The sequence below is a fragment of the Chanos chanos genome, chromosome 14 (genome assembly GCF_902362185.1).
Source record: "Chanos chanos chromosome 14, fChaCha1.1, whole genome shotgun sequence".
NCBI lineage: Eukaryota > Metazoa > Chordata > Actinopteri > Gonorynchiformes > Chanidae > Chanos > Chanos chanos.
The window spans coordinates 13,475,349-13,728,897 of record NC_044508.1 but is presented as its reverse complement, the minus strand read 5'-3'; the positions used below and the strand labels follow the sequence as shown (position 1 = coordinate 13,728,897).

General features: G+C 41.8%; 12 protein-coding genes across 16 annotated transcripts in view; 7 read left to right on the top strand and 5 right to left on the bottom strand.

The window, feature by feature from the left end:
• Window positions 1–37,750: 37,750 nt before the first annotated feature.
• atp10a (ATPase phospholipid transporting 10A) lies at window positions 37,751–75,962 on the top strand. Its single transcript, XM_030791086.1, has 21 exons — window positions 37,751–38,302; window positions 46,897–47,101; window positions 49,292–49,377; window positions 52,237–52,343; window positions 52,661–52,792; window positions 53,153–53,283; window positions 53,978–54,230; window positions 54,569–54,786; window positions 55,541–55,735; window positions 56,798–57,362; window positions 62,008–62,111; window positions 63,436–63,562; window positions 63,751–63,935; window positions 64,929–65,292; window positions 67,761–67,837; window positions 69,159–69,284; window positions 71,723–71,923; window positions 72,737–72,817; window positions 72,921–73,025; window positions 74,170–74,357; window positions 75,251–75,962. Exons 1-21 carry the CDS (start codon window positions 37,875–37,877, stop codon window positions 75,960–75,962), a joined length of 4,590 nt encoding a protein of 1,529 aa, XP_030646946.1. The 5' UTR covers window positions 37,751–37,874.
• A 15,747-nt stretch (window positions 75,963–91,709) lies between these two features.
• ube3a (ubiquitin protein ligase E3A) lies at window positions 91,710–100,698 on the top strand. Its single transcript, XM_030791666.1, has 11 exons — window positions 91,710–91,793; window positions 92,797–92,871; window positions 93,576–93,889; window positions 94,330–95,585; window positions 95,701–95,845; window positions 96,267–96,472; window positions 96,764–96,928; window positions 97,145–97,300; window positions 97,401–97,474; window positions 98,355–98,498; window positions 99,144–100,698. Coding segments are annotated over exons 2-11 (2,583 nt in total). The 5' UTR covers window positions 91,710–91,793; window positions 92,797–92,869; the 3' UTR covers window positions 99,265–100,698.
• A 2,443-nt stretch (window positions 100,699–103,141) lies between these two features.
• Window positions 103,142–107,431, bottom strand: cnga3a (cyclic nucleotide gated channel subunit alpha 3a). Of its 3 annotated transcripts, XM_030791634.1 has the most exons (8): window positions 107,331–107,431; window positions 106,983–107,096; window positions 106,339–106,512; window positions 105,861–105,920; window positions 105,240–105,449; window positions 104,938–105,090; window positions 104,741–104,847; window positions 103,142–104,547 (listed from the first exon to the last, which is right to left on the bottom strand). In XM_030791634.1, exons 1-8 carry the CDS (start codon window positions 107,429–107,431, stop codon window positions 103,142–103,144), a joined length of 2,325 nt encoding a protein of 774 aa, XP_030647494.1. The 3 variants fall into 3 exon arrangements, with proteins under 3 accessions (XP_030647494.1, XP_030647495.1, XP_030647496.1); XM_030791635.1 differs by lacking the exon at window positions 105,861–105,920 and having other exon boundaries at window positions 104,938–105,039; XM_030791636.1 differs by lacking the exons at window positions 105,240–105,449; window positions 105,861–105,920 and having other exon boundaries at window positions 104,938–105,039.
• Window positions 107,432–115,629: 8,198 nt separating this feature from the next.
• On the bottom strand, window positions 115,630–129,248 carry LOC115827272 (von Willebrand factor A domain-containing protein 3B-like). Its single transcript, XM_030791085.1, has 21 exons — window positions 129,074–129,248; window positions 128,696–128,784; window positions 128,212–128,465; window positions 127,220–127,376; window positions 126,271–126,440; window positions 124,304–124,448; window positions 124,005–124,159; window positions 123,646–123,784; window positions 123,263–123,394; window positions 122,702–122,800; window positions 122,057–122,257; window positions 121,661–121,785; window positions 121,385–121,521; window positions 120,917–121,078; window positions 119,921–120,069; window positions 118,449–118,576; window positions 118,300–118,350; window positions 117,954–118,149; window positions 116,558–116,684; window positions 116,331–116,455; window positions 115,630–115,794 (listed from the first exon to the last, which is right to left on the bottom strand). Exons 1-21 carry the CDS (start codon window positions 129,246–129,248, stop codon window positions 115,630–115,632), a joined length of 3,081 nt encoding a protein of 1,026 aa, XP_030646945.1.
• A 1,588-nt stretch (window positions 129,249–130,836) lies between these two features.
• tmem131 (transmembrane protein 131) lies at window positions 130,837–163,741 on the top strand. The gene is made up of 41 exons (XM_030791060.1): window positions 130,837–130,957; window positions 136,838–136,899; window positions 137,839–137,879; window positions 141,791–141,859; window positions 143,206–143,326; window positions 144,313–144,429; window positions 144,631–144,753; window positions 145,627–145,707; window positions 145,999–146,149; window positions 146,581–146,637; window positions 146,878–146,939; window positions 147,032–147,140; window positions 148,645–148,753; window positions 148,905–149,058; window positions 149,340–149,510; window positions 151,018–151,128; window positions 151,501–151,635; window positions 152,386–152,490; window positions 152,799–152,885; window positions 153,486–153,638; window positions 153,957–154,032; window positions 154,119–154,233; window positions 154,356–154,494; window positions 154,651–154,760; window positions 154,906–154,978; window positions 155,300–155,451; window positions 156,328–156,470; window positions 157,022–157,205; window positions 157,871–158,056; window positions 158,371–158,526; window positions 158,659–159,125; window positions 159,265–159,449; window positions 159,665–159,795; window positions 159,988–160,112; window positions 160,199–160,354; window positions 160,712–160,868; window positions 161,092–161,207; window positions 161,324–161,408; window positions 161,535–161,638; window positions 161,813–161,952; window positions 162,542–163,741. Exons 1-41 carry the CDS (start codon window positions 130,837–130,839, stop codon window positions 162,803–162,805), a joined length of 5,403 nt encoding a protein of 1,800 aa, XP_030646920.1. The 3' UTR covers window positions 162,806–163,741.
• Window positions 163,636–166,061, bottom strand: si:ch211-201h21.5 (inosine-uridine preferring nucleoside hydrolase). The gene is made up of 6 exons (XM_030791061.1): window positions 166,040–166,061; window positions 165,256–165,455; window positions 164,868–165,053; window positions 164,636–164,747; window positions 164,427–164,563; window positions 163,636–164,249 (listed from the first exon to the last, which is right to left on the bottom strand). Exons 2-6 carry the CDS (start codon window positions 165,436–165,438, stop codon window positions 163,893–163,895), a joined length of 975 nt encoding a protein of 324 aa, XP_030646921.1. The 5' UTR covers window positions 165,439–165,455; window positions 166,040–166,061; the 3' UTR covers window positions 163,636–163,892.
• Window positions 166,062–166,352: 291 nt separating this feature from the next.
• LOC115827661 (basic immunoglobulin-like variable motif-containing protein) lies at window positions 166,353–172,435 on the top strand. Its single transcript, XM_030791557.1, has 10 exons — window positions 166,353–166,446; window positions 167,432–167,993; window positions 169,168–169,297; window positions 169,421–169,516; window positions 169,771–169,875; window positions 169,971–170,065; window positions 170,271–170,403; window positions 170,599–170,682; window positions 170,954–171,050; window positions 171,277–172,435. Exons 2-10 carry the CDS (start codon window positions 167,510–167,512, stop codon window positions 171,583–171,585), a joined length of 1,533 nt encoding a protein of 510 aa, XP_030647417.1. The 5' UTR covers window positions 166,353–166,446; window positions 167,432–167,509; the 3' UTR covers window positions 171,586–172,435.
• A 212-nt stretch (window positions 172,436–172,647) lies between these two features.
• On the bottom strand, window positions 172,648–174,569 carry zgc:172121 (homocysteine S-methyltransferase 1). Its single transcript, XM_030791084.1, has 8 exons — window positions 174,456–174,569; window positions 174,307–174,374; window positions 174,024–174,196; window positions 173,635–173,738; window positions 173,380–173,541; window positions 173,021–173,226; window positions 172,804–172,880; window positions 172,648–172,715 (listed from the first exon to the last, which is right to left on the bottom strand). The coding sequence occupies exons 1-8, from the start codon at window positions 174,546–174,548 to the stop codon at window positions 172,648–172,650; spliced, it is 951 nt and encodes a 316-aa protein (XP_030646944.1). The 5' UTR covers window positions 174,549–174,569.
• A 372-nt stretch (window positions 174,570–174,941) lies between these two features.
• On the top strand, window positions 174,942–206,707 carry nme7 (NME/NM23 family member 7). Its single transcript, XM_030791668.1, has 12 exons — window positions 174,942–175,021; window positions 179,970–180,071; window positions 181,261–181,427; window positions 184,625–184,735; window positions 186,545–186,595; window positions 187,119–187,326; window positions 187,668–187,773; window positions 192,161–192,225; window positions 193,106–193,174; window positions 195,562–195,663; window positions 205,718–205,825; window positions 206,637–206,707. The coding sequence occupies exons 1-12, from the start codon at window positions 175,019–175,021 to the stop codon at window positions 206,667–206,669; spliced, it is 1,125 nt and encodes a 374-aa protein (XP_030647528.1). The 5' UTR covers window positions 174,942–175,018; the 3' UTR covers window positions 206,670–206,707.
• Window positions 206,708–206,735: 28 nt separating this feature from the next.
• On the bottom strand, window positions 206,736–215,529 carry atp1b1a (ATPase Na+/K+ transporting subunit beta 1a). Of its 2 annotated transcripts, none has more exons than XM_030791173.1 (6): window positions 215,333–215,529; window positions 211,781–211,909; window positions 209,341–209,496; window positions 208,614–208,817; window positions 208,451–208,518; window positions 206,736–208,260 (listed from the first exon to the last, which is right to left on the bottom strand). In XM_030791173.1, exons 1-6 carry the CDS (start codon window positions 215,424–215,426, stop codon window positions 208,003–208,005), a joined length of 909 nt encoding a protein of 302 aa, XP_030647033.1. In that variant the 5' UTR covers window positions 215,427–215,529; the 3' UTR covers window positions 206,736–208,002. The 2 variants fall into 2 exon arrangements, with proteins under 2 accessions (XP_030647033.1, XP_030647032.1); XM_030791172.1 differs by having other exon boundaries at window positions 208,451–208,528; window positions 208,630–208,817.
• A 14,696-nt stretch (window positions 215,530–230,225) lies between these two features.
• dpt (dermatopontin) lies at window positions 230,226–237,860 on the top strand. Its single transcript, XM_030792016.1, has 4 exons — window positions 230,226–230,512; window positions 236,682–236,807; window positions 237,420–237,527; window positions 237,794–237,860. The coding sequence occupies exons 1-4, from the start codon at window positions 230,226–230,228 to the stop codon at window positions 237,858–237,860; spliced, it is 588 nt and encodes a 195-aa protein (XP_030647876.1).
• Window positions 237,861–249,281: 11,421 nt separating this feature from the next.
• The window catches only part of zbtb11 (zinc finger and BTB domain containing 11), a 7,251-nt gene continuing 2,983 nt past the window's right edge, over window positions 249,282–253,549 (top strand). Inside the window, exons 1-6 of one of the 2 annotated variants that reach the window (XM_030791979.1) lie at window positions 249,282–249,591; window positions 250,624–250,877; window positions 251,055–251,286; window positions 251,657–252,178; window positions 252,269–252,768; window positions 253,033–253,323. In XM_030791979.1, the coding sequence (XP_030647839.1) occupies window positions 249,282–249,591; window positions 250,624–250,877; window positions 251,055–251,286; window positions 251,657–252,178; window positions 252,269–252,768; window positions 253,033–253,323 (2,109 nt within the window). Of the gene's footprint in view, window positions 249,592–250,623; window positions 250,878–251,054; window positions 251,287–251,656; window positions 252,769–253,032; window positions 253,324–253,549 lie in introns of both variants that reach the window. The other variant, XM_030791978.1, reaches the window with a different exon arrangement.

Sequence of the window (253,549 nt, the reverse complement as noted above, 5' to 3'; positions counted from 1 at the left end):
TGCCTGATTTTAATGTACCACAAGGATTCCGAATATTTTACCAAGAGTTGGTCTAATAATGGTGTTTTGAATCATGAAATGACTGATTATATAAACATATTATGAATGTCTTTAGTGACATGCATGGCTGGTGTAATTTAATTGACTGACTCCAGCTGTATAGATGCAGCGTTCAAGAAATGAAATACAGTTAATTTAAGGTTAGGAGGTTCAGTTACACACAGTAGCTTCTGGTATTTGTGACTCATTAGAATCTAACCAGCATTTGTGTGTGTGTGCGTGTGAGTGTGTGTGTGTGTATGTGTGTGCGTGTGTTTGTGTGCACGCGTGTGTGTGCGTATACAAGTGTGTGTGTGTGTGTGTGTGTTATACACAGTCAGGCACGTGTATGGGTATATACATCATACCCCTCAGCAAGGTGATACACAGAAATAAAGCAACCAGTTGTTTTCAGTGCATTGCGGTCTCTAAAATGTTGCTAATATAGTTGCTAATTACCCATGGATGGAAATATGAATCCTTTGCTCCAAAAAAACATTAAAAAGACAGCCATGACTAAAATTTAACATTTTCAAAGTTGACCAAATTTGAGCAAATTTTAGGTTATCACCATGACAATTTAGTGTTGAAACAAGAGGAGGAGGGAATTCACTGGTGGTGATTTGTTCAGTCATTTTGAACTTCTTGTTCTCTTTCAAATCTATAATTTCAAATGGATGTTAACAAGACAGTAAATCTCTCCATGCCACCTCCTACTTAAACAGGGAGAACTTCAGTCCATATAATGAAAGTGTTTTCTCTTCTGCCTTCAACAGTAAGTTAGCTTAATGCTTTCTAAATGATTTGATTTATTTTCTGTATTTGTTTACATGAAAGTGAAAAGAAAAAATCCATAAACCATAAATTAAATATTAAAAATCTTGCAGTAAAAATGTAACTAATTGATCATTCCTAGTGACTTGATAAATCAAGTTCTTATTCTTATTGTAGCGTTCTTATTACTGTATGATATGCATTTATCATGATAATTCTCATCATTTTCAGCGGCCACAGACCAAACTGTGCAGTATTTGGCACGTGTTGTGCTGACTTCTGTGATATAGTAATAAAACAATACTACGTTACCTTTGAACAGTAGCCCAAAATAGTTCAGTGTTTTGTAGTGGTGTAAAAGAGGTACTTTAAAAGTTCAATGATTAAAATCCACAGGATCAAATGTGCTCCACAGCCTTGACAAAAACACAAATATCAAAATGACAAAATCTCTTAAAAACTCCATTATATAAACCAAACTCTCTACTTTCAAAAATTATTTTTAAAAATATCCTTTTACTCTACACAAGGCTGTAGTGTGTGTGTGTCAGTATTATACCCAGGCTGTGTCGTCTAGAAAGTATGCGTGTGTGTGGGTTTGGTTTTTTTTTTCTTCATGCTGTCTGGCGGCTGGATAGCCTGCACCATTGATTTAGTGATATATAAATGTGGAGAGAGCAGTAACCATGCCTGGGCACACCACTCTTCCAAAGACAAAGCCCTTGACCCGAACCTGATCTGACAGAGGGTGCATATATCTCTGCAAACTGCCATGTATTCACACCTGGGAAACGAACGGTCTCTATTAAGAAAGCTTCAGGGTTTTTTTTGGTCTGTGTTTTGACCCATGGATATATTTCTCTGAATATGTTAAAGCTTTGGCCAAACTAACCTTTATGGGTGATGGGGGGGTTTGGGGGGGGGCAGCCCTTTGAATGCTGTCCTGTGATTTTTGAGTGTGTGTGTGTGTGTGTGTGTGTGTGTGCGCGCGTGTGCGTTTGTGTATGTGTGTAATGTATGCACGGACCAAGGCACAAGAATATAATGAGTCCTACACTGATGTTCTGTGTAATTCTGTAGGTCGTTGTCACAATTTTATAGTGATGACCTTTAATAACAATGGCCCATATCACAAAGCAAGTGAGAATATAGGATCTGAACAGAACATTACACTGGTCAGCACAGGAACAACAGAAACAACAGGACCTACTTTAGACCAAAAAAAAAAAAAAACCAAAAACAGCCCAACCAGTCTCACAAATGCTTAAAGGTGAGGTGGACATGAAACACATTTCATCTATGAAATAGTAATATATATAGTGAGATGGAATTGGGGGCGGCACGGTGGCGCAGTGGATAGCGCTGTCGCCTCACAGCAAGAAGGTCTCGGGTTCGATTCCCGGCCGGGCGGCCAGAGTCCTTTCTGTGTGGAGTTTGCATGTTCTCCCCGTGTCTGCGTGGGTTTCCTCCGGGAGCTCCGGTTTCCTCCCACAGTCCAAAGACATGCAGGTTAGGTGAATTGGAGACACTAAATTGTCCCTAGGTATGATTGTGTGTGTGAGTGTGATTGTCTGTGTGTCTGCCCTGCGATGGACTGGCGACCTGTCCAGGGTGTTTCCCCGCCTTTCGCCCTGTGACCGCTGGGATAGGCTCCAGCAACCCCCGCGACCCTAGTTAGGATAAGCGGCTTAGATAGTGAGTGAGTGAGTGAGTGAGATGGAATTGCTGTGTGGAGAAGCTAATGTAGGATAATGGAGAAACATATATAGGATAGTGGACCAGTATGTGTGGCATGGTGGTGTTTTTTTTTTAGGATAGTGGAATAGTGTACGTCAGATAGCATGTCGGTGATACATTTGTCTTTGACCCACACAACATCACACACATCAGAGTCATAACTGTTCAGGAGACGCCAGTAATGACATGAGGCGTTTTACGCTCCCTCAAGCAGGATTCCTCTTTTACTCTGACCTTTCAGTGACCTCTACAACCGCCGCAGCACGGTTCACGGGATCGGCCCGAGATAAATTACATTTCTACGGCATCATAAAGCTCACATGATCTGTCTTTGATATTATTCAAGTCGGAAACAAGAGCGTGGCTGTGACAGTCTTCTCAGTCACGGCCGGCCCGGCGTATATAAAACCCAGGACCCCTTACGGTTTCCACATCTCTTCCATGCTTTATTGTTATTACCATGCCCACTCACGTTTCACAAAGACCCATAAATCATTGCTTTTCAACCGCTTTCTTTTTTTTTTCTGTATTTGTTTCTTTAATGAGTTTTTGTAATTCATTTTTCAGTAAAAGGCTTTATTACTGGAATAAGTCTTCACGCTCCTGTGCTGGGATTTCTTAGTGGAGATGAACAGAATTGAGATACGGCTGTTCAACTCAGCCAGATCAGCCTCCATTATTCACTCCACAAATTACTGGAGATTTATAATAATTATGCAGATGAGCTGAAGGAACAGCACACACAGTCTTGTAGATCAACTCAGCCTGACACACATATACACACATACACATATACACACATACAGACACACACACACACACACATGCATGCACGCAGGTGGTGACTTGATATCTGTCACGGTTGTACTTGCACATACATGCAGACACACACACACACACACAAAAATACACACACATACACAAACACTCTCTCTCTCTCTCTCTCTCTCTTTCTCACACACACACACACACACACACACATACACACAGGTGGTGACTTGATATCTGTCACGGATGTACTTGCACATACATGCAGACACACACACACACACACAAAAATACACACACATACACAAACACTCTCTCTCTCTCTCTCTCTCTCACACACACACACACGCACACACACAGATCCCCTGATGCAATCTACCGCTGTGTTGCAAAGATTGTGATAATTTTATGTTGACAGGTATTTCTAATGAAAGCAATGCAACGTCTCTTTAAGGTGATCACTAATAAATGAATAATTTAATGAGAAAGTGCTGCTGCAAGCAGAACAATCCATAGCTCCCCTCTCGCTAATGAAGCCCAAGGGACATTACTCCTGATAGATTTTTAATCTTATTCTTCCCTTCAAATTCACTAATGGAGAGATGGATCAAAATTGTATCGCTTTATCTTTTCAAAAACGACGTATTTCAACGGGGTCATTTGCCATATTTACCCCCAAAGGTTGCACGTATGAGATCATTTATAACGTTAAACGACATGAGAACAGTAGCCTTCTCTGTCAGGGTGGTACTTAATCAAGCCCTGCACACAGCCACAGCTGAAATAAAACTATTCAAGCTTAGAGCTATCAAATTCACCACCCCAGCCAATCTACCATCATGCCAAGCTGAAGCCATTGAAACACTTGGCTGGTGACATTTATTCACCTGCAGGCTCGGATCACGGATAGGCTGGAATATGGGTTGAAGTAGCATTGATTAAGAAGGTGGTGACCTCAGAAAACATTGGTTTCCTCACCCTCTCCGGGGGGCCGGCAAACGCCCTGGCTGGTCTTCAGGAATCAGACTTGCAAAACCCTGGGAGGGTCAGTTTGACATTTGGTTAAAGAGAACGTCTTCCACTCCATCACGATTTGCATAACCTCTCTAACTCTCTACCACTCACATTCTACTATGCAAATACATCCAAGCCTTTTAACCGTTACCCGTGGCGATGAGCAGCGTATTAATTAGATTAGTGAGTTAGTCTGCCGTTAATTTACAAGAAGTCTTTCTTATTGGTCACTGTTCTCTTGTTTACTGTTCAAGTAAACAAGAGAGATAAACAACTAACCAAATGTTTTTGGGGGTTTTTTTGCCCTCAACACTAAATTGTGGCATTTAGAACTGTTGTCAGACCGTGATGGTGTTTCTTTGTCGTTTTTGCAAAAGTTCATTCATTTACTTATTTACTTACTTATTTATTTATCCTTAATGGAACACACAGCTGGAATGAGGGGTTTCCTTTTTTCAACACTATTTCATGACCCTGGCTGGGACCTTCTCTAAATCTGTTTACTGTATTTCTCCCTCTTACTGTACCAGGACATTTAACTCTCTCCAGCAGATCCATAAAGGAGAACGTACTCCTCCGTTCAGACAAGTCATGCAGCGCTGAATTAAAATGGAATTTCGGGATTCATGCGGAGTGCAAATCTTTTCTGACTTCTTTAATACATTTCATGGTTGAACAGAAAACCTTTTTACACTCTGATACTCAGACCGTGATAAGGTTTACATTCTCATGGGCCCAAATAATTCTTTCTTTTCTTTTTTTTCTTTCCCCCACTCGCTTCCTTTATGGGGGAACAAAAGAAAGCATTCGGTCTGTGACTGTATTTCTCAGGACTCCTGTGACTCTATAGATCACCAGTGCTGTGGTGACAGATAGACGGGAATGAGGTGAGATTACTGCTTTTGATCTTTAAAGAAAATCAGCTGTTGTTTCCATGATCCATCTGGCACTCTTGGAAAGACATCCAATCAAAACAGATTGGGTTAGCGACTGATTGGCCTTTTCCTGGACTTAATAAGTCTGTCCTGCATCTCCATCAGTTCAAATGCATGTCTTAAAATCTGACATTTCAGGAGGATCATTGGTACAAATGGGCTTTACGTGTTTCTATATTTTTAATACGAGGCACCCACGTACCATACTGAGACACTGAGATGGTGTATGTTTAGTAACTGGATTCATATGCTTTTTGTATTTGTTTCACGGTGAACCAAACAGGACGTCTAGTGCGGTGGCAAACGCCATGTGAAGCATAATTACAGTGTACATGATTAATTGAACATCACTATCAAGCATTGGCCCTCAAGTCATATAAAAATATGTTAAAAGGTCAAATCTTATAATTAGTTTATTTGTAGGGGAAAACAAGAGAGATGAGGGGATTGAGTGAGTGTCACTGATTTGTTGAACGGTGTGATTTTTCACAGCACTGGATTAATTTGCTCAGTAATTGGCATATAAATCAGAGATCTGATACAGACCACAGGGGGGAGGGGCAAACCACGGAGTATTGTACAAGCCTAAGTGGGCTCCCCCTGGGACTGAACTATGAACAAAAAAGAAATGTTAACATGGCGTAAGATTTGGCACACAGTTATAATGCATAACTACCTATTGTAAGCATACGTAGTCGTATTAAAATGATTATTCTGCAGTCTGGTTATGAACGCGACATTGAAGTGGACTTAGAATGCCACATAATCTAAACAAAGGTTCAATTACAGGTGATGAGATGTTAAAGAGGGGCAGTAATTGTCTGTAAAAACTCTTCAGATGTCTGGTGACGCTGTTATGCTATGATCAGCACAAAAGCATGAAAAAGCAAACAACGAACACAAAACAAATTTGACATATTGTTACGTAACAAAGCATTTCACGGCTAATTAGCGTAACTTTGAAATTGTCTGATGGGCATCATATGTTCAACATTTCTATTTTAAACTCTGTTTTAATCACTGACCAAAAACGCCTGAGGTCTCCCGTTCTTCTTTCTTTTTTTTTTTTTTTTTTTTGCTTTATTGTTTGCTCATGCATTTAATATCCACGGACTAGTTCATAACGAGACCGAATGATTTATTATTGAATATGAGCGCGTCTATTGCTCATATTCAGCCACTCTTGTTTTGTTAATGACGAGACGAGAGTGATTGGGCTGAGTTTCGACCCACGGATCGCTCATCAGAGACACCGCAAGGGACCTATAGCAGCTCGTCTCTAATCTGATTGGTCTAACCTGGGCCTGTAAGTGGGAGGTAATGAGAGGGAAGCAATAATGTTTATTTTGAGCTTAATTAATCCAAATTGGCAATATGGGTAGGAAAAAAAACAAAACAAAAAGAAACAGATGAATGTTGGGAAGGGGCATTATTGTTGGAGGGTATTGAGACGAGACCCCAGGGTGAACAAAATGTATCTACGCAGTCGGTTCATTAAGAATGCTCCGTTTATCACAACTGGGGTTCAGGCAATGAGTAGAGCTGACTTACTCAGTTTGACTGTGTTTATAAATCACGGGTGTCAGCTATAGCAAGCTAATAACAGGAAGTGCATAATTGGAACTGCTCATTATCAGTGAACTGTGCAGTGTACAGTGTTCCATGTAACACACATGCCCGAAATTAAAACCCTCTTCCAACGCCAAGCTGGTTACTTACACCATCTGTAAAACGAGATACAGAGAGAGAGAGAGAGAGAGACATTCTAGCTCAGGAGAAAGCAGTTAGCTGTTGAACAAATGAGACACACATCAAAGCAATAACATATGCAGTTAATGAAGCTAAAAGCGCACACATGATTTTGAGTTTTCTAAGGGTGCGGTTATTGATGAGAACCATCACTGAGAGTAAGAGCCTGTCCAACAGAAGACAGTGAGAAGAATGGAGGTGACCTTGCTGTTTGGTTTTGGGCTTAGCGGTCAGTGCTCTCTGAGTGCGAGGCAGTGAGGAGGGTCAGTGTCGGCAGGCTGTGGTGAAGCGATAAGGCCCAAGCTGTCTCTGAGCCCTCAGCCCGGCTCAATGAACACACGGAACATTCCGGATACTTCTGTTCTTCCAGCTCTTCGTTTTCTCAGACCCAGACCGCACGTTCTACCATGATGAACGCCCTGCCAGCGCAGACAAAGTCGTCTTATCACGCTTGTGATGAAAGTTGGCCCGGCACTGTTTTAACAGTGCTTCATAAGCGCTTTTAAAAAGGCCCTCAAGCTGACTTTGCAGCTCTTAAAACGGATTTAGAACGTTCTCATAACATTCGTTCAGCGTTTCTTCACTTGTATAATGTTCAAACGACATTGTAAGAATGTCTTTTCGACGTTACGCATGTTTTAATGCTTTTAAAAATGCTTACACAAGGCTTTAACGGCATTTAACAATGTTTACGAAGACTATGAAAAACAATCAGGTGTCAGGGACAGACAGCATGGGACACGCCTCAAAACTAATGAGCTTCTGCCACCAAATTACTCACCGACTACGCACAACCCTTCTGACGGTGACTACAGAAGAAATTAGCCACTTTCTCTTGTCATGTACCCAGTGTATATGTGAACACAAACCTGTAACAAATGGAAAAGGGTTTGACCTTGGTGTTGTGCTTGTGTGAATAGAGGTGAATCAATCATAAATGAACCACAGCACCTGTGAGCCGTACCTCATTCTTGCTCAGTGTACATTCTTGTTCAAATTAAAATTAAAATTATACCCCAGTGGCGTTTAAGAGCCTTGTGAAAGGAGGTCTTTCAAGTCTAGATGACATTTTGGATGTCTGACGAGAGAAATTTAAAGTGATTTTTCTATAAGACTCCTCTGCTCCTGAAAGAAATAAAAAATGGCCAACAGATGCTCGCATAAATAAAGATGATAAAAATAAGTGATGAGACAGAAATTATGGCTGTTTACGCTGAACTTGACAGCCTGTTTTTTTTTGCCATCAACCTCATCTGAAGGCCTCTTGACATACGTCCACATAACTATAATCAACATGTAAATTAAAACCACACATAAATATGAACCCAATATAAACTAAACATGTTAAAGTGCTACAAATTACAAAACCTGGAAGTGTGACGTCATGGTAAGCTGGTTGTTGTAAGACGTTAATGCACAAGTTATGATAAAACGTCAATGATAATTTGGAAGGAAAACTGTCTCTGGTGCTGAACATATACAGAGAAAATCTATGTCAGTAATTATCAAATTATTGAGAACAAAACAAAACAGAACGCTCTACTTGGACACCATGAGTGAGAAGGGAACAAAATGATGAACTCATTTAATAAATGCCAAGGTCTTCTATGCTTTTTGTTCAGCAGTACTGATGAATAACACCCCTCTTATTTATGTCTGACCTTTTCTTCCTCTCTGTGCGAAATAAAACGCTACACTCCTCTCTCCATCACACTCCACATTAATGCCAGTGTTCACATTAATCTGTCATAAACACTCTATAGACAGACTCTCTCTCTCTCTCTCTCTCAGAGAGAAGTAGGGGGTGAATGACATTACCTTCAGTGCTAGATGCCGGTGTGACTCAGAGGAAGTTGTCACCAGCTCCTCAGTTTTATAGAATGTCACTCATATGAAAACGGGGGAATGTTCTGGATATGAGACGTGGAATTTGTATGCCTGACATGACTGACAAAGCTCCGTACACATACACGCTTCACATCCTGAGCTATTATGGTAAACGTTGTCTTTTTTTTCCTTTCTTTTACCTCTTTCTTTAAAGCCATTTCCAGAGTTGGCGTTTTTACTGAGAGTCTTTTACTATGAACGGTTGAGCTGGGGGGGGGGGGGGGGGGGGGGGGTGGAGGAGAGGTATCCCGGTATCATCGGCAGTGAGAAGCGACGGGCCATAAACGTCACGCTGCTGGATGATTTGTCAGGCAGTGGTCAGCAGGGTGTCACTATGGACATCGTTTCATTGCAGAATGGCCCTGTCTGCAGTTTAAGCACCATGACAACCGAACCAATAAATCTTACTCCTTTCATAAACACGAGACTGCCATCCTATCAGATCCAACGCTGCCCGTTTTGAAGAGTCAGGCTGGTTCTTTCCACACATTACAGGACTTGGAGTTTTAGTATCACTACAAGTTTATGTTGTTGAAAATATGTGCTTGTGTTTTATTTGTGCGTGTTTGTGTGTGTGTGTGTGTGTATGTGTGTGTGTGTGTGTGTGTGTGTGCACTTCAAAAATGGACAATATAGAAAACACAGGTCAGTTGGTTGAAGGCTGTTGAACACGGACCTTTACTCAATGCCCAGGTGGACAGATGTAAAGCACAGGTTTATTATGTGGACATGCAGTGATTAATGCTCTCAGTGACACGGTTTTGAACATGGAACTGTTCCTAGCGCTGATATAAGGCTCAGCCAGCTGGAATGAACTTTGCATCTTGGGGCAGAGCGGGAACGAGGACACCTGCACTCAATCTAGAACGTTCCCCGCGAGCCTTTACGAGACAAGCCACACTTGACAGAGCACAACACCTGCCAGTGGCATCAGGGATCAGAGATCAGGTTGTTCCTTTCCATCATTCAGGTTGACTGCTGTACAAACAGCATCATGTCCACTGACTGACACTCAGAGAGCAATATGACATATGATCAAATTGGCTTAAAAAGTGAAAAGTGGCTGTAATCTCAGGTAGAAAGAGAGGAAGGAGGAGGGCATGTTTTGAAATATGTAGCGTCTCGTGTGCTAACCCGTCTCTAAGTCTCTCTCCATCCGATTTCCAGCTTTCACAAGACTCCTTCTACACGTTTTAACTTTATCCGCTCTCTTTCTGAGATGGAGGGATCAGGTGAGGCAACATCGCCAGACTTAATCTCAGGGCTTTGAGAAGTCAAACATCCATCTCCTATCTTCCATCTCCCTTTAAGGAGTCGCCCAATCGATCTGTTTAGTCTCCAAGTGGATAAATAAGAAATCGTCTGTAGGGTCTGAACCCATAAATATGGGCTCGACAGAGGGGCAACAGGGGTTGAAAGTCGAGTAACAGTGCTATTTTAGCCAGGCAGAGGTGACTTATGTGCAGAGATGAAGACCTATCTGTCCAATCAGGTTCACAGGAAACTCAGGGCTAAAGCGGCCCAAGCCTGTAATTCATCATCCGGAACATTCCGGAACAAACGTTCACTCAGAAGGACATCGGGCGTTTCCATTCCACTGTTCCCGAGGGACCCACAGGAGTTTGAAAAGCCATAAATTCACACCAGTTCAGCCAATGATTTTCTGCCAGTCCGGGGGCCCATCCACCAATCCAGTCAACCACTATGGTTTCCCTCTGACGACACGTTCTGTCACTGAAGCTCACGAGTCTGCCATTACCTTGGACTGACCTCTGCTCATAGCAGTGATGTGGTACCTCATACTGCTCCAAAGGGTCCAAATTTGCATTTACACCGGTTGGCTCTCTGACCACTTTTTTGTACGTTCTTAAATGGCAACCCTCTAAAACCCAGCTATGGTTCGAGTAGTCCAAGTCAAGTTGATCTGAAAAGGTTGAAGATTAAAGACGCACGAGTACTGTAGGTGAAAAACGTTTCTAAAATGTGAAAGCATTAGCGTGTGGCTGCACTTCCGTGTGTGTGTGTGCGCGAACACATTCCGTATTCATACCCTTTCGTAGTTGCAGCCCAGTGTGAATTCTAAGCTTGGGATCCCTGACTGAGGATGACTACGAGTGAATCATTTAACAGTCTGCTGTACAGCTTAATTTACAAACAGACTCTGTGTGTAATACGTGACCATATTAAATTCTGACGAATCATTTACTGGAGTTTGCTGGTTGCCTCCAAACCTCCTCCTGCACATTCTCACACTCAATCTCTTTTCTTTCTTTAGCCCCCGTGTTGTCATAAATGTTTAATACTCATTTTAGCAAGTGCCAAAGTCACTGCCCTTCAATTTATGTTCTGGGGTCGTGGTCTTAGAATAAATACAGGGATATGGATCTTTGAGATCGAGCTACTTCTCCTGTTGTTCTCTTTTTATGTGTGCGTATGAATGCGAAACACTAATGCATGATAAAAATAGGATTAACCGGAACTTTCCGTGAAGTGGCATTACTCCTCATTCTATAAATTCAACTTGAATTACATCATGTGTTGTTTTTCCCCTGCCACAAGCACTTTAAGTTGACAAAAAAAAAAAAAAAAAGTTCAAGATGAGATTTGAAGTGGAAAAGATTGGCTAACATGCAACACAGCAGTCATTTCACGTGAACTTTTAGCTTGTAAGCACTTAAGGCTCAAAGAAATGTGGGTTCAGGTATGTTTTTAAAGTTTCAATCAAGTCCAGCAGCAGGAGCATTGAAGAAAGGCATAGTAAGCAGTAAGTGCATATCAAAAAAAAAGAAAAAGAAAGAAAGAACGAAAGAAAGAAAGAAAGAAAGAAAGAAAGAAAGAAAGAAAGAAAAAAGAATCAAGCAAAATTTGCCATCAGGCTGTGACCAATCACAAGCATTTAAGAACTTCCATGATATTGCAACGTGTAAGATTCATTCAAGCACAGGTATGAGCAGAATTACGGTAGATGAACTTGTGAAGGGAAAATCACTGTCAAGATGAGAGAATGGATTTGGTTCATCTAAGATTCTTTGACAAAATGAGAAAATAGAAAATATGTGTTTCTGTCACTATAAACCAAAAGGTCCATAAACTTCTTCACCAAGGAGAAATTCCCTGATTTCAGCACTGCTACAATCTGGCAAATATGGTTGTTGTGAGACATATTGATTTTATTTCTTTTTCAGTTTTGTCATGTCAGGGATGTTGATACTCCTGAGGTCTGGTCTTACTGTAGCAGTACACTCTCTAAGGCATGAAAAACAGAGACAAATGAGGTTTCAGCTCAGGCTAACGACAGATAACAACTACTTGCCTATCCTGCCCACCCAAAACCCCAACAAGGCCATGCTGGCAAGCACCAGTGTGTGTGTGTGTGTGTGTGTGTGTAAATGTGTGTGTGTGTGTGTGTGTAAATGTGTGTAAATTTGGGGGTTTCTTTCAGTCTGCACTCTACGGCTTGAGAATGAGTAAATGTGATTAGTTGTCTGCAATAACAAACAGAAGCATATGGAGAATTCATTGTCTGTGACCTCATCTACAGCCCCCTCACAAACAATAACCTAATACATCAGAACCAACCAGTGCTGAAAATCATCTCTACCTCTACCCAGTCCTCTCATCTACAACACACAGCAATCCAGTATTTCTAACCGGCTTTTAGTCACAGATGTGGCACAGTGGCGAGTAGCTAATGACTCTATTCCGCCTCTCCTCTGCAGTGACGGGAAAACTGTCTGGAACATTGATCTGTACAGGCCTGAAAGGTTTTGACAGATCTGTTGTGTGACACACACTGGTTTTGGAGGAAGTGAAAAAGATGTGTGTGTGTGTGTGTGTGTGTGTGCGTGCGTGCGTGTGTGTGTGTGCGGGCGTGTGTGTGTGTGGGCGTGCTGTGAGCAGGCACCCATATGCGATTAACACCTGAGACAAGTGGGCAGATATCAGCACATTAGAAGCAGAGTTTTGATTTAGTCTGGGGTATTCCAGGCCCTATTTTTACCCAGGTCAGTTCTCCCTTATCACGTTAACTTGCAAACTGAAGCAGGAAAAACACATTCACACGCAAACCCAGGGACAGCTCAGTATCCCCTCATTGGTAACTCTATGAAACGCAACCAAATCAACTATATATCCGAGATTCTTTGGTCGACGTCTGCGTTTCAAGGTACTCAGGTGCAATGACGTTTCAGGTATTACGCAACACTACAGTCAAACATTAAATTACATTTCTGCATCTACACTCTTTCCTTAAATGCTACTGGGATGGCCATCGAATGAAATCTCAGTGCACATGTCTGCTACTCCACTGCTGCTCATTGTCCACGGTTCCCGCCACAGTGCTATACAACACAGTTATGGAATAGGTTTATTAACTGTCCACAAACACAAAGAAAAATGATATCATAGGAAAGGTAAACAAAGAGGCATTTTTCCCCTTCTGTTTCACATAGTCATCACTGATGCGAGTGTTCAGTGGATCCTTTTGACAGAACTCCAACTGTGCTCAGGTGTAAGCGAGCGCGCCCCAAAGTGGGTGAGAGAAACCACACCTGTGTCTACTGCCTCTCCAGACAGTACACAAATCCTGGCGATTACTCCATCCAACACATCCATACGCCATCCATGAAAAAGGATTAACCTTTAGGTGCACGCTTGATTCGCGAACCGATACGGTAGAGATGCCCCCCCGCGTCACAAGCATCTTCATCCAACTTCGGTTGTAATTGTGGATGGAGCAGTGTAATAACTGTAAAGGTTTGACCATACCATGCTATAAGCCACTTTGACAAGTGGGGACAACACTGGCTCAATGCCCAGAAAGCCTTTAAAATAACGAGGTAGGAAATTCACACTCAGTCATGACCAGCAGTACTGTCTCTCTCACCCCTTCTCTCTCATATGTCAACCTCCAGGTTAACAGCACTACAAACAAGATACTCCATCACCGGTGACAACAAAACTCTCCAAATACAAATACACAACAAAGCACTTTGATAGGTAATGGCAAAAAACCCATGGAGAGCTGAGTAATACTCTCCACACTAATGGTAAGTAGTTCGTTTTTGAAGAGGACGCCCAAATGTCAATGAACATTTTCAAGGCTGTTGAATACCTTGGTGTACTTTTCAACCAATGAGTTTCAAGTTGTTTTGTGGGAGTGAGACAGGGAGACATCAGATAATCAGTGTCAATAAGGCTGATAGGGAGTTCGCCGCTTTTAAAGGTACACTTTCTCCAAGGTCTCGTCCGCATTTAGGACGCGAAATTGGATCAAGTGTCAAGCTCAGGATTTTATAGAGCTGGCATTTGCGGCGCCAAAAGTTCGAAGAATCCACGCAGGCCACTGTAAAGTGTTTGCCCCCACATTCTATGAAGCAGTAAAACAAAAACGTTTTAGTGTCTGTAGGAGAGAAAAAAACTGTGTAGTTTTCAAAAGCTCAAGCACCGAAACAAAAGCCTTCTCAGAGGATTTAGTGTGGAGTCTTTTGGAGTGGAACAGAGGCACACGTATGTGTAGGTGTTTTTTTTTTTTTCTGAAAGGTTGCAGAACTGAAACAGCTTTTAGGTACACTGCAGTAAAACAAAATTCATGTCCTCTGAAAGACCATAGAATTTCTCTCTCTCTCTCTCTCTCTCTCTCTCTCTCTGTCCCTCTCTTTCTTTCTCTCTCTCCCTTTCTCTCTATTTTTCTCTGTGTTGGTTCACTGCCTCCATGAGTCATGCTCTCCAGCTGAAGGACTCATAGAACAGAGCTGTATCCCTCGAGGCCTTAGCCCAGCCTCTCTCTCTCTCTCTCTCTCTCTCTCTCGCTCTAGCTCTCGCTCTCTCTCTCTCTCTCCCTCTCCCCGTTTTGTGTGCCTGAGAATGTCAATAGAGATATAACCTCCACTGGTGCCCGAAGAACACCCCCCCCCCTTCACCCACCACTGCCACCGCCACCGCCCAACTCCCCACCCACCATGCCACTCTCAAAGTTAATCAGGGAAGTGTATTTACACGCAGAGAAAAGATCCAGCACACAGTGTTCAATTTACAGCTCGTCGCAGGAATTTTTTGGGAGCTTCGTGACCCTGATCGTAACCTGCTCAGGGGATGTTTGTTTACCAGATGGTTACCATGGTCACAGTCAGTTTATGGTAGCAGTTTATTTGTTAGCATAGAAGGGCAGAAAAAAGAGACGGCCTCTATTAAATAAGCGGGAGATTCCCAGCTCGGTGGCCGGAGGGCAGACACTTTCATCCGAGCGACTATTCATCGTCCATCCCTGCCCATCCAGCCATGGCCTGTGATTCCTCCATACATTACATCACACAGGACACCCACACGAGGGGCAGACACAACAACCTTCATGCTGCAAGCATTTATCTCGCATCAAAAGCTATATTTAACAACGTTCATGTTTATTTACTGGCAAAGAATGAGGAATGGTTGTGAAACCCTAAAAAAAAAAAAAATAATAATAGAGCGTGAGGTAGATGAATTAAAAGCGAAAGATATATTACAGCTGTTTTGAAAATAAGAAATCAAGTATCTGAAAATCTGCCCTATGCCATATATAATGGCCTTATATGATAAATAAAAAAACATCCCTTGATATTTTTGCCGCTCAAGAACATAAATTATTGACTGCAACCTTAAGTTGAGAAACATTGTAGCCCCGTAAGTAAGGAGATAAAAGAAGCTTTTGCCTTATGATCATCAGGGATTTCCTCATTTATCCTTTTACATTGGGGTATGATAGATACAGACAACTCCTTTGTTAACCGGCGCTGATCTGACAACCCCCGGGCGGTGGAGAAATGCCCTCATAGTGAGCAAACCAACACAGGACTCGCTCCATGCCCCATTAATCGGCTAATCACATGATCCTATGTGATTCACTACCTCTGACATTTCTTTAGCAACCATTTACCAAGCCTGTCTAAGGACACACGTTTCGCAGTCAATTAAGCGCGGCGACTAGGCACAAAGAATACCCAGGAACATTCTCCATCCACTGGGTTTTGTTGTCACTATACGTTCTAAAAGAAAGCAAAGGTTACAGGAAGGAGTCACACGCGGTGAAGGGCATGTCGTTGAGTATGAGTCAGACTAATGAAGCTGGGATTAGGTGGGCCATGGTTTCTGGTGGTTTGTCTTAACATTTGCTTGGTCGACCAAAGCCTTCAAATGTTTGAGGTTCTTGCTGGTTTCTTACCGAACCACTAGGAGCGTTGCTTGGGAAAAGGCAGGCGATAGCAACAACCCTCCTTATGTTACGAGTTGTAAATCTCATTAGGATTGTCATGTGTTTCTGGGCTCTGCTTTGACCTGTAGCTGAAATTTGCACCCATGGTGTTTAAATGGGTGTGTCGCACTGATGAAAACTGAGATCAGTGATAATCTTGTTATGTTATTTTTACACCAGTGAAAGTCATCAGTGATGATATTATTTTGATTGTGCAATGTATTATCATAGCATCAAACGGTGCAGGTACTGAAGCAGTGTGTTATCAGGGACAACAACAACAAAAAATAAAACACATTGGTGACATATAAACAGATGATTAAGGGAAAAAAAACAATAACCCAAAATTTGCCCCAGAATAACACAAGCATGAATGAAGGTTATTTACATCATCTCTGTCATTACCTGCTATAGAGGGAACCGGAACTAGAATTATCTCTACAACTCCATTGATATCAGTATTGATACTGAGTACAGCTGTGAAGATCAGCAAGTCAAACATCTAAAGGCGGAAATGAACTTTTACACTCTGGGATTACTTTATGGATTTCCCTGTCACTTACCTTAGCTACAGTTTGCCTAAACGATTATGTTAACTATACATCTATTCAGTTAAGAAGGACTGTGTTTTTTATGTCATCTGAGATGAGTTGTCATGATTTTGACTTGATGCGACTGAAAGTGTACAGCACTATTAACAGACATGTAAAATGTAGGCTCATTGAGTAACTCCTGAAGTCTGAGCCCATTTAACAACACTTGTCATTTTTTAAGTTAGTATATAGGCTCTCAGTTATTTGAAGGTGTCATAAATTGAAAGGTTTCGTGTCTGGTCATAAAGAGAATGTTCTAGGCAGCTGCTTTGTGACAAAGTGATGTATACATTTCGTCGTTCAGTTATTCATACTGTTCTGTTATTTATCTTTGGGAAAAGTCATGTTATTTTGTCAAACCAGATGTAGCTTTGGAGCACTATGTAAAGTGGAGATATGTAGTGTGTGTGTGTACTGCTACAGCAAATCTTGCCTGAGGCACCAAAAGGGTCGGGGTCAATCCTGGCTTTAATGGCGTATGTGACACAATCACTGAAAAGATGATTCTTCATCTTTCTTCATTCTTCAAAGAGCATTGGATATCCATAAGTCTTTGTAATGAAAAAAAAAACAACAACTCACAGTTGTGTTTAGATTCTGTGGAAAAAAAATACCATTTTCAAATTCCCTCTGTCGTCTTAAGAAAAAAAAAACTGTGAAATTTCATGGGTTGAGATTACATAAATGCGTGAGAGATATTACTAAATGTTTAAATCATGTGTTAAGGGACCGTGGTAAAATTTGATCAGATGAGATACTGTTGCCGGTGGTCATCAATCAGACGACCCGTGGGATTTCTGAGGCTCACGGACTTCTGCTTACAACACAGAACCACACAGTCATTTCAGAGGTTTGCTAAGAATCAATTCTCTCTGATTTCCTCCCACAGATTGGTATAGTCTCTCTTTATTCAAGAATAACACAAAGAGAGAGCAAGAGAGAGCGAGAGAGAGAGAGAGAGAGAGAGAGAGAGCGAGAGAGAGAGAGAGAGAGAGAGAGAGAGAGAGAGAGAGAAGGTGCTGGCTCGTTAAAACACTTCCTCTTTGTAACTAAGGGAATATGCCTTCACTGCGGTGTGTGTTCAGATGGCCCCTGCGTGGTACTGTAAAACAGAGGAAGACAGCACATCTGGGTCAGGCTCTGTTAATACTCTCTCTTTGCTGCCTTTGATTAAACATGATATAGGCCCATTTGTAGTTTCCAGATCAGATCATCCAAGACATGCTGAGACATTACATACTAGACTGTGGCAATGTGTCTTATTACAATGTAATAACCAAGGCATACACAAATTACACTCTTGTGTTGTGATAGCTTTGTTTGTGGTTACCTTTTAAAGTGCTGACAGATCAGAGTTTGAAGGAGAGGTAAAGAAACACAGTGAGGCTAAGAAAACAGAGAGAGAGGGAGAGAGAGACAAAGAGAGAGAGAGACAGATAGAGAGAGAGATGTTCAAGGGGATATAAAACACTGAAATGAAAATATCATGTCATGATGCAATGCTTTGAGAAAGAGAGAGAGAAAGACAGAGCGAGAGAGAGAGAGAGAGAGGGAGTGAAAAAAAAAAATCAAAACAAAAAATCTTGCTTGGAAAAAAAAAAACAAAAAAAAAAAACTTTCATGTGTGAGGTGCTCACTCTGTAAAATAGGTCAGGCTCCAAAGAGTGAAAATGTGAGAAATACTGCAATAAACAGTTTGCTAGAGGCTCAACAATAAAGTGGGTCACCAGGGAAACCCAAGCACAGGTTCTCCACTAAAGGAACTTGACAGTCAGGCAGGACACGTGTTACAAGTAAATCTCAGGTGTGATGGGTTTCCCTGCGCACAACATCTGCAGTTGTTAGGATTTTTAATGTGATTGATTGCCTTCCTCAGTGCTGGCAAAGCACCAGGGAGACCAGGAGACTATGTATTGCCAGTGTTACCAGCTTCAGGCTCTTGGGAACCCGGGCCAAGTACAAACCAGTTTTCCGTTAAAGATCATAGGGAAAGGGACGCTGGAGTTGATGAACAGTCAACACTGGCTTCAGGTTTAATTTGTCTCTTGTTTTCTCGAAAAGTCTCTTGTCTTTTTCTCTTTTTTTTTCATTTAAATAGTCGGTCAGTTAGGAACATAACTAAATATACATTGTTCTATTTGTGTCACAGCCTGCACCTTGCTTTGGACTTTTCTTTTGAAATGTCTTGTGCTCCTGTTCTGTGTGTGTCTCCACCCCTCACCTGATTCTGTTTATTCCATTTATTAACCTCGTTTTACCCTTGTTAATTTCCACCAATTATGTTTTCCCTGTTTGGTTCTCCTCTTGTATTTAAGCCCTTGTGTTTTGACCTGTCCTTTGTCTATCGTTGTTTGTTTTCGTTTGAAGACACTGTTTGGCTGCACCATTTGTATCCAGTTTTGTTTCCTGTTTATTTATCTACTTTTGTAAAAAAAGTCCTCATTTTTTGTAACCACGATCACTGTGTCTTGCGTTTGGGTCCATCTCCACTGCACGCCTGACAATTTGATGTGTTCCTTATACATTCCTAGTCACATTATCCACATAATACTGGACACATTGCATTCATTTCTGTCAAAACTTCAAATGGCATTTATATGATTTCTTACATTCACATAACTCAGTGCAAGGCAAAGATAGAGATTACACTGAATATCTTTTTATACATGAACATACAAATGAATATTCATGAACATGTAACCATGAATAAACATGGATATAGACTGTACTTGTTCATATGGGGTTGAACTGATGTTTTGGCATAGGGATACAGCTTAGGGATTTAACATATGTGAATGAAAAACTGTAATAGGCTCTTGGGATCAAACCGTTAGCATGAAACCCCACACCACCAAAAAATCATGCCGCTTACATAGGCTCTGCCATTATGTAGAAAAGTGCTGTTTTCTGGAAGGCTTAAAGCTGGGAAGCTAAACCAAACTTGTGAACCACTGCCGTGACGCAAATAAATAACTGTTTACACTTCAGACTGTTTTTGTTGCGTTTCACACTGGCGTTGTCTTATTCCCTGTAGTAGCGTTTTACAGCTGTTGGAGGAAGCCATTTCCCATTTCCCTTAGTAAGGTGACTATAGAGTACTTTGGTCCGGTCAAGCCTGTTGTATGCTGCTGAGGCCTTGATGCTGTATCCCAAACCTGGGGACGGATTTGACACTGGCTGCCTGTGGAGGAGTGGAAGACTGAGGTGACTTAACAGGATCACCAATACTCATCTCTGGTAGCTCACAGCACAGCCATTATTCTCAGCCACCATGAGGGGCAGAGACCCCCACTGAAGCCATTTGTTGGAGACCCTACCCCAAGGTTGGCCTGGACCCCCAAGGACCACCCTCTGAAAGTGGTTATCAATTTGATGGGTCTTAAAAACAGCGCCACCTGGAGACAGGAATAGGATTAAACGTGTATATGCCTCAAAGCTCCAGTGTTAGCTGACTGTGTTAACCAAAGTCCATGTCTTACTGTCTCTGAGCAAGAAACTTAGTCAAACTTCTCAGCATATAGCTCAACCACGTACTGTAACTGTTACATTCATTTTAATGTAGAGTAAAGGCACTGTGTAGAACATGTTACTTCTTAGAAACTGATAATCTTTAGAACTATGGGCAATAGTATCAAAATTTAGAACAAGCTCAAAATAATGTTTAGGAGATTTTCAGATGTTCAATAACTCTGGTAAAGCTTATCCACAGTTTGGTTCATTGGTTTATTTTAGACACAGAGAACAGAACCATATCTGGTGCTGTCATCGTGTGCGTGCGTGCATGTGTGTGTGTGTGTGGGGGATGGGGGGGGTGGGGGGGGGGGTAGAAATAATGTATTCTGATTAACAGCAAAGGATAATTACAAGTTATAGCTTATAGACATTTCATTCAAATAGTTCATTTGGGAATCGATAAGTGAATGATTGTCTGGCAACACTGGGACATTCAATCCCTAGGGTCATCATTTATCATTTTGGTCCAGCGGGAAAGTGAGAGAGGGAGAGAACAGCCGAATATTTACCTGCAGGTTCCTGGGGTCAGATGCGCCACTGTCACAAGGGTCACCGTGGATAAATTGTTTCTTCTTTGCTTTGGTTAGCATCTCTCAGGTTAGCAGTCCTGAGGTGTCTCATTGCACCTTTGTCCACACACACACACACACACACACACACAGCGAACCCACCCTACAGGGCTACACACTTCTGCCACCACCCAAGAACAGTGAAATCATTTTTAATGATTACTCCGCAATAACTCTGCCAAGCCCGAGCAGAATCAATAACTGTTCAAGAAGTTGTTCGTTTGAAATTAAACATTAATTCTGGTGATTAATGGACATCGGTATAAGCAATGTGTTTCCCAAAATGTTTCTTCAATGCTCTTACCCTTGCCCTGACCATCCAAAATCTTGATTTAAGGTCCTTGCCTTATGGATACTTGACTTGGCTTTAGGGGGTGGCACAAGCTCCCCTGGTGGTCTCTGGCAGACTTGCTAACCTTATGTTCATGTGTTAAAAATTAATGACTTGTACAAAACTCATAACATTCCCAAATATAGCTGCAAGCGCTGATGAGGGAGGCCAAGCTTCTGGTTCAATTTACAGTATTGGCCTGAAGGTGGTGCTAGACTAAATAAGGTTCCCATTACAGAGGGAGAGGAGACAAATTATCAAATTTTTAAAAAAAATCAGAAAGAGACCATGTAATTAAATATACATTCCGTTTGTATTTTATATATGTTTTGGTAGATCTTATATATGTTTATAATAGAAATATGTTGTTTGTACTGTGAGCAAGTAAATATTGTAAAGGTTACTGTCACTTTAGAAAAAATATGAAATATAACCATACTGGCTGGTTCATGACAGTCAGTTTAAGTTCGGAACTTTTTGATGAGTCAAAATATAACTCTAATGGCTTCATTGAACCATGACCACTCACACAGCCAATGAAAACACAGCCAAAGCTGTGAGAGATGAGAATGAAAGCTCTTCTGTTGTTCAGAGACTAAGGTACCACAAATGCATCAAAGAGAGAGATGTGAAAATGTTTGCCCAAAGACTCGTAGAGAAACCTAGAGCGACTGAATATATGGGTGTTTTGGATTGAGTGAGCAACAGTCATTAATAAGTCACGTGTCGAGTGAGAACGGAATCACTTGTCTGGAGATTTGCATGTGGTAACACACCGATGTGTTGTCATGGTGATGAGCCTCAGGTTATTTAGGCAGGGGACACACCTCTGTGACTGAGGATAATCACATAGGACAGCGGGCCAAAACAAATATACCCTCTTCAAAATAACACACGCAAATACACATACACACACACAGTCACAGAACTCAGACAAAGGTCAGATTGAGGTGCAGCCCATCCCTGAAGCACATGGGATCCTTGTTTTTCTCTCTCTCTCTTTCTCTCTCTCTCTGTCTCTCTGTCTCCCTCTTTCTTGCTCTCTCTCTCTCTCTCACTCTCTTTCTGTATTGGAGTTCTGTGAGCTCTCATATCTGGCCAGGCATTGGTTAGGTCTGTCATTTCAAGAGTGCTGTGCTGTGCTGTCAGTGTTAGCAGGTGTTGGTCAGGTCTGTCATTTCAGGATGCTGTGCTGTCAGTGTTAACAGGTAAGTTGGTCAGGTCTGTCATTTCAGGATGCTGTGCTGTCAGTGTTAGCAGGTGTTGGTCAGGTCTGTCATTTTGGGATGCTGTGCTGTCAGTGTTAGCAGGTGTTGGTCAGGTCTGTCATTTTGGGATGCTGTGCTGTCAGTGTTAACAGGTAAGTTGGTCAGGTCTGTCATTTCAGGATGCTGTGCTGTCAGTGTTAACAGGTAAGTTGGTCAGGTCTGTCATTTCAGGATGCTGTGCTGTCAGTGTTAGCAGGTGTTGGTCAGGTCTGTCATTTCAGGATGCTGTGCTGTCAGTGTTAACAGGTAAGTTGGTCAGGTCTGTCATTTCAGGATGCTGTGCTGTCAGTGTTAGCAGGTATGTTGGTCAGGTCTGTCATTTCAGGATGCTGTGCTGTGCTGTCAGTGTTAGCAGGTCAGTTGTGGGACAGAAGAGAGGGTTCATTTCGACCCAAAGACACACTCTCTCTCTCTCTCTCTCTCTCTCTCTCTCTCTGCTAGATGAAGTTAGCTCCAGATTCGTGGGAGAGGGGAGGAACCTCAGAGCCCTGCTGGCCTGCTCTGTTTCTGGCCGTCAGTCTGGTGTCTAGCACCAGCTCCCGACTCATTGATTAAAGACTTGCCCAGCCGGCTGTCGACTCCGGTGTGGTGTAATTAAAAAGTGACTTAGCCCACGGCAAAACGTGCCTTCTGCTTATTCAGGACACCTTTCCCGCACTCACAACCCCCCCCCCCCCCCCAACACACACACACACACACACGCACAATCCACTCCGCCAGAGCACTTCCTGTTGAATTAGCAAGAAAAGGTCCCCGTTTTGAGTAGGAAAACGAAATTAATCAATTACGTAGTTAGTCAAATTTTTGGGGGGGGGGCATTTGAAGTCCGCAGTATTGCACACACTCCAAACACAGGTGTGCTGAACACTTTAATAACCAGATCATGCACATGGCAGACACTGATTAGTGGTTTTCAGTTGCCATGGATCAACAGTTATAACAAAAAAAAAAACAAAAACAGAAGCCGTATGAATAATTTAACAGTAAACAGGTTTTAATGAGACGTATGCATGGACGACCTGAATTTGCATTTATAGAGTGCACGCAGGTCCTATTGTTCATTACTTATGCTATTTGTCAGAACATATTTGTTCTTCTTGCGTGAACAGGGTTGTCAAGGTACTTACATGCAAAAACATAACCAGTCAGGAGCAGCAGAAATTGGCTTTAACTGTAAAAAGGCTGAAACGCGTGTGACCTCTGTGTGCCATAGAACAAAGTTAAAAAGAATCATATTTATGTTTATTGTCATTTGGGGAGAGTGTTGTGCAATAACGTTGCTACGCTAAGTGGTGAAGATTCACTATTAGCATGGCATGTAATTTAGCTGGGACCTGAAGGAGGCGTTTGTGGTTAATATTACATCTCTAAATTTCCCTCTCTGTTCCCTCCTTTTGGGATTAGACTCTTCTGCAGCATTCCATCCATCAAGAGAAGCATTTCAGAAAGATGAAGCCAGCTAGCAGTCATATCTCCCTTCAACGTAATGAGGTCCAGTCTACAGAGAGCAGAATCTGACACGAAAAGGGAGGTTAGAGCAAAAAACCTGGCTTTCTATGACACTACCAAGCCCTCAGGCTCATTACAACTGTCTTATGAGTCTACTCCCCTGTCGGCAGCTCCCCTTCCTCTTCCTACCTCGCTGCAATTCTCTGCTTTGTCTTTCTCTTAAGACTGGGAGCCTTGATGATGCTGAAAATGGCTTCATTCAACTCAGTAAGCACTTTTGCCCTTATGGTGCACTCGTACTTATGTAGTTAGCATTTCCCAAGAGATCCTACACAGTTCTTTTAACAGGGCCCAACTGACTACAGTCCTGTTAGAATTTTAGTTGAAGCTTTGAGAATCTACATATACAGTAAGATGTTAAAGAGAAATCGCTTTGCCAGATTGGATACTATGAATTGAATAGACAAGAGAGGAACTTTTATTTTTAAGCAGCGAGCTGAGACACGCCATGCTTTGTGTGTGTGTGTGTGTGTGTGCGTGTGTGTGTGTGTGTGTGTGTGTCTTGTTTGAGTAATGTGAACAAGTAATAGGGACAAACAAAAGATCCAGTTGCAACAGCCAAGGGACTCTCGTAATGTCAGTGAAGTGGGAACAGAGTGTCTCAGACATCGGTGCATCACAGTAGGAGATTCACTTCAACCTCTCCACAGTCGTGACTGTGATGCTGAAGACGGCACCGATGGACATAGCCCAACGTGACCCGAGCTCTTGACGACGCCCCGATGCTCCCTGCCGAATACACAATTATCGTGGGCCGTTCTCTCCATCATCTCTCCGCAGCAAAAAAAAAAAAAAGAGCTGAAAAGTGATCCAGCAAGAGCCTCTGACACAAATGCAAAAGCATACTTTTTCAAGAGTAAATGCTGTCAGTCATTCTGTCAAGAGAGAGTAAGTGGAAGCCTCAAAAACTGGCAGATGTGATGATGAAACACCTACTGTTGGAAGGAAAAAAATATGATCTTCAAGACAACATCATTTTCAGTGTATTATGTAATGGTCTAGAATATGCACTGGTGCACATGAGAAAGGAACACATTGCTCAAAACTGATATGATACGTTTTATTTTGCAAAGACAAAGGGAGCAGGTGGCAAATCTAGTTCCAATCCAAATGAATCCAAATGGATTTAATATTTAAGTGATGACATGTCCGCGCCATTCAAATATTCAACAAAAGGGGTTTCATTTTTAACATCAGCATGAAGACCAGTAACTCATGTAGAAAGACAGTATTTTGAAAAACAGAGGTAGGGAGTCAATACATCCAGTCAGGGTTTAGCGTTTGGCTGTTGGCAGTTGTACCGTCCTGCAAATGGCGGATGAAGCGAACGGTTGACATCTGCATGGCTTTATCAAATCAGTTCCCCGACATCAATCACCTGCACACATCTCTGTCCGCCCTCTTTCCTATCGCTTTACCTCTCTGATTAATCAGTCTGTTGTCCTCATGTCCATCTAATCTCTTCATCCTCTCTCTGGCCTTCAGTTCATGGCTTTGTCTTGCCAGTCTGTGCCCATTTGGCAAAGGAATTGGGTCTTTGTCCTCTACTCCTCAACGGTGCCAGGATGCAAGGTTTAAACCCACAAGTATATGGCTCTCTCACTCTCTCTCTCCAGAGCTTAGCTGGCTGTCACACAAGGGCTTCCTGTTATAGCCATGCTAGGCAGTCTAATCTCTCCTTGGCTTTGGTCCCATCAGCGGCACTGGTGACGATATGGTTTTTGTCCAACACAGCTGGGACGATCCTGACTCTTCTTTCTCAATGACCTCATTATGAATGAATACACCATGGATTCACAAATCACTACATCACCATTAAAAATTTAAACATGACTTTCTTATCTGGTAGACGCTAACCTTCCTGATAGTGAGTTTAGGTTTCCAAGGACAAGTCCAGGGTTTGAGTTTAAACGGTGCTTCCTCAGTAGAAACAGGGATCTCTGTGACCATGGATTTCCCTTCAAGGTTGGTTTGATTAATGCCGACCATAAATCAGGCAGGAATCAATCTAGATTACTCTGACAGTTCTCTGGGCCACATTCAATATCAGTGAAAACTGTGATTGCATCTCATGTTTCTTTCCATATTAGACTAGACCACATTCAATCTCTCAATGAGAGCTAGAGGAGAAAATGCAGAGCTAGGTAGAGTGGCCTCTCAGATGGATCACTGAAGATAATGGTGATAGTAAGCATAAGAAACAAAGGGAAGGAAAAGAAGGTAGAATGGACAGGGAGGGAGAAAAATGAAGACAGAAGGAAAGAGAGAGAGAGAGTGTGTGTGGGAGAGAGAGAATGAGTGAGGGAAAGTGTATGAGAGATAAAAAGGGTGTGAGAGCATATGTACTGCCAAGCATCCAAAGGTTCGCTTTAGAAAAAAAAAGAAAGACAGAAAGAAAGAAAGAAAGAAATAAAGAAAGGAAGAAAGAAAGAAATCACCTGCATTGATTTTCCCCCCCTCTTTGCCAGTATTTCTCTTCCTCCTTATTGTTCTAATTCAATAACACTCCTTACGGACATGCTATACGGCATCTCCTCTGTGCGTTCAGATCATTTAACGTCTGGCCTGTCCATCCGATTGGTTCTACTATAATGGACTCTGAAATTCCATCAGAGAGACTGTCTTCTCCCATATTACAATTCTGAGGTAGAGGCCTCTCGCTTTCAGGAGAGGCTTGTATTCACACACACTCCTAATGCTTTAAATTAGTGGTCACTAGGGTAGGAAAGCTCTTCTTTCCCCAGCTTTTTACAGTAATGCTGATGTGACATTAATAAAATTTGGTCTCTAACAGAGACTACTGCTGCACTGAGTCAGAATTTCAATACGAGTATTTCTCAAAAAAATATCAGTAGGCTATTGGTAAAATCAAAATCTACAGTCCTTCGTCTCAAATGGACAAAACTGAATAAAACTTATAACTGTTTCATACATAATTAAGTCTATGTGGCATATGTAATGGCTCAGATTCAGTAAGACATTTTTATTTTGTCAGTTGTAATGTGTGTGTGAGAATGTGTGTTTGTAATGTGTGTTTGTGTGTGCATGTGTGCGCGTGTGGGTGGGTGGGTGTCTGTGGAACAGCACTGACGCTACATGTGGCCAAAGTTTCAACAGACAGAATCGCAGCATTACATAAGTTCAGACTTTTCTTTCAGATTTTTTTTTCTCCCCAGCTTGATTTTTTTTAACCTTTAGATAGCTTTCTGGGAAAGTAAGTTTAAGCACAGTGACAGAAACACAGAGGCTGTTGACTCACCTTCAGCTCTAAGGAAACAGGAATTCCTGACCTCCAGTTGTACAGATATGAATGCCTGTACTTTCGAGTGGAATTTGTGCTTGCAAGAGAAGCTTCTGTATCGCTGAATTTTTCTGAAATTTGTCAGAAGGCTAGAATTCAATTCAACAGTATTTGTGACTTCAAACCATCTGCCTCATCCGCAAACATGTAGATCATACAACAGCTGTCATGGTGTTTTGAAAAAAGAGATAAGAGTGTTGATTGGGTGATTAAAACCTGTGTGAATTATGAGCTAGCTTTTAACATTTTGCCCTTTCAAGAACATCTGGTTTTACCCAAACTGTATAAATACATTTATTTTAATAATCAATTAATTCTCATCACTTTTTTTTTTTAAACCGAAGACAAAATCTGTGTATCGTTCATGCACAAGTCATTGTATCACTGAATCTTAAAAGCATGTGTCCTACTCTATTACATATGAATGAATCTTCTGTAAACTTAATATACATAGCTTGGGTTATATTAGAGGAGATGCCAATCTGACAGTTTTACAATGTCTTGAGAAGTTTCACCCTTTTTCTCTCATCATTGATGGAGGCTCCAAGACAACGCTGATGACCTAGATATGGTTATTATCCTGAGACCAGTTCGTTTGAAACCCACTGATTCCTGCCCACCCCTCTCTGCATGGCAGCATCCTGATTAATTACGCCAGCTAGCTGCAGGCTACGTGCCACGCTAGGTGAGCTGATTAGCATGAGTGAGGCTGTAGCCGCGTGTTAATCAGGTGATGTCCACCGTTCGGCGTAGCATCTGGGAGAGAGCTGAAGAGTGTTTAAGGCTTTGTTGAGTTGTGTGTTCTGGTGGTTACATTTGGCAGAGGAACGAGTATCATCGCAGCTAGTTGTCTGTTCTAACGCTAGGCTCCTTGTTCACTCCCACTCTGAGCCACTCATCTGCTGTCGCCCACTCTTCCTGTACACCCGCCCCCCCCCCCCCCCCTCTTTTCCACATCTTTTCCTTTCCTTCTCCTCTCTCTCTCTCTCCCTCTCTCTCTCTCTCCTTCTTTCATATGTTCTTTTCCTCCTCAGTTTTTCCTACTTCCCCTCACTGATGTTTCATAATTCCTTCCTTCAGTTCCTCCTTTTTACCGTCTCATCTCTTGCTTTCTCCTCTCATTCTCCTTTCACTTTCTCTCCTGTCTCCCTCCCTCTATACCCCCCCCCCCCTTACTCTGTCTGCCTTTCTCTGTGTTTCGCTTTGAGAATCAGTTTGCTGTTTCGCAGCCCTGTGTGAGTGACAGGCTCGATGGCGTTCCTCAGGCCACAGTAAAACTATGGGCACAAGTCAGAATTTTATTCTGGCCTGACTCCTGTATTTATGGCACTGCAATACCATTATTGTAACATCATTAAACCATTATAACCACCACTGATATAATGACGTTTACTTTCGGCCACCTCTAAAATGTTACACAATTATAATCATTCACTTTCTGCTCCCAAATGTCAGTCAGTCATGGACATATGTAATTTAGAGCAGGTTGGCTGTTCTGCTTTATGACTCAGAGCGGTGCAATCTTACTGTGGGCTCTGTCGCAGGTCCTGTCCACAGCATTAACACGTTTTTCTACACAGATTCTCATGGCCAGATGGGGCTCTGCTATTGCTATTGATAGACTCTAGTACGCCCACCGTTCAGGTTAAAATAGAGACTCTGCAGTCACCCAACGTGTCCACACAACACCCCGGCATGAGCACGTCTCCCATCAGCAGGGGAATGGTGTGTCATTTACATCATCAGTGTATCAAGTAGGCATCAGCATGATGTCATTTCTCATTTAGAGACCTGGCAGCTCATTGGGCAGTCCTCTTCTTGTCCATCATAATATTCTTACCAATAATAAGTATTACGTTTTTTCAACTGAATGCCCGGCCAAAGGCATAGACATGTGTTGGGGGGGGAGGACATATTTAGCATCACTAGGCATAAGGTAAACAAATACTTTATGTAATTTATGAAACGATATACAACATAATAATGCTTTATTACATACAATGTATTGCACTGTGGTTCAATATATGTGTGGTTCAACACTTGTGCTGTTATAATTCATCAGACATTCCTCTCTTCCTTAACTGAAATTTGCCTGTAGATGCTAACCTCATTTTCCCTTTTCCACAGAATGCCGAAAGTGTCCAATTCTAACACAGAACATGGCGTTGCTGATGCGCACATGTTCTCTCTCTCTCTCCCTCTCTCTCTCCCTCTCTCTCTCTCTTTCTCTCTAAGGTGTGGTTAATGTCCAGTGAGTGGATCTGAGAGATGAGCAAAGACAAGAGTGATGGAGACTGATGACCGTCTCTGAATGAGAGGGCAGTGGTGAAAAGTCAGAGGTTAATCTAGAGGCAGAGGACTGTGTCCAAGTATGAAAAAAAAGCTCTCTCTCACTCTGTCTCTCTCTCTCTCTTCCTCACTCTGTTTCTCTCTCTCCCTCTCTTCCTCACTCTCTCTTTCTCTCTCTCTGTCAGTCTGTCTGTCTGTCTGTCTCTCCCCACCACTCCAGCATTTATTATCTTGGATTTCAGGATTTTTACTCAGCTTGACTTTACGAAGATGAAAATCGTGACAAAACAGCAAATGTGGGCATACAATTACCCTTATAAGGTTTCACACAGTACAAGTAACAGATGTGAAAGCGAGAAACATGCCGTTATAAATAGGTAACTTTTTTTGGCTTCAACACACTGGACAAAAATGAAACAGTGCTATTTAGAGATACTGCATAATAATAATAATAATAATAATAATAATAATAATAATAATAATAATAATAATAATAATGTTGATCTGAAGGGTCATTACTATTTTAACAGACTTTGGAGAATGATCAGAAGATGTGCTACTGAATTCCTCTGGTGAAGACAAGCTGATCACATGACTGACAGGACAGCCTACAATACCGAATTGAAAACCCACAGATCGTCTGCCATGCATGCTGTTTCATGAGTCATTTAGGAGATGTGTATTTGCCAGACTACTGTCAGTTTATGAATTTACAAACATCTCTCTGAAGTGAATGAAGAGGACAAGGTCACACAGCATATTTGATTCATATACCTGTTACAAAAAGATTATGGCAAACATTATGTGCTGCTTTAAAATGAAAAACCGCACAGAAAAAAATCAGGTGGTATTGTGTTTTAACACCAAATGTTTGTAGTTGGTTTGTAGGGTAAGACAAGAGCCACACACTTCATGTTTCGAGGGGGAAAAAAACCCAGTATGGTTTTACGCAAGCCATTAATGTTTTTTTTCCCTTTTACCTCCAATTTGAAAGGCACTTTCAAGTGCCCTTACATTACATTAGAGCTTGGCCAGCCACACAGCATGTGAATTTTCCTCCTACCGCATAAACCGCCACACAAATCACCGTCTCCTGGCAACAAGCTCAGATTTAAGGATGTGCCATTTTTATCTTCTGTGTCATTACCAGGTTTCTAACACTTGGCTGAGTTGTGAACTTGTTTATCTTCATGAGTCAACCCTAACCACCTTAATACATATCCAAAATCTATCAAAAGACCGGCAATTGCCTCTACTATGCTTGCTTCATTGTCTGTGACAAAGCCAGTGGTTAAAGCTATGACCTGAATCGTGACACAATGAGAGAAAGAGAGAGAAACAGAGAGGAGGCAGAGGAATAAGGTGATGAACTGCCATTTGACCCCAGTAGCTACTGAGTCTAAAGTGATCCCTGTGTCCTCCCAGGCTTCTTCTGGATTGGTGTGAATGCTGGAGGCCAGAACAACCGAGAATTGGATTACAGCACAGAGGCAAACATTTAGGGAAAGTACTTACGGCTCAGCATCCCCCTGGAGTACACACACACACACTCACACACATACACACACACACACACACACACACACTCATACCCACACTCCTACGGTATTACTAGAGAATTGTAGTGGTTTGCAGCTAACTAGATGGAGTCTAGCGCCCTCTACTGGCAGCCATACAACCCTCTCTGCGTGACAGCTTCGCGTCCTCCTGTCAAGGTTGCAGCATAAAACTGAGTCTTGCATTTATATGCTCAGTGAGTGTGGGTGTGAAATCACCTCACAGTTTTGCTCTGTTCACTCCATAAACGGCACAGATCGTTCAGTTTAACACAGAGGAAATTCTGTGAGTTGTGCTAATTTCATTTGTCAGAAGCATCATAAGTAAAGCTACATTATCATCTGTTTCGACTTGAATACACTCTCCGTTGAGGAGAAATAGGTAGCTCCTAACTACATCCCCTCTCTTCTCCTCCCTGTGTTTATGGCCCCTTTTCTTCTCTCCTTCACCCCCACCCGCCATTCCTCCTCCTCTTCATTCCTAACTCATTTTTACCAGTTACTGCTGCATCCCCCAGAGATGAAGTAAAGATAGCACATTCTAGACCATCAGAACCCAAGGACTCTGTTCTTTATTGGCGAGCGCGTGCGCGCGCCTGTGTGTGTCTGCGTATGTGTGTGTGTGAGCTCTAAGTGCTGCCAGAACAACTGTCTCTACACTTACTCACCACTTCACAGGAACAGCAAAACTGTGCAAACAAAAATATGCAATTTGTTAAAAAAAAAAAAAAAAAAAAAAAAAAAAAAATTGAATGTGAGAGAGATTAAATGTAAGGAAGTGTTAGATCGCTGAGGATTCTTTGGTAAACGATCAAAACGATTCACCGTTTGACTGTCACACACAATCATAACCCACGTCTTCCCGGATCTGCCGCCGACCTTGAGGACGCCGTACGGGCCGAGGAGTTCTGCGAGTTTGATTAAAGACAGCGCTAACTGTGTCTGACCTCTCTGAATTATTTGTAAACAGAAAATTAAGCTTTAAGCCTTTAATTAAATATGATTGATGAATTATAATTACCTCTAAGTCAACATCCTCTGTTCCAGAGGGGGCAACTGCAGTGTTACACTTATACTAGAGGGAAAAGCAAATCCGCATGCATACCTTATTATCAGACAGTTCTTTTAAAAAATACTTTATTTTCCACCAGACGGGATGTTTTTGATCACTGCTGACCAGGTGCCAGGCATGGCATACAGCCTACACTGATTCATTTGCTCCATAATTTTGTCTTCATACTGTTGTTGTGTTAGTGGGTGGATTTTCTTTCTTTTTCTCATCTACAAACATTCTCCAAGGCAGAGTTATATCTTACAAATATAACAGACTCTTGAGAAAAAAAAAATCAAAGCTAAATTTGGCGGAGGAAGTTGTCCCGTGTACCACCTCAAAATACACAAAATGCACTTCTGTAGTCAAGTAAAGGGGATCTTAGGCAAAGCTTTACAACAACACACGCTCTCTAATTGGAGCAGTGTCTTCTCCCCTTGCTATTTTAGATTAGCTGAATTGGCAGAACGTAGAACAAATTAAAACACAGAAGCCTTTACATTCCCCTGGTTTCCTCATTTGCGCTAAGCATTCATGGGGAAAGGATAATTGAATAGACCTGAGAGAAAGGAAGTAGGGAAGCCCTACCCTGTGAGTATGAGACCGATTCGTTATATGGGCGAGTGTAATTATTACTATGGCAACCATTTCTCATGTGAAGAAAAGGTGTCAGAGGGCATCCTTTTGTCTTAACAGCATCTTGTGTGTTTAGTTTGACCCAAGCATTTTACAGTTTTCCAAAACATGGCTGTGCTGTTAGTTTAAGGGGGGAAAAACACATTCCTCTTGAAGGAATAAGAAAACATTAACATATACACACACACACACACACACACACACACGGTAAACCTTGCCCCAAAGAATTAAGCGACACGGTCCTGGCTATTTTCGGTTTTACAGTCCGTAATGTAAATCGGAAACATGCACCAGTCAATGACATTGCTGTTTTTTTCTTTTTTTTGTTTTTGTTTTTTTTAACTGTGATGCCGTGACTCCCAACCTCTCTGAAGGAAAAGAATGAATCTCTCAGTCAGCATGTTTTAATGTCCACTTTCAAAGCCACAGTGCATCAGAAAGCACTGCTGGCCTATTGGACCTGCTGACCAGAGAGAATAGCAAAGCACATATACAGCACAACAGCTCAGACCTCTGCAGAAGAATGCAGGAAAGAGATGCACCAATGTATAGATACACTAGCCCTCTCTCAGCACCTCCCTCCCACAACAAACATTTCCCACCCAACCAAAACTCTGTCTTAAATGTTCTTATAAAGAGTGTGAAGTTTTCTGGGGTTTGGTCACACCTACAGGAGTGTAAAATATGTGAATAGTTTATGCCTAACCATCCGTAGTTAATTTTCATAATTAAGAGGAAAATTAAGATGAGGGATATTCACCGGATTGACATGCATTTGAACGGAGAATGGCTACAATTTATTGAGAGTTAATTCAGAGGAAAATGGTATTCTTGTTCAATTAAGTGTGAAAATATAGAATCGTTGGGCCGAAGCTCACAAATTTCTTTTCTGCATAATTGATCTTGAAAAGAAATTGACAGTCAGAATCCTCTATCACAGCTACGTCACTGTCCCTTCTCTGATTTGGCATTCATTTAACTAAGGCAAGAATTCCACGATGCACCTGCTTTGTACTTCAATTAAGCATAAGAGATATGATAACCAAAAACACCTTATCAGCTTTTATCAATATTTTAATAAAGGACATGGAGAATTTTTTTTTTTCACTTTTTTGAATGGAACATTACTATATATATATTTTTTACTTGTTTCTTGAAATACACTTCAGAGGCTTTAAAGAGATAAATGTAATTTTTGTGTCAGTGATTATAGCTGCATCAGTACTGTGGACAGGCAGGTAGCAACATGTTTTGAAGAAAAGTCAGGTGAAGTTTTCTTTAGACATGCTCCCCAGATGGCTTGTGCAGAACCTCAGGTCAGGCCACTAGGGGGCAGCTAATCAGGGCAGTCATCAAACATAACAAGCAACAATGGTGCGGTCCCCATTAAACACTGATAGGGCATCGTGTGGTATGAAAGATTTAGAGCACACCTTATTCCATAAGCAGTAAGGAAGAAGACAGATTGCCTAAAGCATTTGCTTGGCAGGCCTCTCCACAAATAAAAGAAATCATGTTTAAAAACACGCCGAGCAGGGCCACTTTCTCAGGGCTCTTTAAGAGTGGCTCTGTCAGCTCAGAGTTCTTAGCATCAGCAGAAAAGTGAGCTCGGCTGATCGTTTGGTTCCCCAGCAGGGCCACCCAGAAGGAGATCAATCAGAGAATGATTCAACACGGCCGTACAATGTGATTTGCCACACCTCCTTCCAGCTGTTAAACTGAGAAGAAAAAAAAGGAGGGGAAATGGCTGATTGGGCTCTGAGGTATCTTGGCACTGCAGAACAATTCAATTTCTTTGTGATGGATGGTCTTAGGAAACTGGACCCAGCAGGTCAGTGCTGACCGAACAGAGGCCCAGCCTCACCAATAGTTTAAGATGTTTTCCAAGGTGTTTGGTGTGACTAACGCCCAATGACAGACACACACACACATAGGCACGCGCGAGCACACGCACGCATGCCCGCACGTATGCTTGTACGCACACGCACACCTTTGAAAAAACTTATTTATCCCTCTAAAGTAAGTGAGTGTTTGATTGGTTTTGGTTTTTACCATTACTTGTATTTTTATCTCTGTGTCTAAATCCTAATCTAATTCCAAATCTGTTCAGAATCGGATGTAGCCACAAATCACAGCCACAGTGATCAGTGAAAATCACTGACAGTAGCAAAGCCAAACACATCAGCTGATACTAGTCAAACAGAGTAAAGTGTAGCAACCCTGAGGTCCCCTTCATTTTACATGCCATGGCATTCAGATATACTACGCAATGCAGAATGGCTGTAAATAATCAATACTAAACTTGAACGTTGACAGAAATTTGAAATTTTAAAAATTTTAAGAAATTTTAAGCGTGGTAAGAAAAAGTCTCTGAAGAAAAAATTAGATAAAGATGACACATCCATTCATCTCAGCATTGCATAACACCGCCATACCAATTAAAAGACTGGGCCAGTTGACCTACGGCTAGACAGCTGGGTCATAAAGAGTCTGTTCTGATAAAAAAAAAAAAGAAAGGATCAGATCCACAGTTATTCTTCTTCAAAATTCAATTCTCTGTTGTCTGAGAGAGACAGAAAATAAAATGCCCTAAAATGAGTTCAAAAAGGCAAACAATAGCTCACCATAAATACCCATAAGATAAATATAAGTTTAAAATCTGTGACTCGCTGCCTTGGCAGACACATAAATCACCAAGTAGCAGAATCTCTGCAGAAAAAAAAAAATAGTTCATTTAAGGCAGCAACAGTCATGGTAGCCAAAAAAAGATAGCGACTGTGGAATAGCTCAACTTCCAAGGAGCCGCTACAAAAATACCATCACCATTGCGACAATTAACACTAGATATCTACTCAGTAGATTATTAACAGTTTCTCCTAAACACATTGTGATGACTTAATCTAGTAAATGTTAAGATGCGAGAGAATCAAAAGAACCTTTCCTTTTCAGACTGAGTTTGCCCTTTATCCTGACTCCTGAAGATCACGGTGGCTCGGGGAATCCCCGGGGTCAGTTTTGGGCCATGTGGTCCTTCCTAATCAAATCCAATCCCATTTTAACCATTTTAAGACCGTCACTCCTAAAAAAAAAAAAAAAAAAAAAAAGAATGATACTGCACAATCATTTACGTCAGACAGATAAAAGAGCTCTAATCATCCTGTTCATTTTTTAATGAGGCAAACATTTCAGTATGCTCGATTAACAGAGTTATTGCGTTAGACTTCATTCATCACATGAGTGAGTGGTGACTAACAGAGACTCTGATATCAGCTTGTTTGTAGAATGTGTATAAATATTTTTAATTATTTCTATAGCGGGCAGGCAGAGCCCTTGGAACGATATTTTATAATATTTATCATTGACAAGCTAAATAAACATTTTCTCTCTCCCTCTCTTGCTTATGATAAGATGAAGAAGTAAGTTGTCTGACACAAAGTAAAATTTAATATAATACTCTTCATATGATTTTCATTATGAATAAATAACATAATGCAAGTTAATCAGTGCTTGAAGGCCACCTCAAATGTTGGAAGGCCAGACTGAATCTCAGAACCTGGGCACTCTCCTGTCTATCTGTCAGTCTACAGCTGTCATGATAATTTGACTAACATTTCGTGTCATTACATTGTGCTGCCTAGTCCTTGACAGCGACATCTTCACAAATGATCAGCCCTTTCTTTTTCTCAATTATTTACAGAAATTCCCAGAACTATACAAGATCTTCTGTTAGATAGCTGAGGGAACCTTCATCCTCTGTGGACAAAATCAGATATTGATTAAAAAGCTATCCCTACAGTCCGCAATTTAAAGGTTAAAAATATGTAAATATGTCTCAATATCAGCTGTGGCAACAGACTTTATATTTCACATTTCCTTGAAACATAGAGTACACAATTACTACAGGGCACACGTTTGTCCTTTCTTATTTATTTATTCATTTATTTCCTATTAATTTACCAATTTAGGAGGATCGATGCACACTGAGCACACATAATTAGTGCACAGAAGTCAACGATAACAAGAAAAAAAAAGAAAAGAAAAACTTCACAAAACAAACACACAAAAAATAAAACATACATACATTGCTTATGTATTCATTTACGTATGTCTGTATGTATTTATTTATTTATGAAACGTACGTTTGGTTTTGAAAAAGTTTGTTGGATCCTAATTACCATCATATTGCTGCACAACAGTCACTTCCTGTGTTCTGACAAGATAATTTTTGCCACCTGTGAACAGAAATCTCTAAACTATAATTATAAAATTTTGATTTGAAAGAGTTTCCAGTTAAGTATATACTATGCAGAGAGATATCATCCTCTCATGATGCCAGTTTACCAGACTTAGGAACTTTTGATTATGGTATGTAGTCATGTAGCGCTGTAACTGGTAGAGGCTGTGAAGCTAGAAACAGGGGAACGCAGTATCAGAAATAAGAAAGTTAAGCCGAAGATCGTTTTCCTAAACACTGTTGCAACGTTATCTCTCTTTCTCTAAATCACACGTCACCACTGTACACACAGGCTGCTATTGAACCGGTGTCATAGATAACTTGCTGTTAACCCTGAGCTTTCACATAGGTATCGGAGAGGGTAGGGACTTTCTGTTTTCAAGGAAGAACATAGAGTTTCTCAATGATAACGCGTGGCACTTCCAGCGAAGAAGACCCTTTAGGTAGAGAGGCGGGGCCTACATCTCAAATTTCGCCAGAAACGACGAGGTACCTTCTGATCTTTTACGTCTGTATACGAGGAGACTGCGCAAATCTGTTAAAACTCAGAACATGTGGAACAATCCCTACCTACAGTAATCTATATAGTTTAGGCCCGTTACTATGTTTTACAAATCAGTGTACATGCGCAGTGCGTCCGCTCAGCGTAAGTCCCCGCTCTCAAAGCATCATATCTGCAAGTGAAAAAAAACTGAGATGCAGCACGAAAACTTTTCAATCCTCTGAAGTGTGAAAGAAAGGAAAACCAAGGAGATGGATGAGAAAGAGAAGTCAAAATGAAAAATTATTTTCCCCGAGCTTCTTTAACGACAAACAGCAGCATGATCACTTAGCATTCGTAGGTTTTATGTTCACGGAAAAGAGACAAAAGTTTGGAGAGTTTGAGGCTAACTATGGCGCGAGAGATTGGAGAGCCTAGAGAAGCCAAAAGTTCCAAAGTCAAGCAACAGAAGAAAAGAAGAAGCAAGAAAGAGAGCAAAACGCGGACTGTACACGCCAATATATTGTATGACCATGCCAAAGGAGACGATAATCCAAACAGACACTATGCAAACAACAAGATTAAAACAACCAAATACACTCTGCTTTCTTTTCTTCCGAAGAACCTTTTCGAACAATTTCACCGATTTGCCAACGTGTATTTTGTTTTCATAGCCTTACTGAATTTTGTGCCTGTAGTCAATGCTTTTCAACCGGAGCTAGCACTTGCTCCTGTGGTATTTATTTTGTCTGTCACCGCTATAAAGGATCTTTGGGAAGATTATCGAAGACATAGATCAGATAAAGAAATAAATCACATGGATTGTCTCGTTTACAGCAGGTAAGTATATCAGCGTGTCTTTCTCTGTTACAGAGGTAGCCGCTACCTGTAACATAATCTTGAAAACAATTGTTTCCTTTGTGTTTCAATACATGATGAGTAAATTTTTGTTTCTTTCTCCTTGTTCTCTCTCAAGCTACAATGCTAGCTTGATAGCGGTAGCAATAGGTAAAACTTGCCAACTGTTGCTGCCTAAGTTTTTAACATCTGAGTAACTGCTGAGACTTGAAACAATTTGTTCAATTTCAAAGCGAAACATTTCTCGGATGTTTATTTTACATCTGTGTCTCATCTCGAGCCTCTGTTTGAAATTCAGCGTACCAGCCAACAATGACGCGTTTTCTTACCCTGAGGGGCAACATTTTAGATTCTCGAATTAAGTCTACAAGGTATTTCCATCTCATCGTGGAAAAAAAACACTGCTAGTTCACATTTGAGATCACACCGCTGAAAATTTCTGGATTGCAGGCCTCAGATTCGATAAAGTACTATATCTGTCTCATGGAGAGAGTTGAAGTTTTGACTTTTCTACCTGTGTCTGCACAAGAATATAAGGTTTTGATACGGCGGTAGAAATGTGTTGGATAACATATTGTGTTCCTGGGTAGGCATATAGAAATATATATTTGAGGCATATTAGCCGAAAGATGCTTGCCAAGCGGAAATAAACTTTCGATTGTAGCTGAAGTGTCACTGTGGATTTTACTGTGATTGCGTTTCTGGAGGTAGGCTAAATTTAATTATTTTGTATGCCCACCTGAGCGTGGGTACAGATCCACACAGGGGATAATGAAACGTTACTTTGACTTCTCTTGGAAGCTCAGTGAAATCAAGCTAACAGTACATCAATAATTTTTAGTTTAGAAGGATTTCCTTTTAATAACCTGGCTGCAATTTCGCACCAAATTGGACTCTTCTCATACGCTAATTTTCTATAAACAAATAGACTTAGTTCTAAAGACTATTTGTTTCTGACAGTTCATTTCCCTCCAAACGAAGGATTTTAATATCTCTTGTAAACCAGATGAAAAGCTTATGCTATATTAGCTGTGTGTTACAATGTAGATGTATATTCATAGTATACAGACTTTTGTATATTGTCCGTGGATTACCTCACAGTGCAGTGCTGTAAACTGACTGAAATAACATTTGGGGAAGCTACCATCATTCAGGTTGTTTCTTACTTTTTTTTTTCTTTTTTTTTCGTTTTTTGCATGGGTATTGTCTGTGTATTCAATTATTGCCTACCCCAACTTAGTCTTCAGCAGTATTGCATTAGTAGTGAGTGTGATTTCACAGCCTCTAATAGAACAGAAACACTTTAAGAATGACAGACAAAATGACACTGCAGGGTTTTTTTTCCCCCTCTTCGCTCTAGAGTTTCTGTGCTTGATCAAAAAGGCTGGCATATGGAGGGAAACCACAAAAATCCCTCATTTAGCCCATTTAAGACCTATGCCATCAGTCCAAGGGGATATTAGGCTACACCTGTGACAAAATTAAGTTTGCTGGTTACTGTTTTTCTTATTAATTATACAGCGCAGTGAGGAAATGACCATTTCACAAGGCCTCCCTTAAGGGCTCAATTTAGGGATCTGTGTGAATGCCGGGAACTGTACTCATTTCTCAAGTTGGAGTGGATGACTAGTCTAGAACATTATATACTGCAATGAAAAGCACCTCTGTAGGCCCTGTAAGGGCTGCAAACCGGCCACGGTCAAAGACCCCTGTGTCTCTCACCCTCCAGGACTCAGCCGATCATGTGGTACCGGACGTAATTGAATTTTCTTTTGTGACTCCTCGTGCTATAAGCATTGTGCAAAACATCCATTTTGACAAACCAGGCGACACTTAATCGGTGTTGAAGCCAGAATTGATCAGGATGTGTTACTGAATTGCCAATTGCAATTAATGTGAGAAGATTTCCACGGTCCAACCAGGGAAAACATATAAAATAACCATTGAAGTGTACAGTACTGGTCACACGGGAGTATCTTTTACATTTTAGTGAAAACATACCCATTTAGTCTCATAATTAATATGAATGAAAACGCTTTGTCAAAAATCCATTTCTGACCGCAGAGGAAAAAGAAAACTTATTCACCCAACATTTTTTGTTTAGGATGTTTAGAAACAGCTTTCTACATCAGTACGGCAGCAGTGAGAAAGTTCTGACTTCGGTGGCTCTCATTTTATCTCAGTGATGGTGCTCGCTTCATGGGAGTGATATAAAGAAGAATGTTCTTGTGTGTTTTGACAGAAACATCTGCATTTCGCCAGTAACTTCCAGAGAATTTCGACAGATTGTTTTTATCAGTTTGGAATGTTCTCCAAATGTCACGAGCAATTCATAATCCCCAAACCATCAACAACGGAGAATCGCTGCCAGTAGCCAGGAGCTATTTGAACCTGATGGTTTCACTGCAGGTGCCTCGATGCTATGTCTTGAGACATACTGTTTTTGTTTGTGTTTTTTGTTTGTTTGTTTGTTTGTTTGCTTTTACTCATTTATTTATTCACGAATGACACGAAAATCTGATCTCTAAGGAACATTTACTTTAATATAGAGGTGTAAACTTTATTCATTTTTATCTCTCAAGTGGCCCAACATTTACCGACATTGTTTACTACCATTGTTTTGAGACAATCCGTTCTGCGGAATCGAGAGGTGCTGTGGTGTATCGGGAGGAGTGTTCTGGGAATGGAGCTAATGTCATTTCCAATTGTCCTGAGAATATCCTCTTGACCTGGAGCTAGACAGGTCATTCCAGTCATCTTTAGTGCTCTGTTTGCTATTATCTGAGCTTTACATATTTATCAGTGGGGGGCAGGTGGAATGAATACATTGGTTGTTTATAGGATGTACTGTTTTATGTTGAAGGGCATAGAAGCTTTCTAGTGTTTGGTAGTTGGTTAACGTTTGAATTCCGAGATCAGAAAAACAGGAAGCCAGCCTGATAAAACGTTCGCTTTCGAGTTGTATTGGATTTTTCTATAAATGAAATTGGTTGTTTTGTGGATATGACATCTTTTGGTCCAAGTCTTTTTTTTTTTTCTTTTTTTTCTTTTTTTTTGCAAGGGAATCCAGAATCTCTTTTTAGATCCGTTTGTTTCTATACTTAGGTTCCGGACGGCCTTCTCAAATATTTGTCTCTGCGTCTCTGGTTGTTTTTTTTCCCCAGTAATCCTATTTATGCTGAGAAGCAGACCCTACAGTCTTTCTTTTCTTCCTGTTCCGTGGCCTCTCCTCTATCCCTTTTCACTATAGAGTCATTTATGGCAGATGAATTGATATTCATTGGCACATGGGTACAGCTGAGATGAGCTGCTTTAATGGAAGCAGGAAACACTGGTGTTTTTTTTTTTGCTTGTGTGGGCCTTGTTTGTGTCTGTGTATAGGGAACAAGGGCTGTGCAGCACTTTGGGTTTGTTGGACTTTGAGGAGTGACAGGACAAAAATGGTGAGAATCACCATTTTATTCAAATTCACATAATGTTCATTAGCAAAAGTGCGTATCATCACCCCTTGAAATTACTAACTGGGCTTCACACGTGAATACGGGCATATTTCTTGAACTGACGTTACCCAACAAATCCTTCAAAAAACCAACCGTGTTTACCTGGAGCTCTTTTTCCCCAACCCGTCGGGTATCATTAATGTTCTTTGTATAGGCTAGCCCAAATCTGTATCTGCACAGATTATAATATTTATCATGGATGGAGGATGTAGGTATTGGCCTGCTTACTGTCTGTGAAGCATGTTTGTGCTGGATTTTCCTTTCTGTTATGGCATGTTTATTGGACAGATTCCCCTCTGTCATTAATACAGATAGGAGTTTGTGTTTCCGAAACCACAACAGGACATTTTCAGATGTGTGCATAGGTTGACCTTTTGAACTTCATGTTGAATGATTGAATGTCTTGACATCCATCCTATTTATACAGTTTGTTTATATATATATATATATATATATATATATATATATATATATATATATATAAGAATAATATGCGTACACTGTGTGTGTGTGCGCGCGCGCGCGTATGTGTTTTTTCAGACATTCAGTCTAATTCAGTTCCTGTTTAGATTCAGTGTAAGTCAAAGGTGCCCACTGTTTTGTTTGGAGTATTTCCAGCAATACTCTGTGGAGAATTGCTCATCAAAAAAAGAAGAGTAAGCAAGTTATATAATTTCACCAGCGTGTAGAGGGCCACACTTTTTGAACGTCTGTTACCTTCCCTCAGAATCGGTCTCCTTTCAAGAGTATTTTAAATCTTTGTAACGAACGAATTATACATGCAGGTCATTTAGATTATGTTGGATTATCTGAATTAAGAGGCTGATTGACAGACTGTCTCATCAGTGTCCCACACCGCTGTATAATTGACTTAAAGATACAATGTTTGTATGGATAGGGATTCAGCAGTTTTAAAAGGTTGTTCAAAACAATCCCTCACTACGCTGCACGCCTTTCATTGGTTTATTTCAGAAATTCCATGCCAAGTAGACATGAGAGCTGCCCAGTTTTATATTTCTTATAAACTATAAACTGTTATTAAAAAAAAGTGTTTATTTACATAGTGGTTTTTCTTTTTTATGTCTCCGCCAATCAGACGCACACCCTTCACGCACAAACCCTGTCCAGTCTTGCGTTTATAACAGCTGATTGTTTTATTGTAGGCGTGATTAATCTGAGTCTCATTAAAGTCAACTTCACAGACACGGTGGGATATTGAGAACACAAAAGAAAGGACTTAAAAGACTCTGTATCCACCTTTCCTGAACTCAAGTCCCTGGAGAGAGAAGAGCAGTAGGTGTAAAAACATCGCCCTATTGTCTGGCTGTGCTTGCTTTTTTTATGTAGCGTATAAAATTCTCAGATGAACGCTGTTAGAATCATTGTACCAGGAGCCTGTTTACAGTTTGGAATCTCTTCCTGTGCAGTTTGATAAGGATGCAGTTTCCCCTGGATAGAGTTGAGAGCAAAAGCAAATGCTTAGAAGGACAAGAAGAATGCTGGGAATTCTCTGCATGCTGAGTGTTTTTTGGTCAGCACGTTCGGAATGGCCCGGGGTTTAAGTCCAAAATCCAAAATAAGAATTAGGCACGTTTCTCGTAGTCCTCACTGCAAAGCCTCTTTCGTCAAAAGAACCTACGCGTTTGTGTTTTATTCTGCTTTCTTTCTGTTTTGTGGAGGATTTTTTATGATTATAGATTCATTTTCTACTGGTCTGAAACCCTTTGATGATTATTCAAAGGATGTATCCACAAATCAGTGGACAGTAGGTGGGTGTTGAAGTAAAACAGCCGGTCATCTCAGAAAACGTCTGAGAGAGCTCATACTTGCTATCTGATTCTGACAGAGGAGTTCAGCTTCCCCTAGACACTTGTGTTTTGGTGTTTTACTGATGTGACACAGAACAGAAGCTTCTGGATAAACAAGTAGTTCTTTTGGACAGTCTCTCATTGTCAGTAATGATCTATGAATTGTGTAGATTATCATTATGGAAACAATATATTGTGAAAACGGCAGAGGAGGTAAACGTCATGGAACTAGGATACCACATGTTTCCTCGAAGAGGCTGTAATGTTCACCACAAAACTGTGATGGCCTTTTTTTTTTTTTGGACTCAAAAAAAATTTCCAATCTTTTTTTTTTTTTTTTCCGTTTGCGGTCATAGACAAATGTCCTAGTATGCTTTTCCAAATGCGCTTGAGTTTTTGCAGCTCCCAGAGAAATGATACAAAAGCCCATAACAGAGTGGGCCGAACCCTGATAATTCACTCTAGCTCAAGATTCTCCAGCTCCCTGAACTGTTTAAATCAACGAGGGGAGAAGAGTGGTTTTTAATACAACCCATGTTGTGTCAGTCAAAAATGTCGCCTCACCAGAAAGTTGCGAACAAAAGCACTTCATTGAAGCTGTCAGGTTAGGCTTTTTAAGGTCTAACCTTCAAACTCAGGTTAGAGGTTTTGAGCGGGAGGGCAGGTCTGAAGGGACGTGACCTCAGGAGGGGTCATTTCCAGTGACCTGGTCTTGACACTCAGAGCTGTCTTTAACCCCTTCCCCAGTTTTTCTTTTGCTCTCACTCTTCCCCTTACTCTTTCTTTTTGTTTTTTTTATCTCCACAAGCTGCAGAAATGTTCATTTCATGCACACACGCATGTGCCGTAAATTTCATGTCGTGTCAAAAACGCTTTGTTCCTTTGGCTTTAAACATAAGTCTTACTTTGACGTTTAGAATGTTTCAGCTTGTCGGTTCCTTAGATCATGAAACTTTTTTTTTTTTTTAACTTCACGCTGTATAAATAGTTATTTGAGTTCTTTAGTGGTTATGATCAACAGTTTTCTTTCGTGGTAGAATTCTGGGAGGTCCATTGGCTTTTTTTGTGTGTGTGTTGGCTATATATTTTTTTAAGCTGTATTCTTTACGTTGAGTGGTTTGCTAACTGTGCGGTTTAGAATGTAATGAAGAAAGAACATGCTTGGAACTGGAGCGCTGTCCATGTCCTCCTCAGGTCATGTTCTGTGGTCCTTTCATTCCGTTTAATGTCATTCACACCAGCACAGCATAAGGCGGTTCTCCCTTTCCCGGAGATACTTTTGAGTTCGGCGACGACCGAAGCGCTTTACTTGAGGTGGTGTGTTCGTTTTTCTCATACCAGCTCGTAACCCCTCGTCCGTCCGACGTGTGCCCGGGCTCCGTAATCGTGCCGAGGCGACACTAAACATTTCATAACCAGAGAGCTTCTGTCCGCCGGTCGCGCTCTTTTGCGCTGAGACGCACGTGTTCACGCGAGTTCACACGCTTATCTGACTGTACGGGCAGAGCTGCCCCGCTCCTCTGAACATGGGAAAATGATAGGGTTTGTACAGAGCCGAGGTAGGACCAGAATGTTTGCTATTCCATTGAAGTCAGACAGCGAGAGGCTGTGGCTCCCAAGAAAAGCCTCACAGTTCCTCCAACGTGACGCAGAAAACATGCTGTATTCAACTATTGGACAGTGTTTCTCTCCTAGTCGGTTCTACTATTACAGAGACTGCTGAGAGAGACAGCATTACAGTCTATTAAATGCCAGAATGCTCACAAAGTCACTCTCTCTCTCTCTCTCTCTCTCTCTCTCTCTGGTGCATAATGAAATTATGTGTACATTTTTATATATCTTGTTTAATTTTGTTCTCTCACACTCAGCTTCTGTTGTGTTTTCTGGGGACCAGTCTTTATTATTACCAGGAAACAAAGAAACATACTTGTAGCTGCTTTCTCATTGTCTCATCTGCGTAATGTCCGTCGGGCAGCATCATGTCTGCGTCTGTTTATTCATAATGACATGTTTGTATGTGAAAACTGGATTCCTTCCTGCTGTATCTGGACCTCGGAACCAAGCACCTCTCATCTCGGCCGCTAGCAATACGAAGGCCATCCATTGCCTGAACTCTTTGCATATCGGTTACTCCCCAATACAGACACATTGTTTTACCCCGGCTTTTGTTGCAGGATATACCCGCAGAGATCTCAGAACAATGTTACTGTTGTTTTGCAGGCGGTGTCTCGTAGCTGGGGGGAATTTTGTTTTTTTTTGTTTTTTTGTTTATATGTTTACCACTGCCAGTAAAAGGCTGTAGTTTGCTGGCAAACAGAAAAAGTCCTGTCAGGCCCATGGCCTGTAGCTTGGTGGAGAGGCCCTGTCTTCTGCTCAGAAATGGTGAGAATGTTCATTTTACAACCCTTGGCTTCTTTGAGAGTGGTGTTTGTGTTTAGTCAGAGGTCATAGTTTCCGGGACGGCAGAAAAAGAGCGCTTTAAGTTCAGAAGGGCGGGAATTGGGAACAGAAGGAAGGTTTGTTCCACGTGCAGCTCCTTTCAGAAGCAGAGCCTCCAGGCTCTGTTTGCCAAACTCCTGTAATGTTGTTTTTTTTGTTTGTTTTTTTTTATTTCCCCTGGAATAGGTGTCATATTGCGCATCCTCCCAAACAGGCCTCTACTCACTCTGAGAGTAGAGTGTAACCACATCTGCAGAGGTGCGATTTAGTTAGTAAGTTATTTTGGTTTGGGTGAAGTTTTTAGACACTGCGTAAGTTCACTACGTCCCTCTATAGCCCCTTACTCATCGGGCTGTTGACAGTCCTGGGTGTGAATTTGCTGTTTTAGATGTTAGAGGCATTATGGTCTCTTTTTTTTTTTAGCGCATAAAATGTACAATGGCACATGTTGACAGAATCTTTTGTATGAAACATTATTAGCTGCTTTATGTACTTTTGTTTGTCACTGAAACTGAAAGACCGGTTTGGATGGTTGTGTCTAGAAGTTTCTCAGTCTGTCTTCAACATCCTGTGGTTTTCAAGTCCCTCACTGATTGCATCGATGACACTATTTTCTGTCCACATTCAGTATTGTCAACTGCGTCAGTTAATCGCTCTCAAGGCACGAAACATCGGTATCTCAGCACTGTTATCTTGTGTACTCGTATCACAAATTCATCTATTAATCTCAAAGCTCTCGTCATGTCTCAACCAAAGTGAACACTTCCATGTGTGTGTGTGTGTGTGTGCGTGTGTGTGTGTGTGTGTGTGTGTTCCTGTGGGAATACAGGACTGAGAGACGCTATGTGGAGAAGTACTGGAAGGAGCTGCGTGTGGGGGATTTTGTGCGTCTGCGATGTAACGAGATCCTCCCCGCCGACGTGCTGCTGCTGAGCTCCAGCGACCCGGACCGCCTCTGCCACATCGAGACGGCCACACTGGACGGAGAAACCAATCTCAAACAGAGACAAGTGGTCAGAAGTTTCCTAGACCTGGTGAGATGAGCTCTGGGACACCGCTAAAGTCCGGTCGCAGTGCATTCTGTGGTAGTCAGGTCAAAAAAAAATACCACAAATGAAATAATGAAATTTTTTTTTGTCTCTTGATGTAACAAAGAAATTTATGGGAAATATGCTAACTTTCCTTTTGACTAATGTATGGACCAATCACTTTGACCCAGGGCTGAAGGCTCAAAACTTTGCACAATTAACCTCCCTCCCTCCTCTAACATGCCTCATTCAGCTGATCAGCTAACCACTGAGCTCCCTGTCAAGATAGGTGCATTAAAACAGGCAGAGGTGTGTGCAGGGCTGTGCATTAAAACAGGCAGAGACCTGGGGTGTGCGGGACTGTGCATTAAGACAGGCAGAGACCTGAGGTGTGTGGGGTTGTGCATTGAGACAGGCAGAGACCTGTGGTGTGTGGGGCTGTGCATTAAAACAGGCAGAGACCTGGGGTGTGCAGGGCTGTGCATTAAGACAGGCAGAGACCTGGGGTGTGTGGGGCTGTGCATTAAGACAGGCAGAGACCTGGGGTGTGTGGGGTTGTGCATTAAGACAGGCAGAGACCTGAGGTGTGTGGGGTTGTGCATTAAGACAGGCAGAGACCTGGGGTGTGCAGGGCTGTGCATTAAGACAGGCAGAGACCTGGGGTGTGTGGGGCTGTGCATTGAGACAGGCAGAGACCTGTGGTGTGTGGGGCTGTGCATTAAAACAGGCAGAGACCTGGGGTGTGCAGGGCTGTGCATTAAGACAGGCAGAGACCTGGGGTGTGTGGGGCTGTGCATTAAGACAGGCAGAGACCTGGGGTGTGTGGGGCTGTGCATTAAGACAGGCAGAGACCTGAGGTGTGCGGGGTTGTGCATTAAGACAGGCAGAGACCTGGGGTGTGCGGGGCTGTGCATTAAGACAGGCAGAGACCTGGGGTGTGTGGGGCTGTGCATTAAGACAGGCAGAGACCTGGGGTGTGTGGGGCTGTGCATTAAGACAGGCAGAGACCTGGGGTGTGTGGGGCTGTGCATTAAAACAGGCAGAGACCTGTGGTGTGTGGGGCTGTGCATTAAGACAGGCAGAGACCTGGGGTGTGTGGGGTTGTGCATTAAGACAGGCAGAGACCTGGGGTGTGTGGGGCTGTGCATTAAGACAGGCAGAGACCTGGGGTGTGCGGGGCTGTGCATTAAGACAGGCAGAGACCTGGGGTGTGTGGGGCTGTGCATTAAGACAGGCAGAGACCTGTGGTGTGTGGGGCTGTGCATTAAGACAGGCAGAGACCTGGGGTGTGTGGGGCTGTGCATTAAAACAGGCAGAGACCTGGGGTGTGCAGGGCTGTGCATTAAGACAGGCAGAGACCTGGGGTGTGCGGGGCTGTGCATTAAGACAGGCAGAGACCTGGGGTGTGCGGGGCTGTGCATTAAGACAGGCAGAGACCTGGGGTGTGCGGGGCTGTGCATTAAGACAGGCAGAGACCTGTGGTGTGTGGGGCTGTGCATTAAGACAGGCAGAGACCTGGGGTGTGTGGGGCTGTGCATTAAAACAGGCAGAGACCTGGGGTGTGCGGGGCTGTGCATTAAAACAGGCAGAGACCTGGGGTGTGCAGGGCTGTGCATTAAGACAGGCAGAGACCTGGGGTGTGTGGGGCTGTGCATTGAGACAGGCAGAGACCTGGGGTGTGCAGGGCTGTGCATTAAGACAGGCAGAGACCTGGGGGGAGACCTGGTTAATTTTCCCGTCTCTCTCTCTCTCTCTCTCTCCCTCTTTGTGTCTATTGAATGTTTAAACTGGAAGTATCCTGGTGGTAGTGTTTGTCAGAAACAGTGAAACTTTTGTTTATTTTTGCCCTGTGTGCTCAGCTGCTCTGTCTTTACTTACTCAAAGATCTGCCCAATGCCCAGACAAGTCACCAACGTGCGACCTGAGATTCTGCTTCCCAATGTGTATCAATATCCAAACACCCTGTTTGTAGAACTCTAAAATGTAAATAGTCTTAAAACTGGATTATTTTTTGAAACAAACTGTTAAAATCACATTCACAGTTTGAAAGGTTTGCTCCTGTTCCCTTCATATTAACAATATTGGTCTATTCAGGGAACCTACTATTAAGCTCAAATCTTGTATTAATAAACCAGAACAACACAGGCAATATGTATTTGACTCGATTCATTGATGAGTATAATACATCTTTTGCAGGATTGCGAGTTTGATCCCTGCAAGTACAACAGCGTCATTGAATGTGAGAAGCCCAACAATGACTTGAACAGGTTTCGTGGTTACATGTAAGTACAATATGGGCTTATTCTCATGCATCTCCATTATACTGACTCCAATTACCCTCCTTGTGCATTGAGACATAACATCTCTCATGGACATGTAGTTTCACGCTATGTTAGCGCTGCTATACTCTGTCATAAATCATTGGTGGTAATACAGTTGGAGGGGTTCTTTTTGTCGGGCCAACAGTAGTTAAAAACCTATTAACCACTGAAATAAGAGTATGTGGTTGAATGAAAGTTTGTGACCCGCAAACTAGAAGATTAATAAAGTCCTCAGTGTGTAGCGTTTTGCGTTTCTCTAACACTAGCATTATCCCGGTGACTTTTTCACCCTATTATTCAGTCTAATTACCAGTCTCTCACACACATGCTTACACACACACTTCTTCAGAAAAGTTCGAGTACCTTTTAGCGTTTTGTTTAACTTCTTTGAAGTGCCAGTGCCATGTCAGTTCAAGGAATGTTCTGGAAAGTCTTTGATTTGACTGTGGTTTTGGAGTAAGGTTTTCGGATACAGCCAGTTTGTGCGCGGTGTCACTTTTATAGAGACAAATAAGTTTAATTTAGCTGTTAACCACTTACATACATGATTTAGGAATGATGTTTTTTTGTAGATCATTACCAAAATATAGCATGTATCAACCTAAAGTGTATTATAAGGATATTGAACCAGCAGGAGACATGGGAACAGCTTTAGTGCAGCTTGGGCATAAGTTACACAAGCCTGTGGAATTCTGTCGGGTTGAAACACCGTTCCTCTAAGAGAATTTCCATCGTTTGGTAGTTTTGGTGACGGCGGTTTCCGGCGCCGTCTCAAGCAGCACACCGCAGTCTCCCATAAGTGTCCAGTTGGTTCAAGTCGCGGTGACCGGGATAGTCATGGCATATGCCTTACGTTATTTTCATGCTCATGAACAACCTCGCGCCCTGTGAACGTTTTTGTGGAAGACATCACTCCCTGTTCAGGTTGTAAAAGTGACTGCTCGATGCGGCTCTGTAATTATTGGGGTTACCTTTCCCCGCACACGTGACCCAAATCACGTGAGAACGCAACACCCCGTACCATAACAGAACCACCACGCCATCTGAGGAAAGAAGCACTCAGCCCCCTAGGGCTTTTTTTGGTATGCCCCACATGTGCACCCTGCCCCTTGCTGAGAACAGGGTGAAGGATGGCCCATCGGACCACGTGATATTTTTCCATTGCTTAGCAGGGCTCTGACTGTGTTCACTACACCACTTGAGTTGCTTGTCTGGTTTGCCCTTCAGCTGGCCGTCATCGTAGTTAAGGACTTGGTGCTCTCCACCACAGCTGACCCTGGATTATGATGCTGACATTTCCATGCCAGTGTCACGTTAGCCATTGTTCCATATAAAACATTTGCATTTTGAGGGCTCTTGCTAAACGGGCTGAAGCGTTAATAAAATCATACCTCTTTCAAAGTCACTTGGATCTCTTTCTCTAGCCATGACAGCTAGTGGACAGCTGGCCTGACCAGCATTTTCATGCATGACCCAAATGCATAATGCGATGTTTATTACTGAATCAAATCAGGAAACAAACCCGAGTAGAGGTGCCTGTTTTCAGAACACCAGAAAAAAATTAATAAGCAAAAAAAAAACAGTTTAGCAGAGGGAATGTTCTGTGTATGTGTGGGCACAGAGGGTGAGTGTCTCTTGAACCTTCTCTTTCATCTCCCACTTCCCTCTTCTCTTTCCAAAGCGGAACCTCTGCGCGCGTGTGCGCGCGCGTGCGAGTATGGGCACCATATCTGGGCCGCGTGTTGAGGCCGTACGTGCTGATGTTGCTGGTGTTTGTAAGTCAGCTGACAGAAGCCCCACTGATTATGACATTTATTCCCTTGCCCTGACAGAGAGCAGATGCTAACGGAACACTGCCAGTATTTGGTTGCCAAGATACGGTCGAGTGAAGCCCAAGGAAAGAGGGGGTAGGAAGTGGGCAGAGCTGTGTCCGTGCTCCACTTTATTGCATTACCGGTTACTGCGCAGAGAACGGCCTTGCCAAGAGAGAGCGATAGTTCCTGCCGTGCCTCTTTCTAAGACCCATTTGGTGACTGAGGCAGCTAAACTATGAATTGTGGAAAAACACTTTGCGACTGTTATAAATCTTAAATAGTTATGGTATATCAGTTGGCTCTTTTTAGATCAGGATTTAGAGGTCAGCCATCGCATGGCCCAAGACACAGACTACAAGAGCTGGAATGGGGATGATTGAGATGAAAACAGAGCTCCACACATAAGCGGGGGGGGGTGGGGGGTGGGGTTATTTAACTAACACAGATGTAATCCCCTCGATTTAGCTGCGGGATTAAAGCTCGTGTTAAAAGCTTACCACGCTCCCTAAACGAGTGTTTAACATTCTGTGTTCATTCAATACAGTTCAATTTGCATTTGCCCTCTCACTAAGCAAGGAGCTTAGCTTTGAGGATTTTCAGACTGCACCGCTGGAGTGGTCTGACTTTGGCTTCAGGACTTGCACGTTTCAAGATTCTCCACAACTCTAAATTCACACTGCGAAACTTTGAAACCTTGCCGTATTTTTCCATAAAAAAAACGATACTCCAAGGTTGTGTAGAAAGCTGAAACGTTTTTAAGTCGATTTGAAACACCTGATTCAGTTATTAAAAAGCATTATAACCAGTTGATTACTTAATTAAGGCAAACCGTTGCAAGGCTTAAACAAAAACAGTCACGGAGGGCAGATTAATCTTCGACATTTATTTCAATTTTTCAACATTTTATACTTCAACTAGATTACTTTTGGTAAAATCCTCTGGCAGTTTATGATGGGAAACAGTATGACAAAGGTGAAATGAATGTGCTTGGGTTTGGGTTTGACAGAATCCATCGGAATGGGAGAAGGGACGGTCTGTATAAGGATAACCTGCTGCTCAGAGGATGCACAGTCCGCAACACCGAAGAGGCTCTTGGTATCGTCATCTATGCCGGTATGTTTTCTCTCGACCAGTTATGAGATTTAACACCTCCTTGTCCAGTTCAACATCCATAAACATAAATTTGTATAAAATATAGTATTCTGACCAGTTTTCTGAATTCCTTTGCTTTCGTGCACATGGCAAGTGATTGGTCTGTTTATTTATTATCCTCTAATCGCCGGAACATTTGCATGATTTTGCACATCATAAAATGTTGACATCTGGCCTGATTTGCTTAATTAGAGTAGATTTTTTATCAGGATAGTCTCAGAACCTACAGTCACGCGTTTTCACCTTTTTTGATTTTTTAAAATTCTTTTTTTTTTTAGGTCATGAGACCAAAGCAATGCTGAACAACAATGGCCCCCGTTACAAGCGAAGTAAACTGGAACGGCAGATGAATGTGGACGTGTTTTGGTGTGTGATCATTTTGCTGGTGATGTGCCTCTTCTGTGCAATAGGTAGGCAGCCGACCATCTCAACTTCTTGGGATCTTCGTAAAATATGCCTGAAAATGACAATGCCAGTGCGTGATAGACTGATGCATTTGGGTTTGTTTGGGATCAGTAAACAGGCGTGTGCTTTTCTGCTGAAGGAAACTGTGGTCTGAGGTTCGGTGGTTGTGGTTGTTGTTGTTGTTGTTGTTTTTTTTTTTTTTTCCTTTTTTCGATTCTGTCCTCTCAGCTCAGGCTCCGATAATGAAAAGAGAACATCTCAGAATTTGAAGCCGGACACATGTGTAAAGTGTTTGACCTTGTGGTTTTGATGACAGCTTCAGCGAAAACAACGCCTTCTCTCTATCTCTCTCTCTCGTTCTCCAGGTCACGGACTGTGGATGTATCAGTACGGAGATAAGAGGCCAGTATTTGACGTGCTCAGTCCCGAGGGAACGGACTTATCGCCGGCCCTCTCTGCCATCTATCTCTTTCTCACCCTGATCATAGTGTTTCAGGTGAGACTGGGGAGTTTGTCGTAGCCACGGTGATAAAGCCACTGGCAATGTGAATGGAAAGACAAATGAGCTGGGGCTAAAAGACATGTAAAGGCTACGCTGGTAGACATCCTTTCTCTCCCCTCATTTAAATGTGGACGGTTTTTAACAGGTCCACTTTAAATCCCTGTGCTCCCAGGGTATGTGAAAAACAAAAAACAAAAAACAACAACAAAAAAAAAAATAAAAAAAAAAATATATATATATATATATATATATATATACACACACATATATACACACACACATATATATATATATATATATATATATATATATATATATACATATATATACATATTATCTGGAAAATCCATTAGACTTGTCTTGTTTTATAAAGTTAAAGGTATTCACACAGAGTTTGTTTTAAATGCTTTGGTTCAGTTGAGTTAGTTCTCTATTAACTGACTAATTATGAGGTCCATGTCAGTAAACTTTAAGAATACAGAGTGCTGCTTAGTTGACGTCTACAGTCTGTGTTTGTGTTTGATGTGTTTCATTTTGCTGACCAAACATTGTGAGTGTAACTTGTTTTAACCAGACTGGGGTGGCCAGTTTCCCAGACAACAGTGAGTTCACGTTTCTCTCCCAAGGAAACATACATGGTTTTTTCTCTCTCTCTCTCTCTCTCTCTCTCTCCCTGTGTGCGTCCTAGGTGCTGGTTCCCATTTCTCTCTTTGTGTCTATTGAGATAGTGAAGATCTGCCAGGTGTATTTCATCCACCAGGATATGGAGCTGTACGACGAGGAGACTGACTCTCAGCTTCAGTGCCGAGCTCTGAACATCACCGAGGACCTGGGGCAGGTGCAGTACATCTTCTCGGACAAGACGGGCACGCTGACGGAGAATAAGATGGTGTTCCGTCGCTGCACAGTGGCAGGGGTGGAGTATTCACATGATGCAAATGGTGAGAGGACTGCTGCCAACAAACTCTAAAGAATTTTATGTCGCCTCAATTTAACAACCTCTTTCCTCAAGCCCACCGCTGTTGATATCCCCCGTATGGATGATAGAGGAGTGGTACCAAAGCTGTGTGTGCCGACCCAGTCTTCTCTTAGATCAGTACAATTACAGGAATTGAGACTAGGAGGAGTTTTGTAGATTTTGTGCAGTTGAATCAGAGGGTGTATACCAACAAACATCATCGTTAAGACCATAATAAAATTGAGTGCCTCTTGCATGTTGGAGTATGATTTCATGACTCGGTGTGTGTGTGTGTGTGTGTGTGTGTGTGTGTGTCCTCAGCACGAAGGCTGGCCATGTATCAGGAGATGGATTCAGAGGAAGAGGAGTGTACGTCTCACGGCGGTACTCTTCCAAGACGAGACAGCGTAACCAGTCACCAGAGTGCCAAGGTGGTGCTGCGTTCCCAAAGCACCAAGTCACACCGTCGGACCGGCAGTCGCGCTGAGGCCAAACGCGCGAGCATCTTATCCAAACACACTGCTTTCAGCAGTCCAATGGTCAGTATAAACCACAGGCAGTGAATCAAATCCATTCAAATGAACCGCCTCAGATAGTGTAGGTCATGGCACTGGTAGTCCATAAGTCCACTTTGGAGGTGCAGCTAATCATCGGTGGTGATCGACTTTTTTGGTTAGAAATTCCTTGCATGCAAAAGAGATCGACAATGTGTTATTGTTTTCTTTATTCCTTTAAAATAAAACAACAAGCCATGTGAGTGGAGCAGAGCGCTTCCAAGGAGCGAGAGAGCAGTTTAGAAGATTGAAGTATTACTGCTCAAATGCCATCCAGAGCCCCCTGCTTCTGCGCTGTCTTACCACATGCGGTTTGTGTTAGTTACAACTTAAAAATGGAATTAGCAAAATATTAGACTGGAGTACCTGGCCACTCATACAAATCTACATTGAAATAAATCTACATTTATATTTAAAAAGTGGCCTAGTCACAAATTTCATTATCAAAAAAAGTCTTAGTACAGGCTAATTGGCTCATACAGGTGATGCCAAACACAAGTAATGATGCTTCTGAGCAAACACAAGTCAGAGTGCATGGGAGTGCATGTTTTTCCTTTGAAAAAGAGTGATTCTGGTGTGGCGTGAGCACCAGGCAGTGGAGTGGAGCGTGTGCACATTGGGTTTCAGCTTGCTCAGCTCTGCTCACATGCTCTCAAAAAAAAAAAAAAAGGTGTGTAATACCAGGTGGAGGAGTTCGAGTCAATGGGTCCTTACATATTGGATGTGTGTTGTACAACAGGAGAAGGACATCACTCCAGATCCAGAGTTGTTGGAGAAGGTGAATGACTGCGCTAGTCAGATGGAGTTCATGCGCTTCCACTCTCAGCCTTTCTCCCATCTGCCCTCTGACCTCTCTGACATCATAGACTTCTTCATCGCCCTGACCATCTGTAACACTGTGGTGGTTTCCTCCCCCAATCAGCCGCGGCAGAAGGTAAGTGACATCCGCAGGAAACCGCGACCAGAACTTTTAATGACATCACAATGTGATTATGCCGATATGTTAACTCATACTTTCATCAGAGGTGGCAGTGGGGGGCAGAACATTCCATGCTCAGTTCAGTCAATCTGTTCAATATTTTGTCAAAGCTTAGCAGAATTTCTCGGCAGAAATAGCAACAGGGATAATCACTATGCAGAATCTACTGATCCATATTGACCAAATGAGACATGCTTAATCCACATCCATCAATGGGACCAGTGAATATACTACAGAGATAATAAGGATTTAGATGATATAGTGACACTTTAAATCTCTCAGTTTGCTGGGGGAAAAAAAAAAGCTGTTACAAAGGTCAGAATTTTTCCTCTCAATGCGCAACAGTAATTTCATTAGGCAACAAATTCCGATGAGTTACACACCCAGTTTACTCTGTCATCTTCAGTTTGTTCCATTCCAGCTGTGAAATGTTTATGAGACAAACTGTGTGTGGTATGTTGTGTGTTTTGCGGGATTGTGTTTAGATTTGGTTTGGTCTGTTATAATATTTGAAGTACTTCATTTTACTGGTAAATCCAGTATCCTGATAGTTCTGGTTTAGTTACCTTCAGGGGTTTTGGTGAGCGCTGTTCTTGTGAACACCAGTGAGTGCGTCATGTGTTTTGGGCACAGTTGATGATGTGTCTTTTTGGTGTTGTGAAGAGAGCTGGGTGTGGTTCCCTGGTTCAGACTGATGTATCCTGAACAGCTGTGTTAGCTGCTGCCCTAAGGTTCCCCGTCTGTCTAATGTCCGTCCAATTCCTCTCTGCAGGAGATCCAATGCTATTGCATCATCGTCTATTCTGAGTTTAGCCTCAGCCCAGCACAGTAAACACATCCGCAGGTCTAGCTAGGGGCTAAAATCAAATATAGGTCCAGTGTGTACCATTCATCAATAGAAGTGTGCATTCTTTTAATCTCAAGTGACTCACATGTTCGAAAAGTTCTAGAGTTGGGCCACTGAAAATTTCAAGTGTTATCCCTCAGTTCCCGAAGCTGTTCCTGTTGTGTATCCAGGTGCGACGCTTTGAGTTAAAGTCTCCCGTGAAGACCATCGAAGATTTCATCAAACGATTTACGCCAAGCCGGCTGACCTCCGGCTCAAACAGCAGCAGCTCCTCCAGCCTGGTCACCACGCGTTCGGCCTCGCACAAGGCCTGTTCCAGCATACTGTCGTCCCCTTCCGCCGAGAGCACCCTCACCAAACTGGACGAAGAACGTTCTCGCGGAGGCACCCTGGACCACGCATTCAGCCCCGTGCCGCCTTCGTACGACGAGACCAAATCCCTCATCCAGGAGGAAGGGGAACTGCGCTACGAGGCGGAGTCGCCTGACGAGGCCGCGCTGGTTTACGCTGCACGGGCCTACAAGTGCTCTCTGGTTGGTCGTTTACCAGACCAGGTGACGGTCGAGCTGCCGCACTTGGGCAAGCTGAATTTTGAGCTGCTGCACACGCTGGGGTTTGACTCCACCAGAAAGAGAATGTCAGTGGTGGTCAAACATCCACTTACAGACCAGATCACTGTCTACACCAAAGGAGCTGACTCGGTCATTATGGATCTGATCAGCCCTCCTGCTACAGGTATGTGCTTCGTTATTTAGCCGTGTGGGAAAACTTCGTTTAAAAAATAAAATATTGTTTTAGTTATGTATTTTCTTTCCAAAAACATATTTGAAACTGAAAAACTGCTGTGTTACACAATGGAACCCATAAGTTTTGGAAGAACAAATAGCAAATTCTTAAATTATAACGGAACTTGACGCAGAGATTTTTGCCGTGTTCTGTTGCGGAATCCTTGCTCAGAATAGAGCTGTGAAAAAAAAAAAGATTTATGTTCAAACAAATTTTGAAATTGCACGTTCAGATTTAGCAGTGTACTTTCTCATAGTGTTTACACGGACACTATTTCGAGAACGTGTATATCAAAACATCCTCGTCTAGTTGATGCAACAGGAAACAATGGACCTTTCTTTGTGGTTTTCTCAACTTATATGCAAGCCTGCTGTTTCAAAATGGTGTGAAAGCGTAGCGCTTCTAAATACACCACTGTTTAATTTGGGTTTTTGTGGTCATGTGTCATATAGATGGAAAAAATGGCCTGTTTTTCTGTGAATCTCAATAAATGGGAATCCAATTGGGAGCCACCCCCCCCCCCCCCTTCCCTACGGTCCACACCAACAGTTGGGCGCACCCTGCCCCACACACACACACACTATAATTCCAGTGTCTCTGCAATAACATAGAAAAATATATTTACGACTGACTTCTTATTTATTACTTATTTGTGGGGATTTCCCCGGGGCTTACGTTGAGCCGTAGAACTGATGAATCTGTATTTTAAGGAGAGTCAGCCAGAGAGCACAAAAAATGAAGGATGGGTTCATTCTAATTATTATAACAGCTCTTTGCGCCTGATTTACTAAGGGAAAAACAGCTTATTTAATCACACTATTTACTGTCTGGTGAAATCATGTTTTACATGGCGACCACGACCAACCCCCAGGAGTCATCGTTCCCCGTGATGGTTCACCGTAGACGTCGTCATATGCCCATTCGGTACACATCGCCCAACCCTGGCAAAAACCACACGGATTAATACATTTTGGGTCCCACAAAAGCTTATTTGCTTGAATTTATAAACGAGATTTGATAAGGGCGACTAGAATGCCATCTTGTTGGTCTCGTCGTTTAGTAAGAGGAGACTCGCGATGAATTTTGGTATATGTTTACCATTTACCGACCAGCCATGTTCACTAGATATTATAGTATGTACAGCCCTAGTCTGTATCTTTAGCTGCAGCATGGACCATTGCTATAATAGATGTTGCTGAGAGCATTGTCATTATGGGTATGCATAATGGGTACATGCTCACTTGTGGTCTTCTAATTGATTGTTGCTGCATCATAAACTACTATGCTGAAGGACCTTAGAGTAAAATTTCAGTGCAGCAGTTCACTGTGTCTGCTGTCTTAAGAATTATGACGATAGTAAAAGCGCTACGTGTGACTTTGCCGCTTGGGCAATTAAGTTGGCATTCTCTGAGTGGCGTACCGGTCAGATAGCAGAGCAACGCAGTCGAGCCTTAGCAACCAGATTGATGAAGCACTGGCAACTGATCAATGCTGCTACACTTCATCTGATATCATCTCCCAGCACAGAATGGAGAGTTTAGCAAGTCAGGTCTCATTTGATTAATCACCCTAAATTATGGCTCGTCTAAGTGAGAAATGGAGTTGCATAAAATGGTGATAACCTGTAATGCTCAACATTTCTCCTGGCCCGTGTTGGAATCCTTGTCGACTGTTTGTATCCGGTGTTGGATTGCTGGAAACCTTGGCTTGTTTCTCTGACTATTTATACACGCTGTTAAACTCTTGAGGTGTTTACAGTATACTGATAATTAATCTGGGTTTTAATCTGGCCTTTTCTGAAGAATATCATTTAAGAGTAGGGCTCTCCTAATGAGGCGCCGTGACTGTCACGAGGGAAAACAAAACGACAGATATTCGGTTCAGCTGGTTAGAGGGGGAGGTCCTGAAGTTTCCAGAATGATTCAGAATCACCAAACTGCTCAATCTGCTCCCCACCCAATGTCATGACCGGTTGTATAATACTATTATTTTTAGAAGAGGTGTGTTTTTTTTTTTTTTTTTACAATTATTGTTTGAATTCACAGCACCTCTTGATCTGTGAGGTTCTTATTTTTTTATTTTTTTTTTTTTCCTTTGTTGATTTAGGGGTTTTTTTTTGGGCTTTGTCTCGCTTTGAACACAGTTACACAGGTTTTGTTCTCCCAAACATCTGAGCTGAATGCGTGCCAGAACATTTTTGGCTGAGATTTCTGTCTGAGGCTGCGTGCAGTCATAAAAATGCGCTAATGACAAAGCTAGGCTAGCTTAGTTAGCATCGCAGGCACGCAGAGAGCCAAGGTGGCACTTTAGCTAAAACTGTGTACACAGAGAGAGTCACTAGACGCAGCTGCTGAGTACTCCTCCAGACCACACTCTCACAGCAGCAGAGGGGAAAAAAAAAAAAAAAAAGAGTGACAATAATCCTTTCTGACTGAGGGTGTAAAAAGTGGGAACCAATGTTAACGGTATGCTAGCATGTCCTCTCAGTGAAGATAGACTCTTATATGTACTGTCAGTTCCTGGACTACAGTAGAGATGAAAAACCATTTTAAAAATCATAAAAAGGGTGTTGCCAATTTAATTTTATAAATGTACAGGGATTTTTTTTTATTATTATCATATTAGATGATCATCCCTAGAGTCAAACACTGACACTAAATCAGTTTTTAAGCCAGGTTGTTCCCTTTTTACTTTTTGGCTTTTCATTTTTAATGTTCACCCCAAGAGCAATCGAACCTGTCCACAAATTGGTGCACTTTTTGGATGAAAATGTAATCAATATTATTGATTTGTCATTATGAAGAACAGTGTGCTATGGTAATGGCTCTACTTTAAGATTTTAGGATGTGCTGACCCTGCATTTCTGAAGTATCCTCTATAGGAGTATGTCTTGTCTAGTATAGGGTGTAATGAATAATTTTTTGTTTTTTATTAATGTGACTGTGGAGGGCATTTAGGGGAAGGCCATTTTAACAACATTCTTTAAAGTTAGACACTCTGGAATCTGTGACCAAACGTTCTTCTGTGGTGATGGTGTGTGGTTATGTGTGTCTAGAAGGCTCACTGTCTCACTGTCCCTCCCTCTCTCTCTCTCTCTCTCTCTCTCTCCCTCTCCCTCTCTCCCTCCCTCTCTTCTCTCTCTCTCTCTCTCTCTCTCTCTCTCTCCCTCCCTCTCCCTCTCTCTCTCTCTCTGTCACTCACTCATTCTGTCTCTCTCTCTCTCTCTCTCTCTCTCTCTCTCTCTCTCTCTCTCTCTCTCTGTCACTCACTCACTCATTCTGTCTCTCTCTCTCTCACTCACACACACACACACACACACACACACACAGTATTTCGGGCACCAGTCATCCACAGCCGTCCATTGACTGTGTCTCTCGGTTGGGTGTGGACTTTCAATTAACACTAGCTGCACGGACCCCCTACAATGGCTCCATTCAGGGCAAAAGGTGGTACGTCATGCCATTTTAATGACACCATGCACGAAGGAGCCAGAGGTGTTTGCCAAGACTGCCCAACTTTGAACTGTGTAACCAGCAAATTGTCATTATGTAAGCCAGGCCAAAGCAGGATGCCATAACGAGTCTGAAGAACAAACATGGTTCTCTTTTTAGACAGAGTTGCTTGTTTCAAGGTGTTCCTTGAATGAGTCCAGAGTAAATGTGTGATGGAACTGATTTATTTCTTAATGTCATTTATATGATTTTTAATACTTTGCCTAAAAGGAAGGTAGTTGTTTCCAGCTTCTCTGTATTGTAGAGCTTTGTGAGGGATTTATATAGAGTCAGAAAGCCTGCTTCACTGGCCCAGGGGACACTGGGAAATGAAGTCCAAAGCTGGCTAGCTTTGTCTGGCCCACTTAATATTGTCCCAGTCAGCTGTACTGAAGACAATGGGCTCCTACTCTCCTAGTGGGCAACTTCAAAATTCACTAAACAATACCCCACCAGAGAGCCCCTGTCTTTTTTTTTTTCTGTTTTCAATAGAGACAAAAGGACAGAAACAACATTTAAGCCTCCACTCACGCATCATATATTTAATATTCATTAAATATTATAAACCAGCTTGGCACATCTCTCTCTCTCTCTCTCTGTTACTGTCTTTGTCTTGGAAAATGTGTGGCGTCAGACACCTGTCCATCTGAAGGATCAGCACAGGATGAATCACGCCAGGCTGAGAAATGCCAGTTTGGCGCAGTAGCAGGCGAGACTTGGCCAACACGCTGCCATGTTGGGAAATGGTGTTCACAAAATGTTCCCATCTTTGTGCCAGGCAGTAATGCAAGAAGAACAGACTGCAACATAAGCTCTTAAGCCAAACATATTTACACCATATACCTATTGAGTGATTCTGGCAATGAGACTGAAATCATTTAATTTACCTGCCCCATTCATCCATGATTCTCATAAGTGGTGTCAACTTGGCAGCCAAGCCAGGTTATTGCTGAAACTGTAGACTTGTCAGGCAAGTTTGTTTCACTGATTAAAGATATGTCTCCCACCTTCTCAGGTGAGTGTGGTTAAAATGACTGACAATTATCTGTTGGGCAACTGTTTATAATTTGTGTGTGTGTGTGTGTCTTTGTTTGTTGTCACAGATCATTCCAAAGGTAAACGTCAAAGGAAAATTTTATTCAAAACCCAAAACTACTTGAATGTCTACGCTGCAGACGGCCTGAGAACTCTCTGCATCGCCAAAAAGGTGACACGTTGTCTTCAGTTCAATCCAACAAAGCTCATGTAATATACCTTTTTAAGTCTTTGTGAATGAGAGAAAAGCAGGAATTGAGGAGAAGTCTTCTTTTTTTGTACTCTGGGTGCGTAAGGGGTTGTGCCAGTTTTTCAGCTCAATTTTATTCACAGTCTGTGGGTCACATGCTCCTACTCCTCTCCCTGACGGCTGTCCTATGTGACTCAGCAGCAAGAGGCATATCTCTCTCTCTCCCTCTCTCTCTCTCCCTCTCTCCCTCTCTCCCTCTCTCCCTCGCTCTCTCTCTCCCTCTCCCTCTCCCTCTCTCTCTCTCTCTCTCTCTCTCTCTCTCTCTCCCTCCCTCTCTCCCTCTCTCCCTCTCTCTCTCTCTCTCTCTCATTCCCTCTCTCTCTCTCTCTCTCTCATTCCCTCTCTCTCTCTCTCCCTCTCTCTCCCTCTCTCTCTCTCTCTCTCCCTCTCTCTCTCTCTCTCCTCTCTCTCCCTCTCTCTCTCTCTCTCTCTCTCTCTCTCTCCCCCTCTCTCTCCCTCTCCCTCTCTCCCTCTCTCTCCCTCTCTTTCCCTCTCTCTCTCTCTCTCTCTCTCTCTCTCTCTCTCTCCCTCTCTCTCCCTCTCCCTCTCTCTCCCTCTCTCTCTCTCTCTCTCCCTCTCCCTCCCTCTCTCTCTCTCCCTCCCTCTCTCCCTCTCTCCCTCTCTCCCTCTCTCCCTCTCTCCCTCTCTCTCTCTCTCTCTCTCTCACTCTCTCTCTCTCTCTCTCTTTCTGGTGTGCTAATGTGTGCTCTCACCCTCTAGATCATTAGCTCTGTTTTTTTCTTTTTCCCTTTGGCCATATGATGTGCTAATACTTTTTTTTCTCAAGGTCTCACATGTTCCCCTTAGACCATTTGGTGCTATTTTTCTTCTCTCTCTCTCTCTCTCTCTCTCCCTCTCTCTCTGTGTAAGAGAGACACTCCAGCTTGTGTAATTTTCTTTCATTTTTCTTGTTTTTTTTCGCTGCAAGTTTGAGCCACAGGGTTGATAACGCTGTTATAAAAGTGATTTAACATCGCACACAACCTTTATACCTGTTCATAGCAGCCCTTCTCAAATGCTCTTTGCCTTGTCTTGTCTGTTCTCTCCAGTGTGTTCCCACCTGGAGTAGTGGGCACTTCAACCTCAGATTCACAGAGTTTCATTTCATAGTAATTCACATGAATCACAATTCAATTCACCGGTATGTTTCTTTGTGATACAAAATTGTGTGACAGTATGATTTTGCTGGAAGAGGCTGGCTTGATTACAGAGATAATATTTGTTTTGGTGCTTGTTGTGTTTTCAGGTTCTCAGTAAGGAGGAGTATGCGAGCTGGCTACGGCGCCACCTAGAGGCTGAGACTGCCATCCAGGGCCGGGAGGAGCTGCTGTTTGAGTCTGCTTTGAGACTGGAGACTAACCTTCATCTGTTGGGTGAGGGGAAACAATTTCTTTTGTCACTACATGATATTCACCAATTTGTTTGATATTAGTCTGCAAGACGGAAATATTTGGCTGTAGCAGAGTGTAAAATCAGAGGTGCTGTGTGTGCTTATGGGTGTTTGTGTTTTTGCTTGTTTATCTGCAAATATTTGGAATTGCGAACGTCCTCGGATCTGTAGGAGCTACAGGGATTGAGGACCGGCTGCAGGATGGCGTGCCGGAAACGATAGCATCTCTGCGGAAGGCAGGTCTACAGATCTGGGTGCTAACCGGAGATAAGCAAGAGACGGCCATAAATATTGCCTATGCCTGCAAGCTCCTCGACCCTGAAGAAGAAATCATCACCCTCAATGCCGAATCTCAGGTATCACACACACACACACACACACACACCTGTGGCCTTTTCAGATCTATCTTTACGGCCTTCCTCGTGTCTTTCTTTCTTTGGTTTGCCCTTGTCTGTGAGGACCCTCACAGATGTCTGTGTCTGTATTACCCTCAGAGGCAATAGCTGAGATTGCCTGTACCACAGATTCACTAGCTAGGAGACAGGGACAGGAGATTACAGTAAACGCATTAGGACACAGTCATTAGACAGACTCTCGGTTAGCTGTTGATATTAGACTGAGGTGTGTAGGACGGTCGTTACGGTGCAAGAGGTTCTTCCCAAACAACCCCAATACGAGATTTTCATTTTAACTGTGGACTGTGATGAAGAAGAGCGAGTCGGATTTGAAATCCATTGCATAGCTCTTTAATGGGTTAACAGACTTAGCCGCACGCAGCTTGCAAAATGTGGAAATTTCCTCTTGTTGAATGAAACGGATTTACTTTGATTCATGCAGTTACCCACCCTTCCTTCCTCCCTCTGACAGCAGCCATATAGGAGCTCAAAACAGTAACTGCACCAGCTGTACCATGAACACGTAGCAGCTGAAATAGCCTCATGTTTTTGTGTTTGCATATTTTGATTATTTACTTAGTCTACCAAGTTTATATTCCTAGACTATATTCAATACAATCCATATGATACTAAAATTGTGTTGTTTTCTATGGATCATAGGTCTTCATTTGTCCTCTGTGTGGTACATGTGTACAAAGGAATGCCAGTTTTCAGACTTGTCATGGTCAGGTTATCTGTCTACCAGATGTTCTGTCCAAATCTGTTTAGAATTTCAATGACCATGCTCACACCAATCCCTATCCCTGACCCATGATGTGTATCTGTGTGTATATCTGTGTGTGTGTGTGTGTGTGTGTGTGTGTGTGTGTATCTGTGTCTGTGTGTATATCTGTGTCTGTATGTGTGTGTGTATCTGTGTGTGTGTGTGTGTATCTGTGTGTGTGTGTGTCTCAGGAGGCTTGTGCAGTTCTTCTCGAGGAGAGCCTACATTACATCCAGGCCAAATTCCTCTGCAACGCATCCACAGACCAGCACGCCTCTCGGGTTTACCACCAGGACTACTCGGCCCTCCACGTTCCAGCACCAGCCTGCTCCCCATACGCCTCTCTCCACACCGTGCCGTTCCTGGTTCACCGGCTGGGCTTGGTGATCGACGGGCGGACTCTAGCCTACGCTTTGGAGAAGAGTCTGGAGGATAAGTTCTTGGCGGTGGCCAGGAGCTGCAGGTCGGTGCTCTGCTGTCGTTCCACGCCCCTGCAGAAGAGCAAAGTGGTCAAACTGGTGCGGAACAAGCTCAAAGTCATGACCCTCGCCATCGGTACGTTAATATGACGTGTCAAGAAGTTATTTTATTTCTTTCAGCACGATGGTCAAGATGTTATTTTATTCCGTCTACCTTTCACTTTCTCTCACCTGCACTCACTGTCTCTCTCATTTTCTCACTGACTCAATTGTTTACTTACTCTCTTAATCACATAATCTGTTGTGCAGTTTACGTTCGACCACCTAAATGGAGATCTGTTGATCTCACAAAGTCGTCAACCAAAATGGTCTGTTTTTCATTTCCCACCGTGTCAACAGCAAAACATATTCAGGTTCAGGTGCAATTCCACAAACGAAAGCAAAAAAAAAAAAAAAAGTGCAAATCGCCAGAATGAGGCAACGGTTGTTGTTTTTCAGACTCGCTTGCCTTTTTAATTTTTTTTTCATGCGCATGGTAAGTGGAGTTGGGAGATGAACTATACGGAATATGCCAAGTAAACACTTCCAGAACGATGAGACTACACGTGTCCTGGCTGTAACCCCCCCCTAAAGCTGCCTGCCACGCTGCTCACAAACCTCCACAGCACTTCTCATAATTACCCAGATGGCTTTGCTGTTGGGGCGTGTTGCCAGGGATCCACTCCACCTGCAGAAGGGGCGGTGGGGTAGGAGGGAGGGACAGAGGGGGGGGTTACCTGAGGTCATGGCTGTAGCAGGACCGCTCCCTCGCGTCTTTTATTTAATAAGGTTTTAAGTACGTTCGTCACTCGAGAGAGCCACCGAGGCCGTGTCTGTTCCTTACCGTTATATGCTAATGTAGAGAGAGCCAGAGAGGAACAGGAGCAGGTCTGAACCAGCCCCCTGTGAGACGGTAAACAGCTCTGCCTCGCAACGGAGACGCAGAGACACGGTCCTGTAAAACGAGTCCACATCTTCCTTCCCTCTCTGCAAGGCTGTATTCTCCTCTGTATTTTAACACAACATTTATCCCGTTTGACCTAGAAGGGCACATAGAACAACAGTTACACTTAAGTTTACAATGTCTCGGACTGGAAACACAGTTAGGTATGTCAAGGCGATATATTTTCTCGCTTTGTCACAACAGATCCCCCCCCCCAAACTGTCTTACTTCTTTGGTTTCAGCTTTCTGATTCAAATTTTACAAATTAATTTTTATGATTTGGGAGGGTAAACACATCAAGGTATATTTGATGGAAAAGATATTGCTCTTATAATTTACATCATGATATCAGTACATTATTTATACTTTGTGTATTAAAATAATCTATTTATACCCAGTGTTAGAATAAACGCTTAATCCAAGGTGTTAAAATGTTTCCTGTCCTTACTGGGCTATCTTTGGTGTTTCATTCTCATCACTGATTTGTGGAGCGGCAGCGGTGTGTAGCGGACATTAACACATTTGTCAGGAGTCGGATGTGATTTGTGGGGGGGGTTGGGGGGGGGGGGCTGCACCAGTTGATTTTGGCTGATAAACGTGGGTTTTGGTAAGTGAATTGCAGCTCAGAGCTCAGATCCACTTCAGACTAGACCATCCACACAAATCTGCCCAGCTCCTCACACCATCACGTTCCCATTTATCTGAGATGTGTTGGCCGCATCGAAGGATGGATAGCATAAACGGAAGGAGGATGGAAGGAAAGATCTATAAGAAGGAAGAAAAAAAAAAAAAAAAAACCCACACAGCTACAGTGAAGCCAAAACGTGACTGCGTTACGTAATGTTAGTCTGTTGTCTTGTAACAGTGACTCAGACTCCTTCATCACAACTTACTGCACTGCCCAACCCAGACATATGAATGCAGTCCAGTCCAAACTCTCTCACTGGATTACTCAACACTCCTAATCAGGACTGGGAAACGTGTTGTGGGAGAACTCAGACCGTATAAATGATCACATGACGGGGGGGTGGGGAAAGGTTTTCAGCAATGTGAAGACAGTGTTTTGGTGCACAGTGCAGGTGCAAAAAAAAAAAAAAAGACGTTTATATCCCTCTAATGTAAAATGTGCTTTTTTTTTGTTTGTTTGTTTTTTTTGTCTTGTTTTTTGTTTTTTTGAGGGAGTAGATTTTAGAAATTTGTGATAAGGAATATGTGATTTACTGTAATATGTATTTCTTTATGTAACAGTGTTAGTTGATTACCATTTCTCTGCCTTGTTCTTTATCCAAACCATAAGTCTTTAAAGCACTGGTGGTATTTTGAATGTATTTTTGCACAGTTTCATTCAGGCTGTGAATGTTTTCCTAATGGACTCATGTGAGAGGTGACTCTGATATTAAGCCATGTCTTACACGCTGTTCCTGTTTAAGGGTGTTTCAGTGGCACAGCGAGATTCAGGGCTCTGCCCATACTTTCTGCATTACTTATTTAGATGTCTGCTCAGGCCAGGGAACACTTCACAGCTGATGCTGTGTTTGCATTAATTCAGAGTGACTTTGTGCAAAGTGAATAACCAATGGGGTAATGTCTCTCTCTCTCTCTCTCTCTCTCATTAATCCTAGGTGATGGGGCTAATGATGTCAGCATGATCCAGGTGGCTGATGTTGGAGTGGGCATCTCAGGACAGGAGGGAATGCAGGTGAGACAGTGAAAAAAAAAAAGAAGGAAGAGAGAGGAAAGGAAAGGGAGGGAGTTGGTAATGGCGGAAAAGGTTGTGGGAGGAGGAGGAAATAGGAGAAAGACTTAGATGGAGGAGAGTAGACAGAAAAAAAAAACCCAAAAAAAAAAAACGAAGTTTTATGACCAAGCAGAATCGACAGCGAAGGACAAGGCAGTTTGTAAGAAAAGCGATGTGCTGAGTTGGCTGTCAGTCATATGTGCGCGCGCACCTTTGTCAGTTCTCACTGCTCTCAATCACTGTAGTTGGCAAATATGAACCATGAAAACATCTCTCTTACCTCAGAATGGCTTAGTGGCTTGAATTATGACTTAATAATCAAGTCAAGGCAAATATCAGAATTAACTACTGCACTGAGCAAAGGCTCAAACTGAACATGTAATCTGCTCACACTGCTTTGAGAAGAAGGATATCACACACTCATATCTGTTTCTGCCTCTTCCAAACCTTTAAGACTTGTCAGGAGATTAATTAGCCTTGATGAAAATTTACACTTAACAAGATACCCCTCACTCCTCAGGAGTCCAAGGTGTGCTGAGACACACTTTTTTTTTTTCTCCTCTCTCCCTCCCTCCCTCCATCCCACCCTCCATCCCACTGTTTCTGGATTGATGATTAACAAGCCTCTTCTGTTATTAGTCCGATCTCCGCGTGGGACATTTGGGGGTTGATTTTTTGGATCTCAGCAAAGTGAATTGGAGGGAGAGAAAAAAAAAAAAAAGCGCATCTCTCGCCTCCCACAATTCTATTACAGTAGCACCAGGCATCTGCTGTCATTTTTCTTCATGACGGTTAGAGAGTGACGGAGTGAATGGGTGGCATGGAGAGAGGAATGTCAGGCTAAATGTACATAATTAAATTCAATGCCGCCAAAAAAAACGACAAAAGCTGAGGGACCCGCAGCATTCTGATAGATGACACGCTAACCGCCTAACACGCGCCGCTGTCACCGACGCCTCCTGATAAAACCCAATTCACATAATGTGGGGACAGCTCATTTTTAGCGCCGGGGACGTTTTTCTGTAATTCTTTTATGCAAAAATGTCCCCAGATGCCATATTTTTATACTGTCACGGTTTTTTTTTTTTTTTTGCCTCCCAAACACAGTAACGTTCCATTGCAGCCGTTTTTTTAAAGGAGAATCATATGATGGATTAACTGTCTTTTCGCACCTCTGGGGCAAAATTGTTCCAGTTCACCTAAAGTGGGGCGTAATAATTCTGTACGCGGCGGCGGCGAGCATGGCATTTATTGTCTTCCTGTTCCACGGGTTCTGTTTCAGGCCGTGATGGCCAGCGACTTTGCCTTGCCGAGGTTCCGGAACCTTCAGAAGCTCCTGCTGGTGCACGGTCACTGGTGCTACTCTCGTCTGGCCAACATGATCCTCTACTTCTTCTACAAGAACGCTGTGAGTTACTAACATGGGCTAAAACCGAAGTCTGATTCACTTAGACTTAGACTTGGACTGCTTTTATTGTCATTTCCACATATGCATGACTCATACATACAGGGGAACGAGATTGCGTTACACAAGGACCACAGTGCCACATAAAACAAATAAATACCACATAAAACAATAAATACACACAATAAGTACTGAGGGGAGGGGAGGGAAAAAAAAAAGACAGGGGGGTAATAAATATGACAACAGAGAGTACTGAGTAAAACAGAAGTACTGATTAAAGACAGAAAGTACTGGATAAAGAAGTACTAAGTAAGTAAGTAAAAAGTAAAAACTTCTACCAAAAAAAAAAACCCTACATATTTCAAACCTAGACAGACATGATATAACACCTACAGACAACACCTGACACGGACAGTGAATTGCTGGCAACAGCATTGGCTTTGCGCAGGTAGGTAGGTTAGTTGTTTGGAGTGTTAGTGCAATTGATTGTGCAGTTAGTGCAGTTGATTGTTCAAAGGTGCAGTTGTGCAGTTTATTGTGCAAAGGAGAGGTCAGAGAGTGTTCAAGCTGTTGAGGAACCTCACAGCCTGAGGAAAGAAACTGCTGCATAGTCTGGTGGAGGCAGCACGGATGCTCCGGAACCTCCTGCCAGAGGGTAGGAGGGAGAAGTGGATGTGGGAAGGGTGGGTGGGGTCCTTCACGATGCTGAGGGCCTTTCGGGTGCACCGTGCATTGTAGATGGCCTGTATGGATGGGAGAGCAGTTCCTATGATCTTTTCAGCTGTCTTCACTATCCGCTGCAGGCACTTGCGATCACAGGCTTTGCGGTTCCCATGCCAGACAGTGATACAGCTGGTCAGAATGCTCTCTATGGTGCCTCTGTAGAATGTGGCGAGGATGGATGGGGGGGAGACTCGCCTTCTTCAGGCGCCGCAGGAAGTGGAGACGCTGCTGGGCCTTCTTGGAGAGCGCAGTGACATGTGAGGACCAGGAGAGGTCCTCTGTGATGTGCACTCCCAAGAACTTAGCGCTGCTGACTTTCTCTCCGTCCGTACCATCGATGGTCAGGGGGGTATGGTGGGTGCTGGTCTTTCTGAAGTCAATGATCACTTCACGATGAGGTTGGAGGTGGATGATGCTGTGCAGTCGTGGGTCATCAGGGTGAACAGGAGCAGACTGAGCACACAGCCCTGTGGAGTGCCGGTGCTCAGTGTGATGGACCTGGAGGTGATGCTGCCAATTTGGACTGACTGTGGCCTCTTCGTGAGGAAGTCAAGAACCCAGTTGCAGACAGAGGTGTTAAGGCCCAGCCGGCTCAGCTTTTCTATCAGGTGTCGAGGTATGATTGCGTTAAAAACTGAGCTGAAGTCAATGAACAGCATCCTCACATAGCTGTTCTTTCTCTCCAGGTGGGACAGGGCTGGGTGGAGGGCAGAGGTTATGGCATCTTCTGTGGAGCGGTTAGCGCGGTATGCAAACTGGAGGGGGTCCAGTGTAGAGGGCAGGCTGGACTTGATGTGTTTCATGACCAGCCTCTCAAAGCACTTCATGATGATGGCAGTCAGCGCAATGGGGCGGTAGTCATTGTGGCAGGACACGGGGGACTTCTTAGGCACTGGTATGATGGTAGTAGACTTGAAACACGTGGGGACGACTGCCTGGAACAGCGAGATGTTGAAGATGTCACCGAGAACATCTGCCAGCTGCTCAGCACAGTCCCTGATGGCTCGGCCTGGGATTCTGTCTGGGCCCGCAGCTTTTCGTGGGTTGACTCTGGAGAGGGTCTTTCTCACTTCGTCTGCAGTAACTTGCAGAACCTGGTCATCCGTCCGGGCGGAAGTTTTTACCGCCAGCATGTTGCTCAGTCTCTCATACCGTGCGTAGAAGTCATTCAGTGCATCTGGGAGGGTGGGGTCATTGCTACAGGTCTGAGGAGGAGGAGGCTTGTAGTCAGTGAAGGAACCTAGAGCGTGTAGATTAATCAGATTCAGGTTCCGAAACAGTTTCTCCGCAAAGACAAGATTGACCTGTTCCTTCATAGTAATGGGCAAGGAAAGAATTTAGAGGGAACAAGCCTGGAATGGTACCGCTGAATAATTTACAGTCTGTTTAGCAGTTAGTCCTGCTTAAGAGATTTATTTTCAGATATAAGCTTGTGTCCTTAGAAGACCTGCAGTACATTGACTGGGCTGTTATTTTCTGGCATCTTTAGATAGAAAGTGTCTGTGGCTTTGCTTGATTAGCGTTGATATTAATGAAACACTATTTTGGTGCGGTCACAGGAGCATCTCAAGTTTAATGAAGACACATTACTCATAACGAGACAACAGCTGCAGACCTCCAGGAGGTTTTCATCCATTCTCTAACTCGCTCTCTTTCTTTCTCTCCTTCTCCTCTTCCCCACCCCATCCCCCCCCCGCCCCTCCCTTTATCTTCTCAAGATGTTTGTGGCCCTCATCTTCTGGTATCAGTTCTACTGCGGGTTCTCAGGCTCGGCCATGATAGACCAGTGGTACCTGATCTTCTTCAACCTGATGTTCTCGGCCTTTCCTCAGCTGATCACGGCCACGCTGGATAAAGACGTATCAGCGGCCACACTGCAGGACTTACCTCAGCTCTACATGAACGGGCAGAACTCAGAGGTAACACGGCATGGCATCCGACCGTGTCCTTTACCCATGAAGATTGATGACAATACAAAAAAAAAAAAAAAAAACCCACACCGAAACACTGGAAACAGAGGCGTGTAACCCGTGGGCTGTAGGGTATGTGTATCCAGTGAGGTCGGGAGAGGACAAAATTATGCAGATAAAGGAAAATGTGATTTTCTTTTTCTTTTTTCTGTGTAGTGCGTCTGATTTATGGAACGTTTGTGTACACAGAGTCGATCGTGAGCTCTCTGACATGTTGACGGTCATGCCAACATTGTGATTTATATAGCTGAATGTCTCTGTGAAATTGTATTTTAAAAGAATGTGTTGGATATAAAAAGAGTAAAGCAGGGTTTTTTTTTTTATCCTTGGAAATACACTTTGCACTGTATTCACATCTTTATTATGAGATAAGACTTAATCAGTGAGGCTAAGCAGGACTGTCAGTTTTTCCCACATTTCCCCACATTAGGCTTAGAACAGAAAAGGGACAAACATGGGATGGAATTTCTAATGCAGAGTCTCAGTTTAAAGCTAGAAAATATTTCCTAAAATCCAATTATCACGAACACACCGCCGAATGTGTCCAACATGGGGCTATAAAACTGGAATAGTTTGCTGCCATTTGCCGGTTGGCGATATGCCTCCTTGGAGATTTCATTTATTTATTTATTTATTTACAATCCATAATGTTATATGAGTCCATTAAAAGAACATGTAATGACATACTGATTAGATCAGCCCTGGTTTCAGCAGTGTGTGTCTGTGATTGTGCAGTTTGCTCATGTCTGCCCTCTGTTACAGGAATATAAGCCATATATGTTTTGGATGAATATGATCGACGCCTTTTACCAAAGCCTCGTCTGTTTCTTCATCCCGTACTTTGTGAGTTTACTTTTATTCCCAGCATCAAACGTGATATATACATCGTATACATGTACTATAGGATGTGTGACGGTTTTCTGTTTGCGCCTTGCTCTCCGTACAGGCGTATTCTGACTCGGATGTGGATCTGTTCACGTGGGGAACTCCCATCACCACTCTGGCTCTGCTTACCATCCTCCTTCACCTGGGAATCGAGACCAAAACCTGGGTTAGCGACATCTGTTTTATCCCACAGCACAAAACAGCAGCAGGAAAAGACAGAGCCACCCTCTCTCCACTGCAGCAACTGTGTAGCTTCACCACTCCCCACAAGCTCAGCCCCAGACTTTTAGCTTTGTGTGTGTGTTTTCCAGGGCCGGCCGGCAAGCTGGGGGATATTTATACACGAAGTCTGGCTGATTAGATTGAACCAAGAGACACGGTCGCATCTGAGACAATCGATCAGTTTGACAGTTACTGTTGCCATCGTCCAGGCCTCTGGCCCCTTTCAATATACGCACTTAAACACACACACACACACACACACAGTGCTCTTGCTCAACTCACACTCTGGCCAAAAATCATAGTCACTGTCTGAGATTTCCCGTACATGAATATATGTTTCAGATGTGTGTGTGTGTGTGTGTGTGTGTGTGTGAGTGGTGGAACATGTCATACCTGCTCCGTCTCTCTCACACACTCGAAACCTGTTGGAGATTTATAGCCGTGGATTGGATTAGAGCAGCTTCCATTACGCTGCAGCTGTAAATTTTCACCTGACAAATTTAGCAGATGAAAAATGTCTTCAACGTTGGGGCTGTCTTTTTTTCCCCCGAACACCACGCTTTCTCCGGCAGAGGAGAGTCTCTGCTTGGCAAACGGCTTTAGTGAAGAGTGAACGTTTCCAAAAATTCCCCTGGCAGGTACACCATTCCTCGCTTTAGCTGGAAAATGAAGACATGTACTAAGAGCGAGGATCGTTTAAGGGCATTTTGGGTAGAAGGGAGGAAAAGATCCGCTCTCACTCACCCTGGGTCATAATGTATTTAACAGAACTCTGGTGTTTAGAGTTCACATAGTTGGGATGCCTGTATTCAACAGTTTTACCAGCACAAGAAAGCAGTCATTCAGCACCCTGTTAATAATTCATTGAACCTTGTTTGATTTGACTTCTTAGATGACCAGTGAATTTAAAAAAAATAAAATAAAAAAAATCATTTCCTGTTTTATGTATCAAAGTCATTTCATTCCTTTTGATTTCTGATGGTTCGGTCGTTTTGTTTTAATGCAGCTTAATGTCTTTCGACGGTTTCGTCTCTCTTATTTTGACTGATGGATTTTTTTTTTTTTTTTTTGGTTCTCTTTCTTCTCAGACATGGATGAACTGGGCCTCCATCGTGTTTAGCGTTTGTCTTTTCTTCACTGTGGCACTTTGCTACAACGCTTCCTGTCCGACATGCTACTCCCCCTCCAATCCCTATTGGACCATGCAGAGGCTTCTGACAGACCCGCTCTTTTACCTGCTCTGTGTTATCACCCCCATCACTGCGCTCCTGCCAAGGTAACGCGCATGTGCATGTGTATACCGTTAAAACTGAAAAATGTAGTTCTTTTAAATGTCTGCTGGTGTTGTGTACATGGCACAGAAAGCGACGCATGTGTGTGTGTGTCTCTGTACACTTGGCACGGGTGGAAGTGAATGTGTGTGTCGGGAGGGAACAGTGAAGATGCTCAGTGAGCCAGTCCTGTGTTGTTAAATTCATGATTCACAGACTGTGGTTTGATAGCTGAGCTCTTTCATGCTGAGTCCAGGCTTGTGCAGTATTGATGTGTGTCTGTATGTGTCTGTGTGTCTGTCTGTCTGTCTGTGTGTGTGCGTGTGTGTGTGAGTGTGTGTGTGTGTGTGTGTGTGTGGGGAGAGGGAGCGGTGGCAGGGTGATCTGTAGGTGTCTGTCTGTCTGTCTGTCTGTGTGCGTGTGTGTGGAGAGGGAGCGGCGGCAGGGTGATCTGTAGGTGTCTGTCTGTCTGTCTGTCTGTCTGTGTGCGTGTGTGTGGAGAGGGAGCGGCGGCAGGGTGATCTGTAGGTGTCTGTCTGTCTGTCTGTCTGTCTGTGTGCGTGTGTGTGGAGAGGGAGCGGCGGCAGGGTGATCTGTAGGTGTCTGTCTGTCTGTGTCTGTCTGTCTGTCTGTCTGTCTGTCTGTGTGCGTGTGTGTGGTGAGGGAGCGGCGGCAGGGTGATCTGTAGGTGTCTGTCTGTCTGTCTGTCTGTGTGCGTGTGTGTGTGGAGAGGGAGCGGCGGCAGGGTGATCTGTAGGTGTCTGTCTGTCTGTCTGTGTGTGTACGTGTGTGTGTGTGCGTGTGAGTGTGTGTGTGTGTGTGTGGAGAGGGAGCGGCGGCAGGGTGATCTGTAGGTGTCTGCTGATGCTCCTGTGTCTGCCGTTTGTGTGTTTCTTAGATATTTCTACAGAGCGTGTCAAGGAACCCTCTTCCCCAGCCCTGTCCACATTGGGAGACAGCTAGACAAACTCCCCACGGAGATCCGCAGACACCTCCTCAGCCAAACCCGAGTGAAGCTCGGTTCTTTAGGGGCGTTGTTTGCCTCCCGTTCCTCCTCGTTTGCCTTCTCCAGACCTTTAACCAAGCAATCTCAGCGGCAGGAGAAAGCGGTCGCCCCACCGCAACCAAAGAGCACGGAGGTGACGGACACTCCCAGAAGCTCCAAGCACCCCGAGAACCACCTTGGTCCATCTCAAAAAAAGGAGAAAAGGAGTCATTCTCAAAGTCAGAGGTCAAGAGTCAGCGCTCTCACCGACCTCTTAGACAATACCCAGGGGCCCTTACGTGGCCCCAGCCTCACAGACACAGATACTCTGCCTTATACCAGAGAGCTCCCGCGGACTGGGCCGGTTCTGGAGCCCGCGACCCTCACAGCAGCTGTAGAGTCCTCGGACCACGCCTGGGTCACCTCCACGCCGCTTCTGCCTCAGACAGAGTGCATACAGCTCACTTTATCACGGCCGGGCGTTTCGCCGGTCATCCCCAACGAAAGGAGCTCAGAGAGTGGACTCAGCTCTGACCAAAGGTTCCTCTCACAGGAGGATAGAATGGAACACACTCAAACTTCAGACTGTCCCAAGGAAAACACACTCAAAACAACTTTTCTATGATGTGTCATAATTCCTGTCTGTTATTCATGACTCAAATTTTGCACGTTAGCTTTAAGAAATTTTTATTCTGTTTCAGGAGGATTATTTTATAAAAAAGTTATAAATGGGTACTATACATTATATATTTTAGATGTAAAAAGTTTAAAAAAATAAAAAATTATTTTTTTGGAGTATAGAGAGCTTATGCAAACTGGATGGTCTTATCATATGTTTTTACTCTGGAAGTTTCTGTTTTTCTCTTTTATCTTTGTTTTTTTTTTCTTTTTCTCTGTTTAAACCATCTCTTCTAAACAGGACCAGACCGCAAGACATTCCATTATCAGCGTACTTGTGCAGGGCAGGTCTGGCTGTGCTTTCTAGAATATTCACTTCTGTTCAAAACACTCTTGTTCCAACAGACATGCCTGATAGCACTTCCACCTCTGTGAGCGAACATGTTTTTCTCAGAGTGGCCTTCCAAGCCAGCCTTTTAAAACGAGCATTCAGAGATGCCTTCTGTTTGTCAAATCACACTTTTTTTTTGCTGTTAAATCGGTGTCAGCTAGTGCTGAGGAGGAGTCGTCTAGGAGAGGAAGATTTTGGCTCAGGTGTGCAGTAAAAGAAGAAATTTAATCGAGGTTTGATCATATTTGTCAAAGTTCAACTGAAGCACTACATAGGTAAAACTTTATTATCTTGGGTGCTAACACTGGTCAGGTTTTCTTTAATGTCAGAGGGTAAATAAGTATGAACTTCATAAGCACGTTGTGCTTGAGTTAACACAGGCTTGTCCAGTTTAAGATTTTTTTTTATTTTTTTAGGAGACTTGAAACCCTCCAGGGAACGGTGACCTCCGGACATCTTCCAAAGACCGTTAACTATCCAGCTTTATTTAAATATCCAACTTTTCATATGCTGCTTTTCATTATATGCAAAATGCATCCCTTTAACTAGAATATTTATAAGCTATCATAGACCGGTTTGCCTTAATATCTCTACATATAGGATTCAGTCACAACACATTGTAGTGCCTGTAGAAGAAGTTTATTTAAATATAATGCTAAATATCCTTGGAAGGGAGTTTGGTATACTGAGAGTTAGAATTAGAATCCACACATATGACCACAGAATGATGTTTACACGTAAGCTTTTCAAACCTGGCCCCCTCAAGTGCCTCTGTCTTCATTTGTCATCGACAGTGTTTCTTGCCTTTGCCTGTTTAAGAACTCTTCTCAGATGATTCACTTATTTCTAAGTGATGTAGTATTACGTAAGGCATTTTCTCCTATCGAGCTACAATTCATTGATCTAAGCTATAAGAACCACAGAAGGGGGATGGATGAGGCCCTTGAAGAAGATGATGACGACGACAGTGATGATAATGTCATACTGTCTCTAATAGCTGGTGCCTCTGTGAGGTCATTATTAAGCAACACTTTTGAAAAGACTTGGTGTCGAATCACTAAGGTAGATGTTTTGTGTTGTTCTGCGTCGCCTTAAAACGGTGGTATGTATGTATGTGTGCATGTCTATGTCTTGCTTTCAGGATGAGTAGACTTAAACCGTTAAGGGTTTTCACCATCTACAACATGGCAGGCATTGGCCATGCTGGTGCTATTTATCATGGTTTTCAACCTCTAATGCGTTTAGTGGACGGTTTATAGGAGATGGCACATGAGGAGATGGGTGACAAACATCTTTACAGTTAAGAGTTATTATTTCATAATGCGGAGAAAGCAAAGGGATCTGTCAGTGGAGAGTGAACCCCCATGGCGAAAATGAGGTTTTATGAGAATGTTCCTCGTCATTTGTCATTCACTCGTCTCAGAACCCAGAGGCCTCACCAAGTCTGAAACGGGGGGGGGGGGGGAAGAATGTGTGCAGTTTGAACAGTTTACTCTCCGATTCCAAGATTAATGAAATGGCTCTGCAAGAGGATTTAAAAAAAAAACCCAAACAAACAACAAAGTTGCTTCGTGCCGTTCAGGTTTTCCTCCATCATCACTGAAAACAAAACATTCGTTCTCTGTTAACGAACTTGTGTGAAGGCCTCGTTTTTTTTTTTCTTGGGGTTTTTTTTTGTTTTGTTTTGTTTTTTCTTCATGACCTTCCTGTTTCTGGTGCAGATTTGACCTGTGAAGTGTCCTCTCCACAAGCAAAGGAAATGTCTGAGGAACCTTTTGTAAATCCATGTCCATTTCTCTGCCAACGCTGTCCCATTTCTGTCAGTGAGCAGTTTGTGTCTCCTGACCAAATAATGTTTCTACGAGTGTATTTTTGCAGTTTCTTGTTGTCATTAGCATGTTCTTTATGACTCGCGTTAAAAATGAACGGCAGTTAATGTAGTTAAAATGGAAGAGAGGCTCAAGCGTGACTGTTCCACCCGCATTCAGTCTTAGGAGAATGTGGAAAAGTCTGGTGATAAGTAGTGACCAGAACAGAATCACTATTCTCAGCCTGTCTGTCTGCATGGCAGAGCTGCAATTCAGTGTCCTTCAGTAACCTGGATGAGCAGTGATATAGAGTTTTGTTCTAGAGATATCAGTGAATGGCCTTAAAACTCTCAGTTCAGCATGTCTCTGTTCCCCTTTAACCAAAGCACAACACCAGACAGTCTCCTTTCTTTTAAGAAACTGCTTATGGTAAATGTACATTTTTAAGATGACTGTTCATCTGTTGCATAAAGTATACATAATAATGCAGTTGTATGAATGGCTCAGTGTTTAAATACGTAATTAATGCCACATACCTTAACACTGGAAACGTTTAAGTTAAGACAATAACGCTTTGCAATAGATTTTTTTTTTTTTTTCCATTTAGTTACTTTTGAATAAGGAAATATTTGCATATGTTTAATAAAAGTAATTGATTTTATATGGGGTGGGATAAGAGACAATGCATATTTTGCTGTATTTATACATCTATATTGATTATTGTTTCTTTTCGTTCTGGAGTGGAATGTTCCATTTCTCCACTTCCAGAAATTCCGAGTCAGTTACTGGTGAAACAGCAGATGCTGTCACAGGAATCCAACAAGTAGACACATTCCAAAGAGTTTAACCGGAGGGCAGACTCCCAGCAGGATTATGATCCTTCTTTTTCCCCCTTCACACATCCTTGGACACACCACACCCTTCGAGCGCAGTTGAAATGCTTAATGTGGATGTTCCAGCTTGCACCACTGTGACCGTGTTTTTAGGGTATTGTACTGTATTGGTTTTGACTCACTTATGTAGAGGTCTGTACTGTTCTGTTGTGCGATGTTCAACACATGTTTGCAGTTGTCATTTGTAAGCACATGTTTTCAACAGTTGTGTCTTATTTGGATTGTAGGGTAATGTATTCACTTTTGCTTGGTTTGTCCCTTGATGAGAACAGTTCTTGATTTTGACACCTAACTGAAATAATAAATAGCAAGTGAACTTGTTTTTCAGTGTCACCGTGTATATGTTTGAAAGTGAGACCTTGTTTATGTCTTTTCATCTCTGAATTCTCTTACTTTCCTCGGGAAAAGAGTCTGACTCTGGGTGCTTTCAGCCCTAGCAGACCTCCAGATCAGCCAGCAGTTCTGTACCTACTCTAGATGCTCTCTCTGTTCAAGCTTTGGGGTTAGTTACTGTTCCTCACATTCATGTGGGACAGTATGGCTGTTTTCACATATGCACTACAGACTATAACCGCAGAATCAGATTCGCATCATGTCCGGAGTTGCCCTTTCACACATGCAGCACGCAGCAGCCGATAGTCCGAGCCAGACGCTTTCACACATACTCGAAATACCCTGTTTGGTTTAGGAGGGGGGGTGGCGCCTGGGTAGAGCGTGCAAGGAGGCAGGACATGATGCAAAAAGTACTCTGCGTAAAGCGCCGTGTTTTGTTTACAACAAATCGAAAAAGGCGGACGAGGCTACCGACTGTTATGTTGCAGAGAGGGTGAACCCTCCAGAAACCTATGGGCCCAAATGGTATCAGCCAGGGGGCATATGACTGGTGCAGTCCACTTTGAGTCGCTGTAGTGTGGGTGTGTATTCTGGGGCCGACAGAATCACACAATAAGGTTCACTTGATGCAGATGACTTTTTTTAAAAAAACTTTTACAGTACACTTACTTAAACGTATTGTAGTTGAAATTTAGGCTACAACATCCCATCAAAACTTATTTAAAACAGAGCACTGAATGTTCACGTTGTGTTTACATGAAGAGGTTACCCTGTTATTATCCTTCACAGTATGAATGCAGATGAGTTTCAAAGGCTAAGCCACTCTTCCCTCCCCTCACAAAGGAAAAAATAAATCTGTCAAGAGAACAAGCCGTAACTGAAAATTACCCATGGAGAGCTCTTAGAAAAACTCCATAGGCTTGACCCCTATTTACATCAAGATCATAAAGAGTCATTCATCACGAAGTAACTTTAGTGCTAATACTGATATAATGACTGTGTATAAAACACTGCACGATTAGGCAGAATTTCAAGGTCTTCTGGCACAGTATGGGTCCACTCTACTTCATTCATCAAATCCTGAAACGTCTCTTCTAGACCAACCTAGGCTAATCCCCAACCAGCGGTAGGGGTTTTGTTGTTGTTGTGTTGGTTTGGTTTGGTTTGGGGTTGTTGTTTTTTTTTTTTTGTTTTTCTTTTTTGCTGCGGTAATTTTCTCCCTCTCCCTGTAGATCCGGTTTCTCATTTTTCTTAGAAAAAAAGACTTTGCTCCTCACTTTCAAGGGCCAGACTCTTTAGTGATGAACGCGGAAGATAGATGAGCTTTGGTCAGGATTTGCTGTGGTTGGTCTTTGCTGGGTACTTTTAGCGTCTGCGTTCCTTGGCCAGCGTCGCAGCGAGAGGGGCATATTAATTATTTTCTTTAAGGCTCATGGGGAGAGGGGGCATCGGACGGCACTGCTGAATTTGCCGTTCGCCTTGTCTCTGTGGCCCCCACGATCGGAAAATTACTGACCGCCGCTGCACTTTTCAAAAACAACTTCCTTCATCCTGACAAGAAGATAATGATCTTGTGCTTTCCTGCTAGCGTTCGTTTCAGGACTGCGTTTGGACGGGGCAAACCCAATCATTCAGCGATTCCCTCCCCTTTAGCGCCCGCTGTGACTCGGCAACTTTATTTTTTCACTCTCTGTTGCGAAGCTGTCCGCCCTCACCCTGCAATAGGGAACTACAATTTTTCTGTGCGATACAGGAACCCGGGAAGAAAGCGTGGAAATGAAAATGCTATGTCTTTGACAGTAGAGTTCAGACCTGCACAAGGTCTTGAAGGTAATGAGATTCCTGGAAAGGAGAACTATCTTTAGAAGTTCAGTCATAGGTAATAGTTAATAAAAACGCATTGTTTATTGCTCATTGGAAGCAAATACTGTGCATTGCTTTGAGCTTTTAGTTGATTAAATCCTTGCCCCACCTACGTTTATAATTACAGGAGAAAGCCATAAGAGAAGGACAATAAAGGTTAAAGACCATAATTTCCCTGCTATTGGTACTGAAACATGACCTTCTTCAGTATTTAGCACTTCTTTGCTCCAGAAATGGGACTTTTTCAATTTCCCAAGCAGTGTCATAAAAGAAACCAAAAGACCTACGGCTGTCTGGCATGAAGTGCCACCAATGGACACATTGTTATAGATCAAGATCACTCAGCCCTGTATTTACTAGAAGGTCAACACACCAATACTGTTAAAGCCAAATCTAACAATACTGTCATCAACTGGTCAAGGCACCTGTCCATCACAAATCACTTAACCTTTCAGCATTTTCTATTGTGTGAAGACAGGCAGTGCATGTACTCTTTGCTGTGGGTCTCCTCTCCCTCAAGGTTTGACCTCAGTGCTGTCTCTGTCCTCTCGGTCCATCTCTTTACTGTGGTCTTTCACGATGCTGCTTTACGAAAAAATGCTTTAGCACAGCATAATGAGTGTGATACTGAAACTTCTGTAAGGGGACAGTCTTGTTAATGAGATCAGAGAGGAGACCCAGAGAGGAACAAAGGTGCCCCCTGGTATTTTACAGAGGAGTTCTCCTTATGATCAAACAAAAGTCTGATGCTCTCTTAATTACCTCTCTCTCTCTCTCTCTCTCTCTCTTTCTTTCTCTCATGGTATGCCCAGTGATCACTTAATGATGATGGGGAGACACTGGCATATTTTCTGTACATCGCACCTTCGTCCTACCCATAACCTTCACTTGTTCTCACTACACTGATGGGGAATAGAGTTGGACACATGAATATTCATGAGTGTCATTCTGCTCTATTAGTGTGTGTAATTACTGTATTCAGTGTGCATTACACTACTTCACTTATGAGCCCTGATTTGTGATGGGCAGGGAAATAGTTCTATAATCCTTTAATTTCCCTTCTGTATAATTGAGTTGTTTCACTTTGGATGAAAATGATGGTTGCATTTCAGGATCTATCTATCTATCTATCTATCTATCTATCTATCTATCTATCTAGATAGACAGATAGATAGATAGATAGTTGATCCTTAAATGCATTCAACATTATCATCCAAAGTGAAAGAACACTGTCCTGTACAAAGAAGGGCAGAATGCTAATATGCAGCTATACCATCCTAATGCCTGTATAGAAAAACCTGTTTCATGTTCCTCTGAGAGCTGACAGTGTTTAGTGAGCCTACAGTCTGCCAAAGCCTCCAGTTTATCCTCATTTGAATAACTGAAGACCTATGTGACCTTAGAGCAGGGTGTCAGCACCAAACAGCTGCTGCTCTGTGCTGATATCGTAATTACGAAGACTAGCCCTATAGTCTCCAGGACTACTATGGCCGTTCTTTTGCTATGATGATGGAGTTACTATGGTCCCCCCCCCCCCCCCCCCCCCCCCCCAGAATGTGCTGATGGATTGAAAGTGTTGCATGGGGCTACCATCACGATGTTTTGAAAGAGCTTTTTCTTTTCTTTCTTTTTTCTATTTGTCAGATATGAGATATGCTGCAATCAGCAAATCAGAAAGACATTGAAAATTGTACCCTCTCATGTTTGTTTAAGTGTTATGTGTGATTTAAGGCCTGAGTTGGGGACTGTGTTTACAGTACTGAAAGAGCAGCATTAAATCACATTCGTAATCCTGAGGGACCAGTATTAGCCAAGGTGTCTCCTGTGAGAAACTGCTTATACGCTCTTGGCTGGCCATTGCTAAGTCTCTGGTACTGTGATATTGCAGCAGAGGCTTGTATGTTGATAGATTGCATAAATAAATCTCTTTTTCTCTGAAAGAGAATAGTTCATGAGGTTTCTGGCAGTGATTAGCTATTCCTTATTTAAGAATACGCCTTTTGTGCATCTAGGATTCTCTCTCTCTCTCTCTCTCTCTCTCTCTCTCTCTCGAATTCCTCACTGGCTGAAAAATGCGTTTGTTAAATCAATGTTTTAAAGGGCAAAGCATGTACTAACAGCATGTTAAAGGTGCCATCAAATTTTAATGAGGTTTTTTTTTGTTTCTTTTTGTCTCAGGGTCAACATCTGTGTAGGGTTTCTCTCTTACCTCTCCCCTGGGTGCAGTGCTTCTGTCCTGGCCCACAGCCATAAGCTTGTAACTCAGCAAAGGTCAGATGGTTTGTCAAAGTTACAGTGTTGTATCATGACACCATCTGTCACTGTTTACACTGGCAATGTAAAAGGGTATCGGTGTGCAACCATTTCTTCATCTTTTTTAATCTGTGTTTTTTCTCTGTCCTCTACCCTTGCTTTTTAGGCAGTAACCAAAACTGGGTATGAGGTCAATTCACATGAATAAAGACTCACATTTCTTTTTGAATCATTTAAAGTTTGGCAGTGAAATTTCACCACTTTTATTTTGACTTGGGGTTAGATTTGACATTGGGCTGTCAGGTACCTTTGGAAGTTCTAAACAGCTGCTTTAATTGGTTCACATTTTTCCATTAGTTTATTTTCAAATTCAGTGTATAATTTACAATTGGCAATTACATTGCATATTTCCAAGCTGTGTTATGACTTGTTGTAACACACAGGTCCTCTTGTATCGAGTTATATAATAATGACTGACAGTGCAGTCCACATTCTTATTAAAGTAGTATACAGGGAATGGAGTGAAAAAACGAAAAATAAAAGCTTAAAACATAAAAAGCCCATTGACCGTGTTAGTGTTCATTAGTGTGATTAGAGAGACTCCCAGTGTTCACAGTAGTAATAGCAAGTAGTCATCAGCATCTCTGAATGTAATTTAGGTGTACTGAAACACTCCCTTGGTGGTTCATTTTTGGTAAGTAAGGCAGTTGTATAGGGATATGTTAATTGCGATTGCTTAAAAGCAGAGAGGTTCTGTGTCATAGATTAGGCAGCACCATGTCTTTCTTAATCTTTAAAAACCAGTATGTGTGTTTGTTTGTGTGCGTCTGTGTGATTTAGTGAGTGGACGTTCTCTCACACAAACAGAAATGACAGCCGTCTCAACCAAATGTCTCAGGGAGTGTTGGGCTCCATCTTGAGTTTGGAGCGTTTTTTTTTTCTTTTTTTTTTTTTTTCAGAATAATAACCATTTGACGGCACCGCGGGAGCAATGCTCACAGATGAAAAAATACATTATTTAACAGGTCCTGTTTCAGAGCCAATATCCAATGCAGGAGACATGGCTTCATATTCCTGAAGAAGATTATAATCATAATTCAAGTTATAATGTCCACAGGTGAGCAGAATAAATGTACTGGAATCCAGCAGACTGTGCAGAGTTTGAAAAAGGTGATGAAATAGTTTGAAAACCCGACTCAGAATATGTAATAGGCTTTTGCAGTGTTGCAGAGGTTTCAGTATGATATTATATGTATACCATGGGATACGCTGTCAAGAAAATCTGAGCAAACCATTAAGGACATGTCAAAGGGTTGATTAATTGATTTCCACCTGTCTTGTCAGTTGACTCAAATCACTTAATGCTCCCTTACAAAGACACAGTCATCTAACTCGTTTTCAGGGCTTCTTTCCTTACAATACATTGAAATGACACCAAATAAGTGTTAAATTTACAATTTCAACATGAGCACTACTTACCTTCAATTCATAATGATGAAAAAGCCAACAGTTTCAAGGTCAAATTAGCAGAAAATGTATGACTGGTCCTTCTTTTCTCTTAAAGATCATGACCACTGCAGTGCAAGTCAACCTGTGTATTATAAATAAATAAATAAAAATAAATTAAAAAAAAAAAACACAAAAGGAAGCTTTCATTGCAGATGGTTGGCCATTAGTGCTCTGAAAGGGGCCCGTGATGGCAGACATCCAGGCTTTAAATGAATGGTGCGGAAGTTTGAGCTCCAAGCTTGGATGATTGATGAGCGGCTGTTCGTCACTGCCATTTAACCAGATCCTGAAGCTGATGAAGGGGAGAGGCCTGAGTGATGAGCTGCCATGGCAACGCATTCTCCGCCAGGCTCCGCGGACCGTTAAAGCGGGCTGGCGCACGAATCAGAATTGCTCCGTCGTTTCGGAGCGAGCAGATAAAAAAAAGGGAAAGAGGAGGCCAGTGAATTAAGACCTTAGCCTGCTGCTTAGACAGACAAAATCACATCCCTTTAGAAACATTTCTGACTGTATCAGATCTACGAAAGGTGAATTACTCCGTTTTCAGACTTATTTGCGAGTAAAACAATGACCTACCAACAACCTCTAATCCTTCCACGCTTTCCCAAAGATTAATTACTTCATTCCCAGACAGCTTCCTATCAAGGTATCTCACAAAGACTTGGATTTGATTGCACAGAACAACTTACAGGTGAAATAAGTTTGGCACGCGAACCACAGATAGAGAAGACCCAATCCACCATTAAAGTGTTTGTCATTTGTCTGGAATTAGCAGTTATCTGACCTTGTCTTGTTTCAAACACTGAGTCACATACCTAAGGCTTGTAAAGACACCTTGGTAACTATGGTTGATTTTTTTCTTTTAAGCTTTACCTGTTTTTTTGTTTTTTTAATGAGTATTGACTGCATTCCCTCAGATCAAAAATACTCCTCAGGCCCTGAACACAATCACTCATCCTTTCTCTCCATTCACTTTTCTCCATAATGGAGGAGACACCAACTGTCTTTGAGACGAAGCATTTGTTTACTGACTTCTTCAGAGCAAGAAAAAAATCTATCGAGTAATTTGTTATTTTACAAAAAAAAACCTGTAATGCAAGAGTGATTTTCTTTATCCCTTCTGAAGCTGAACTTACAAAAAAACGATACTGAAATATTTAGGTTTAAGCACAAAAGTGGTCACTGACAAATTGCATTTTTTTTTCTATTCCATGCGCTTAACTAAAATTTAACGGAATTATATTTTTAGAGGGTTGTTTTCTGTGGACAATGCTTTTCATTTTTACTCAGGTATGTTTTCAGAGAGACTTTTGCTCAGTTACATTTTCAGTCACAATTTTCTGCAACTGATGCAGCAGTAGCAACAAGGGATAGGTTTAATATGTGCTAATTGGTGAATAGCTTGCAATACACACCCTTTTTTAATGTCTTAACGGTTATTGTACGGTCAATCTCAACTGGGTCATAAGAATGGACTTTTAAAAAACACTAAATTCACCACCACTATCACTACCGTCCTAACATTCCACGGGTACTAGACTTACTTGTTCTGTTGAAACATCCAACTGTAGTCAAATTGAATAACAGTTTGCCTTCTAAGTGGAAGCACCCAATCCATCTGCTTTTATTGCTAACCACAGTATGTTTGGGCAAAGCCAATGTCAGCCTAAGTCTAAGTTAGAGTCCCTGTGTCTAGTTTTGCTTCCACTCTCGTCTCTTGTCCTTTTCTGTAATGGCTTTCACTAAAGACTGTTGATTTTCCAGTTTCACAGATAGAAGCATGGTTTATTTTACCTCTCCAAGTCTTTGGTCATGTCTCTGAGACTGGGTTCTGGTTATCTCAACGACTTTTTGAAAAACCAAACATATTTGTGACATAAATGGGCTCCATGCCTATCTCAAACCCTTGTCCAACTAGAGCCACATAGCTCTGATATGTCTGAAGTCTCCATCGCTGTTTAGCTGGGAAAGAAATCTAGAAGCCAGCGGTTGAGTGGTGAGATTTGTTGCAGACCGTGCTGCTGATTTTTTTCAGATCATGCTTTTTTCAGTGCACTGAAGCTGAATCAGTGAAAATGAGTACATTGTGATGAGGACAGACATTCTCTTTCTTTCTCTTCATTTACACTTCTCTCTTTCATTATGACTCCTCCATCATAGAGCAGCAGCTGGCAACTGTTATCATTCTAAGCTTTAGTACATGGTAAAGGTCAGTTAGACTAATACTGTATTATGTGTGGCCATATGACAAATATAACTGGGCCTTCTGCCTACTCTATTAAAGGTCAACGGCAGCAAAGTTCCACTTGCATATCAACATGGTACAGCAGGTTGTTCCGGAGTCCTAAGGGTAGATTCTGGAATGTTCTCTGCGTTTTCTGTGTCGTTGTGTATTAATGCATTCTCTAAAAGCCATGCTCTCGTTAATGCATTAGCTTGCTCCTTTTACTCTCTTGCCTTCTCAGGCTTTTCTCTTTGCGAGAGTTGTGCGTATCTTGACTAGCTGGTTAGAGGTTGCAACTGCAGACAGATCAATCAATTGCCAAGTTTCTGTCCACGCCAGGTGATGGCTGGGACAGGTGTGAACTAGCACATTTCAGAACCATCAGCACTCAGATTTTCTCTCTCTCTCTCTCTCTCTCTCTCTCTCATGCTCTCCCTCTTGCCCTCTCTCTCTCTCTCTCTCTCTCTCTCTCTCTCTCTCTCTTCCCCCCCCCCCTCTCTAGCACCACTGTAGCATAGACATGTTTGTGCTGGGTCAGATTCTAGATTCCAGTGCCAGAATCTCTCTCCTCTGTGAATGTGAATGAATTAGAGCAGAGCCAAATAAATGAATAAAAACAGAGAAACACGTATTAGATAGTCATAGAATCCCACTGAGGAGGAGGGGGTAGAGAAATATTTGCATTCTAAACAGCCAAGTCGATCAATTGAATCAATTTTTTAAAACCCACTGTGTTGGTCTTCAGTTGCATGTATAATTGCATTTTAAATGAGTTCTGATTCTGTTTCAGTGCTCACCCAGCACTAACTACAAACAGAAGAGCTGTCTAAACAACCCATAATAAAATAATTGACCATGCCAGCAACTATGCAAAATTATAACACACTTTCCTCCCCTTCTCGTTATAACTTGTGGCGACACACAAGATCATACTTTGATTGCTTAATTTTCTGTCGTTCTATCATGACCTCTAAAGCGGTTTAAAATAGAACCGGTGGTCAGACAGTGAGCCTGGACCCTTGTTGTCATCCACATTAATGAAGAGTTCATCACCATTCTAAAAAAAAAAGAAAAGAAAAGAAAAGAAAAGAAAAGAAAAGAAAAACCCTCTTTCTCTACTGTCATGATACTGCCAATGTACACTGCCTGCTCACAGTTTCCTTTTGCATCTTCTTTGGGGAATGTTGTTCATTCTTTTAGAAGCAAAAACAGATCAATATGACATCTAATTCTTTTTTTCCAATTCTTTTTTTTTTTCCCAGGAAAAAAATAGTGACCTATTTGCTCTAAAATGCCCTTAGCGTGTTAACAGTTGTTTACAAGAATTCTAGTATAGAGTCAGTCTCTCGAAATGAAATTAATTGATGGTGTTTCTCGATGACAGTGTCACCACAGGGTTCGTGAAGAGATTAGATTGACTCAAGGGCCACTTGACAGACCACAAGCCACTATTTTCATTTCTGGTGTTGTCAGAACAATGCAGCTTATTGCTTGACTAAACAACATATCATGTCCTTAAGCTTTCTTTCTAAACCACTTAGTACAGTGATTTAAATGGGACTACTTGCAATGAATCATTCTTCACAAATGATAATTAGTGGTGACATCAACCACATTTACTTCACTGTAAATACATAGCCTTGATGCAAGATCTGATTTATTTTCAGGTAAGTCCTACAATTGTTTTTGAATTCTTTTTCTTTCTCCTTTTTTGTTTTTTTGTATGTGGAAAACGGAAAATTGCATTACTGAGCTGAAGGATATCTATAACTTTCATTCATACAGCCTGACTGTGAAAATGTCAAGGTTAGAATACAGAACACATCTTTTCAGTTTCTCCATGTTTTGCACTGATGTCTTTATTAGTGTGAAAAGAAATTGATGCTGGCTGACCTTGGGAAATGGAGTGTTCTGACTGTCGATTCCAAAAGATTCTTTTTTACAGTTCCTGTAAGTCTTTTTAAAATGCCATGTGTTTATTTGAAAGATATAAAGAGAGTTAGTTATCATAACCCTGAGCAAATGTTTGACTACCTCCAGTCCAGTTTTAGAAGCTCAGTGCTGCCTAAAATTGACGCAAATCTCTCAGTACACATATGAATGTTTCTTTTTCTTTTACGTAGACAGATGTTAAATGCAAAGAGTCAAAATTCAACGAAACGTTCTACAGTTATATGACTACATCGAGGTCCACAGTTTGCAATAACAGCCATGCTGCTCCCTCCGCAGTCTGGGGGACTTTGCAACCAGAGAAATGTGATTAATCTGAAAAAGTTTGCACCCACTGATTGCATGTCAGCTTTTGATATGCCGCGCACCGTCCCTCTGGAGCTCCGAGTTTCGGTCTCTGTTGAACTGTGCACATATTTCATGGTGTGCCCGTCTCTTGTGAATTGTGCGCATGTGTATATGTTATGCCTTTCACTCTGTGGACTTGTTTGTGTATGCTGTGCTGTGGATGTCCCTGAGGACTCTATTGTACCAGTTCCCAGTTAGAGCAGAGCCTTAAGGCCTGGACTCAGTTCTCATGGGCCTCCCTTTAACATCAAACCAGGCAAAGGGCCCAGGCTCCACAAAACAATCTCTAGGATTATACTCTCTCCTCTTGTCACCTCAGCAGAGACCTTCCTAAGCTCTGCCCGCTTCTGACTTAATCCAATAATACAGATCTTAACTGTTTCTGTATGACACACTACACAAGCTCTTGTATTATGATATCCAGTGGACTTGTAAGAACATTGTATTCAAAGAAAAAAAGAAGGAAAAAAAAAAAGGAAAAAAAATGTTTTGTGTGTTTCATTTGGAACATCCTTGCTGAATGGTGGATTGTGTGATTTAATGGAATTATGTGATCAGAAGCTAAAACCACTCGTTGAATATGTTGCAAAGGTTGACTATTCGATCTCTGTCAGTACAGTTCAAAGACATGCACTGTTTGATATGAAATCATTTAAAATAAAGGTTACACAGGATTGTCATTGCATAGAGTTGACTGGCCATTCCATCTCAAAATCATGAACAGGGTTTTGTGTGTGTGTGAGAGAGAGAGAAGTGTAATCTCAGACCTTGTTGACTTGGGGCTAAACAGCTGTCTATATTCATGAGATTTTAGATTCTCCAGCAGCTGTGGCAGCCCACAGCTTCCCTAAGCACACTCACCTTTTCCATTATTCAACACTAGCGAACCCTCTGCTACCTTTTTCCCCCTCCCTCCTCCAGGAGTTCATAGAAATACAGTCACCGCAGGAGCGGATGAATATGCCGCCTGACTAACTACGCTCTATGACGGTCGAGAGAGAGACCCTTGTACTGTAGTGTCAGCTGAACGCTGGTTAATATGATGGAGTGAAGTGAGAGCCTTGAGTGAGAGCAAACTTCAAGCCAGTTGTGTGTCTTGTACAAAGACATAAAGAGTAGAATATTGTAACCATGATTTCTAAGCTCTGTGTTACATTAGTAGTGTAACACTGTATTTTTACAACTGTATCGTTCACACTTCATTTGTAGGCTTTCTTTATAGAGCTGTATCTCATTTGAAAGAGAGGCAAAGCTGTATCCTAGTATGACAGTCTCTCATGCTGTAATGTGTAGATTCCATTAAATTCCTCTTTCTAGAGTCTGTACAGCAATCAATTGTTATATAAGGTCTTAGTGGAAATATGTGCAGTCAGCTTATATTTTATCACTGTGAAAAGTCTGTGGATGTTTAGTGACATTGACTATTGACAAATGTGAAAAGAAATATCAAGCATTCCTTCTTCACAAAAGAAAGAGAAATCAATACACAACAAAGACAGAGCTTCTACCCCGCAGTTTAAAAAAACACAGTGCTTCAGCAAAAGAAAGTTAGAATCAATAAATGCAATCATGTGGGCTTTTTTTCTGTAGTCTTGTGTGAACTCAAGAGTTCACACATATAGAAAAACATGTATGTGAAAAGCAGATTAAAAACGGGTTTTTTTGTTGTAGTGAGTGCTCAGAATTAAATTAAAAAGCTTTTATGACTTCCCATAAATTCTCAGGGCAAACATGTTTAAGATCTCTTGTCCTGCCATCTACCGTTAAGATTCGGTATTGTGCAAGTTTTTCCCTTTGGGGAAATTTGTGGATAGTTTAGGGAAAGAAATGCGTATGTAATAAGTGTTCCACAGGAATAGGCTACAGGGTATTTCAGGAAGAAACTGATTAAACCTTCCTGGAGGAGTCAAAAAGAGACGTATTTTTATTTAAACAGTATTCGTTTGAATATAACCAGATAACTGTAGTGCTCAAATGGTTAGACACTCTGAATTCCGCGGTGAAATTCAACTCACTTGTTTACTTATTTGTCTATTTAATGATTTCGAAATCCTTGTCGTGTCGAACACGCGTCTCAACGGTTCTGAAATATCGATGGTTGTCCAGATAGCATATTGCATTGTGGGATACGTTCCGTGTTTAGTACAGTTATCAAGATGGCCGAAAATATTTTGTTGAAAGACTGGAGTTGAATTGAAACCAGAATTGGAGCGATTGTGATGTTTATTGGCAAAATTTATACCCCTACAACAGAGCATCCTCAGAAGTAAGCTGACAATCATCGATATCGTTTTTAACGTCTGAACGCATGTAAGCCAAATCTACCACTGTGCGGTTTCAGATCAGTAGCTAGCTTGGTAGCTAGCCGTCTGGCTAAGCGGCTCCGGGGAGGGACGGGGTTTCTGATAAACAAGTGAGTCTAGTGGAATTAGCGTAGGGGTGTGCAGATTTCATATGTCTGGTTTAAATTCTCTTGTGCAACAGGGCTGATTTCAAATAACCAGTGTATAATCTGGGTCTTTGAAATGTTCTATTTTGGTTAACGCGAGCTAGCTAACGTTAACTAGCTTCCCTGCCAGCTTTTTTTCTGCCATATCAAATCCCGTTGACAGTTGCAGCAAGGTTACGAGGGCTGCTTCGGTGGATAAGAACGGTGTTCTCTCATAATTTGGCATGAAATAACCTGTGTCTTTCAACGTGTGTGTTAGTGTTGATGGTATTGATTCAATTTCGAGTGTTCATGGACTCATATCATTATGGAATTTGACGTTTCGGCCGTATCTGCGAGCCTTATAAATATGTTTGTGCAGTGTCATACCCCTCTGCCCTGGACGGCCTGTGTCCGTCCCTGGGTTATGACTTCACAAACAGCTGTTTACCTTGATGTTAGAGACCAGACGTTGCAACACCAACCCGGTGTAGAGTCATATGATGGAGTTTTTTTGGATCTGGCCTTGTCTTGTGTCTCAAGCGGTGTCACTCGGTACGACCGCAGTAACTCGGAGTTTTGTTGGGTCCCGTGGAGATTTGAGTACACCCTGTCACAGCTCGTTTGACAAAACAAAATTTCAATGCTGTGTTTATGAACTAGGCCCATACAAGAGGTCGTAAACAGAGACCCTGCTCAGCCTCACAAATAAATTGCCCATGCTTCGTAAGTTTAAATAATAATATTGTACATTCATTCAGATGCAGTGTAGTTACTGTCATCATCTAAAGTGACACTACTCTTCCTCAACATTAATGTCTCCTTCTCTCTTTTTAAACAGGGTTATTACCTGACCGCCTCTTAAGATCAGAGCACTAGAAGAATCTGACGTTGGAAAACCTGAAACAAGTCTAATGTAAGTGAAATCAAGTCATTAGATTACATTATTTTACTCATTATCCTGTTTTTGTAGTTTTCCTCATCTTAAGTTCAACACGTGTAACATTTGTTGCATCCCTATTGTGCATTTGCATTGGTGTTTGTTTTTTTGTTGTTGTTGTTTTTTTGTTTTTTTCTCCTGAAACTTGGGTTTGAATTTTGTTTGTTACGGTATATTAAGTTCCATGACATTTGTGTGAAATATGTGCCAATAAGGAATACTTTCTCAACTCTGCAGGCTTATATAAGCCTGTCTTTACTGCAGTTTACTGCACGAGGTGTCCTATGGAAAGGACATTTTGCATGAATGATTGTTCATTTAAAAAACACCATGATCTCCTAGACAGTAATACATTTCCTCAGGACTATTTTACTCACAAAAAGAAAAATGAAAAATCTATTTTGTAAATCAGTGACAATGATTAACCATGAGCTGTTCTTAAGATCTACCATTAAAGAAATAAGAAGTTGTGTTCCCTGGAATGTGGAATGTCTTGAAAATGAAACTGTGTGAAAATAAAATGATGGTTGTGATCCATCAGTTTTGAGTGTTCTTGTTTTCCCAGAATTGTACTAAAGCAGTATTACACCGGTCTGCAACCTTTCGTTGTTTCGTTGATCAAATTTGATGAATGGAACCACACTAACCCCTGCGCTGTCCTGTCTGAATGTGTGACGCAGGAAGCGAGCGGCTGCAAAGCATCTAATAGAGCGCTACTACCACCAGTTAACCGAGGGCTGTGGAAACGATGCCTGCACGAATGAGGCTTGCGGCTCCTCTCCGGGCTTCCAGCGCATGGATAACAATGCTGCAGCCATCAAAGCCCTGGAGCTGTACAAGAATAATGCCAAATTGTGTGACCCTCACCCCTCTAAGAAAGGAGCCAGTTCGGCATTCCCGGAGAACAGTGCCAAAGGAGCTCATAACTTCTCTACCTGCAGCAACGGAAAGATGAACCACAAGGAGCTGCATCCCTCGAGGGAAGACTTTCGAGGTAAGTCTCAATGTGAACGTCTCTCAGAACTGAGTGGCTTGTTCTTTACGTGTTAAACCTGCTCAGTAATGTAGTATCATTTCGAGGAAATCCGTGGTGGCAGGTTTTGTGTTTTACGTTGAGATGCAAAACCTGCATCTCGATGTAACTGAGTTGCGAAATCTGCAAGTTGTAGCAATGTTATCTGCATGTATTAATGTTACTTGCAAATACAAAACTAGTAATTCAAGCAGTACTTAGTATGTTACAAAACTGTGCAGTCACTGACAAAGTTACCGGTTTTGCATTAGCCAAAAAATATATTGCACACACAAAGCCCTCAGTGAGTTAGCTCTAAAGTTTCTTACAGGCATCAGCCTTCTTTGATTCGTTTCCACATTTGCTGTCTGTTTGTTTTGGCCTGTTTCCAAATGACGTGGAATTGTTCTCTCTGTGATTAGATTTGAATTACCTTACGGAAGAGAAGGTGTATGAGATCCTGGCATTGTGTGGAGAGACAGAGGATTATTCTCCTCTTATCCGCGTCATTGGCAGAGTGTTCTCCAGTGCAGAGAGCCTAGTCCAGAGCTTCCGCAAAGCCAAGCAGCACACTAAGGAGGAGCTCAAGTCCCTCCAGGCCAAGGATGAGGACAAGGATGAAGATGAAAAAGAGACTGCATCTGGGGCATCCTCTTCAGCTTCGGCGATGGAAGTAGACCCAGAGACATCTGCATCCAGTGGGGAAGGAGCGTCCCATGATGGCAACAACGTTCAGAAGCTGGGTCCAGTGGATGTGTCGGTGGACATCGAAGCTGTGAGAAGGGTGTATGACAGACTGTTGTCCAACGAGAAGATCGAAGCAGCGTTCCTTAATGCACTGGTGTACCTGTCACCCAACGTAGAGTGTGACCTAACCTACCACAACGTCTACGCTGCTGATCCCAACTACCTGAACGTTTTCATCATCGTCATGGAGAACAGCAACCTCCATAGTCCCGAATACCTGGACATCGCGCTGCCACAGTTCTGCAAGGCCATGAGCAAGCTACCTCTCCCTGCTCAGGCCAAACTGGCCCGACTATGGTCCCAGTACAGCGCCGACCAGATCCGTCGTCTGATTGAGACCTTCCAGCAGCTCGTCACCTACACGGTCATTAGCAACGAGTTTAACAGCGAAAACCTGGTCAATGAGGATGACGGCGTGGTGGCGGCCACCAAGTGCTTGAAAATTGTCTACTATGCAAACGTGCTGGGTGGAGAGTTGGACACGGAACACAACGAGGAAGAGGACGACGAGCCCATCCCGGAGTCCAGCGAGCTAACGCTACAGGAGCTTCTGGGCGAGGAAAGGCGCAATAAGAAAGGCCCGAGGGTCGACCCATTGGAGACTGAACTGGGCATCCGGGCCTCTGACTGCCGCCGACCTGTCATCCCCTTCGAGGAGTTCATCAACGAGCCGCTGAACGAGGTCCTGGAGATGGACAAGGACTACACCTTTTTCAAGGTGGAGACAGAGAGCAAGTTCTCCTTCATGACTTGTCCATTCATCCTCAACCCTGTGACGAAAAACCTGGGCCTGTATTACGATAACCGAATCCGCATGTATAGCGAACGTAGAATCACAGCCCTCTATAGCCTGGTACAAGGGCAGCAGCTAAACCCTTACTTACGACTCAAAGTGCGCAGAGATCACATCATCGACGACGCGTTAGTCAGGGTAAGTCATAATTGGTCCTCAGTAACATGGAAGAAAAAACAGTGTAACATTCCTTTACTTAACGTTTTTTGAGCTGTCATTGTAATAAATCAGTACTGTATGTGTATATCTGCAGCTAGAGATGATTGCCATGGAGAACCCTGCAGACTTGAAGAAACAGCTCTATGTGGAGTTTGAGGGAGAGCAGGGAGTTGATGAAGGAGGGGTTTCCAAAGAATTCTTTCAACTGGTTGTGGAGGAAATCTTCAACCCTGATATAGGTAAGCATATCGAGAGTCCTGTGTAGCCACTTGACTGGGCTTTCATTCGAGCTCAGTACTAACACACCTGATGCAGCAAAGCGATGACTTTGTGATTGGTTGTATCAGGTGTGGTAGTGCTGTGCTGGAGTGAAATTGTTCTCTCAGGAGAATTGGAATCGGCAAACGCTGACTCAGAGAATATTCCAGGCATTTCTTGAAACAGGCATTCCATGCCTCATTAACTTCTCCACATTGTTTTCTACCCAGCAATGCTAATGTCATTACCATCTTCTTAATAAGTGAACGACAAAAAATATTACACAGCGTCTTCTCCAAATCGCTTAAAATAATGAATGAAAAACATTGCTGTGGTATTTGGGTGAAATTGTTCCTGAGATCTTACAATAACCCAATGCTTGTGTTTCTCGGTTTGCTTTAGGCATGTTCACATATGACGAAAGCACAAAGTTGTTCTGGTTTAACCCGTCCTCGTTCGAGAACGAGGGACAGTTCACGTTGATTGGCATCGTCCTGGGCCTGGCCATCTACAACAACTGCATTCTGGACGTCCATTTCCCCATGGTGGTCTATAGGAAACTCATGGGCAAGAAAGGAACTTTCCTGGATCTTGCAGACTCTCATCCGGTAATGCAGTGATGATGTCTGAATCCTCAGCATTTATGTGTCATTTTTTTGAGGTTAAGGGTATTTTCCCAGGAGCCCCCTTGACCATTTTTAGCCTGGTACAAATATTATTGAACGGTTTCCTTTTCAGCAAAGCATCTGATGCTTGATTTGATGTGTGGCAGAACTGGGCCAGAATGAAAAATGCTCTGTCAGATGGTTCCACCAGATTTCAATCTGCCATATCTGTAGAGTTTCAGCTGTATGAAGTAAACGAGTTCTTTATGTTAAAGCAATCTGCTCTGTGTGAAGGTTCTTCACCAGAGTCTCAAGGAACTGCTGGAGTACGAGGGCAACGTGGAAGAGGATATGATGATAACCTTCCAGATTTCACAGACCGACCTGTTTGGAAATCCACTCATGTACGACTTAAAGGAAAACGGAGATAAAATCCCAGTCACCAATGAAAACAGAAAGGTGAATGACAGAATAATAGAATCGCTTATGGATACAATCATTTTTTTTTTTTAAAGATAGCTTCAAAGAGAAGCTCTGAAAATTAAATTCTGGCAGTTTGTCTGACTCAGTAATTCTGTGCAGTATTTTGTACTAACCACTGTTTGATACAAGTACCCGTACAGATGGGTACACGTTTGTGCATTGCTTGCTAACGCACAGTGTGTGCTCCTGCAGGAGTTTGTGGCCCTGTATGCGGACTACATGCTGAACAAGAGTGTGGAAAAGCAGTTTAAAGCCTTCAGAAGAGGTTTCCATATGGTCACCAACGAGTCTCCACTCAAGTACCTCTTTAGGCCAGAGGAAATAGAACTGCTTATCTGCGGCAGCAGGGTAAGGACCGTCTCAACTCAATTATTGTCATGCTCATTGTAATGCCTCTAGTCTTTAAAACACGTATTATGAATTCTAATGTGTGCTCTGCATCCTCTAGAATCTTGACTTCCAAGCGCTTGAAGAGACAACAGAATACGATGGCGGTTACAACAAGGATTGTCGTATTATTAAGTAAGGATGTGATTTAGTTTTTACAAGCAGAAGTTGAAAAGAAAAAAAAAAAAACAATGATAGTTTTTGTTTATTGCTAATTTGGTTAGAATCTTTTTTTAACTGTCTACATTTTTCCACTGCTTCTTTTAAGTGTTTTTAGTGCTGTTTCCACACTCCTTAAAACTCTCATCAGTGAAGTAAACTAGAGACTTTGGACTTTTTAGTGACTTTTATGCATTTAGTGTTTATCAGGGATGTAGCATGATGGTCCAAAATACATATTTGTGTTTTTTTCCAGCTTCAGCAATAGCGATATTGCTTGAGATATAATGAAACAATATCACATGGCAGTTTCAAAGTACAAACAGTGGTTGAACACAAAAATAAGCTGAAATATTTTCACTTTTTCCAATTGGATTAATTGTGTGAAATAATTGAGTCACAAACCTGTGAGCAGTATAAAATGAACAGTAGCATTCTTTGCTTCAGTCTGGATTTGGTTCCCCTGTGTTAACGGCCTTAACTCAGGCATCAAAAAACATGACACCTCAAACCAAACCCAAATATTCTCATTTTCATTTTTTTAACAAGTAAACGAAATAAGAAAATTACAACAACAAAAAAATATCTAAACCAGTGACTTTCCAGACATTTAAAGAAACCATTTATAAAACTTAGGGTAGATGACTGGGGAAACTCTGTCCCCAGTCATCTTTAGCTGTAAATGTAGGGAGAGGGTATGCAGCCAGCGCTACAGCCTCTTGTCCTTACTGTGCTACTTGATTGCGTTACCAATGCATTGTATAGTCCTAGCCTGTATTAATTTGAGTTAAGAGAGTGGTTCTCCTGGTCTTGATTGTGGCGGTGGTGATGAGAGATGGATTTGTTTGTTTGTCAGGGATTTCTGGGAGACGGTGCACTCCTTCAGTCAGGAACAGAAAAGGCTGTTCCTGCAGTTTACCACCGGAACTGACCGAGCGCCCGTCGGAGGATTGGGAAAACTCAAGATGATCATCGCCAAAAACGGGCCTGATTCTGACAGGTAACCACGGATACATCAACATCATTCCACGGAACACTCTTCAAGCGACTGATCATATAAAGAAACGACATACGCGGTAGATGTACCGTCACACAGTGCCAGGGGCCCAATTCCCTGAGCGGATGTATCGGTTATGGTAACTCTCGTCTCTCACTGCTTGTCAGTGCTCGCTGATGGTCCAGCGCCTGTGTAATTATATTGTCGTATGAGAAGCGTACTGCCTGGCATGCAGTGTGAAGACGTGTAGCAGACAGCTGCCCATGAGTCAGAACAAACATGAATAAGCCTCAGTCATCTTGATTCACATTACGCTACCTTGACAGTTTCCATGGGGAGATTTCTCAAAGATCAGGGTCATTGGATACTTCACAAATCACGGACAGAAACAGAGGAAAAATGAATGAAATTTTTAAGAAGAAATTAAGAAATAAGCAGTTTATGGTTATTTTGATGCTTATAGCAGGGAGTGTCTAACGTTATCAAAAGTACTGCTGAAATTTCATTCACTGACACCCAAAATCTAATGACAGCATGCAGTTTTAAAATGTCAGTCATGTCTCTCCCTCTCTCTCTCTCTCTCTGCCCTCATCTCCCTTCCCTTCCTTAATTTTCTCTCTCTCTTTCTTCATCCTTCTCCATCTGCAGGTTACCCACCTCTCACACCTGCTTTAACGTGTTGCTGCTCCCAGAGTACTCCAGCAAGGAGAAGCTGAGAGAGAGACTCCTGAAAGCCATCACTTACGCCAAAGGCTTCGGTATGCTCTGAGCCTGATGACCTGCCATGAACTCACTCATTTCAGAGGTTCCTGCATCCAGGGGCAGAGATGAAATTCAGCTAAACCCACAAAAACAAACAAACAAACAAACAAACAAACAAAAAAGTAAATATCAAGTTTAAATGTAAGGCAAGACGGAATGGGCTCCAATGAAAAGAGATTTGTGGTGACCGCGTGCCTGTGCCTATATAGTAGATAAAAAAAAAAAAAGAACCCACACTGGACTTATGGCTCTCCCTCTTCTGTAAGTGTTACGTTTCCCTGTTTTTGTATGCACTGAAATATAGCACTATTTATTTTAAGGGATAAAAGCTGTTCTTTCATGTCTGCCTGGAATTCAACTCGCTTTTTTTTGTTTTGTTTTGGTTTTTTTTGTTTCTAATTTGGTGAAGGAGGGACAGAGGGACAGAGTTTTTTTTCCAACACCTTCAGGACAAAAAAAAAAAATCACCATGTTGAACCCAATAAAGATGAAAGGGAGATGGAAAAGGATGCTTGTTTGTTGTACTATGGTCAAACTGTGAAAGTGCACTTAAAACTAAATATCCAGAATGTTCTGTTTCGTCACGTTTGACATTTTTGTGCTCATGGTTCTATAGGTCTTCCTAGTGTCAGTCACTTGCTTTGCCAGTGTATGCTTTCTAAAGGCACAGAGCTGCTCCAGTCCAGGCTGGGTTACCAGGAGTTTAGTGAAGGAACTGCTATTGTTTGTCGTGCCACTTTGGCGAATTGTGCTGCTTCTTTTGGCCAGTGTTCTTTGTCTCCCTCGATTACGGTCCAGATGAGCTCCCTAAGAGCGTTGGTTAGTCCTTCCCCAAATCGATCTGATCTCATGGCACGGTCCTGATGAGTGCATCCACCTCTTAACCTCAAGTGTTTACCAGATTCAGAGAGATTTCGGTCTTTTTTTCCCAGTCCCGTTTTTAATTTGAGATGGCAGACTTTTTTTTTTTTAAAAAAAAAAACAAAACACATTAGAAGCCAAATGAGAGATGCTCCACATTATTCTGTACTCCACTGAATCAAACCGTATTAATGTTTCAGTAGTTTGTTTCCAGCTACGCAGCGTTGTGGCCCATTTAACTGTGTTGTACAATTTAATCAGGAGGGGAACAGGCACAAATCAAACCACTATGTTGTGCCAAACTTGCTCACCACAATCCCTCAGGTTTGGCCAAGACCTGTCTGAAACCTTCAATATCAGTGTCCTAAGATTCCCTTTTTTTCTTTTTCTTTTTTTGGCTCATATGTTTGTTTTGGTTGTTGTTGTTTTTTTTTTCCTTTTTGACATTTAATGTGACTGTGGTTTATTCCACCGCTGATGGCGCAAACACAAAAAGGGGGAAACAGAAGCTGCCGCGGAGAATGAAAGCATTTGATTGTTTGTTTCAAGTTATTCTTAAATAAATTAAAAACTGAAAAAACAAACACTTTAGTGTGTAAAACATGATACAGAATAGAAGTGAGTCAGTTTTTTTTCCCATTGTTCTGTGAAAGAATAAAAGAAGGGGATGAACAAGCGCCTCTTGGCTACAGAAACATTTACTTTGCGTTTTCATGTGGAAGCACAATTTTTTTGCTTTTTTAAAATTAAATTCATCGTGGTGTGAAAACTGAGAAGACACAGCATCAACATTTACTTACTCTTAAAATTTTGGAAATAATTTCTTAACTGTAGTCAATCAGTGTTTGATCATTTAAGTGAAAGAATATTTTATGATAAATGATAGTAGCAAACATTTCCATGGAAACACTAAAGACAGTGTGTAATTTGTCTTTAAACAGGGGCACAGATAAGCCAACGTTCACTTAAATGACACCAAAGCAGCAAAGCTAGTTCCCAGTTCATTCTGAATAAGGGTTGTTTCCTACCCAGTTTCGTTCCAAGAAGTTCTCTTTGGTTATCAAAGCATTATACTGCTCCAGGAACAGGAGCTCAGCTGAAGGTGTGACAGACCCTTGGTGATCATTCAGCTGACGGATGGTAAGACTCCTGCAGTTTCTCCTAACACTGAACAAGCACCGCTCGTCCTGGTCTTCTGAGACAAAGGGACGGTTCTTACCCTGCATCCTCCAGTCTCTGTGTGGAGACTGTAAACTCTGAATGTTGTGGTCCCCGCCTAACTTGTCTTCCAACATCCTCAGATCACTCAGACTCTCTAGAAAATAGCTCACCCTGTCCTTCAGCTCCTGCTTCTCTGTGGAGTTCTTGCCCATAGATGAGACAGTAGTGTCATCCCTCGCCACACAGTCAGCTTTGACGCTCGAGCTTTTGATGTGGACCTGGTTCTTGATTGGCTGTAACGTGTGACTTGCCGTGGCAGGACGCGGCATCCCGTTCGCCGGCGTGAGACGGACAAACCTGGAACGCGAAGCAGGCACCTGCACTTTGGCATCTAAGCTTCTGCTGTGTGTTGCATGTTTACCTGTAGCCACATGACCTTTTACTCTAATAACTGCAATAGCCTGACCACTATGATTTGAAGTGACACGTTTGGGTGGTGCTGATTTGCAAAGCCTTTCTTTTCCTTTTCTGGGATCTCCTCCACTCTCAGAATATACAGAGGTGAAGGAGACCGTGGCTCCAATTGGTCCTTGGTTTTCCCTAACCTCAGTGCTTTCAGTGTTCCTGTCACCTCTTCCAGTTCTCTGCAGCCTTGTGAGGAAACGACGGTACACAGCACGCTGTTCCATGCACAAGGGATACCTCCACCTGTCTCTTCTCTTTCTCCAGAGAACACAACCGTCTCTTCAACAGATAGTCTTCCCTCCTGTTTAAGGAGATGAGCTTCTGGGACACTTCAGAAAGTTGTAGAATCATTCTTAAGAGACTCTGCTTAACCAGCAATGCTGGGTTTATTAACTGAGTTGGATTTTCAGGCCAAACAGTGCACCTAAGTGCTTGGTTTCTTGCACCGTTTGAAGCTACTTTCTGTTGACACACATACAACCCAGTCTTCGTTTGTTTTGGTTGTCAGGGAGACACTAATCTGATGATTTGCAACTCGGAGTGCTGTAAGACAATCTATTTATGACTGTAAGCTGCACTGAACTGCATTCAGAATGACAAGACAGATATTTACGTATTTTGTAATTTATTTGATCATTTATCCAAACATACATCTGATAAGCATAGATCTGAAAGCTTTTAGCAAGCTAAAAACTTAAGGTCTAACAGCATTGCACTTTTTTAAAAGCTGGTGTTGAAGAATTTGGAATGGCTTGATTGTGACAATACCTTTTTGCTTGGCAGTAAGTGATCAGGGATAGTCCACTAGAATACATTATTATATACATAATATTAATGTACACATAACACATAAACAGTTGAGACTTAACATCATTTGTGTAGAAATGCTCACAGACTGTGGTTATATCATCCTGATTTTAGTTAACCTGATTCTGAAATTATATTCTGGACAACTTTGTCACTTACTTACTGTCAGGATTTACCAAATAATAATAATAATAATAATAAAAAGTTCAAATCAAAGCCAGACATTTCACTTACAATAAGAATTGGACACCCCACTTGCCCTGTGATGGGTGACCAAGGGTCTGCGTGTCGTAGAGTAAAAACTACATTCTTTAGGGCTATTTCACAGTGCTGCTCAGGAGCACATAGTCAATACTTACACAGCATACAGAAAATGAAAACTGTATACACTGATTCAGGAGAGTTTGAATATTTAATCAAACTCAAAACAGACAGAGGTTAGTAAATCATACTGATTCAAAATATAGAAATAGATTTGTATAAACAACATTGCTCTAGTTTTAAAAATGTGTGTACTTAGAAAAATCACTACAGTAGCGTAGTGTAATCACTACAGTTCATGTCATAAGAGGTGATGCATCCTTTGAGGACTATTTGGTCTTTTTGTCCTCCTCCTTCTTATCTGCAACTACCTCGGACAAATCCTCAGGCCTCATGGTTTTCACTCTGGCCTCCATGTTGGTGATCCTCTGCTTGATCTTGCTTTGAGTAGACGTGTATTCCGCCATCAGTTTTGCAAACTTGGTTGTCATGACATCAAGATTGCTCTCCAGTCTCTGAATCTTCTCCTCCAGGTCTTTGGGGTCAGCGCCTGCATTAGCCACTGCTTCATCAATCAGGTTATCCTTCATCAGAATGGCCTTACCTTTCTCCTCCAGAGCTTTCTTGGCATCAGGGTACTCAGTAAGGGCCTCCATCAGGTCGTCTTTGGACAGGGCAAAGAGATCAGAGTACCCTACGCTCCGGATGTTAGCTGTTCTCCGGTTACCAGCTTTACTGCCTTTGATTCCCAGGATACTGATCTCTCCAAAGTACGCTCCATCACTGAGGACCACAAACTGAGTGACCCCGTCATCAGCTACCACAGCAAGTTTTCCCTCTTTAATGATATACATCTCTCTCCCGATGTCTCCTTTTTTGCAGATGTAGTCTCCAGGGCTGAATACCTGAGGCTGTAGTTTGAGCACCAACTCAATCAAGAGTCCTGCTTCGCAATCCTGAAAGATTCGCACCTTCTTCAAGGTGTCCAGATGGACGTTGATGGCAATCTCAGCCTTCAGCTTGTCTGGAAGGTACTTTAAGACCTCTTTCTCATCGCAGGTCTTCTTCTCCGTCCAAAGGTAGTCAAACCACTTGATGACCCTGGCTTCCAGATCCTTGCTGACCTTACGGAACTGCATGTACTGTTTGATTGAATCAATCTTGGCCTGGAACTCCGCTCGGGATGCATTCATGTTAGAGATCATGGCACCGACGTTACCGACGATGGTAGCGAAAATCAACACGCCGATCAGGAAATCAGTTACAACAAACAGGTATTCGATGTCTCTGACTGGAGGGGGCGTTTCTCCGATGGTGGTGAGGGTCAGGGTCGACCAGTACAAGCAGTAGATGTACTTTCTGACCAACCGACCGTACTCGGGATGGGTGATGTTTGGATAGACCCACGTGTCCGTTCCAAAGCCAATGGTTTTGGAGATGGCAAAGTAGATGCAGGCATTCCAGTGGATGATGATCAAGATGTAGAGCACGAGGTTGCTGATACGGAAGATGTTGGGGTAGTTGGTTCTGGTTTCAGTGCGGTCAAAAAACTCAAAAAGCCGTGCCATCTTATAGAGGCGATTGAATCTCAGCTCAGGGTTATTGTATCCAAACTTAAGCATTAGAATATCAGTGGGTATCATCGCAACCATGTCATACTTGAACTGGGGTGTCTTTCTGTAGTGCTCCATCAGCTTCTTTGAATCTTTGACTAGCAGCCCTTGTTCCAAGAAACCTGGTGGTGAATAGCGAAAATATTTACGAACCAATTCTACTTAATTTAGCAGACAACATTTAGTTGGCCACAAGACTGGATCAGAGAACAATAAGTGCTACAAACAATCTGTGAGGAGAAATGATTTCCACCAACTTCTGAATGACTGAGGTTCTAGGCACCTATTAAAGTGAGAACATTTTTTTTTCTTTACCTGTTCTTGATCTTACAAATGTGTCTGTGTAGTAGATTGCATCAGAGGTATAGTCCAGAACCATCCATAGTACTGTGTAGTTCTCCTGCAGATCGTTAAAACAGGCTCTGCACAAAAAAAGGAGGATATACGCAAAATCTTAAGTATCGGCTTTCTGTAAAATGATATATTTAATTTATTTCAACAAGACTGCAGACCTGGTCACAAGCATCATCAGGTTGTAAAATACTGGTGCCGCTATAACCGTCAGCCAACGATAGTATTTGTCTGTGGCAGGATCCATGATCCACACTTCTTTCCTAAGAGAGGGAAAAACATTAATGAACAGGGAGGGGGGAGGGGGGGGGGGTCTTGAAATGAGTTCCAGAGTTCTTTTTTTCCCCCCCAGAAAATAGCGTAAACAGAAGTCATACATTGTTCATCATGATGGTCCATACCAATCTTTTGGATTTAAAAAGGTAGATTCATCCTAGACTACTTTCCTCTGTTACATACTTACGGTGGCTCCTCTTTCTTTTTATCGTCTTTCTTATCGTCTTTTTTGTCATCCTTCTTCTCATCCTTCTTTTCATCTTTTTTCTCGTCTTTTTTCTCATCTTTCTTTTCATCCTTCTTTTCGTCTTTTTTCTCCTCCTTTTTGTCCCCATCTTTTTTCTCCTCCTCCTTTTTCTCATCTTTCTTTATTTCCTCTTTCTTCTCCTCTTTTTTGCTAAAGATAATATTTTTGTTTTTACACAAACAATGACACGCCGCTTTCTACTGGGAACTATCAGAGAACTACTGCACTACCAAACTAAGACTGCAGTTTACACATTGCACTGTAGATGGCACCATTAAATCTATTTATATCTGCTCATTATCATATTAGGGACTGAGGAAACACTATAGACAACCTACTGAGATATCAACACCCCTGAGAGTGTAAAACCATACTGCAGACCTGTCTTACATTCAAGGGTCACTTCTAAAAAATTATTAACATATTTCAAATAGTATTGTTTAATAGGACTGCTAGTATCAAAATTATAGTGTTGCAAGCTACATTATAGAATATAGAAGAGAGTTTTGCTAGAGGTTTGACCTACACGGAGCTAACCAAAGGGTTTCCTTCTATACTTACTCATCCGTGTTGTTGCAGTTGTTCACATTGTAAACAGCCAGTGGCCAATGTTTGCCATTTCTTGGAAAATAAAAGGGATTTATTTCTGTGTTGTTTAACATCACTGTCAACACAGCCTAGATCTAATTCCTTTACTACCAGCTCTACAGAGTCTATACTACATCTAATTAATAAAGTACTTTCTCTAACGTGACCGAGGAGCCTGTCAGAAATCTCCGCACTGAAGATAAAAGCCCATTCTCAACCTTATCAGTGCCAGCAGTTGTTCAGTGTGGATCAGTCATCCGTTCTACCATACTGAATATTTGAAATAGAAAACATAGTCTTCTTGCACAGGCGAAGGCCCTGTTCTGCTCTTTCAGAGGACTTTCAAGCATTTAGATAAGTGCAGGAACAATACTTTTCATCATCCACATTTGATCAATATGGAGATTATTAGAAGGAAGACTTTTGTGATTTCCTTCTCCTCTGGACTTACTTCCTCTTAAAAAGCCCGTCAGGATGCCCTACAGAATGGGCATTGCTCTCACGGCTGGAGATCTCTTTGAGCTCTGGGCCACGGAATCGCTCCAGGAAGGAGTCTGGCCGCTCTACCTCTCGGTGCAGCCTATGAGACGCCCAGTTCCGTAGCCTAAACAGGAAATGGGAGAGCCTAGGGGACGGGTAGAGGTCAAACACTAACAGTTCCAGACTGCTTGTCTTTTATGTTGATTACTGTCACACCTGAGTCACATGTATATTCTAGACATCAGAGATGTGTGTGGTACATTTTTGTTCGTTTTCTTTAAAACTACACTTAGCGGTGGCACTTATACAGCAGACAGCGCTCTAATGGCTATATGCTTGATTTGTATTCTCCCTGTCCTGAAGGTCACTTTGGATAGAACCGTCTGCCTAATGCATAAATATAACATTATGTGTAAATGACTAATATGCATGTGTTTTGCTACGTGCCGAGATATTCCAAATTCTTAATATATCCTAAAATATGCATGTGAGTCAGGTAGGTTGACTATAAGGTGGTTTTACAGGAATCGTGAAATGAGGTTATCTATCTGGTATGGGTTTAGATTATTATTTAAGGATGGAGTCAGGAGCCACTAGTCACTAGTCATAAGTTACCTGGCCATGGCTCCAGCACCCGTGAATGAACTTCTACGAGACTCTTGGAGCTGGCTCGTCGCAGTGGAGACCCCCTGCATGTCGGAAGTTGTGTCATCACAAATGGAATTTACTCTGAAAGACAGAAAGAGTTTTTAGCACACCAAAAATATTACTATTATTGTTATTATTATTTGATTCCTACTGTGAGGTCAATTGCACTTAGAACAATCAACTGTGTTATTAGTTCTGTGGAGAAAGGAATTCCTCCAAATAGTCCATTCTATAATGGGTTAAGAAAAATAACAGATAAAAAGACAATCTGAGTGTTCTTTAGGGGCCTCTCATGTCACCATGGTAACAGCTAACCTGCTGGCACCATTTTCAATTTGGTTCAAGTCGTCGTCTGATGGGCGGACCCACAGCCTCTGTTGGGCCAGGTAGGATTGCTCAGTGCAGATCTTTGCCATTTGCACTTTTGCTCACACACTGGCAACCCCAAGCATCAGCTTCTTCTCAAAAAACTGTGAGGAAAGGTGAAAGTTCATATCAGAAATCAGCCAAGAGAACGACACATGCCACAGATTTGTTATTAAAAAAACAGCCCCTGACACTGAGATACAGACCACTGATAGCTTACACATATGAAGTACTGCTTACATCTATAAGAGCTAATAGAATCTGCTCCACTTTTGTATTTGGTTTAACTGTTGAATGTTTTGTTTTCTGGAGTATACGGAACATTTTAAAAGAAATTTTAAAACCTGAGAGAAGAGTGATTTGTCTGTCTCGGATGTAAGCTGTGTTCTACATTATAGTCTTTCTTGTGAGTGAGCTAAGAGAGACCTCTTCCACAACTTTTCAACAATAAGTAAGATGTTTAGGCAGTGATGGAGAATTCAAATTTCCTTCAGTTGTGTAATCTTGAACATTTATCAGTGAAGTCAAAAAAAAACAAACAAACAGAAAAGTTCATGAGGGGAGCTAAGGACTGAGGAGATTAGAGAGACCTGTGGTTCATGTGTCTTATGAAAAACCAATTTCCATGCTGACAAAACATCCATCTGAGTACAGAGCCTAAAAATACATGCTGATTATGTCTTAAATACTAAACAGGATCAGGCTCCCAGCTCTCTGACAGAGAAACACAGCTTCAAAATAACAGGCCTGTCCACCAACTGGCTGTCACAATTCTGGCTGTACCCTCATCCAAAGTACTTGGATGCCTAAGTTTTGGCTGTGATATCTGTTGAAAAGCAGAGTGATTTTACATTGTTTGCTGTAAATAACAACACGAAATTTAAGCCTACAAATTGAAGCCTGTTCTCAGGAAAAATACGATGTATAAATGATCAAATATTGCCTTTGCAATGATTCCATAACCGCACGCTGAAGCAGAGATCCCGTTTATCTGCCTAATGATGTTTAGTTTTATTGTGGCTTGAGAGAGGATTAGTGTAATTAGTCTACCTTGGCCCACGCCGTTCCTGTAATCTATCTAGAAGCGCAGCAACGGACAGAATCTGGTTCTGTTATTGATGAAAAATGATGAGCACAATTTATGGTTTGTGACATTGTGACCCCCCCCCCCCCCCCCCCCCCCCCCCCCCCCCCCCCCCCCCCCCCCCATTTATTGCAGCTAACAAGAAGTTTGGGCATACTATGAATAATAAATAAAAGCAAGGCGACATCAGAGGAACCAAAGGTCCAGGGGCCCCCGAACATCTTGCTAGCAACTAATAGACTTCGAAACCGGTTCCTCTCATGCCAGCCTTTGGCAATAACTCTTTTCTTATGCTCAGTGTTAATTCTGGCTTTTCTATCTCTCGCACTCATGGCGAAGTAGGTAAGGAAACGACGAAGCAATGAGACCTATTTTCAACAACAGCAACACGTACTGTTTGTTTGTTTATTTACGGAAAAGTTCCCGAAATTTCATTTGTGACTGAAAACGTCCGCTTTGTGATTTTGTGTTACCACTACTTAAACAAGGTAAGCAAATATTTTTGCAAATATCAGAAGTCATTAAACACTTTCGTTATTGTGAGACTCAATCATAATCTACAAGTATATAAAAATAAAATTACCCTTCTTGGCTACTTAGCACCGTAGCACCGCCTGGCTATCATGAAAACTTGCCACGGTTGCACTGACTAGAGCAGGATTAGTAGCAATTGTAAATTATCCCTAATTAACGTTTCTTTTCAACCGTACAAAGCTAATCTTCCCAGTTTGACAAAGGCAAAAGTAACTGAAACAAAAACAATACAACCATTGGGTATAAACTAACCATTCAGCAGGAATACTTGAATCCTCAAGTTGCTCAGTGCCCCTCAGAGTGGTGTTTTCGGCGTGACATAGAATAATCCCATTACTGAGAAACAAAAGGTAGCTTTCATTTTTTGTTCGTCATCTTCATTGTTCAAAAAAATAATTGGCATAAGGTTCCTTTTTTCGTCTGTTATCTTGTGTTTCCGATAGATGTAGAGTTGTCAGTGACTGAGGATCCTAATCGGGTGCCTTCAGAACCTTAGACAGCGCACGGTTGCGGGCGCGCGCGGTAAGGAGATGGGTGGAGCCGCTGTTCAGTGACAGTTCTGAGGTGGCTCGGGCCCACTTTCACCTATCATGCCCTCTTATTAACTCATTATAACGTTTATCCTCATCGTAGATCATTATGTTATTATTTTTAAGATGACATACACCGCATTACTATTTAGCGGTTTAAATATTTATAGTGTATGGGATAACTTATTTTTGGGGACGAAACAGTTGAAACTGTCTTGATTTTTTTCCCCTCCCCAGTGGTCTTCTTTACGTCCTATCGAACCATTATATTAGTGTTTTCTTAAACCGACTTGTAAATACGTTTGCATCTTCTTGGCATGTTATGTCCCAGTGCTTTCTGTTGGCAAACCTTGTTTACTGTAGAGTTGAAATATCATGCAAAAACTGCAAAAAGATGCCAGGAAGCATGTCTCTTTTTCTGAATGCAAAGTACACTGAATATTATCTATATGAATTCAATTATAACAAAAGTTCTTCAGTGTTTTGCATCAGTCCCTCAGTGTTTTGATGTGCTGTGGAAGCAGCTCTCTGGCCTCCTCGTCTGAACTAGTCACATGTAGTAGCCAGAAGGGGAGTTAATATAGCCTATAATTTAAGCTATAATAGCTGTCCTCTAAACACCTTATGCTTGGCAAGTCCTTACCAATACCTGAATGCCAAATGACCCAAATCCCACGGCTTCCAAGATGGTTCCTACCATGCAATAAAGCTGGGGGTGAGAGGGAGGACAGGTCTGGCTAAATATGTTTGAATTGACATTTGATTGCATGATTTTGTAGACTAGAATTTGAGCTTGTTTCAGTCAAAAAAGTAGTTATGTCAGTTAGGCCACGTATCTATCCTGTGTTACATGTGCAGATAAAAAAAATGACAAAGCATGCATGTAATCTTTACACTGTCAAAGATCCAAGTTGGCATCTCATATATGATGACCAAGCACTTTGGAAGAGTACACAAGGCTGAGAAAAGTAACAAGCACCATCCTGGCATCAACACCCACACCCCCTCCCTATCCCAGAGAGACCTGAGAAATCCTTAAAGGCAATCCGTGGCACAGCACCGCTAATCTGGGATTAGGCCTGAGCGCTCATCTGAGCCACGTAATGCTCCCTCCTGGCTCTGACTCCTTATATACGTGGAGATGTTATACTGGGTTTACCATAAAGCTCATCAAACCTGAGCATGCGCACTGTCACAACCGACCAACTCTCCACACTCAGCAAGTCAGCAGAGGCACAGAGCCAAACAGAACAATAAACAGAGGGTAGAATAGTGCGGACACACAGGAAAACTGGCTTGTGTGTGTGCAAGCGTGTGTGTGTGTGTGTGTGTGTGTGAGAGAGAGAGAGAGAGAGAGAGATAGAAGGTGGAATATTACATTGTGTAACTGATAGGGGTGGAGAATATAGAAAAAGAGAAAGAGGGTATTGAGACTTGCGTCTATCCACTTTACAGTGCTTCAAGAGTAAACATTTCATTTGCAACAATTAACAATTCATTTATTAGTAATTCAAATGTAACTGTTGTTTTTCATAACAAAAGCCTAAAATAAAACCCTTTTTTCAGGATATTTATATGCCAATAAAACATTATGTAACTATTACTGTTGAATTTCCATTCATTACTGAAGTATACCACCTATGCTAATTATCAAACTAATCGAATCAAATAAATCAGCAAGTCACATGTATTCCCAATGCCTTGTCATGTTAGGGGATAAATTCCCCAAAGCCACAAGCCCCTTAACATCTACCATCTGTCACAATTAGCAATCTCAGGCTGGAAATGAACCCTCAATCCATCGACCTAAAACCAACCATAGGTCAAATGACATACATTTAGACAAAGTAAGATTTAATATATTATAAACTGGAACAAATCAACATGTGTGTAAATATTTTTCTTCATCTTTGGATATAATAAAATGACCCTATCCTTTTTACAGCTTATTTTGAGTCACTTTCTCATCAGCTGTTACGTATTGCTGAACTGTTTTGTGTTTTTGGCCCTGCTTTTAGCATATGTGCGATATCTCTATAGCTATCTATCAACACTGCATGTGTTTGGGGTTAGCATGTCTAAGCAGTAACAGAGCTACAGAAATGGGAAACATTGTGCAGAGGATTCTCTTCCAAGTTTTATTGAAGGTCTAGTTTTTACTCAACACTTATGTCTGAAGTTTAAATGGTCATTAATTTGCTTCTAATAGTGACCACATTTGACTTGTACTGAGCCTGTAGTAGTCCATTTAATTTAATTTAATTTAATTATTTATTTAAAAAAAAAAACTATAGATACTCAGATGGTACTAACGGTCAACTGGAGAATGGAGTGAATAGAGTGAATGAGGAGTGTTTCCCCACAGCAGTCGACTGAAGAGCTCCCTGTCACTGGTCAGTAAAAACCTATTGATTCATTAACCATATTTCTCTCTCCACAGAACCGTAGGACAGAATTCTGAATATTTACAGGGGAACACAGACACCATTTTTGATATTCTGCCCTTTTTGTTGTTGTTGTTGTTGTTGCTGCAGTTAAACTAGCCTGTGTGGTCAGGATAGCATTTGATCATCAGTCATGAATTCATTTCTCCAAATATGTTGGCTAAGATGTATATTACAGGGTCTAAAGAGTTAATGCTCAGCACACCCTCCTCAGTTTGAGGTGAGAGTTAAGCATTGACAATTAGATTGCCGTTAATCTTTTGAAGTCATAGGGACACTAAACATGAGAGACATGCAGTTGTTGCTGTAGTTGATGGGGTAAGATTATGGTGTAATAGCAGTGTAGTGCAAACTCATTAGATCTACTGGGCTATCTCCTTACAGTTACCCAAGGCTGCTGAAACCATAATTTTATGTTCTGTAATTGAACTTGAGTTAAACACTACCTAGCGGTCTAGCGATATGCTTTGCAATGTACAAGGAAGATTACGTTTTGTATTAGTTGTCTCTAATAACATAATAATTATACACTCACTTAAAATGATCACTTTTAATTCAGTCTGTATTTTCACACTGCACTCTCATATTGCAAATATTAATGAACAATTTAAATGTTGTTAAGATGAAAAATCATGATAACTTTTAAATATTCAGATATGAAAGGTACCTGATAGAAGGAGTAGAACTGGAAAAGGTTTATGTACAACACTATGTCCAGAAATAGTCAGCTAATGGCCTGGGTTGTGTGCCCTATCCCAGAATAGTGATAGGTCACATAATCTGTGCCATGTTTAACTCTGATTGACCATCCCTGACTGCTGTGGGGGTCTGTCCAGTGTCCAGTCCGTCCAGCCTTGGTCTGGTTTCTATATTAACTAACCCCACATCTGAGATGACTCCATCTTCATTAATATTGTTTGGGAACCCTGCACGTCATCTATATTTCAAATAACACACACACACACACACACACACACTCATACACACACACACACACTCATACAGACAGCTGGTTTAGGCTTGTGTCCAGGAGCATCAAGATCAGTTAAAAGCCTCTTTTCACAAGCGTCCAGGAGGCCACAGGTAATCACTGTATTTAAAACCTTTGGCTTCCCAGAATGCTCTACAAGCACAGAGCAGTGAAATTGACACAGAACAGCCCCTACTCTTTTTCAGTCACTTTCTCTCTCTTTCTCTCCCTCCCTTACTCTTTCCAAGACCAGTATACTTTTTGGTATTTTGGAGAATGGTGGCTTTGTAACACTGTTCATGTAACAGCTTTGAGTCTTTGACTGATACTAGTATCAACTAAATCGAATTAGCTTGATCAAAGTGAAAAAGCTGATGGCCGATTGTTAATGAGTGAAATGCCCGAGCACTTTTCCATACTATGATGTGTATGCAAATTCAGATGGGCTTCAAAGTAAAGAGGAGGGCCAATATCTGTAAGCAACTGTTCAGATGGGAAAGTGTGATGCAATGCTATTCTCTTCTTGGTAGTTGTTTCACAGTATGTGGTTCACACTCCAAGGTTTCCATGTACTAATCGTATTAGACATTCACTAACTCTGACTGGGCCCATAGAGAGTTCAGTGTGGGCTGTGGGGCAGAGATGGCATTGAAACATGCTGGAACTTGATGCCTAAAGATGAAACATTTCTCTTTCCTCAGATGCACCAAGAAGACGAGTCAAACATACAGCTAATGAACCGTCCTCTTAGGAAATTCTGAGGAAAAAAAAAAATCATCTCATTGGTGATGCGTATCATTTCTATCTGAAACCAGATTGAGAACGTGGCTTCAGGGAACTGTCAGTATGGGATGATAACTGAAAATGTCTTTGGTTCTTTCAAACCCAAGCTGTAATGCATTTGGCAGCCAACTGTCAACAGTAGAGATCAGTGGATATACTGAACTTAACTGATGTTTTAGACGTCATTTTGAACGATCACAGCACAGCAAGTCTATGAGAAGTCCATGAAACAGTTAAACGTTCATTCCAACTGGTTACAGTGCTTGGATAACTCATGGAACCCCTTTACTCTCTGCATATACAGTATACCATAGTTACCATATCAGCTTTGGCTTTTAATATGAGGATGATGATCCTTTGGCCCCCACCTTAAGAAGGCTAAGCCAGGGAGAAACAGGTTGAAGGCAGGTGGCTCTGAGTTTGATTAGTGCTGGAACAGGAAGGTGCTGGTCTCAGATCTACTGCAGAGGTGGAGCAGTATAGGATAACTGAGCACTAATGCCCAAAGCAAAGCTGCTCCACAGCAGAAGAGTGTAGAATGACTTTGTTACAGAACAGGTGACAGAGGAAAGGGGGGGGGGGGTATGGGAGACAGGTAGACACAGAAAAAATTCACAGAGATTGGACCACAGTCTTTATGTTAGCACGTAGAAAAAGAATGCGATTCATTAAATGCTCTGTTCTTGTGGATATGAAAGATCCAGACTTCAGTTCTGAGTTGGCTCCTCCACACTGCTGATATGAAGGTCCAAGGTTGTTTCTGGGTTAGCAACGTGGCACTGTTCTCTGATGAGCATTACTTTCAAAGGAATTTTCTCAGCACACAGAGATACTCCCTGTGATATCACACTGGGGATAGAACACCACAAACACAAACACAGACACAGACACACACACACACACACAAAAAATGAGTTATAAGTGATGAATATACATAAATTAAAACTCAACAATGTCTCAGATGAAGATTGAAGTTGCTCTGTCAGTGGATGTGACTGCTGTTGTTTTGCAGATGAAAAGACATGAATCATCCCTGTCCGTCTCAGGGTGAGGTAATATCTGTGTGGAGAGTGCCACTCTATGGCTTCCTGCTCAGTCTCATTTGGGCTCTATTGTTACAGTCCAAAACATCATGCACTTGAAGTTTATCTTCAAAAATGTCAGAACACTTCAGTTTATTTTCAATTCGCTAAAAAACAAACAAACAAACTGACCTTACTATACCATCTAGTCTAAGTCTAATGGTATACTGTAAACAACCTGAGGATTGGGGCTCTGAAGGCCATGGTAATGTTCTTTCTCCCCCATGTTCCTTTCTAGATAGTACACATGAAATTTTAGCTGGTGGGTTATTTCAGCAGTTCACCCTCAGTTCAGATACGGTCGTGAGAGGTCATTTAGGTATTGTTCAACTTGAGTTCTGGACAGGTGCAACATTCTATAGCGACGCAGCTTATCCACATTGAACTCCAGGTTAACGAGAGTGTATTCATGTGCTGTTTACCATAACACTTACGTAACAATCTTTAAACTGGTACTGCTCACCTTGAGTCCTCCCCATTGATCTCTCTGTTAGGTTGTAGCATGTATTCACGTATCTGCTTTCACTGATCTTAATGATCCTACTGCGCAAAGTGTGAACCTACAAAACAATTACACACTCAGAAAGCTATGGATGCTCATACAAACTTACAGCATTATTATAATGGATTAGGATTGTATCGATTATAGGATTGTATCGATTGCAATCTCAAGCAAAAAGAAGAAAGTGTGGTGTGTTTTTAGATTATGTTGCATTTAGTGTGTTTTAAATTCTTGTATAAAACGATTTGAGTTCTGGTAAAATGACATTCAGTGCATGCGTTCTGTTCAATGACGAGAGTGCATCATCTCGTCCTGTCTGTCAGGACTCGAGAGTCAGACTGCTTGCCTCCTTTTTGTCGAATCTGAGTACACTGAACAATTTATCCTCAACCTCAAGGTGACGAGGAGTTGCTATGACAACTCCTGGGACAAAGCGTTCACCTGTTCCATCCTTCCCTGAGCCAACGAGCACAAAATCCCCTACCTGTAAAAGACGACCAATCATAGCATACCGTTACACCGTGACTGCGTGAAGAATTTCAGTTAAATGTCTGTGGATTATTCTTGAGGCATATTCAATTTCAGATCAAGGGAAAAATACACATATACAGGGAGGGAGAGAAAGGACAGTGGACCAAGTCGGATGCATCAGTTGAAGTAACACTACTGACAAAGACTGACATCCAGAACATTATTCTGATAGAAGCACTACACTAATTAAAACAGTTTGATAGTGTTTTCATACAGCACAACGTATATTTGAATGACATTTAAAGAACCCCAGTGATGCAGTTAAAAGGACCTGGACAGGGGGAGAGCTATAAGGAGTCTCTAGTTATCCAGAGGCCTAGGTTTAGGAAACTTTTTAATTTGGACAAATCCAGTAACATGTTTGATCGATCCAAAACACGCTCCTTGACCAGTCACTGAGTCTTAGCGTTGCTTAACACTTTCAGCTTTGAAGAATGTTCCAGTGTTTATTAAATTGTTTTCGACTGGGTCAAAGCAGTCATGTCTTACCGCCAGCGGAGGGCAGGGACAGCCCCCCCCCACAGTGATGACTGAACCCAGAGGAGTGACTTCAGAGCCTCCTCTACTAAAGTCAACCAGCAGCCTCTTCCTACTCAGTCGCCTCCTCACTGTGCCTAAGCCACATAGAGAGGACAGTAATGAATCAGATAATCAGTCACGCTGCGAACGTAAAAGTGTCAGGGTTTTTAAAGCATACAGTGGAGAGATTTACTTACCTGGATAGTAATACCCATTGGTCTCTGATCTTGCAACGACTCTTTGACCTCTGAGAGAATCCAGAGGTTTTCTATTGGTTTTCTTTTGTGTCTGATGAGATCTGTTCTCCTGTCTGCTGGCAGAATTCTGTGTTCATAAAACCAATACGAAACCGATTATATCTTTACATCTTTACCTAGGAATGCATTTGTATTCATATTCACAAAATACTTCAATGAGGATTAGTGTGGTTGATATGCATTAGAATTGTCCCCAAAGCTTCATTAGTGGAGTAAAAAAAAAAGGCTATTCATTTTTTTTTTACTCTTGTAAAACCTGATTATCTCATAAATGCTGAAAACAGAGGAAGAGATTAGCCAAATCATGCCACTCAGTCACTTCATTTCAAATGCTGAGGCAAAGTTATTGAAGCAAATTTGAGTGTGTGTGTGTGTGTGTGTGTCTCTAAAGCATACTTCTCAAGCATCTCCTTGTCTCTCTCTGATTAACCATCTGTGTGGAGTGATTGTAATTTGCAGTAACCTCTTCACAGATCACCCGCTCAGTGTCAGACAGACCAAGAGATGAGAAATGTCATGACCCTGTCTAACCTGAACTCTCTCTACACGGTCACATTATCCCCCAGTGCAGCGCTATTATACAACAACTACATTGGCTCTAAGACAATCACGACCTTCAGTTACGCTACAGCAAAATGAACAAGAGTGAAGAAAATGTCCGATTGAAGTGTTAGGCTGCACAGTAAAACTGCTGGCATATCTAACATAGGTTATAAACCATTGCAGGTCCTAAATGGATGTCAATCTGCAAGCACTAAATGACTGCAGAATAATGTCTCCTTGTACCCCATGACAGAAAATACACCCAGAGTGTGGGTGTCCACTGCAAGGCCTAGTCAAAAACAGCTTAAATTCACTAGGCTAAGAATGTACAGAAACCTGTATACATTACATAGAGTGCTATACATTATGTTCCTTATATACTACACACAGTGTTCAGTACCATTATGTTTATTATATACTATACACAGTGTTCAGTATCCATTATGTTCATTATATACTATACACAGTGTTTAGTGTGTACTATAAACAGTATATAATATGATCAGTGCTTGGGATGCACTATAATGAATTTGTCTTATATTTTGTTTTCAGTATGTGCTACATTCAACATTTGCCATATTGGGTGTGTGTCCAGTGTTTGAATGAGGTATGTTCAATGCATCCGTTATTCAACACAGGAATGTACTATATTTGCAATACATTATATACAGTGTTCAATATGCACAACGCTCTGTATATTCATCGTGTCGTGCACGTAACACAGATCCAGTGCTTACAAATAGAACTCACAGGCCTGGTGTTGGAACAGAGATTCATGGTTTCACAGACTCACTCTATGGCTGGCCTTGCCAAGCTCTTGAGCAGCTTTCTGCAGGTCTGTGGCCTGCTGGATATAGGACTGGGCAATGTGGATCTGATCTTCCAGGAGAGTGATCTCTTCTTGGGTCACAGGCCAGCCCAACCTCCCCAGCGCCTCCAGGACGTGCTGCCGACGTTCCAAAACCATCACTGGTTCTCCCTCTCCCAACCTGCAAGGGAGCAGTATAGAAGACAGGGGGGATGGCAGAATGGCAGGACAGTGCAGAAGGATGCAGTAACTCAGTCCAAGCTAGAATTAACATTATCAATTTTTTTTTATTACTGATTATTTAATTCAGTGTGTAGAGTAACGCACTCACTTGTCTCTCTCCTCCTGACTCAATGCTTTCCAAACAGTGAGGTTCAGGCGTCTGTAGAGAATGAAGATGGATATACAGGTATATATACACAGTGCACTCTTCATGACACACACACGCGCATGAACAAACAGATGTATTTCTTGTCTTACCTTTCATACATCTGAATGGCTCGCTGCAGCCTGGATTTGTACTGATCCAGATTTACAGCCAGAGGGTTAATCAGAGTAAACTCGGGAGAATCACTACAACTGCTCTTTAAATGAGCTAGAGGTAGAATCTGAAAACATAAAGACGCACAGACACATACACACAAACATAAAATGATTTATCACTGCAGCTACGTTAGGGTCTCTTCTAACTAAATCCATTCAGCTGAAAAGAAATGGTAATTTCAGACACTTGTCTGAGGGTACCTTGACCATGACCATGATAAATGTGAATACAAAGGAGCCTGTGTGCCTTATTTGATTCTGCATGCATATTCGAGGGCCACCATTTCACAATGGAACTGCAGATATGTGGCTGATGATGGATTGTTGCGTTGCCACGGCAACATCCTCTGCTGCCACTCCAAAGCACAGAGTGCTGTACATTCGAACCCACGAGCGTAATCATCCTTGAATATACCATTGTATTGTTTCAAAATAGAGATGCCTCTCTTTCTTTCCACAACAGAGCGCACTTTGAAATATTACTGTTTTTTAATCATGGACCAACTGGAGTATGGTTCGATATGCAGTGGGACAACAAAAAAACAAACCCTCTGTGTGGTTTTCTCATTGTTATTAACCCCCTGCTCTGATAAACTAAAGAATGTGTATACGTCGCTATGTGTAAGACACAGGATCACCTTTACTGACATCTTTCACATAAGCAACAATTAAATTCTAGAAAAAACTTGAATTCTTGCATTTTGTATCGACATCAACATAACTGATCATAAGCCTAAGTCGTAAGTTGCATATTTGATAACCATAAATTCCATATCAAGATATTTAATTTAATTTAGGGATTTAGTCAGTCAGAGCCTAAGTTCTCCAGATCCACTCCAGAGCATTTTTTTAATGCTTACCCATCATTTGTTCACCTGAATGAACCTGTCTGTAAATTAGCAGTGCTCACTCTATCATCCTACAGTCAAGCTACAGCAAAAATCTGCTGCTCAGTGGCTCTCTGGGACCGAGATAATGAAACAACAATTTTGGATACAAGTGTGTCAGCAGATATCCTGTGAGTATGTTACTGTATTAAAATCATCGTTTCTAAAGATGTATAGATGTTCATCTCTATCAACACTGAAAATGACTGACAATGCCACGTAAAGTGTTATTATAGTGCCATCTATGGGCATCACAGACAGAGAAAAAGACTAGTACTTTTTGCCATAGACTGTAGGGGGAGCAAAGGAGCACAGTTTAATGTAATAAAATGAACTTTTTCTGAGAACAATCTTTGCATCGAACCTTTCGCCTGAAAAGTGATATTCTCTGAAAAGAATAACAGTGCGCACAGTAGTCCGGCTCCCAGTTACAAGTAACAAAAGGCATTTAATAAAACTGGGTGAAGCCTCATAGACCATATCAAATCACTACAGCACTAGAGGCTGACCGGTGGCTCCTACCTCGTCAAACACTTTGGAGTAGACATATTTTTCCAGCAGTGGTACATATTTACCCCTCTGAGGTATAGCTGTTGGGGCCAGGGCATCCTGTATGGTCAGTTTCCTAGCAACCAGACTGTTGGTTTTCAGCCACTGAACTGTGGACTGATCTAAAGATCTGCAAGATCAAATGTCAAAAGGTCTAAGGTCAGGGCTTATGGACTCTGAAAGCACCTATTCATCTTTCTGGTTTTTTTTTTTTTTCAGCATTCCATCCAAAAAAAAAAAAAAAAAGGGAATGTGGTGTTTTGTACAGAATGGCAAAAAAAAACAGAAAACCCTGTATCACATTGGGCTGTGATAACATTGATTTATGAAAATATTCATTCGTGCTACTCACTCTTTAGGTTTCCTTTCTCTCGCTATGCTGCGGCTCTTGTCTGCAGGGGTTACGCTAAATCCTGCTTCAAAGAGGAGTGGGAAGGCAATATTTTAATCAGCAAAATGCTACACCGACACTGAGTTCAATAATCGGCCAAATCAAGCATAAATAAATTACAGGGTAAAGTACCTATTTTCAGAAGCAGAGGAAAAAGTAAGCGATTTTCAAAATGCGACCTTATAATTATTCGCGGTTAGTTCTAATTTGTGCAAATTATGGCTCCAAAACAGCAGCAAATCATTTCAGAGCGATTCAAAACAATTACGAACACATTAGATTATAAACACCAGTACATGGAGAAGTTCATGAAAAAAAGAGCTTGTCTTGTTCCTGCCCTACATCAGTAAAACACAGCCAGGAAAACACACAAGAGCTTTTTAAATCAGCCTTAATTAGCCACTTAACCTTTATGTTCTGATACAGAGCACAGTACATGACAAGGAGATAAAGATGGTCTTGTCTTCACAAAAAGATTCGATAACGCTGTTATTTGTTTTGTTTTTTCGTTTTTTTTCAGTATGAAGAGTTTGCCCATCATCAGTATAGATTTGCGAGCATACAGGGCACATACTTACTGTGAAGGACATGTCTCTGCTTTTCAGTGTTAGTCTGAGAGAGCTCTTGAGTCTCTGGAAGCATCCAGCCCTGCAGAGAGGTGTTGCCATCGGCAACCAGAGCTTTGGCTCTGCTTGTCTCACTGCTGGACAGTAATCTGAGTAAACTTGCCCTGGTGTGAGCTAGAAAACCAAACACATGCTTGCATACAAAATAAATGTGTCATATACAGAGAACAATACAGAATCACTGGAGCAAACGTAAAAATTATAGATGGGTTTCTCAGTCTTAGATTTGGGGTATAAATATATAAATATTTACACTGTCCACAACAGGTAAATACTTGTAAATTATGTTCAATCCATGGGGGGAGGGTCAGAGGACCTAAGCCATGTTTGACCTTTGCTGGGATGAGTAATTAGATTTGTAAAAGGCTGAAGCTAAATGATCACGATGTTCTTTGCTCAGTGCTGCGTCTGCTGATCCACCTGCACATCTCCTTGTCCTGGGCTGGACAATCTCTCCTCTGCCTTGCAAATCAGGACCCCTGCCCGTAGCTGAGCGGACTCTTGGAACTTCATAGGCGTACGTCGGACTTTCCTGCATTGGAGGGGCACTGTGAGGCCTACAATGAACACAAGTGATATGATCGTGTCACTATCCTGACAATTTTAGGTAGATCTGATCTTAGACCAGTGCAAAAATGCAGAGGATGTGAAAGAAATAGCCTGGTTTAGGCATCAGCGATCACTCAGACATTTTACCTGGGCCCAGAGTCGTCACAGTGGGAGGAACCCAACATGACACACTCTGCATGGAGTCTTAGAAAACAACGCAGAGCTTTCTGTCCCTGTTCCAGCTCCAGCCTCAGAAGTCGCAGGTCTTCACTCTTTCAAACATTCATGTGGACCTGATTATTTATTTAGTCACTTATTTAGTTAGTTAGTTAGTTAGTTTATTTATTTCATATAGGATTGTTGTTATTTCACTGTACATCTTGTTATAAAGTTAGTTTTAACATATTTATAGGATATGTTAAAACTAACCATAAATATTACACAGTTCAATGAAAACTATATATCATAGGCACAACATGTTTAAAAAAAAAATGAATCAGTCCGTGAGGGATGGTAAGACAAAGGAAATGTTCATGGTGTCACCTCAGAGGGTTTGGTTAGAGAAGGATCTGGAATATCAGAAGGCTCTTGAGGGGTGGTGTGGTAGCTGTGAAAGTGGCCCCCGGTGAACCGTGAGAGCTCAGACAGGAAACAGTTAACCTCCTGGTCATCACAGTTAATGGAGATGGTATGAACTGGAACAGGAGACAACGGTTTCAGCTGTTCCTCGATGACATTTGATGGCTGCAAAACAGTTTGGGACACTGCTTGCTTTAAATGTTGTCTAGCAAAATATTGTCAATTTTTATCATTTCAGGATCTGAACACAGCATTTACAAATTATTTTTGAAGTTTAAATAGTTATGAAACATTAATATTTAATCCATAAGGCAGATATTCATCTGGGGAAAAAAACTACACCGTTGTTCTTTCAATTTCAAATTTTTCTCTTTGCCTGCCCACCATGAATTCTCACAGTTTCTCTTAGGCTCAGCAGTAAATGTTCAGATCAGCAAAATTGTGAGAAAGCAGCATATTTCCTGATAAAAAAATCTCTCACCAATGTGTTACGTTGTGGAACTGTTTATCAGCTGTGTTTTCCGGACTGGAACCATTGACCCTAACAGCACAACCATGATAAGCGAGTACCTGATCTTTGACCTTTAGCCTCACGCAATAAGATGTTACCTGGTTTGGCCTTCCATTTGTGAGAAGATAAACTGCCTGTGTGTCCTCATCTGCTAGAGCCTGGCTCAGAGCTCCAAGTGTGTTGGCTGAACCTCCAGACTGGAAACACAAATAACTCACCTTACCACCACCGTACACCGAAGACGGGCACGCTACGAACTCTACTACATGTGATTAACATATATTTATCATAAAATCATGTATTTATTATACATACACATAAGAATGAAGCTAAAAGTAAACAGCCTTTCGAATGCTGAGAGCTAACCGGTTTTTCGAATCGCTACATTTGTATTTGAATGAATGTTCTGCAAATAATTCTGAGATTTGAATGACTGAATGAAGTGAAGTGTTAGCCAAGCGACTGACACTCTCAAAGCGTTTTTATACATTTTCTTTTGAAATGTGTGTTTGCCAGTGTTTGCACTCCTGGCACTTACGTTTTATACTTGTTGCACTTTGTGCAGTTCTGTCTAGAAATGAGTAGGAAATGAATGGAAGTATATGTAAAAGTGTTTCTCACAAAGTGACTAGAGCCTTGAATCTTTGACCCCGACGAACCTGCAGTTCTTTGACCCAGCGACAGGCACTGTCCATGGTCTGAGTGGTGACCTCAGTCAGTCTGTCCCTCCACAGAGACACACGTGATCCAAAGCTCACAATGTTTACCTTCGTTTTTTGTAAAAGCTGTTCCTGATAAAAGTGGAAATTTTGAGGGAGAACTTTGAATGAATCTGTGTCTATAAATCCAAACAATTTCCCTTGGCCTGTTAGTGAAAGTTTGTTAGAACCATCAAATATAAGTTTTTAAATCAGAACCAGTTTATAGAAATATTTTGAGCATGTGAAATTGACCTTAGTCAATCACACACACTTGATCAAGTAAAAAATGTGTGTGTGTGTGTGTGTGTGTGTGTGTGTGTGTTGGGGGAGGGCACACTTACCTGTATAAATTGAATAACTTTGTCCTTTACCAAAGGAAGCACTTCCCTCATGGACTCTGATGTATCAATGACAAGGTACACATGGTCCTCCAGAACTGCGCCAAAAACTTCTCTACTCCCACTCATCCACCAATCAATTCTACAGCAAGACATCCATGATTAGTGGATGATTAGTACACATTTAAGTTATTACATTTAAGTTAGGCATCTAAGGTACTGGGATAAGACGATGCATTCACAGGCTCTCACTACAAACGTTGGTGCTGATGATATGAGTGAGGCTCATACAGTCACCTGGAGACTGACAGATGGAGAACATGTTGGAACATATTGAATGTTCACACTGAATTTTTCAGTACCTTCTCTGTATGGCTGTTAGAGCTGTTCTCATCCTCTCCTCGTACCGTCTGCATTTCTCAGCACTGATGTTAACGTGAACAACTGATCCATCCTTCCACTGCATGTGCACAAACTCCCTGCAGTACTTTGCATTCACCAGTTTCCTCTGGTTCAACTTCAGGAATGAACAAATGCAGACAAACAAAAAAACGTTCCCACGGGAGGATTAAATAACTTCAGTTAATTCCACGGCAGACTGATACAATTTATTGTTCACGATCAGAAAAATGAAATTTAAGTCAAAAGGCAGGACTCTCACAGCGTCCGTTTGTATTCGCTCATCCTTGGGCGTGTGCTTGATGTTCACGACGCCATCAGAATGGCGGAAGGCACATTCGGCAAGAGCGTCATGGAGAGTCAGTTTCTGAGCCTTCAGTCCAAATCTTTGCAACCACTCCTCAGAACTCAAACAGGCCTCAGAGGAATGGGCACAAATGGAGTCTGCTTCTGTCCAAACAAAGTATTCTTCATAACGACCACAAAGATGCAGCAGTTTGCGGTAGACATGATATAATATGAGATCATATGATATATATGGTAATGGTGACTAAATTTTATTTGGTGAATGATATATGTGAAAAACAAAGCACTGATAACTAATCAATACATTGAAACTCTATGACTACAATTAGTACAACTAGTAGTAATGCTACATTAATATGACCTGTTGGGGGTTCTGAGATGGAGAACTCCTTCATTATGTTCAAAATCTTTTCTCTGGTTCTAAGTGCCTCCTCCATTTCTCTCCAAATCAGATACACTTCTTGTCTGACTCCACAGCCTGAGAGAGAGAGAGAGAGAGAGAGAGAGAGAGAGAGAGAGAGAGTGAGAGAGAGAGAGTAGTTCAAATAAAGACTATGAGTCAAAGTCATATTTCATAATGATGTGTGAGAAAGTATGATTGATAAGAAATTATAAGTGATGTCAGAATCAGTCTTTAGGGGCTTTGGTGAAGGACAAACTGCTGTCATTTTATCCAACACCAGACTGACAAAACAATGATTCTGATTTCAGTCCGCATTAAATTAATTAATTAACGCTTCAAAAAAGCATACAAACACTCAAATGCTGTGTTCCGTTACTGATTGACCTGGTGGCGTGCCTCCAATAGGTTCCCATGGTATCTGACGAGGATCTAAAGAACCAAATGTCCTCTCTGATGAGTCACCTGGCTGTTCATCAGGCACACAGATCTCAGCAAACGCATGAAACCTGTTCAGATAGTGATATCAGCTAGGCTGCTTTCAGGATCCTTTTAATCTTCAGTTAGTTTACAGCTAGAAGTTATGTCCATTAATTTTTCTAATTTATAAACACACAACCCCTGTGCGACATCAAGGTGAAAAAGAAACTAAACTGAAATGTTATCTATTTAATTATTAACATAAATTAGTCATTTAATGGCATCTAATATAGGAAAAAATGTATGTTGAAATACTGATGCGTCAAAACACTTGAAAAAAAGATGGAAATTCACTGTGACAACAAACTAAGGAGTGGCAGAATAATAACAAAGACCCTGTCTATTCCATGTGAGATGTTGCTGTTTGACTCACACATTTCTCTTCATTAACACTCCCAGAGAGACTTAACAAGGTTCAGACAGTTAGGTCGAGAAGAATGATGACACATCTAGGTGAGAGGAGTCAGCAGACACTTGTCCCATTTGAACTCTCTCAGGGTGGGGATTTTGTTTTGTTTAATTTCCTGTTCTTTCTCGCTCTCTCTCTCTCTCTCTCTCTTTCTCTCCCTCTATCTTTCTCTCTTTCTCCCTCTCTCTCTCTCATACAATGACAACGACAATATATATATAATTGTGTGTGTCTATGCAAGCATATGAATGTATGTATATTCAAGGATGCACAGACTTGTCATTGTATATGTACGCTGTAACACTGTTCAGCATTGTTATTCTTGGACTCTCCATTCAAGTTTAAATATTTGTTGAACTGCCAGTGTTGTGAGCAAACATGTGACTGTGGCTGAAACGTAGCCAGCGCAAACACACCATCAGAGAAAGTCCAACAAGAAACGCTGATACTTTCCAGGTATTCTGAGATGGTTCTGGACAAAGATCAAATGGAATTCATGACCGCATTGGTATCTGTGGATCAGCTTTCAAACGAAATTATGATGTGCACCATCGTGTGGCCAAAATTAGCTTTTAATATTATGCATGATTACAGATGTGTGAACAATCTTTTCCATGAAAAACAATTGCCTAACCTCCCAGCAGTCAGTTCAGAGAGGGCTTTTAAGGCAGTGATAGTGGTCTCCCTTCTAGCATTGAATGACAAAGTGTGGACGGGACACACGTTTCCAACCAGTCTGCTCCTGAAAAGATCAGCTATGTTATCTCTGAAATCCCCTGCAGCAAAAAGGTACACTGCTTCGACCTAAAACACACAGATACGAAAGAGAATGTCACTTTACTCAAAGAGATATTTCAAGTTGAACATCCCGATGAACAATGACGGCATGACAAAAAACATGTTACGGGGATAGCCTGAGCCGCGGCTGTGAAGTGATTGGACAACAGGGTCAGATGATTGTAGTGTCATTGTTAAATGACACAATGATAGATGTGTCAGGTTTCTTTCACACACCATGGTATGTTGATCTACCATTCAAGGGAGGTGCAGTTGTTTTGACTACTGTGCAAGGTGTAGCCAAGAGGGAGCCGTATTCAGCTGAGATATGTAAGAAAATAAATTAAGCCGTCCACAAACATTGCGTTTATTTTCCTCCTGGCAGATCCTGCTGCAGGGTTTTCCTTTAATCACATTCCAACACACCTGCATCTAATATTCAAAAGCTTCAGCAGACTTTAGATATCTTAATGGGCAGTCAGCGCTGGAGCAAAAAAACTGCACAGTCAGATGGTAAGAAGAGAACCTTAAACACTGCACGCTAGGTGGTCTCTAACGGCATCATAATGCGAACCAGCCAGCACGCAATCTGATTTGGGAACATCACAGTATGACATATCTACTGAGCTGATTTTACGTTGGATACGACTCATTATCAGTTACTGAATGGTGAATGACATAGACAGGGGTAACGGAACGTCATGACGGATTGCAAATATGATGACAGAGAATGTTTTCAGCTGGCTTTTGCCAGAGGAGGGGGGGGGGAGTGTCGGAGTTTGGCTGCGTCAGCGTTTTCGCCTCACCCTGGCGTCCTCCATCGCTCTGAGCACTGCGCTGGCGGTGGTGGTTTGGGAAGATGCCTCCTGTTGTAACGGCAGCAGCCAATCCACAGCCGACCTGAGGTTATCGTCCGTGACAACCGCAGCCCTGTCTCGCCACATCTCCACACAACGTCCTGAGCTGCGGACAGCATATCGTTTTAACGGACAGCTATGAAAAAAAAATCCTACAGAGCACAGTGACCTTGCGTGTTTCCCAAAGAGGAAAATTTTGTAAATACAAACTAAAACTCAATAATATGTCTTACTCAGGAGACTTCAATAAGAAGCACTTTCCCACAGTGGCTCACTGACTATTTCTGATCCAGAGTTTGAGGAAAATGAATAATATCAAAATATCCACTATCTTTCCCTCTATAAATAAATAGTTTTGATATGCAGCCTTGAACTGCAGCCAGAGTAGTCTTGGTTTTCTTCCTTTCAGAATCTTTGTTACAACGAAGTTTTCTTGTTTTTTCCTTTCCCCTTCCCAGGCTGTTTTAGATTGTCTTCTGCAAAGTCCTCTTACTTCAATAAAAATAACTTCCTAAAATAAAGCGTGCACAGAAAATGTTGTCAGGGAATGCCCAAAAAGTCAGAGTTCGGACAAACCGATGAATGACAGACTGAATCTGTGTGCAGTAGGTTCTTGACTATTTCACAAGTAAACACCAAGTCAGCTGGTATGGCCGTTGTCCTTCTTTATGTAAGACCTGTGCCCTCAGACTGAACGACAACTACTGATTTCATATTCGCTTGGATGAAAAATACACAGAACATTAGCACTATCATGAGAGAGGACTTTAACAGATAGAAGTATACTTATATCAAAAGTATGTGCATAAAATGAAGAGAGAGATTTTGTTCACAGACGGCTGAGGTGTCCGTCTAAAATAACCGACAAGACCACCCTACACAATGAGACCTCATTTAAACATTACGGTAAAATTGAAAATGACTAAAAGCAGCACTTTTACCGGATCATATTAAACTGGTCTATCTGGGAGAACTGTTCCTGGATGAGCTTGACGAGTGAATGCAGGCACAGCTGAAACTGGGCCCTGGAGGGTCTTTCTCCAAAATCCAGCACCAGTGTTACCACCCTCTCCAGGACAACCCCAAAGAGCTGCCTACTGCCTGAAGTCAACCAGTCCAGTCTATGACGCAAGAGCTCTGCTTCATGCTCCAACCTCACACACAGCTCCTCCAAGTGAGATGGTGAGGCTGTCAGCTAGAAGCAGACAGACAGAATGGATAAAATTATCCAGCGAAAACTCAGGACAACTTCTGATCCTGGGGGTCTGCTTGATTGTACACGTGTTCATTCTAGATGAGAATGAACTTTTTCAGTTCATCAATTGCTTGAGCATCAATATACATTACAAGTAGAATCAGATGCATTTGTGCTGAGAAACAACACATTGCGACTTATGGTCTGTGGACACTAGTGTAGGCACTCACATTATAGACAACACCATCTTTCATGAATTGTGGGAACAAGCCCTCTGCATACTGGGAGGACACCAATTTTCCCAGAGAATGAACATAATCTGCAGAGAGGACAAGAAGGTTGCCATCAAAATGTGTGTGGGTGTGTGTTTGTTTGTGTATATGTGTGTGCTTACGCATGCATGTGAGTGAGTGTGTGTATATGTATGTATGCATGCATATCAGCATTCACATCTCCGATTTAGTCATGTTGCCAAAAATACCCTAGATCATCTGTTGTTATATGTAAGAAATTACCCAACGTGGATAGCACACTATGAGACTCATCTGGGGTGTGTTAGCCCCACCCTGAGGTTGCGTGCTTGCTTGGATGTATATGTTTTACTATACCTTCATTGTGTCTGAAGCTGATTTGCATCAGGATCTGTGTGAAGCTTAGCTTGCTTTGTTTTAGCCCATGTTCCCTCAGCCAGTCATGTGAGGAAACCAGAGCCTGTACCTCTTGCTTCATTCCAGTCCTCTGATTCCAGTCCTTCCCGCTGCAGGTATCTATTGGCCCTGACATGCCTCCAGAAGACAAATAATGAGCTGATTTTCTTATTGCTGCTTTCTCTGATGCCTCCTGTTATTGTATGGTTACTTTTTTCAGTGTTTTGTGTCTTGTCAGTAGGTAGGTGAACGTGTGCCTAACTAACATGTAAATGCTGCAAATAAATCTGTCCAGAGCTTACTGGGGAACTTAGCTACATTTAATTTTATTATCAGTTTTCCCAGTTAGGGTTGCCACCGCAGTCCTGCAGAGATCCTGGTCACCTGATTGATGACTGAAAATAAATAATACAAAAAAAAAAAAAGTAAAAAAGAAAAAAGAAATATACCTGAAACAGCAGTTATGAAACAGCATAACCTCCAGAGAACATTCATGCTTCTATTTTGTATTAATCTAACCTATTACTTAATTAATCTGTTAGTATAGCTAAAGTATTTTACATGTTGCCTAAGCTATTGCATTACTTATCTTGTTGAACCAATGGATCATGTCACAAAGAGACCATTTGCAATTCTAAACCATTTAAGATGTTCACCAGATTATATTTTACTGTTAATGTTTCAACATTTCTAGGCTAGCCTTCTTGTAACGCCTTCAATTTTTAAAGAACAGAAATGTGATCAGTCAATTTAAAATGAATTGCATGTGTCCTTGTGAGAAGACCCTTAGTACACCATAGCTATCCTAATTACCACAGAGACTATCCTGGTCTATGTTAATGCTGTTTGTTCACATCACTCACAGCTTTTAAAACAACTGGAAAATAAATAACAAAACATTAAAGAACAAAACAAAACAAAACAAAAAAGCAACAAACAACCAAACCAAACCAAACCCAAACAAAACAAAAAAAAAACGGTGGGCCTTTGTATATTTGTTGCTACTTTCAGGGTGTGATCTAAAGTGAAATGAATTCTTTTTCTACAAATAATTTCATTGGGTACAAAGGCATTCTAGATTTCATGAGCAGTAATAATGCATGCGATAACTGAAAATGCTAGAAGTGTCCCGGAATGAGGTTAATTTTTCTCACACGACCAAAATCCAGAAAATCGGGTGGCAACTGTATTCCTAACATACCATTCATATTTTTGCTAAAGGTATGGATGTTAAGAGTACTTTTCAGGGTAACAGTAATTTCAGAGAAACTGGCACACTAAAAGTACACCCACAGCAGCAGATGCTTTAGGAATATCTGTCATCTCAGCCACTTACTTTTAGTTGCTAGCTGTAATAGTAGTAAATCCTACATCGGAACGCTTGCTTATGTTGACATTAGTAACGGTTATGTTGCTATGTTCTCACCAGTTGAGTCACATGTTCTTTTTTGTAGAGCGATTCAGCTCCGCAGTGGAAATATACAAGCTTCATCAATGATAAAGTTATTCCAGTTATTCCAGACTTTTCCAGAATTATTCCATTTGGCTCTTGGCAATGATCTTTAAAACTATGCAATTTAGTGTCAAATCCAGAGTAGTCTTTTAGAATAAAATGTAAACTGGATAGTGCATACCAATAGTGCCCGCGTAGTGTCTCCCTTGAGTGAGCTGTTTATATCAGCATGCAAACAGTTGCTCCTACATACTCATACTGAAACAGCAGCATGGCGAGCAAGTACAGATCACAGAGTTTCCAACATCTAACAAGAACAAAATCAACATGCATTGGATTACTGCGGGTTTTATTTATTGCAATTATTCATATGGCACAAGCGAACAAACAAGGCAAGTATACAGCGTATATAGATATCACAGTGGTCTTTATTGGACGCGTTTTTCTGAAAGTCTTTGCCCGTGTGCCTGTCATATAGACAGTAAGCTATCGTGGATCATCATATCTTTCTTAAGTGGCTCTCAAACTGTTTGCTTGTCAAATAGCACTGTCTATAAGTGCTTTCAGAAAATGTACGAGTTCTAAGAATATTAGCGAATACATTAAAATAGTAACGAGTTTGCTGGTTCTGGCAAGACAACATTACGAGATAGGTTAGCTAGCGCTAGCTGGAGTTGGTGTTCTAGCCAGGAAGCTATTTGTCGTTGATGCTGCCAGCTCATAGGCTTGGTTATTAGCTAGCAAACGAAGCATAGCTTTCTCTGAAGGATACTTGACTAAAATAGAAAGTGTTCAAAGTGTTCTGACTTGGAGCTTACCATTCTTGCTTGTATGTGGTAGATAGGTATCGTTCCATTGGCAACAAATTGTTGACAACTTTTGTCATCTCCTGATTTCAGGACTAGCTATCATAGCTAATGTTAGCTTAGGTAGCCAAAAGGGTCTAGTTAGCAATCTGAACATAGCTCACTGACTGATGTCATCCGGCTTGGACTGTAATTAAATTAAAAGAATCATTGAATTAAATAAAATCTGTGTCTCTTCAGTCCAATCTCTGTCAGTATTTAGGGGAAATGCAAATGTGGAATTGTTATTTCAGCGAAGGAGGAAAGGTTGCTTTCGACTGTCTCACCTGTGTATTGGCTGCCAATTGACGCCTAGGTCTGGGTCTAGGCCTACGTTGTCAGCAATGACAAGTCAGCTAACAACAACTGGAGGTCACTTGACAACAAAAATAAAAGTTTGGCTTTTTGTGACCGTTGCTTTTAGTTGTATCGGACATAAGTCGAGTTGTCAGTAGATCGTATTTTTATTGCTGGCATGTGATGTAGTATCTCACTAGTTAAAAAATTCTAGAACATAGCTAACTTTATTAGTTAGCTATAGCCTTGGCCAGAAAGTTGGACAATTATTAATAGCCGTAGTATCAGCAAAAACCCTCAATCACGGTTAACTGACACAAGTCTTTAACGTGTCAACTGGCTAGCTATCCTATGCGTTTAGCATATCGTCTGAAATGGTTCTGATTATTGGGGTGGTTCGGTTCCAAAAGTTGTAATTTAACCCAACCTGTTTGAATTTAAGCGTTTTTATATGTCGAAAGAACATTCCTGACAGTAATACTTGTCTCCAGTGAGGACATTCAAATTACACTTATGTTACACATTATAAATTACCTCGGTTAACTTTCTGAAATTCGTGTTTTTATTTGATGTGGGAACCTATCTCCCCTTCACAGGTGAGCCGATATTCAGCGTTCGTTAGTGAAATGAGAATGCGCATCTGACCCGATGTCAGGTGTTTGAGATGTCAGATGAAAGCTCTCCACCTGGTTATTATTGCTCAGTAATTATCGAGTCTGTTGTTTTCAGGCATCATTGGACAGTAACAGTGGTAAGGAATTTCTTATTGCTCAAAAGTACACAAAATGGAAACTTTTGTAACCCTTTCTGGAGGTGTAATTTCAATTGATTTTTTTTGTCAGACACCTGAATCAAGTCAAATTTCCACAGGAGATGTCATGTCTTCAGCGTTTGTGTCTTTTTTATGATAAGACAGTCATTTAGAATCAGGGAGGGCATGTGATCTTTACCCTCATTGTGTATAGACTCTCTGCTATGGTGTGTTTTAACCCTCAAGGTTATTACTAGTAGGTGAAAAGAAGCCCAAATGTGTCCAAAGAACTGATGAGGTTCACTTGTATGATATTGCTGAAGCAGTACTGTTAGGTCTGTTCAAAAAGTTGTTTGTGAGCAAATCTGCTATAAGCACAAACTCATTAAGGATATAGCGGATTAGGCTAATGTTTGCGCTTAGTCACTGATCTAAACGGTGATACAGGAAGCTCATACAGTTTATATAGGAATGGTCTAATTTGAGGTAAAATACCAACACTCCTGGTTTGGGGAGTATTTTTAAGTTGTCAGTATGTACACGTCTTCTGTTAAAAGGACAATGAAAGGCACTGTGAAGCAGTAGCTGCCTTTAACAGCCCTAAAGCATTTTGCTACAAAGAGACCACAGTGAGGATGGTAGCAGATGAGCCAAATTGCCCTGTCTGTGCGACACATGAGAATTTTGAAGCTTTGCAGTTCTGACCTGTAAACTCACAATCTTCCTTAGGCTGTGTGAAGCTACGAATGGAACCTTCCATGTTGGCTGTTTTACAGGATAAGGACGCTGAATGTATGATCTATTTCTTGTTCACCAGTGTTTTTTTCTTAGGAACTGAGTCGACATATGAGTTGCATTGTTTCTTTTGAGCAGGAGTGTGACCTGGCAAAGAGGCATCTCTTATTGGTAATATGCAGTTTTGAAGAACAGGGGTGTGGGTGTGTGAAGTCTTGAAAGGAAGGGCTAGTGTAATTCATTTGAAATAGATGTTACAGTATGAGCTTACGCTGTCACTATAGACTCCTGCAGAGTCCACTAGTTTATCTGAAGCAGACATACCAGTTAACGTTGCTTTAATATCTTACCCCTGTAAGGAGCTGATAATATGTGTAATTTTTTTTTTTTTTTTAACCACCCTTGACATGTGTTGGTTTCTGTGTTCAGGAGATGTAGGCTTTGGTATGTTCTTGACAGGAGGAAAGGTAACTTGTCCCGAACTGAAAGCGAACAAGCTCTAGGCGTCTATCTTATCAGAGTGAACGCGGAGTGCTGATGATACTGAGTTTGTGACACATTCTGGGCCTTTTGTGTAATGTATTCTGTGTGATGTGTAATGATTTACTTTTAACCTTGTTTAAAGATTTTTGTGTCTCCTTGAGGAGACACAAGGAGAACAAGTTACCAAAACAAAAAGACAAAAAATAAAATAAGTAACAGACATATTAATTATGCAGTTATTAAGAGATGCAGTTAAGAGATAGGCATGACAAAGTTAGTTGCAGTTGCACTTAGTGCAGTTTTCTTCTATCGATACATAGGTTTTTGTAACAATAGGTAAAATTTATATATAGTGTATGAACATGAATTATTTCTCTCATACACATACAGTGATTACGAAAGATGCTACTGTGCAAATAATTTTTCTATCGCTCTCCCTCTCTCTCTCTCTCTCTCTGTATGTGTATATGGATGTATAGCACAAGACACCAGAATATATTAAATTGTTCTGGGGAGATCCAAATTTTTATAGTCCAGTTATAATATCCTTCAGAGATGTATGGCTTAATACTAAAATGATTTGTTGTTTTTAAGACTTAAAAATGCATATTGCTTTTATTAAAAACTAATTTAACGATATCTTGCTTTGAATTCCCATTCAACTGGAACCAAAGTTCAGAATGACAGAAATATCATTTGTATTGGCCCCTAGCGTTTTTCTTATCAAGTTTTAATGAATAGGTTTTACACACAGCAGTGCCCCTGGGCTTGGATTGAAGCAGGAAAAGAGATGATGCAGTATCTGTTTGCTGCATGTCTGTACTTTTTGACTGATAAACTCTTGTCATGTATGATAGCAAATATGTGTTCTCCACACCCCATAGTTTCTGTCTCTGTCTCTGTCCATGTCTCTCTCTCTGACTTCCTGCCTGATCCAAACTTGCGATATATATCTCCTTCATAGTATAGCTCTGGACACACTATGCCTGTATATTCAAATTCAAACATTGCACAGACATTGGTGGAAAACCCAGTGGTGGTGATATCCTCCTGTGTCTGAGTGACAGGTGTGTTTGGTGTTTGTGGGTTTTTTTTTTGAAAGTCTGTTTGATTGCAGAAGCTTTGGGAGGACGGCCCGTGCTGCACATGTGCATCGCTGATCTAAGCTTTTTTTTTTTTTTTTTTGTTAGCCAACTCCGACTGTTGCTTTAAATTCAAAATTCAAAATTCAAACCCACAAAAGGAGAGTGTTAGCACTTCAGTGCTATGAATTGTCATAACTTTAGAGGCACCTTCAAAAAAAAAAAAATTGTTTAAAAATCCCCCCTGTTTACATTAATGTCATCTGTCAGTTTATGCCTTTAGGGGCTGTCAAGTGAAGAAAAGACTCAGAAACTGATCAATCCAATGTTATGCAAGCCCTTTGTGTCTTGGTGAGAGTCAGGCACATAGTGTTCCTGCCCTGTTTTGTAGGGTTTTTTGGAAAGAGGAACTGTATGCACTGTTGTCATCAAAGCTCCTTACACCCCATGTAGGGGTGCCCTTGCTTGCAACATCCTATATGTTTAGACATGCAGACTGTTTCATGATTGATTGTGTGTAGTGTGCGTGTGTGTGTGGCTGCTTCTGCTGCAGAGAGAGCTTCAGAAAGGCTTTTTTTTTGTGTATGTCAACGTTAAGGGAGAGCTTCAGGACTCGTGTGTTCTTTTTGCCTACTCAGCAGCACCTGGTTTGTCTCTACAGGGGGTTAAAACAAAGCTTGACACCCTACAGACACACGACATACCTCACAGTCTGTACAAATTTGCATTGTCTTTGGGACTTGGTATTCTCTGGGGGTGTGGCAGCTGTAGTCGAGTTCAACTCGTAGCTCAGATCCACCCCCCCCCCCCCCCCCCCCCCAAAATAAAAAAAAGCAAAAAAAAAAGCATTTGAACAGATATGGGAATGTTTGAATGTTTAAGTAGCCTTTTTATATGAGAAATACGCACACTAGTATTGAAATGCTCTTCATTAATATGTAAAGAAGCACTGAAACAGGGCTAGACCCTGGTGAGTGGGATCTGTGTGTTTTTGTGATAAGCACAGGGTGCAGTTTGACCTGCCTCTGCCTGTATAAACTTCACTGCTGTTACTCCACACCGCTGGCTAAGAATAGCCAGGCAGAAAGCAGCAGCGGCAGCAGCAGCAGAACTGTGTGGGGTCTGTCTGAACCGTCAACAGCCTTCGTTTTTGTCTGGCTTTTCTTCTCTCCTCTTACAACTGCACACACACACACACACAAACAGCTAAATTGTGTCCACCGAACCAGCAAACCCACTCTCTAGCTCTCTTTAGTCAGCTCATCGACTAAGCTAAAAATGAAGAGCTTTAGGAGGTTTAGTGAAATCTGGTCTGAAGGTACATGGTTGAAAGAAATAAGGTGGAGTCGCGCTTGCCTCTCCAGCACCGGAGATGCAAAAGTGTGACTTGTTTCTAACCTTTGGTGTAGTGTTTTGGGGATGGCACTTTGTCATAAAAGTTAGTGTCAGTTTATTTGAGGATAATGACTGAGGTAAACCTTTATTGCATGAATTAGTGAAAAGCGTGTTAAACAGGCTTGAAGTGTTCTAGAGGATTTTGTGAGGATTTTGTTTTCTTTAAGTATAGTTTAAGATATTGGTGTATGTCCGGCATCTTAAAATAGTATGATAGCGTTTTGTGCTGCACGCTGCAGCCAAGGTGCGAACTTCTCTTCGTTTCAAATTTTGTCTGACGACCACATCCCTTGCAGCCAGCATTTTCTGTTTCTACTTTTTTTTTTCCCTGACCCTCTAGAAATAGCTTTAGTATCACCAAAAAGATGTGTCTTAAAAAAAAACCCTCCACCAAACTACGGCGTACTGCATATTACAGCGAAATTTCCCTGTTCCTCGTGTATCAGTAATTACGAGCCAACCTTTTTTTTTTTTTGTCTGGCAGCAGAGAGACAGATCGAATGAGTCCGGAGATGCCCCCCCTGGGTGCCCTCTGTCCTCTGCCTATTGTGTTGCCTGATGGGTAATGATGTCTGAACGTGATAAAAGTGGTGTTGGCACTCGCACAGACACCCAATCCTCATGAGAATTTTCTCTCCTTCTTCCTCTCACTTTGTCTCTCTCTCTCTCTCTCTCTCTCCACAGCTTTCATCCAGTCAGACACCATCCTTGAAGTCTTACACTTTGGGGAAGGAAGTCTCTTGCAGGTAAAACTTAGACCTCAGTTTTTCCATCCATCTTTGTATTTATCCCTAGTCAACACTTTAGTGCCTAACTTAACTTGGGAGTGAACCTAATAACCAACCCTACAGTTGCGTGGACTGAAGGCCATGCTGGTATTTGATGTTAATACACAGCTCTGGTAGCACCGTGTTGCTTGTGTTCATGGTGCAAAGGGCTATGGAGAAATATAAAGGATTATATTTAGAACAGGCTATGTTGCCATCAGGAGTTTGGACTTGGCGGGAGCTTGGGCTAATTTAAGCCTCACAGAGCTGAGACTCTCTCGGGAAGGCTCCAAGACGCACAACTCAGCTCAGTTAGCATCCTGATCTTAAACTACAACACACACACACACACACAAACACAGGTGAAAAAACCACACTCATATACACACTCCACTGTGAGACGATCTGTTAATACACACAAACACCTTGCTGCTTATGAAGAGCGATGCCAACTTTTGGCGATTCACAGTCTGATCAGGCTTAAAATCTGGTCTTCCTCTCAAAGTTGCTCATGTGTGTTCGTGTGTGTGTGTGGACACGCATGATTCCCCTTCTTCATTCAGAAGAAAATTCAGTAGAATGCTGAAGCTCACTGACTTTCTAAAATAAACTGTTATCTCTGTCTCTCTCTCTCTCTCTCTCTCTCTCTCTCTCTCTCTCTATTTTTTTTTGTTAGCTTACTGTCTGTGTTTGCAACACTTCTCCTGTTTGTTCTGAGGAAAATTCAATATAATGCTTAAGCTCTTTGACTGTCATCTCTCTTTTCTTGCTTACTCTCTGTGTTTGCTACACTCAAGTGTTTAAGAATTTCAGAAGAATTTCATAACTTCATTAGTATTCACAGACTCGCAGACATTCTATACCGTATTGGAAAATGAAATGTTTCTAATTTTGTAATATTTTTCTTCCCTCTAACAGACAGAGTCTGATATTGACCTTAGCTCATATCATCAAAAAAGGTAAGATTTTATCTCAAAATTCTTTTATCTCCTCCCTAACGTCCTCCTAAAATCAGATTTCCTGCCCTCAATTACGGCTCCACGGCTGCAGAGTATTCCCAGCATGTGGTTTTTATTAGGCTAACCCCATGTACTTCATTTGTGTCTTTACACGACATGCAAAATTAGATCCATACAAGGGAAGACTGCATTTTTTTACCATCACAAAAACAACACAAATAGCGCTAGTTTAGCAGACTTGTTTATCTGAAAATGACGCAGGTCTTAAATTTGCGCTGCGTGTTTAACCCTTGACTCATTTTGCTTGTTCTGGTCACGGTGTGAATCCACTGTTCTCAGTCATGCTCATGTACAGTAGACAATCTCCTGCTTCAGCCTCTCCAGCTTTATTTATTCCAAACCTCCGCCTCACAAATCCATATTCTGACACAACTGCGATTTTTATCGTTCCTCCTCTTGACCAGCGTTGACTTTTAACAGCGCGCTGGCAGAACTGGTCCGGCTGACCAGAGGGTCTGGTTTCATTCAGTACTCTCCCTGGAATCCTCTAGGATTTTTCGCCGTGTTTACTCTCTCTCTCTCTCTCTCCCAGCTGCCGCTCTTTATTTGTCTAATCACAGCCTGAAAGGCCCGGTGCTGAAGCCATGATAAGATTTGAGAGTGTTTTGAGCTGAAGAAAAGCACACAAACAGATAGATTGGAAGGTAATTGAGGAAAACTTGGGGAAGCCCTGCAATGGATAGAACAGAGAGACCAACGTGTGTTGTTAACATGTTTTTTGGGGTTTTTTTGAAGAGGTCTTGCTTCAGAGAGTGTGTGTGTGTGAGTGTGTGAGTGTGTGAGTGTGTGTGAGTGTGTGAGTGTGTGTGAGTGTGTGTGAGTGTGTGTGAGTGTGTGAGTATGTGTGAGTGTGTGTGTATGTGTGAGTGTGTGAGTTTGTGTATGTGTGTGAGTGTGTGTGCGTGTGAGTGTGTGTGCGTGTGAGTGTGTGTGATTGTGTGAGTGTGTGTGCGTGTGAGTGTGTGTGTTTGTAACTGCAGAACGTGACGCGGCGTGTAAGCGGAGACACTGTGTGTGTAAAATAAGACTGAGAAGAGGAGGGGAAGACAATGGTGTCTCTCCGACATGGGTTATTCCATGAACCGGCGCAGAGAACATGAGAGCGTGTTGACGAGAGCCTTATCAGGGAGTGAGATCTTGCTCTTGCTTTCTGTTTTTCTCTGTCTCTCTTTCCCCCTCTCTCCTTTTCTCTCTCTGCCTCTCTCTCTTTCCCCTTCTTTCCCTCTCTCCCTCTATTATTTCGAACTTGTTTAAAATTCCTCTGTCCTAACAACTCTTGTTCACCGTGGCTCCTGTTAATGAACTGCACCAATAAAAGTAGTCCAGGTCAGGACAGGCTGAGCTACGCTGTCATAAACACATGCGCTGGCCTCTTATAATTGGCTGGCACTTTCCTGGGGTTTGTGCAAATGGGTGGAGTCATGAGAAGGGCAACGCCCAGGGTGGAGGTGTTTGGGGAAATAGAGGAACACCATCAATACCTTAAAGTATGTGAGGGCGAAGCCTCCATAATAGTCTTTTCATATAACTAGCAGTGAAAATACCACTTAATTGTATCGAGGATATTAATCAATTACAATGAACACAACTGCTCTCATTCGTTATGGCTAGTTCTCCATGATGTTGACTCATCTGATAAACACTTTTTTATTTACCCGATATTGTTGTCATTTACATTCTCAAAACTTGATTCACTGGATCCACACCTGGCTCGAAATATCAGACCGGAAGCTGTCTTTGTTCTGGTGGACAGAGACAGAGTGTGTTGGCTGCTTGCTGTGAATTTCCAGTCTGTACTGAACTTTGTGTCTGTTGATGGTGTGAGAGTTTTTTTTTTTTTTTTTTAAATGATAGAGAGCCCAGCACACTGTCTGTCTGCTTGGTTGGTTGGTTGATACACACACACACACACAGGAGAATGGCTCAACGTTTGGGAAGTGGTTTTGTGCTTTTTCGACTGCTTCAGTACCTCGGCGCTCTTCCCTTGTCTCTCATTGGTTAAAGTCATCATATCGCTAATCATTCGATCTCATCTCTATCCCATCTTTTTTTGTTTTTGTTTTTCCAGTTCCTGCCGTCTCACAAACTTACAGTCTCTCTCTCTCTCTCCTCTCTTTTTTCTGTGGATGTTCACACAGTATCTGTTTGCTAGAGGAACAGTTATTGTGTAACTTGTCAAGACGCTCAAAAAACTGTTTTACACACACTAGAATAGGGGAATGAAAACCACAAGTAGAGTATTCTTGATTACTGGTTGAATGTGTGAATGATTGATATTGGTTAGAGGTTAACAAATAACTGATAAGGGGTATTTAGTGTTTGGCCTTAAGTGAGAGACATTTGGTTTGGCGACTTTTTCTACACAAAGCCAAAGGACACATCGACCCTGTAGTGAGACAGCAGAGAGACAGAAAGCTCCACACAAACACAGAGGAGCTAGACCTGCCCTCTTACGACTGTCCACAACCACAGAGTTCAAGCTTGGCTATCATGTCTACGTCAAACACTCTTTCGTTCAGGCAAACTGAGTCGGAGTCGGAGTTTGTGACTGTCTGAAGAAGTTTAGGAAACTCTGATTCGCTCAAGTGACAGGACGCTTCCAGTCCGACAGACAGAGACTGTTTAGTCCATCTGCTCATTTATGGCGCGTTCCAAAGCCTCCTGATTTGCCCCGGGATATTTTGAAGAACAAAAATGTTTCAAAAGCGTTCAGAATGCTGAAAACACTCCACCTCTCAAACGCCGTGTTTTCTTGGTGGAGATGACTCGTATTTGCTGTATTGTCTAGTAACATTATTTCATTTTTTTTTGTTCCCTTTTATATGCCATGCTTGAGTTTATTCATTAAGCTGTAAATCTAGTTTTGTTAGCTGACTTGCGCGGTAAAAAAGACAATTACACCTACCCCAGTGTGCTCTCCTTTGACACAATTCTTAGCTGAATATCTGAATTGGTGAAATAGATCTTGGGTGAATGGTTTGACCTTGAAGGTAATTAGGTGTGGACCACAATGGCGCGTGTCGTTAATCTGCATGGAAACCATGGTTGTAGCATTGAATCTTCAAAGTCTCGGCACCTGCATAGCACTTACCAACTCAACTTTGGACCTGAGCTCGTTGCCTGATTTGTTTGTGAATGAGCTTAAAACATCCATTTGACAGAGCCTATAGCGTCTCTTTAACATGGCAAAGGACAAATCTCCCCCATTGGAGTGTTATCTGGTTTATATTGACAGTCATTTATGGTTTGAGTTTGGTTTAGTTTGATAACGTTTTAATGTTTAACATGGACTCATGTGAGAGCACTATGTAAATGGTGCCAACATGATTTGTATGGAAAAACATGGGGTAGGGTGCCTGCCTGCACGAATGCGTATTTAGAGTTGGATCTTTTGCATAACTTTTGTTGGAGTCTTGTGCTTGTCTTCCTGGAGATCGCTCATGAACGCTTACCTGCCTGTTTAAACACCTGCTGTCAGACAGGTTTGGTGGGTTAGTCCTCAGACACACACACACACACACACTTGCGAACATGCATACTGAGCTCTCACACCTGTGAAACCAAGGCGTATTTGATAAAGACACCATTATTATGGTGCCAGTCCCCACTTCTTTTTAAGTCTGTTCTTTGTGGTAAGGAGAAACATAAACAGAACAGTCATAGCGGTGATAGAGTTTAACTGACATATTTTCTCGGTATTGTGCACGTGTGTGTGTGTGTGTGTGTGTGTGTGTGTGCGTGGTGATTTTTCTGAGTCTTTGTTTTTCTCTCTCTCCCTCTCTCTCTCCCTCCCTCTCTCTCTCTCTCTCTCTCTCTCTCTCTCTCTCTCTCTCTCTCTCTCCCCATCCCAGTGCATCCCCACAGAGAGGGAACAGTAGACCCATACGCTTTGAGCCTCCAATGCTGGATTTTCATGAACAGTAAGTATCCTTTGCTTTACCACTGCTCCAAACTACCTACATGTTCCTCAGTCTTACTGACATGCACCTCAGCCGAACCGCCACTTCAAAATACCACATGTCTGTAAATCTCTGAAGGCTTCTGTTGAATAAGCAACACCTTTCTCCCTCACAGTTTCTGTTTGAACTTGCTGTACCTTTGTGCATTCTCAAGTGCTGTGTGACTTGGTGCTCTGTCAGACCAGAACATAGTGGGAAGTGTCAGATTCTAGTTGAAGCAGATCTTCTCTGAGTCACAGGTTGCATGCAGTTTTGCTGACCAAATCGTGCTCTATTTCATCCAGCTGATAAAAATCTTTTAAACTCTTATTTCCTGTTGCATTTGCTTAAGATCACATAACTGCAAGGCTTACCGCAGATGTTTGAGATGAGGGAAAGAGATGTTGAGCAATTTATACCCCTTTAAAATCTTTTCGTAAATCTGAGTGTACCAGTGGTATTTGTCCTGTTTGCGTTCCTGTCAAACAAGCAGTACTTTAAGATTGCTGCACGGTGTAACCCCAAGCCCAAGGCCATGCATATCTCTGCTCTCTCTCTCTCTCTCTCTCTCTCTCTCTCTCTCTCTCTCTCTCTCTCTCTGTGTATATGAGTGTGAGATTTGAGGAGGAAAGACATGAGTGAGAGACACTTAGGTTGATGCTAACTCCTGATCTGATGTGTGTTCGCAGCGTGTCTTTGTAGGAAACTCTATAGCAGAGCAGAGCTAGATAACAGGTTTACAGGATGACTCTCCAGAGGTTTTTTCAGCTTCACTGTTGAAAAGCCTAAAACTGGCCTGCTCAAATTAGCTCATTTCCACTCTCTGCTGGGTAGCAGCTTGCCACACTGCCGTCGTTCTGCTCTGCAAAGTGTTTATTAGTCATATCTGCTGATTTCAGTTCCTTGTTGGGGATTAGTGTGTCATATTAACTAATTTCAGCCTGCTGTTGGAGATTATTAAATTAACAGCTCATTTCCAAATCCCTGTTGGTATTAGTTTGTCAGATAGCAAATTTAGAAGTTTAGCTTATTGTTTGTACCAAATGTTTGTGCTGATGTATTCAATAAATTTGATTCAAAGTCAACTTGTGTGTATATATTACATATACGCACACAGATACATTTATATTTACATACGTACATATGCGTACAAATACATGTATATATGTGTGTGTGTGTGAGAGAGATTACAACCAGTATAGAAGGGTGTGAACATTAAGTAATCTTACAATTTCCCTATCTGCATAAACATAAACAATGTTTCTTTTCTAGTTCTGTCACCTGATTGTGAAAAAATAAGTATAAACTCATGTTGTTTTTATTTGCAGGCCAGTTGGGATGCCAAAAATGGAAAAAGTTTACTTACACAATCCCAGTACAGAAGAAATTAGTTTAATTTCAATATCAGCAACTACAGCACATTTTCATGCATCATTTTTTCAGAATAGGGTAAGTATATGTGTATATATATGTGTGTGTGTGTGTGTGTGTGTGTGTGTGTGTGTTTACAGATATTTATAATATTTAAAAGGCTGAAATATTCTAAACCATAACCATTTCAATGTTTAGCATAAAGAGTAGGCAATAACAGTGCAAATGTAATGCCCAAAATAGTTGCATGTGAAGGCTTTGAGCAAAAGGGTTAGTGCCAGTTTCCTGTCAAAAGGATGAAAAAAAAAACATTCACTTCCTCTAGGGCAGCTGCAAAGCCTTTGCCTTTTTGAAATGCATGACTCTTGACCAAGCGTTGCAAAGATGTTTCATAAGTGTTACCGAGACGTCTTCTTTGTCTGAACTATCTCTGCCGGTGACTGAAAGGACTTTGAAGTGTAGAGAATTGAAAATTTGATTTACTTAATCCTAATGTGCACTGAAGAATAGCTGTAAGTACTTTACACAAACACACGCACACACACACACACACACACACATACACAGTGGTTTCTCTAAATGTCTAACCAAAGCAGGCGTATTTGTGCGCGCACACACGCGCACACACGCGCACACGAAGGAGCTCATGCTCAAGACCGTTGTAAATTAAAGCCGTCACACCTGTTCTTGACGCCTTGTGTAAATCACACACTCCTCTCACCCCTTTGGGGCCTTTGGAGTCTTCATTTAGTCAGGCCAGAGGTCACCCCCCAACCCCCCCCCCCCCCCCGGCCCCTCCGTGGTCACCCAAACACATTCACCTCAGACAAGTCTTTCACTTCTTCGCTCCTTCACCTTTGGCTGACTAAAAATGGCTTTTATTCATAATGCAGAAGAGCAGTGTTGTTGTTCTTGTTGTTTGTGTGTAATGCTTTATCAAATTCTGATATAATTATGTTTATAATATTTGAGTCTTGTGAAATCAAAGGCTTGAGCTCTTGCCAGTTTTTTATGTTTATTTTTTTTTATTGATGTTTATTTGACCTCTTTTTCCCCTCCCCCAGATAATTCCACCAGGAGGGAACACCTCTTTTGATGTGGTGTTTCTAGCGCGAGTAGTAGGCAATGTAGAAAATACTTTATTTATTAATACATCACACCACGGAGTGTTTACATACCAGGTAGGTTCACATATAATATTCATACATTCAGAAACACTCACATATAACATAAATACTTCTTTCCCACATTACAGATATAATCACACATAATATGCAGTATATATGATATCTCACAGCCTCAGCTGAAAGCATATGATGTCACTGCGTCTGTGTGTGTCTGTGTGTGTCTGTGTGTGTCTGTGTGTGTGCGTGTTTCTCCAGGTATTTGGTGTGGGCATCCCAAACCCCTACAGACTACGGCCCTTCATTGGGGCAAGAGTTCCAGTCAACAGTAGTTTTTCTCCACTCATAAATATTCACAATCCTCACAGTGAACCACTGCAGGTGAGCGCTGAGCCTCTGGGACCTTTAACAGACTCGCACTCGGGCGCTGTGTCATGCCCATGACTGGAGCCTTTTGCAGATTCTTCACATGACTGAATTGGAAGGGTTCTGAGACATTTTTTTTCGCTCTGTTGAATTATAGAAAGGGAAGTTCATCTTTGGCTTACTAATGGGCCCTTTTTGGCAGTGAGCTCCCAGTATCTGAGTTGTCAGCTTGATTTTCCAGATATTTCATTTCAGTAGGCTAATATTGACACGTGTTTTTTTTTTTTGCCTTTTACATTTTGATAGCAAGACTATCAAATGGTGACTTACGCGGGATGAGAAGGCAAAAAATTATCTTCAAATTAAAGACTGATTGGCAAAGATGTCAGCTTCCTGTGAGAACAAATAAGAACGTTCTCAACGAACCATCACGTCACCATGCAAATTTTACGGCAGATGAAAGGGGCCCTTGTTTGTTTTGTGATGTATTTGACAGTTTTAAGAAGAATCACAAATTTGAAAATTCGAGTACTCAGCATGTAGTGTTCGCTATAGCATGGCGTCTGCGTTGTTTTGTGAAGGAAATACAAAAAACTTGAGTCCAAGTGTGTCATGGGAGAACTGTCAGAGGTAACAGCCAGTACCAGCTTAAGGGCTGTAACAATGAAATAGATTACAAAAGATGAACGTCCCCTTTAAGTAAATAGACTTTAAGATGATATTTGAGGAATTCAGTTACAGATATTTTTTTCCACCTTTGTTTAGGCATTGAGTTTATGTGGTTTGGTTAATGATTGTATGGCTGAAAGGAATTCATATTTGAGGTGTGTGAAACTGCTGTGTAGGTGTGAACATACAAAGGGATGTGTATGGATGTTTTCTTCCCAGGTTGTGGAGATGTACTCCAGTGGAGGAGACCTGCACTTAGAACTGCCCACTGGACAACAGGGAGGAACCAAAAAATTATGGGTGAGCATTGACTCGCTCTACAGTCGAATACTTTCGGCCTTGCCGTGCAGCAAATACGTGAAACTATTAAAAACAGGTTATTTTCTGCTATTTTCTGAAAGGATCATTGGTTTTTGTTTGTTTGGTTGTTTTTGTTTTGTTTTTTACTTATGTACCTGCAGCACGATGTTCTTTTAGTAACGAGCCGTTGTACTTTTTTGTTTTTCTCTCATCCATCATCTATCAATCTGTCTCTCTCCCCGCGCCTGTTCCCTCCCTCTTCCTCCCTCCCTTTTTTTTGAATCTCTCCAGGAGATCCCTCCATTCGAGACAAAGGGGGTGATGAGGGCCAGCTTCTCCTCGCGAGACGCAGACAACCACACAGCCTTCATCAGGATCAAAACCAATGCCTCCAACGAGGACGAGTTCATCATCCTCCCAGTGGAGGTGGAGGTCACATCAGGTCAGTCTCTCCTCCTCCTCCTCCTCCTCCTCCTCCTCCTCCTCCTCCTCACGACACACACAGCCACCGAGAGACCTAAGAACTGCTCTGAGATCAGTAAAAGTAGTCTGTCACTTCACGGTAACACCTACAGCAATCTACGAGCGCAGTCGAAGTGTCCTAGAACTTGTGACAGCGAGATATCTGACGTGTGCAAAACTGAAAAGTGGTCATGACACTGTCTGCTTATTGCACAATGTTATTTGTGTGAAATGAGCTGCCTTTAATAGTTTTTTTTTTTTTTTTTTTTTTATACAAGAGTTACCATATCCACAGGCATTGATGACTTCAGCCAGATGTTTTTCTAATGGAGCACAGATGTTAGAGTTGTTTGGATCTGGGTCCTACTGTTCCTAATTTTCTTTTATTCATTTGTTTTTTTGGGTCTTTAGCACCTGGTATATATTCCTCCACGGAGATGCTGGACTTTGGTACGCTTCGATCTCAAGGTGGGTTATGTGGATTGCACTCTATTTGAGGTTCAGTACTGCTTCATAAGCCCCGCATTGAAGCACGTATGAAAATGGCAAAACATAATAGTCTGTCTCTAACAATCTGTTTAGACTCTGAGAGGGTTTAGAGTTGAGCCTAGTAGATATAAAAAAAAATTAAAAAGTTGCCAATGCAATTTTTTTTTTTCTTTAGTTTGTGTGTTTTTTTGACTCTTTGGCACTCAATGTGTTTTACAGATCAGCCAAAACAGCTGAACTTACATCTTCTAAATTCAGGAACAAAAGATGTTTCAATCATGGTAAAGTATTTTTGTCTCGCTGTCTTAAAATACCTTAGTGCACTGTTATGGTTTTTCTGATGTGTGTTTGTGTGTGTGTGTGTGTTTGGCAGAGTGTAAGACCAACACCGTCAAATGAAGCCATAACAGTGGGCTTCAAACAGATCACGTTAAAGGCAGGAGAGAGTCGCTATACCAAAGTGGCTAGTATTCGTTTTGATGGTAAGCTTGACCACTTATCAGAAGAAACGCACACCCTGTTTCAACTGCTGCATTCACCTGGGGTTAAAATGTTTGCTGTTGTAATCAAGTTTAACTTAATCCGATTTCAGAGCAGAGGTTGGAAAGTACTGAGTTCACTTGATTCAAATACATGAGTTTTGTCTCAGATATTTTATTCAGTTATTTGGTTAAAAAAAGAATAAGAAGCTCAGTGAGCCAACCTTCAGCCTTTAGATTAAAGTGAAAATTACAGTCTTACAGTAACTAACTAAACCAAAGAGAGTTCTCCCTTTGACATATGAGTTCTTTATAAACCTTAATTAGCACTTCTTGGTGCATCAGAATGTTTGTCTTACAAAGACAGTTGCATTATTGGTTTATTTTTCTCCATTTTTCCATAACAACCCAAGATACCCTCAAAACCACAGTGATTTGCCTGAATGTTAGCAGTCTTCACCAAATCAACGGCGATTTTTAAAGTAAACATTTTTTTTAACTGTCAGAAGAGTATTAAAAAAAAATATCTGGCTTCAGCCAGTTCCTCTTGATCGACGTGTAATGAGACTATTCTCCTTTATTCTCACAGGACAAAACACTTAGTGCTTTTTATGACCGGCCGTTCAGCTATTTTCACTCAGTCAGTCACATATAGATATTACTTACTAAGTATTCAAATGTCAACAGCGGCAACAACAACAACAACAAAAAACTATATCAGAAAAATGGCACCGACAATGTAATTACGAGGAGGCAATTGTCAAAATGATTTCATATGTCAAACATGCTGAACTTCCTGAACTGAGATCTACGTGTTGACCTTTGAATTATTTTTGCTTTATGGTTCTACACTACCTCAGTGATTATTTCAGCACAGAGCTGCTTTGAGTGCACTGCTGTGAATGCGGCTGTCGTAAACGGATTAGATTATCTGATTAATGTACTTTTAAAAGGAAAACGAAAGGAGCGCAAGGAAGAATTGATTAATGGTCAAAATGTTTATTTTGTTATTTGTGCTTGAGAGATACAAGAGAGCAAATACGCAGTTCAAGCTTTGGTGAAAAGGACTAGAAACTTCTTTTGACCTCGGTTGGTTTTTCATTAGCTGTTTATACGATGAATTGTTTTGCCAATATTTTTGCATGTCATTTTCTTACACCCGTTAGTTTACTGATGATCCAATGATTGTTGTGTAACTGATGGGAACAATAGTGAAATGAGAGATACACACCTGTCTGAATCCCTATCACCAAGAAGTGCCATCTGGCTTTTCACAGAGAAGATGCTCATTTTGCCTGTTTGTTTGGGTTATCATCCCTCTTTCTGAAGACAGTTCAAAGCTGTTATGCCATATGTCCATTCTTTTTCCAGGCAGAATGTGTATTAGTTTCCCCTTTTAAAGCAAAGCTGACACTGATGCTTTTTGGAACTCTAGTCTGTTTTTTTTTTATACCTGAGTATATATTCTTTTTTTTGTTTTGTTTTCTTTTCTTTTCTTTTCTTTTAGCTTCGAAAGCACGAAGACCATATCAGTTTTCTGGAAAAATAACAGTAAAAGCGAAAGAGAAAAGTTATTCAAAACTTGAAATCCCTTACCAAGCCGAAGTTTTAGAGGGGTAAGACTTTTGATTTTATTCCACTACACATAAATGGAAACACCTCATATTTACTCTTTTATTTACTTATTTTTTTTGTTGTTTATGTGGTGGAGCAGGCTACAAACGGTCAAACAGAACTGGTTTAAACACGGTTATGTGTCTGTTTTAGGTATCTGGGCTTCGACCACACAGCCACTCTGTTCCATATCAGAGACAGTCCAGTGGATCCAGTGGACAGGCCCATTTTCCTCACCAACACGTTTAGCTTTTCAATCCATGTTCACAACGTCTCCCTGGCAGACGACGCCAAAACCATGTTTACGGTGAATGGGAACTCCTTTGTTTTCAGGCGTAGCCATGTTTCCGCTTTACTATAGTCAAGAGAGATATTGAAGATGTTGCAAGCTAACCGAGTCACCTGTAGGTTATCTTTGCTCACTGGGTGTGGCTTTATCTATTTGTTTAATTATTGATGATCCTGGGAGCGGTTCTTTTTTGTTATGACTTTGGCGGCACCAACGAGGCTGCTATGATTTACACCTTTTCCAGAGAAACTGGTATTACACAGAACTGAAGTGGCTTTTCTGTTTAATGTGTCCCGTAGGTGCATAATTTCAGCGCGCCCATCCTGATCCCTCCACACGAATCTCGTTACATGTTTTCCCTGCTCTTCCGCCCAGTGCGGCCCTCCATCCACATCGACAGTAACATCCTCCTCGTAACCAACGCCTCCAAATTCCACCTTCCTGTCCGAGCATACACCGGCTTCCTCGAGGTAAAGCGTGCTTAACCTTACATGCTACTCTTAGTGTCTTTTCCGGGAGGTTCTGCAGCTTTATAAAGAATTGCTTGGCAGTCCTATTCGCTATGGCATCTTACCGTTGACATATAGTGGATTCCGGGATGGGTTCTCTGGCCCAGCTTTGACGTAAATGTAACAGTCATGAAAGGCCGTCCATTCTAAAATTTCTGGAGATGGATCCTGGTTTGGGATTAAGTTAGGAGAGCCAGTTAGCTCTTATGTTGGCAGACTTTTTGCTGTTGGTTTTTGCTATGCAAGGTCTAGAGGAGGCCCTGAATATCAGATTAAACTGTATTAGATTAGGGATGGAACAGCATCCTTGCACAAGGGTGGCGCTCCAAAATTGAATAGTGACTATGCTGATTTAGGCAAACATGCACTTTTGTGAGGTACACAGAGAAGTAACAGTGTAATATGAAAAACTGAAACCGAATACTAGAAACCTGTACCCGGCCCTCTCTCATTGTATCCTGCCAAAGCGAACCTCTTGTAGCACTCAACCAAATTAAAACAACACCTACTGCTGTAATCTCTCATATCTTCAAAACATTGTACGAACCGTTGTTGGTGCGCCATGCTGTAATACTGGTCGTAAGTATTAGCTAGCAGCCTTTTACCGCGATCTACTTCGACTAGTCCGGGAAAGTGGAGTTGCAGATGAAATTAACCTTGTGAAACGTTTACAGTCGATATCCCCGTTTTTTTATATTGATTAGCGTCATGCAGAGTACAAAGACAAAGGCTATCGATCAGGTGTTTTTGGAATGATCAGTCACTGGTTGGATGAACAGAGCACACATCCTGCCAAGGAGAGGAGTGTCACCCGTCTAGTCAAACCAAACCGCCTTTTTATTGATTAACCTGTAATGCAAACACGTTCAGTCATCATTACTCCGAAGTCATTACCCTCCGTCTTATTTACCTGCTTAGCTTATCACAGACTGTTAGATGACTGCTATTTATCAAAATGAGAAGGTTGTATTAGAAATTGATGGCTGTACAGAACGGTTTCTTTCATTTTTGGCGTGAATTATTGTACATATTTCCTTAGAGACATTTTATTTGTTTTTATGCCAGTATGCGACTTGTTTTGCATATATATCAGATCAACAAATGAGAGAGAGTAGAGGCTTCCATCATTTCATGTAGTCAGTGTTTTACTGTTCTGTTCACCATTGTTTGCATTGAAACAACTTACTAATGCCCTAATATTACCCTAAAACGGAATTGGCAAATAATTAGCCAGTTGGTGATGAGTCATATCTGTGAATAAACAATCATACTTTTACTCACGCCAGAAGCTTCAAATCTCAGTTAATGTGTTGGTGATTTGAAAATTGAGTCACTTCCAACATACTGTAGTCATGCTTAAGGTATTTAGCCTGAAAGGTGACCTGTGTGTGCACAATCACATTCATCATGATGACTAAATTCACAGTAATGAATCTGAGTCACTGTGTTTGTCTGCTGTTACTTTTAGCCGATGGTTTTACCGCCCAGTCCGAAGGAGCACACGCTGGACTTTGGGGTTCTCAGTGCCACAGACTCCAGCAGTCTGGTGTTTGTACTGGTTAACAGCAACCCCATAGAGGTAGGCGTAGCACATACACACACACACACACACACACACACACACCGCACTTGCCCTGCGATGACATGCTATACAAATAAGGCAAACAAACTTTCATTTATGCGTATTTCTAGATTAATTTAGCAAATATTATAAGATTAATACATATAAGTACAGTCACATCTGTGATGCCAAGAGACTGCACTTTTGCTCACTGTACACACATTTTTTAAAGAGATCCATTCTTAGTAACCACATGACAAAGCAGGCTGGCAACATGAGGTAGCAAATAAATAGCAAAACCCCCCACCCTCCCCCCGCCCAAAGAAAAGGAGAAAATGAGACCATAATGAAGTAGAGGTGTTTGAGCGCTGTATCTGTGAACCTCCACAGCTGGAGATAAAGTCGTGGTTGGTGACAGGAGACAGTCTGAGTATGGAACATCTGAGAACAGAACAGGGGAACAAGACATCAGCACTGGAACGCATGGCAGATTTACACAACGCCTCATCTGTCCATTATAAAAGTGTAAGACACTCCACACACAGCTCTTTTATCTCTCGCCTCAGTTTTGTTGTCTGTCCACGGTAAACTGTGTTATGAATGTATTAATTATGAATATGTTGTTCAGTGCCAGAACGTTGCTAGCGGTGCCGTGCGGGCATAACTTGTTTACATTTGGGATTTCGGTTGTCTGAAGAACGACCTTGCTGAGAACGCTTTGATAAATGTAAATCTGGGTTAGATATCTCCTGACCTGATTTTTTTTTTCTTTTCTTTTTTTTTTCCCCCCCTCTCATTGCAAAAGTTTAGAGCTTTGAGACAACCACGGCTTTCTTCTGTACTAACTCTTGGCACAAAGTTAGAGCCGTTTTATTTTTATTCGTTAAGCTCTGATCCATACCAAGCTACTTATCCGTTTTTTTTTTTTTTTCTTCGCTCTATCACAGTAACCTTTCCTCAAACAGTGAACTGGAGGCCTAAAGCTTGTCTCCTCCCACCCTCTTTAACTCCGCCCACCCCCTTTAACTCTGACTCACCAGATCAGGTTACCCTGCCAGGTGACCCAATGGAAAAATTCAAGAAAAATGACAGTCATTTTTGCATTGTGTTGTGCATATAGGGAAGAAAACAATGGACTGCGTATTAATCTGTGTTGCATTTAACTCTGAGAGAAAAGACTGGGCATATGAATATACCCATGGAAATCTTATGAATAAAACATTTGTTTCATTTTTATAATTCTTGCATGTTTAAACATATGGGTTCATCACACAGGTCATCTTAGCTTCAGGCTACTACGCAGCTTTCAGGGTCACGCTGGTGGCTAAGTCTTTGGAGGGTGTTTACGACGGCGCAGTCCACATCACCACAGACTATGAGGTATGAGATCTGTCATCTAACACTGTCCTCACTGTTTCTCAGGGAGTAAAAAAAAAAATCCCCCAAACACAGCCATTCAGATCACTGGATTACCCTCAGGAACCCAGAGATGGCTCTGAAAAAACCCCCCAAAAAAAAACAAATACCCAAAAAACACTGGTCTTTTGCTTCACTCTGTTGCTCCTTAAAGCCACCGTTGTCAGTTGGTGCCATTTTATGAGATTACCCTTAAGACCCGTCTTTCGTTGGAAAAAGGGATCATTCAGCGTTTATAATTCTATGCCTTTTTATTTTTCTGTCTGTTTTAGATCCTCACCATCCCAGCGAAAGCTCTGGTAGCAGTGGGAGCTTTAAGCAGCTTACCCAAACACATTATCCTACCCCCGTCTTTTCCGGTAAGTTCTTTTTTTTTTTTCTTTCTGTATTATAAAGCAGAGCACAGAGACACGTTATATCTCCTGTTATTGTGATAGTTATACGTGTTCTGGAGGCCAGTAAAAAGAGAAAAGACTTCTTTTTTTTTTTTCTTTTTCTTTTTCAAAGTTCGGCCTGAGAACTCCCCCGGCTACGTGATGTTGTTTGGAATAGAATGGGACATTAAGCGTAGACTGAAAAACTAGTCTGTCGTGCTTTATCTGTGTCATGGCTTTGAACCGTTTTAGCGCTCAGCCTCTCTAAGGCGTGGCCCTTCTTTCCTCACAGGGCCTTTGCCTCTGGCCTTCCCCGCTCACTTACCCGCTCTAGCCTTACCCGTTCACTCGTTTATCAAGTGTACAGGAGCACAAAAGTGTACAGGAGCACAAAGGATCATTTTAGGAGTTTTGAAAAGTCTCTAATGACTAATGCCTCAATGCCTGCATTTAGGGTGCCAGACATGTTGAGGTTTCAGAGCTATAGTTTTGACTGAGGGAGGCTATGTAAACGATGCCATGTGTGCTCTCATATGTTGGGTATGAAAATAAACCTGTGTGTGTGTGTGTGTGTTTTGTCCTCAGGGAAAAGTGGTTCACCAGGGCTTGAACATTCACAGTTCGTTCTCTCAGAGAGTGCGGCTGCAGCAGATCCGTTCACTCACCGAAGACGTGCGGTTCTACTACAGACGCCTCCGCAATTACAAAGACGAATTGGAGCCCAGACGCAAGACCAAGGTGCTCCGCTCGCATTCCAAACGCTCACACGCGCTTCTTTCCTCAGTCGTTTGCCCTTTTCAATTCCTGCCCGCATCACTGCACATCAGCCTCCCGAAGCCATTCAGTCAATCACCTCTCACATTTTACCGCTGGTTTTAGAAGCCTGGTTCTAACAGCTTCATTCATTTTGAGAGGAAATGCCAACGTATAGGGCAGTTCAACAATCTCATTGGTAATTTAAGAGAATTTGAATGCTAATTTCTCGCTCCCATTCTCTTTCTCTCTTGCCCCCTTGCTATATCCCTCTCTCTTTTTCTATATTTTGCTCTTTTACAGATAGCAAATATTTATTTTGATGCCAGTTTGCAGTGTGGCGACCATTGTTATGTGGGGCTGCCGTTTGTGCTGAAATGTAAGTTGTGTCTTCCTACGTTCCATTCTTGTACATTTTTGTTTCTTTCCCTGCGAACGTTGTTTAAACGTTTTACCTTTCTGCAGCCGAGGCACGACCCCATGGCCTGGCCATGCAGGAAGACATTTGGGACGCAGACGTCGACCTGCACCAAAAACTCCTCAAAAGATGGCGCGAGCTCAAAGAGCGCTCGGGTCTCCAGTACGTCATCAAACGAGTCGAGGCTGTTTTTGCTTTTATTCCTCCGCAGTTTATGTGCTGAGGTTTAAAGGTGTCTGTGCAATTTGTGTGAATATGACGTGTCGTTTGTGTTTCCTGTGAAGCCTCGAAGCGTACTTTGAAGTCAACACCGACCTCCAGAAGAACGTTCAGGCCAAGGTCTCCGCTCAGCTCTCGTGGCCGTCGCTAGTCAACTCCTCACAGCAGATCTTGTTCCCTCTCACCAACACCAACAGCACCTCTGTGAGAATTTACATACCCTCCCGCCCACGCACACTCACACACAGTCACTTAACGTTATACACGCTGTATTGTGAGCCTGAACAATGCCAGCTGTGTTGTAACACATTCTCTCTCTCTCTCTCTCTCTCTCTTTCTCTCTGTCTTTGTCTCTGTCAGGAGGAGGAGGTGGTATTGGAAAATCCTGCTGATGTGCCTGTGTATGTTCAGGTCTTGCCACTAGCTTTGTACCCAAACCCCTCAGTGTTCAGTGGGAAACTAGCCGACAGGTACAGGTACAGGCTTACTCAACTCTCGGGCACACATCCTAACTCAACATAACTCAAATGTTTTTTTTTTTTTTTTATGGATTAAAGCAAACAAGATGTTTTTTATTGATTATTATGGGTGTTTTCTTTTCCCTGTTTGTTTCAGATTTCCATTGGGAAAGCTTTCCAACATCAACATTGACACAAAAACACTGGAATTCCAGGTCCACAGGAATCTAGTAAGTAGTGACTAGCATGAAATGGATCTTCACTGCAGCTCATGTACAGCCAAACTGACACTGAGACCGAACACTCATCAGGCTGATTTTTTTTAGTTAGCCTTTCCGGAATGCCTTTGTGAAGAGATGAATATCTCTTTTGTAAGAATCCCTACTTCTACTCGTTTACTTAATTTATTATGCATTGTTAAGAGTCAAGTGCTTGCTATTAGTTTATGAATAGAGTGTATGTAGCCTGAGATAGGCTTTGTTTGACCACTCTGTGTGTCTTTGTGTGTGTGCACGTGTGTGTGTGTTTTCCCATTTGTTTGCCCATTCCAGTCTACACTCTCAAAAAGCAGCACAGGTTTTGTGGAAGGATCGACTCGGCCGTACGTGTACAATCTGCTTCTCATGCCGGGGGAGGTGAAATCGTTCAGCGTTAGATTCACTCCCATCAGCAACCACAGCGTCTCCTCTCTTCTGGTAGTAAGGTGAGCTCACTCTAACCCAGCACACTATCCCAGAGGGCGTGGTCGAAGGAGGTGCTGTAATCTTTAGTTCCGTTTTTTTTTTTTAAGGTTTTCAGTTAACAGTTAGGTTTTGGAAAAGGAGAAAAGGATTTAGGGACATCTAAAACCAGACCAGACGTCTGTGCATGGCCCACTCATGGTGTAAACTTGGCTCTGCTGACAATATCGGACTTTTGACTTCCTCTTAAATCTGGTTTCTGGTTTCACTTCTAAAAATCTTCACATACAACTGTGTTTCCTGCAGCTTAGTTAAGCATCGGCTGGAAGGGGGAAAAAAAAAAAAAGTTCCCCGTACTCTGTAGCTCCCAACCGACTCAGCGTGTGGAACAACTGACTCCTCAAACCTCAGACTTCACTGACATCACGTCATCTTGCATAACAAGAGCATTGTTAAAGTTAACTGTTCCTAGCATTTTTCTTGTTAATTTGCCAAAGGTGTGTCCCAGCTCTGCTTGGTAGTTAAACATTAACCTGACTATTCTCGACTCCACCGACCCAGTTTACTGCATATTCATAGAGCCTTAGCCCAGCAAGCAGATGTCTTATTCAACTCTTGACAGGTATTCAAGTTTCATTCAACTCTGCCAGTCAGCACGTTTTCATTCCTGGAATCAGACATGTTAGTGTTGGGCTGTGTCAAAAATGTGTCATCCAGCAGTTCCAGCAACTGGACTGGAGTTTGGAAACACTGTGTTAATTTATGTGGAGTGTTCTGTTCTCTGCTCTTCTAAGACTTATTTGAAGAACAAGAAGACCCTCTCCTTATTCTAGCTCTATAACACGAGATTTGAATTGCGTAATTACAAACTGTGTAATTGTGGAACCTCCTTCTCTCAGGAATAACCTGACAGTGGTGGACCTGATCATGGTTCATGGACAGGGGACCAGAGAAAGTCTGAAGGTTGCTGGCAAGGCTCCAGGTCCTGGAAGCTCTCTGAGGTTTAAGATGACTGAAGCTCTTCTCAAAGACTGTTCAGAGAGTGAGTCTTTGTACAGTGGCACTGAGTTCCTGCTAATGTGTGCTCTCCTCTCTCTCCCTCGCTCTCTCCCTCTCTCTATCTCTCTATCTATCTCTCTATCTATCTATCTATCTATCTATGTATGTCTGTGTTCTGTTCTTTCTTTTTATAGCTTGCTCTCCCTCTTTCAAATTCGTAGTTTTGAAATGTTCCACTTATATGTCTCAAGTATTCAACTAAACCAGGTTGAAATTACCAGCTTCCTGGAAGCTACCTTACATGATGGTGCAATTAATTTCTGTTGTTTTTTATTGAATAAAAATGATTGGCATCTCTGCAATTCATGTGCCCAATCAGCAGCTTCCTCATAGCAATGTTCTAAGGCTGTCTGTCTAATGTATGAGGGAGGAAGCATGGCTGCAGTTCGTTATCTGTTCTTCCTCTGCCCCCCTGTCACAGTAAATAGGCAGTGAAGTCACCTCAAAACCAGTGGGCATTGAGAATGTAGTATATATGTACACTATGCAAGCTTAGTCTAAATGAACTACTTTATTGTCTTGTGTTTCCATCAGTTAAAACGAAGGAGCCCAACTTCACGCTGAGGCGAACCTTCAGGCTGGAGAATACGGGTTTACTGCCCATCCATATCCGTTCTGTGGAGATCAGTGGAAGCGTTTGCGAGGGATATGGCTTCAAAGTCCTTAACTGTCAGGAATTTGCACTCAAACCAAACGATTCAAAGGACCTCATCATTCTGTGAGTACAACCTTAAAAACATTTTTTCTCCACATTCACTTATGTCCCAGGTCACCTTTCCCTCAAGGTCTATTCCGACGCATAAACGGATTAGTGAGTTCTCCAGCAGTTGAAGGTGAGAAGTGGAGGTGTGTTCTGGAAAGTAGGTCAGTGAGGAGCATTGCAAACAACCCGCAAAGCCACAAAGAAAACATATCTGGTCAGGAGTATGTGTTAGTGTTTGTTCTTTTTGCCTGAGAGAGTGCTATTAATACTCCTCAGCACTGCTGAGTGGAGGAGTCAATCGTCTCTCTGTCCCCTCCTCTCTCTCCATTCAGACACAGTAACGCTTGTGTTTATGAAGGAATACAAGAGAAAAATATACATTTTTTGGAGAAATCGCCTTAGACTGAAGGGCGCATAAAGAAGCTTTGATTTGTTTTTTTTGGTAAAAGGTTTCAGATTATTTCGTCACGTAAAGTGTTAAAAGCTCATTCATTGTGGTTTGGCTGAGATCTCAGTGTGGCAGACGTTTTACGCTTGGCATGTGCATATACCTGTTTTTCGAAACTTGTTTGTATACTGCACATCATTACCAAAGACTGATTTTATACTTGTCTTAAAAATCCACTGATGTACTCCACTGATGAGCCAATCTGTTTGTCTGTGTGATCTGTCCACCCCAGGTTTACGCCAGATTTCACGTCATCGCGTGTGATCCGGGAGCTGAAGCTGGTGACTGCAGGGGGTTCTGAGTTTGTGTTTGTTCTGAATGCTTCGTTGCCCTATCACATGCTGGCGGTGTGCGCTGAGACCCTCCCCCGACCCAACTGGGAGCTGGAGCTCTACATCATCGTCTCTCTCATAATGAGGTCAGCTTTCAGCCTTGATTCCAGAAAACTCTCCCTCTCGCTCAATCCAACAACCGATCAACAGTTTATGGGTGTATGGGGTTTTCAAATCATGTCATCCAATGGGAAGAGAATGGTTGTATCAAGTGTCACTGCTGTGCTGTCTTGCTGGTGACTGATGGCCTGTATACAACCAGGCTGAGTAAAAACACATGGTTCTTTCAAAATGTGAGCACTTGTATTACAAAGTCTTTATATGATGACAGAAGATTTTTGAGTGAAATATAGTGATGAAGTTGGCTAGCTGGTGTCTAATGCTCTATGTCTGTTTGTAGCTTAATGTTCCTCCTGGTAATCGCCACGGCTTACCTGGAAGCCCAGGGCATCTGGGAGCCCTTCAAGAAACGCCTGTCAATGGAATCCAACTCCACCATGGAGACAGGCAAACCCTTTGATCTCAGGGAAATCGTACGAATTCAAAGCGATGCTAAGTAAGTGGAATGTTGGAATGCATATGGTTATCCTACAGTGAGTTGTTTATGACTCTCTTTAGTTTGCAGTAATGTGGTATTGCTGAAATATACTAAATGGAATGTGTGTGTGTGTGTGTGTGTGTGTCGCAGCTTGAACGATTACGCTGACGTGCATCAGAGCTCGACGAGAGGAATGTACGGGTCGGGCGGTGCCAGCCGGGCCGGGGGCCGCCAGGGAGGCCCGCATTCGAACTCCAACGGCACCAGCAGGAACTCCGCAGACTCGACAGACGGCAGGTCCAGAACGGGCTCGGGCCGGCCAGCATCTATGCAAGGCTCCTCCTCGTCTCAGCTGACGAAAGACGGGCAGGGACAGGGGCCCAACCAGCTGATCAATCGCAAGAGCAGGAACTCCAGGCAGCCAGTGTTAATCCAGTCCGAAGAGCCCAACGGGCCGGTCGCCACGGGACCGGTACCGACCCCGAGAAGCAGCAGCACAGAGGACCAGGACTACAACAGACTCCTGGTCGCCATGGATAAAGACCTGGACCGACCCGAATCACCTCCCATGTCAATGTTAACAGAACAGAACTCCCAGCAGTCTTTACAAAACAAAGGTACCCATACTTCCGCTCCCTCTTTAATCATGAAATATGACCCTTACTGTAAGAGAACCTTAGAGTTTGAAAAGTAATAAAGAGTTTTAGTATTCCCCAGACGGACTCTTTAATAACGTGTCTGCATATTTGTCAACAGTGTTGGAATCAAAAGGGAAACTGAAGAGTAAAACAAAGGCACAGAAAAAGAAAGAGGAGAAGGAGAGGAAAGCAAAGGGAAAGACTCAAGGGGAGGAGCTAAAGGAAACACTGGCCGATAATGACGACAGCTCCTCTACTACAACAGAAACCTCCAACCCTGATACGGAGGCCAATATTAAAGAGGTACACACCACACGCGCACACACGCACACACACTTCCAACCAAGAAGCAAAGATAGACATGAGCAATGGAGGACTTAGCACTCTTGTGGAACATACATACAGAGGTTTCTAGTCCCGATATTTCACATGCTTATATATTTATGAAAAAGTCTATCATTTTTTTTACGAGATTGTTCTTATAATCTTTGACATCCTTGTCTGCTCATATTCTCCAGGAACCAGTGAAAAAGAAGGGTAGAACAACGAATACAGAGAAAGAGAGAGAGGAAGTCCCTCCCTCACCCACCAAACCTAAAAACAAGAAACAGTCCACCACAAAGAAAGAGAATCAAGTAGAAAAGTCCAGGTTTGTTAAGGACTTCAAGTTTTCCCACATTACACTCTTCTGAATAATAAAACCTCTTTTTTTTTTTTCTTTTTTTTTAATGATTGTCTTGATACGTGTTCTAAGGTTTTAAGCTGTCGGATACCGACTTCAACGCTTGCCTAGTTTTCTCCTCTCGCTCTTGATGTTGACGTGTTGCTGTTGTTCACACAGCTCTCTGGAACTGCCCTATGTCACACCCCTTGAAAACAAACAACGCAAAACCTTCACTCACAAATCCCTCATTCACTCAGGAGTACCAAGCGCCCCCAAAACTAAACCTCTGACCAAGCCTAGATGTAAGTCTCGCCTACTTGATTCCTCCGTCATGTTCTTTACCTCTCTGTTTTTGCACTTTGGTGACTTTACATCCTTTCTTCCTCAGTGCCTTGTGGGAAACTGGAGGATGGTCGCCCCTCCCCATTGACCAAGTTTGTTTCCAACGGCTCCCTGTCAGAGCTGGGCCATAGCAGCGGCTCTGAGGGAGAAAAAGAGTCCCCCCCACCAGAATGGGACTTTCCATTCAACAAAACCAGCAACCGTAAGTCAAAGGCTCAGTTCTCCCAACACCCCCGCTTCTGCTCTTTTAAAATACTGGACAAGCAGAAACCAATGAAACCGTAGTGTTTGATTAGCTTTGACTGAGATCAGTTTTAATGGAGGAGGTGAGCCAATAAGAGGCAACCTTTGGTGAAATAGCCTAAGTGTGATCTCTCGAACGGATGTTTTAACTCATTTGTAGGACTTTTATTTTGACACTTGTTTGGATTATTGCAGAGCAGAATTGTCAGTTCAAGATAATTAATGACATCCAATATGTCCTTTTTAAAAAAATTTTGTGGATGGTCAGGAGACTCTTAAAAGCATTTCCTATCTCTTTTCTCCCCTGTTGTATCAGAAGCAGACAGTCTCCAGCAGATCTCCCTACAGACTCTGAATGCAGACCCCTTCCTGAAGAGACCCATTTCAGCCATGTCTCGGACCTGCTCCCCACCCCCCACCTCCTCAAGCATCATCCCCCGCGGCTCCTACAGCAGTGTGCTAAACACCAACAGGTACACATACACTTGCACCAACGTCGGGGTTTAGACAGCCTTCACAGAGAGCACAAAGCAGCTCCTTAAATTAACAGTGCTGTCGTTGCAGCTGTGTAGTGATATTTCGCTCAGATCTTAACAGATATTTGCACGAAATGCTGAGGTGTGAGTGAAATGATCAGCGTTTACGAAGCAGAGACGTTATAGGAATTATCATCGATTGATTTGCGTTTCCTTACAGTGAGCCAACCATAAAGAAGGCTCCAGGGAATAAGCTGACCAAGTCCACCTCCCTCCCAGGCAAAAATGGTAACCCCACTTTTGCAGCTGTGGCTGCAGGCTACGACAAAAGTCCAGGTAAACAGTAGTTTGACAACTTCATGCCCACAGGTGATCTGTGGTCTTCATATGTTTAGCACTGATTGTTCATTCATGCATGTGTACGTGTTTTTGTGTGTGTGTGTGTGTGTTAGGTGGCAGTGGGTCAGGTAAACCGGACAACCTGGGGAAGACGACCCTACCTCACATGACTTCGGTGGAGAGCGACAGTTCAGACAGGTGATTTTACCGTAGCGACAGGTTCAGAAATAACACACACACACACACACACATCAGTTTACATAAACCTGTGATGGTTTTTATGAAAGCACACACAGAAAGCTAATATCATTTCTCTCTCTCTAGTTCTGGCTTATGGAGCCCCATTGACAACGGCAGCAGTCCAGGCTTCAGCTCCCATAATTCTTTCTCTGCGTTTGGACCCAACAACCCACTGAATCTGTCTAGAGGTAATCCACACCACTGAGCCAGATCATACCGTCTCCACACACGACAGCGTGACAAAAATAATACCCTTATGTTTCTGTAAAGCTCATAAATCTTAGTATACCTTATAAATCCTGATCTTTTTTGTGTGATAGCGATGCACATATTGAACTGCTTTTTTTTGAATGTGTGTGTAGTGTTCAGAGGCATGACTAAGAGTTCAGAAGAGGGGCAGACCTGGTCTGAATACACTTCCGTGCCCTCCTCTATCTGGGATAATGAGCCCAACGTGAGCTCCTGGCCCACCAGCACTGGATCCCCCACAGCTCCCACTGCAGTAAGACACGCCCCGTCGTATATTCCACCGCACGCACACGCGCCTGCTTCATGGTTATGAACCAGCGTATTACAAACACACACTTAGAGCATCACCCATACCACTACACAGATCACTTCAGTAACAGACAAACCAGTAGACAGCTAATCACATATTCTAGTCCAAAACACTTACCACATACCACATACTATCATCCTCATACCCATTAAGATAAAGCCATACGAAACCTTGTAGACATATTATTGTACACAGCTGCACAGCACCTGTCTGCATCCGTCTTAACTGCCGCAAGACAAACCAGCATAAACCTAGTCTCACACGTTCAAATGAAGCCCATTTAATGATCAGTCAACTATCTTATAGTTTATATCAATGGATATACAATATATTAAAAACATAAATGTCATGTAATTTTCTTGCATTCCTGATTTCAGTCATGTCTGTTACAGCTATTAGAGAAATTTGTGTTGACAACCTTGTATCCCATACATTCTTCATTATAGAAGTAGTTCAGTATTAATGACCCGGTATTAGTTCCAGCACTAACTGCAGGTCAAACTTCCTTCATCTCTTCTCCATCTCTGAGCAGTCTATCCTGGGCACCAACCGTAATCCCTGGTCACCTACCCTGCCCTTCAGCAACTCCATCTGGTCTACAGACAGCCTACACTCCTTCAACCCACCCACCTCTTCCGCCCTCCCCGAGCTGGTCAGCCACACTGTCCCGCCCACTCCTGCTCCTACTGAAATGGGCCACACCTCCTACAACCCCTGGAACCCATGGACCCCCACCCTGAACCGCTGGAACTCAGACCCTTGGCCCAACAACCCAGACAACAACAACGGCAACTGATAAGCTGCTCGACCCACGAGAAACGCCCGAAACGCCATGATTTTTACGGTTTCTGTTCGTTCTTCTGTTGATTTGCTCAGCATATTAAAGAGAATTTTCTTCGGCGAAAAATCCCACTGGGGGGGAAAAAAAAAAGATGGCAAAAATGTGATCTCGGTTAGTCCAAGGCCACATTTTCCTGAAAGTAAAAAAAAAAAATCTTCGTTCAAACTAATGGTTCAATTGACAAAATTATTTTAATTATTTGAAGGGTTTTGATACCCTAAGCCTTATTTAAAACAGTTTTAACATCTACAACAAAAAATGAAATCCCCAAGTGAAGCTACAAAAAATGCTGATGTTAAGGAATGATTTTGCCCTTGTAGGGATGTTTTTTTTTTTTTTCCTTTATCATTTTAGAAATTTCCCATTTTGAGTCATTGAGTATACCTGCATTTTGATTTGTGAATATGCTACAAGGCCCAGTATTACTGTAGGGTTAAAGATGCAGTGTTACTCAATTAAAAAGAGCACTTTGTGACAGTCCCCATACATGGAGAGAAATATTTTTTGGTTTAAGAGTTGCGATCATTTTAGAAGCACATTTTTGGCTAGATCGCTTGTTGATGCCCAGTGTCTTTTGAGGTTAATGTCCTTTGATAATTGCAAAAATTGAGACTGTCATCACCAGGACCATGAAAGTCTATACCCTGTTTTTTTCAGTTAAAGCCAAATTACAACTGAATTATGGATTTAGAGGGTAATTTTATGTTTTAAAATAAAGTTTGCCACAGTAAAAAGGAAAAGCTTTATTTGCTGAAATTGGCTTTTAATTTTTAAGTCAGGGGGAGATGTGACGACATTACTTGAAAGAGGTTTGAAGTTTGTTCTGTGCACCGTTTCATTTCTGTCACCTAGAGAGAGACAGACATCGGTCACCAGGTTGAAATAAAACATATCAGTTTGACTCTGGATTTCTCTTCTCTTTAATGACATTTTTGGCTCAATGGCTGCTCATAATCTTTAGAAACATGAACCATAATTCACACACAAAGCGATTGTACACGCAGAGTTTTAATTCTTGCAGTTTGTCGAATTCGTTCCGTTGTCATGGCTGGTTTAACGAGGCCATGAGTAGCTCTTTGAACTTGCAGGTGTCGAACTCCTTAAAAACGCACACGCGATGGTTTTTTCTAAGTGTATTCGTGTGGTCTATGGCCATCATTCCTCGGCCCAGTTCCCCATGCAGCTCCACCCGCACGGCACAATCCACCTTCTCCGTTACTACACTGCCATCCACACAAGCCGCTACGGCAAAAGCGTCATAAGGCACGTAGCCAGGCCCAAACAACACATCCCTCTTATTAACCCCAAACTCCCGAGAGAACGCCCAGCACTTGGACGTAATCTTCTTCATGAAACGAGAAGCTGATGTTTCCTGGTTCACCAGCTGGTCAAAAAAGTCCTGGAATGTGAAATCAAGTTAAATTAAACAAAAAATACACAGGCTTCAGATCAACCGAAAGAATAACTTTTTACCCAACACACAGAATAAACAGAGAAAGATGTAGTGAAACACTTTGATGAGAAAGTAATTACTTAGTTGTGTACATCACATATTTCAAGGAGATTAGACACTTACCCATGAGAGTTTGTTTCTGCAGGTGAATTCCCAGGTGGCGATGTGTGTGGGACACAGATATTCCTCTAATACCACATAGGCTGACTCAGGGTCCATAACAAAGTTAAACTCTGCACACGGTGTTACATTCCCTTTTCCTACAAACACAAATAGAGGTAAGGACATGATGACCACTGAGTTTAGAGGTTTTTGTTAAGCCTTTTCCTTACCTTCCATGTTTCCACCCATGATGTAGAGATCCTTCAGTTTATCAGGTAATGCTGGGTCCAGTCTAAGCGCTAGAGCTAAATTGGTGAGGGGACCAAGAGCCACAAGAGAGACCTGTGAAGCGAGAAAGAAATGGATCCATCATCCGAGTTCATTGTAGTTATGTTCATGTGCCACTAGGGGGCAGTTTTAAATACCAAAGGTTTCCAAATTCGATGTTGATTGAACAATTACCTGTCCCGGATTCTCGGACACGAGTCTTGTAAGCGCATTTACTGCATGTTCTGACTGAACGGAGGTCTTCCATACCGTAGAGTCTCGGTCCTCAAATACGTCTCCCAGACCGTCTGTTCCAAAATGATCCCTAAACTGTCTACCTGCTCCAACCAGGGCACCTGCGGAACCCCTAAAGACTGGAATCTGTATGACACAGTAAAATATTCACAGTAGAGTTCATTATTAAACACGTTTAGCACTTAGGAATACGGCAGTAAAACAAAGTTATTCATGACTTACTTCCTGAATCCATGCATGACCTGTAACCAGTTAGTGTCTGCACTTAAACAGCAATGTAAAAGGAGACAAAGAAATACCTTCGATAGTGGCCACCTCTGATACCTACCTCAGTGCGTTCACAGACAGACAGAACTCTTAACACGTTTTGACACACGTTATCAACATCTGTGTTTCCAAAGCAACAAGTGATGCCCAAAACCTTTACACTGGGTATAGCCAAGGCCAGCATTATGGCCTGAGCATCGTCTATGCCACAATCTGTATCAATGACCAGAAGCTTCTGAGCCATGGTTTCAAAGAGCTGCCCTGCGGAACAAAAGCAAGTTCTTTACTTTTTTGTGGACTTTGTGAAATATGAGTGGCACATGGTCGTGTCGATACACGCTCCTTTATGCGTCCCAGATCTTTTCTCAGGAAGAGACGTTTGAGGTTCCATTATCGGAAAATGCACACAAATGTATTCAACATAAATTTGAATCCTATATTTTCTACCTGTTGCAAAAAATTAAATGGATTCGAACCGCCCCCGCACTTTAGTTGACCGCATGTTCATCTTTTCATATTCGCAATCAACATAAAATGTTTATGGTGCAACCGGCATGCAAATCATTCGTGTCTCTGCAAAAATATCAGGTAAGGTTAATAATCTACCGTATGCCCCATTGACCCCAGTAGCTTGATTTGTATTATGCGGGCCTCAGAGTTTAAGGACACAGCAGGGAAAATACTCTTTAGCAGTGCAGCAAGAGGTACATTTGACCGTTCTCGCTGGCTAAGTCCACGAAGGGTTTCACTGTCACTCATATGTCATTGTCAGGTATTCACTACATATTGCACTTGAAGTGTGAACAGTGTAGAAAATGTCACATTACTAATGCGTGCACACTTACCTTACAAACCTGCACCACACGCAACTATTACTCAATTCATTCTCAACACGCAATTCAACCTCTGGTGTGTGATTGGTTAGAGATTTAAAGTCGGGGGTTGATAACAGTTTGATCGCACACCGCATTTTAACATCTATTTGACTTATCACTGTCCAGGAAAAAAGCTGCGCTTTTCTCGTTCATCTGTAAAATGTAATGCAATATACATTTTCTACAATAAAAGTTATGGAGGAAGAACTGACATCCATGTTATTTTGCTAGAATCCAATCACCCCTACCGAACATTGGTACAGTCTGTTAAAGCTCCACAGCGGAAGGCAATAGAAACTGATGGGTCGCCTGGTTACACACTTCATTCAGTGTGTTTGAGACATCTTTTCTAACCTTTGCAAAGTAACGATGGCATGGTAAGCATTTACGTCATGGTTTTAATAACTGTTAATAGCTTTTTCAGAACCATTATTCGTGTTCGATATATGTGAGTCCCCACAAGTCACAAATCGGGCGGATTTAATTAAATATTGTGTGACTGCTAGTTTCTTTATAACGACAGACATTGCTAGCTATGCGTAATGGGTGTAGAATTATTTACAGTCTGTCGTTTTGGTGTTCTCACGTCAGTAATCTCAGGTAGTAGTGGGATAGTGGATACAATGCTTGCGGATAGATGATGATAGTAGCAAAGTCAAAGGTACGTTGTACACATTTAATTATTAGACGTAGCTTACCTCCAAGGACGGTCTTCAGTTTCACTTGCTCAGCAGCCGAAATTGCATGGAAACGCTGTGACACTGCTTAGCACTTTAGCCTACTCCGTTATTCGGTCTATGTGAAATTGAATAAGAACGAGTTTGTCTTAAGCTTGCAGTGACAACACGTTGTGCCCCTGAAATGCCCCCGTTGAGTTGTTGTGCTCTGATGATGCTCTCAAGTGTGTTTGAATGTGCAGTGAGTTCCATAATCCATATAAATAACGATTTTCTACTGCCCATTGAAGAGCACACATATTATGTGATTCACACGTATTAATTCTTAAATGTGATTTATTATTGCTACCCCATCACCTTGGTTCAAATAATAACCGTACTGCTCAGAAGGTACTGGTCTTATTTGTCTCTATCTTGATTGTTTACATGTTCACCCAAGTTGTGGATTTCAGATTGGTTATAATGTGTATGGTATAGAGGTCCAAACATAATTCTGACCATGACTATGAGTGATAACAACTGCAGGATCATCCCTCAAGTAATTTCAAAATTGCATAAACTGACATGCTTAAGTAATGTGTATCTTAAATGAAATTGTGAACTGATCATGAGGATGTTGTACCAGAGTCCTGGGCCATGCAGACTGAATTTATTCCACCTTTGTTTCCCTTCCTCTCTCACACAGCCAAGCAATCTGATCTCACCGTCTCACTAACTTTAACCTGGAACGATTCTCGCCTTCACCCATCCCGCTTTCCATTCAATGCCTAACACTGTGGAAAGTGAAGGAGCAAACGTAACTGGCACGAGTGACCATGCGGCCCCATCACGAGCCCCGAGTAGGGAGGATGAGCATAGTTTCCTGAGTCCCTTGACACGGGACGCCCTGCGAGCCCGCCGGGCCTCTAGCGCTGAACTTCAGCTGCCATGGACCTGCCCTGTTACCCACTCACGCGAAAAGTTTTACACCGTCTGCTCCGATTACGCCCTACTCAACCAGGCCGCGCCTGTACTGCGGACCACCAGCGTTACCAGGGACGCATCCCTTAGCAAGCCGGACAACGGGGCGGCGTTTACAAAGTCCGGTTCGGTCTCTCTCTCCCAGGGTCCTGGCAGCGGGACCAGTGTGTCATTAGATGTGGACTGTGATATGGAATTAGTGCCCTCCTGTAATACCAAACCCGTTTTAGCGTGGGAGATAGACACAACCGATTTTGATGCGTTCTTAACTCGAAAAACTAGGACAAGTAAGTAATGTAAATAATTCATTGGTTCATCTCAGTTCTTGGGTGCTGATTGGTAGCGTTCACAGGGACTCGCAACTATCTTGATCACAACTGTGTATTTTTTGCTTTGGAGTATTGACTGATAGACTGCTGAAATAACCTCAGGGTTTAGTGCTGTTTGCCAGAAACCACAGGCTCATAACTGGTGAATCAGAGTGGCAGGAATATGAGATGTGTCGTATCCACCATCTGCTGCTTCTTACGTAACCATCTGACTGTGTGACCAATGACATAAGCATCAGATTATTCCCCTGATATCCAAACAAATGGCCTACTTCTCAGTTAGACACAAAGGTTATAATATATGCATCTATTTTAATTTATTTTAACATTAGACCTACTCATCCAGGGTAGTTATACATTTTTTTGTATGAAATTATGTAGTCGTGCTAAGGTATCAAGAAAGACTGCATGTGCTTTTTGTGGTGCAAAAAAAAAAAAAAATCTTCAGTTGCTGAGACAGTAAATTATTCCAGTGAAAACATGTCTTATCACTTAGCCTGCTATCTGATCAAAAGGAGTCAAGCAAAGGCAAGCTTTTAAGTCAAATTGAAACAGATTGCTGGCCCATAGTTGTTGTCCCAAGACACAAAGACACTTAGCTAGAGCCTTTGATTCGTCAGGAAAGCTTTTGATTACTGGTCCGTTGGCTTTGTTCTTAAATCTAATCATGATGATAAACTGTGTGCCAGCCACAAAATTTGGAATGGAACAACTCTTGCTAAACCAGAGGTCTGCTAAGTTGAGAAGGTTTTGGTGTTGTTAAAGGATTCATTGTCATTTCAGACTGTGAATGCTGATGCTGGGAAGGCCAGCCAGTTAAGGGCGGTTCTGTCGTACACTTTCTTAAACATGCTAGCAGAGTAGGCAATTGGTTTTAGCCTTTAGCCTTTACATCTCACCCCTTGCCCTGAGGTAAGAGGTTTTGAGTCTGATTTTGGCCAGGAATGAGGTTTGAGTGCAGCTGAGGTGAGCTAGCTATGGTAAACCTGAGCCTCAAAGGACATTCAAGGGACTGGCCAGTAATTAGTTCATTTCCGAAGATGTCTGACCTTATGCATCAAAGTCGGTGGTTGAGTTCACATACGTTTGGTATATTACATGGAGTTTGAAAGGTCTTTGTTGTTTTTAAAAGGCAATCAAAAGAAATTCAGCTCAAAGAAGATGAAATCTGCTGACAGACCCAGCAGGAATCTGCAGGACCTTCCTCCTCAGCCATCTCTGGAGGACATCAAACAGAGGAAAGTTCTGGACCTCAGAAGATGGTAGGAGTGCTACTTTTACTCTAGTTTACTCTGTCAGAAAAGCTTAAGAGAGAAGAAAAGAGTTAAAAAAAAGACTTTGTTATACATTTCTTTGTCATAATTTCAGTTAACTCTCCACCTTAGGTACTGCATTAGTCGACCTCAGTACAAAACATCCTGTGGAATCTCCTCTCTGGTCTCCTGCTGGAACTTTCTGTACAGTACTTTGGGAGCTGGAAGGTATGTGTTGTTGAAATAAGCTGCTAATATTTGTCAGCTGGCATCACTACAATGCTGTCTAAGTGCCCAACAGTCAGTGTCTCTGGATCACAGTTTGTTCTGTACAACGTTGATTTGTACAGGGAAAAAAATGTGACTTGTTCTATTTTTGTTCTTTTTTGGAGCACGCTTGTTTCATTTGATCTCAGTTAAGTCACGTCAATGACTTTGGATGGGGGAGAAGAAGCAACTCTTTGTTTTCCTTGTGTTTGCAGTCTTCCACCCATTTCCCAGGAGGAGGCTTTGCACATTCTTGGTTTCCAGCCTCCGTTTGAAGAGATCAAATTTGGGCCTTTTACTGGCAATGCCACTCTAATGAGGTAGACAGAATGATTTCCTAAAGCTATGGAAATTTTTGCTGAACTGTCAGCTTGATTTGTCCTTGCTAATTCCCCTTTCGTGTATCGTGTATCAGATGGTTTAGGCAGATCAATGATCATTTTCGGGTACGAGGGTGCTCCTATATTCTGTACAAACCCCACGGGAAGCACAAGACTGCAGGAGAAACCGGTGAGCAAGGATTCTATTCCAAGGATCCAATTCTTTTACTGAGTTGACACATGACCCACTTAAAAGTCAAGACGGTTAAAGCCGTTATGAAAAGAAACTTTGAGTAAGGACAGCTGTATCCCATAATAAGCATGTTATAGACGTGTGTTGTAATGCATGTTATAGATGTGTATCGTGATGCTTTGCTGGTTTGATTTGCTGTTAGCTGAAGGAGCTTTGCTGAAGCTGACCCAGGGACTCAAGGATGAGTCCATGGCTTATATCTATCACTGTCAGAATCACTACTTTTGTCCTGTTGGCTTTGAGGCTACGCCACTGAAAGCAGCCAAGGCTTACAGGTATGTCAGACCTCAGCTGCTTTTAACGACTGGCCATTAATTAAACAAACAAACAAACAATCTTTGTCTTAAACTTTCCTCAGCTAATTACTGATTTTGAATCTATGCAATTGCAGAGCTCTGAGCATGCCGGTGCTTATGTTTATGTTGTAAATGAACTAATAATTTTTCAGTAATGGGAATGTTTTAACACAGGGGGCCGCTTCCTCTTAATGAGATGGAGTACTGGATTCTCATTGGTGAACCAAGCAGGAAACACCCTGCCATTCACTGTAAAAAGTATGTAGTTCACATTTTTTTTTCATATTCTGAGATGAGAACGTTTTGTATTTTGTCAGATATTTCAAACAAGTTGCTGCTGACTTGCTGCTTACAATATTAATCTTTGTAACTTTCTGCTGTGTTTCACACTCAGTCACCAGTCACTGCTTATACTGAACTAGCTGCTTTAGGCTTATTCTCCTGTGTGTGATACCCTGTGTTATTGATTTTAACCACTCAACAATAAGGCAATAATGTTTCATCCACTCTGTGTGTGTCTGATGTGTAGGTGGGCAGATATTGTGATAGATCTCAACACGCAGAACCCAGAATACCTGGACATTCGCCACACGGAGAGAGGTATTCAGTATCGTAAAACTAAGAAGGTAAGTGATCTTGGGGTTAAATGTAGTAAAAACACTTGATGTAGATTGTCCTGTTTTCCAAGTAATTGCATCTTAGCTGGCATGCTGACTTAGCAGTGGCTTAAGATATAATGAACTTTATACCCTTAGGATAAGAAGTTTATTCAATCAATAACGTCTACATCAAATAAACACCGTTGCTTATTAAAAAGTGTAAGAGTGTAGCTTCAAACCACTGTCCTCTTAGGTGGGCGGGAACCTGCACTGCATCATGGCATTCCAGAGAGTGAACTGGCAGAAGCTAGGACCCTGGGCACTCAACCTGGAGAACCTGAGACATGACATTCACCACCAAGGGACAGAGCTGAGAGCCCAAGGTGGGTCAGGGGAGGGCACAGAGGACCGAACATCCTCCAAACACCTTTCTCGTCTGGGTCGGTCCCACAGCACCGGAAACCAGAGACCAGATCAGGCATGGAAACGGCTGTCCAACACGACAGAATACCGACACAAAGAGTCACCTGACAGCGATCTGGATGAAGACATCACCGACTGAAACCAGATGTAAAAGCGAAGGCTGCTCAGAGCTAGGAGAAAATCATGATGAAGGAGAGGACAATAATGTCACAGAACAGGCAGTGGAAACTTAAACTGAGCTAAAAGAACGTTCATTGTCATTTGTTCCCTGTTTAGTGGTTACTTACAGGACAATCTTACAGTGTCCTCTCCCTCAATTATAATAATCCTAGAGCCACGAGGGTTGCACAGAAATCAGGCTATAAAATGTGAAATCATGACCATTAACGCCAAAAAAATGAGGTATTTTATTTTCATGTGCTTCTTAGTGGAATTATTTATTATAGAAGTGTTTAGCACAAAGATGTTATCCACCATTTGGATTCTTTATATAAAGTACATATGGTTTATTTATAGCAATGCATAGAAAACTGGTATCAGTGAAGTTGACTCCTGTTACTGTGCTGACATCATGTTGAAAGTGGAGAGAAATGTGTGTGTTCAATTCTGTGCATTGTTCTGAACTGAACCTGGTCCAGAAGATGGTCTTGTGACACTACAGAGTTGTGAGACTAACATATCCTAATGTACAAATTCTTTGAAAGCACTGGGAAACACTTGTTTGTGTCTTCATTCACACTGAATAAAGTTAAAGTAATGTGAAAAAGAGAGATCAGTATTTGATGTTAAGTGGTAAATGAAAATCAGTTTGTAAACGAGTACTTTGTGAAAAGCTTAAAGATTTGACTGCATGCACGCTTCCATGTTATATGCACAGCAATGTTCATTCCTACTTTGCCACTGCAACTGTGTACAGTCTGTAAGGTACTAAGAATCTCACGTAGATGTGAAATACTAGTGTGAATTCAGTGCAGTTGTTATTCCCTTTTCTTTTTATAAATAAAGATTTATACAAATTCTTATACATTATTGCTGAACTTTATTCCAACAGCAAAATTATGTCACATGTGCTCGCATTATTCAATGAGTCACACATTTTCTGAAAATGAGTCATATTAAAAACTTCTTCAGCAAAACATGGTTAAATTAAATAAGAAAATCGGTGCCTTGTCCTGAATTCAAAGTTGATGAATAAGAAAAACTAATGTTTTCCATGCAGTTGACTTTTTAGCTGTGCTATATCAGCAGGGCCAATGCGGCAACAGCCTCCTGTAGAGAGAAGATTACCATATGACTCAGCACAGAAAAGACCACAGACCCTTTCTCCTCATTAAGAGCTTTCACCAACTTAACTCACCAATCCACAAAGCACCTTCTTTCACCCACGCAGAACTTAGCTCTGCAAATGATGCTTCCTTTGTTGAGGTTATCCATCTTCAATAAATATACAACCAGGATCAAATAAATTATATGCTTATTCATATAAATTAAAAATGATTGTCATTTCTTTCACTATGACTAAAAACCTTTATACTATCACAGTTCTGATGTTGTATGATTTCATACTGACTCACCCTGTGTTGGTATCCCAAGCTTCTCCACTGTTTGGGTAGACTATCCAGCTGATGTCCCCTTTCCTGTGAGCCTTGGCAGATTGTAGAAGAGGCTGGACTAGGGTAGGAGGGCAGCAGTTCACGCCAACAGCAATAAGCTGAGTGCATCTACTCACTGTCTGCACAGCTTCAGAGAACTTCTTCCCACTTGAAATACTTTCTTTGTCCTGAAAAACAAGCATAACGGGTACATCATTTTCAAATCTTGAGAAACGTTCAGGTTCTGTTTTATCAGTGTGTCAGAGACCATGTAAAAGTAAAAAAATACCTGCACTAAAATCAGAATGAGGCCTTGTCATTCGTAGTGGTGTTTTGGTTACCTTGCATGAGAAGGACAACCAGGCTTTACAGTCAGGAAACTCTCTGAGAAGTTCCACTAGTGCCTCAGCCTCTTTAAGACTTGGGATTGTTTCCATGGCAATGAGGTCAGCTCCTGCTGCAGCTAAGCACTGGATCTGAGGTCGATGCCAGGCTTTGAGCTCCTAAGACAGAAGACGGCGCACGTGTGAGACATTACGTTTTAGATTCTGTAGGCAGCTACAGGTTGAGAGAAAGAGGCTTTGCTCTCACCTTACCTCTATACTCATTTTCTCCTCGTATCTGCCTGTGTACTCAGAGCCATCGTGCAAAAACGCCCCATAAGGCCCTACAGAGCCTGCCACCAACGGCATTCTTCTGTCTTAAAGAGAAAGGTTCATATTAAGATCTTAAGCAAGAACTTGTATCTATAAGAAAAGCAGGTGCTTCCAGTGTCGTATAACAACGCCTAAATAAAATCCCAGTCATTAAGATACTCACAGCAAGTAAAAGGTAATTACAGTGGAGTGATATTGCTTCTGAACAATGCATCCTGCACAGATACTTTTTCATGCCCTAGAACATTTCCACGAATCCTAACCCTCTTGAATTACTCGAAATTGCCATTGGATTTTATTCGAACGTAAAAATTGGAGCAAGCACGTACCTGACAGAAGACCTCCAGAGCTGAAATCTTTCACCGTTTGTTTCGCCAGCTCAACCCCTGACATTAACAGTTGCTGAGCTTGTTCATGGGTGAGACCCAAGTGACTGACAAATCCCTCAATGCTAGCCTGATATGTGGCGGTCGTTATGACATCAGCACCACTATGAAGATATCTATGAACAGAAGGAACTTGATGCAATATTGAAATTCATCTTCAATGAAGACAGAGTTTTATTAAGTTGAAAATGAAGGGCCAAAATTATTTTGATCTGCTTTACATTACCTGTTGTGTACATCTTTGATAGCAGCGGGGTTCGTGTGAAGGATTCTAGCACTCCATAACGGATCGCCCTAGAGCAGCGACTAATATGAAATTCGTTGTCATCGACATAGGATTATTAATAAGCGAATACCTGAACTTGTTTAAGTTACCTGCAACTGAAGACCCGCGGCTTCTAACTGCGTTGCTAGGCCACCATCCAAAATGAGTGGTCTGTCAATCATAGAGGCTCTGAGATCACCCATTATATCGTAGATTTAGAGCATTTTATCCCCGTGACGGTTCCTACAAGAGATGTGGAAAAATGTAACTGTAAACTGTAAACTTATATAACTCATTAAATATTAAGCCATATAGTCTACACGGGTGCAAAGGCTCTCGTATGTAGTTATAAACAAACCCATGTGTTGCGCTGCGGCAAAGGTTATACAAGTGTTTCCGGGTCAACCTGAGACTTGCTGAAGAAAATTGGTTGTATTTCATATTAGTGCGCATTTACTGTAAAAACGTCTTTTTTCAAGATACAGATTTTACTCTCTTGTACAGATATATAAACTCAGTCAATTAAATAGTGCTTTAGTAAAAGTTGATGATGTTGCCATGGTGATGGATCTTAACATCTTGCGCGGTAGTACGTAGGCATTTTAGCCAGCTTAGCTAACGTAATTTAGCTAACTTTTCAGTACAGTGGTCTCCTCTGAAGACTCCATTGGAAATGGTAACGTAACCTTTTTTTATTCATTCTTCTCACTCTGAGTTAGCTGATGTAAATTTAAGAAAAACTGTTACCTGAAAAATATTTGAGAGAGCGACACTCGCTAGCTATCGGTTTCAAACAAAGCTCACGAGTCGAAGCGTTTAACGACCATAGTTCGACAAACATAGCAAACCAACGTGAGTATCGAAATTAAGATAAATAAATTAGTTTAACAACCTAATTTTATTTGATAAACAGACTGGGAAAAGATAAGATAATCTCAGATATATGTTGAGACTACATAGTCTGTCAGTGAACCCTGAATTTTCAGTGGCTTACTCTGTGAAGTCACTTAAGATCTGCTGCTTTACTAAACCTTACACTTTATCGGTGCAAGTTCAAGTTAGCTATAAATCGAAGTCAGTCGAAGTTACGTTACGTAAACAGAATTGTTTCCCCTCCGCTAACTTGCTAGCAAATGAATAGCAAATACGTTGTGCATGTTCTGTTCTAAAGTGGATCGTGTTTCCACTAGATGTCAGAGTTGACCTGGTCCTCGTACCGATTCAGCAGCTGAACCAATGCGAAAGAATGCTACCAAAAGTGACACATACCGTAATAATAAAGAAACCAATACTGGGGATAGACAGACATTACAATACATAAATGCAGTATTAAAATATCAGAAGACAAATTTTAACAATAATAATCATTAGGATAGGATCCGTCCTCCAGGTTTTACAGTTCAAAAGCTTCGATATTTTTCCCGCGGAACAGGGATTCTATATTAAAACCATTCTGAAATTAGGTTTAGAGTTTAGCGCCCTGATTTCGAGTATATGGTGTTTTCCTGAAAGACGAAGCGACTTCAAGGCATTATCAAGGTCAACATTACTTGTAACTGCTCAGCAACCAGTTGCGTGACTAGTAACTAAGACCCTTAAAGTGTAATTCTCTCATTTTGCTGAGGACAAGCAGTTTGTGTGAGGCAGTGTACGTATTACTCATCTTCATAACTGCTTGAAAGTTGTAGTTCTGCAAAACTTTCTGTGACGTTAACCATGTGGTGTCTGAATCATTAATGAATCATTTATTAGACTGATTGTCTTTTAAAGACAATTGTTTGCACTGTGGGAAAAAAAATTTTTACCCAACAGTTGCACCTGGTACATGCAGATAAGATCAAAAGTTCAGTTATGAAATTTAGGTCTACATCTGGAGATACTTTATTCGCTGTTTTTAAAAGTTGATTTTGTGTGCATACGTGGTTTTTCATTTATAGGATCCAAATAAACTTATATTATTATTAAATGTATCAATAATGACACATTTTACTGTTGCTGGCTGATGCCAAAATGGTTGAGTGCAAACAAGTGGATGCAAATAAGGGGTAAATCATGAATATGAGGTTTCCTGCCACAGACTCAGCAACGAGGGCATATGAAGAGCACGTGTGGCAGTTATTTTATTGAGTGAACTGTGGTTTTTGCCACACGCAACCTTATTTCTGTTCCGCAACATTTTCCACTCTCTTCTTCTGTCTCTCTGATTTCTTAAGTTGTGTCACTTAAAAGAGAGTGAAAATAGAATTCCTCTACTACTCTGAAATACGGTAACATGGTCCTTGTTGATATAAAACTTGTAGATTGACAGTAAATGGAGAGCGACAGAGGTGGAGTCGCTGGGTAAAATTCTGCAGTCGTAACCCTTTGCTTTTATGGAAAATTCCGTAATGAGAAGCCTATTTTTTTCTGTGCCACGCTGCGTTTTAATAATTTCATGTTCAGCTCTTGCCGCTATCTGTCTAACTTGGCGCCAAAGTACAGTTCACTGATCACTCTGCTGTCAGCATATAGACAGCATGAAATGTTTCCATTGAGAGCGCAGGGAGACAGCAGGTGTCTGAGAAAGCTTTGGCTTCCAAGAACCGGTCGGACATGAAAGCCCTCCTTAGGCCTCGGAGACAACTTAGGCTGGATTGGGTTAGTCTTGTTGTTTCCAGTTCTCTCTGGATACGACCGTTAACTAAGAGGCGGTGATTTCACTGCGTTGGAATGCCCATTAAAAAGCTTTGTGCCATCTCTCTCTCTCTCTTGCTCTCTCTCTCTCTCTCTCTCTCTCAGACTTTTCATTCAGACACAGTTTGAACTGAGTGAGCATCTAAACTTCAAGTCTCTGTTAGATGTTTGTGGATTCGTGGATTCACGGATATATGAGAATTGTTTGAATGAAAAGGCACTTCTGTCATTCTGCTGTTGACTTAGGACATTACTGCCTGTTCTTCCTTCTGGGTACCTCCGTCCCTGACACTCACAGCAGTCTGAAACTGAATCAAGTGTGAGTGTGTGTGAATGTGTGTGTGTTTGGACATATGATCTCTATCGTGTGTCTGATCTGCCCTCTCCTGTGAGTGGAATAAGGATACTGGGTATATCTTTTACTCCCCCTCTAGCACTTTGGCTCATTGCCCCACTGCTCACTTCACACCAAGTTACCCTCAACCTTGTTTATGTGATCCAGAGATATACATGACTGCACTCTACTCATAAATTCACTCTCACTGTACACACACCATTGACGAATCTTATGCATTTGCCTGCGCTTTCTATATATGGTTTTCTCAGCCAACTCATTAGTTGTTACTGCCTTAATGCACTGGGTTTTTTTTTTGTTTTTTTTTGTTTTTTCCATTTGAGGTTAAAGAAGGTTTACCCACAAACAGGGCATCAACAAAATAAATAAATAACAACATCAACAACAACAACAAAAACATAATAATAAATGAATAAATAATAAAAATCATAATGAGAGACATTAATGCTGTGGTCAGTGATATTTCTATAAAAGTATTGCCATGGACAAAGTAAGATAAAAAAAAACTGTTTAAAGCCCATTTTATAACTAAAATAGTGTCATAAAAGGAGAACAGTTCTAATCTGTACTTACCCAGTAAGAGATTTGCAGCTATGCTGACTGAATTTATTCAAGGCTACAGCAGGAGAAAAACATGCTAAATCTCTACATAGTTTAGTGGCATTACCATTGTACAGCTTTGTGTGCACAGTGTGTGTGAAATTTACCCTGCACTGATGTCTATTCCTTTAATGTCCATATGTGCATTTAGCGTGTTTGTGTATAAATTTCCTCAGGCCCTAAAAAATGAGTTGTGTGTGTGTGTGTGTGTGTGTGTGTGTGTTGGTCTAAACAGAGTGTACTGTTGAAATTGTCGCTTTCCACAGGTGAAGGGTGGTACACAGGACAGGAAGGGTTTTTTTTTTTTTTTTGCACTGGGCCTTTCCATGCCCTGGGAGACCCTGCATAATGGCATGAAGAGGGAAGTTTGTGTCAATACTATTTCTGACAGAGCCGACTGAGGGATAAAAATAGCTCCTTTAAAAAGGGGGATGGGACCAACAGACAAAAAACAGAGACAACTCATTTGTGAGCAAGTATGTTTCTGTCATAAGGCAAAGCTGGGCAGATTCTTTTGTAGAGTTAATGGAAAAATAACTAAATACTTAAATAACTAAAAGACTTCAATTAAGCAAAAAAAAAAAAAAAGGTTTAAAATGATTAAAAATGTTTTATTCTTTAAGATGTAAAATGAGCTCTTTCCAAGAGACGGAATGGTTTCTGAGTAAGTTTATGATTCATTGTGATCGATTGCCTATAGCTGTTAATGAATGTCAACGCCCTCTTTACTTTTACCTGTGTAACGTGAATGATTGACAGGTGTAACCAAGTGCATGCATATCAAATGATTATGTAACTTCACATTTAGAGCTGTCTCCATACATACCCTTTACATATGCAGTGGAAATTATTGCATAAGATGAAATAAGTGATATGATATTATGCTAGATAACGAGGTCAGAGATCAATAATAGCATCTTGGTGACTGACAGAAGAAGATGTGTTTTGTGTTTCGCTGCCAGAAGTATACAGGCCAGTTTTTCTGGCTTGAATAATTTCTTATTCTGACCTCAATATATTTAGATATATTAAGTAAATGTAAGTCTGATATATTGCAGAAACCACCACATACCTTACATTTGACTTTGTGTGAGGAACTGCTGAAATATGATCTAAATCACACTTAAATATGATATATGTGAGAACACTTACCCACATGTCATTTTCTCCTCAGTCACCTCAGTCATTAATGAGTAACATCCACCTCCAATGATTAACAAGTCAAGAAATTAATAATTATGGCCGCTGGCATATAGATAATAGTTTTTGTGACCTTTCATTCCTTTATCTCGGCAGCACAGTACCAATATTCTGTTTGTTAATGGGCTTCAGACAACTGCTTCTACTCTGAATAAAGTGCTCTACATATCCCACATATGTTTGTTATTTGGCTTGATAGCCACTAGGTGGCAGTGTAGAGAGAAGCTTGAGGCCTAGCGCCCGTGATCGTCCATGTTTTTTTTTTGTTTTTTTTCCCCAAGGGCATTCCCAGACTGACTTGAAGGTGACAGCAATGTCACCCACACCACAGGTGATCTCGCTGGTGACATGAGCTCATTCAGACCTCCTAATTATCTTTGTTCTGGAGCATTCACCCTGTTCTCTCCTCAGAGTTTTCCACGTCCCATGTGGAAAAATAACTGTTTGGAGATTCTCATGTTGCTGTATTTGACCTGCCGACTGCTGGAAGTCAGTGACCATAACACAGGACTGTGGATACTAACGTAGTGTAGTTTGTTTCCCAGCGGCTGCAGCAGCTGTGAAGTACATCTCCCACTGCTTTGGTAACTCTCTCGAGAGCTTAGAGGTCAGTGTGAAGCTGATGTATGTATTGGGATCTGGGCTTTGACATGACCCAGGTGTCTGCCTCAGTTCCGCATCAGGCCCGAGAGCTGGACTGGCCTTCTGTTGTCAAGTGTGAGGGTCAACCCTGTGACTCTCTCTCTCCCCCTCTCCCTTTCTCTCTCTCTTTTTCTCTCTGTTGTGTTATCCACAGGACGAGCGCTTTGCTTTCCTAGCCGAGTGGTACGACCCCAGTGCGGCCCTCTTGCGGCGCTACCAGCTGCTCTACTACCCCAGAGATGGCTCTGTGGAAATGGTAAGCACCGAAATCCGAACCAAATCCAGAACAGATTCCCTATGTGCCTTCCCACTGCTCTTTACACTACACCTATCTCCTTTCTTTTCCTAACACTCCAGCTTTCTGTCTCCCCTTCCTGTGTCCCCGCTCACTTTATCTCCAAAACTGGATGGGTATCAGTAATATGAGAATAAGCCGTCTCCACGGTGCTCACTGGATGGGCTATTGCTGAATGCCCCACGCTACTTACAACTATCCAGGCATCTCTGATCTGCTAGGGCAGCCAAGAGGAATGGGAAATGGAGAAGTATTGAATTGGGTTAAGTTAGAGGCCTGAATGAGAGTTCATGTGGAGCTAGTGGTAGTTCCACATAGAATGAGATTGCCGGGTAATGAAGAAGGTCAGATAACGACCATTCAGGTGCCTGTGTATTATCAGTGACAGAGATTCAGGAATATGAAGAACACGGCGAAATGGGAGGAGACCGACGGCCCGCTCTCCTTCAGAAACACGCTAACATCATTAGGGATGCATGTACTCCATTTGTTCCTATTTTCTCTTTGGCCATTACACTAAAAGCATTCTGCAGATTCACTGCTATTGACTGTGTAATTGAGAGGATTTTTAAGTTTTTACTGAGAAACATATGCCACAGCCTTGCACCACTTTCAGAAAACATCAAAACCACATAGTAAAGCCACACGTAAAGTACAGCTGGTGCATGCTTTTTGATGCTGCTACATAAAATGTTATTTACAATGTCTGTGCATTTGAAATCAGTGTATTACTATTGAATTATGAATCATCTTTTCCATATCACAAACAATAATAGCTCTCAGTTCGGTTCTCTCATAGGTATTATAGATGAGAATATTTGGAACAAATGTGGTTTAGAAAAGGCATTAGTAGATGACAATATTAGATGATGCTATCATGTCAAAATGGGACTTAGTGTGTGTGTGTGTGTGTACTGTTGAAATATAAGTAAATGTTGTAAGTGTTGCAAAATCAGATATACAAAGAGCATGTGTGTTGCTGTTCCTTTGAAAGAGTAATTTACAAGTGAATAGAATTCCCTTGTCTGTTACATTCACTTTTTGAGAGGTCATGATGTGGTCTTAGGATTCAAATTTGATGTGGAACTTGTCAGAGTGGTTGAGGTCTGTGACAATCCCAGCGTCCCTTCTCATGTTGTTCTGTTCTCAGTTTGATGTGAAGAACCAACGTACATTTCTGAGGAGGACAAAGTATGACGACATCAAATTAGAACATCTGTTTGTGGGGAACCGTGTAAACGTATTCTCCCGTCAGCTGAGTCTGGTGGATTATGGCGACCAGTACACAGCCAACAAACTGGGAAGCAAAAAAGAGAGGTATTCTGACACCTTGTCTATCCACATTCCACCAGCCCTACACTCACTGTCCAAACATTGTTTTAAGTGTCTACCTCTCTGAAGTCTGTTCTCATCTTATCGCCACACAGAAGAAAGGGGAAGATAGTGGTTGCTTAATGTTGTCTCATAGTAACCAGCTGATATTTCAACCTAAAGGGTTTTTTTTAACACAGTGTTAAACAAAAGCTTAACCTTGGCACACCTGATAGTGATCATTAGACAACTTGTCGTTATGCTTTTTATTAACTGCATCATATCTGCTGCTGCTGGGCCGTAGTAAATGCTTAGGGCTGTAAAACATCTAGAAAGAAATTGCAAAACATTGAATTACTGCTTGTGTCTCTCGATCGCACATGAAAATCTTCACAATGGGCCTACTGTCCCGTATATGAACCCTCACACAATAACAATATGACTGATTATGCAATTACCTTCTGTCATGAGCGACAGTCTGTTATGTGCTAAGAAAACATAGACAAACAGTATACAACTTTCACTTACATTCTCTCATATCCCTGTTGAAATGAATCAAAACTCTCTGTGCTGCATGCACAGTCTAGCCATCTCTAGGTACTGTGCAAAAGTCTTAGGCCATCTCGGAAAATTATGTTTAAAGCTGTTTATCTGTTTATTTGCTTGTAAAAACACTGTATGACATTGGGATACATTTAAATAAATGTTAATATAATAGAATATTAACACATTTCTTGTGTTTTTGAAAAACAAGTCAGCATTTTGTGTAGCCTCCTTAAAATGCAAAACTGTAGTGGTTTGCCTTGGTATTCTGCTGCGTAATTGTTTTAGGTAATCTTGTGGTAAATTCTTTAAAGCCTCTTGTAGGATTTGTCATAACTTCATTCTTCTGACTTTGGTTGCTTTTTGTGCCTGTCCAAGTGATCCCACACAGCCTCAGTTATGTAATGTTCAGGGCTGTAAAATGGCCGGTCTTATAGTGTAATTTTTTTTATTTGCAGACTTCTGCTCCAAGTAGGTCTTACTTGTGTTTTCAGTGTGTTTAGGTTCATTATTGTATTGAAAGATGAAGATTTTACCCCTCACTTGTTTTCCAGAAGGTACAGCATAAATCATCAATCAAAATCTGTTTATATTTCTCAGCTTCCTCATAACGTCCGTTTGAACCAGATTCCTTACACCGTTAGCTGAATTGCACGTCCACACCATGCCAGAGCCGGCACTGGGTTTCACAGAGAACTGCAGATGGGCATCAGTGTACTTCTGGCCAACCCTTCTCCAGACATACTGCTCTCTTTGTGAATCAGACATTTTATATTTGGACAGAGCGTAAGACCTTCTGTCACTAGCTGTTGCTCCATGACTTTTGAGCACTGCTGTCTTCTCTAGTTGCCTTTCCACAAAAACGGTTTCTTAGCTGCAACTCGACATGCGAGACCATTTTTCCTAAGACTGGTCGCGGTCGTAGCGTGCACTGTGGTGCCAGATTACTCTGCCAGATGCTGAGTGTGCACTTCATTGGGTTCCCTTCTGTTTCACAAGGAAGTGACCTTTAAGTATTGTTCGTCAAATACGGACAGCTTTTTGGGTCTTCCACTGCTTTTTCAGTCGTCAGTGACAGCTTGAACACCACACTGCAAAAAAAATCCAGTTTTGGTGTGCTATTGCTTGCAGACTATCTAAGACCACCTTATTTACAAAACTATGGTTTTATGTCTGTCGAATTGTGTTAGCTTAGCCATTTCCACACTGCTTCTCAGGGCACCCACGTCTTTGTCGTTGCCATCCAATACAACATTTTTTTTTTTTATTCCACCATAAGAAAACCTGGTTTGGTTGATCAATACTTCATTGAGTTGAATCAGGTGTGCTGGTAATGTAATTTGACAAATACATGGAATGGCTAGGATGCCTGGAGATGTGGAATGAGAACCAAACCTGTGTTCTTCTAGCCATCTCAAAAAATATCAGTACGTTTTTGGAAAACACTATAAATTTTTGTTACTTTTTATTGTATTCAGGTTCGCTTGTATTTACTTTGATGTTCAATCGTGTTTTTATTATCGAATAATTAGCTTAAATTATGCCAAGCTAAATAGCTAATTAGCTAATTATACCCATGTAATTAGCTTTGAACATACTCTTTTAGGATGGTCTAGGATTTTTGCACAGTACTGTATGTCATTCAGTTCTCCCACAGAGCTGGACACAGGCTGCCAAGCAGCAAAACAGCCTGTCGAGTGTTCCTCCCCAATCAAAGACAAATTACTGCCCACTGATTACAATTCCAGTGAGTGTGCCTGTCAAGGCCCTTTCATTCTCCGCCTATCAAATTCCTACAGCGCTATGAAAGGTAATCGTTATTAAGTTGTCAGGGTTCTTGTGGAGGGAGAACCAAAATAGAAATCCTGTGCAATGGCTGTATTTCTCCTACTCTCCCTGTAGGCACTTTCAATGGGAAAAAAGAGAGACAGACAGAGAGGGCGCAAGAGAAGGGATTAAGAGTGAAGCATTTATACACTGGAGATTAATTTGGCCTAATAGCGAACACAGTAATTTATATTATACATGAACAAAGTGCATATTCTCTTCATAAGGCAAATAATTTGATTGTCTCAGTTACACAAAGAGCACTCAAAAACAGTCTTATTTATGCTTTTGTTATTATGCTGTGGAGCGTTTACTGTATGTAAGCAATTCCACAGTGAAATTCTTATTCTCTGAGATTCTTATTCTCTATACATCATTTTAATCTGTTCTGTCACCACCTTATGATAAAACTCCTTAGATTATCCAGATAGCTGTACATTATACTAAAGACATGCCTGGAGCTTTCTACTGGCTTCAGTAACCTGAGCTGGTTTTGCACTGTATTTTGTCTCATACAGTACCATTGTGTGAAATCAAGCATTCAGAAAACAAGACAGATGTGCTGTGGAATGAGGAGCTGATTTGTGTGCGTGTGTGTGTGTGTGTGTGTGTGTGAGAGAGAGAGAGAGAGAAAGAGGATAATCATGGCTTACATATCAGGTCATCACACATACTGCTTTGTGACAACTACCAATCGGCTCATCTCACATCTCACTTACCTGTGCTACTTACAAGTTCTCTCTCTCTTCTCTCTCTCTCTCTCTCTCTCTCTATCTCTGTCTCTCCCCCCTCGTTCTCTCTGTCTCTCTGTTCTCTCTGCTCTCTCATTTCAGGACTCTTGCCATGATAAAACCAGATGCAGTCACTAAGATAGGAGACATTGTACAGATGATCTACGATGCTGACCTTATAGTGACTAAAGCCAAAATGACCAAGCTTACGTGGTAAGACAAAGATAACTCACTTCACCAGACATGCAAAATACCTTAAAACAACATGGTTTTCAATAATAGTTTCCCTTACACAGTTTGCTCGTGTAAGAAGCTTGTCTATTCAGATAAAAATGCTTAATTTGATGTCCTGTACCCTTAATGCAATCACAGGACGCAATAAACCAACTTATTCCCCGAGAAAATGTATTAAACACTTAGTTGTGCAACCGCTCAATCCTTGTACAAATTAGCATACAAAGTATGTACAAACTGTTCATCAGGATTAGTTGTCAACAGAACACTTAAATGATGGGAATATAAGATGAAAATAAGATATAAAAACAGGTGTTTTCAGATGTGTGGCTCAGTCGCGATAGGCGTGCATATTTCAGTGTTGCCTCTCCACTTTAACCAATCAGAGACCAGTTGCAGTCTGACAGCATTTACATACACCTTGTCATGCAAATGTGTGACACACACACACACACACGCACACACATACACACACAGCTGTGTGTTTATCAGGCTTAGCCTGTGGACTCTACTCAGTATGTTTAGACATAAATGATGGAGTAGATTAGCTCTGCCCATAGACTAAGCTGTGCTTTTTGAGCATGGCTAAGCTAGTCATCCCGTTAAAACCGCAAGTGTGCATAGTAACAAGCTAGTCTTAATCAGTAATACGAATTATATGTTTAGCTTGATTCCGAGTCTGCTGAATCTACTGTCTGTGCTATGGAGTTATACAGACACGAATCAATTTTAATTAGGATTCAAAGGAAGGGACAGAGGAAAGATCAGCAATTATTTCTCTCTGGCTTTCTCTCTCTCTCTCCCTCTCCTTCTCCCTCCCACTCTCCCTCATTAGGTCAGCTGGTGGCAGCAGTAACCCTGACTTAGCCGTGTCATAAACATGACAGGCTCTGTTCATTATTGTTCTTCCCCCACATATGTGAAAGTTGCCTAAAGATCTCAGTCTGATTTTATCAATAAAGGCTATTAAAGAGGAAACTAATTAACAGCAGTAAACACAATAAAATCTCATTGTATTCTGTAGTTGTTGGCAAGAACAGAATTCTGTTCTTTTGTTCCTTTGAATATCAGGGAGTGATTTACTTTACTTCTTGCCTAAAGAATCGTAGTTGATGTAAGCAGGAGGTATTGAGGCATATAACATGTAATCATTTTCCTCAAGTTGTGGTGACACATGAAAGAAGATGACATATTGTGGGGTTTTTTTTCTAATACAGTGTCCAGTGTTAGGTTTTGGCTGACGCTATGGAAAATGCTGACCATCTATCTTTTCTTTCCTCTAAAGTGGCTGACTGAGAGGGTTTCCATGACTCGCCGTTGTTTTAAACTGAAAAGATTTTCCTGTCGTTAACCTGTCTTTTCAGCCAACAGTTTGTATTTAACCGATAAAAACATGTTCCCCCCTTAGCTAATAAGAATATCACTGTACCCTTTCACAGATGATATATCACACTCGCTATGAAAAGTTTTTTCTCAGTTTTTAGTTGTGAGAAAACATAAATGATTTCTGGCCTTGAAGAGACTTGAACCATCAGAGGTGGAGCAGGCAATGGAGCAGAATCCAATACCGCTTCTCTAGTTGAGAGGGTGGATATACTCATTGTTATTTGAGTATTTAAGGAGTTTTTATTTGAGTATTTAAGCCTTGTTTTCAGCACAGAGGATAGTGTAAGGTTGGTGCATGTCGTTTAGTTTCAGATGGAGTTTGGTAGAGGAATGTGCAGAGAGATGTCAGGTAGTTGAGCGGTTCACACATTAACCCTGTGGACTTTTATTGCTTTCTTTCAGGAAGCAAGCGGCTGACTTTTATGCTGAGCATCAGTCAAAGTCTTTTTTCAAGTGAGTCCTACTCAGGTGAATCATTTACTCTGTGTGTGTGTGTGTGTGTGTGTGTGTGTGTGTGTGTGTGTGTGTGTGTGTGTGTGTGTTTGTGTGTGTGTGTGTGTGTGTGGGTGTGGGTGTGTGTGTGTGTGTGTGTGTGTGTTTGTGTTTGTGTGTGTGCGTGCATGTGAGGTTTGCTGGTAGATTTTTTTAAGAAGTTACTATTGGCCAAAATGCCAGCGTCAGCAGTCTCGTGACGTAATACTGAGGTGACTTTGGAGTGACATTGTCAATGATCTTCTGTTACTTTGAGGGACCTTATGGTAACATTTACAATGTCTTTGGTTCAACTTTGCACTGGTTACCCCAATTTTACTGAGTTTCTTACAAATACATGCTGTTTTTTTCCAATGCAGTTTCTCTCTCCTTGTTTGTTAACTTTAAAAATAGACATTAAAGATTTGTTAAAATAAAACCCCAGTGGGCGGTGTTATTGAAATATTAACGCATTTATTTCACGTACTACTCTGACTCTGAACAGTAATTTGGTTCAGTTTGTGACATCGGGGCCGGTGGTTACCATGGAGCTAATGGGTGATGAGGCAGTGTCTGCGTGGCGGAAGATTCTAGGACCCACCGACTCAGGTGTGGCCAGAAAAGAGGCTCCTTCTAGTCTCCGTGCCCGGTTTGGCACAGATGGCACCAAGAATGCAGGACACGGGTCCGATTCACTGGCATCGGCCGCAAGGGTAAAACCCCTTCTCTTCACACACTTCCAAACACAGATCGTTATCAGTGTCAGTCAACTCTACATAAAACCTCCTGAGTACTTTTACCAAGATAGAGATTAGATTAGATTAGATAAAGGATTCAGTTGGCTTGTTAATTCCATAATTCTTTTTTTATGAGTTAGGTTGGCTAATCTTCAAAGATCAATGAAAATCCAGATTTTAAAAGGAGTTTTGTCAAATTAAAATGTGTTACTTTGTGTAACAGTCTGGAGATTATGGAATGCAGACTGAACTCTTGATAAGGGTAATGTGTAATACTTGCGTTTGGTTCTTTTGTTTTGTTTTTTTTTAACATGCAGGAGTTAGAATTTCTCTTCCCATCAACCCCAGGCTGCAGCACTTCCAACACGGCTACTTTCTCAGACTGCACCTGCTGTGTCATCAAACCACACGCTGTCGCAGAAGGTATAGAGTGATACACCCACGCTCATTCCAGACTCCTTCGACCAATGTCGGCAAAATTAAAACTTTGCGTCACAATAACTCATATCAGTCCTCCAGATGCTCAGGACCTCCCCCCCTAGCTGTCCCAGACATTCACCTTCGACCTCATACCACCGCCCTGTTTAGTGCTTTTCCCACAGAGACACAGATCCCCCGATCATTCAATCATATGCCTGACCCAATTATTCACACATTCAGAGAGCGGTCCTAATCCTGAGACCTGCTTTTCAACATAACACTCACAGCACATTTTGTAATAAGCTGATCCCCCTGAATCCTCATATGTCAAACACAGCAATACCAACACGGTCTGTTTGTCTGTAACCGACCCCTTTGAGTTCAGCTCAAGTGAATTGAGTTGTTGTTTCTCTAATAGCGGTTTTCTAGATTACTATATTAGCCACCGCCTCGTGGTGTCTTTTGTTATCCCCCCGTTTTTTTTGTTTGTTTTTGGAGGGGTTTTTTTCTCTCCGACCCCCAAACCCTTTTCCCTCTTATGTAACTGTCTCCTTCCACTCCTGTTGTTGTGCTTGTTATATGTTGATGTGTGCGTCACCCTGCTAAAACCCCCTGGCGGGAACTCTTAACCAGCCTTTCCCTCCGGATTTTTTCCCAAATCCCTCCTCTGATCCGAGCTCACCGAGCATGCCGCCGGAGCGCTGACCTGTGAAATCTCAAATCCCCCGGTCCGACGCGATCCAGAGCAGAGCCACGCATGGGGGGAGCTAACAGGGACTGGTATTGATCCTCTGTTAAAACCAGAGGTGGGCCAGAACCTGTGGACCATGTCTCTGTGAGATCCAGAGGAATAAGAACATAAAGATGGGACCCTCTTAGCAGTTCCCGCCTCATTAGAAGTTAATGCTTCCGTTGAACCGAGTCAAGTTGAAAATTCTATTGATTCACACGAATTGCTCTGCTGCTTGCTTAAAAACACTGTTGTTTTGTCTTTCGTTTTCATTTTCCTTGACTCCTCACGTGACTCTTCAGTCTTTCATTACTTGAGATTGTATCCAAGCTCTCTTAGTGTCAGCTACACACTTTTGCGTGTTCGGGCATGTTTTGCTAAGATGTAGAATAATATGATATCTTTCTTCTCCGGTCTGGCTCAACTGTTGCTTCCGCTGTTGTTAATTGGTGGGTTGGGTTGCTAGGTCAAACTGATGGAATATTACAAGGTGATTCACTTTTAGACATGCTTAGGCACCCCATTTTCTGCTGAGAATGAACTCCGTTGGTTACAAATACTCAGGTAATGAAACTCAACAGCTAGAGGATATACAATGCTGCTAAATTGCCCTTCTGTCCTCTCACACTAAGATTGTTTCTTGAATCCAAGTGGAAGGCTTTACTGTTTGTACAGCCTTTTCATGAAGAGCTTTATACCTGCTCATGACCTACAACACACACACACACACACACACAAATAGAAACATCGTTTCCTCAGACCCTGCTGGGCTTATCTCTCTGCTCGCCGACACTAAAAAAGAAGGGAAAGTGGATTGGAGCATCCGGCAGATTATATTTTTATTGGAGGAGATGGAGCCCGGCGGGTTCGCGACAGGAACAATAGCTAATAACAAAGTTCCAGCGGAGAGAGAGAGAGCAGCTTTAGTGAGGTAATTAGAGAGATTTGGTAGCAGTCGGGCTGTAATTCGGCTGGCTGGTCAGGTGGCATGGTTCCCTCTGTCCCTGCCCTATTCTCAGGTTACATAATCTACATCAGAGCTCTACTCACATGAATATAACTACGCCCCTTCAATCTGGAGTTAGCCTTTGTTTCTCAGTCCGATCATTATCTGTCCTGTGAGAAGTCCCCAAAGTATCAGATGACATAACGATAGATTAGATTATAAGAACATGATCAAAGTAAATTGTTCTCAGAAATAAGCAGGTTTGGGCAAATAAATGTTATCCTGTTTAATTAGTAAGAACTGATGAGTGATTATTTTAGTATTCCTTTCTTCTTCTTTTTTTTTTGTTTAGACCGTGTGGTCGTTTAAATTCTCCTGAGTGTATAAAAGGTGGTTAATTGTATTGCATGTTTACAGACAAAGGTTAAAGGTCATGACTCTGATCTGCCTTAATCTGGTTCAAACTAAAGGGAGCGAATTCCAGTAATAAGCGGCTAATGATTTGCTCATTCTCTCTGTGTTGGCAGGCCGGTCTTAGAGAAATGGATCATATTTTCACTGTACTCTTACCGCCGATGTCCTTTTAATAGAAACAGATGGAAAACTTGTTGAATCTTTAACCACTGATATAGTGAGAAATGCGATAATAAGCGTGACTGCGATCAGCGGGGTCACGGTGAAAGCTACACTCATGGGCAAGGTACATGATACTCTGGGCATTGTTCATTAACCATCCTCCATCTTCACGCCACATGGGCCAAAGTCTAGAACTAGTAAAGTCTATTGTAGACTACAGGAACCAATCAAATAAGGAGCATTAGCAATGAAACCTAAGCTAATGGCACAGCGGGTTTGTCCCAAAGCTTTCATTGGACTCTGGGAGTTGAAATTGAGATTGGTCCAGCCCTTAAAATGGTTTAATGTTAGAAGAGACCTGACCTTCACTATTTACGAGGCAGAACTAATGGAAATTCAGGTCCAACTGAAGAGGTGTAAAAGTCTTAACCACTGGAAATGCTGGTTTTAATGGGTTTAGTCAATAGGGTTTCAACTACAAACCAATAATAGAGCAAGCTTGGTCTAACATATATGAATATGTCAGCCAATGGGAAAGCAGGTTTGATTTGTTGTGAACTTGCTTATGACTAGAATAGAGAAGCATATGTTGCTAGGCACCGCAGGCACCATCACCTAGCAACAAGGCTGGCTGCGTTTGGGAGCTGATGTGACTGGGACCTTGGGACCGTGTTAATGTGGGGAGGAGAGGAAAGAAAGGATGTCTGAATGTGTAATGCACATGAACAGAGATATTCCACAGGGGGTATGGCTACAGTACACTGACACACACAGAGACCACCCGTAATGCCACAGTGCTAACTATGTCAATGAATGGGTTTTTCTCTCAAGACACAGTGTTGATTTCCTTTAATTTCATTTAAAAAAAGAAGAAGAAATGAAAAAATATAATGCGTTCCTCTAATTTTAAGAAAATGGTCTGAACTGTCACCATAAACTAAGACTGTACATATTTTTATGGGTCATAATGCATAGTTTCATAGTGTGCTGACCTGTGTACTGTGTCATTCTAAGGCTTGTTGAGTGTGGCCTTCAGGGTTGTACTCCCTGTTCCCAAGTGCATACTGATATGACATTTATGAACACCCCCTTCTATTACTCTGTCATTCCTTATGGAGCCGCCACATGAATCGGCAGTCGCAGCCAAAGGAGCTGTGTGTATGTGTGTGTGTGTGAACAGAATCTTAGTACACAACCATGAGAGAGTTTCTTATTGTTCTGCACACCAGCTCATCATACATTAAAGATGGGCAGATTCACTGATCCCATTTCAGGTTCTTTACATACCTAAGATCAGTAAAAAAAAAAAAAAATTCATGTTTTTTTTTTTTTTTGCTAATGTCTCTGTTTGCTGTGTAAATTCTTTGAGCTCAGTTTAGGTCTGACACCAGCGTCTCCAGTTCAGGGTCACAGTGCTCTGTTTGCGTAGAAGTGTAATCTTCCTGTACCCAGTCCAAAGGGACACACCGATCATTCTTTCAATTAGAACAGCTACTGTACCCAGTAGAACGAGATCAAAGTCTTCCCTTTGATTTTTATGATCTTTACAAAGCACTTTTTGGACTGGAGTCGATTTAGCGTGAATAGTAAGGGTTGAACCTGCAGACAGATACTTAAAAGAAAATGATTCATTCTGAGCTAGTCGTTTTTTCACCTTGTGTTCCTAATCCCGTTTAGGAGAATCACCTGCCTGTATTTGCCTGCTCTTAGCTGTTGCTAAAGATACATGGCCAATTCAGACACTGCTTTGTTTGGCTACACTGCTGCATTGAGCTAGTGTGTTGCTCTCTTATCATTCCTTCTACCACAGGATCATACTGTAGACAGTTTATTGTTGAGCCTCCATAGAAAATATGAGGACTACCCCTACCTCTCCACATGTGGCAGGAAAGGACAAGTTGACCAAAGCTGACAGAGAATGTGATAGTGAGGGGAAAACACCTGATGGAGTGTCTCTGATCTGCTTCCTCTACCAACCCTTATTCATTCCTGCAGACACAGTGTCGACTTGTATATTGAACTAAGCAGGTTCAGAATTGGACTGAACCCAACTGGAGGGAGGGCACTTGATATGAAGGTATTATGGTATTGTGCAATGCATTGTGTAATGATCTCTCTCTCTCTCTCTCTCTCTCCAGCTTTGACAGGAAAAATCCTGAACTCTATAACAGAAGCAGGGTTTGAGATCTCTGCTCTGCAGATGGTAAGGCCATCACTATGCTATACAAAACCATGGTCATAAACACTACACGTGAGTTCATCAAGCAGATCTCTAGAAAAGATTTTTATCTGTGTACTGTTTGTGATATCTTTTTTTTATAATAATCAATCTCTCTCTCTCTCTCTCTCTCTCTCTCTCTCTCTCTCTCTATCTTTAACATATTAAAGTGTTAAGTAGCAGCAGTTATGAAACAGCAGAGGGCATGGTCGTGAGAATAGCTTCCTATGTCTGTGAAATTGTACAACCCAGGGTTACATTCTATTGCTTTTCCCCCCTGGTCTACACTGACCCCACTATCGACCATGCAATGAGCATTGGGACTTTTCTCTAACTCCACTGAACTTATTTCATCCAATCACAGAGCAGTAAAACAGGCACATGACCATACTGAATATGGTGTCCAGTGGATGCCTTTCAGCAAGAATAGATCAATAGGAGTCTTGTTTCATTGAAATCGCGTGTAATGCGTTCAGAGCCATTATGTTATCTGTTCTAAAAAGGCAGAGCTATATTTGGGAGTCTTACAACTGGAGTGGACGACTGCTATCAGAAGATGTTTTGCTGGTAGCGAAGGCATTTTTGTTGTGATTTGAGTTATGTTGACCTATCACAAGATAAAAAACCTACTCTTGTGACCTAGGCAGTTAAAATAACAGTACCATGTTCTCTTCCAAAAACGAATATGTCATACACAGCTGTTCCTCGCTTATCCAAACCACCATGAGAGTGATCTTTTCCTTTGTTTTTCAATTGCATTTGTACCTGCTTAGTTCTTAGACAAGCTTATAAAATGAGTAATTTCCTTGTTTTGTTTCGAACTTTGGTAAATGCTCATTACACTGGACTGAATTTCCTCCCACAGTTCAACATGGATCGAGCCAACGCTGAGGAGTTTTTAGAAGTTTACAAAGGCGTTGTCACAGAGTACACTGTAAGTATGCATTTTATTGCCACTCACAGATCCAGTAAATGGATGTTACATCTAAAAATGTTGTGAGTAGGCATTCAGAGGTGAAGTGTCCATGTAGTCCCTAACCCAAATTTTTTTGTTTTCCAACACTAATGCAGTGGAACAACACTGAGATGTCTTGTAACATTGAATTTCCATGGACAGCACTCTGTGTTCTGCCCCTAAGAAAGGATGGTTTGGAAATAAATTCACATACTCTATCAAACTCTCTAAAAATAAGACCAGTTTCCTAGGGTTAGATCATTAGCTATGATTTGCAGAGATGAATATGAAACCCTTGTCTGTTGCAATGATAACTGTGCCATTTCTGATTGGCCTAATTTATCTCCCCTTTTTGGAGGCTTGCTGCCTAGTCCCTGGGTCATGTGCTGACCTGTTTGAGTGTTCTGTTTAGCTGAACTTAATCCTGTTGAAGCCCAATCATCATTTCTGAAGCAGACTCTACACTGACTCCTCCAAACACATAATTGCACTGGTTTTCCTGGCTTTGTTTACACAAACTTCAGCAAACGAATCTGTCATATGCTGGTTCATGTGTATTGAATCTCACAATCTCACCTATAAAAAAAAAAAAGACTGCACACATATCTTCACATTTTACAGTATATTTTACAACAATGGAAGGATCATAAACATGAAATAGTTGTTTTGATACACATTAAAATGATTCCACAAGTCCATCTAGAACGTTCTAGAATGTTCCACTGGCTAAAGGGGCAGAGTCTAGATTAACTGTCAAGTTGACCTGTCTCCAGCCTCTGCCCCAACACTGTAATAACAGAACAACTACACAACACTTAAACTCCTCTTTCTCTGTCTTACATTATGTTGGTCCCTAACAAGATACAGTCCCTTATGTAATCGTGTTTGCCTGAGAGAGGCTGATAATCCTGTGATCTCAAAATTAACTTCACAGAAATTTCACAGCTTTCAAGAGTGTGAAAAACTGAAGACAAAATTCATGTGTTTTCTCTTACACCCTGCCCCCTCCTCTCAGACTGTCATTTATAGAAAAAAAAGCCAAACCTGTCATTTCTGACCTAGAGACTGTTGAATATGGGTGCCTTTCTGTTATGGTAAAGAATTGTCTGTTGAGTCAGTAATGATAAAAGAGAAGCCTGGGCTTATCCTTAGTGAGTCTCTCATCTTTATCAGCAGTCCTTTATGATAGCACTGCTTACAACACTCATTCACTCAGGGTTATTAGTATTTACAACTATTCATCTGAAACCTGCCTTCTTCTCATGAATCAGGTCTTCTGATACTGAGTGATAAACCAGGCATGAAAGCTGTGTTTTAATACTAATATCTCCAAGAACTGTGACTGGATGATTGGTTATATGTGAAACAGAAACAGCTTGTCTGTGTGTTTTTCTCTCTCTCTCTCTCCCATGCATTGATGTTATAATGAACCTGTGTGCAAAAGAGTATTACATACACTCAGCCCTGTTACAATGAGTGTTTACTTCCTCTTCAGCATGAGCTGTGCATTATCACAGAAATTGTGTTTCTCCAGTTATGTTACTGTTCCCTCACCACAAGTCAGAGAATGTTCTGGAAACCACCGGTCCATCGTTACACCACCTTTCCTTTCTCTTACCACTTATTTGATTTCAGATTTAATGCAAGGTATTTCTCAAAACATGAACAAGCCAAGAAGAAATATTTCATATTTCTAAAACGTATCCCGGATTTTGAGTTTTTATGCGGCATTTGGAAAAATCACAGTGCTTTAACCGTGACTTGTTGGCAGATGTGTGTTGGTCATTCAGAGAATTACATAGAACCGGTACATGAAAAAGATAGTGGTTTTAACTTTAGGGAACAGGAATTTCCTCTCCTCTTGCCTTTCAGTACAATAACCAGTAACGTACTGTTTGCAAAGGCATAAATTATTAAAGGTAGCCAGCTCAGCAGCTTATGTTATCTAATAGGGCATGTGTTTTTATTGGTTTTGTAATACACACACATACCCACAGCCCGCCTGCTCCAGTCTCTTTGATGTTCCCACTTGTATTCACTCATATTCATAATATACCTGTTCCCCTCGGTTTAGGGATCTGTATTACTGTGCCACAGTGTTAGAGAAACCCACCCATCTTCCTCAATAACCATTTAGTGAAAACCAACCAGCCTGTGAAACAATAGCAGTGATTGTTCTCTCCTGTTTACTTTTATTTATATATTTCTTCAGAAGCAGACTGGAAACCTTAGCTGTTTTAAAGTCCACCAGCTGCTCCAATGTCTTTCCAAGGTTTGCTCTCACATAATGGGCTCTTTGACAAGGCCAGCCTTAGCTCTGGTTATAATGAGAGAGATCTGCTGACTTCTGATTGGTCCTTTTGCAGGGCATGGTCACGGAGCTATGCGCAGGCCCCTGCGTGGCCCTGGAGATCCGTGGCACAGACGCTCCCAGAACCTTCCGTGAGTTCTGCGGGCCTGCAGACCCAGTAAGTGAAGCCCATATCAGTCTGTGTGTGCAGATTTTCATTAGTTAGATCTTTCCTATCATTAAGTCATTGTTTTTTTTGTCATATAAGGATGAAATTAGTAGCTCTTTCCCTAAAAAATTAAAATAAAACTAAAAATTAAAAAGAAAATGATGTTGGACCTGGTTATCATTTACATGAGAAAACTGAAGGAGGTCTGTTTGATTTTCTCTATCGGCTCCAGTCTTCTTATCACTGAATGTTGCAGAGTAAGCATGAATGTTCTTCCACTCAAGCTGATACTGTATATATTCAAAATAAATGCTCGACTGCACACTGTCTTTGTACGCATAAGCAGCCAAATCAGAGCTTTATTGTGACGCAAGTGTAAACAATGTCATGGCGGTGAGATACCATGGATTACATTCCTCATAAAACAGCATTAGGAGGCACTCTCATATTAAGCACCAAAATCCTGTGTGACTCTGTCAGTTTACTGAATCCATTGTGTATCTTGCTAAGGCCCTGTTTAGCTCCATTTGACAACAATCAGTGAGTTCCTGAATTATAGTTTGTCCACCCCTCCCAGTGACCACTAAAAAGACCTGATAATAAAATGGACTTTGTAATGATCAGTGAAGGACTGAGGTTTTTTTCCATTTAGTTCTCAGGGTGTGAGTGGCTCTTAAAATGGACCTTACTTTTGAAGATGGTTAGTTGTTAGATAGGACACAGTTGTAAAGTTAAACATGGAATAAGGTCAAAGATGAGGTAAATTATTACGAAGCTGGTGGTAGGGCAGAGTTTTAGAAGGTCAGTGCAAGGTTACAAAGAAGTCTAGCAGGGAAAACTACTGTGGCCGAGGCATCTGTGTGTGTGTGTGTGTGTGTGTGTGTGTGTTTGTGTGTGTGTGTGTAAATACACATTTGTGGTTAATTTGAATCACAGTTCAGGTAGTGAGCACAGTGTCAGATTTGGCCTGTCATAGTATCGTCATCTGATATAAATATGAAGATAAATGAATATTGTTAGCTGCAGGAAGAGAGAAGGGATATAAAGTATATACATTTTTCTATGAAATATAGCATAAACTATATTTAAAAATCTGAAATCTGAGATTTGTTTTTTTAGGTTATAGTCTGTTATAGAGTCTGTTTAAATCATAGTCTGTTGTAAAGTCAAGAAATCTCCCTGAAGTACTGATATATAAGACATATTGTATGCTTGTTTCAAAACACCTTTGTCCCCAGACACAATTCTGGAACTTGCAGTTGTAACTGTCTTTTTATAGCACATGTGTTGAATATTGTAGAATAAAATAGTGAGATAATAGCTGTTGTTATGCCTCGATAACTGCAGACATAAAAGTCTTCTACACCATATTTTTCTCTTGGCTCTTAGTACGAGGATCTGGTCACTCTGTTTCCAAGGAGACAGACATGTGAATGCCTGGTTTACAGGGTGCAAATGAAATATAATCCCTTAATGTAATATATAATCCCTTTTATAAGAAAAAAATATCTTTGAAAATACTAACTTGGCTCAAATAATTACCCAGCTTGATTATGCTAGCTCAGTTTCTGAATCCCATGGCCAGTGTTTAGGGTTTTGTTATAGTCAATGTCCCATTCTTGGTTTTGACTGGCACACTGAATATGTTTCCCTGTAGTCTGACCTCTTCAAGGTCAAACTCAATTGCTCAATCATAGCCTCCGGAAAGAGATCAGCGCTTTTCAATAGGGACAGCCCCTCCCTCTACCCTCCCCCTCATCCACACGCAGGCGCGCGCACACACACACACACACACACACACACACACAAAGCACACACAGAGTGCACAGGGAGGGAGAAAGTGAGCTTGGTAAACACTATGACACAGACTACAGATTGCTCTGACTGAAAAGGCTTTAGTTCCCTGTCACTGTTTAATTGAATCTGAAGGCAGGTGTGTTTATGTTTAATTTCAGCAGCAAGCTTCAAAATCTCCATATATCGTATCAACACACCCATCACTGTAATATCACTCCATTATACACAGAACTCTGTGTCAAATTTGAGTCCAATACAGAAAGTTCATCTGTCCAAAAGCTCACGATTAAATTACTCACGCACGTGACACAAGACTAGATGCCAAAAAGAGGATAATATTTAAGACACAACATGATAATGTCTGTTTTTTCATCCTCTTACATCCTCCTATGTTCCTTGTTTATGAGTGCATACATTATTAAAAAATAATATTTTGCAGGACAGGGGATAACTTCTCTATGAAGCTGCTTATGTAAGATAATTAGACAGCCATAACACCCTGTTCAGTCTTCATGTTTGAACAGCGGAGAATTTGAAAATTAGCCACGGTCAAGTACACCAAAATTAGCTTTGGGTGTGGCACAGTTAAATGACATGTGTTTTTTAAAATGGCAGTGTGAAAATAAGGGGAAGAATGAATGCATCTTTACCTGTCGTACTTGCCTCTTGTCTGGAAGTTGTAATAAAAGGTCTAATGTGACCGTACCATAGCTGATGTGGAGCAGTACCATTAACAGGTTTCATAGTATCTCTTTTTCAGAAACGGAAAAAAAGTCCTCTGGTGCTTGGAGAGGATGATATAGCAAACTGTGTGTGATTTTGACATCACAACATTCAGGCAGGTATAGACAATCTGCATAAAAACTTCATTTAAAGCTGAACTGAATCACTTGTGTGGCATGTTCCAAAAGCCACAATTCATGTTCTTTTCATCCGTAATTATTCTCATATGCGTACACAAAGCACAGAAGTTTTATTTTTATTTTATGACCCCTTTTTATCTGAGCTGTCGTGAGAAAGAGTGGGCCCTATTCAAAATATTTGTGGATGTATGTGAATATGTCTTAAGAGCCGTAGCGCCTGGTTTAAACACTAGTGTCATGGGAAGCATTTGCCTTGATGCTCTGCGAAGCTCCATAGCTAACTGGGACCAGCTACAAGGCCTCCCACACAAACTCATTATGCCATGTGGTTTAAGTGTGTTGCTCCTTCCAAGGAATCACAATCCAATAGTTTAAAAGTATAGTCAAATTTAATATGTGTTTGGTTTACTCTGGGGGTCAAGTAAGGACCTTTGTACAGAGTTCTGCCAAATTTCTCCACCACAAATATGTAGAGCCTGGCCTAAATTGAAGAACTTACTCCCTGGGGCTTGGACCCATCAGAACATGAACACGGGATCTTTTCCACATAGTTAGCCATGTATTAAAGCCTATATCAGTATAGCTACAAATACCATTCTGGCCTCTTGCATGAGTAAGAATTTGTAAGAATTGTAGCTTTACAGATGGAAGAAAACTGCTGTTTCATGTTTTCTCTTCAATGATACTAGCAATGGTTTTGAACAGGGATGCACCTATCTGATACTGATATTGGATATCGGTCCGATTCAATCGGTGACAATAGGGCTGATCTGTGGGGCTGATATATTTAAGTCAGCTCTATGCTCTGTACATACTATCATTTTCATACCGTTTTCCAAATGTTATACATCCACACCAACGACGCCTTAGTGTTTGTAGTTACGCCATTATGAAGCTGTCCCACCAACTAATTTTTCGGCCAGGTCGCGTCTAAAATCGCCGCTCCATGTAGGGTTTGAACCGCCGTTGTGGTTGTTTTCCATCTCTTAAGCGCAGCAAATATAAAGCTCATCTTCTACATTGGAGCAGTGCATGGGCATTGTACAGTATGATGATCTGTAATTGAAGATAGATTAGCAACTTTGATGGACAGAGCAGAATTGACTGCATGGCACCCGTCATGTTTGTTTTGGTGTCTTGAGCACAAACTTTTGCCAGTGTCATAGCAACCATACGTCATCGTTTCTGAAATTCTGTTTTCCCCATCCAGATTACAACGCGAAACCAGCGTTTTGACATGAGTGCACCTCAGAGAGCGCTTCCGAAAAGTAACATTTTCGGTGGTCGAAAACGCTGTTTTAGTGTGGACGAAAGGGCTAAACGCAGAAATAATTATGGGTTTTAAATTTACCCGGGTAAGTGTGGACAGGGCAAGCACCTCCAGACGCATCATACCAAAGAACACGAGTTCAACCAAACAAAAAAGGGGACGACTCGAAGAATAAAGTTGTCGGGTGCATTGCAAAGACGCGAGAAACTTCCCAGTGATAGTGTGAAAGTGACAAAAATAACAGAAAAGGTTCTCGAATTCAGTGCACGATTATTTATTATTTTAGTAACAAATAACAATTCAATAAATTTGTATATAGCCTATATGTATTTATTTGTTACATTTACATTGTTATATTTATGTATTTATTTGTTACATTTTGTTTTACAAAGTTGGGAAAGTAACGTTTAAGTCAAGTCTGATGTTGCCTTACACATAAAAGAATGATCCCAAGCTCTTCCACACAGTGAGAAATACAGCTTATTAATTAAATACAGGTATCGGATCTATACTCGGTATCTGCCGATACCCAAAGCCCAGGTATCTGTCTCGGTACCAGGACTGAAAAAGTCGGATCAGTGCATCCCTAGTTTTGAACCCAGCTTAACTCGTCTTGTGTTTTTCTCCCTCTGTCATTAACAGTCCTATTTGGTCTCTTTTTGAAACTGAGAGAGGCGAGTGATGTAAGATCATCACATAATGAGTCAGTATGTTATCTCAGACTTGTTTTTAGCTGCCTTTGATTGTCTTCTCATCACAGTGAAGCCATCAGAAAAGAGCCCATGTAGAGGCGTTTAGTACTGCTGGCTTAGAACATGCTGGTCTGAACATTTTAAAGACAGTATATCCCTCCGTGAGGTTGCAGAGTGAAAATGTTCACTTGTAAGGCAGAGGAACATTATGTTCCTATGTAAGCTATGTCTGAATGTATTCCAAACCTCTTTTTTATCATTTCGACATGGTACATTCTGACATATCTCAGATGTAATGTTCCTGTACTGTCCTTCAACAATGGATACATCAGACTGAGCCATACCGAACTCTTTGGTAAAGACTGAAATGTTTTTTTCCTAATCACCCAAGTTATACTGTATGTACCCTTTGTGTGTGTGTCTCTCTCTCTCTCTCTGTCTTACTTTCCCAGGCAAAGGTGTATTTAATAAAACAGTCTTTTTGTTGTGCTTAGACTGTTTCTTAAAGCTAAAGGAGGCTGTTTTAAATGTGTGAAGCCACCAGAATAGTGTTTTTATGAGATCTGTCTCTTTCTTCTGGTGACCTTTAAGCACAGTGGCACAGAAATTCTGCTGTTTCTACGCAGAGCTCTTTCAAGTGTTCTCAGCTCTCACACTGCCGCCATTTTCTGCCTCACCACATTGAAACACAGGACCGCATCTGCTTTTATAGGGATTTAATAAAATCTAATTAAATACCCAGATTTTTAATGGAAAAACGGGAATCTCTAGTGTATGCCTGTGTCAGAACTAACATAAAAGAACCTCTCTCTCAGTGGTAATTAACTCTTAGGTTCTAACCAAACTGATGAATAATGTAGTGTACAGATCGTATCAGATGGCAAAGTTCAGCTGACCCTCCTTGTCAATGACTGACTTACTTCCAGCTCTTAGAGCCAGTTTACAGTAACATTACCTTCACGGGGTGTAAACTAGCACAACCCAGTTTAAATAGACTAACCTCTGAGGTTTTAGTCATTAGTATGGTTTTAACCCTCATTGAGATAAGACTTTTGGTAGTCTTGGTGCATTTAAGTCATGTAAAGTACTTACAATTAAGTTACGTGAACTAAATGGATGCCTTTGTTACTGATTTGTGACACAAAAGATCTTTGCCACGTACGTGTCCCAAAATTAATAGGAAAATGAAAGGAAAATGATGTCACTAGCCAGAGTTGTGCAGGTTTTTTGTAAGTTTTGAAAGATTGTGTGTTGTCAGCTCAGACAGGATGTGCTTACGGCGCGCGCTTGCGTGCGTGCGTGCGTGCGTGCGTGTGCTCGCTGTGGTCATGAGATGAGTGTGCCTGTGTCTCGTGATGAAGCCATCCGCCCTGCAGAGAAACAAAGTGTTTCTGTAACCAAAGCCGGGACTAATACACTTCCAACCCTTCCTCTCTTTCACTGCTCAGCATAGTGCCCGTTTGGAACAGGACCCTCCCATTATTACTGTCTGTGAGTCCACACACACACACACACACACACACACACATAAACAAGACCATTACAGTTTTGTCTCATTAAAACACACCACAGTTATGTAATTACATTGCACATATCCCTGGACTGAGCTGTCACACTCGTAGCTTTGGCATTGTACCAACCCTCAAACATAAGTTCAAATCCACTGACTCTGTGTTTGGAAGCACATTTCTGCCGGAGATATCAGAGGACTGGGAAAGCATGTTTCAAAATGCTTACATGGCATTTTTGAATGACAGTCTTTTGGCTCCATATAAAAATGTGTGTACATACCTAGGGTGGAATTGTGGGATGTGCCTCGTCTTTTTCCCCTCTGTTCTTCTTTTGACATGGATAATGTCAGCTTCCCAAAGCTTGTCTCTCCCCGCTATTTTAACTGTAAAATAGTAATAACTTCCCTATGATGTATGTCTCGCGAATGAGATTACCCTCATATTTGCCAAATAAGCTTTTGCAAGTGAACCAAGAGACATACAATATCCCACATTATATGAAATATCAGTTACACATCGTAACCATTTGTATTCTAAAGTATTAAGAGAAGAAATAGGAGTAGAAATACTGTATTGTTAAGGTACATTTACCCTCTTGGAACAACCCAGTTCTGTTCATTTAGGAACCGGCTTACTTAGTTAGTCAAGGCAGTATGATAATTGGAGAATGTAATTTTTGGTGTCATGTTCCAATGCTCGTTCTCTGAGGGGAGGCAAAGGGGACCTGTGGTAACCATGGCAGTAGTCTTTCAGGAGCCTGCCAGTGTGTCCCACAGCATTGATCTGGGCTTAATTAAAGCACTCTTACATCAGCACATCAGAGTCATGGCGCATCAGATCAACTCAACCAAGACCCCTTCTTCCTCAGTCAGACTGTTTCTCCAATTGCTTGTTTGTCTGTTTGGGCTGATAAATCTAATCACCATCAGCATGGCATGTATTTATTTATTTATTTATTTATTTTTAAGACTATAGTGTTTTATGTGTGAAATTGACTTGGACCTGATCTAGGTCCAATAAGTCTTATGCTCTGCAGATTTGCATAATTGTGAATAGCAGTGAAGTGAGAGGCCCTGAGACTAGAAGAGTGAGGTGGAGCCAGACACGGCACTGACTGAACTGAATGGGACTATGCAGTGTCACCCCGTCGGCTATTTTTAAATGGAGAAGAGTCATAACCTTGTTCTTCAAACTACACTTGGAGTTTCCACCTCAACTTTTTCCACAACGACACGTAGCATTAGCGCAGTAAACACGTCAACACGGGCATATGAGATTTAAACACTCACTACTGGTTTTTCCTCAGAGAGATTCACAGTATCACTACCACATTATCCCCCCCATAATCCTTATCTTCTTTAATGCTGTGTATTATCATGCTCTGCTCATCCCCTCTGACTAGATTTAGGCTAATGAGGACCGTGTTTATTGCTGCTAGCTTGTATCATAGCCGCTTACGCTAATTCACTTTTCTCCATGCCAGTCATGAGCTTATTCAGCCTGAGAAACAGAGCAACAGTCAGGCTAGTCAGTACCAGATGGACAAAACAAATACACCAGCAAAACCCAGGGAAAGATGGGAACAGACCTCACTTTTGCCAGATTGTTTTTTTTATTTTTCTTTTTGGGACAGAGGGTAAAGGGTTATTTGTCCTCCCGTATCTGGAGACAGAACGTGACGTCAGTGTTTTACCAGTATTGACATTCTCTGTGTGGCTCGTCAGAGGGCTGGTAGGGGGTGGAATAGGGTGTGTGTGTGTGTGAGTGAGTGTGCACACATGCGCTTGACAGTGTGCCTGTCTGACTCTGTTGGGAAAACAGGAGCAGTGAGGCTTCAGCATAAACCTTTATTTCTAACGGAAAAACAAGATTATTCCCATGCATCTATTCATGTCTCACGGAACATAGAAATTTCAGTGGCACAGAATCTCCACAGGACGAATGAACGTCATAATTTCCACAGGGTTACAGCAAGAAGGCTTAGAACCAGCTTGCAGTGAGAACTGAACGGCCTGATGTTAACCTGATTATTTCTCACCATGGCAAACTGTAGTTGTTTGTGTGTGTGTGTTTGTGTGTGTGTGTTTGTGTGTCTGAACATCAGTGTTGGCACACCACAGGGCTCGTTAGAATGAAATTAAGCTCCCAGCCTGCGGGTCACTTGTTGGGAACTAATACAATTACTGAGAGCTGACTTTGGCCATGGAATTCTTTCAGCACTCTGCAAATCTCCCTCTATTTCACTCTCCTCCAGAGCAGCTCAACTGCCTATTGTGTGTGTGTGTGTGTGTGTGTGTGTGCGCGCACCACATGTGCACAGGATACACTAGCCTTCTCAAGGTCACTGAACAAATAAAAGCTTTAGTCAGAATAGCTGAACTACCTGTTGACTTGAGCCATTGTAACGGTACACTGCTTTTGAAAAGACTTATTCACAGTCTCGCATTCTGCTCCGTAGAAAAGATCTGAATAAGTATTTTCTTTTGTTTGTCTACAAGTAATTTGCCACTTTCTGTTGAGTGACTTTAACCCTTGGTTGGCATTCCTCTCTAATGACTGTGTGTATGCCTGCATCTGTTTGTGTATATATTAGTGTTAGTGTGTGGGTGTACTCGCTCTTTAATTCAGTAAAAGACAGACAGAGTGTAATCTGTCTGGCTATTGTTTTGGCTCCTTATGTAAACCAAACCGTACCAGTCCAGGTCTGCAGCCTGCAGGGACTGACGTAACACTCAGAGGTCCCTGTGTGGCAGTGGTAGTGGGACACAGGCTGAAGAGAGAGCTGTAGATTGGGAGGATAAATGTCACCGTGTTTGTGTCACTGTATGACCTCTCCCACTGTCACTGTCACTGCATTAGCTATAGGCTTACGTGGAACTTAGAAGACTTGTAAAAACATGCTCTGGAAGAGTCAATATTCAAACCAGCTTCACTGGAGCTGTCTAACCCAAGTTGGGATATATATGAATGATTTTTCCTTCCAAAATAATGCGTGGTCTTACAGTCAAGATCTCATGAATGTTTGGGGTTGGTTTGTAGTCTTTGGATCAGTTCTTGACAGTCCTGAGTTGAGCCTTTGAGAATAGAGTTATCAGCATCTCCAAGGATTAAATGTTATCCAAATTGAGGGGGGCGGGGGGGGGGGGACAAAGATGTTTGTTCGTAGGCCTGTTGGTCTTCGTTGCTCATCTCTCTTTCTGGGTTATTTACATTTACGTGAGACCCCTCCCCTACTGGGCAGGGCCTTGAAGGGGGTGGGCTGGGTTTCCCGGTGGTAGAGATTAGCAGAGGAGCAGAGGGCCAGCCTGCGTCCTTGGCAAGATCTCATCACGTCCCGTCTTTTCACTGCAGTCCCACATTAGTCACACAAGACAATGAACCATCAGAAAGAAAACATCACCAGCAGAGTAAAATAAAGCAGAAAAACATCACAAACAGAGGAAAAGAAAGTGAAGGCAATGAATTTGAAGATTTGTTTTGAGATGTCGGCCTTAATCGTTGATCAGATTAGTGTGGAGAGCAGCAGTTCATATCGTTCATATACTTCATAATCACATACAGCCTCTTTAAATATTATCGCTCGTTTAATGTTCTTTTTGTTGTTTCCCTTTCAAGTCAAGCTCTCTCAGCACTGTACGGCTTGTCTCTCTATGGCTCGTCTTTCACTGTTTTGTTTTTTTCCTCCGATTTCCTACATGACCACAAGTGTGGAATACCACGAGTCTATTGGATGACTGTCTGTCACGGTTAACAGAGTGAGAATATAGAGCAGCGTTCGTTTACACAAAAAAAAAAAAAAAAAAAAAACAAAGAAAACGTGCAAAATACTTGGCTAGTGTCCAGAAAAACAAAGCAGAGCTGTTCTAGTGTGGTGGTTAGCCAACATTTTACAATAACCACGTTGACGTTTGTGTTTATGCCGTTTGACAGGAGATTGCACGACATCTCCGACCCTCCACTCTACGAGCTCTCTATGGTAAAACCAAAGTACAAAACGCTGTCCACTGCACCGATCTGCCTGAGGACGGTATTCTGGAGGTAAGCCTTTCCTCAGTTCCTTTCTCTTTCTGTTCCTCTTCCCCGTCACAGAAACAGCCCAAAACACACACACACACACACACACACACACACACACAAACAAATCTAACCAAAGCTAGCTGAACCAAGCTGGTTTGAACAGGAGCCGCTTTGATGATTTTGGCCATTCACTCGCCTTCACACATAGTTCTCCATCCATTATGAGCTTTCAGGACAGGGGGTTGCAGCCTGGCCCAAGACACTGGTCCCATGACTGGCATTGGGTGGGTTGAATCAGGCCTACAGCCCCCATCTCAGGAGCAGGGAACAGGATGCCAGGGTCAGTGTAAGCAGAAAAAAAAAAGCCATTGTTCAACCGGGCGGGCGAACGTCTTTGTTTGAAGCAAACTCCTGATCTGTGAGCCTGTGCCAGACAATTGAGTCGTTGTTAATCATTCTCCTGGTCACCCGCTCATTCTACTGCTGCATTCCTAGGACTCTGGCTATAGACACACACACACACACACATGTACAGTACACTCGTATGTCAAAATCAGGCACAGGACTGTATGAGAGTTCTCAGGGCGAGTCCGTTATTTTGAAAGAATGCAAGCTCGTAATCTGATGGTACAGCTGGATAAAATCCCAACCTTAGTGCAGTCTCCATTATCACTGACACACACACACACACTTCAATTTAAGGGCAGTCAGACACAGGACTGCCTCCTCTCTCAACTCTCATCAGTTCCAAAGTCCTATAGTTTTTGCTTAACTGATGTTTTCTTTGCCTTTTGTCTAACTTTGTTTTTGTTTGTTTGTTTTCTTTTTATAGGTACAGTATTTCTTCAAGATTTTAGACGAATGAATTTTCTGTAGAAGCGTTTTGTTATAAGACACTTGAAAAGAATTAAAGACCACTTTGACAAAAATCTAGGTTTGTCCATTTATTTTGTTTAGATCTGGATAAAATAAAATGACAAGAGTAGATGAACTCCTGACAAGTATTGTGATGTTTATACATTGACTTTTAAGCACTTTTAACACCAACAAAATGTTCTAGTAAATGGGGGTACTGCATTGCATCTGATACAACTCTAACTGTTCACCAGTGACTTTGGTATTGGATTTCATACATTACACTTTTTTTTTCCTGCAGAAAAAATTGTACAACTGCATAAATATAAAATTCTTCCACCATGAAAATGGCTAAAACATTCATTAGAAAGTTACACCACGTCATGTGATGCCTCCAGCAAAAGAAAAAAAAAGGTTTAAAAGCACTCAGTTGCCACGGTGACAGGCAGAGTATGTCACTTCTTCAGACTGGACACACACAGATCTACACTTAAAAGTCAGAGGAAATAAAAGACCCAAATAGAGAATGCCTTCAACCCCCAGAAATCCCATATTATCAAGATGATCGAAAAACAAAGAGAAAAAAAAAGTGATGTAAAAATGTATTTTCCCCCACAATCAACGAAAACAAAAGTAAAGAAAAGAAAAGAAAAAAAAGACAAAGAAAACAAAACAAGGTTTTACGGAGTGCAGCCACTTAGACATACAGACACACGCGCACGCACACACACATACTCGCATACAGGCGGACCTACTGAGATCAGAGCGTACCATGCCGGTATTTTCAGTTTTTAAGTACACAAATACACACACACACAAACACACACACCTTGGACCACTAAAGCTTACTGACATAAGACAACAGAAATTACAACGTGGCTTGGAAAGGACCATTGTATGCGACTACTGCACTGCACACTCTAAAATATCTAGAGACCACACTAGGCAGAACTACTCAGAGGACAGAAACACTTCTGGCTACATCAGTAGTGGAATAAGAATTTACAGTAATAAATGAACATGTCCCATGGCTCAAGGAATAGTCTCTCATTTACAGTAGAATAAATACTTTGCCGTTACTACTCTTTCCTGTAATTTACATTCTAACCCTAGACAAATGCAGAAAAAAAGCTAGTGGAAAGCAAAACAGATTTAAGTGTAGGTCCCGCATGTTATGAAAATTTGTTCAAGACTAGATGTGTGTTGTTGTTTTTCTTTTTTTTTTTCTTTTTTTTTTTTCTTTCTTTAAATTGAACAGCTTTCTCTTTTTTCTTTATTTGCACTAAATTCTTATGTTGTATTGAAATGGGCAGAGAAAAAAAGTGCTATTTCCATAGCTGAGGTCATGAGTTGATGGTGATTTTAAGGTCAAATCGTCCCTGGTAACGGTCCTTCTCGCTTAAATGGATGTTTTCGCCATATGCCCTGCATTCAATGCGAATCTCCTCATCTAAGGTCACATTCAGAAACTGAATGCCCACCAGAGGTTGCCGGTACTTTTCTTGCAGGAGCTTGCCGTAATAGGGATAGTATTGCAGGGGGAAGCCACCACCAAAGCCGTAGTATCTGATGTCTCCGACTTTGTCGACATCCTCTTCTCTCTGTGACGACAACATGATATTGTTAGCGCATAGTCCTACGTTCTTTTTGCCCGCAGACAAAAAAAAATCCATCTAAAGGGTTTTATGGCTGAATGCTTCAAACAGAGAATGTAATATCTCTGAGCTGGTCAAACTTGGGCGTAGTCAATACTGGTTGATGTTTTATGGAATGTCCCCCCCCCCCCCATACCTTAGTTTTGCAGTAGACTGGAATCAGGTTCGCTTTTGCTGGCTTTAATTCAGCAGGGAGCATGTCGTCTTTCGGAACCTGAAGGTTCAGAAATTGCTCGGTAAGCTACAGGTCAATAATGCTCTAACATCACATGAGATTTGAGGGTCAAATGCCCAGCAACCCAGTGCAGGTCTCACCTTTGGTCTGTAGTTGACAATGCGGTTAAGCTTGACGATCAGACAGGGGTTTCCTGAGCTGAAACCGTATGTGGGTTCGTTCGTGCCGGAGCAGGCTTGTAACCACGCCCTCTTGAAGCGACAGCTCATCCTTTTGCCGATACTCTCATCCTCCAAGTCTCCACGGTTTCTGTACTGCTCTGCGACATCTGATGGTAAGCACAGAGAGAAGTCTTTCAGTCACTCAAGGCACAAAAGGCTTTAAAAGGAACTTTGTGAGTGCTAGCCATGCCTGAATTGCAGTTATCTTCCTGAGAGCCAAAGCAGGTTTAAGTTCGAGCAAAGTAAAAAAACAAACAAAAAAAAAAAAAACTTAAACCTGCTTTGGGTCACCAGCATGTGGCCATGGGAATTTCCCAGTTATTATTTAATACACTTGCAAATCTTGAACTTTTAAATCTCAAGACCTTGACTTCAAAGTGAAGTTATTATGCTGAGAGACATTTGAAACAACTTCTTCCTTAGCGTTCCTTTTGGACAGAATCCATTCAGCCTACACCGATAACCCAAGTGTCTTAAGGAATTATTCATATTGCAAAACAGAGTCTCTTGTAATGGGTCACAACAGCAACCAATAGTGGATATCTACAGAATGCTCATCCTACTCTTGTTTGTAATATGTCAGTTAATATTACTTAAGTACAATGTTTAAACTCAGGATAGTCCACATACCACCACAGTCCTCAAAAACCAAGCTGTCTTTTTGAGGCTCATCTTCGTAGTACTCCAGCAGGTCGTTCATGGACTTAACGTAGGATTCGAAGGATTTGGAATCTGATAGTTTGTAGCTGATCTCAGCTTTCTCTGAGCGTGGAGTGTGTGTCAGGCCTGGGGGGGGGGGGGGGGGGGGCAGAGAAATCAGAGTTTAGAAGAGGAATAATAATGACTTTAAAGAAACAGCATCTGTTTTCATAAGCAGAGAACAGATAGAATTAGGCTGAGGAACAAGCGCCAAACAAAGACTATGGGAGGAGAAAAACCATAGCTATCACTATTGCCAATTTGCAGGCTGCAGGCATATGAACGCGTGTCTGTTGTAAGCATATTCAAACAGATAAAAAAGAATGAGGCATGTACGGCCAATGAGGTGCCAGTGGCAAGTCCATTCATTGTCATGTAGGCTGGCTGTGGATCTGAACCTCATGTTCTCAGTTTGGCAGTAATTTTCCACACTGCTTGAGCAGGACTGGGCGTGGTCTTACCAGCTGCAGTTGGGGAGCGAGAGAGTGAGAGGAAACCTTAGATTGTTTGTAATGTCATTTCTCTCTCTCTCTCTCTCTCACTCTCTCTCTTTCTCTCTCTCTCTCGCCTCTTAAAATTGTAATTTATCGGTATGCCAATATGTGTTTATATTGTGGCTGAGGCCATGTGAAATTCATAGTATCTAAAAAAAAAAAAAGAGAGAGAGAACAAAAAACTTGTATATTCAATTAAGGAAATTGTTTTGTAACAGTGTTCATCCTCTTGCCCTCCCTTCCTCTCCTCTCTCCACTCTGCGCCTCACGTGCTACTCTCACACACAATGGAAACTTTTAGCCCCTAAGAGGGTGGGCGTGGACTTCAGGGAAAAAAGGGTGTCTTACCCTGCCCTCCTTTATGAGAGGAGCCAATGAGGAAGGAGTCGGGCATGCTGGTGACCACACCCACTCATGCTGCTTCCTTGCTGAGGACCTGTGTTCTCTTACTGGCTGCTGCTACTCTTAAAGGAGAAAAGTGACTACCTCAGTAAAAGCAGCAAAGCGCTGGCTCCTTTGCTTTACGGCTTTGACTAAACATTCCTCCAAGACAGCAGCCGTCACTGTGCAAATAGCTGGTGGGATTAGGTTCTTGAGACTGACAGGGTTAGCTCAGAACCGTGCCAAGCGGTAGAACAGTGAGAAACAGCGCCTTAACTTCATCTGAGATTAAGGAACCGCTAGGAATCAACTCAATGTGTTTTGCTGTTACTCCTTTTTTTTCTATTCCAGCTCTCTTTCACAAGCTTACTGAAGGAATTTCTGTTTGCAAAAGAGAAAGCTTATAGAAAATGAAACAAAGAATCAGCTTTTCAGCATCACACACAGCAAACAAAACAGCTGATCTTAACAAAACACTCGTATCTGGTGTGAAAATAGCCACTGTGATAGTGACAGGCAGAGACAGCGATCAGTAGCTTTGAGAGGCAGCATTTCAGCAGAGGGACAGAGAGAGTGTTAACACCACAGATGGGAGGGATGAAGGACAAAATGGCTGAAGCTCTCTCTCTCTCTCTCTCTGAGGATATGCAGAGCTTCAGTTCAAGAAAGCTTCCACCAGGAAATTTACAAAGGGGAAAAAAAAACATCAGCCTTACACTAACTAGAGAAGAGAAGAGAACAAAGCATGTTCCTCTGTGTTTAATCCTGTATCTCTCTCTCTCTCTCTCTCATATTAAAACGCCCTCTTGGTGTCTGAAGAACTTGTGCCAACCTGTTGGCCCATTACACTGAACTTATTATAACACAAATGAGGTGTAGAAAAATCTGTAGGTAATATCCAAAAGGTATTTCAGTGTATCCATAAATGCGTTCAAGAGTCCTAGTCCGACAAATGGTGTAAATAGCCTATTGCTTTTAAAACAATGCTAAGAATTCCTGAAAAGTCTTATGAACCACTGCACATCATATAAAGACTGTATCTGGCGTGTTAAAGAGTTGTCTCTCTTAATTACTAAACCAAGAAAGGGAGCACGCTGTAGTAAACCTCGCTGTGCTTTTGTGTGGACAAAAAAAACAACAAAAAAAAGACAATTCCCTAGTAACAATGCTGTCACAACACACATTGTTTTCTTTCACTCCAAAAGCCCTTTAATCCCTACTCTCTGTCTTTCAGACGACTCATTCCACGCCGCAAAGTGCAATGAAAACACTGAACTTTCACTCTTATCAGGCCAATTGTCTTCAAACCTTAAGCTACAGTGTGATAGTGCCAGGAAAAAGTCAGAAAATAACAAAATTCTTATGACGCAATGAGTTGTTTTATGACAGTGTTCCTTTGACAGTGCTGTAGAAAACAAACATGTCTTATATCAAAATTAAGGTGAGTGGGAAACAACTGGGGAGGGGGGGGGGGGTGACGACGACACCCGTCTTACCTGGGGGAGCGACCCGGTCCTGGTAGGTGGGCTTGTAGTTGCTAAGCGTCAACAGCATGGCCTGAATAGTGCCGATAAAGATTCCAGCCAGGCATCCATAGAAAATGACGTAGAAAATAAAGATTTTAACTGCAAAGAAGAGGAGGGAAAAAAAAGAGAATTCATTTGTGAGGGAAAGAACGCCGCGCATTTAAAAGGGCATTTCTGGTTGGACAAACGGGAGGACTTGACCGTGGTTTCAGTGTCTCATGCAGTTAATGGGCCAAACCTGACTTTTGTGAAAGGTGAGAAAGTCTATTTGAGGCTCCTCTAATTTAGCATATCTATCTACTTTGAGGCTTAAGCGCATTCAAGAGGGCTAATTTTAGCATATCTATGGAGCTCCAGGGAGGGGGGTGCTTGTATTGGGCATTTCAGGGAATACGACACTATCCCCTGACTCTCCGACTCCAGCTGTTAGCAGCAGAATAGACAGTCCAAGCCAATGACCAGTCACGTACATATGAGAAGTCAAAGGCCCGTGACCAAAATGGCATCCATCTCTGAATCCCATCCATCCTCTCTATCCTATTGTTAAACACGTAGGCTAAACTATGTCCCCAAACAAAGGTGGCATAAAACATTTTATCATACAAAAGTATTTTGAAGTATTACTCTACATGGAGAATGTCTTACAGTGAAAGAAACATGATCATATTTCTCTTTTGCAGTGCATATGCTGTCTGTATATAGTCTTTGATGGACTGGAAAACAATCTATCCCCTAAACAGTATTTTTCAAGTGTCCTGTTGTTCAGTATTATCTTACATCACCAATATAAAGTGCAGACTGCGTAAGATGTCTTGACTTTTCTCAGTAATGAAAACAAAGCAGGATATTGTGTCATATTGTACATGTAAAATGTGATTCATGTGAAGTAGAACTTCCTGATATTCACTCTGATTGAAATTTGGACAAGTGCTGATGTTTAGCTGGCAAAGCAAATCTTCCAGAAATCTCTTCCTCTGTTCTTAATGTCAGTGGGACCCTGGTTTCCATCAAAGTTGCCTTCCCTTCATGTTGCTACGCTTCTCTTATGCAAATGATACTTCAGAGAGTTTTCCTGGTTGAACCCCGTACCTGCCAGTGAGAGACAGTCCCACTCCTGCTCTGCTGCTTTTAGTGCCATTGACCCTCCCCCCCCTACTGCTGGGGGAGCAGGTTTGGTTAGTGTATACCAAAGACAACAGTTGGTCTGCTGGTGTCTGGTGTGTACCTTCTTTGTACCAGTCTTGGCAATAAAAACACAATACCCCTCAAATCTCCAGGAAACACATGTGCTAACTCATTGTTTGAAGACAATAAAATAAGCAAGTGTTGCAAAATAACAACCATAAGGGTTTTGTTTTTTTGGTTTTGCTTTGTTTTGCGCAGGTAAAGATGTTAGTCCCCCAGGGTAATGGTGTTTTGGTTTTTTTGCTTTGTTTGTTTGCTTGTTTGTTTGTTTGTTTTTTTAACACAGAAAGCAACAGTTTCGTGCTGCTCCGGCTATTTAGAAAGAACCATCCAATATCTGCTGCCAGCTGTCAATCCTCGACATAAACATGACAGTCTACTCATCGGAATTCGGACGAACACAAGCAGGTGTCAACCTAAACGCAAAACACCAATTCAAAAATTTCCAACCTCTAAAACTGACCAATGAGACGCTACAGGGGAGTGTCCTTCAAACTTTTCACTTTCCCTTTGATTATGCACTACGCACAACGCCCTTCCCCCATGATACTACAGTCTGTTGAATTCTTCAACTGCGTCGAACAGGGCCTAGAAAATCCCTCAGCTCTAGTGGGCAATAAATGTCAACGCGGGTAGCAAATGTTAAATAAAACACAACGAAGAAGAGCAACATAGCTCAAAATATCATCGCTTGTGAAAAAAGTGGAATATACAATGGAGTGTTCTCCAAAACACAAAGTAGGCTATCCAAGCGTTCGGTTAGAGAACCTGCATATATCCTCTTTTGAGCAGTCTATCTCTAATCTAAATTTAAATAAGGGGAGGGGGCGGTTTAACCTGTGTGACGACGAGTAGAACACGACTAAACGTACTAACGAGCTAAAACAAGACCATGGCTCTTTTTAACAAAGGACCCGAAACTTGCAAACTCAGTTCCATCGAAAGGGCTATGTGTAACTGAGAAGACGTCTGTTAAGTTTTAGACTGTTAACGTGAGATGATTTCGAACAACATAGTTTGCGGTCCCCAAACTCGTAGACAAACGGCATGCTGGCAGCCATTTGGCAACGCTCCAGCACTGAGAAGACACACGAGACCACATGTGTCACTGAGCGGCAGAAGTTCCCGGTTACTTTTAACAGTGATAGACTATAACAATTCAACATCTGTTCTTCTATACTTTATAAATCATTTTATGATACACACTGACGGTCATACGGACAACTAAAAACTGACTGACATTCGAAATGTTATACGAGTCCTAAAGTAACGTAACTTCGGGGAAGTAGGCCCTGACAACTACATAGGCGAGTCGTACACAGGTCAAACTCGTCTTTTAGACATGTGTTAACTTTAGATAAAGAGAAATGCTGATATGCGATAAACGACCGGGGGGCTTTTCTCAAGGCTGAGAGAGACACCAATTGTTAAGCAGAAGAGCGAGGGACAACGAGGGAAACGACTCGGTCTGTAAACAGGAAGGAGTATCGAAGATGATCAATATCGCATTTCTAATTTATTTCTTCTTCGACAGAAGCTGTGAATGTGCTCTATGAACTAATGAAGTGGAATCACCATGGCTCACCTCTGGAACAGAGAAATGTGTATAAATCTCTTTTCACAGAATATTCACTGAAAAGTCAGTACTTCAGTTTGGCACCACATGTTGCGACCAGTTTGTAACCTGACACCTCTAATCTAGGTATATGGTCGAGCAATTCCTCCGAAATATACAGCGTTTTATATATTGGTAAACCACCCTGAGCAACTACACAGGGGACAAACAAAAGGTCATTTCACATAAAATATACGTTGTCAACACAGCCGAATGTCCTTCAAAATGACCTCTTTCTCAAAGGACACTGATACGAGTCGGCAGTTAGGTACAATGTAACGTAGGCTACTCAAAATTATCAATGTAGTCTATGCGTTTGTTACAAAGCTTCTCTTGTGCTCAGTGGATATCCGAATAAAACATACATTTAACAGACTTTAGTCTTTGATTACAAACCAATTTCAACCGTCAGTCAATTGCTACACCGTTGCTAGACTGATTTTGGGAAAACGAGTCTCATGACTCTCGGTAAATTAGCATGGTCAGTGTACAGAGATCTGTCCAGCGCGTGGGGATTTTTCCATTAGAATTAAGTCACGACACAGCGCTGTGAAGTCCCAATCAAACAGGTGCCATGTTGCCATCAAGTCAAGAAACAGAACAGAAGAGCAAGCCCCTTTCTATGAATTTTGTGCCATCAACAAAATCGTCTAGTTGTTGGAATATTTCAAGATATAATCCAAATTCTGAGTCGCTGATTTAAAAATCTTTCGAACACTTACACCAACTGCATCCGGTACGTCCCAAAAATTCCTTCTTTTCGGAATTCCAGAGAAATTTCCTCCATCCACCTTCTGCGTCTTTATTGGCCTGCATTTTCGGCTGTTTTAGTTCCCTTTAATATGACTTTTGTGTTGTTAAGTGGCCTTAGGTTGACAGCTGCGAATATCGTCCTCTTGCCAATATGTCGAGAAGGACGAAGTCGTACCCCGGTGCCTATGGTTGTACCCACCCAATTTATTCCTTTTGGTGCGGGACTCCGCCCTCCAACTCTTTTAATAAGTTACCTAGAAAGAGGAGGGCCATGTCTGACAAATCACAGACTACGATGTATTTGCGTAACTGACTGGTTTGTGATGCTGAAACTTCGTTCAACACGGTCCACCACATGGGCTGTTACAAAGTTAAACTAACATAAGAGGTAGTTGTATTGTGTGGTCATAACGATAGAATTAGAATATCAGTGTAAACTGAAGAATTTCGCATGGAATTCTCCGCATTTATTACACTGTAATATGAGATATGAGGTTTTGCATAAAGTTCGCGTTCTTTGACAATTTAGAGTATCAGAATGCCCCCTTATTAAGTTCAGTGTCAGTTGTCGCTGAGGTTGACGGACAGATCACAATTACTAGCAAAAGGACACAAAAAAGATTCAGAACATTTATGAAATTCACTGAAAGACGAATTCATTTGAAGCGTTTCGCTTGGCTAGATGGCGCTGTGACGTAATGTGTCGTTTTCAAGCCACATCTGGATTGTTGACGTCCGAAGATGAGTTTTACTAAATTTCACTTTACTGGGGAAGTGAAGTTATCAATTTTGTATGGAGAAAGTATGTGAATACAACGAGTTAAAATAATGTTCTTGAGCAAAATGACGCTTTGTTTTGGCTTTCGTACTGCAGGGCAGAGCAACTCCATGCCTGAGGGTGTTCTCAAGGTCAGGAGTGGGTGGATACGAAAACACCTGAGTAGTAAGACTACACACACACACACACACACACACACACACACACACACATACACACACACACACCTGAAAAGGACAGGCAGGAATAAAGGTCACTGTGATATGGCACTTGAGGAGGACATTAAGGACAATCTGTGCACGAGAGGAAGGAGTGACAAGAATGATTGTTTCTCTCTCTCTACCTCTCTCTCTCTCTCTCTCTCTCTCTCTCTCTCTCTCTCTCTGTGTGTGTGTGTGTGTGTGTGTGTGGATATGAGTGTAGTTAAGTGTCTCATAGATTCCTCTCATATACAAATGCAGACTTTTACTCTTTCATACCTGATCACCAGGTAGGCACAGGTCAGTAAGCTATTACATGCTCACCATTTTAATATTTCAGAGAGTGACACATTGCCCTGGCTCAAATGCAGTAGATTCAAACAGAGATTTTGCTATTTTTCCAGTATGCACTCAGATACACTGCTCTAATGTAGTAGAAAGTCAATACATCATCACCTGTTTGAATAAGAATGAAGTGGGTGTAAGACAACAAAGCACAGAAAAAGAATCTAACATGTTAGAACACTTCATATATGAGAAATTACTTAAGGTGGGCACTACCTGCAAACACTTTAAACAAATTTCCAATCAGTCTACATTGTCAGTAGCCCAGTCTTGGGATTTAGGATTTAGGACTGTTGAATAACTGAACCGTGCTGTGAGGAAACAGTGCTTGTAACAAATCATTTCTTCCCTTGAAATTTTCCAGATCATTCTTTGGGCTTGAAATGAAGGGGTTACCTCAAAACTGCATTTTCAGATGTCTTCAAAAGCCTTTGAAATCACACTTAAAAACACAGTATTTTCAAGTTTACTTTTATACGCATTTACGCACAAATAGTTGTTATGCAGAGTGGACAGTGTCACACCAAGCTCAATCATATGTTGAAGTTATGCAGATTTTTAACTTCAAGGATTAAATTTAGCCCATGTTTGCCCCACATAAACCTAGAGTAGCCTAGAGAGAGGAGAGAGTCTGGTAATACCAACCATTCATGATAAGACACCACAGGTCCTGTGTTTACACAGATCAAGGGGTTGCCAAGTCTTCTGGGAGGTGCTGCATTCCATCATAGGTTGTGGACTGAATCTGGCATGTGACCCCAACTTTTAAACAATGGCATAGCTGTGCATCAGTGCAGAAAGATGACATCTTCCTGGACAGCAAACCACAGATGCCTCTCCTCCCTGCATAGCCCCCTCTGCCTTAACGCTAAGAAAACTCCTGCATTTCTCACTCTCTCCAATTCAAAACAACCAGCTACATGCTTGTATGAGAGAGAGAGAGAGAGAGAGAGAGAGACAGGGAGACAGAGAGAGTAAGGGTTTGTTTGTCTGAGCACTTACGATGGTGAACTATTCTTGGCGAGGGAAGTAATTTACGGAGATGCTCTCCTGTCCCTCTTAAACTACCTAATCGCCTTTCACAACAATCAGGTTTCTCTGTTGATTTGTGTGGTAAACATCCCAGATCCAATTAAAGATATATACCTTCACAGTCCCTGTGAAGTTGAGCTACCTGGTGTGTTAGAATAGAATAAGGCCCCTCCCTCCCTTTCTTGTGATACTGATCTTCTAGCAGGGGGTGGGGGGTGGGGGGGGTGTCCGGATTTGTAAAGAGACTGCGCCCTTTTCACCTTATCTCCACCTCCACTGTCAGGGCAGGTATCTCTTCACCTCAATTGACAGTAAACCTCAGAGTGCCAGCCCTGGAGAGCAAGCCAGTCACAGAGGTCAAGTTACAGCAGGGGAACACAGAAGAGCAGGGCAGTGATTTGCTTCTGTTGGGCATTTGTTTGTGTTTGTGTTGGTTCCTTAGTTTCAATGAATAATTGCGGTCTCATGTATCAGGAACCCTCAGTTCACCCTCTGTGTCTGTGTCTATGTTTGTCGCACTCATATGGGATTAGCAGGCTACTAATATTTTAAGGTCAGAAGTGACACGAAGCAACATAAACGGATCCCTAAGATGATGTTATGTTCACTTCATGCCCTTTGAATAAAAGCACTAACGCTAGATCACAGAAAACTTTTCAAGCTTCACACGTTGACTGAATCATTTTGTGTTTTTTGACATTTTTCATGAGGACAAAGATGATTTTAATGATGATGTTATTGTGGGTCTGTTTTGGTGGAGCTGATGGATGGAGTTTCCTGCTTACTCCACCTGTGTGCTATATTTACATAGCACTATTACTCCGCTATGCAACCCCTCACAAATAACGTGCCTCGCTATCCCATGTGCTGGCTAGGATGTCCTGTGGTTTGGGCCTTTGATAAACAGGAGTGGGCAATCTGGCCCGAAGGCTTTCCCTTGTAGTCCACACACCAACTGCAGATGTTTTGGAGCACATCTGGAGCGTTTTAGCCCTTGTTCCGATCTACTGCCGCTTTGGGTTACCGGTTTAACTTTTAGCAGTGAGAGATGGGTTGGGTCCCAAATAACTAACTCACAGGTGTATAAGCACCAGACTGAAAAACAGTGATACTTTTCTGTTTTCTACCCCCTACGTGTGTTATGCCCAGTTATTGCTTCCATATGTTGCTCAGCAGCAGGTTTCTATGCCGACCATTAAAAGCACAGGTGTGATGGGGCATTGCTGTCCAGATTCACTGGGTGATAATGAACAACATATGTCACACTGCTAATTTCTGTTACACTGTTATTACAAAATGACACTTGTATAGCGACTGCAGTGACTGTGGTTTATAACTAAAGCTATAACTGAAAAGATATTGCTTATTTAATTTTTCATCGGTGTTCCTAAATGCATTGGAGACACATTGTTTGTAATCCTCAAAATTCTATCTTCATTTTCATCTTGTACGTGTCTTAATACCAGCTATGCTGTTCATCTAGTACGAAGTTTAATACACTTGATTTATTTCCTCAGCAACTGAGTCAAAGCTAAAACTAACCACATGACATGATTCGCATGGGAAAGCTGTGGAATCAAAATTCATTTTTGCCAAGTAATGCCCAGGTTCATTACAACATCAGGGAAAAGACAAGACTCCCACCGTTGCTGCAGTGGAATCAGGGCATGCTGTAACAGCTCAGACTTGACTCTATGCCAGTGCTAACACTGTGTGTCTCTGCAGGTTACTCACTCACACACACACACACAGCTCTCACTCGCAGGTTACTCTCCCCTGCTATTGACATAGTTCTGATGATAGAAATCAGAGGGCTGTAAAACACACCCATCTGCCATTGTAGTTCATTGCGGCTATGCGTACTGATGGAAGGGGGGAAGACACTTTTAAGTCCCCGTTGCAGCTTTAGGACCAACCGATAATATAGTAGGATAGTAGTGTCTCCCTCACAGGCTGCGTTCCTGTCCATCAAGCCAGAGAAACGTGGATTTACAAACAGACAGTTGTTGTAGCGGACATTTTTGTTGTGAAAAGCATAAAAAGATGCGTTATTTGATATTCCCTCTGTAGTGGAAAAATTTTATTCCCAAGTTACGTCAACATGCAAGAATGAAAGGGGCACGTACATGGTACGTGTTTCCATGTGTGTATGAATATGTATCTGCATGTGGTTTGAATGCTATGTAGTGTGATATGCGTGTTTAAAGGCGTATAAATGCATCCATGTATTTAGCGCTCTGGACTGCGGCTTGATTCTGAGTGTTTTTGACACTGTGGCTGGTGTCTTTTCTCCCAGGCGCTGTGATCATTAGAAATAGATGAATGAGTCCAACCACTTCATCCCATTGTTGCTTTTCTCAAGACACTGATTCTGTCAGACCTCATCATGTAGAATGGCCCTCAGCGCTGGCCACTGGAGTCCACAGTGAGGATCCACACAGTCAGTATCCGCCCCATCCCTCTACTCCAGCAAACAGAAAAGTGGAAGCTGAGAATTTGTGATGACACGCTGGGCGGGAACATTGGTTCTTTGTTGTGGCAGTGTAGAGGCCCTCTGTGACAAAAAAAAAAAAAAATGACCTATCAGTTTAAACGCAGCAGGCTACACACAGTAAATAAAAGAGTCAAGAGAACAAACAGAAACTGGATGCAGTACTACAACCAGGACTGCAGACTGACATCACACAATTGTCGGTGGTGTTATGAAATGTTGGATGTGGACAGCTGAAGAAAATAGAAGAGTAGACTGGACGTTGATGAATGTTTGGTTTGCTTGGTGTTCAGGTCCTTGGCAGCTAGTGTTGGCAGCTATGTTTTGGCCAGTTCAGATGTTTTGTGTATCTTAGCGTGGTCTAATGTGGAATATATATATGGTCCAAATCTAAATATAAATATAAATATAAATATAAATATAAATATAAATTCACCTAAATTAAAATGTGCAGAGTAAAGTCACGAAAGAGGAAGAATCAGGCCCTCTGAACTCTCTCCAAAAAACTTGCGCTTGTGTGTATGTGTGTGTGCGTACTATAGTCTAATACTTCTCTGTACGAATGTGTCCATTTCATTTTGTAGTTCTCTGGATGGTTGTCTGCCCTTTGAGCAAGGATCTGTTCCTTCATTAGCTTCATTTTGGGTTTTTTTGGGGGAGGGGAGTTTGGCTGCAGAGCTAAGTTAGGGCAAAGTTTGGGGTCTGCGCAGCAGTGCAGATGGCGTTTTAAAACTGCAGCTTAGATCTCTGGGACGAACACAGCACATCCACCATAAATGGGCAATACAGTATAACCATACACTCTGGTTGTCTGGTGAATCTCTCCTAATAAAGCAATGCAAAGTCTAACAATAGAACATTCCCTCTATTTTAAGAGCTCCTGTGTAAACAAGTTCAGTTGTAAATTGATTGCTCAGTAAGAAATCCCTTAGGTTTGATATACGTTTCATAATTCCACCGCAGGCCTGATTCTGGCACGAGAGCTTCATGGGTCAGTCTTCTGTTGTTGTTCAGGCTTAGATTCTGTCACGTACAGTTGTTCTTTTCTCCTACTCATGTTTCTTTGTTCTTTGGCTTGGGGCGGTGAGGGCAGCAGGGTGTTTTACCCTGGTCTGGATACTCAGTCACCCAGCCAGGCCAACGCAGGCTCTGATTGGACAGTGCCTGAGGGGCACGCAAGCCAGTCAGTCAGACACGGCACGGTCGATATGAAGGCATCCGTACGTCATTCAGTTTTCCATACTATGTCATTCAGCCTGTGCGTATGAGTGTGTGTGTGTGTGTGTGTGTGTGTTTATGTGTGTGCGTGTGTGAATATTTTATATACAGAAAGTGCCTACGTGTGGGGCCTTGTTTGATTGTTTTGCGTGTGCATGTGAGTGTTTGTGTGCCTGAGAATGACTAACTATAACATTAACTCTTAATCATCCAGAGTCCCCTCACAGGACTTGGCAAGTCTTCATTTTATGTTAATGTGTATTTATGGCACTTTGGCTTCTGCATATTCTATTTTTATTCGTTTCATCACCGGAGACAATGCTGGCCGTGCTGTTATTAACAGGCTAACCCTATCTCTCTCTCCTATTCTCTTCTCACTTCATAAGTCATTGAAAGAGTTGTTGAGTGTTGCCCTCATTTTGAAAATAGAAACCATTTATCTCAATTTGACAAATTCCACTCAACAGAGCAGAACAGAAGAACGGAACATCTCATCCATTCTTAGAAGACTGAGGAGTTACTGCCAATATCACAGTCTCTTTCCCTTTGATGTGTTTTTAAAATTTTCTGTCCTGTCCAAAATGCGCTGGGTAGAAAAAAAAAAGTCTTTGTAAGATCAAAGATGAGGCCAGTGCTTTTCCCCCTTTGACACAAATTCACTCCCTTGGCTTCACATGCAGCATGACAACACCATGCTAGGAGAACCAAAGTCAATATTGTGTTTTTTTCCCCAGCAGAACCAGCCTTGTGATTGGCCATGGTGTAGCAGTGCTCCACACCCCATGGTGTTTTGGAACTTTACAATTGGTAGAGAGCGGACATACCCAGCCTTTCTATGGTGTTTGTTTAAGTGTAGAACTTCAGTCACTCAGCCATGTGAAAAATCCAGGAGTGAGACGTTCGCTAAAGGTCAGTGAGGCATAGGATGTCACAAGGTCAGACCAATCAAAGGAGAAGAGTAAGCAAACATGTGGTCCACCTCACAGACCATGTTCCTTTCATTAGACCTGACCATGACTAATTCAGCTATACAGCGTTTTGCGTCTGTGGTAATTTTATCAGTTTTACATCATTGTGTGTGTGTGTGTGTGTGTGTTCATTTGGATATACAGGTCTTTCATAACAGTCAGTGTTCAGAGAATAATGCCATTCTAATCAATTATATTATAGAGAGAGAAAGAGAGAGCATTGCACACAACTAACGACCACAAATAGAAAAACATTTGTCAGAGCAGATCCATAAGTACAATAAGCAACTAGTCATTCACTGTTTTTAAACTGACATTCAAAAGTGTTGCTTTCAAGTATCACAGTCAAACACACTTCCAAACCCTGTTTTTTCCCCATGCGAGATCTTGTTCTGTGAAAGAGAGAAAGACTTGCTCCTAAAATGCGATCTACCCCCGTCTCCGCGAGGTTTCATTTGCTATAAACATGTGCCTACAGATTTATTCCAATAATGCTGATCAGTCTATGGGCCAGGTAATTATGCTCCACTGAACAGGTCCATTCAACTGAATATTTGATAGGCAGTTGGTATGTGACTGGTGCCCAGTCCCATCATGCATCAGTGTGCGTTGAAGCCTGATTAAATGCCTCACTCCCAGAGCTCTGCATTTAAATCTGAACTGAGAACAAAGTACCCAAAGCGCTATTGCTTTTTCGAACTATGCTTATAATCAGCCACATGATATATGGCAGAGATATGCTGATAGTTCAGACATAGGAATAGCACATTTCTGCTACATGCCGAAGTATTGTGTTAGGCAGATGTGCGTTTTGGATGGACATTTATAGATACAGAGGCACAGACGAAGGATTGCCTGCACATGTAGAGAATATTCCTCAGGCTACGCCGAATATGGAGAAAAGTAAAGTACTTTTAACCACCTGATAAGGACGGGCAGCAGGCCAATTCAGACAGTGCTTTCCTGTGAAATTTGGACTAACAAAGACTGGGAGGATGTTCAAGACTTTGAGTTTGGCAAGAAATCATGGGTTTATATGGACAGCAGATAAAGATACACAGAGAGAGAGAGAGAGAGAGAGGTGCAGTAATCTAGGGCTCTTTGAGGCGTAACTGCAAAATAACCCATCACTTCCCTTTCTCCCATGATTCCCTGTGGCAGTAGGTCTGACATTGAGCTCTCCCCTGCTCTCCTCATGATCTCCATGATGTATTGCTCTAATGAGGGGGACTACCGTACAGCAAAGCGATTTGTTTTTCAGGGCATATTATGCGTGGTGGCCTTTAGACCGCCCTTCTTCATTTCATCTATGACGCTCTATTAAACAGCAAAGGTCTTTGAGAGATATAGCCCCCCCTTTTATGCAGAAACTTCTTAACTTACTTCAAAGATTGTTTATTTGTTACATAACAACACTGTGCTAAGTTGTTGTTAAATCCCCAGTACACCCAAAATCTGCAGTGACTCTTCAACGTTAGTTTTATGTTACATTAGTTTGGTTACTCCTTTTTTTTTTTTTCTTTGAATCATTTTATTTTATGGTGTTCAGACGTAAAAGATTTTCTGTTCATGGTTATAGGGACATATAAGATATTTGTTCTTTGCTTTCCTGTGACTAGGGTCTAGGCTGTTTTAATATTAACAGGAAATGTTCCTTTCAGAAAACAATAGCAATGTGATAGCACCTCTTGGTTTTGATAAGAACTATTGTTTTACTATGGCAGGCTTCTAACCTAGTGAGATTTAGAATATGGGAACCATTGGATAGAGTTACTTGTGTCTCTGCTGCGTCTGTGACATAAAAACAAACCAACTGACTGGATTAGCAAGATTCTTAAAAATGCAGAAATTCTAGTATTTTATCGTTTTTTTGGGAGTCTTCAAAAAACAAGGGAATCTTGAGCACGTTGAGAACTTGTCAGGCTGTAGAGAAACAGGCAAGACAATAACATTTCAGAGGAGAGCTTATCTAAAGGACATGTACCAGGATTCAGAAAGTCAATTATTTCTTTTCAGGGACTCTCCATTGGAGTTAATCTGAATGATTAAAGTGGAGGCCTTCAACCATAATATCACATTTGCTTTGATAAGGTTATCACTACAAATATCTTGCTTTAATGAGTAGCAAAGGGAGTGTAGAATGACCATGCAATTTACAGCCATATTTTCATCGGTGCAGAATGAGACGCTGGCCGTGTGATGAATTTTTTTGAAAGTTGATTAACAGAAGGCAGATGTTCAGTGCAGAAATGTCTGGTCTGACTGCATCTGTGCGGAGACACCCCAAGTCTCTCTACTGCTGCTAAAGCGGCACAAATGCCATTGTGTAGAAAACTGAACTGCACTCTTTTAAGAAAACCACAAAACTGTAGACTGCATCTGAAAAGCATGGTGGATGCAAGCGCAGTAGTTTAATTGATGGTGATATATGCATAGGTTGTGAGGCAGAAAATAGCATTGTGTTTGTGTGTGTGTGTGTGTGCGTGCACGCATCTGTGTGTGTGTGTGTGTGTGTGTGTGTGTTTCTGCACGACTATTGGTCAGTTCTCACTGACTTCCATGAAAAAAGCACTGCCATCCGCTCTGCCCACAGCTGCGCTGTTCACTATACTCCATAAACACACACAGACACGCACGCGCACACACACACACACACACACACACACACACACACACACACACACACACACGCACGTGCACACATACACATAAGAACAGAAACACCAGCAGGACTGACATTGTCCAACTTTTACAGCTACCTCCTTCAAAGTATCACCAAGTCTCTTTACATGACCTCAGTAAAGGACACTTTCATTAGAAATTCAGCAGTGAATGTAAAGGAGTGGTCTATTAACACAACATTACACATCTCCTTCATTATAGAAAATCAAGCACTTTGCATTGTTATTGTCTAAGTGATGCTTTATAGTGGCAATACAAATACAGTAGTAATGTTAAGTTGGTACAACCTGTTCTCACACACCTCTGGCTATTCACACTGTGCTGATAAGTAGACCATATGTCAGGACAACAGTACAGTTCTGCTGTGAGTAAACAAGGCTGATATTTAGCCTCCAAACACTGAATGGGCCACACGTGTATGTGTGTGTGCGTGTGTGCGTGTGCGTGAGCGTGCACCTGTGCGTATGTGTGTGTGCGTGTGTGTGTGTGTGTGTGTGTGTGTGTGTGATCCCTGTATATCGGTGAATAAATACCCTTGTAAGATAATCAGGTTACTACTGGATTTCCATTAGATTTGGCATTCAAAATTGGACCAGAGAGGCCCCAAGGATATGGTTTATGGCCCCTGTTAATTTAGCCCACTAAAAAACAAAACAGCCCAAGAAAGAACATGTACTACAGAACATTACAGCAGACAAATAAGTTCAAAAATAAAATGGCAATATCTCTAATGTCACTAACAATGTGTCTTTACAGTGGCAACAGTGGAAAGTTATATATTTCATATCACGACTTTTAGAAATTAACTCACTGATTAAATACCAGTTTCAAGAGTAACATCAGTGTTATCACAGCCCAAACTCAGTAATGGCGCGAGACTCCCTGGTTCGTGCGTTGCCATGTCATACTATAGTCTAAGAGGCCATTCACCACAGTGAAATCCTTACCATTAAAACAATAATATCCTAGAATGCCTGTCTTTTATGAATGCAGAGTAGCATTGTGCCCACCCTCTTTTCTGACTCTTCTTCTCCATATAAATTCTCTGCTTGGTGTTATAGTGCTAGTGTTCATTGGCCAGATAGTAAATCTATGCATACCTACTCTGTGTTTTAGCTCATTGCCTGAAGCACGAGATCCACGTGCCCTCGCCCCTGATCCCAGATGAATGGAATTTTCCACAAATATTGCCGTAACAGCTATGCACTGAAATATTGATGGGAATACGCTGCACAGAAAGGGTTTCCGTTGCTCCGTTCTTTGTGATGGACGGGCAGTGGTTAAAAGAGGAAACCTCAGCATTAGGCCTTGTCTCTCTGGAGAGCAGCCATGTTATTCACACACTAGGCTTGTGGAGGTGAGAGTCTGACCCACTAGAGCAGGAGATGAGAGAAGGTGTGGACAGAAGTCTGAATAGGTCATTAACATAACAGCCTGCTAATGGCTCATACGGATGAGAAATGACTCACTCCCCAAAATAACACAAAAACACCTCATTCACAACCCTCTCCACGAAGGACAGCCCAGAGGCTGAAAAGTCATGGTTGCGGTGGGTAAGGAAAGAATGGCCTTTGATTGGGTGCTGATACTTATGGTGTTCTTTATAAGTTTGAATCAGTCCGGTGGGATACAGATTGGCTGAAGCTTTGGACCTGACAAAAACGTGATACCAGCTCAGAGAGAAACTGTAGATCTGTTAACCTTTAGCACCTTTTTCCATCAGCATTCCAAGAAAAATAATATACGTAATACACATTTCAACACACAGTATACGTGCTCTCCTATTTCTCATGGAGAATATTATACCCCCACAAATCACACTTTCATATCTATTTATCTATCTATCTATCTATCTATCTATCTGTCTGTCTGTCTGTCTGTCTGTCTGTCTGTCTGTCTGTCTGTCTGTCTATCTATCTATCTATCTCACTGCTTGTCTGTCTGTCTGCCCATCTGCCTGTCGGCCTTTTGGTCTGAGCTGTAACCATACATATATTGAACACAGATGGGCTGTCAGAGATTGGGCTTTAGCCCTGCAGTTTCAGAGGGATTCATTTCCATAAAGAGCAACCGGGGGATAGCTAGACTCTAATAACATTACCGGGAAAGAGACGTCACCGCTCTTACTTTTGCCAAACCCGGATTCTCCGTTGCATGCACATCTTTCTCCGTTTGCTCCAGACCAAATCACCGAGCAGCAGTAAATAAGCAAGCATGAGTCACAAACGTTCAGAACCTGTTTGTGAAAAAAACACCAAATCTGAACCTCTCCTAAAAAGGCAGAGAAAGATAGAGACCAAAATCACACTCATTTTCTAGCTATTTTTAGGAACAGATTTAGAATAAATAGCAACAAAATAATCAAACCTCAGGAGAGAAGAGGTTCAGAATAACTAGAATAATAAAACACTTCTGAAAAATCCTGTGCTTTTTCATATTTCAGTTGTCTTTTTTGAAGAAGAAGAAGAAAAAAGTCATCAAGTTGAAGACAAACATCAAAAACGCTCACACTGCTCCAAATGTAGATTTTTTTTATGGTAACATAAAAGACAATACAAACATTGCTTTTTGTAATGTGTTCCCTTTTCAGTTGGGTGAAACTCCATGTGTTGTGACTCACACAGTAATAATGAATGTGCACCCACTATCTTTTATTTATAGTCTATTTAACAGTGGCAGATTTCCCATCAGATCAAAGCAGTTGTGCATTATTGAAAAAAAGACAGCTTGTTCTGTTTCTGGACCACTTCATTCAAAGGAAATACATGATAAGGGACTTTAATCAAACGTACACATTGCTATAATAATTATTATTTTTTTTATGTTTGTTTAATTGAAGGAGATGACAATGTTTTCTGTTAAAAAAAAAGTGAGAAAATGTAAAAACGTGAACATCTTTTCATACACATGTTCTGTGCCTGTTTAAAGTGAGACAGACCCATACGAGCGACATCAAACTGAGGGCTATGACTAACAGATGGTAAAACCTGACTACAACGTGCCTCGCGACCAATTTCTATTCCAACTTTTCTCCCTCTGGTCAAATAAGTCCTTTGCTTTGCATGAAGCGCTCGTGGACGCACATTTTTTTTTTCTCTATGTGACTTTCATAAGCAACAGGCAAGAACAACCAGTTGTGGTACTGGTGTCTTCTTTAAAAGCCATGTCATGGATTTAAGAAGTCGACCGTAATTACGACCTTGGCAGTGCATGTTACTACAAGAGCAGCAGTAACATTTTGTTTAATGGCCAATAATAAAGTTTTGTGTTCCTCTGTTGATATATGACCCTGGCGAACAAGTTCGACCTTTGAGCTTCTTGTAAGCATGTAAGCAGACCTTAAGGCTGAGGTACAGCTATATGTTGCAATGACATGCTTTTCTCTTTTGGAAACTTTTTTTTTATCGCAATGTGTGCCTTATAAGGAAAGGTAACAAATGTGTCACTTCCCTTTGTGAAATAAAATGATTTTGGTCACTGTGACATGTAGAAATTCCACTTGCTGACCCCTGCATTCCAACACAGTGGCATTCTTGTAGCAGGTGGCTATGCTGGTTCAAAGTTTACTGTGCTTTGCGTCCAATTATTGATAAGATCAGTTAATGTTTGAACAGTAAACTGTGATAGTGTGAGTGGTTGATTCAGTAAGTAGTAAGTGCTGGTAATCATTTGAACTCCATGGAAACATACTGAACCAGATGAAAGAGGGACACTTATCTGAATGAGATTATAGATAAATCCACTGAAACTACAAACCTGGATTAATCTGGAAATAGCAAAGTTCTGTTATTCAGGAGATTCTTCATGTATGTTGCAACCCTTTACTTAACTATAGCCCATTCGATTTATGAAATTAAAAAAGCATTTCTCAAAACAGACACTCTCCATGACTGGACACTTCAAGTCCTCAAAGACGTTTGAAACTGGCTCCTGCAGAGACCTCGTTAGTCTGCAGGGCCAAAGTTCACATAGAAGGTGGATTTAATTCCAAGGATAGGTTACTGTTTTGTGCTGTTGTAAGCTCAAACTTTCGTATACATAACTGTCTCTTGTTAGAAGCTTTGAGACCAAACTGGGCACCGATCATGTATTGAATTTCTATTATAACTGTCCTGAATTGCCACTACCTTATTAAATAAATACTGTTCATAAATAAGTAAATAAAGCCCGTGGTAGATGAATATGCTTAATCACAATGCCCTTTTATATGAAACATCTGTTTGGGTTTGACAGAGAGGGAGAGAGCGAGAGAGAGAGAGAGAGAGGGAGAGAGAGACAGTTCAATAAGAAATGAATCTTGTTGGAAAGTTGTGCTATGACTAACTGCAGTAAAGCTGGTTCAAGATGTTCTTTCTTAACACAGGAGAAATGAATGACCTCATGACACGTGATGTTGTCTTTTTACATGTTGATTAAATTGCCCTCTGTTTTTGAAATTGCCCTGGATATGGAACCACATAAATCACACTGTCACTTTGAAACACACTGGTTGTGCCTCCCTGACTTTCTTGGAGTTGATCAACTCCCAATATTTCCCCGCGCAGTGGTGAACACTTTACAGGCTTACAATAAATTTTTAACTTGCTCTGTCATAGTCGAAGCGGGTTATTTTTAGATTTCCACTGAATGCTAGATTGTCGAAGGATCTTTCAGAGCAAGCAATCAGTGGAGAGCTCGTAATGATCTTAATGTGTGTACACCTCCAGACAAGTGTTGGAGCGTAGAGAAAAGATGCTTGAGTATTCACATGGCTGTATGCTGTTCCTTTCAAACATTCAGCTGTCAGTTTGCCAGTATGTTCAACACTAAGTCGGACGAGATGAAAATAAACAGTGTCCAATGGCAGCTAATGGTCAACACAAATATTTAGTTTTGTGAAGACCTCCTCCTTGACAACGCCAGTCAGGAGATCCCAGTTTTTAAGGTATTCCACCCAACATCTGCAAGTTAGACTGGGTCGGAGTTTGAACAGTCCTCCTTAACTGAATTAAAGTCAGTTCCTACATCTTAACTGTCCCCGGAGCTGCAAATTACACATTACGCCTCTGGAACCTGATGCAAAACATCTGGGCAGTAACAGTCCTCACAGCCACGTAAAGCAAGCCAGTTCATCCTGTCGGGACTCCAGGCTCCCCACTCCGCTCCAGTATGAACTCCAGACCGGTTCTGTGGGCTTTGTCCATGCTGATGCTGGTTACGGTACCAGCCCGTGCCCAACTAAACGACCTCTATGATATGGGCTTCGTCAATACCTGGAGACAAGGCTTCAATTTCCAGTGCCCCCATGGAGAGGTCCTGGTGGCCATCCGAAGTTACTATAGTGATCAGGAGGGTTCGGACCGGCTCTGGGCCTTTGAGTGCCAGCCAACGCCCGCGACGTTGGGGCACCCCACGGAGTGCTGGTGGGACGACATTAACCGCGCCGGGATGGAATGGTGAGTCAGCCTTTCTGTTGTGGTGCTCAGACTGCTGCATAGGCAAACACACACGCAGGTGGCATGCCATCCCCTACATCTCAGTTTATCCTCTTCTGTTGTGTGTGTGTGTGTGTGTGTGTGTGTGTTAGCAGGGTTTGTAGGCTGGCATGAAAATGGCATCACTGTAATGGTGACATGGATTTGCATATGTAAGCTGACCTCTGATTTGGAATGACCAGGGCATGGGCGTGTTGGCTCTTCAAGTTCTCTCTCTCTGTTAAAAGGCATTGTGAGTGTTTGTAGTTCATTATTGATACATTTGGCTGCATGTTCATGATTAAAATCTAAATCATTTATAAATCAGTTTAAAGGGAGAGAGATCCAAACTGTTGGCCAAGGACTTCAGGGCTGGCATGAGTGACTCTATTTGATGCCAGAAAAATCTGCAAAGATTTATTGACCTCTTCCTCACGGAAATGACTTTTCCTGTGGCGAATTAGAAATCCAGTTGAGCATAAATCTAAATATAGATTATAATGACAACCTATTACAGTATACTGAAATGTTCCTTTTTTATGACCTCTGTCTTATTTCTCACAGTATTATATACCTGTGAATCAAGGTCACCTGGATATTGTTGAAGTAGTTAGATTTGATCTGACCTCAGAGAAGTGACATACAGCCAGCATTTGGATAGTTACATGTTTGTGAGAGTGTAAAGATGCCCGTAGATGATTGTTGCCTTCGCGTGCCTATAGTACACAAATCCCACAGGAATCTAAGATGTTCTTTCCGCTTCTAACTCAGCAGTGTTTGTGGAATGTGCAGAAAATTGTATTTTTCAGCTGATTATGTATTGCATTGTGGATTTTGTTTGGTGATGCCAGAAAAAATCAAGACCCTTTTCCACCACCCCCCCCCTCTCTTTCTCTCTCTCTCTCTCTCTCTCTCTCTCACTCTCTCTTGTTCTCTTTTCTGAGTGTGAAGCGTGGAGAACACAATAAGCTTCTCATATTTTAGGGTCAGATGTGAATGACTGTGGAAAGCGGCGATAAAACATTTTCCAGCACAGCTGTATACAGGACCGGAGTGGTTGCTGTGGTAACATTTAAATTATTTGTTTATCGTGTGGGGGAAAAAAAAGTTGAAAGGAGACCAAATTGGATTGGCTAGAGGCAGGCTGACGTTCTGCTCCAGTCTGGTCTGCTATATTTCATTTTCCACAATCCCCAGGATGAATGTTCTCAACACCAGCTCCAGACACAACACCTCGACTAACAATTAAAATGTCTGACTTAGCAGCAGAGAGAAACAGTCATAAACATTACATGAACATTCATGAAATCTCATAGGCCTAATGGCACACATTTCATTTGCATACAGCCTTTACATTCAGACATAGTGCTTCACATGTTTTGGTCCAAATATATGTTTACGAACACCAGTAATAAAGTTTTCAAACCGCATATAAAGATTTTATAAGCTTCACATGAAAGGCCCTTAAATTTGGTTTTGTCCAGAGCAAGACCTGAGCTTCTGTGAGCACCATGATCTTATCTAGTGCTGGCATGATATGTTTATTTAAGAGACAATAGGGATGATGTCTCTCCTAACAAAGCCCGGCTACGTGTCACCTGCCATTATAAATAGTGCGCCAATGCAGACCCAACATCTGCTGTGTTATCAAAATCAGTGACGACATAACGCCTTTCAGATGTTCCATGAGGTGTCCATGTCTCTCACCATGACTCTAAATAGCCTCAGACTTCGCCACGTGCTCCGCCCCACTCTGCGCAGTAACAGAGAAAAACATCAGCATCACAGCGCTACTGTATTTATAACCTCTGAGTCGTTCATAGCACTAAATGATCTCGAAAGCAGAATTACACACAAAGTACGGGATTCACTGAAGGATTTCTGAATATCAGTGTGTGTGATATGACGTCACTGTTATATATATTATTATATTACAATAAATTTCAATATATATTATTTGAGAGTGTAGGCACACCTATGCGTGGCCTATGAATGGAGATACAGGCTCCTCTGAGGGACCATTCACGTGGACGTCGTGTTTATTTTATCATGTTTACAGTCACGTTTACTTCATTCCAGACGCCTGCATTCTGCAAAAAATGGAGAATGAAGGAGCTAAATGCCAAGACTCGATAAACCACTTTTGTCTAATATTTTGATGCGTGCCATGTACGCTGGTCTGATAAACGTCACCGTTAACCCCAAACACGGGCCCGCACACAGAGTGTTCCCAGTGAGGCTGGTGCTGATGTTTGACAAAACCATGGTTTTTATTGCTTGCTCACAGGCTATAGGCCTCCAAACCCCCCTTCGGTGCTATTTGCTGTGTCAAAGAGGGAGACACACAAGATAAACCAAGGTTGTTCAAAGCGAGAGCTGAAAATGAGGAGATTAATATGTGGTGGGACGTGTTGGGAAACCAGTTACTCCATAACGTGCCCTGCAGTGGAATACTTGCCAGTCGTGACGCTGGATTAATACATACAAAACACAAACAAGTTATGCCGTAAAATGATTTCCCATTTTACCGCCTAAACATTTCAGAAATGCAAACATATATTCACTTTAGTGGGCCTAATACTTTAACGAAAAACGTCGTTTTGATATATGAGCTGGAGTCTGAATTTGTCATCGAAATATGTCATAATCTTATCAAACAAATTTAATTGTTGACTTGTTAGCCCCTTTAGATTGACAGTGACCCATTAACATGCAATGCAAAAAACACTCTCATTCCAAACTTCAAATTAGCTCTGTTCATTTTTAAAAGAATGCTTTCAAAGGATTGCTTGTTTACTGAAGTTACTTTGCAGTCAAACATTCATGTGCAAATTGACTGAGTTGCATTGTTTGCTTGTTTCAGACACCCAGGGTAGCCGCAGCAAAGAGCATCGGAAAGGTCATGTCATTTGCCAGAGATTTACTCAGTTCACTACACAATGAGTCCCTTACTGCTACTCAACCACTGATACACAGGTGTTCTTCTAATTAACGGATTAAAAGACTCCCACTGAAAAAACAGCAATGATGAGGACGTCTCACACACTCACACACACACACACACACACACACACACACACACACACACACACACACACACACACACACAAACACTTTGCATCCATTTTGTGTGGATACGTGTGTGTTTGTATACACACGCACTTTATATAGCCTATCTGACATAGTGACATAGTGCAAAACCCAATAGTGCCTGTGTAGAAAACACTCACTTAATAAAATAGACAAGTAGTTAGTTAAAAGCATAATGCAATGATCAAGCCAGAAACCAGAATGCCTGTAGAGCACCTGGTTGTGTGTACATATGTGTGTGTAAGTGTTTGATCCCTCTCAGTGTTAGGTGTATAGTGCTCCAGCACTATTGCTGTGTCCGAAATCATTCACTCATTCACTACTCCCTACTCACTATATAGTGTTTGGTACATAGAACACTCACCAGGGGATAAGGGCAGACTGTTACACTCTCGTCTGGATCTCAGAGATGGTTCGGTACCTGGCGAGTTCATTTCCTGTCAGGACCAGATTGTTTTTTCCCCTTGGAAAACTTGCCTTTTTATGCACTTCTAAGTTTGGATTTGGCTCCATTTAGAATGACTTCTCAAATTAGAGATTCACTCAAAACGTCTATCATTTTTACAACAAACAAAACAAGAAGCCAAAATTAGACCAAATCTGTAGAGGCATCATGATGACCCTCTGAGTGCTTGTCATAACAGAGCACTCATTCCCAAGCAAATGGCTTTTGAAACTAAAAAAAAAAAAAAAAAAAAAAAGACATTGGAACGTCTTTACTTGTTAGAAGGCCATACCATATCGTTGGGAAATGGGTGCCAGGACTACATTCTATGTTTATGGTAATGCTGTAAACATTAATCTGTAATTGTCACAGTTTTATTATTGAAATGAGTATTGATTGAAAATTCTGAATCCAGAAAAATACTCAGAGATGGTCTTATTAGTACCATGGTTTCCTTTGTAAGGGGTCAGGGAACAGGAGCGGTCTTACGGATGAGGTTTGGAGGGGTGGGAGACAAAACTCTGGAAGCTCTCACCTCTGTTGAGGGACTGCCGGATGGGATTTTTTTTTTCTCTTTTCCCAGCAGGTTAATTGGGCTCAGCACAGATCCTCCTGATCCACTTCCAACTCTACCCTCCCTAGGAGATTTCCTCTGTGCCTCTGCCAAACCTCCTCCACCCTCGGACCGAAAAAACCTGACACGCTCAGACCCAGAGAATGGTTGAGTCTTATGATCCACTGAGACTGCTCATTAAACATCAGTTGCTCAGGACTCCTAACGAATACCTCGGAGAATAAGACAGAAAAAGGGGTCATAAAGAAAGCGACAGCACTTTCCCATACAGCCAATTAAAGTTAAATGAACCAGTTAAGCTTCCACAACACTCATGGCTTTCTCTCTGTTCTTTAGGATTCTTAGAATGTCTTTTTTTTTCAGCTCTTTTTCTTCTGCAACATCTACATTCTTATGGGCTTGTGCAATGCAACACTCATTTCAAGTTTCAGCGAGAAAAGTAGGAAAGTGTATCAGCTGAAGAAGAGAGAAGAACAACACATAAAGACCAGAGGGAAGCACAAAGACAGTTTAACCTTGACTGAATGTTTTCAGTCTCTTCAGAGTGTTTGGCAGAGAAAAGTTGTAATGATTTTGCTGTGTTTTCACCAGAGCAGATAAAAACCCATTGAGAACAAACACCTGTTTCACTGTAACATTCAGACTTAAACTTAACGAGGTTGGAGTGATATTTAATCTAGTAGTGCCCAAGGATACACCTTACAAACAGCAAGTAAATCTGTCTTTGGATTCAGAGAAAGGAGTTATTTTCTTGAATAAATGACTGCAAATAGTGGTGGCACAACGTTATGTTTTTGTTCACATTCAACACTGACTTTAAGAAGTGCTTTGAATCGATTTGGCAACTTCCTCGCAAACGAGCGGAGAGAGTGAGAGTGAGAGTGAGAGACATAGAGGGAGAGAGAGAGAGACAGAGGGGGAGGGAGAGAGACAGAGGGGAAGAGAGAGAGACAGAGGGGAGGGAGAGAGACAGTGGGAGGGAGATAGACAGAGGGAGGGAGAGAGACAGAGGGGGAAGCGAGGGCAAAGTGAAGTGGGAGACCGTTACGAGTGTCAGCCATTGATCTATGGGGTGTGGTGGAGTGAAGGACAATAATCCTTAGTGAACACATAAACAATTCTCTCTCTCTCTCTCTCTCGCTCTCTCTCTCTTTCTCTCTCTCTCTCTCTCTCTCTCTCTCTCTCTTCATTATTGAAGCAGTCACTTTGATTTGCGGTCTCTCAAAGATGAAATTCCAATGGGAGAGGCCTACTCCGTCCTAACTGGCTGAGTAGTTGCCTAGGGCGCCAGTGTTGCCATGACAAAGGGGCCAGTGATTTTGGAGACTTGGGAGGAATGCAGGGCTGATGTTGGTGGCTCTTGTTGTGATGACAATAGTCAGTATGGGCCATAAACAAATTGTACATCAACAAACTTGTGTTTACATAAAACTAAACGAATGAGCTTGGCTTTTTTTCAAGATAGTACATTGACCAACGCAAAACTAGCTGATTACTGTCTGAAGTCTCTTAAAACCCTCAGAGATGCTGATAGGCTGAATCAATATAGTCTGTCCCTAATTATCTGGAATTAACTGTTGCAAACAAGTCAATGCCCTTCAGGTATTTCCCCAGAGAGTAAGACAATGATTTCTGAGTTGACATAAACACGTTTATAAGTTTGTGAGAGGTCAGTCAGACGAGACTAATGGACTCTGCTTGTTTTAGTATGCAAGACAATATAATCATTAATTAACTTGATTCACTTGATTGCTGAACGTGATATATCTTGGATGCTGTTGAATTTTTGAATATTAGTAAAATGTCTGAAAATTAATGAGTAATGAGTGGATTACTCAACTCACCTTAACATGTGTGATAATAATTCAAATGTAAAGGTGGAAAAACTTTGTATATTATTTTTAAAATCACACAACTGGCCAAAACAGGCTTTAATTCCCTGTGAGGACAAAAAAACCTGGAATACAAATGTTCTCATTTGTCACATGTGTGTGTATGTGTGTGTGTCTGTATGTGTGTGTGTGTGTTCATTTATGTCACAGGTACTCTACATGCACGAATAATGGTCTAGTAGCAGGGGTCCAGAGTAAGTACTTTGAGGCAGTGCTAGACCGTGAATGGCAGTTCTACTGTTGCCGTTACAGTCGCCGATGCCCCTACTCCTGCTGGTGGGTTTCTTTCCTCTCTCACAAAACACACAGTAACCTAAAATACTACAGTGCTATCAGTCACGCTGCTCAGACACAGGCAGACATCTCCAAACACATCTCCAAACATCAGTATGGAGAAAGACATATTTTGTGTTTCACTGTGGGTTACAAATGAACTATTTTGATGTGTGCAGGAATAAATGGTAACATACATGTTCAAGGTGCTTGTTAAACTGGAATATTGCCCATTTCTGGTGGCACCACCTTCTATTGTGTATCTGAATATCATTTATGATGTATTGTACTCACCCACTTGACCTCCAAAACAACAATAAGAATGAAACAGACTCCGGTTTAATCCAGGGACAAAAGCATATTTACAGTTTATGTCTGTAGACTAAAAAATTGTAAATTTTGTTTCTCTCAAAATAACTGTTGAGGACCTCACCCTATGACTACATATCATGTAGGCCTTTGTGTTTTTGTTATAATAACTTTATTCAAAACATATGCAGTTTTCATTGTTGTTTTTATTGGCTTTTATTGTTGTTTTTATTGTTGTTTTTATTCCAACTCACACCATATTGTTATGGTACTGGTGAAACGTTGTTTGTGAATTCCCTTCCGTAGGAAGACCCAGGACATTCCTGAGTACCACAAGGAGGAAGGGGAGCTGGTCATTCCCAGCTATGGCTACTTTATCCGGGGAGCACAGACCACATTCAGTGGGATCCTGAGGTCTGAAAAATCTTCTATCGGTTGTCTGAAACCTGCTCTTAACACCAGCACAGTCCTTTACCTTAACAATTATACTGATGACACTAACATTTAATAGACTATTGTTTTTCTTATAGTAATTGTTAATTGTAGAATTGTTACTGAATTATTGAGTGTTTCAAAGCCCTATATCTCCTATATCTTCACAGTCATAAATCTCTCATACTGAAAAAAAAGAAAAGAAAATTGTACGTCCTGTCTAAATCGTTGTCTCCACTTCTTTTCAGGGATCGGCAGTGGAAGTACATCTTATGCAGGATGACGGATTTTGACTGTGAATTTGAAAACTTTTAGAGCTTCTCCGACAGCTAAGCACAATATTTCTGTTATGTCATTTAAAGGCCGTCCACCTGTTCAGACTAAAGCTGTCAGTACCTAATGAACTATATTTGAAAACCATGGGACCATTAAACTCCTCTGTAGAAGTGTGTAAAAGTGTGTTTAATTTTAGTTTTTAGTGAGAGAGTTATTGCTTTAAAGGACATCCATTACTCCAGCTTTTTATTTTTGTTGACCATATTGAACTTGGAAACATAGCTTTTCACTGCAGTATATATAATATCAACCTCATTGCAGTACCATACGTGTTTATACCATGCTATGACAGTCTATGACAATACGCATCATACCTTCAGCAGCTGACATTTAACTCCTACATATGCCTACTGCAAAGGTCAGCGTTCTCATTTGCTTGACCTTGGAAGTGTGAGTGACCTTGGAAGTTTTTATTCCGCATTATGTTAAGTGTAATCCATGCTTTTATATGTCATTACTTTGGCAAATAAGTGAGAATTCAAATAGTTTTACAATATTTTCAATAATCACTCATAAAAATATTTTGTTTTTAAACGTTTTTCTAATATTCACATGCATGTGAAGGGTTACAGTTTGAGTGTGTGATATGAGGAAATGCAAACTGCTCTAATGTTTCTGTTGGATAAAATGCAGCGTACTCTCAGAAATAACAAACATTCATTCTAACCGCAATTGTGATGTAAAAATAATTTTTTTTAGTATTAAAACCAGGAAAAATGTCAACTTTGCTGATTAGTGATTTGTTTTTTTTTTCTTCTAATTATACATTTAGACATACTTTCAGAACTGGATGTACTTTCAGAAACATATAGAACCTCTTTACTTACTCATATGTAATAGTGAGGCCTTGTACCTTGTTGGTTATGTAATGGTAAAACAGGTATGTGAATTAATGATCAAAAAGAACATTTGGATTTGTGTTCCCCTGCCAGAATTAACTGACTCAGTTTTTACAGCATTATCTTCCAGCTTCCAGCAAAAGACAAGCACATAATTTATCTCTGAGTATGGCTAGACACTAATTATAACCCAAATTACAGAGGGGTGTGTATGTGTGTATGTGCGCACGGCCTGCACATCCAAACAACAGGCTGCAGGAAGCTGGTTTTGTTTTGACAGTGATCATATCTCTTGGACTCCTCTAACTTCATTTTCATAGAGCACAATATCCTAATCCATAAGAGTGTTTCCTACCACGAAGTGCAGTTTGCTTCCAGATATTTATCAGCGTTAGAGCCATAAGGGTCTCGTTTTAATGTTTTCTTCATTGGATTAAGACACAGCAGCTAAAGCTTTCTAAGCGGTGGCTCTAAAAACATTTTCCGTCTAAACTCTCGTTGCGGCAGCCGAAACCAGCTCTCGTGCGAATTCGTTCCGTGACGCTGACCCTGTTAAGCGCGACCGTGTCCATTTCTGAATCGGCATCACTTTTTTTTTTTTTTTGCACTTGTTTAAACCAGATTTGGACCAGGTCAATGACTTTCCTCTTCCATCTGAATGGAGAGCGCTGAGTTTCGGCCAAATGTTTCTCTGCTCACCAGTCGAGACTGGGCTGGGTGTGAGCCAACAGCTCTCAACACTGTTTATTTATGGCTGCTGCCGTCTCGAGGCGTCGGGCCCAGCGTCATGAGGCAAAAGAGCTGTCTCCAAGTCGAGCCCTCTCCCCGGTGACAGACGACACGCTGTTAACTATTCTCATGGAGAGCGGAAAACCTCAGCATAGTATGTTTCCACAGCCACAGGAATTGTGAGGACACAATATCTTTGTTTGTTTTTTGTTTTTGTTTTTTAATTACACTGAGAGACGTGCAACTGCCACCACCGGCCAAATTGCCTCTGAAGTGGCCGCTTTGTAATTATGGGTTTTTTTGGGGGGGGTTTTTTGGAAGAGCAACAGGCGAGCTGTAAAGTCCTCTGGACTGTGATCACTTTTGGAACCTGTAGCCACCCCGACCTGTAATTAGAAGATAAATACGACATTTAGCGACAAGCTAAAATAGACAGAACACAAACTAAGTAAAGATATAAAGCATCCGATGCTAACATTAGTATTGAAAGGAGAAAACAAAGACTAACACAAAAATAAAGGGAAAGGAATAGTACAAGCCTGACGCTGATTAAAAGACATTTTGAAGTGTGTCAGTCTCTTGTAGCACAAGCTGAATGAAGACTAGGAATCTGGATGCTGTATTTCACCTTTTCTCTCTCTGGCGGCATCATTAGCGTGTATAAAAGCTCTGGATGGGTGGATGTTTTTCACTGTGGTTAGCGCTGTGAGACACAGCTGAGTCTGCTATACAGTTACTCAGTGTCAGAATAACAGGTTACGATTTGGCACCGATGCTCATTTAATGCAACGTTTTAGCCTCAACCAAAGAAGATCTCTGAGGGCAGCTGCTCAGTTTTTACGAGTTGGCAAAGCTCGTCTTCTTTAGACTGTGACTTTCCTTTGTGTTCTCTTCTCTACCAAGAAAGAACAATGTCAAGTTAGGTGACGCTATCTGTTTATTATTCATTTATGCGAAATGTTTGAACTTCCTGTTTTTGTCCCATTGTTTATACACACACACACACACTGGAGTAAAGGCTTCTCTGTGCAATGATCCAAATATATAAAGAAAAAAACAAGACGTGGTCATTAGTAAAGGGTACTTTTGACAGGGGTCCACGGAAAAACAGCCTGTTCACACAGACAAACACACACACACACACACACACACACCACATCCTTAACACCTGTGTAAATGTGTGTTAAAGCTACACGTGGAGCTGTGTAATTGTATATGTGCTTTCATATGTATACATGTTACTGTATGGTATTCATCCTTGACATGGGGTGCAATACCCGAGAGTGTGCGTCTGTGCGTGAGTGTGTGTGAACATACGTGGTGTGGAGTGCAGCCCAGGTTAGCTTGCCCTCGGCTAAATTGTCTGTAGTTTGTCTATGCGGGAGAGAACATCTCAGTGATTGAAAGGAAAACAGAACCGGCGGGCTCTCCCAGTGTGTTACAGGTCAGTGTAAACAGCCCTATCCCTCTGTCTCTCCTTGTCCTGGGTTCCAATTACACATAAATACTACACCACTAAACACTCCAACACGCAAGCACTGTCTCAAACGCAGAGAACAGAGTCTGAATGGCTTTCAATGACAAAATACACATTTAGGCAAAAAGAAACTCGCATATCTTTTCCATGCTTTACTTACTTTTTGAAGTGATATATTTTATTTGGATGGAAACTGTGCCAACATTGAGAAATGAGGCATGCTTAATTCATGGGTTCTTTTTTTAATTGCAGTGTAGTGATTTTTCAGACTGTTCACTTCGTGGTAAGGTTGGTTTGACCTGAGTGTTCTTAAAGCAGCGGCGTGGGTATAGTAGGAGTTGTAAGCGTCACGTGTTAATGAACTGTTTACGGCAGACGTTTACTCAATTCTAGTAGGTGTCACTCTAGCAGAAACCTGACCTAAGCGCCCTTAAATAAACCACTCCCTCCTCTCTACTCCTCCCTCCTCCAATTATTTTCCCTCCCCCATTCTCCCAGAGTTTCTCTGTCCCTTTCTGTCCTTGTCTTTAGTCTGATGTGTTCTTTCTTGTGATGGCTAATTGATAACCCGGAGATGGTGAGAGCTGAGTGTGTTGGGCAGCTGAGTGTTCCCTTTGTCAGACTGTCAGCACGTTCTCATGGTCCTAATACACAAACCATGTGAACACTATGCACGCATACAGAACCAAGGTTACACAGGAGGGCATGACAAACCTTCTTTCTCTACAACGCCCCCCCCCCCCCACACACACACGCGCGCACGCACACGCATACACACACACACGCACGCGCGCACACACACACACACACACACACACACTCCAACCTTCATAAAGGTGGTAGATAGTTCTCCTTCAAACACCTACTATTTGGGAAACTTTGTATGTTCTGTGAAAAGCTGTGAGGTATTTATTAACTACTAAACACTGTGTGATTAAAGTGTGCATGTGCGTGTTTGTGTGTGTGTGTCTGTGTGTGTGTCTGTGTGTGTCTAATAAACACACTTCTGGGTAAAGGTAGTGCTACAGGGGTTTGTCATTACTCATCGGAGATGGTTCCAGGTAATCTGTCTGCATTTTCCTCATTGAGACCATGGAGAATACCATGAAACCCATACACCACAATACACAGTCTCTGTTTACTGGCTCCCTCATTCTGCCTATTAAGTCCATGGGTGTGTGGAAAACGAATATAACTATCAGGAATATTGTTGTTCCTTTAAGAAGGTGGCGGTGGTGGGGGAGGGGGGGGGGGGGGGGGGGGGGGGGTCAAAGAAATTGTTCAGCTGAAAAGGTTTACAGGTTTGAACTGGTTAATATGTAGCTTCAAATTGCTTTTCTTGGAGTGGAGGTTCAAAAAGTTTTGTTGGAAATGAAACATATTAAATCAGTAGAAAGGAGAAATAATTCAAACAGGTGTTCATTCATGGGAGGTTACACAGGCTATTAATTGGGATGTCGTGTTACCTAGTTATCTGTTACTTCACCATGCGTTTACCTCATCATATAATCCAGAACAGTGCTAGGCATTCTCATTTTTACATCATAGACCAGTTGTCCCACAGCAGCTAAACTGAAGGGCACGGACTACGAGCTAAACTTTGAGAACTCCTGCAGCGATGTAAAGCCTTTTAAGGGTCCTACTGAGATGTAATTCTTGGAAGAGTGGAGTGTGACGAGACTCATTATTTCTGAGTTCCGCTGAACTCCCATCAGGCCCTGTGCTGCAGATTTTTAAGGGAACCAAATGACATCCTCTTTCCCAGTTAGGTCATCACAAGGTCATGAAAACGGTAGCCATTTGAGATGGAGCCAGGTGCTTTCTGGGAAACTCACAGCTTTGAGATGAGCCACTAACATGTTTTTTAGTTGTTGGTGAGAGAGTGTAGCTGCAATAGACTTGCTACAATGGCTGTATTGTAATGACTGTTACTTCATGGCTGATTAAACAGGCCAGAATGAATCAGATATTTACTGCTTTCCATGCCAACCTCTGAATAGTCATGACTAACACTACCATGACCCTTAATTGGAGGCTTTACAGAACTTTCTGGAAGAACTTGGGTGACATCCTGTGTGATTCTCAACTAAAGTTTGTCTGTTTGTTAGTTGTAATAATGGGATTTTAAACACTCTCCAAAATGACTGGTGTCTATCCTTGAGAAACATCATTGATTTTTTTTTTTTTTTTGCTTTATGGGAGGGTGCATGCATTGCGCAAGAGGCAGCACTCACTGACTGTTTGTGGTTGCTTTTCGAGGCTAAAGCACCAACCAAAAGATGATAAGAGAGAAGAAGATGAAAAGATAAATGAAAAGTAACACTCTGTTGCTAAAAGTTCTTATCCCACTTTGGATAGTGTTACCTCTTACAGTTCATATCCTAATTACATGATTGTCAAAACATTTCTATATCTTTTAAGATGAAGACTGTGTTTCTATCACAAAATTCAGTCATTAAATATGTTATGGACTGACTCATCATATGTGTTATGACAGCCTAATGAAAAGAGAAATAATTATGAAACGTTGTATTTTTATAAGCTCAAAGACAAATGTGTAAAGAGGTTTTGCCTGCGTTCAAGGTCATACCTGGTCTTAAACACACCCATTGCACGGGGTCTTTTTTTTTTTTCTTCCCAGAGTGAGAATGGAAAGTCACCTTGCTCCGTGTTATGCCCCTCCCAGCGCGATCCATGCTAGAGATGCTCACCGATGCAAGGAACTCTGGGATACCGCCCCTTCCTCCAAGAGTACTCACAACAGCATAACCTCCCCTTGTAACCTCATGACCTGCCACTTTGACCTCTTGTGAGTCTGTTAATTACAGCTCGGGCAGTGGAAACAATGGTTTTTGATTTGTATTCAAACACTAGTGTTATCATTCCAGTCTTTATGAAGACACAAAGGGAAAGCTATTCCTTGCAGAAAGAAAGAGAGAGAGAGAGAGACCCAGACACACACGAGTCAGACATCAAAGAGTTAAAGACTGTTCTATCAACAGGCGATATGGGAAGTCCTCTGCCCTATCACATCGCAGAGACACTGACCCAAAGGCCAATGAGGAAACTCCTCTGACAGGAGAAAGACCTCCCTGCAGGTCACATGACAGTGTTTGGTAGCCATGATGCAGAGTGTGTTACTCATATATCACTATCCCCCCTAGTGGTTCCGATTTTTTTAAATATCCAAGTCAAACCAGTGTGATTACACTAGCCTCGTAAATATAAATATCGGAAATATCAGAGTGGAAAATTATATTTTCTCTGTGCCTATGATATCTGTGAAGTAGTCATTGTAGATAAAGAACAGATGGTTATGTGATTCTTTGTTTGTGTAGACCATGCATAAACACACATACACACACACAGACACATGCACACACACACACACACACACACACACACACACATTTGTGTACCCATACATATACCATAGGCTGTTTCCTGTGATTGTTATGTGTGTTTGATATTAACACACATACCACCTGTTGTGTATCAAACACAGAAGATGTGTATTCAAACTCCAGAAAATGTGTTTAAACATTTTAAATCTGATTCCTCTGCAGTGCAGATTCACTGTGTTCCCTTTATAAATCTGTGTGTGTGTGTGTGTGTGTGTGTGTGTGTGTGTGTGTGTGTGTGTGCGCTTGTGTACTTGTGTATGACATAATCAACCATGAACTCATCGCTCTCTTGGCATTCTGACGTGAGAAGGTAGTCTAAAGAGGAAGCACAAGCGCTCTGCTCACTGACTTTGTGTGTGTGTGTGTGTATACTTGCAACTGTGTGCAACAGTGGGACACACACACACACACACACACACATATACTCTCTGCCAGACAACTAGTGATGGAAAACTACTCCTGCACCATGGCACCCAGACACACTCCACTCTGTGTTGTGACATATAGAAGATTAGGCAATCTCTTTCTCTCTCTCTTTCTTTCTCTCTCTCTCTCTCTCTCTCTCTCTCAGACTCTCATTATGGTAACAAAACTTTTAGCTGGGTAGGGAGCCTGGTGGTTTGTATTGGTCTGACTGATGAGCCCTTAGAGCCTATCACCATGCCGCTCTTTCTCTCTCTCATTTTCTATCTGTTTAATCACCACTGCACCTACAATGGAAATCAAATCCATTTAAAACGTCACTGTTGTCTGGCATCCTACATAGGTCATAAATCAATTCAATAAATCATAAATCAATAGCAACAACAATGATCTCAATACATAAAGCCAGCTTTCATAAAAATTTCATGTTCATAAAATATTAAGAAAATTGATCGTGTGTCTCAGTTATAGCTTTTACCTTTACTCACTAACACAACTGTGATTAAAAAACAGATGAACAATCAACACACGTAATGATGTGTATTGTCTAGATTTTTTTTGTGTGTGTGTGTGTGATTAGGCATTTGTTCTCTCTCACAATGGAGATGTAAATATGTCTGAGCGTGAGTCTGCCCCCTACTGAAAAATGGGAGACATTACCTCGGTTGTGAGGCACAAACCTCGCCATAAATGTGACATGCAAAAGCCTACAAAGTCATTGACTAAAAACACCCATCAGCATTTTAACTGCCACATAAAAATAAAGACATGCCTAAGTGGGTATTTATTTTCTGGAGGAAATGAAGGCTCGCCTGAGCTAGCCAAAGGCCTCATGGCAAAGTGATTAGCACTGATGCAGTAAACATGGCACTAATGAGTAAATACACTCTTATATCCCAGCATTCACGGGTTCCATCCAGATTTGCTTAGTCATGGAAAGAACCTCACAAACCCGGGAGTAAATGATAAAAATCCGCTCCGATTGCCTGCTGAAAACACAAGGCTTCAAGTGTTTTGGAAGTACATTAGCCAAATCCTTCTCTGGTAATCTGTCCATCATAGTAAAAATAGCTTGAGTGTGACAAAGAAATCCCTGTTTCTTCATGGAAAAGAGTGGATTTTCCACTTGGCTGAAACGCTTTTGATAGTCCTCGATGTCCTTCTACTGTAAAAGTCAAAGTCTTCTGGAAATATCATGTGTACAGTAAACATCTGCCCTCCGCTGTAAACCAACATGAATCCTCAGTGTTAAGTGGACACGTGTAGTATAAACACAACACAGAGCAGTTTTGAGGTGTGAGTGTATAGGGGTGATGCGGAGAGGACCTGTCGCGCTCTTTACGCAATATCTGCTGACTGCTCTAACCTCCATATTTAAAGGACATGACTCCATTGAGCTCTGCCTGCCCACTTGGTCTCCTCTCTGTGTTCTGTCATGTGTCACATCCTCCAGTCTTGTGTATACATTCTTTTCTCTCTCTTCCTCTCAGTTCTACTTTTATACGCATGATGGTATTTTATGGGGCTAAACGATTTCCTGTTGGCATGCCGACGAAACCTTGGCATTTCGACCAAAAAACCCAACCGCACGCCTTTCTGATCCCTTGTCATTATTACCTCATTCCTAACCCTAACCCAAAACCTTATTCCAAAACCTGCCATCTCTCGCCACAGTTTCCATTCTGGACATAAATGTGGCAGTCATCCCAAAACCTTCATTTTACCACTGGGATATTGGTAACAAACGAAAAAAAAAAAAAAAAAGGCCAAAAAAGGTGCTTGCTCATTTGCGAGCCCTTTATGACTATACAGTATGTGTTTCTTATCATTCATAAAGATGGATGGAACACTTTTTTAAGCAAAAACATAATTTAGTAGCATTTTGAAAATAAGATTTATGTAGATAGCAGTGTATTGCAAGACCAAAACACAGAACCATGGCACAAATACATTTAAAAAAAAATAGAAAAAAGAAGTATAGGTAGTTCTGCAGAGTAAAAGATTCTTAAGAATCCACTTGATAAAAACAACATTTCTTTGAGATGATAAAGTTATGTCTTGGTTTGATCTCAGAAAAAGACAATTCCTCCTTTTAGCTCACAGATCATGTCTCACTCTGTTGTTGATTTGAGACGTTTGAAAGAGAAAGAGAGAGAGAGAGAGAGAGAGAGAGAGAGAGACGCCCAGATCAACAACACTTAAATGGAAGTCCACGCTGGAGATCAGTCACGTATCCTTCTGCTATGCCTGTATCATTATTCATACACGCTTCACAGGCCATGCTGTCAAAAAAAGATAATGAAGGAGAAGATTCCTGGCTTTTCTTACAGTTTTTTGTTATCTGTCTCGTGCATCTGCATGCATGACTTTGGCTGCCATGCAGTCAGTTCGATTAATACACAATCGACTGTGCCTGTTTCATCATACATTATTACCCTCCCATCTATATTACCTTACATTTAAGAGTCTAATTCTCTGACAGGGACCATTAGAGAAAATAAGTTAGTGAAATGAATACATAGGTTTATGACAAGTAATATATATATATGATGATTTAGTTATTTGGCAAGATTCATACCGATCTAATGCATAAACACATTTAATTTCATGATCTCTGATTACAGTTTGAATGTAGCGGAGATCATTTTGCATGTTGAATGTCCTGGAAATGTACAGGGTTTTAAAATGCACTTTCATTTCCAGCTTAACGAACCACCGAGTGAATGGAAACCATGTTGTCGGGGAAAAACTGCACTGGCCACAATAAGCTGTGCTTAAACAATTAGCTGATATTAAAATATATTCACTTTTTTCTCATGTCAGAATACGCAGCTTAACTAATTCAATTATCACCCATAAGCAATTGTCTCGGTGTCTTATTTCATAGCTGTACATTAAATCTGTATAATTAGCTGTATCTTTCTAGCTGTTTCACCTCCTCTTTGATCCCTAGCCTTATCTTTAATGTGACATTTGAATGATGAGAGGCGTCTCTCATGTTTCTCTACAGTCACGACACACTCTCCCCACCAGAGAAATAGCATCTGGACCTGAATACCAAACACTTTATTGTGCACCCCAGCACAGGAGTAGAGCGCCCTCTACCAGCACATAGAGGAATAAAACAGAGGCACAGGCCATTCTCTCATTTCCCTCTTCTGTGTGGGTGTGTGGGTGTGTGTGTCTTTGACCGTATCTCTTTTTTTTAATTTTCCTAGCATGATATGGTAAACTAAGCTCTTCCCACAGTCTGTGAAAGAGTGTAGGGAGTACATACATTAATACAGCTGATGTTATTGAAACTGAAAAGCAGAAGTGCAAAGAAGATGGAAGTTTCAGTTAAAGTTGAATTAAAGGGCAGGGTATTGTGGGAGACACTCCCGGAGAGTAACACGCCATGTTCTTCTGTTTCTGTGGTTTCTCCTTTACTTCGTTTTGAAAACGGCCTTGCATAAACATGCATGTGCACAACTGGAACTCATACTAAGCTGTCATACTAAGTCTCACTAAGGTTTCTGTGTGGACTGATTTATTGGTGAGAAATTTCTACAGAGGGGGAGAGAGAGAGAGAGAGAGAGAGAGAGAGAGAGAGAGAGAGAGAGAGAGAGAGAGAGAGAGAGAGAGAGAGAGAGAGAGAGAGAGCGCGCTAAAATACAGTCCTATGGGACTGGTGATGACTCATGCTATCCTCCTTTCTCCTCAGCGCTGGCAAATCAGTTGTCTCTGTGAGCCAATTCTCCATCACACTGAAACAAACCCAGAGAGAAAAATGAGGTCTTAGATGTATGTAGGATAAGTTTATTTAGTGTTTATATATGGCTTTATTATTTCCAACTGTTATGACATTCGAAAATATGTGTGAGCTATTTCTGTGAAGGAAACAGATGCAGGTGTGGGCCATGGTTTAGACTACGTATTATAAAATTGTACCACGGGCTGCGAGAGGTAAAACACTCCCGTTTCATGTACAAATAACTGTATCTAGCAATCCAACAATTACATCTCATTTACATGGACGTCCATTCAGTACTCACGTACTCTAGTTGATACTCACATGCCAAGTAATGGATTAACGTTTGTAAATAAGACCAATAACTGACAGCACATACTGAAATTACAGGTCTTTTAAGCACCTAATAAACGGAGGGATGTCTGAGATTCAGTTACAGTCATCCTATTATAACTCGACCACCAAACATTAAAACAAAGTAGCATTTATTGCAAAATTGCGCCATCTTGTGTCAAGATTTTGCTCCTCATGACTTCTCAGCCTTCCGCCATTTTTAACGCAACATCCGGTTGTGCAGCAGCCATTTTGTCTGTTCAGGCAAGTCTACCCCACACGGTCAAGAATTGCAGTTCCCCCTTGAAAAATATTGAAAAATATTGCGCTTGATTCGCTTTGTGAAAAATCTATGGAAATTGAAAAGGGTTGAAAAATTTGGATGATAAATTTTAAGCTCGAAGAGGCCTCCCCTATCGGCTCATGTGTCTTGTTTTTGTTGTGTAAGCGCTACTAATCGGGGTTATGTCGTGCGAGGAGAGCTACTTAGCCATCCAGCGCTATCTTACGGACGAACGAGAGCCCTACGCGCCAGGAACTAACGGCAATACCAAGAGAAAGATACGTAAGGCAGCTGCATGTTACATAGTGCGAAACGGTATCCTTTATTACCAGCGTCGCCAAAAGGGCCTGGACGAATTTACCGAGTTGGAAGTGGTGCTACAGGCCGGGCGGCGGAAGGAACTTATAGATGAGGCGCACATTACCTCCGGAGGGGAACACCTCAACCAACATCAAACTTGGGAAACAATCTCTCAGAAATACTGGTGGAGAGGTAATGTCAACAGACAGATCGATCTATAGTGGTCGGCATATTTCGTCGCATTTTACATGTCTGTGATAATGTTGGCTGCCAGTGACCTAGCATGTCTAATGAAGTTGTTCGTCTTCATCTTATGTCACACGTTGCTAGCGAGTGTGCTAAATATTTTGAAAAAACATCCAAGAAATCAGGGCATTATATCAGTCAAGCACTTTACCGCCGCCGCAGGGATCTGACTTGTCTGAGTTACTCTATCTGTCTCTAATTTAGGCCTACGCTTTATTTACGTTGCTCAGTATTAGTTTTTAATGTATTGTTTAGCTGTCACAATTATGCCTAGAGATTCCACGGACCACAAGGCTGACATGCCAACTCTTGAAGCCGCACACGTGAAAAGTTCACCTTGAGATAATCATTTTCCAGAAAATTAAACTCTATGACATGTAGTCCAGTAAGCGAACGAAACCCAGCTAAATTCCCTCAGGTGATGTAAGAATCATTCTGGGTGATAAGTCAGTAAACGATGTTCAGTTACTGTAAATGCCCGAGGACACCTGATATGTGCTGCCTAGATTGGATCCTTTGGAAAATTTTGACCATACGGAATTCCTACCATATGCTATTTATATCATAGACGAATTTGCACTGTCACGGCGGTAAGTGCTCTGTTCGTTACATGGCGACAATGGGTAAATATACGGCGGTAAAGAATACGTGCCCTGCGAGACTTGTCAAGTGTCTGAGCCAGACCCAAGCCAGTCACGATACTGTATTTAAAGGGGCTTAAAAAAACAACAACAGCAAACAAACATGTACGAGGCTCTGAGAAAATCGTGTCAACAGTGGGTACAACTACAATAACTGCAGCCTTGGTCCCTGAGATCAAATGGATGCTTGCAGTACACAGATGTAGTCCTGTGTAATGAATCCATTCATTCCTGACGTTCAAAGTTAAAATGCTGGAGCAGTAGTTTTATACATTTGTTATTTGTGCACAGCAGAGTTTGTATTGGACTGAGCCAATAACTGACATTGTTTCTGTAGGAATCCTGAAGCAAGTAAAGGATTACATCAGGGAGTGTAGCCATTGCCAAAGCAAGCAGGAGCGTGGCAGGGGAAACGGAGATGACGTTTCAGGCCAAACTGCAGCGAGACGACCCGGGAGGCGCAGGACCGCTGCTGCTCACTTCAGTGATGAGGAGGAAGATGAGGAAGAAGATGACATGGATGGATTTGGATCTTCTGCTCAGGCCAAGACCAAGACCGCCAGCGCGGTGGATAAGCACGAGCTGGTCTTTGTAAGTATTATTGATTTGACTTCCAGGCTAATTTATCCTCGCTGACAATTCAAAGTACAACACTGCAAGTCATCTTGCAGTCATCTGGTCTTCGTCATAAAAATCTGGGTGCTCACCATCACTTTCCACTGACGTGCTGTTTCTTTAATACGTATTGTCTCACTTTCCCACCCGCAGGTTGATAGCAAGGGTGTAGTGAAACAGTTCCTGCCCAAACATGGACAGACGACGCTGGACAAACTCAACCAGCAGCGTCTTGGCAATCAGTTCTGTGACATTACTTTGCTGATTGAGGGAGAAGAGCATCGAGCGCACAAAGCCGTCTTGGCTGCCTGCAGCGACTATTTCTACGAACTGTTTGTGGAGAAAGGAGCCGTGTCCAGTCACGAGGCTGTGGTGGATCTTTCAGGTACAGGACCTTCAGTACCAGCTTTATTGTTTCCAGTTTAGGTTTGAATTGAGAGCTAAAGTGGAAAATATTATTATGAAATGATTCGATTGATTCCTGATTGTGGACGTGGGTTAAGATCATCAGTAGGGCATTCTGAACTACAGACATAATCAACATAACATCACATCACACAGCACAGTGGGGCATTCTGAACTATTGACATAATCAACAGAATGTCAAATCACATCACACAATAACTACACGTTTATTATGTTTGATGTGGGTTTGAAAGCTTTGTGAACAAGGTGAAGAAGAGGCCTATGCACAGTAAACTCAGTATGTGCTCTGCATTCTTGTCAATGATTTCTTTTGTAACTTCCCATGCCAGGTTTCAGTAAAGCCAGTTTCCTTCCACTGCTTGAGTTTGCCTACACTTCCCAGCTGACCTTCAACTTCTGCGTCATGGCGGAAGTGGCCACCCTAGCCCGTCACCTGCTAATGGCCGAGGTTCTCCAGATCTGCGAGTCCGTCCACCGGCAGGTGGAGGAGCAGAAACTTATGGTCTATCAGAGAGGAGACGTCCATACTGTGGTCTCTGCCCAGCCTGCCCCTGCCTCAGAAGATCCCAGAGCTTACGTGGTGACGGTACAGAGCGACGGCCAAGCGTTGGTCACCCACACTTCGCCCGCAGATGCAGAGCAAACAGTGACGGTCCTCAAAGACGACGACGGGACCGCGGAGACCTTGGCTCTGCTCGCTCAGTGTGGCCAGGCGGTGGATGGAGAAGCCATGACAGTGGTCACGCACTCAGGCCAGGCCGGTTCAGCGGAGTCCCTGGCCGTGGTGGCCCACAGCGGGGAGGTGGAGGCTGGTGAGACCATGACGGTGGTCACGCACTCGGGCCAGGCTGGTTCGGCGGAGTCCCTGGCCGTAGTGGCCCACGGTGGGGAGGTGGATGCTGGTGAGACCATGACCGTGGTCACCCACACTGGGCAAGCAGGTTCAGGTGAGTCCCTGGCTGTGGTCCAGGCTTGCTGGAGTGTGGAGGAGCCACAGGTGGGTGACACTCCCAGCACTGAGAGCATGGAGCCTGGGGCTTTTCTCATCAACGTGGACCCTGGAAGGGTTGCTCCTACCGAGGTAGTGCACTTGGCAGCTTCAGCTCCTCCAGCTGTTCAAGAGGAGCCAATACCACGGGCAGTGGAACCTCCACCTCAGCCCAAGCCTACTCCACCACCAGCTCCACCCAGACGGAGAGGGCGTCCTCCGAAGGTGAAACAAGCAGCACCTCCAGTCGAGGAGCCAGAAAAGACGAAAGTGGAGGAGGTGGGACCTGCTCCAGAGGAAGAAATGAAAAAGGAGATGCAGGACAATGTGGTGGAGGGCCCAAACAGGAGGAGCTCAAGGAAGCGCTTTGTAGGGGAGGGAGGCTACGTCCGCCTTCACATGGGTCTGGAGAGTGAGGAAGAGGAGGAGAAGAAGGGAACCAGCACAGTGAAGGTCAGCGTTCATCACTCTCACTCACCTGCCCATCGTTAAAACAGTAACATTTGTTTCTCCGTAATGAAACATCAAGACCATTGCGCATTTAGCTGGCTGTGTTCAAAGCCACAAAAACCACAGAGGGCTGTCAAGGGAATTATTCTGTACACAGTTGTTTTAGTTATATACTAGAATTGAGAACTGAAGTATGGCTGAAAAATGGTGTACTTTGGAAATGGGTTAAATATTAAGTACAATTTGGGTGCATTGCTTTCCTTTCAGGTCACACAAAAGAGAGGAGAAATTAGGAAAGGTCGTTTGGCGTCGTCGGTGAAGAGACGTATCACAGATGACGGCGCTGAGGCAGGGACAGAGTCGGTCCCTGACGGGGTGAAGGAGGACACCGAGGGGGCGGAGCCAGCACCAGAGGAGGCGGGGCCTGCGGAGGGGGAGCCTGAGAGTGCTGTAGATGGAGAACATGCGTGTAATGAGTGTGGCATGGTGTTTTTGAGACGTTACTCCCTCATCATGCACACGCTGAAACACGAGAAGTCACGTGGCTACAAGTGCACTGTAAGTACTGCCTGTTGGGCATCCTGTGTTTTCTGTCTCTTCACTACTTACATATTATAAAATGGTATAGGTTAAGGCTTTCTCGTAATTACAGAATGCAGAATTACAATGATAATTCTGGCTGTAGTCTCACTTGATTAGCACAATGGTCTCATTTAAGACTCTATTTTGATTCACACTGATGAATAATTTTACATTCCCTGGAATGCAAAGGAAATTATAGTTG

Bases quoted from the DNA above. Each gene is read 5' to 3' on its own strand.
- LOC115827272 (XM_030791085.1), bottom strand. From the start codon at position 129,248: ATGTCAGGGCCAATAGATACCTGCAGCGGGAAGGACTGGAATCAGAGG. The intron at 123,395-123,645 runs GTAAGTGTGCCC...CACTTTTATCAG, and splicing joins AAGTTATTCAATTTATACAG to GAACAGCTTTTACAAAAAAC. The intron at 118,577-119,920 runs GTAGGAGCCACC...TTATGTTTTCAG, and splicing joins ACTCCAAAGTGTTTGACGAG to ATTCTACCTCTAGCTCATTT.
- cnga3a (XM_030791634.1), bottom strand. From the start codon at position 107,431: ATGGCAAAGATCTGCACTGAGCAATCCTACCTGGCCCAACAGAGGCTG. The intron at 106,513-106,982 runs GTAACTTATGAC...CCCGTCCCCTAG, and splicing joins GGTGCTGGAGCCATGGCCAG to GCTCTCCCATTTCCTGTTTA. The intron at 104,548-104,740 runs GTAAAGAAAAAA...ATTCACCACCAG, and splicing joins ATTTGTAAGATCAAGAACAG to GTTTCTTGGAACAAGGGCTG.
- dpt (XM_030792016.1), top strand. From the start codon at position 230,226: ATGAACTCCAGACCGGTTCTGTGGGCTTTGTCCATGCTGATGCTGGTT. The intron at 236,808-237,419 runs GTGGGTTTCTTT...TCCCTTCCGTAG, and splicing joins CGATGCCCCTACTCCTGCTG to GAAGACCCAGGACATTCCTG. The intron at 237,528-237,793 runs GTCTGAAAAATC...ACTTCTTTTCAG, and splicing joins ACATTCAGTGGGATCCTGAG to GGATCGGCAGTGGAAGTACA.
- ube3a (XM_030791666.1), top strand. The intron at 93,890-94,329 runs GTAAGTCTCAAT...CTCTGTGATTAG, and splicing joins CTCGAGGGAAGACTTTCGAG to ATTTGAATTACCTTACGGAA. The intron at 98,499-99,143 runs GTAACCACGGAT...CTCCATCTGCAG, and splicing joins AACGGGCCTGATTCTGACAG to GTTACCCACCTCTCACACCT.
- atp1b1a (XM_030791173.1), bottom strand. From the start codon at position 215,426: ATGCAGGCCAATAAAGACGCAGAAGGTGGATGGAGGAAATTTCTCTGG. The intron at 211,910-215,332 runs GTAAGTGTTCGA...TCTTCTTTGCAG, and splicing joins ACGTACCGGATGCAGTTGGT to TTAAAATCTTTATTTTCTAC. The intron at 208,818-209,340 runs GTATGTGGACTA...GCTTACCATCAG, and splicing joins GGTTTTTGAGGACTGTGGTG to ATGTCGCAGAGCAGTACAGA.
- zgc:172121 (XM_030791084.1), bottom strand. From the start codon at position 174,548: ATGGGTGATCTCAGAGCCTCTATGATTGACAGACCACTCATTTTGGAT. The intron at 173,739-174,023 runs GTACGTGCTTGC...TTTCTCTTTAAG, and splicing joins CTCTGGAGGTCTTCTGTCAG to ACAGAAGAATGCCGTTGGTG. The intron at 172,881-173,020 runs GTGAGTCAGTAT...TATTTATTGAAG, and splicing joins GCTTGGGATACCAACACAGG to ATGGATAACCTCAACAAAGG.
- atp10a (XM_030791086.1), top strand. From the start codon at position 37,875: ATGGCGCGAGAGATTGGAGAGCCTAGAGAAGCCAAAAGTTCCAAAGTC. The intron at 49,378-52,236 runs GTAAGTACAATA...TGGGTTTGACAG, and splicing joins AACAGGTTTCGTGGTTACAT to AATCCATCGGAATGGGAGAA. The intron at 52,344-52,660 runs GTATGTTTTCTC...TTTTTTTTTTAG, and splicing joins TGGTATCGTCATCTATGCCG to GTCATGAGACCAAAGCAATG.
- si:ch211-201h21.5 (XM_030791061.1), bottom strand. From the start codon at position 165,438: ATGGCTCAGAAGCTTCTGGTCATTGATACAGATTGTGGCATAGACGAT. The intron at 165,054-165,255 runs GTAGGTATCAGA...TGTGTCATACAG, and splicing joins CTGTCTGTGAACGCACTGAG to ATTCCAGTCTTTAGGGGTTC. The intron at 164,748-164,867 runs GTAATTGTTCAA...CTCGCTTCACAG, and splicing joins TGTCCGAGAATCCGGGACAG to GTCTCTCTTGTGGCTCTTGG.
- LOC115827661 (XM_030791557.1), top strand. From the start codon at position 167,510: ATGCCTAACACTGTGGAAAGTGAAGGAGCAAACGTAACTGGCACGAGT. The intron at 167,994-169,167 runs GTAAGTAATGTA...TGTTTTTAAAAG, and splicing joins AACTCGAAAAACTAGGACAA to GCAATCAAAAGAAATTCAGC. The intron at 170,683-170,953 runs GTATGTAGTTCA...TCTGATGTGTAG, and splicing joins CCTGCCATTCACTGTAAAAA to GTGGGCAGATATTGTGATAG.
- tmem131 (XM_030791060.1), top strand. From the start codon at position 130,837: ATGGCGAGCAAGTACAGATCACAGAGTTTCCAACATCTAACAAGAACA. The intron at 151,636-152,385 runs GTAAGACACTCC...TTCATCACACAG, and splicing joins CATCTGTCCATTATAAAAGT to GTCATCTTAGCTTCAGGCTA. The intron at 159,796-159,987 runs GTTTGTTAAGGA...TTGTTCACACAG, and splicing joins AATCAAGTAGAAAAGTCCAG to CTCTCTGGAACTGCCCTATG.
- nme7 (XM_030791668.1), top strand. The intron at 187,327-187,667 runs GTAAAACCCCTT...TTTAACATGCAG, and splicing joins CACTGGCATCGGCCGCAAGG to GAGTTAGAATTTCTCTTCCC. The intron at 192,226-193,105 runs GTAAGGCCATCA...TTCCTCCCACAG, and splicing joins AGATCTCTGCTCTGCAGATG to TTCAACATGGATCGAGCCAA.